The sequence below is a fragment of the Hyperolius riggenbachi genome, chromosome 2 (genome assembly GCF_040937935.1).
Source record: "Hyperolius riggenbachi isolate aHypRig1 chromosome 2, aHypRig1.pri, whole genome shotgun sequence".
NCBI lineage: Eukaryota > Metazoa > Chordata > Amphibia > Anura > Hyperoliidae > Hyperolius > Hyperolius riggenbachi.
In genome coordinates this window covers 127,075,799-127,364,156 of record NC_090647.1, presented here as the reverse complement: position 1 = coordinate 127,364,156, position 288,358 = coordinate 127,075,799, and the positions used below count along the sequence as shown (strand labels likewise).

The following is a 288,358-nucleotide window of genomic DNA, read 5'->3' as shown; positions in this document are numbered from 1 at the left end:
CTCCTCTCCAGCTGGGCGTAGTAGTCCTCCGGGACTCAGGTGCTCTATGGGCGGTGTAGGCATCGGCCATTTCCGCAGCCTCATCCACTGTCTTTGGTTCTCGATCCAGCACAAACAGCCGGACCTCAACAGGACAGGTGTGTAGGAACTGGTCTTTTATCATCAGCTCCTGCAGGGCATCCAAGGTTTTAACTGACAGTCCTTTTAGCCACTGCTGGAAGGCAGTGCGCAGGTTGCAAGCGTGATCCAGGTAACTGTCATTAGGACCTCGCTGCACTGTCCTGAAACGTTTTCGATACACCTCTGGCGTGAGGTGGTATCGTGCAATGATGGCTTTCTTAATTGCCTCAAAGTCTGTTTCTTCCTCCTGGGGGAGACTCACAAACGCCTCCAGGGCCTTGCCTCTCAGCCCTGGTGTGAGATATCTTGACCACTGCTCACGGGGCACCCCATACTGCCGACAAGTCCTTTCAAACCCCTGTAGGAAAGTGTCTATGTCAGAGTCCTTGTCCATAGCGGGGAACTTATCCAGGGGGATTCTGTGGACTCGCTCACCTTCGCGTTCTGCGGGTCCAGCAGACCGGTTCTGCTGCTGAAGTTTAGCCAGCTCCAGCTGGTGTCTCCGTTCAGCACTTTCCCTCTCGGCCTGGTGTCGCCGTTCAGCTCTTCCTTCCTCTGCCCGTCGGTGCAGTAGGATCAGCTTTAGGCGCAGTTCAGGATCAGCCGAGTTCAGTAGCTGTAGATCTGCTTCCAGAGATGGCGTCTCCCTGTTTGGTGGATCATCCAGGACATCGTCTCCACTTGCATTCCGTGGCGGGAGCGATTCCTCCTCTGGCGTGTCGTGAGCTGCATCCGCTGACGTTGAAGCACGGGCTTGCTCTGCCTCATCATGCTCCTCGAGGGCACGAACCAACTGCTCCTTAGTCTGGCCGCTCACCGTCTCGATGCCTTTGTGCTCACACAGGTGGAGTAGCATCTCTTTATTTTGCCTTGTAAAGCTGGATGCTTTCTGAGCCATCGTGTTGCAAAAAAGAAAAAGAAAAAAGGGGGGAAGGGAAAGCAAATACCCAGTGTGTATCTTTGAACAAAAAAATGTATATAGATTCTGCACTGAGTAGACTTCTGTAGGCTAGTTGCTTCTAGCAAGCTTCCAGCCTTTAGTACTCAGAATAGCGAGCTAAACTGCGTACTAATGTACCAAACGATCCCACCACTGCCAGCCAATTATGTCAGGAACCGGCCCGCGGCACGCCTGCGTATACGGTTCCCGACTGCGGGTTTGACCAGGTTAAGCGGGGAACAGCCTTATTTAAGCTACAAACAAGGCTGGAACCCCTCAAACACTTCCCACTGCCACCACTAGCGTTGCTAGACACGTTCACTCAGCTATCGAGTGCTCAATACGCAATCTGCGTTTTCGTATTTGGGTCAGTTTTGCGCTTAGGCCAAACACGGGAACGCCACGCACCCACACACACACACAGTTGCAATCTTACACTGTCGTGAAGCAAAGACCCACTAACAGTCGTTCCGAACGATACTGTTAGCCACTCTGCTGTCGCTACTCGCACTGGCGTTGTTCGTACGTTGGGTCAGCTGCGCGCTTAGGCCAACGTATGACAAACGCCCCAACACACAATGCAATTACAATTTCATACGGTAGTGTTGCTCAAGCGTACAATTAGGCATGAACTTATACACGGTTACACTTCAGTCTCTTCTAGGCTATGAGTGCTAGTTTGGTACGGCAGAAGTCAAACTTATTAAATAATAATTTAATATTCTAGAAAAACATAGAACAATGCAGAACTTAATATATACAAAAAGATTACAAAAAACAAAGTAAAAATAGTTACAAGATAAAAGTTACAAAGATAACACACAAAGCGATTTTGCTTACCAAAATAAACGGGAAATAAACGTACCAGCGTATCGATCTGGTGTTGTTGCGGGGGGTTCGCACTTCTGGTCAGGAACCAGGTTAGTTCTAGCCGTGTGAGCTACCTCCAAGAACTACAAGTTGTGGCTATCCTAGCTGCGGTTTTATACTATGAAATACGCCTGGAGGCTGTAAGCCTGTGTGGACGGGGGGGGGGGAAGCTAGATTTAATTACATCCTCAGTCATAATTGGATCTCCAGAGATCTAACATCCACCTGCGAAAAATGTACAATAGCCCACATACATGAAAAGATTTCCCTAGTCCATGTTACAGGTGACAACCCCATTGTTGACAGTACTTCCTAGCTGATCAAAGATAAGGAGGTTGCACCTCCACCAATAATTCAATTTCCACAGGTAGCAAATGGTATCACAAGGACTTCAACACACTTCACTTCTGCCATTGTCTTATTACCCCAAGCATTATTCACTGAAGTCCTCTTTAGATGCAAATGTAGGTCTTTGAAGTTCCCTGACTATGTCCTGATTGGTATAATGGGACAATAGGGCTTCTAATTAGCTCCCTGCTCTCCCAGGAACTGAGGGTAATTGTATTCCACACTGTCACACAGACAAGTACAGCTTCCCCCAAAGCCAGATGATGACCCATACATACGCATCTGAAGTACAGTACATAGCAGTCAGACAGGCAAATGAAAATATTATCCTTACATCATAAGCACCTCAGTATATTCCTGACACCCTCCATCTCCCCTCACTTTCTGTACAGGTAAACTGAGAACCAATGCTATTCAATTGACTAGTGCACACTTACATGTGTTGTCCTCATGCAGATAAAAACAGACAAAAGTGAAGCACTGCAGGCATTTTCTCTATCAATTACATTAGCATCTGTTATAAAACGTGCATGTTTTCATACATACAGACACACATGGTGTGCAGGACATGCATACAGAAAACCGACAGACGAGTGTGCTCGCAGCCTCAGCTTGTTACACTCACTCTGTCCATTTCTGATGGAGTAGAACTGGCTCTGCAGACTTCTCCAGCATCACTACACTACAGTACAGAGGACTTGGAAAGGTGTAGAGAGGTTGGGGGCTGGACGCTGTACACAAGAGCCTGCTGAACACTGAATAGGGACTGTCTTCAAATCTTTGTATGATTCCTAGTCAGTAGCTAAACAGATGCAGACATTAGAACAATTGTGCAGAAAGTTTTTTTTTTCTCTCCGTGCCCTTAGTTGCCAGTCTCACAGGACAGGGAAAATAAACTTCTCCCCCAACGGGGCCCTTATGGCTTCTGAATCAAGACAACCCCCCATCTCCGTCACCGCCATGGCTGCATCCCTTGCAGGGTCTATAGGCTTGCTATACACTAGCGATTCTGGTTGTATGTCACGATTTCGCAAACGCCATTGCGGCAAGCGCATGTAAATGCGCCCAAACTATGATCTGGAGAGCCCCTTTAATTCATATGCCTGGCTTTTAGAAACTCAGTGCTCTTCCATCTCACCACCCCTGCCCTGGGGGATGTGAGGGAGTGTTTGTTTGTACTTACTGAAAGAAGCCATTCACCCTAAAACCAGACCACGCACACAGGAAAAAGGTTATCTAAAAGGGGGGCAATAAAGATTCTCCAGGAAATTTCTCCCATCCTAGTTTTAAAGATAAGGAGAGGAACAGATCCCCTCATAAATTCATTAGGACCCATTCACATTCCTGCCTGTCCTGAGAATACCCAGAGACATGTCCCTGGCTTAATGAGCTTTTGATATCTCACTGCATAGTAGTCCATAATTCGATGGATATTGCGGAACCGTTTGGGCCCAGTGGTCCACAACTCACAGTGCACCATGCAACCAGCACAGCACACCTTCTGAGACGTTAATCGATCTCCTAGTCATCTCAGAGCCTGGGATATTGATTACATAGGCAGAGAAGGTGGCACTCCAAGCGAGTTTGATATCGATTGGTTCAGTGCATGCTGACGGAATGTAAAATGTTGGGTTTTATATGATATGTCAGATATCCGCTGAGTTATGGCATACTTGGAGAAACTTCCAATTCTGTCCCTCAGACAATAGGGGCGGACTTCAGCAGCGTGAGGTCAGATTGTTAAGGGTGGAAACCTCTCTTGTTACCATCCACACCCTCTGGCAGGGAAAGGGTTAAAACCGACTGACACTCAGCCTGGAGGGAGAGACCCCAGCCATCCTGTACCATCACGGATTTGGGCTGGATGATAAAAGGATTAATACCCATTCCACAGAACTTTCCAGAATTGGACTACATAACTCTGTGGGACTTATCGCAAAGGACACGGTAACTTGACAAACTGCTCAGACTGTAATCAGCTATTACTTTAATATCGAACCCTTATTATTACTGTATCCATTTGTTTCTATTGCTATATTTTGTTCTGCATTATTTCTGTAAATAAAGAGACATGTTACCATAACTGTTTTGATATTAAATATTGTTAGTTTTGCTATCTCTAGAAAGGTTGTCAAATTAACCCTTTTTCCTACAGGATTTAGTTAGAGTTAGAATTAGCGCATTCACACGCTTTCATTGCGGATTGGTGGCAGCGACCTTGCCTCTATATGAGAGCACAGATTGTATCGATTGTATATACAATCGAAATTGGACTGTGTGTGGACTCACCAACCAATCCAAAAGGTTACTTTGCCTGCAGTTCTGACTGTCTTCAGGATTCCCTCAGGGTCTGAGGCTTTATGGTAAACTGCAGCAAAGGGAACAGGAATTGGTGGGTGACTGCGCATACGTCACATTGCCGGCAGCCGTGTGACCAATCTTTGGCGTCACTCTGTTCACCATATTACAAACCATCGGATGTGCCTATTCCCCGAATGGTAACAGTGTCAGATTAGACAAGATTGGCGCGCGTTGTCGCATTATTACCTGACGACCCAGCAACCGGTATTTTAACGTCAACTTGCTCACAGTCGTACAAGCCATCAGAGGCGATTAATCACTGATGGTACTGGAGTAAGTTAGATGAGATTGCGGGGCTGTTCGTCACATTGGTATGCAGCAGTGGGGTGGAGTCTAAATTGCTGTTAGTTTTGCAGTTGTTTGGAAATCATTTTCAGAACAATAGAACATTGTTATTTAAGTAACTGTTCTACAGAGCTTAAGCTCTGAGCACATAGACGGTGCAGTTTGATATAGCATAGAACCAGATTGTTACGGTTTTTATTTGGCTATGTCTGAGCAAGTCAATTACCAAAACATGTCCTTGCCCGACCTACAAAACCTTTGTCAGGCTCATGGCATCGATATTTGGGGAAAAACTCAAGCTGCGCTGAGGAGAATCCTCCTGGAAGCAGATGGCCAGGCGATGGAAGCCTCGCCTGAACCCGGTCCAGAGAGACCTGGTACCCCTGATCCTGAAAGTGCTGATGTTGCTGACCCAGCTCAGGAGACGGAAAGTACCCACAGGGACTTTGTTGCGTCCAAAGATGCTGCGGATGACACTCACAGAGGAACCGACAGCCCTGGACAATCCTTCCCCGTTGCTGATCGGGTGGAACAGCAGCTGCTGCAGCACCTGAGGGACACTGGCGACCCTGCATACCTGCAGCTACTTCTTGAAGAGAGGCGACGCTGGTCTGATGAACGGCTGTTGCAACTTCGTCTCCAGAATGAGGCAGAGACACGCCAGCATGAGGCATGGATGCTCCAGCGTGAGAAAGCGCATCAAGAGTGGCTTTGTCAGTTCAAGCTCCAGCATGAAGCGGAGTTGGCCCAGCTAGCTCAAGCGAATCTGCACTCCTCACCATGTGCTTCAGTGGAGAGAAGTATACCTCTACCTGCGACCCCCTCAGTGAAACTTCCTGTCATGGAAAAGGGCACAGAACGAGACTTTTCTGTACACACCTCTGAGAGGGCGTACCATCAGGTTCCTATACCTGACAACCAGAGAACCCTGGTGTTGGACAGTCACAAAACTCTGTCCCGGAACTGGGAAGGAGGTAAGCCTACTTCATCTAATCCTCCTGGTCCAGTGAGCTGTAAGCCACTGAGACCTGCAGATACTGCTAATGCTGCTCCCCAGTCAGACACCCCAGCAGTTCGGCTGCATAAGTTGTGTGGTGAGAAGGGCCACATACAGTTCTTCTGCCCAGAGAGGAAGAGAACTACAGTACCTAGCCCAGAGATGGCTAGCAACCCTGATCTGTCACCGGCATCACCCTCTGCACTGCCTGTCAGCCTGTCAGAGATGCCCTACAGTTCCAGAGATCTTCAGAGTGCTTCAGGGAACAACCAGATTGTCTTTTGCTCCAGAGATTTGGAAGCGGACTTTTCCTCGGTCCGTTCCAACCTTGCCATTGAGAAAGATATTCTCCCACGGAAGCTCCTCGCCCTGACTGAAGTCGGGCGCAACCACGACCCTGTTGTCTCAGGTCCTGAGAAGGCCGGATGGGGGTTGGGTTTTCAAGAGGGGGCTTTCAATGAGATTCCTTCTTCTACTGTGCTTGGCGCTGATCTAGGCACGCTTGTGTGCCCTTCGGAATTCCCTGCTGACATGCAGGAGATCCAAGTAGGACTCCCTGAACAAAACCAGGTACTGTACTCACCTGTGGGGAAACAGGAAGATGGGGACACCTTACCTGCTATCTTTACTGTACCTAACGCAGCTGTGCGGGAGGTATCAGATTCAAATGTACCGCCAACTGATTGTCATTTACATGTTTTTGCACCTGTCATTGTTGAGAAAAATGCATGTGTCAGTATTAACAATTGTTATGTAAATGCTGCTGTACCTGTTCTGGCCAGTAGATTAGCCATGGCCAGCCGCAGAGCCGACAGGAGGGACTCCCTCGGACGATTCTGACCTTCAGGCGGGTGACACTCCTGCTAAATACGACATGTCATGTTATGCAAATGTTTGTGATAATGTTGTGCATGATTTTGAGAGTAAGCTGGATGATGCTTTCAGTGTCATCAGTAGTCTGGTCTCAGGACTATCTGGAGAAGTCTCGACTTCCCCTGATATCTCTGTCCCCCAAGCCAATGTCAATATTGATGTGATTTACACAAAATGTGATGTAGATTGTGTTGTGCCCACTTTAGCCAGTGCATGTCATATGGCTAAGAGCCTGAGCTCACAGCCACCAGAAGGGGTTCCAGCCCACTCTGATCGCTGTGATCACCAGTCCTGTGACAAGTCTGTAAGTGACATATTGTGTGATGATGACAATCCCTGTGTAACTGTGCTGGAAGACACTCCCAGTGTTTCCAGTAACCTGAGCTCAGAGCATACAGGCATGCCTGTCAGCTCTGACCCCAGCAGGGAGTATGTCTCTCAGCAGCTGACCGCAGACCCTACTAAACAGCTGACTGAGACTTGTAGTCCCACATCCGTGAGGATACTACAGAGCAACTCCAACCTGGATGTGCTTGCGGTCCTGACCGCTAAGCTGCCAGCAGTTGAATCTCAATTAAAGGTATGCAGGGAGAATGGTAAATGCTTCAGTGACCCCATTCCCCAGGTAGCAGACACCCCAGGTGAAAGCATGATCCCTGTGAATGTGTTAGGAGCCCATGCAGACAGACCACGGGAAGTCCTAGGAGTGTACAGCCAGTTAGAACAGGAAGAGACAGATCCCCTGTTAGGCTTGATAGCTCCCACACTAGAAGTGGCGGATGATGTGAACGTCACCCCCCACCTCTCTTACTCCCAGAAGGCCTCGCTGGAGCACACTGCGCACCCACAGCGAAACCTTCGCCAGGACCCTGGGCATACCAATACCGCAGTTCACAGAAGGGACGCGGGGACCCATAAGCCCTTACGGCAGATCCCCTATCTCACCGCTCTTGCGGTGCAAGCAGAAGAGAAAAGGAAGTTTGAGGAGATGTTACAGATAGCGGTCTTCCAAAAATCCTCTAGCCCACAGGCCGCCAGGTTCTGTGAGGTCTATAGGAGGTCGGACGACATCACCATAACCGTTGTGTATTCCATGCCTCAAATCGGTGATCTGTTGGATTGGCTGGCGTCTGCAAACTATCTAACAATCATGGATCTGAGTCACGGATACTGGCAGATTCCAACCATGTCTGAAGTGCGCAAGGAATTTGCGTTCATCATGCCCTTTGGCCCACATGCATTAATGCAGATGCTTTTTGGGGTGATGAAGGCCCCAACCACCTTTCAACAAGCCTGGAGTGACCTGTTGGAAGGCCAGCGTGGTTGTGCAGACGCTTACCCGGATGACATCACTGTGTTCCGCCCAACATTGGAGCAACACCGCGATCCCTCATCCCTGGTACTAGGACAGCTGTCAGCTGAAAATCTGACTGTTGAAACAGACACAGATCAGATTGTCATGACTTAGGTGAAGGGAGATTAGGGAGATGCTGCAGTCAGGAGTCACTCCGTCTCCCGGAGTAAACTGCGGATCAGATGGTCTTTCTCGCTGTGGCGAACCCTACAACACCAAAGGAGTAAGTTGCTCAGTTCAAGGCATTGTGGGAATGCCTAGCCCCACCTCAATGAGTTCGGGGGGAGGTGTCATGATTTTCTGAACGCCATTGCTGCAAGCGTATGTAAATGCGCCCAAACTATGATCTGGAGAGCCCCTTAAATTCATATGCCTGGCTTTTAGAAACTCAGTGCTCTTCCATATCACCACCCCTGCCCTGGGGGATGTGAGGGAATGTTTGTTTGTACTTACTGAAAGAAGCCATTCACCCTAAAACCAGACCATCCACACAGGAAAAAGGTTATCTAAAAGGGGGGCAATAAACATTCTCCAGGAAATTTCTCTTATCCTAGTTTTAAAGATAAGGAGAGGAACAGATACCCTCATAAGCTCATTAACCACCTTAGCGGTATGGACGAGCTCAGCTTGTCCATTACCGCCAGAGGGTGCCGCTCAGGCCCTGCTGGGCCGATTTGAATCAAATAAAAAGCAGCACACGCAGCCGGCACTTTGCCAGCCGCGTGTGCTGCCCGATCGCCGCTGCTCTGCGGCGATCCGCCACGAGCAGCGGCGTAAGAGGGTCCCCCCAGCCGCCCGAGCCCTGCGCAGCCGGAACAAATAGTTCCAGCCAGCGCTAAGGGCTGGATCGGAGGCGGCTGACGTCAGGACGTCGGCTGACGTCCATGTCGTCACTCCGCTCGTCGCCATGGCGACGAGGAAAGCCAAACAAGGAAGGCTGCTCGTTGCAGCCTTCCTTGTTAATTCTGATCTCCGGAGGCGATCGGAATTATGCTCCAGGAGCGCCCTCTAGTGGGCTTTCATGCAGCCAACTTTCAGTTGGCTGCATGAAATAGTTTTCTTTTAATTTAAAAAAAACCCTCCCGCAGCCGCCCTGGCGATCTCAATAGAACGCCAGGGTGGTTAAGACCCATTCACATTCCTGCCTGTCCTGAGAACACCCAGAGACATGTCCCTGGCTTAATGAGCTTTTGATATCTCACTGCATAGTAGTCCATAATTCGATGTATATTGTGGAACCGTTTGGGCCCAGTGGTCCACAACTCATAGTGCACCATGCGACCAGCACAGCACACCTTCTGAGACGTTAATCGATCTCCTAGTCATCTCACAGCCTGGGATATTGATTACATAGGCAGGGAAGGTGGCACTCCAAGCAAGTTTGATATCGATTGGTTTAGTGCATGCTGACGGTATGTAAAATGTTGGGTTTAATATGATATGTCAGATATCCGCTGAGTTATGGCATACTTGGAGAAACTGCCAATTCTGTCCCTCAGACAATAGGGGCGGACTTCAGCAGCCTGAGGTCAGATTGTTAAGGGTGGAAACCTCTCTTGTTACCATCCACACCCTCTGGCAGGGAAAGGGTTAAAACCGACTGACACTCAGCCTGGAGGGAGAGACCCCAGCCATCCTGTACCATCACGGATTTGGGCTGGATGATAAAAGGATTAATACCCATTCCACAGAACTTTCCAGAATTGGACTACATATCTCTGTGGGACTTATCGCAAAGGACACGGTAACTTGACAAACTGCTCATACTGTAATCAGCTATTACTTTCATATTGAACCCTTATTAATTCTGTATCCATTTGTTTCTATTGCTATATTTTGTTCTGCATTATTTCTTTAAATAAACGATTAAAAAATCGTTCGTCTAAGTGCTGTTCTGAAACAAATCTCCGCCAAAAGAATCCACATCTTCAGAGAGACATGTTACCATAACTGTTTTGATATTAAATATTGTTAGTTTTGCTATCTCTAGAAAGGTTGTCAAATTAACCCTTTTTCCTACAGGATTTAGCTAGAGTTAGAATTAGCGCATTCGCACACTTTTATTGCGGATTGGTGGCAGCGACCTGGCCTCTATATGAGAGCACAGATTGTATCGATTGTATATACAATTGAAATTGGACTGTGTGTGGACTCACCAACCAATCCAAAAGGTTACTTTGCCTGCAGTTCTGACTGTCTTCAGGATTGCCTCAGTGTCTGAGGCTTTATGGTAAACTGCAGCAAAGGGAAATGGAATTGGTGGGTGACTGCGCATACGTCACATTGCCGGCAGCGGTGCGACCAATCTTTGTCGTCACTCTGTTCACCATATTACAAACCATCAGATGTGCCTATTCCCCGAATTGTAACGGTGTCAGATTAGACAAGATTGGCACGCGTTGTCGCATTATTACCTGACGACCCAGCAACCGGTATTTTAACGTCAACTTGCTCACAGTCTTACAAGCCATCAGAGGCGATTAATCCCTGATGGTACTGGAGTAAGTTAGATGAGATCGCGGGGCTGTTCGTCACATGTACTGTGAGGAACATAAGTAATTGAACACCCTGCGATTTTGCAAGTTCTTCCACTTAGAAATCATGGAGGGGTCTGAAATTCACATTGTAGGTGCATTCCCACTGTGAGAGACAGCATTTAAAAAAAAAAATTCAGGAAATCACATTGTATGATTTTCAAAGAATATATTTGTATTAAAAACAATTATATACACTGTGCTACGTTCACACAAAGGTAATTTATAACCGCCGGTGCGCTATTGTAATAGGTTATTTTGTCCCATAAGAAATGCAAAAGAAATCATAACAGCGCTGCCTGCATGCCATTCACAGTATAGCAGAACCCAATCACCTGCAATAAGTAATACAGTCTCTCATTGATACTGCAATAATATCCAGAGATCCCACAGAGGAAATTCACATGTACTAAAGTTTATGATCAGACTCACTAGATCCTTTGACTCTTAGATAGCACCAAATCTCGCTGTGAAGGGTTTAAGTCTCCTTCTCAGCTGTCTGGCCGTCTCCCTGCAGTCACACTGTGTCTTGCATCAAGACAGGAACTTCCTCTTCCTGCAGTCACACTTTGTCTTACACAAAACAGAAGCTTCCTCCTCCTGTGTAGCAATACTTTGTGTTCCCCCACTACAGAGGCACACTAATCCATTCCTTTCAGACCAATAGTACCTCAAATAAACATAATACTTTTCATAGTGCAACACCGTTTAATAAAATAAACATATAAAATTTAAAAGCACTCACAAACATCAGGTGATTTCAATAGCATAGAGTTTTGACCGGACTCTCCCCGTGCGCCGCTCCGGATCAGCGCTCAGCAAGATGTCGGCCCTCTCATGCAGGGACTACGTGCGAGGAGGCAGAGCTACGAACCACGGGGAAGTTTGAGTGCATGAGAGGGCCGACATCTTGCTGAGCGCTGATCCGTAATGCTAATTTTAAGACAACAGTTTTTTTCCTCAAAAAAGAAAAAATTGTTTTTTGAAATAAGATATTTTACAATAAATGGTCACGTGTTCCACTATTTATTCATAAGGCTGTGGCAACACACAGCGGTGTGTTGCATAACACATGCATTATAATGTGTGTGAACTAGAATGGAGACTGGACATGGACATTCATTCAGAGCCTGCATACAGTGAGTTATAATAACTCAATTAGTTACAATGCGAAGATGTGAACAGCCCCATAGAATAATATGGGCAGTGAGTTGACATGCAGAATTATTCTGCAATGCAACTGATGCACTGTGGACTAGACTAACCCTTAAACTCTTATTCATGTAATATTGCTGTAAGAGTGATCCTTCCCTGGGAGAATGCAAAAGTCTAGATGATATCAGGCCTAAGCATCCCACATTCTAATGGAAAGCAAGGTTGTTCCATTCTGTTAAAGTAAACCCAAATCTGGCTCTTGGAGCCATCAGATTTGGCCTGATTTCCCCAATGTACATTAGGTTTGGCCCACTTTAGACCACCAGAAAAGCTATATTGAATGGTAAACCCTAGATCACCAGGGAAGCCATATGGGGGGAAGGGAGGCAGCACTAGACACCAAGGAACTGTATAGGGGAAGGAGGGGGCCACTAAACACAAGAAAACTGTATTGGGGAGGGAGGACCACTAAACATCAGGGAATTGTAGGGGATGGAGGGGAGGCTATTAGACACCAGGGAACTTTATAAGGGAGAGAGGTGGCCACTAGACATTGAGGTCGGCCCGCGACTTGCTCCCAGAGCTCAATTTCGGCCCACTTTGTATTTGAGTTTGACACCGGTGCTCTAGAGGCTGTCCCCGTGTCTTTCTTCCATCAGGCTGCTCCAGCACTGGGACCCCTGAAACTCAAGGGCACATGGCCGCACTGCATCTGCACAGTAGCAACGACCCGCATGGGCTTCAGAGCCTGGGAAAATCAGAGCCAGACTGGGCCAATGCTGTGCATTTAATATAAATACAGTGCATACTGCTGTATTTACCTGGTGCTTCTTCCAGCCCTTAGAAGTCTTTGGGCTTGATTCACAAAAGAGTGCTAACTGTTAGCACGGCCGTTTTTCGCATGAATTTTCGTGTTCTTGTGCAATTAAATGGTTTCGCGCGAAATCGTTATCGTTTCCACACGCAAACGCGAATTTTCGCACTAAGACGGTAACGATTTCGCACGAAAATTTGCATTTGCACAGCTCCACTGTGCCTCATGGTTCCACTGTCTGCTCCGTAGCAGCCGGCGACCTTGGCGGTCGCACTCCTCTGGCAGGGAGCGTTCTGCACAGGTGCAGTAGTACTGTGCCTGCCCAGAATGCTCCTGGTCACGGAAGCGTGATGACGAGCGGCATGTGCCCACACTCACGCATGTGCAGAAGCTGTAGCCCCGGCTGGGTTGCTGGCTGCTACAGAGCAGACAGTTGATCAGGTAGACACAACAGAGCTTTGGCGAGAGACACAGGTCTATATGCAATTCACTTTTTCTCCTGAGTTTTCTCCTAGGAGATCATTTTTCAGCTTCTGTTTAAAATAACGTTTCAGCACTCTGCAATTTAGAAAGTACCAAAAAGTAGGCGAAAGAGTGCTATAAATGTCTGTAAATGGGTTAAAAGGCATTTTATTTACAAGTTTAAAAATATCACCTTGGAGAAAACTCAGGAGAAAAAGTGAGGCTACTTTCACACCAAATTGCGTTTTAGGGGACGTTATGGTCGCATAAGGTGCCCCTAACGCAACGCATGGTGGTGTTGAAGTTGGACGTTAGATTGAGCCGCGTTATGTGGCTCTCAAAGCAGCTGCTCCAGGTTAGTGATAGGAAGTCCGGATCTTTTTAAGGATTCGGATCACTTGAATCGGATCATTGAAAAGATCTGCATCTTTGAACCAAATCATTTGAATCATTTTACTAGGGAAGCAGACTGGGTCAAATGACTAGCAGGACAGGACTTTCCCTGCACTGTACGTTGGGTCATTGACCTTTCACTGGGCCACAATCAATTGCTTGGTGTGCTTGGTCAGTAGTCCAGCCCAGAAGAGGAGCACAGCTGTAAAAACATATCTAACAAGCTTTTGTCAGATATATTAAGATGATCACTGCGTGACAATGGTGTGGTCCAGGAGGAGATGGGAGACCTCAGCACTATACAGAGGCTTCCTTCTCCTTATCTTGCTTTTCTTTTGTAGTACAGGCTTGCTTTTATAACAACAGCAGAACTGCAGTTGGAAACTTGTAGCTGCTTCAAATCATTCATATGTCATATCTCCTTTGTTGTCATGTCATAATTCACAAAGACAGAGCACAGTAAGACTGTAAGTGATGATAAAAAATATAATTTATTATATATTTTGCTTTGCAAAGAGAGTTCCAGTCTTTATATTTGAAGGTGCGGTCTAGTATGTTTCTCCAACCAATTTAATGATGTTACACGTTCTAAAATAAAGAGAAGAAGGCATGATTAAAATACAACCAACCCAAAAGTGTCAGTCTTAAGACATTTATGAAACAACAATTCACTATAAGAAGGTGCATGTGTAGTGAATGCACATATGGAAAACATAAGATAATGATTTTGTGCCAAAATGTGACAGATTTAAGAGAGTAAAGAGATGCACATATAAGAACTAGCTTAGGGCAAGTTTTAATTTGGCACAGTACCAATTTTGAGCTGCTAAGGATTGAGGTGTCTGAAGCAAGCTAAGCTGCTGTAATGAAATATAAATAAAGCACAAGTTAAGAAAACCTGTATATTTGTTCAAAATAAGCAATAATAAATTGTGTATAATACAAATTATAAAAAAATAGCAGTTTTTGCAAAATAAAAAAAGTTGTAAGATATTTGCTGCACCAATTCATAGATCCCCATTTCCTTCAGCAGCTTGCTCCCCTCCCCCATAAATCTGAAGCCAAGCTATGCTATTAGTGTGTAGGAAGGCATGGCTTCAGCTGACTGCAAAAAAAAAAACCCAACAGCTGCAAAAAACAAGTCTCCCTCTAAAATCTGTACTAAATACCCCACCTCCCACTCCCCAGTCTCACTACTGGCCCATCACTGCCCTGTTTGGCCATACTGACTATCTTAACCCCCTTGGTGGTCTGATTCTTTCTGGATTTTAGGGTCTAAAAGTGGTGCAATTTTTTAGCATGCTTTTAGACCCTAAAGCCTGGGAAAAAATCACACTGCAGAGAGATCTGCAGCAGCCCAGCACCCACTCACCTCCCTGGGATGCAGCGCTGTAGTTCTTCCTCCCTCCGTAAGCTGTAACCCTATAGTGAGATTGCTGGCTGTCATCATGAGGACAGATGCCGACCTCACCAGGGGGAAGCAGAGCCTCGGAGGAGAGGAAGAAGAATGGCAGCTGATGTCAGGATCCCCTGGGAGGTGAGTAAAACTGCTCGCTGTGTGCATTGCTCTGCATAGACCTTCTGGCGGCTACCACAAGTTCAGCTCGGGGTAATCGCTCCTAGCATGTTTTTTCCACCCCGAGCTGAACTCGTGATAACCACTAAGGATGTTAAGAAAGGCCCAGTATAGATTTTCTGAATAAAAAAAGGAAGCGACTGAGGAGTTGTCCATCTTATACTGGTACATTGGCCCACAGTTTACCATCTGGCTCACCATACTGAAAAAGGAGGCTTGGTGTTGATTGCCATTGCACAGTACGGGGGTATTGGGCCTAGCGGTGGGGATACTGTAAATATAAGTAAGAGGCACGGGCGGGGGATCACTCACCTTCCTTGTTCCAACGTGCGCTCCACTGACGTCGCTTCCTGCAACGCCGGCCACGTACAATACAGTGGGCGGCGTTGCAGGAAGTGACGTCAGTGGAGCGCACGCTGGAACGAGGAAGAGGTGAGTGATCCCCCGCCCGTGCCTCTTACTGTCTGTCGGCTGCTTACGCTACATTTAAAGCTGGAGGGGAGCGCAGATCGGGGGACCCAGGTGAGGGAGGGGGGGTCTGACCACCCACCCCACTGCTAGGCCCAATACCCCACCCTGCCAGCTACCCCTCCAGCACCCCCGCACCCACGGACGGGCGGATGCCACCCCTAGAACTTTGCCGCCTGAGGCAAAAGTTTCACCCCGCCTCATGAGCGGGCCGGCCCTGAGTATGATCCATTCTCCTTAGTCTCTCCCCCACCCCCATTATTGTGTGAAAACTGGGGTACAGAGGCATGTCAAGCATGGTGCCCCTTCTGCGCTGGCCATGAGCAGATGTAATTCAGTAACGGCCTCCTTTTCCTTAGTTAGACAGAGTAACCAAGCAGCTCAGAATGACCCAAAACCACTAGGGGAGGTATTATATTGATATGGATGTCAGGGTTACAGGGATAAACACATGCATATTTACAGTATCCTACAAATATATATGATGAGAAATGTATGAGAAGGAGGTTTTCTGTCAATATGAATTTAAGTTATGGTTTAAATAAGGCTGAAAATAAGAAATTACATTGTATATGGATATTAATAAAACAAAACGTACGCTGTTGATCCAGGAGATGTAGGCGGACACTCTGGTGAACACAGTGGGCTTCTGGTAAGCGTTACATCCAAGGGAGGACACAAAGCTAGCAATGCCATGGACCTGGTATGCACCATTGACAAGACAGTTCAGAGGTCCACCGGAATCACCCTGTCATGTGAACACAGAGAGGATAATATCAGTGGTAACATTTAAAAGCTATACCATTATTTTACATAAAGCCTCATTTTTCATTCCATCACAATTAGCTTTAACGTCTTTGTATTTTGTTTAGTATAGTAAAAACTAGAATTAGAAAGCTATCGGACTTACATCGCAGCCAGCCTGGGTTCCATTGCCCCCAGCACACACCATGGTGGTCTTCACAGTGGTGCCCCAGAAGGATCTGGTAGAGCAGGTTGAGTGGGCAACAACGGGCAGAGGAGCCTGCTGGAGGATAGAGGGAGAAGACCCACCAGCTAAAAGAAAAAAGGATCAGCAATATTTTAGCAATGGAAACAGCAACATAGTTAGCTTTCTTTTTAGTATACTTAGTAGCAAAACCTTGGCACAATATTTTAAAATCTGGTATAAATATTTAGCTGCCAGAAACATAACTCTTAAGCCCCATCTACATGATACGATTCTTTGTGCGATTCGATTACGATTCTATTTACGATCCGATTAAATCCGACATGTCCGATTGGGATTCAATTCGATTCAATTTGATTTGCCACTGTTTTGTGATCCGGATTTAATCGGATCGTAAATAGAATCGTACTCGAATCGCACAAAGAATCGTATCGTGTAGATTGTGCTTTAGGCTTCTTTCCCACATTTGCATTTTCAGCTGTGTAATAGGTTATGTGATTCTACGCTATCTGCAGGGACATCGGAATAGCAGACTGTACTGACTGCACTGTTTGATTACCCCATCCATGTGTAGCAATCACCGCATAGTAGAGCATGGTTACCAACTAATTATAGTGACTGGAAAGTGCAACCCCATTGATGAAAACCATTTTGCAATGCAAATGCCATGTTGCAATGGCACTTGCATGTCCCACTGTGCAACTGTGGCAGTTGTATCATAGTAGTCCGCTGATCACGTATCCCATTCCCATCCCCCTACTCAGAGATTGGCAGCTAGTAGCGTGGCTGTAGGTATTTTTCATCCCTCCTGGTTGACAATCTGTGACAATCGGCTCTCTCCTCCTTTCACTCATACTGCCAGCCTCTTGTGTCTCCATGTACTGGGTCCTGGCTGATAAGGTCATCAGTATGAGTGAGAGGAGGAGAGAGATGATCACTGCAGGAACCAGGAGAGGTGAGTCATACTTAGCCATGCTTATAGCTGCCAAACTGTGCTGGGGTGTTCCAGGGGTTAGGAGGGATTGGAGATAGAACACCAGGGCATTACACCCAGGTTAGTGCACTACTTGTTGCCTGCTCTGATGAGCATAGACACATGCTAGCACGGGGCTGTGCTCATCAGAATCAGAATCAGATTTATTTCGCCAAATGCAGCAGTTGCCGCACCTGGAATTGTTTGTGGTACACATCGGCATTGAGCGTAGTACAAAACGGCATTGAAACATAGTAGTACAAATACACATGCGATGAAGAACAGACATAGAATAGAATAGATACATACTAGCTATACCAGCTATTTAGGCTAAGGTGCAATTCACTTGAAATGAGGGACATACACAGAGTAAGTACATATGACCTATTTAGGCCTGGGACACAGATGTGCTATTGAGTTTTGCTGTGTGTGTGACATCAACGCTACAGGCTAACATTCAAATCTTTTTGCTTCAACTGGTGGCCGAGAGGATGTGAATGGCAAGGCACAAGGGGTTAATTAGTATTCCACTTACTGCTGAGTCTTCCCCATCCACTAATGGTGCAGCTGTGGTTATGGGCCAAGATAGTTCCTTCAGCTGGAAGAGAGGCCAGTCTTACGTAGCTGTTAATAGTAGCACTGGAAGCCAGATGCAGGACAGCAATGTCATAACTGCAGAGAGAATGAAAGACATGTAGGTAATCTCACATGGGTAGCAGTTAGCATCAGTATAGCTGAGTAAAGTTTTCTCGAAACTATTGTTGGCCACCTCCAGGTTGCTGGGTTTTACCACTTAAGATTCCTGACAATTTTGACATGTAAGCTGTCTTACTATTGAAACCGCAATAACGTTTTTGATGTATTATATATTATATTATATCATACCCAGTGTTGCTTGGGTATGTATTTGGTTGTTTTTGGATCCAGCCACTTTTTCTATCCTTGACACACATTCAATCAGTGACCAAGTTTGTTAGCTTTGGGCTCCTTGGCATCAATACTGTGATAATGGAAGCAGTTCAAATTTTTCTATTGAAATCAATCAAAGAAATCTGATTGGCTGTTTGTGGCTGCCCCTTTTCTGAATTTGAACACCATTCATCTAGTGACCAACTGTGCCAAGTTTAAGAACCCTTTAAAAAATTGGTTGTTGTTGGCTCTGCCCACTGTTTGTAACCATGGCCCACTGTCACTCAATCACCACGTTTGTGTGCTTTGGGGTCCTTGGCATCAATAATGTGAGAATGGAAGCAGTTTATCAATTAAAGAAATCTGATTGGCTGTTTATGGCTGTTTATTATTGTGAATCCCAGTCACCAAGTGAACGACTGTAGCCAGCTTGAGGCCTCTGCCATTAACAATATAAGAATGGCAGACATTTAAATATTCCCCTTGAAAATCAATTTGTGAATTTTGAATGGCTGTTGTAGGCTCCCCTACTTTTCTGAATATAAATATCAGTCACCCAGTGACCAACTGTGCCAAGTTTGAGAACCCTGCAATTAACCATCTTAGCGGTATGGACGAGCTCAGCTCGTCCATCACCGCCGATGGCTGCCGCTCAGGCCCTGCTGGGCCGATTTTGTTCAAATAAAGAGCAGCACACGCAGCCGGCACTTTGCCAGCCGCGTGTGCTGCCCGATCGCCGCCGCTCTGCGGCGATTCGCCGCGAGCAGCGGCGAAAGAGGGTCCCCCCAGCCGCCTGAGCCCAGCGTAGCCGGAACAAAAAGTTCCGGCCAGCGCTAAGGGCTGGATCGGAGGCGGCTGACGTCAGGACGTCGGCTGACGTCCATGACGTCACTCCGCTCGTCGCTATGGCGACGATCTAAACAAAACAAGGAAGGCCGCTCATTGCGGCCTTCCTTGTTTATTCTGGGCGCCGGAGGCGATCGGAAGAACGCCTCCGGAGCGCCCTCTAGTGGGCTTTCATGCAGCCAACTTTCAGTTGGCTGCATGAAATAGTTTTTTTTAAATTTAAAAAAAACCCTCCCGCAGCCACCCTGGCGATCTTAATAGAACGCCAGGGTGGTTAACAGTGTCTGCAGGCTGCAGTTTGCATTTTCCCATTTAAAATGAATGGCTGAAATTTAATTAGCTGTTTTATTTTTTTTTCCTGTGACAACCTAGGCTATCTTTGGGCAAATGTTTTTTTCAAAAATAGTTGTATTTCATAGGCATTTTAATAGGAAAATACAGGTGTGAATGCAGAAAATACTAATTTCTTTAACCTTTCACCATTACTAATTTTTACATACTGTAAGTTCCACAGTTATTTAACGCTGTCCTCAAAATATATTTTTTGCTCTTCCTGGGGAAAATTATACTACATACGCCATATTTCATTACTAGTTGGGCATGTAGTGGACTATTATCACCAGCCTGTGTGTCTGTAGCGATTAGATATGCTGTAAAGAGGTATTGCTTGCTAGCCAACAGCACAGCAATGCATCTGAAGAGCATTTGGGACCAGAACTGTCACCTTAGTGATCGCATCCAATGGCTACAGGCGGCAGTCAATAAAGGTATCCGCTAGTCTTTCTTCCAGCAAAAATAATAAAAATTAAATAAATATATTTTTTAGTGTGACTGTAATAATTTTTTTAACTGTTCAATTTCCAACAGCAGCAATCACTAAGCTATGAATGGGTGCACGAGCATGGGCGTTGGTGGAGCGTGCATGCCTGGGCAGGAGCGCGCTTGTACATGCTTTTTTAAACTTTGTTGACCAATTGATGCCTTGTCACATATGCCCTATTAGGGTTATATTCCATATTTTGCAAAATGTTTTAAATGAAATATATTTAGGTTTTGTTAGTTGGCGTCATACCCGGCAGCCCCATTGTTGGTGTTCCAGGAAGCATGAATGCGGATTGTAGACACAGAGATCGCCTGTTCAGTTCCTTCATTGTTGCTCAGGTCGTGTTCCCCCAACACCACACGATAGGTGGCAACTCTAAACACAGATAAAGGTACAGTGAGCTTAAAGAAAGGTTCAACTCTATTGATTCTCTTTTTTTAATTTTATAGCATATAATAATATATAATATAAGCAAAATTTTATATTTTTAAAATGAATTCTCTGTTTCAACCAGTAGTTACCAATAGTTTTTTTTTTTTACTGCCCAAAATATCTTTTTCTTACTTGGAAACTGCTTAGTTCATATCTTTGGTACTCTTAAAAAGGGCTTGAGGTAAAACTATGTAATAAAATGTACTAGGAGTTCTTGTTATTATGGCTATAGCGGCTCAGGCGGAATTACTATAAAATAACCATAATTAAGGTGATCGATGGACCCCAAATTACATGAGCAAAGGGAAAAAATAGGCAATCAGGGGGGAAATATTTGTTTAATTCAACAAGATTACCTTGCTCAGGAAGAGCCGTCTTTTGGCTTCTACCTGCGGCCAAATTAGTACACAGAACATATGTACTCAGATGAAAGCCTTTGGATAATCTAGAAGCTTCCCTTCTCCTCCTTGCCTCACTGTTACCATCTATGGACCCTCTAAGCATATCTGGCAAGCTGTTGTCTGATGTGTTTTGTGGCCATGCTCCTGCTGTGTACAAGAGTGGTTGCACTGCACCTGCACGGTCACACCTGCACAGTAAGCCAAAGCAGGTCGCCCATGAGTGGCTCCGTGCTACTCTACAGGTGCGGCAATACTCATATGGGTGCAGTACAGCTGCACTTGTGCATGAAAAATACGTGCTGTAAACCTGAAAACAATACAGAGGATACTGCAAATGGTACTGTGCAGGGGCAAACCCAGGATTTTCAAGGGGGGGATTCCAGAAAGGTCTCTTTCAGCAAGCCGCACACTACCGTGCATGTGTTTGCCCACTAAATGTACAAAATGCGCTGTGTTTCCCTACAAAAATACACATGATGCAGTAGTGTTTCACCAAAATATATATAATGTGGCATTGATTAGGTATCTAGATAACCTCCTTTATTATGGATAACCAAATTACGCCCTCTTCAGTATAGGGGACCAGATAACCCCCCATTTATCGCACAGATAGCCAGAGGAGCCCCCCCCCCATTTACAGTATAGGTAGCTAGATGACCCCCCAGTAAAGACAGGTAACCACATAAACGCCATTTATAGTATATAGCCAGATTACTTCCCGTTCAGTAAATTCCCCCTTGTATTTCGCCAGATCCCCCTTCTATATATCCAGTGTATATAGTCAGATCTTCCTTGTATATAGCCAGATCAACCCTGTATCTAGTCAAATCCCCCCGTATATATAGCCAGTGTATAAAGTCAGATTCCCCTGTATATAGCCAGTGTATATAGTCAGATATTTCTTGTATATAGCCAGATCCCCCTTTTATATAGCCAGGGTATATAGCCAGATCCCCCTGTATCTAGTCTGATTCCCCTCTGTATATAGCCTGCGTATATAGTCAGATCCCATTTTGTATATAGCCAGTGTATATAGTCAGATCCCACTCTGTATATAGCCACAGTATATAGTCAGATCCCACTCTGTATATAGCCAAAGTATATAGTCAGATCCCACTCTGTATATAGCCACAGTATATAGTCAGATCCCACTCTGTATATAGCCACAGTATATAGTCAGATCCCACTCTGTATATAGCCACAGTATATAGTCAGATCCCACTCTGTATATAGCCACAGTATATAGTCAGATCCCACTCTGTATATAGCCACAGTATATAGTCAGATCCCACTCTGTATATAGCCACAGTATATAGTCAGATCCCACTCTGTATATAGCCACAGTATATAGTCAGATCCCACTCTGTATATAGCCACAGTATATAGTCAGATCCCACTCTGTATATAGCCACAGTATATAGTCAGATCCCACTCTGTATATAGCCACAGTATATAGTCAGATCCCACTCTGTATATAGCCACAGTATATAGTCAGATCCCACTCTGTATATAGCCAAAGTATATAGTCAGATCCCACTCTGTATATAGCCAAAGTATATAGTCAGATCCCACTCTGTATATAGCCACAGTATATAGTCAGATCCCACTCTGTATATAGCCACAGTATATAGTCAGATCCCACTCTGTATATAGCCACAGTATATAGTCAGATCCCACTCTGTATATAGCCACAGTATATAGTCAGATCCCACTCTGTATATAGCCACAGTATATAGTCAGATCCCACTCTGTATATAGCCACAGTATATAGTCAGATCCCACTCTGTATATAGCCACAGTATATAGTCAGACCCCACTCTGTATATAGCCTGCATATATAGTCTGATCCCACTCTGTATATAGCCTGCATATATAGTCTGATCCCCCTGTATATAGCCAGATCCCACTCTCTATATTGCCTGCATATATAGTCAGAACCCCCTGTATATAGCCAGAGTATATAGTTAGATCCAGTAGAGGTGACTGACATAGGGGAAAGATACTAGAGAGAGATAGGGAGACGTACCAGAATTGAGGGAGAGGGCAGGAGTACTCACTCAGCTGCTGGGCAGGACGAGTCACACAGCATGTCACTGCAGCCAGAGTTAGAGCTAAGAGCTTACTTTCAAATTGGTCTCTGCAGCCGGGAAAAGATAGGGGGCGGGGCGGAGCCTGCATCCTAAATGGAAACTGCAAATGCCTAGCAGTGCGGGGGAAACAAGAAAGAATTTTGTAGCGTCCTGCACACAAGCCTGGACTGTTTGTGTGCTAAACAGCTCTGGTGCCTGGAGCTGACTTCTCCACTCTCTCACCTCTGTGTGCTGCCTGTCATCGCCCCTGCTGAGTGCTGACATCCTCCCTCTGCTTCCGCTCTCTCTCCAGCCGGAACTAAAGATTTATTGTCGGCTGGGGAGGCCAGTGTCATTGCGCTGTGATAAAATAGTCCCTATTCACCTGCCTGCCTCTGCATTGCAGAACTGAGACGGGGTTAGGGTAAAAGCATGATGGGGTAGGGAAGGACTAAAGGGAAATTTTAAATAAATAAAAAAGACCATAGCAGCAAGTATCAGCCCCTCAGCAGGGGGGGGGGGGGGGGGTTCTGGGCATCGGTAACCCCCCCCCCCTCCCCCCTGGGTGCGCCACTGCTGTGTGCAGTCTTCTGGAAAAGAATTGAACCAATGACGTAAACAGATAAATAAGAATTCTGGTATGTCCCTTATGCCAACAGTGGAATACTGCCCTGGTGGTAAACAAGGAAATGTTTTGACAGGTTTTTTTTTTTTTATATCGTTGGTCACTGGCCAGATCATAATTCACATTGGTAGGCATAGTCAATTTAAAGTTATGCAGAAGACTACATTTTCATGGGAATCCAAGCCTTTAAGAGGTTTTTAACCAAACATTAAATGTCACCCCAATCAGTAGCAGATACGCCCTTTCCCATAAGAAACATTTACCTTTTCTTGATTAGATCATTAGGGGTGTGTGTGTCTGAAAGTGTGGTGAAACCCCTCCCACAGGGTGATGTCATGACCACAGTCATGTCAGTTTCCTTTGAACCTTGTTGCATTGTGGGAAATAATGTCTGTTTCCAACTGCCAAGCAAACAGTATTTCCCTCTGTGCATATGTAAATCTATAAAAAAACAACCTTTTAGCCTATCTCATTGGTGAGTGTGGTTATAGATAATGGAAGTTGGCTCTGTCTAGTTTTTTCTTGTCTGCCAGTAGCATAGATGATGACATGCTGGCTCATTGTGGATCAAACGACATGAACAAATAACATAGCTATTATACATAATTTCTTGATCTGTCTTTTATTTATTAACTTCTCGTTTTGTAATGTATTTATTTACCCATCCTCCCCACGCTTACACACACACACACACACACACACACACACACACACACACACACACACACACACACACACACACACACACACACACACACACACACACACACACACACACACACACACACACACACACACACACACACACACACACACACACACACACACCTTCCCCCAGTCCACTGACTAGGAGGATAGACATGGAGGAAATCCATGATTGCCACAACAAGACCTTTAGAAGTAAGGAGTGTTTTTTTAACCCTGAATTTAGTTTTAAATTAGGGTTGTATGGCTAAATGGTGTTTAGGGCTGCCATCTTATTTTGCTCCTTAGATTCACCTTTACTACTTACTGCCTGGTGCTAAGGGAAATTTTTTTTAACATACTTTTGCAGGACCTTATAATCTGTAGCAAGATGCTCAGGTCATCTGAGACTTTTGCAAAATAAGATTCTTCTGTGAAAGAATAAACTTCAGCCACCAAACTGTTTGTAGTTTTGGCATTTTTACCTATCTACGCAGTGTGCGGCAGTCAGGACGCGGTTGACACGGATGAGGGAGCCTCCGCAGGTGTGGTACCAGCTGCTGCCAGAGATGTACTGGAGAGATACCTGCGAGAGAAAACATTATAATGATTGCACTGTATTATGACAATTACAGAATACTCAGATAGCTCATGGTGACTCAGAGCCATTAGGACCCAGAGCGAGTGTGACAAAGACAGTGTTTAACGTGCCCCTTAGTGATACAATCTTGATTGTACTGTCTCACCACCTCCATAAATACCTAAAGCAGTGGTCCTCAAACTAAGGCCCGCGGGCCGAATGCGGCCCCCTAAGGCTTTTTAACTGGCCCCCCACACACAAAATGTATTACTTATAGATGCGGCCAGCTACATCTTTAACTATTGTTTGTCCACATATAGAATAGCAGTGCTGACACCAGCCTTCCATGTGGAAGCCAGAAAGCAGTCATTTTGCCGGTTTCCAATCAAATTTCACATCAGGTGACACTGCTGTCCAATTGGACTGCAGGTTGTCACCTGGGTATGCTTCACTGTCTGGCCCGCAAAGACATCATTGTATGTATACTCCGGCCCCCCAGCAGTCTGAAGTATGTTGACCCGGCGCCTGACCCAAAACGTTTGGGGACCCCTGACCTAAAGTATCCATGCAAAGTGTATTCTCTAAGTTTACCTTTCTACTACGTAAATTTGGTTTGATTGTACCATCAAGATTGTATTGATGATGGGCACCTTTAGGGCTGATTTACACTGAATGCTGAAATACTGACACATTTTAACTGACCAGTTTGTCTGCAGAACTGCATTGTGAAACAGCTCTCGTTAAAATGCCTAGATATGAACTGACCCATAGGGAAACATGGTCATTTCTTTCACCAGTGATGCACATCAGTTGTCCGATCAGTTACAGTATAACTGAAAGCAACTGATTCCAGGGCTGGATCTAGTAACAACGGGACCACCGGGCACAATTAACCTGGGGACTTGCCTGACAGACCCCCCCAACAAAGTGGCATTAGGGGCCTTCTCCTAAAGACCACTATCGTGAAAAAAGTAAGCAGTTAAAATCTGAACCGACAGGTTTTGGGCCAGTCCATCTCCTCGTGGGGAATTCTTAGGCCCCATTTACACTTAATCAGTTGGTACGCATTTTTTTTACTTCTCCATAGCAGTGCATTATGAAAAATCTTTTTAGTCAAAACGCATATAGTGTGAACTGAGGCATTGGTTAACATAGGACAGAGTGTCGGGCTCCCTCTTCCTGAAAGATGTTGTCATCACGCCGGCTGTCTTTCGTCATCACGGCGGCCGGCGTGACTGTACTGCGCATGCGCAGTTTAATTATGCATGCGCAGTACTGTCACGCCAGCCGATGTGATGACGCGAGGTGGCCGGCGTGATGACGACTAACGTCATCTTTTATGAAGAGGGAGCCCGGCACTCGGTCCCGTTGTTGCCGGGAGCCATTTCTGAGCAGGGACTGGGAGAGGAGCCAGAAGGACGCCGAGGGACCTCCCGACCTACGGTGGGCTGGAGAAAGCCCCAGGTAAGTTCAAATTTTGTTTTTATTCACTGCTCGGAGTCCCTTTAAGTGGGGCCCTCAAGGTTTTCTTTGTTTTCAACAGCATTTCCTGAACAGCAGTTTAACTGCCAAAATAGTATGATACCAGCCAGCCTCCCTACTCACTTACACACTGCAACTGCTGTTTAGGAAATGCTGTTAAAAACAAAGAAAACCCTGAGAATCCCCCATGAGGAGATGGACTGGCCCAAAACCTGTCGGTTATGTCAGACTTTTTTTTGCGATAGTGGTCCTTTAATTCCCCCAAGCCAGCTTCCCCCAAACTTAATTGTGTCCCCCAGGGCCCCTGAAGAGTGTGGCAGCAACTCCTCCCTTAATTCATGGCACCGTACGTTCCCATCTTCATCCTCACAGCTATGCCTCTCCTCCATGACCCAGTGCATGCCTCTCCTCCATGACCCAGTGCATGCCTCTCCTCCATGACCCAGTGCATGCCTCTCCTCCATGACCCAGTGCATGCCTCTCCTTCATGACCCAGTGCATGTCTCTCCTCCATGACCCAGTGCATGTCTCTCCTCCATGACCCAGTGCATGCCTCTCCTCCATGACCCAGTGCATGCCTCTCCTCCATGACCCAGTGCATGCCATCAGGTCACTGACAAGGTGTGGTCAGCGGGGAGAAAGAAGGGAAGGCACGGAGCCACAGACGCATGGAGCACCGCGTCAGCCAGGACAGGTGAGTCACTATGACCCTCCTAACTGATCCAGTGTAAACCAGTCCTGTTTTCTGCAGTTTCCAACATTTAAAAAAGGGAAAAAAAATTATATGTTAGGGGTATACTTTAATGTGTGGTAGATGCATTGCTATAGTATGGGGATTATACATGGTTTTCTTCTTATTAATATTATTCAGTATTTATATAGCGCCAACATATTACGCAACCCTGTACAGTATATATATATATATATATATTGTCACTAACTGTCCCTCAAAGGAGCTCACAATCTAATCCTTACCATTGTCATATGTCTATGTATGTATTGTAGTCTAGGGCCAATTTTGGGCAATTAACTTATCTGTATGTTTTGGGATGTGGGAGGAAACTGGAGTGCCTGGAGGTAACACATGCAGACAACAGCTGAACATACAAACCCCTCACAGATAGTGCCCCAGCTGGGATTAGAACCAGGGACCCAGTGCTGCAAGGCAAGAGTGCTAACCACTGTGCTAATGTGCTGCCTCTTATAGCTGTCCATTTTATATCCAAGCTTCCTCTACATAATAACTGCAATGTGCCCCTGTGAGCTTCTATGTATATGAATCGCAGCTTCTGCTGTAGCCTTATGTCTCACCTGCCATGGCCAGGCATTCTTAGCGGAATTGGCTCCTCCCACTACACGTGCATTGTCCTGAGAATCTTCAATGTACTGAACATCAAGGCAGTGTCCTTTAGGAAGAGGAATAAGATACATTTAATGACATGCATTTTTATTGGTTAATTACTCATATATGAATTATAAATACCGTATATACCGGCGTATAAGACGACTTTTTAACCCTTAAAAATTTTCTGCAAAGTGGGGGGTCGTCTTATACGCCGAGTATCAGTCTGGAGGTAGCGTCAGTAGTTGGAGTGCCGGGTACCGGGTGTCATGCTGTGGTGAAATTACCTAATCGCGCAGTCTTCCTGTGAATAGAAAAGTAGATTGCGCTCTGTGTTTAAAGGGGCACTATGGCGAAAAATTATGTTTTATAGCCACTGTACTATGCCTAGCTGTTTGTAGAGCATAGTGGCTTACATGTAGTGAGGCACAGGGGCTTTTTTTTTAAACACTGACATCACCTTGTATACATTATCAGTCACGTCGGCAGAAGTACCTTTCCGACGCCACTTAGCCTGTTCCATGTAGTTGTAGGGAGGCAACTTTCCCTGTTGCTGTAACTGACGTTACAGTTTTCCCCTCTCTGCAGCGCTGGAAGGTTTGTTCTAAATTTCAACTGCACGATCGTGCAGTTATAGTGATCCCCCATGAGCCGTAAAGAGTAGCAGCTTATGTGCTGTGAGGGGAGTGGAGCGCACCCTCCCTCTTACGTGAGACGCAACTGCATGTGAGGAGGACTGTGGAGGAATGCATCATCATTACTGATGACGCTGCCTGGCAAGGACCCATGTAGCTGAAGCTGGCATGTGCTGCGCAGACAGAGCGGCAGCTTGCAGAGCAGACACAAGCGCTGTAGCTGTAATTGTACAGTAGTTGTGATTGTTGTTTTTTTTGTGGTGAATTTTTTTTTTACCCAATCGTTTTTTCAGTATTTTTTTTCTAAAGCAAATTGCAGGTAGTTATTCATTTTTTTTTTATTACTCTGGCTGAATAACTACCTGCAATTTGCTTTAGAAAAAAAATACTGAAAAAACGATTGGGTAAAAAAAAAAATTCACCACAAAAAAAACAATCACAACTACTGTACAATTAGCAGGACACAGCTACAGCGCTTGTGTCTGCTCTGCAAGCTGCCGCTCTGTCTGCGCAGCACATGCCAGCTTCAGCTACATGGGTCCTTGCCAGGCAGCGTCATCAGTAATGATGATGCATTCCTCCACAGTCCTCCTCACATGCAGTTGCGTCTCACGTAAGAGGGAGGGTGCGTTCCACTCCCCTCACAGCACATCAGCTACTACTCTTTACGGCTCATGGGGGATCACTATAACTGCACGATCGTGCAGTTGAAATTTAGAACAAACCTTCCAGCGCTGCAGAGAGGGGAAAACTGTAACGTCAGTTACAGCAACAGGGAAAGTTGCCTCCCTACAACTACATGGAACAGGCTAAGTGGCGTCGGAAAGGTACTTCTGCCGACGTGACTGATAATGTATACAAGGTGATGTCAGTGTTTAAAAAAAAAGCCCCTGTGCCTCACTACATGTAAGCCACTATGCTCTACAAACAGCTAGGCATAGTACAGTGGCTATAAAACATAATTTTTCGCCATAGTGCCCCTTTAAAGAAAAGACTTGCTGTAATAGTTTCTTGCGAGCAGCCGCTCGCGCGGGTATCAGTGCGGCTTCCAGGATCATCTGACTGGTGACGTGTGCGCTCCACAATATAGCCCGGAAATCTCATCAGTAGAGCGCACACGTCACCAGTCAGGTGACCCCGGAAGCCGCACTGATACCCGCGCGAGCGGCTGCTCGCAAAAAAACTATTACAGCAAGTCTTTTCTTTAAACACAGAGCGCAATCTACTTTTCTAATCACAGGAAGACTGCACAATTAGGTAATTTCACCACAGCCCGACACCCGGCTGACACTGGGGTAGTCTTGTACGGCGAGTATACCCCAACCTCTATATTTTAACTGGAAAGTTGGGGGGTCGTCTTATACGCCCAGTCGCCTTATAGGCCGGTATATACGGTATATAATATTATACATTAAAAAAAAAAGTTCACACACAGGTGTCAGGTCATCTCCTTAAAGGCCAATCTGCCCAAAAATATTGTTTCCATTTTAGTTTGATTTTGGTCAGCTGAACTCAGTGCCAGCTTGTTACCTCTGAGGCTCTCTGGTAGCAGGAGGTCCCCTTTGTTTTGTTTGTTGCCGCAGAGCCATGAGGGTGCAGCAGAGAAAACTGATTGTTGGATTCACAATAGCTTTGGAGAATGTTATTATTCATCTCTCTAACATTGCTGCACATTACCACATGCCTATATCTCTACAATGACAGAATGTTTTGACCTGAGAATGGCAGTGAAAGAAAATCATGTTGTTTCATAACATTAAGTACACATTATTATCTATAATAAAATGAAAGAGTCACCTGAAATACTCTATACAGCACAGTCCCCAGTATCCTGCACCAGCGGGGATTGCCTGATTCTGGATACCGGTGCTTGTCGGTTGCTTGAGCAACCGGCCGAAAAGGGGCCAAATGTCCCTGTTAGATACTTACCGAGCCTCCAGCAAAGTCAGTCTCCCGGTACTTCCCCGCGAGATACGATTGGCTTTCCGGCTTCCCCACTGCACAGAAGCCGGAGTGTCAGCTGACTTGCATCAGGTCATGTGACCCGCCGGCTTCTGTACACAGACGCTGAAAGCCACTAGGAGCCCGCAAGGAGGTACAGGGTCTCTGTCAGCCATTGCTGGAGGCTTGGTAAGAATTTTACTGCTTGCCAGCATCCACAGAAAGCCCCCCAAAAGAGGCCCCGTTATATCTCAGGCATGCCGGTTACTTGAGACTTCCAGTTGCCCGAATTCCGGATAACGGGGACTTTGCTGTATATTAAATAAGCACCATATTGCAGTCTTAATTATCTCTATATTATTCTTTGAATCCATATATCTTACCAGAGAGGACGAATGCAGTGAGTAAGAGGAGCTTGAACATTGTGGGTAAGTTGATGTGTTGTCAGTTATTACTGCAGGCACTTTTATATATACAGTGTAAGCTATTGGAAACATACATGGGAATATTCACAGATGTCCCATATGCTAAATTTGCCAGATTTGTGTTGCCCGTTATCTCTTAATGAGGAAACGTAAACTGTTGACGCCATCTACACGTAGCTGGAAAGTACAACATGTGAAACTATGCAATTTTAAGTCTCTATCTGACAAAAAGTGGAAATGAACCCACAAAAAATAACAGCGTTAAAGCAAATATGAGTAACTCTGTACCCCCGGTCTACAGTGCTCTTTACTCTGACCTCCCTTGTGGGTTGTTCGGGTAGTACTTTTTAAAACCCGCCCGGATCCGGGTACCCAGATACCCGGATCCGATTCGGATATCAGGATCCGACCTTGCGGATATCCGAGTGAATTCGGATATCCAACCAAATTACCCGTTGGTACCCGACCTATTTGGGTATCCAGATAAAAAAACCGGAAGTGCCCTTTAAATAGCTTGAAAAAGGGGTTTTAGGGTAAATTATGCATGTAGCATCATGGTTTTTTAAAGGGAAACACTAATTTATTATTTGGTGGACATAAAATGAAAAAAAAAAGCTGTCAATTAACATCAGGACTAGGTTGCAGACAGCGGTCGTGCAGCCCACATTGTGTCCAAAGTCCAATCACACAACTGGGACATGACAGTTTTCAGCCCAGACACCTCCAAAAAATGACACCGCAATTGTGTTTTGGGTTGAATATAGGTGGTGGTATCAGCAGCAGTGGCCTGTGGCACCGTGGCGGTGGGAGCCAGCGCCAGCTTGCTTCAGCCTCTTGAACTCCTCATGCTCAACAACATGTCTTTTGGCCAAATGGGTGATGAAGATGAAGGTGCCATACCTGTAGGGGTCACAACCTCTGCTCATCTGTAGTTTGCACACATTGCATATTGGCAAACTTGCTGTCCAATGAGGGCAGAGTGAAAAACCGCCAGATTGGGGAGGTGAAGATTCTCCTGCGGCCTGAATGGGATGCTGCGGCTTTTCTCCCTGTGGCGGTTGGGGGTTGAGTGGTGCGGCTGGTGGTAGCGGCAGAAGGATGTGGTGGGTCCCGTATTCCACGGCCACTGTCTGCAATGCTGATCCTCCGTGCCAAACCCATCGACGCATCCTCCTCCTCAAAGTCAGAGCTGACATCCCCATCCTGTGGATGGTAGTCACGGTCCTTCATCCCATCATCAACATCATACCCCCCCTACTCAAAACCCAGAACATCCTCCTCAAACTCCTTGCGGCTAACAGCCCTGAGTTCATGCGTGGCGCCTAGAGCGAAAAGCTCGCTGACTGAGGGTAGGCTGCCCGCTGGGGTCGACACTGACTCGGCAGACCTTCTGAGGGTGGCCGTAATGTTGCTCCCTGTCCTCTTGCCCTTTGCTGCCCCTCCCCCGGCTGCCGGTGCCAGCAGACATGGTACAACTTATACGTGATGATGTCACCAGATGATGTGGGGTACTTTTACTTTAATGAAATCGAGGTTGGACTTTAAATCAAATCCGCACGGAGTGACAGACCGCAGAGTAGAGGACAGACACTATCTGTCTAACTGTCACACTGACAATGCTCAGCACAGCAGCACTGCAGTAATCTGTAGTAAGCTAACACAGTGCTACTCTTTCTAACAACTAACTGCTAGTGTTGGGCGAACAGTGTTCGCCACTGTTCGGGTTCTGCAGAACATCACCCTGTTCGGGTGATGTTCGAGTTCGGCCGAACACCTGACGGTGCTCGGCCAAACCGTTCGGCCATATGGCCGAACTAAGAGCGCATGGCCGAACGTTCCCCGAACGTTCGGCTAGCGCTGTGATTGGCCGAACGGGTCACGTGGTTCGGACCCGAACGCGCTCTGATTGGCCGAACTGTCACGTGGTTCGGGTAAATAAATACCCGAACCACGTCATATCTCCGCCATTTGTCTGTGGGTTTAGCTTTGGGTAGGCAGGCAGGGTAGTTCGCGCTCCAGCCACGCTAGCCAGGGTCCCCCCCAGTCATTGTGTGTCGCTGCTGGGAATAGTAGTACACCGCTCGCTCAGCATTCTGTTTACTGCCACTCTGTGTACCTCGCTCAGCCACACTATATAGCATTCTGTTTACTGCCACTCTGTGTCTGCTGGGAATAGTAGTACACCGCTTGCACAGCCACACTATATAGCATTCTGTTTACTGCCACTCTGTGTACCTCGCTCAGCCACACTATATAGCATTCTGTTTACTGCCACTCTGTGTCTGCTGGGAATAGTGGTACACCGCTCGCTCAGCCACACTATATAGCATTCTGTTCACTGTTCTGTGTCTGCTTGGAATAGTGGTACACCGCTCGTTCAGCCACACTATATAGCATTCTGTGTACTGTTCTGTGTCTGCTGGGAACAGTAGTACACCGCTCGTTCAGCCACACTATATAGCATTCTGTGTACTGTTCTGTGTCTGCTGGGAACAGTAGTACACCGCTCGCTCAGCCACACTATATAGCATTCTGTTCACTGTTCTGTGTCTGCTGGGAATAGTGGTACACCGCTCGCTCAGCCACACTATATAGCATTCTGTTCACTGTTCTGTGTCTGCTGGGAATAGTGGTACACCGCTCGCTCAGCCACACTATATAGCATTCTGTTTACTGTTCTGTGTCTGCTGGGAATAGTGGTACACCGCTCGCTCATCCACACTATATAGCATTCTGTTCACTGTTCTGTGTCTGCTGGGAATAGTGGTACACCGCTCGCTCAGCCACACTATATAGCATTCTGTTCACTGTTCTGTGTCTGCTGGGAATAGTGGTACACCGCTCGCTCAGCCACACTATATAGCATTCTGTTTACTGCCACTCTGTGTACCTCGCTCAGCCACACTATATAGCATTGCGTACTCTGCCAGTCAGTGTGTATATTGCTGGGATCAGTAATACTCCACTCACCGTCAACCACTATATGAGCTCAACATGAGTTCCCCAGAGACCTCCGCTGTGAGCAGCACTCCCAACAACAGCAACAGCCAACGCCCCACGCAAGCTATAACATCCACCCCAGCAGCCAGTGGTCAGCAGCAGCCCTCCCCGGAGGAGAACGTTGTGTCCATCAGTCCGTCGCCAGAGCGATTAATGAGGGCTGCCATTGAGGAGATGATGGGGCCTGATGTGGAGGAGGAGGTCTGGCTCAGGCCAGCATCCCAAGTTAATGTTGAGGACGATGAGGGGTCTGTGTCTGGGGATGTTGGGGTGGCAGAGGTGGTGGGTGGGTCAGACTCAGGAGAAGAGTTGTATGATGAGGATGATGATCGGGACCATCTGTATGTGCCTCAGAGTCCGACCCCGGAAAACATGTTGTATCGTGTGTTTAGGTACTAAAATCTGCGTTCCCTCCCAGTAGTGTTGGGCGAACAGTGTTTGCCACTGTTCGGGTTCTGCAGAACATCACCCTGTTCGGGGTGACTATATAGCAGACTATATAGCATTGTGTTTAATGCCACTCTGTGTACACGGCTCAGCCACACTATATAGCATTGTGTTTACTTCCACTCTGTGTCTGCTGGGAACAGTAGTACACCGCTCACCCGCCACTGTATAGCATTGTGCTCTGTGTCACTGCTGACAATAGTGGTACACCGCTCACCCACCACTGTATAGCATTTCTGTACTGCCACTGTACTGCTGCCAGTCAGCGTGTACTTTAAGGATAAGTGAAATGAGGAAGAAATCCGGTGAAAGAGGGAGGGGCAAGGGAAGAGGTGTTTCCCCTGACGGTTCACGTACAGGCCACAGGGGAGCACCCAAGAAAACCCACTCAATACTGCCCATGTTGTCCAGGACAACAACCCTCACAGATCCAAAAGAACAGGACCAGATAATTACTTGGATGACCTCTCAAGCGTCCAGCAGTGGGTTAAGCAGCACCAGCACATCACGCACGAGGTCCGAGTCCTCAGCCAGTTAAAGTCTGGGCTTTCTTTGAAGACTGCACTGAGGATGTTACCATGGCGATTTGCAAGGTGTGCAAGACCCGCCTGAGCAGGGGGAAAAGTATTAACAACCTCTCCACCACCAGCATGAGCCGCCACATTCTATCCAAACATCCCACTCTGTGGGCAAACGCGGCAGGACAGGGTACCACCAGCAACACTGCCTCCCTTGGGTTCACCAGACTCACCACCAGACCCGCCTCAGCAGCAGCAGTAGCCCAGCCATTGCGTGGTTCACAACATTCACAAACATCAGACGATGCTGACACTGTCACTTTCCGGACTAGTGCTCTTGAGGTCTCCCAGTGTTCATCAAACACAACAACCAACAGCCCTTCGGTGTGCAGCGCTACGGTTGAGTTGTCTGTTTCTGAGATGTTTGAGCACAAGAGGAAATTGCCAGCAAATGACCCCCGGGCCGTGGCAGTAACAGCCAGCCAGCATAGCCAAGCTTCTGGCCTGCGAAATGCTGCCATATCGAGTGGTGGAGACAAACAGCTTCAAGGGCATGATGTCAGTGGCCATCCCACGTTACGTGGTTCCCAGCCGCTACCACTTTGCGCGCTCTGCAGTGCCTGAGTTGCATGAGCACGTGGTCAGCTAAATAACCCGAAGCTTGAAGAATGCCGTTGCCTGCAAGGTTCACCTCACCACTGACACCTGGACGAGTGCGTTCGGCCAGGGTCGATACATCTCCCTTACCGCGCACTGGGTGAACCTTGTGGAGCCTGGCAGCGATTCCTCACCTGCTACGGCGCGGGTGTTGCCCACGCCGCAAACAGCTGGATAACAACAGCAGCACCTACCTCTCTGACTCCTTCTCCTCCAACGCATCTCAAAGCTGTACCTCATCCGGAAATGCTAACCCAGCACCAGCAGCAGTAGGATCGTGGAAGCAGTGCAGCACAGCTGTTGGCATGCGTCAGCAAGCGTTGCTGAAGCTGATCTGCCTTGGGGATAAGCAGCACACAGGGGAGGAAATTTGGAGGGGAATAAAGGAACAGACGGATTTGTGGCTGGCACCGCTGGACCTGAAACCGGGCATGAAGCTAGACACCTGGCACGAACTGGCAATGTACGCAATAGAGGTGCTGGCTTGCCCGGCAGCCAGCGTTATGTCGGAACGCTGTTTCAGTGCTGCCGGAGGCATCATCACAGATCGGCGTATCCGCCTCTCCACAGAAAATGCAGACCGTCTGACTCAAATTAAAATGAATCAATCCTGGATTGGAAACGACTACGCAACACTCCTGGACCCCAACCAAGTAACATGACCGATGAACATCTGGGATGGTTTAGCGTTTCCGGTCCCTGTTTATTGAACCTCTCATCTGTATTACATTTATGACTGCATGGCGGCAAAAAGCATTGCTGCTATATCCGCACGCTTTTTGTCCTCATGCAAGGCCTGGGTTGTTGTGTCTCACAAAGCGTGGCCTTCTCCTCCTGCGCCTCCTCCTGTTCCATCACGTGTGCTGCTGCTGCTGCTGGGTTACCGTTGCCGCGTGGTCCCTGTTTATTGAACCTCTTATCTTTATTACATTTATGACTACATGGCGGTACAAAGCATGCTATCCGCACGCTTTTTGTCCTCATGCAAGGCCTGGGTTGTTGTGTCTCACAAAGCGTGGCCTTCTCCTCCTGCGCCTCCTCCTGTTCCATCACGTGTGCTGCTGCTGGGTTAGCGTTGCCGCGTGGTCCCTGTTTATTGAACCACTTATCTTTATTACATTTATGACTGCATGGTGGTACAAAGCATGCTATCCGCACGCTTCTTGTCCTCATGCAAGGCCTGGGTTGTTGTGTCTCAAAGCGTGGCCTTCTCCTCCTGCGCCACCCTCCTCCTGTTCCATCACGTGTGCTGCTGCTGGGTTAGCATTACCGGTCCCTTTTCCTGGAACCTCTTATATGTATTACATTTATGACTGCATGCCGACAAAAAGCATGTTACCTGTGCAAAGAAAACAGACATTTCCCGCATTTAAAAGACAGTTTTCCCTTTGAAACTTTAAAATCGATTTTCTCAAAAACTATAAGCTCTTTTTGCTAAATTTTTTTTCCTCTTGTACCCACTCCCAAGGTGCACATACCCTGTAAATTTGGGGTATGTAGCATATAAGGAGGCTTTACAAAGCACAAAAGTTCGGGTCCCCATTGACTTCCATTATGTTCGGAGTTCGGGTCGAACACCCGAACATCGCGGCCATGTTCGGCCTGTTCGGCCCGAACCCGAACATCTAGATGTTCGCCCAACACTACTAACTGCAGTACTAACTAACTATATAATACAATACAATAACACAGTAATCCTATTCCCTAACCTATATTGTCCTGCTGGCCTGCACAGCACACACAGACACAGACAGGCCCTAACTGAGTGAATGAAATCAAACAATTACACTAGCTAGCTAAAAAAAACAATAGAACAATAGTGTAGTGAAGGTGTTTAGCACTCAAAGCTTTAGGTTTATCACTGTATACAGGCAGCACTTGCTAAGCCAACAGCACTGGAGCAAGTCTGTCAGTGACCAGCCAGCCAGCCAGCCACACAGGCAAGGACGATCTGTCTCCTCATGCCAGCCCTCTTATTACACAGGGGGGCTGGCCAGGGTTCGCTTCTGTGATTGGGTGCCAGGGCTTAGGCTGGGAGGCCTCTGATTGGCTCAATGAGGTCAGGTGGGGCTGGCCAGAGTTCCCCTCTGTGACTGCAGATAGGTGCCAGGAGAGTAGAGCCATGAGCCTCTACTCTCCTGGCACCTATCTGCAGGTACCGGGCATAGGCATTGCCAGTCTATGTAAACTCAGGGCAGAAGTGCCCTCTCAGACATCTTTAGTGAGGGAATTTGTTTTCCTAACTTTTGTAAATGTACATACATTGAGCTACACTTTCTTTTATTCACAAAGGAGACTTAAAGTGGTTTAAAACCCTGACATAATATTCAATAAAAACATGATTACCTACTTTTTATATGCCATACGGTTATCATATTTGCATTTGTGCATAAGTATTATTATTCATTTTTTTATAGGTTTCCAAAAGTACAGTTTTTTGCTTTGTGAGCTGACTTTGCATTTTATTAATAACTGGTTTCATTAGTTGCTGTTTTGCAGGCAGACATGCTTTCAGTGTCTCTCTGTCTCCAGCAGCTCCTGCACAGTCAGAGAATGTATCACATTCCTCACTTGATACATTTAAGTAAACACAGGATAACATTATCTAAAGTTTGGATGTGTCTGCAATTCACTGCACTCAACTTTCAAGCTCTGTGTGTAACCCTTTGAATGCTGGTCTAGTAAAAAAAACTGGTTGCATATAATATGCTGTAAATAATGTTTTAGAGAAAAGATGAAATGCAGGGTTATATTCCACTTCAAATAAAGAAATTGAGCAACCTGCAATGCTTTCAAGCATTGTCAGCCAGAATCTGTATAAAAGCCTCAGGCATCAGGTTTTTAACAATGTTGACAGTAAAGTGGGTGCATTGGCAACTTTTACCTTTCCAGGTGAACTTTCTTAGCCAGTGGGACAAGTCCAACCTAAATCCACAACAAATCATTCTGTCTCCTGCAACCAAATGTCCCTGAGTTGGTGGATGAATGTGCAAAATATTAACATTTTTTCATTCTTGCAGCCAAACTGGAACGTCTTAATATCAGATACTAACACTGTGGGATCTGGGGTGTCATTTTCCAAGACCAGTCTGCTCAAACAGTTTGGAATTTCCCAGCACAAGCATTTGGTTCTAGTGTCCAATAACAATGAGCTCTCATCCAATCTTTAGTTATTTTTTCCTCACAAGTAGAAAGCTATTCATTGTTTGTTGGCCTGGATAACAAGTTCAGTTTTATATAAGAAGATGCAGAGTAGATCTTTACTGAAAGATATTTACCACACCTTGATGTTAGCAGAGAACAACTCATAAAATAGCTTATATACCTAGAAGCCAGAACATACACGAGAATTAAGTGGTCCCTACTAGTGTTGGGCGAACAGTGTTCGCCACTGTTCGGGTTCTGCAGAACATCACCCTGTTCGGGTGATGTTCGAGTTCGGCCGAACACCTGACGGTGCTCGGCCAAACCGTTCGGCCATATGGCCGAACTAAGAGCGCATGGCCGAACGTTCCCCGAACGTTCGGCTAGCGCTGTGATTGGCCGAACGGGTCACGTGGTTCGGACCCGAACGCGCTCTGATTGGCCGAACTGTCACGTGGTTCGGGTAAATAAATACCCGAACCACGTCATATCTCCGCCATTTGTCTGTGGGTTTAGCTTTGGGTAGGCAGGCAGGGTAGTTCGCGCTCCAGCCACGCTAGCCAGGGTCCCCCCCAGTCATTGTGTGTCACTGCTGGGAACAGTAGTACACCGCTCGTTCAGCCACACTATATAGCATTCTGTGTACTGTTCTGTGTCTGCTGGGAACAGTGGTACACCGCTCGTTCAGCCACACTATATAGCATTCTGTGTACTGTTCTGTGTCTGCTGGGAACAGTGGTACACCGCTCGTTCAGCCACACTATATAGCATTCTGTGTACTGTTCTGTGTCTGCTGGGAACAGTAGTACACCGCTCGTTCAGCCACACTATATAGCATTCTGTGTACTGTTCTGTGTCTGCTGGGAACAGTAGTACACCGCTCGTTCAGCCACACTATATAGCATTCTGTGTACTGTTCTGTGTCTGCTGGGAACAGTAGTACACCGCTCGTTCAGCCACACTATATAGCATTCTGTGTACTGTTCTGTGTCTGCTGGGAATAGTGGTACACCGCTCGTTCAGCCACACTATATAGCATTCTGTGTACTGTTCTGTGTCTGCTGGGAACAGTAGTACACCGCTCGTTCAGCCACACTATATAGCATTCTGTGTACTGTTCTGTGTCTGCTGGGAACAGTAGTACACCGCTCGTTCAGCCACACTATATAGCATTCTGTGTACTGTTCTGTGTCTGCTGGGAACAGTAGTACACCGCTCGTTCAGCCACACTATATAGCATTCTGTGTACTGTTCTGTGTCTGCTGGGAACAGTAGTACACCGCTCGTTCAGCCACACTATATAGCATTCTGTGTACTGTTCTGTGTCTGCTGGGAATAGTGGTACACCGCTCGTTCAGCCACACTATATAGCATTCTGTGTACTGTTCTGTGTCTGCTGGGAACAGTAGTACACCGCTCGTTCAGCCACACTATATAGCATTCTGTGTACTGTTCTGTGTCTGCTGGGAACAGTAGTACACCGCTCGTTCAGCCACACTATATAGCATTCTGTGTACTGTTCTGTGTCTGCTGGGAATAGTGGTACACCGCTCGTTCAGCCACACTATATAGCATTCTGTGTACTGTTCTGTGTCTGCTGGGAACAGTGGTACACCGCTCGTTCAGCCACACTATATAGCATTCTGTGTACTGTTCTGTGTCTGCTGGGAACAGTGGTACACCGCTCGTTCAGCCACACTATATAGCATTCTGTGTACTGTTCTGTGTCTGCTGGGAACAGTAGTACACCGCTCGTTCAGCCACACTATATAGCATTCTGTGTACTGTTCTGTGTCTGCTGGGAACAGTAGTACACCGCTCGTTCAGCCACACTATATAGCATTCTGTGTACTGTTCTGTGTCTGCTGGGAACAGTAGTACACCGCTCGTTCAGCCACACTATATAGCATTCTGTGTACTGTTCTGTGTCTGCTGGGAATAGTGGTACACCGCTCGTTCAGCCACACTATATAGCATTCTGTGTACTGTTCTGTGTCTGCTGGGAATAGTGGTACACCGCTCGTTCGCCACTGTATAGCATTGTGCTCTGTGTCGCTGCTGGGAATAGTGGTACACCGCTCACCCGTCACTGTATAGCATTGTGCTCTGTGTCGCTGCTGGGAATAGTGGTACACCGCTCACCCGTCACTGTATAGCATTGTGCTCTGTGTCGCTGCTGGGAATAGTGGTACTGTATAGCATTTCTGTACTGCCACTGTACTGCTGCCAGTCAGCGTGTACTGTAAGGATAAGTGAAATGAGGAAGAAATCCGGTGAAAGAGGGAGGGGCAAGGGAAGAGGTGTTTACCCTGACGGTTCACGTACAGGCCACAGGGGAGCACCCAAGAAAACCCACTCAATACCGCCCATGTTGTCCAGGACAACAACCCTCACAAATCCAAAAGAACAGGACCAGATAATTACTTGGATGACCTCTCAAGCGTCCAGCAGTGGGTTAAGCAGCACCAGCACATCACGCACGAGGTCCGAGTCCTCAGCCAGTTACAAGGAGCCAGTGGGCACAAAGCTGACACAACCGGCAGCGACACCACGCACACAACTGCCAGATAACCAGTCCGATGAATTACCTCAGGACACAATGGGGTATTCGCAGGAGCTATTCCCAGCCCAACAAACTTCCACCTTTCAAAGGTCAATGGAGGAACAGCCAGAAATGTTGTGCCTGGATTCACAACCGTTAACTGTGGGAAATGCACCGCGCACTGAAATACAAGGCGAGTCCGAAGAGGACTCGGAAACCCAAATCCCAGAGCAATTTGGGCAGGAGGGGTTGCAATTGCAGGAGGTCGGCCGACAAGATCTGGAAGACGACGTTGGAGTGTGCTGCGCAGAGGTTGTTGTGGGGAGCTCTACTCCACGGCGGTGGCCCACAATGACATATGACGAGTTTGAGGAGATGGAAGAGGAGGGTATGGACAATGTGGACAGAGACCCAGATTTTGTTTGTGAACGAGAACATCGCCGTCGTAGCAGCAGCACAGATGAGTCTGTTGAAGAACACACTGCTGCACGAGTTCGCCTTGTGCCACAAGGTAGGCGGCGCGCAATTTCAGGCACCACAAGCGTGGAAGTTCAAGTGAGAGGCAAAAGAGGAGCAAACAGAAATCGCCAGCAAGGAGGCAGGTGCTCCAAAGTCTGGGCTTTCTTTGAAGACTGCACTGAGGATGTTACCATGGCGATTTGCAAGGTGTGCAAGACCCGCCTGAGCAGGGGGAAAAATATTAACAACCTCTCCACCACCAGCATGAGCCGTCACATGCTATCCAAACATCCCACTCTTTGGGCAAACGCGTCAGGACAGGGTACCAGAAACAACACTGCCTCCCTTGGGTTCACCAGACTCACCACCAGACCCGCCTCAGCAGCAGCAGTAGCCCAGCCATTGCGTGGTTCACAACATTCACAAACATCAGACGACGCTGACACTGTCACTTTCCGGAGTAGTGCTCTTGAGGTCTCCCAGTGTTCATCAAACACAACAACCAACAGCCCTTCCGTGTGCAGCGCTACGGTTCAGTTGTCTGTGTCGGAGATGTTTGAGCGCAAGAGGAAATTGCCAGCAAATGACCCCCGGGCCGTGGCAGTAACAGCCAGCATAGCCAAGCTTCTGGCCTGCGAAATGCTGCCATATCGATTGGTGGAGACAAACAGCTTCAAGGGCATGATGTCAGTGGCCATCCCACGTTACGTGGTTCCCAGCCGCTACCACTTTGCACGCTCTGCAGTGCCTGAGTTGCATGAGCACGTGGTCAGCAAAATAACCCGAAGCTTGAAGAATGCCGTTGCCTGCAAGGTTCACCTCACCACTGACACCTGGACGAGTGCGTTCGGCCAGGGTCGATACATCTCCCTTACCGCGCACTGGGTGAACCTTGTGGAGCCTGGCAGCGATTCCTCACCTGCTACGGCACGGGTGTTGCCCACGCCACAAACAGCTGCACCGCCGTCCCTCCCACTGGATAACAGCAGCACCTACCTCTCTGACTCCTTCTCCTCCAACGCATCTCAAAGCTGTACCTCATCCGGAAACGCTAACCCAGCAGCAGTAGGATCGTGGAAGCAGTGCAGCACAGCTGTTGGCATGCGTCAGCAAGCGTTGCTGAAGCTAATCTGCCTTGGGGATAAGCAGCACACAGGGGAGGAAATTTGGAGGGGAATAAAGGAACAGACGGATTTGTGGCTGGCACCGCTGGACCTGAAACCGGGCATGGTTGTGTGTGATAATGGGAGTAATCTCATTCGCGCTTTAAGGTTGGCTAAGCTGACACACATCCCTTGCCTGGCGCACGTGATGAACCTAGTAGTTCAGCGGTTCCTGAGGACATACCCAGGCGTGCCCGATCTGCTGTTGAAGGTGCGTCGAGTGTCCAAACATTGTAGAAATTCCAGTACTGCTTCGGGGGCACTCGCCAAGATGCAGGAGCGCTTCAATCTCCCCCACCATCGCTTGCTGTGTGATGTCCCTACGCGCTGGAATTCTACGCTGCACATGCTAGCCCGCTTTTGCGAGCAGAAGAGTGCAGTGGTCCAGTACATGACGGCGCAGTACCGAGGCGCATCCGGCCAGCTGCCAAGCTTCTGTGGATCCGATTGGGCCAACATGTTGGACCTCTGCCAAGTCCTCCAAAATTTTGAGCAATCCACGTTGCTTGTGAGCAGTGACAACTCTTCAGTCAGCATTACCATACCACTGCTGTGTTTACTGAAGAGGTCGATGTTAAAAATCAAGGAAACAGCTGTCATGATGCAACTGGGGGAATCTGAAGGAGAAAACGATCAGCGTGATGGTACCAACATCAGGCCATCCGCCTCAGGGAACGCTGGCCCCAGCAGCTATGACGAAGAAGAGGAGGAGGAACAGCTGGAGTTGGAGCAGGAATTTCATGCCACCACTGACGAGGGCCAGAGCGGTGCACGTTGGACTTCCACAATTCAACGCGAATGGTCAGCAGAAGCAGACCAGGAGGAAGGTGACGACTATGATGCATCACAACAACTATCACAACGCTCACAAGAGGATGATGAGGATTCTGGTAGGACTCTGGCACACATGGCTCAATTCATGCTAGACTGCATTGAACGTGACCCACGCATTGTGCGCATTCTGGACAACACCAATTACTGGGTTTATACCCTTCTGGATCCACGGTACAAACACAATGTTCCAAAACTGCTTGAAGAAAGAGTCAGACAGGTCAAAATGGAAGAATACCAGCAGGCCCTTGTGGAGACTTTAGAGAGGAGATTGACATCCTCCCCCTCCTCTAGCCAGTTGTACGCAGACAGACTGACTTCCGCAAACCCAGGACGACCAGGAGGGCAGCAAACAACGCAAGCCGCAGCTAGTACCCAAAAGGGAATGGTATCGGCAGTGTCCTTGGAGTGGGAAAATTTTCTGACACCCATGCAGCCGCAGCCCACTGAACAGCAAGCGTGCAGATCCACCTCCAACACCGATCGCCTGGAGAAGATGGTCAAGGACTACATGTCAGATGGCGTAGCTGTGTCGAACCATCCATCTGCACCCTTCAACTATTGGGTATCGAAGCTAGACACCTGGCACGAACTGGCAATGTACGCAATAGAGGTGCTGGCTTGCCCGGCAGCCAGCGTTATGTCGGAACGCTGTTTCAGTGCTGCCGGAGGCATCGTCACAGATCGGCGTATCCGCCTCTCTACAGAAAATGCAGACCGTCTGACTCAAATTAAAATGAATCAATCCTGGATTGGAAATGACTACGCAACACTCCAGGACCCCAACCAAGTAACATGACCAATGAACATCTGGGATGGTGTTGCGTTTCCGGGCCCTGTTTATTGAACCTCTCATCTGTATTACATTTATGACTGCATGGCGGCAAAAAGCATTGCTGCTATATCCGCACGCTTTTTGTCCACATGCAAGGCCTGGGTTGTTGTGTCTCACAAAGCGTGGCCTTCTCCTCCTGCGCCTGCTCCTGTTCCATCACGTCTGCTGCTGCTGGGTTAGCGTTGCCGCGTGGTCCCTGTTTATTGAACCACTTATCTTTATTACATTTATGACTGCATGGCGGTACAAAGCATGCTATCCGCACGCTTCTTGCCCTCATGCAAGGCCTGGGTTGTTGTGTCTCACAAAGCGTGGCCTTCTCCTCCTGCGCCTGCTCCTGTTCCATCACGTCTGCTGCTGCTGGGTTAGCGTTGCCGCGTGGTCCCTGTTTATTGAACCACTTATCTTTATTACATTTATGACTGCATGGCGGTACAAAGCATGCTATCCGCACGCTTCTTGCCCTCATGCAAGGCCTGGGTTGTTGTGTCTCACAAAGCGTGGCCTTCTCCTCCTGCGCCTCCTCCTGTTCCATCACGTCTGCTGCTGCTGGGTTAGCGTTGCCGCGTGGTCCCTGTTTATTGAACCACTTATCTTTATTACATTTATGACTGCATGGCGGTACAAAGCATGCTATCCGCACGCTTCTTGCCCTCATGCAAGGCCTGGGTTGTTGTGTCTCACAAAGCGTGGCCTTCTCCTCCTGCGCCTGCTCCTGTTCCATCACGTCTGCTGCTGCTGGGTTAGCGTTGCCGCGTGGTCCCTGTTTATTGAACCACTTATCTTTATTACATTTATGACTGCATGGCGGTACAAAGCATGCTATCCGCACGCTTCTTGCCCTCATGCAAGGCCGGGGTTGTTGTGTCTCACAAAGCGTGGCCTTCTCCTCCTGCGCCTCCTCCTGTTCCATCACGTCTGCTGCTGCTGGGTTAGCGTTGCCGCGTGGTCCCTGTTTATTGAACCACTTATCTTTATTACATTTATGACTGCATGGCGGTACAAAGCATGCTATCCGCACGCTTCTTGCCCTCATGCAAGGCCTGGGTTGTTGTGTCTCACAAAGCGTGGCCTTCTCCTCCTGCGCCTGCTCCTGTTCCATCACGTCTGCTGCTGCTGGGTTAGCGTTGCCGCGTGGTCCCTGTTTATTGAACCACTTATCTTTATTACATTTATGACTGCATGGCGGTACAAAGCCTGCTATCCGCACGCTTCTTGCCCTCATGCAAGGCCGGGGTTGTTGTGTCTCACAAAGCGTGGCCTTCTTCTCCTCCTGCGCCACCCTCCTCCTGTTCCATCACGTGTGCTGCTGCTGGGTTAGCGTTACCGGTCCCTTTTCCTGGAACCTCTTATATGTATTACATTTATGACTGCATGCCGACAAAAAACATGTTACCTGTGCAAAGAAAACAGACATTTCCCGCATTTAAAAGACAGTTTTCCCTTTGAAACTTTAAAATCGATTTTCTCAAAAACTATAAGCTCTTTTTGCTAATTTTTTTTTCCTCTTGTACCCACTCCCAAGGTGCACATACCCTGTAAATTTGGGGTATGTAGCATGCAAGGAGGCTTTACAAACCACAAAAGTTCGGGTCCCCATTGACTTCCATTATGTTCGGAGTTCGGGTCGAACACCCGAACATCGCGGCCATGTTCGGCCTGTTCGGCCCGAACCCGAACATCTAGATGTTCGCCCAACACTAGTCCCTACATCCTTCTGTTTTCCAGCTAAAAGATCAGAAGTGGGAATCTATGATGGCAAACTTCTTTGCCATTTCAACAGATCACAGGTTTTTCAGCTATTCCTGGTTTCAAGACCTCCAGGCAGTGTTCATACTTGGAGCTTTCATAAAGCTTATGCTTTTTCTTAATGCCCATAATGTTCAGGTTTCTTCAAATGCTCAGAATCCACAGTCTATCCATCCTAGCAGTAATTATTTATCAGCTCAAAAGGCCTAATGCTGGGAATACACAATGATATTTTTCAGCAGATTTACTGTCAGATCAATTTTCCGATCGTTTTTCTGATCGATTTCCATTCACTTCTATGAGAAATCGATTAGAAAAATGATCAAAAAGCTGATCGGACATGTCGAAAATTATCTATTGATCCATATATCTGCCAAAAATGTTCATGGTGTATTCCCAGCATTAGTTCCCTTTGTTGCTCCAATTGAATATTAATGATCATCTACCAAATTCGTATCAATCAAGGATGGCCTGGAATTTGGTAATTTGAGAGAAAAGCCTATTAGCCATGGCATATCCTCCTGAAGTAGTTGATAAATGACTGAAAGCGAAGAGACCTGCTACCACTCATAAGACCTTTAGTGAGTTTGGTATTACAGTAAAACCCATGTTATCCAGAACTCAGTTAACCAGACGTCTCAAGCAACCAGAAAAAAAGTCCTTGCCTTGCAGGATGCATAAAGCTTTTTTTTTCACTTCTTTAGATGGTACAGTTACATTTAGTTAAGTCTGTTCTTTGTCTTAATTTGTTTTAATTTACTGTATTTTAACATTAATACAGAGTCCATTGTATGTATATAGAGTGAGGTATAGTACTGCTTTAGCTAGGCCTATTTTTACATTGAAACTCAAGCAACCAGAAACTACATTTATCCGGCATCAGCCAATCCCCGTTGGTATCTGTAACGATTGGTGTAGCAAACAGAAGTCTGGTTATTGTGTGACCTGCAGTATCACCAATAAATCAGACACTATACCTGATTATATGGTGATCTGCAGAATCACCAATAATTCAAGTATAGTAAGCAATGTAATAGCAAGTGTACAGTGCTTGGTGCAACAGTAATACTGATTAGTTTTAGCAGAACCTCACCAGAGGAGCTGGTTGGCACTATCAGTAAGGAACCTCACCAGAGGAGCTGGTGGGTACTATCAGTAAGGAACCTCACCAGAGGAGCTGGTGGGTACTATCAGTAAGGAACCTCACCAGAGGAGCTGGTGGGTACTATCAGTAAGGAACCTCACCAGTGACAAGGGCTCACTGGTGAGTAGAGTGGTCAGACAGATTGGTTCGGCAACAGACAGGAGGATACAGTACAGAATCGGCAGGCAGAAGGATAAAGGTATTTCAGGCAGAGTCAGCAACAGGATCAGATGGGCGAAAGTACAGAATCTTATAGCGTAAGAGTAGTCAGAAGAGAGCCAGAGTCATACACAGATAATCAAGCAATAATAACAGTAGTAATATAATTCCTAGTCTTGTGTGAAATCCCTGGTTTCCTCTCAGATCAAAGCACACCGGAACTAAGGTCTAAGTGCTCACACGAAGCATTCGCAACAGCAGACAAGTTGCGAGTGACTCTCGGAGGCTTAAGAAGCGGAGGAGACCCCTCGGCCACGCCCACACCCATCAGCCAATCAGAGCTGCCGAGAGTCTCCTCTGACGTCAGCCGACCAGCAGGTCAGCTGACGCGCCTCCTCCCCGCATAAAGGTCCCGTCTGTGCGTGCGCGCGACAAAGCGGCCCTATGAGCCACTGACAATCCCCTCGGCATGCTAGACGCCGAGGAGACAGGAGAAACGCCCGACAGGAAACCGAAGCAGCTGCGGGGGCATCCTGACCGCCCGCAGCTGCATCTCCACAGAATGTTACAGTATCAGATAATGAGGGGTTTACTATATATCAACTTTCTCTATTCAAACTTCAGTTTCTAATCATCTTTCCTTCCTACATAAAGGTCTGCAGCTTAGTTTAGTATAATTTACAATCAAAACTCAAGTCTAAGCATTTTTGTCAATTTGTGGTTAAAGGGAACTAAGCACCTTTTTTCCCTGGAATTTCTCCTGGTTTCTAATAGCTATAGAAGCTGCCATATCCCCCTCCTTCTAGCTGTCTTTATTTACAGAAGTCACAGATGCTATCTTCACACCTTCCCTCTGGATAAGCTCTTTGAAACTAGGCTAAGAAATCGGCTGAAGTAGGCTAATAAAACCTCTGCTAACTTTTAAATGTAAAAGGTAAATGGAAGTTTTTTTTATAACAAGACACATTGCACACATTTTTATTGTGCTATTGAGATGCCCTGATGTCCTTAACTCGTACTACAAAATTCATATTTTATTGATGATTATAGCTTTTGTTAAAGCTAGTCAAAAGAGATTGTGTAAGTGTATAGTATGTTTTCAGGGCCAGGTAGAACTATATACAGTATATAAGTTATCTTCTGAGTGGGTGTGTGAAGGCTCACAGCAGGAACACTATTTCTATGAAAGAACACCTTCCCTTGATAGTTGGACTAATGGCAACCAGATCACTTTTACTATATATCCCGGTATGACTCACATTGGAAGATAAACTTTATCTTTTTTAGTAACAGTGCCAGGTGTTATCTAAAAGGGTCACTATGACGAAAACTGTGACATTTAAAAAGACGTGTACACATACATACAGTACAAGACCTTTGTCCCAGAGTAAAATGCACTGTAAATTACTTTATTTCTAGGTAGCTGTTAGTTACAATAAGTGTTTTTAATCTGATGTTTCTGACTTTTTACTGACAGGTTTCAGACTAGTTCATCTCCTCTTGATGGAATCTCACAGGTTTCATTTTCAAAAGCACTTAGAATTTTTAACATTGCATCCAATACATATGTTTGTATTGCATCTAATACAAAAAAATGTAATTTGCTGTCTGATGTCATGCCGCTGCGTATGTCCGACACCAAGGGGGCTCACGAAACGTCATCACAGGGTCACGTCGGGGGACATGTGATCGCTGAGGGACAAGAATCAATGAAGGAGGAAGAGCGGAGATCTCCATTGGAGATCACTGAGAAGACATCAGGAATGTGCTTGCAGGGAAGCCACGAGGTGCCAGTGAGGGATCCCGCATGCCAGCGACGCCGCAGGTGCATTAATGTACTTGCTGGAAGAGCCTGACTCATCCATACCGTTCCTAGCTAGATTTTATGGATGAGTCAGGCTTATCCTTAACCTCCCTGGCAGTAAGCCCCAGCTAAGTTCGTGCTAGCCGCCGGGAGCTCTATGCAGAGTATAGCACGCAGCGGTCATTTTTCTCACCTCCCGGGGGATCCAGATGTCGGTAGCCATTTCCTTTCCTGTCCTCAGAGCCTCTGAATCACTCGCCCTCAGTGATCTCACTACAGAGTTACAGCGCCACCCGGAGAATGGAGGGAAAATTGCAGCGCTGGAGCCCAGGGAGGTGAGTGAGTGCAGGGGCTGCTGCTGGCTTTATGGCAGCATGATTTTTTCCGGATTTTAGGGTCTAAAACATGCAGTAAAGACCCTAAAATCCAGAAATAATCGTACCACTAGGGAGTTTAACACTAGGGAGGTTAAAATCCATTTTCTCAAAAAGACATGGTCAAATTTGGTAATGATGTCATGTACAGGACTTTGTTATCAACCACGGAGATTGGCGTCATTGACTCCAATGGAAGCTGCCTTCAGAACAGGAAAACCAAAATGCAAAATATGGTATTTACCAGCGGAACATGGAATTCTGACAAATTCATAATTCATCTGTTACGATCATTCCTGCATAGAAGATTTAGATAAGCATCAGGAAGGACTTTACATTGGGGAGAATGGTTTAAGTTTAGGTACTGGGAAGGAGTCTACTGGGGGGAGATGGTTAGACATAAGGAAGGAGGAGGAGAACCCAGATAAAACTACCACCAGTAAGCCAATAGTTGATATAGACAATTAGTAGCTGGATAGTGTAATAAATATTGTAATGCTTAAAGAGGAACTGTTGCAAAAATCTTAAAATGTAAAACACATACAAATAAGAAGTCCGTTTCTTCCTGAGTAAAATGAGCCATAAATTACTCTCTCTCCTATGTTGCTGGCATTTACAGTAAGTAGGAGAAATCTGACATTACCGACAGGTTTTGGGCTAGTCCATCTCTCCATAGGGTATTCTCAGCATGGCCTTTTTTCTTTATAAAGACACTCCCTGAAAAAGATTTATACAAAGATGCTGACCAGCCTCCCTGCTCATCGTACACTTTTTTGGCAGTTGGACAAAGCAACTGCCATTAACTAAGTGCATTTTGAAAAAAAAAGAAATCCCTGTAAACCTCCCATGAGGAGATGGGCCAGTCCAAAGCCTGTCAGTTCTGTCAGATTTCTACTACCTACTGTTTTAATCTAATGCATCCATACACAAACATTATGCCTGTTTTCTATCTCTTTGATAGCAAGATTGCTAGTGTGGTGCCATTCACATCATGAAGACCCTACACATGAGAAAGGGAGTGTAAGCTCCTGAGGACAGTTAGTGGCATGAAGAAGGGATTAGATTGTGAGCTCCTGAGGAAAGTTAGTGGCATCAGGCATGGGTTAGACTGTAAGCTCCTGATGGCAGTTAGTGGCAGCAGGCATGGAGGTATCCCCCATATCCTTGACAGTCTAGTGGCTTCCCTCCCCCTCTCTACTTGCAGCATTCTGCCCCTGTGGTTCTCCTCTCCCCAGATTGCAGCGTTATGTCCCCATGTTTCTCCCCTCCCTCCCTCTGATGCAGAGTTTCTGTCATTGTATCACTCACCTTCCCTGTAGTGGGGGAGGCTCTTCTGTAATTGGCAGCATACTTCTCTATTATAACTTCAAAGTACTCGTTTGATGACGTCCACGCTGTGGTCCAGGCTCTGACACAGGGCCCGTCTCATCCTTCTCCTCCTGCTGCTGATGCCTGTCAGGCCTGTGTGCACTTAACTTATGTTTCACAAACTCTAGGTCATGCTGACGATGCACAACACCCAGCTCTCAATGCCAGTTACCTATGCATTCTGTGCTTAGTCTCGCAGCTTGCCACCTTCCCCTCCTACTGCTGCTGCCTTTCAGGCCTCTATGCACCTAATTTATATTTGACAACTCTGGGCAGCATTGATGATGCACTACATCCAGATCTACAAGATCTCCATGCCGTTTATCAATGCAGTGTCCCTGCCAAAAGCTGAACAGAGGACATTCATTGCTACTGCTCTTGTTGACCCGTGCTACTGTCTCTGGTTCTCCATCCTTGGTTCTATTGTCACTTCTAGCCACCTTTATAAGTGGCCTTCACCCTAGATGTCATCCAGTTCATGATGCCAGCTAGCAACACGGTCTCCTGCTGTTTCAACGGCAGAGACTGCTGCAACTTGGTCAAGTTCCTACATTATGCCACCCTTTCTCAACCTTCTACCACCTCCACGTCCAACTGCTGCATCTTGCACAAAATCCTGTTGGCCTGCTGTCACATTAACTGCCATTCCTGGAAAACCACAAGGTCTTTTGCAACTTGTTTTTATTTTTTATCCATTGCCAATGCTCTCCAACACACTAATGGCATATTTGGTGGTTGTAACATACATAGGTTCTTTGCTATTTACATTAAAAGTCGACTCATTTACTTTAGTGCAACTTGCAACAATGTTTCTGGGAAAATTCGTGGAACAATTGTAATTTCAACAATCTTTTCATGATAACGTCAGGGCATTTTTGCTCATCCCTGGTGATGAAACATCTTCGGTTGGATAACACCTGACTTGGAAAAATTATAACCTTTACAGAAACAATACCGACAAGTTTCACTAGTTTAAAATAACACCTGACACTGTTACTAAAACAAATAAATGTTATCTTCCACTGTGAGTCACACTGGGTTATTGTAACGATTGTGGGATATCTTCGAGGTCAGCGCACAAGATGTGCGCTGACACTGCGGACGTCCTTCACAAGCTTGTCAAAATAATAGAACCCAGCTTTGGTGCAAAGCACCAGTAGAGGGAAATTCCCACCGGCAGGTGGAGCTGTGGAGTGCAGAGGAGCAAGCCTCTGTACCGCCACAGATGCCAGATGGGAATTGTCCGAATTGCAACCAAGCAGGGCAAGATAGCCCTTAAAGAGAGAGAGCACAGCGACAGGGTGAATGTGTGTTCACCAATCTAGTCGCCAACCCGTTGACGATGAACACACAACCGTGAAGATCAGGTGGGAAAGCAATCGCAAGAGATAGCGATTGCTAATAGCGACACAAGACTGAATAAGCACAGAAAAGGGATGTATGTATGTCCACCAATCTTGTCGCCAACCTGCGACGGTGAAAACACAACAGAGGAAATCAAGTGAGAACGCAATCGCAAGAGATGTGATTGCGAATGAGAATGAGCACAGGGACAGAATGTATGTGTGTGCACCAATCTAGTCGCCAACCCGTGACGGTGCACACACAACAGCAGAAACAGAGTAGGAACGCAATCGCGAGATAGGCGATTGCCAGAGGTGACACAAGACTAAGCAGAGGTAAACCCAAGAGCAGAGCAAAGGCACAGTAAATCATACAATGAGAATGATAAGGAAAATAACAAACACTAACTAAACGCGAACACCGCACTCATTCGCAACAGCAAACACGTTAACAGCGCGGTCTCCGCACGTTAAGCGCAACAGAGACAAGCACGCTACCCTAACTAACCACCGACACACAAACACGAAAAAGAGAACGCGAGCGCTTAATTAACGGTTACCTCACCAAGACAGCGTTCGTAGCAGACAAGACAGACGGACGGACATAAGGAATATGAGAGATACGATCCACCACTCTTCCGCCAGAGCGAGTGCGATCCGGGTTCAGGGATAGGACAGGAAAGATACACTGCTCTTCCGCCAGAGCATGTGTGAACCAAGTAGGGAAACAGAGTTAGCAGGATCCACTGCTCTTTCCGCCAGAGCGAGTGCGATCCAAGTAAAGCGACAGAGCTAGCAGGATCCACTGCTCTTTCCACCAGAGCGAGTGCGATCCAAGTAAAGCAACAGAGCTTAGCAGGATCCACTGCTCTTTCCGCCAGAGCGAGTGTGATCCAGGTACAGCAAGATGAGGTAGTCAGTAGCAACCGCTGCTCCAGCTTACCCTCCAAGAATACAGATCAGAAGGATCCACAGCCACCACCGCTAGAGGCAAGTGCGATCCAAGCAGATAAACAGAAGGAGCTACCAGTAGCAACCGCTGCTCTGGTTAGCACCCCCAGACAGACAGAACGGGCAATACAAATAATACAACCTGACTGAACTAGAGGGGTGTCTAACACAGCCCCCAGAATACTCTAAGATAACTTTAACAATCCAACAGGGAAGGCTGACACTCCAGGAGTGTGTTAACAAACCATTATGACCAGCCAAGGATTGTGGGAGAAGAAGGCTTTTATACTGCCAGCCCTCAAAGAAGACAGCTGGGCAATTTGCATGCATGCAAATCCCTCAGCAAAGCAACTCTGAAAGTTGCAAGATGAAGCCAGGTCTCTTTTTTTTTTTTATTTTACTTATAATTTTTATTGAGAAGTAATAGCTTGTAACAATACAAAAGGCACAGTGGGCTTATAGTATAAGTCATACAGGTTTACAAATATAAAGAATGATACATGAGGTAGTAGTCTCACTGGGCTTTAGTCCAGAGCAACATATATATAAATTACATCAATTACTATAAAATAGCGAGACTACAGGAACCTGAGGTCCCCACACATATAGTCTCTCTCAATAATGTGTACTCCGGAATAGAAAAACATGACCAGAGAACTTCCCAGAAGCCAGGTCTCTTTTCCAGTGACCTGCATCCCTCAGACATAAGGAATGGTCAAACAGCTGTCTGCCTGTGCAGCCAGCTGAGCGGATTATTACAGTTATATAGTAAATATAACCTAATTGCCACTAGTACAGCCATCAAGCCAAGGTGTTCATTCAAATAGTTTGCAATAAAATAAAAAGGTGCGCTGGACTTAATGGATACAAGATTATGTTTGTATTAAAAAACTGTATTTATTGCAGTAATTATCAATTAATACATATGGTGCAAATCAGTTTTCAATTATTTCATGCTATATCTCATACTTGTGTACACAATCATACATACATACATCCACACAAGGAGCGTGCTGGTTCATTCAAATAGTGTTCCTGCTGTGAGCATTCACCTAGGGATGCTCATTCGGATTCCGCGGAAATGCAATTTCCGAAATTCCGATCGGAAATTGCATTTCCGCATCGGAATGCGGAAATCGGTAATGCAAGGAAATCGCGGAAATTTCCGCCGGAAATCGCGGAAATTCCACCCGACTTTAACATCGATTTTCTCAAAAACTATAAGGTCTTTTTGAAAACTTTTTTTGCATCTTGTTCACAAGATTCGGTTTAATAAACCCTGAAAATTTGGTGTTTCTAGGCCTTAAGGGGGCTTTGCTATTAACCGCTAAAATCGGCGGATTTTTACTGTAATGTAAAATGCAGTAAATCCGCATCTGTTTATTTCCTGCATTTTACATTACAGTAAAAATCTGCCAATTTTAGCGGTTGATAGCAAAGCCCCTGTAAGTCCTAGAAACACCAAATTTTCAGGATTTATTAAATAGAATGTTCTGAACAAGATGCAAAAAAAAAGTTTTCAAAAAGACCTTATAGTTTTTGAGACAATCGATGTTAAAGTCGGGCGGAATTTCCGCGATTTCCGGCGGAAATTCCGCATTGGAATGCGGAAATTGGTAGCGGAAAGCGGAATCAGTAATCGGTACATAACGGAATGCGGATGTACCGTGGAATTGGAAATTGGCATTCCGACCATCCCTAATTCACACACCCACTTAGAAGACAACTTATTCACTGTACATAGATCTATGTGACCCTAAAAAAATACCAGTATACACCTACACTCTTTTGACCAGTTTTAATAGGAAGGGCTTGATTCACAAAGCGGTGCTAACCTACTTAGCACGTCTAAAGTCTTTAGACGTGCTAACCAGGGTGCTAAGTAGGTTAGCACCGGATTTCTCAATCAGATCGCGCGCTAAATTTGCGCGCGCAAAGTTTTACGCGCGCAAAGTTTTATGCACGCTAAGTCCCATAGGCTTTAATGGGCACTTCGCGCGGAGCGCCCTGCGCTCTGTGCAGTGTGCGCGTAAAGTTTTACGCGCGTAAACTTTTACGCGCATAAAGTTTTATGCGCGAAAAGCTCGTTTAGACGTGCTAAGGGGGTTTTCACAGGCGTGCTAACAGTTAGCACCGCTTTGTGAATCAAGCCCGAAATCTTTTCTATAAAAAAAAGCAATCAGAAAAGTGATCAAAATAAGATCGGACCTGTCTGAAATTATCTATAGAGCCATGTATCTGCCCCCCCAAAAAACCTCATTGAGTATTCCCAGCATTAGGAAACATCAGTTGTTATCTATGCAAAAGAGCTTCTCTGAGCTCTTTGACCGTAATTGGCTCGGAGACAGTCCTATTTTCTGAAGCATTTTGTCAGAATTCTAGTGGTTTATTTATGCAGGAAAATCTGTCATATGTGTATGTTTTAAGTTGTAATGTTCTATGCAAAATTTCATTGTAAACTGTAAAGTTAGAGTACTTCTTTAAAATATTGCTTTGAGACATCTCAGCATATTCCCGACAGTGAAACTCATAATTATATTGTTTTAGTTACAGAATCTAAAACATTCTCGTTTATGTTAGAATCATCTTTCAAATGTCAAGGTTATAGATAAGCGTACTGTGTGAAAACTGCAAAAAAACATGTTTAAAAGTCACATTACTGCAGCAATCATATATATACACATTTGCTCAGTTATTATATATAAATATTATTAATCTAAATATTAATAATCAAAACAGTCCTTCCAAAGAAATAAATAATTATTGTTAAAACCTATAATACAATGTATTATTTTGAAATATATTTAAATGCTGGGTTCTGCAGTGAAAGTTTCAAAACACATTAGATGTGTTCTACAAGGATGTTTTGACTATAAATGTCCTTTAGAATGTAAACAATTTTACAAGGTTTTTTCTATTGACCCATATTTAGGACAATTATGCCACCTGGCGGTTTCATAGTCTTATAATTAATATTATTAATACAGCTTGATATTTACATGATGAAATAATGACATCTGGCGGTGGAAATTATATTTATTTCTTCATCAGAAAGACAAATATATAGAACATGATTTTATATTAAGTTTAAATATGCAATTATATCTTATATGATTAATTGTTTTAAGAAGAATTATATAATAAGCTTTATATTTAAATAAGTACTGTATATTAGAAGCCCTGTATGCTTCAATAAGCCTTAAATTGCTGAAGACTCTTTACAGTGTTACTGTGTCAACCTGACCAATTTTATTTCTGGAAAAGGACAGACACATTCCAAACTAATTAGCAGAAGGACACATTATCAAAAATGTGTCATAAATGACATTGTTTAATGTTTGGAAGTCCCAATGTCTGTGTCAAATAAGTCAAATCAGCAGACAAGATGGTTGGTGACGTCCATTTTTATTTACTGCGTCAAATATGACCTTTTAATCAAATGTCAAACACTCCAAATGACGTTAATTCTCACAAGATAAGGTAATTAAGGAGTTTATAAACAAATCTGTTATGGTTATTTTAAATGTCAACTATTTACAGTATTCAAAACAAAGATAGCGAGCTACGCATGGAAGTTTCAGCCAATCAGAACCTGGGATTTAGGGAAAGTCCAGATTAGGCAGCCATATTGCATCCAATCACTATAAAAGTAGGAGCTGAAAGCTCATAATTTGCACTAGCCTTCCCATCTCCTGAGAAGACACATGAGGCAGAAGTTACCTTCCCACAAGTGGTTCTAGATGCTGAAGAGATGACAGAGAAGGGGTAATATGCTTAATGTTATGGTTATTTACTTTATTCATTTTTCAGCATTAAGTTCTGTTAAGATGTTAGCAAGAAGTTTTTTTAGAAGCTATTTTTATGCTATTTCTTTAAGAAGATTACTACAAGTTTTACACAGCTATTAGATACACAGCTATTGATACAGATGAGACTACTGTTGATCTTACTCTACATAACACAACTGTTATATTTCTTTTTGAATGTACTTAGAAGATTGATGATCGCTTGGCTCTAAAGCCTTGATGAGATGGAATACTGTTAGAAGGAAACGCTACTTGGAACTGTTCATATTCTGTAAATATACTGTATGATAAGCAAATACAATTTTTTATTTAAAATCATATACTGAGTGCTCTGATTCATTTTAAGGTATACCGTTAATCTATAATTACTGTTATAGAGGGTTCAGACCCCGCTATGCCGGATTTATATGATAGCAACGCTTTAAAGGCTGGTCCTTTACTGAGTTAGCAATCATGAAAAAGGCAAGAACCGCTCAGGTTTTTGACAACTTATACATCAAAGAAACAGTGAGAGGCAGCTTCAGATAAGGTTTTACTGCAGGCGAGTTCAAATGGTCATTAGCTCTGTTCTGTTTCATAATTTAAAATACAGAGTGTGGTTTGTAATTGCAAATATGACAGTATGATGCAATGTTATAAAAAGAAAAAAAGCTATATTACTGAAAATAAAAATATGAGACTCTTGTCTCTGCTTTTAATGTTTTATGAATCATCTGTACTACACATACAATTCATTATATCATTAGGTTTATTTTTGCTCCAGTGTCACTTTAAAGTTGCATAGTTTCACATGAAGTTGTAGTTTCTAGTTTAGTGTAGATTGCATAAACATTTTAGGTTTCCTCATTAAGAGATAAAGGCAAACACAAAGCTTGTACATTTAGCATATGGGACATCTGTGAATATTCCCATGTATGTTTCCAATAGCTTACACTGTATATATAAAGGTGCCAGCAGTAATAGCTGACAACACATCAACTCACCCAAAATGCTCAAGCTCCTCTTACTCACTGCATTCGTCCTCTCTGGTAAGATATATGGATTCAAAGATAAATATAGAGATAATTAAAACTGCAATATGGTGCATATTTGATATATAGGGCTTGATTCACAAAAGAGTGCTAACTGTTAGCACGGGCATTTTCGAGTGAATTTTCACAGTGCGCGCAATCAGGAATTTTCGCGTGAAACAATAACGTTTTCACGTGCAAACGCAAATTTTACCACAAAATCGATATCGTTTTCACGCGGAAATTCGTGTTTGCGCGCGAAAACGTTATCATTATCGTTTCACGCGAAAACGTCTGTGCTAACAGTTAGCACTCTTTTGTGAATCAAGCCCATAGTGTATTTAAAGTGACCACTTCACTTTGTATTACATATGGTGCTTTATTTAATATACAGAGTGGACCCCTTGTGGACCAGAGCAATTTTCACCTTTCAACGGTCCTCCCTTTCATTTGCCATTAACTTTATCACTACTTATTACAACAAAATGATCTATATCTTGTTTTTTTCACTACCAATTAGGCTTTCTTTGGGTGATACATTTTGCTAAGAATTATTTTATTCAAAATGCATTTTAATGGGAATAATAAGAAGACAATGTAAAAAATGTATTATTTCTCAGTTTATATTATCATTATAGTTTTAAAATAAAACATGCTGCTGTGGATAAAAGCCACACACATTTTAATTGCCCATTTGTCCCAGTTATTACAACATTTAAATTATATCTTTAGTACAATGAATGGTGACAATATTTTATTTGGAAGTAAAGGAGAATTTTTTTACGGTTTTGCATGCAGCACTAATTACAAGCCCCAAAATAACAGTAATATACCCTCATGACATACATATTAAAAAAGTGAATTCCCTAAGATAAGTATTTATGTATTTTTTTATGTCATTGATTTTTGGTATAATACAAATATTTTATTTTGGTAACTATGGGATAGTGGGGGAGGGAAGGGGCTAATTTTATTAGGAAAGAAAAGTATTTGCATATAATGTACTGTACTAGGGTGTAGTTTACTATTTGGTCACTAGATGCCCCCCCCCCCCCCCCCCGGTTTATCAGAAAGTAACACGTGTATGTTTTCACTTCCATTTTGTTAATAAGCACACAGCATCTCATTGATGCCAGTGATCATTGAAATCGGCACTTAGATCGGTGAATGGAAACTGTTTGTGCTAGCGGGCTGGCCGAAAACGTGATCGGGAGCGAGGTACGAATATCTACGGCCCTGGAACCATTATTAGTTACCACTGGGGCGTAGATATACTGCCTCCACTGCAATAAATGGTTAAGGGCCCTCCTTCAACTGCTGTATTCGCTATTTATTGGTTCTATGCTGGTAATGACCACCTCTATATAGGCTTTGAATAATGTTTATCATTAGCAAAGTGTTCTCTTTCTCCTGCTTACAACTCTCTGTCACTGCAGATGTTTTTTTAGTGCTCCATATCAATTGCTTAAAAGGGGCCCAATGAAAAACTTGCACCGGGGCCCCTAGCTACTTTTGCTACACCATTGTCCACAGCTATTGTTAATCCAACAATTCATTTTCTCTGCTGTACTCTGCGGCATCTCATGGGACATCCTGCTACCAGAGAGCCTTATGCTAGGAATACACCATGAGTTTTTTTGGCAGATAGATGGCTCGATAGATAATTTCCAACAGGTCCGATCTAATTTTGTTTGTTTTTCTGATTGATTTCTCATAGAAATGAATGGAAATCAATCAGAAAAATGATCAGAGAATGGATTAGAAAAACGTTCAGGGAAAATAGCTAGGCCAGTAAATCTGCCTAAAAACTCATTGCTTATTCCCAGCATTAGAGATAACAAGCTGGCACTGAGTTCAGCTGACCAAAATCAAACTAAAATGGAAACAATATTTTTGGCAGATTGGCCTTTAACCCCCCTGGCGGTATGAAAAATTCCGCCAGGGGGCAGCGCAGCAGTTTTTTTTATTATTTTTTTTTTAAAATCATGTAGAGAGCCCAGGGCTTGCTACATGATAGCCGCTGCTCAGCGGCATCCCCCCAGCCCCGCCGATCGCCTCCGGCGATAGGCGATCAGGAAATCCCGTTCAAAGAATGGGATTTCCTGGAGGGCTTCCCCCGTCGCCATGGCGACGGGGCGGGATGACGTCACCGTCGGGACGTCATTGGGAGTCCCGAACCACCCCTCGGCGCTGCCTGGCACTGATTGGCCAGGCAGCGCACAGGGTCGGGGGGGGGGGCGCGCGCCGCATCAGATAGCGGCGATCGGGCGGGGGCCGGCGGCGATCAGAGTGCTGGCGCAGCTAGCAAAGTGCTAGCTGCGTCCAGCAAAAAAAAATTTATGAAAATCGGCCCAGCAGGGCCTGAGCGGCACCCTCCGGCGGCTTACCCCGTGTCCAGCACGGGGTTACCGCTAAAGAGGTTAATGAGGACCTGACACCTGTATATCTTACACTAGACCTGACACTTCATAGATGAATGATTAACCATAACCATTAATGATAAAATGAAATGTCATTAAATGTATCTCTTCTTCCTACAGGACACTGCCTTGACGTTCAGTACATTGAAGATTCTCAGGACAATGCACGTGTAGTGGGAGGAACCAATTCCGCTAAGAATGCCTGGCCATGGCAGGTGAGACATAAGGCTACAGCAGAAGCTGCTATTCATATACTGTACATAGAAGCTCACAGGGGCACATTGCATTGTTATCATGTAAAGGAAGCTTGTATATAAAATGGATAGCTATAAGAAAAGCTTGTATAAAGCTCATAATACAGTATAACCCCGGACAATTTTTTTTAACTATATATTTTGGAAACTGTAGAAAATAGTATAGGGCTGGTTTACCAGTTGGCGGAAATTTCCATGTTTCCCTATGGATCAGTTCACACCTACTCATTTTAACTGAAAGTTTTTTCACAATGCGCTTCTGCAGACAAACTGATCAGTTAAAATATATCAGTTTTTCAGCGTTCAGTGTAAAACAGCCCTTAGAGCCTGTACACACTGGCGGCGTTGTGCTGCATTTTTAAAATCATATGTGTTTTTAAATAGTAAGGTCTCCTGAAAAATCATGAAAATCGTGATGACCTACACACAGGTCGGGTTCAAACCTTGGGTTCCTTTAAACAAACACCTTTACAATCCAAAACATTATGCCAAATTTACAACAGGAACAAAAGATACTGACTCTGGCACTCTCCAAGAAAGCTTTGTTTATTGAACACATGGCAAACAGGCACAATAACAGCCCCTGGTCTACAGCTGTTTCATGTCCTCAGGACACACAGGGCCAAATCTTGCCAAGTCTTCTGGGTCATCCCTAAAATGCCTGAAAAAAACAACAAAAACCAAACAAAAACCCCACTGTCTCTGATTGTCATACTGGCTCTGGGTCCTACAGGCTCCGGGTAACCATGAGCTATCTGGGTATTCTGTAATTGTCATAAACAGGTTAATTCCACATATTTGCAAGTAGGGTTGCAATGGTATGAAATCTTCACAGTATGATAGTCGTCTCAAAAAATACCACGGTATGAAGGTATAACGGTATACGGTATTACACAAGTATTTGGACCAGGGTCTCCCCTTATATTAAATAATATGCCCCCCCCCACCTCCAGTATGGTAGCCAGATGTGCCCCACTCCCTCAGCATACATATGATTAAGCCACCAGGAGATTTGGGCGCAAGGTAAAGCTGTAAAACAGCACACCCTGCTCATGCAAAAGTCCTGGTGGTGTTAAATACTATTCCTCCTCCAGGTCACTGTGGATAGTGGGGAATGATGTAAGCACTAGTAAAGTGAGATGAAACGCAGGAACAGGAAGAAGTAAGTTGTACATGCAGTGATTGGATACTGGAAATGTGAGTGTCTGATTACCCCGCTGTTGTTTCTGCGCCCGCTGCTGCATCCCAGCCCTGCTGCTGTTCGTGCCCCCCACTGCTGCATCTTCCCCTCCCTCAAAACCGGTAATAGAGGACTGTGCATGGTATGATTACCACGCAAAATCAAACCCCGGTATACCGCAGCAACCCTAATTTGCAATTATACGCGATGGTGGAGCAACACACATTCTGTTTATCCCATTCGCTTTCCGGCATTTTCACTTGAGCAATGTTCACCTCCCATTCATTAGCCTATAACTTTATCACTACTTATCACAATGAACTGATCTATATCTTGTTTTTTCCGCCACCAATTAGGCTTTCTTTGGGGGGGGGTACATTTTGCTAAGAGCCACTTTACTGTAAATGCATTTTAACAGGAAGAATACAAAAAAACGCAAAGAATTCATTATTTATCAGTTTTCAGCCATTATAGTTTTAAAATAATACATGCCTCCATAATTAAAACTCACGTATTGTATTTGCCCATATGTCCCGGTTATTACACCATTAAAATTATGTCCCTATCACAATGTATGGCGACAATATTTTATTTGGAAATAAAGGTGCATTTTTTCAGTTTTGCTTCAATCACTATTTACAAGTTTAAAATAAAAAAAATATAGAAATATTTCATCTTTACATTGATATTTAAAAAGTTTAGACCCTTAGGTAAATATTTACATGGTTTTTTTTATATTAAACATTTTATTTGGGTATTTTTGGGAGGGTGGGATGTAAACAATTGTTTTATAATGTAAATGTGTGTTTAGTTTTTTTTTTTTTACTTTTAGTTGTAGTTTTACTTTTTGGCCACAAGATGGCGGCCATGAGTTTGTTTACATGACGTCACTCTAAGCATAACATACGCTTAGAGAGACGCATGGGGGACGTTGCAGCCAGAAAAAGCGAAGCTTCCGAGAGAAGCTGTCGCTTTTTCAGCGGGGGAGAGGAATCAGTGATCAGGCACCATAGTCCGATTCACTGATTGCCTGGCTAACGAACCGCGGGCCGGGAGTGCGTGTACACGCGCGCGATCGGCCGCGGGAGCGCGCATGGTTCCTGGACATAGTTTCTATGTCCAGAAACTAAAATAGGTTAAGTTAGGGGTGTAAGTAGTTGTTGCTGGCTGCCCTTCCTCTCCCCCCCAGCAAAAACTGAATCCCCCAAGATGCAAGTTTTAGGTAGCCCCCTCCCCACCTAAGGTACAGCAGAGAAGTGTCAGCTGAGTTTCATACTTTACTTTGCGTCTCCCAATCCACATCACATGATGTGCAGAGATGGGAGCCACAAGGAGATGGACTGCATGGAGAAGAGCTGCCCTGAAGAGAGGAGTGAGGACCTGTCCCACTGCATGAACCAGGTAAGGTGTTACACTCTGCTGTCACTGTTCTGAAAGGTGGCCATGGAAGCGGGCCCCTGAAACCCCTCCCCCATGACAGCAGGAGTAAGGGGGGCTATTGCTACATCAGTGCATTGTACAGTACCTACTCAAGCACCCTAAAGCAGGATGGGAGCTGTGTTTTCAGGAGCCCTGTCAGGCTGGGCCCACCATTTGGAGAGATTGTGATTCACCTTTGTGCGCCCACTTAGCTCTGGGCTGGAAGCCTTGTCTCCCAGAGTATGACCCAAAACCAATTGCTGTAGAGTCTCATAATGTGCCCACCCACCCCCTGATCACCATGAGCAGGTAATTGCCATGGGCAAAGGGAAAGCTTGATCTGGCCCAATGGGACAGGCTTACACATTCGCTACTGATTATACAATGTCATCATTATAATGTTTTCTCTCCCAGGTATCTCTCCAGTTCATCTCTGGCAGCAGCTGGTATCACACCTGCGGAGGCTCCCTCATCCGTGCCAACCGCGTCCTGACTGCCGCTCACTGCGTGGAAAGGTAACAATATCATAGTTCAGTGGCCAGAGCGTATTCTTATCAATAACATTTTTGCAAAAGTCTCAGATGACCTTTGCAACAGATTATAAGATATTGTAAAAGCATATTTAAAAAAAAAAAAGTCCAGTAGCACCAGATACTAAGTACAATAAAAAAGATGGACGCTAAGGAGCAAAATAAGATATCAGCCCTAAACAGCACTCAACCATACAACCCTAATGTAGAAGTAAAATCGGGAAAAAAAATTCAATCCTTTTTAGGCCAGTTTTACATTTTTTTTTTTTGTGTTGCGGTGGTGATGTGATGCCCCTGCTGCTTCCCACCAAAGCTCAAAAAATTACAAACATATGACCCTGCTGCAGAGTGCGCTGACAGGGTCATATGCATAACACCGCCCCCACTCAGTGACATACTCCATGCTGGGCAGGAAATACATCACTGGGATTCCTGTCGGTCCACACATGTGCGCTGCAATGCGCTCAGTCGTTTACCCTACCATTACCCCAAGCACCATGCATTAGGAGTGGTGCATGGGGAAATGCGCTGTTGTCCTTGCGTCAGCTCGGATAATTCCAGCGCACCACAAGGGACTGCAGTAAGTGTGAAAGTCTCCATAGACTTTCATTGCTTTTGCGGCCCCTTGCAGCAAAATAGGGTAACGCAGCGCAGGTATACCCTGCATGTGTAAAAGGGACCTTAAATGCTTGAAGTGGCAGTCATGAAATTCCTCCACGTCAATCCTTCTAGTCAGGGCTCTTCCAAACATAGCATGATGCTGTGTACCTGTATGTCAGCTTCTTGTTCCTCAGAGAACAGAACAGAGTGCACTGCAATGATAATATAATGTGACTCAGGTCTCCGCTTCCTGGATGATAGGAAAGTGTAAATCCACTTTAGCTGAGAAAGTCCCTTAATTGTCAGCTATATACATTCATCCATCCATCTTGTGGACATACTGATCAAAAAACTATCCCAGTGAGCTACATTACCTAACAGGAAGTGCTAAGTAGGAAGTTATTCCTGCTATGACACCATAATTAGTTCCAGGGTTGTAACACAAAAAAATTCTACAATCCAATGAACGAGCTTTTCCTAATCCATCTCCCTACTCATGGGAGCTTGCAACGTCACGTGAGGGCAAATGACGGGCGTGAACAAGACTCCAAGCGATTGTGGCACTTTGCCCAGGAGTCATTGGGAATCTTAAAGATCTAATCCACCGTGATAGTCGTAATTGTAGCGTGCTGCAAAGCGTAATTCGCCTAAAGGCGTAACATAACACGTACCAAAGTTGCAAGATCACCCGAAAAAGCATTTTAAAAAAATCATGATGGGGGTACGTAGCGTTCATTCTTAGTATTCCTTTATTCCTTTAGATATGCAGCATCATTGCCCCAACAGCAGGATGATGGAGGTTTATGCAGACATACAGGAAAAGTAGTGAACTCTAACTAAAGCTACTAATTGTGAATCTATAAAGTGTTCACCCATACTAGTTTAATAAATACTAGGTAATGACCCGGCATTGCCCGGGTATGTATTTGGCCGGTGTTTGCTCCGCCACTTTTTCAAACCCTAACACACAATTACTCAATTACTCAATGACCTAATTTGTGAGCTTTCTGGTCTTTGGCATCAATAATTGAAATTAAACAAATCTGATTGGATGTGGTTCCACCACCTTTTCTGCATTTGAACCTCAGTCACCCAATGACAACTGTACCAGGTTTGAGGCTTGTGCCATAAACATTGCAAGAATGGCAGCAATTAAATATTCTCCTTGAAAATCAATAGGTGAATTTTGATTGGCGTTTGTAGGCTCCACCCACTTTTCTGAATATTTATCCCAATCACCCAGTGACCAATTGTGCAACGTTTGAGAACCCTACCATTAACAGATTGATTGAAGTTCATATTTTCCCAGTGAAATTTGTGGGGATAAAAAGTATCCTATATGTTATATAAGATATGTTATATATGCTATTCCAGGTAAGGTACTATGTGCGTGCCAAATTTCATTTAAATCCATTAAGCCATTGTTGCGTGATTGAGAAACAAACATCTAAACATCCAAACTTTTGCATTTATAATGTTAGTGAGATATATAAAAATATTTCGGCAGATTAAAAAAAAACTACTGGTAACTACTGGTTGAAACAGATTTTTTTTAATACAGTATATAGATTGTTACTTATGCTGTGTATATATATATATATATATATATTCGTATTTATTTATTTATTTATTTATTTATTTTCAATAGAGTTGAACTCGTTCTTTAACGTAACTATTCCCTTTCCGGTGTTTAGACCTCAAACCTATCGTGTAGTGTTGGGGGAACATGATCTGAACAGCAATGACGGAACTGAACAGGAGATCTCTGTGTCTGCAATCCGCATTCATACTTCCTGGAACACCAATGATATTGGTGCCGGGTACGATACCAACTTATATAAATATCATATTTAATTCAGAACATTTTGTAAAACATACAAAATAAGCACAACAGGGCTTATGTGACAAGGCATTTATGGGTCAACAAAGATTGTCGAAGCATGTATGGGCACTCTCGCATGTGCACACGTTATCAAAAACCAGAGCGAATCTTGTCTTTTGCATGATCGCTAACTCAATAAAGGATCAAGCCTTTAAAGCGCTGCTATCATATAAATCTGGCATAGCAAGGTCTGAACCCTCTATAAAGGAACACTATCGATTTACTTTTTTTTTAAAATGAGATAGGAATTGTTTGGGAAGTGCTGCTAAGTACTGGTGTATACATTTCACTGGCAACCTCTTTGTTTACTGTTATCAAAATACTTTCACATTTTACTGACGCCAAAACTGATGGCAGAATGAACCATGATGGGAGGGGAAATTCCCGTCACACTTCATCAGTTAACCCTGTGTGTAGCTCTGTGTGTGAGACAGAGAGAAAGCTCCCAACAGCTGCAGCTTCTGTGTCCTGTGTTTCTGACTGAAGTGTGTGAAAAGAGCAGAGGAAATGTAACTTGTTAACATTTGTAATTGTCACAGCTTTTGATACTGTTTTTGCTTTCAGAGAAAAATACTCTGTAGTCTGATATGCAACTCTGGCTGTGCATTGAAGCAGACACCCCTTCTGCAATTGACATGTCCCAATATAGCTAAATCCTACCCTCAATAAGTTACAGCTTTTGCCTCTGATATTTAACATGAAAAGTAGGAAAATGTTTACACAGCTACTTAGACATTATTTGTACATGCTATTTTAGAACACTTGGGTATTGATAGTATTCCTTTAAGTAATTATAGATTGATGGAAATGTTTCATTTTATATAAAAAAATGTATTTGCTTATCATACAGCATATATATGGTATACAAAATGTGAAAGTTCCAAGTAGCGTTTCCTTCTTCCATCTGATCAGCCCTATATAGCCAAGCAAACATGGATCTAAGTACATTCAAAAAATAATTATAACAGTTGCGTTATGTAGAATAGGATCAAAAATAGTCTCATCTGTACTAGCTGTATAAAAAAACGATAGTAATCTTCTTGAAAAAGTAGCATATAAAATCTCTTCTAAAAGAACTTCTTGCTAGCATTTTAACAGAACGTAATCCTGAAAAATGTATAAAGTGAATCACCAGAATATTAAGCATATTACCCCTTCTCTGTCATCTCTTCAGCATCTAGAACCACGTGTGGGAAGGCAGCTTCTGGCTTGTAGCTGAGTAGGTGTCTTTCAGATGAGATCTGGTCAGGATGTGAGAGCTATGAACTTAAGATCCTATTTTATAGTAATTCATGCAATATGGCTGAATAATTTGGAATTTTCCTCAATCCCTGGTTTTGATTGGCTGAAATCTCCATGCGACAAATAATTGTTTATTTTGATAACCTGAAATCTTATTTAATCTTATTTAGACAAGTTGATGGAATGCACAACCCCAAAGAAGTAAGCGGGTGGACGTGCCACGGCGGACTCGGTACCACCCGAGTGTAGTATATGGCAAGAAGTGAAGCCGGCACCGTCCAATGCTCTTTTACTTTTATTTGTAAGCTGTCATCATAGATGGAAAAGTACAAGCAGTACAAGCGACGTTTCGGAGCCTTAAGCTTGCTCCTTTATCAAGCCATGACAACTACAAGTAAATGCAGTGATATCACAGTTTATATACCACATCAAATTCAAATTGAACGAATCACAGGCTAAGTTACATAAATAGCCAATCCATGTCAGGCCACACAAGAGCCGGACTTGATGGGGAACTATAGTATCATGATAGTGACCAATAGATGTGGGTGCATCCAAGCCTTTAGCCAGCGTGTACAGCCCCTTAGTGTCTAGCAGGGCTTACACGGACACTACGCCGGCTTGGGGGCGGATGCCCCACATAGGTAAGAGGTTCATCTCTATTGGTCACTATCATGATACTATAGTTCCCCATCAAGTCCGGCTCTTGTGTGGCCTGACAGGGATTGGCTATTTATGTAACTTAGCCTGTGATTCGTTCAGTTTGAATTTGATGTGGTATATAAACTGTGATGTCACTGTATTTACTTGTAGTTGTCATGGCTTGATAAAGGAGCAAGCTTAAGGCTCCCAAACGTCGCTTGTACTTCTTGTACTTTTCCATCTATGATGACAGCTTACTAATAAAAGTAAAAGAGCATTGGACGGTGCCGGCTTCACTTCTTGCCATTTAATCTTATTTACAAATTTCGTATCCAACTTTTCAGTGGTAATTTACGTAGTTTGGAATATTTACACATACTGACTATTGCTTATCTGGTCTTTAGTTAAAAATGGATGTAACCAGCCCTGTTGTCTTGCATTCCTTTCTCTCTGACCTTCTGATTAGTTAAATTTCCCCAGACGTTAGAATTTTTAAATATTAAACAATCTTAATTTTATCTTTCATGACGCACTTCTGATAATATATCCCTCTACTAATTAGTTTGTAATGTGTCTCTCCTTTTCCAATCCTGAAAGTCGGCCATTTTGACCCTGTAAAGCATGTAGATCTGTAACTTACAGCCTATTCTAACTGAATACTTATTTAAACACCTTAACTACGTACAGAAAAAAAAATGAAAAATTATTTTCCAGGAGAATTTTTTTTTTAAATATGGTCCAGTGTTTCAATGTGGTTATAACAAGGAATCTGACAATGTGCACCTTCATCGCTGATGCTCTTTCACCCATTCAAAATTCAATGATTGCTGTTTTAGCCACCTGCCACCTGTAGCAATTTGATGCAATCACTAGGGCTGCAGTTTGGGCCCAAATGCTGTTCATATGCGTTGCTGTGCTGTTGCCTAGCGATACCTCTATACAGCACTGGGGTCTCCAAACTGTGCATCCTAGCTACAGACACACAGACTGGCAATAATGTTCCACTATATTTTCAAACTAGTAATGAAATATGGCTTATATGGTATATTTTTTAACCAGGAAGTCTCACAGAATATACTTTGAGGTGCTTCATAATAGAGGTACGCGTGATGTGAAAACTAGGAAGGGTGGAAAATTTTATACAAATATATATATATATATATATATACTGCTGTACCAATAGTATTAGTGACAGATGAGCATTAGAGCCCCCCTGCACCCCCGCCCCTTTGTTGTCGCCTGAAGTGGCTAACGATATTTATAAGAAAACTTTACTCAGCTATACTGGCTCTAACTGCTACCTATGTGAGATTACCTACATGTCTTTCATTCTCTCTGCAGTTATGACATTGCTGTCCTGCATCTGGCTTCCAGCGCTACTATTAACAGCTACGTAAGACTGGCTTCTCTTCCAGCTGAAGGAACTATCTTGGCTCATAACCACAGCTGCACCATTAGTGGATGGGGAAGACTCAGCAGTAAGTGGAATACTAATTAACCACTTGTGCCCTGACTAAAGTACATATACATCCTCCCTGCCACCAGTTGTACCAGAGGGAAATTAATTTTAGTCTGCAGCATTGATGAGCACAGCCCACAGACTAGCATGCTTTTGTGCTCATCAGAGCAGGCAACAAGTAGGGCACTAACCAGGGTGTAATACACTGGTGTCTGATCTCTGGAATCCCCTAGCACAGTTCAGCAGCAGCTAGAAACATGGGTGGCTTAGTACGTTCCTGTTGTGATTGGCTCCCACCTACTCTCATTCAGACCATAAGCCTCTTGTGTCCTCAGTAATGGATCCCAGCTTGATGACTTCATCAGCTGAGACCCAGTACATGCTGACACAAGAGTCTGGTGGTGTGAATGAGAGGAGGAGAGAGCCCATTGCCACAGGAAGCAGAAGGGGTGACAAAAACGTAGTCATGCTGATCTCTGCAAGGGGGGATTCGGGGAGTGACCACTAGACTACCAGGGTATAAGGGGGGAGGGAGAAATACCACTAGGCTGCTAATAGTTAAAAGGGCAGGGAGAAATTCTTTTCAAAAATTCACCTTGATGCTCTTCAAAGTAGCTCACCTAAATAAGGTAGCTGGCCGGTGCACTTTCCCTGCAGGTTCACCACTCCTGCTCCATAAGATCCACAATCAATAAGGAAAAGGCACTCCAAGTGTTACAAGTGTGAGGAAGGGTCAGGTGACCCGTAACATGTATGTGTCCTTGCTCGCAATAAAACAAACGGAAGTTTGAAGCCTGTGGAGTGCCTTTTCCTTATTGATCAGGGAGAAATTCTTAAAGGGGAAGAGACTGTTCCAGCAGACTGGGAATGCGTTAAAAGGGAAAGGATACCACTAGACCACCAGGAAAATCTATTGGAGTGGTGGGGGAAGCACTAGGCCAAGACTACCAGCTAGAGCTGTGGGAAATCACTAGGAATGCCTTAAAGGGGAATGGGGACTAGACTACAAGGCACTACCTCAAAGCAGAAGGGGTACCACTAGAATACACAGGAAAAATATATGGTAAGGGGACCACTAGACCTCAGCGAAACCTCCACAAGACCCCAGGAAAATATGTAAATAAGAGGGGGAACAACTAGTTCACCAGGACAAGTTATAACAAGAAGAGGGGGGTAAAAATACCAGTAAGCCACATATTATAGCTCCACCCACTTTTAAAACCACACCCCTTGCATGTAGAGCCACACTTTTTACAAACCTTTTATTCCCATGTTTACCTTTAGACATTTTATTATCATTGCGGTACTAGGAGAATTTTTTTTTTACAAAATGTAAATGTTATAATAAAATGGGATAAACAATGAAATGTAATTAGTATTTATTATCTACAGTAGCACTTTTTATCTTAAAATAATACCTGGTAGGTACTGTGTATTTTTTCTATTTTAATTTTTAATTTTCCTCTAAAAGGCATAGGAACAAAATAATTACTGGGGGGAAAAAGCCCCCATAGAAAGTCTAATTTCTCCAGAAAAAATTATGCATGCATCACTAAGGTTTCATAAGTAGAGATAAAGTTATTGCTGAATAATAACAATAACATATAAAGCTAAATATAGCTAAAACATCAAAACACTAATAAATTGTTGTCCATATTGGGCCTACCATCCTCTTAATGATACCAAGCTGATACACACACACACACACACACACACACACACACTCACACACACACACACACACACTCACACACACACTTTGACTGTTTATTGGTTGTGCTTTTTCCTCTGTCAGGTATTTGTGTAAAGAGTAAAAAAACAAGCAAACCAGAATGTGCTCTGCCTAACCTATGCTATACAGTGATACAAGGGTTCCATGGTGTGTGGCCACCTTTGGAACCCCCTTAACCCATCAGGAGTACCCCTGGGGTACACATAACACATGTTGAGACCCGAATGGATTGTGCACAGATGTAGCCATGGCTAGATGCCTAATCCATAGCCACATAGCCATAAGCCATCCTGATCCACATTCTACATTCCCATGATACAACTGCTGCAGTGTTAGACTCCTTCCCAACATTCAGTTGAAACAAAATTTGTGCTGACACAGTTGTGATTTCCATTCACTATAATGGATAGAAACCACAATGTGTTTCAATTATTCATAGGCAATCATGCATTGGGATTTTGTAATGATTGCTACAAATGGATGAGGACATCAGACAGTGCAGTCTATGCAATTCTGATGTCCCTGCGAATCCAGTAGAATCGCATAACTGAAAATGCGAATGAAAACACAAAAGTGAGAAAGAGGCCTAAGGGATCAGTTACTGGCAGTTAAATATTTATAACAACTGGATAGTGTACTGGGAAGGCTGTTGCCTTTGATGTGGAATTCGAGCATTTCATGAGGGTTTGAATCCTGTGCGTAAAACAGTAAGGAGTCTTAGAGCACAGCGGCCTAATGACACTGGTTGCCTGTGGAGCACGCCTTAATTGGCTGCAGCTCTAAATCACTTTGTGTCTGCCAGGAGAAAAGCACAGTATAAATGCTACTGGTATTGTCTTAAAATATTGTGCCCAGGTTTTGGCTACTAAGTATAATGGAAAAAAAACAATGCTAAATATGTTGCTCTTTCTTTGCTAAAATATTGTTGTCTTTCAGCTAATGGATCTTATCCCTCCATCCTCCAGCAGGCTCCTCTGTCTGTTGTTGACTACTCAACCTGCTCTAACAGATCCTTCTATGGCCCAACTTTGAAGACCACCTTGGTGTGTGCTGGTGGCAATGGAGCCCAGGCTGGCTGCAATGTAAGTCCAATAGCTTTCTAATTCTATACTATACTAAACACAAAGACGTTAAAGCTAATTGTTGTGGTATGAAAAATTAGGCTTTATGTAAGTAATAGCTTTTAAATGTTACCACTGATATTATGATATCCTCTGTTGTCACACTGCAGGGTGATTCTGGTGGACCTCTGAACTGTCTCGTTAATGGTACGTACCAGGTCCATGGTGTAACCAGCTTTGTGTATGCATTTGGATGCAACGCTTACCAGAAGCCCACCGTGTTCACCAGAGTGTCCGCTTACATCTCCTGGATCAACAGCGTAAGTTTTCACTTAATATCCATATATAATGTCTGCAGGGGCGTAGTAATAGCCGTAGCAGTAATAGCAGCTTCTATGGGGCTCTGTAGCATAGGGGGCCCAGGAGATAGTTAATGTATTTACCATTAACTTTCTTGTTTTTCTCCACCCTTTGACAATGTCTCATTGCCCATGAACTATATCCAGTGTTGATTGCATGAGAATGTAAATTGCCCAATTAACTCATAGGTGGCATTGTTTAAGAGTGACTACATCTGAGGGCCAAATGAGAGTTTTGCTATCTGGCCCCATGATCTCTAGCCATGCCACTGAATGTCTGCAAGATTTCACACCTATATTGAATATTTTCTTATTTTCAGCCTTATGTGAACCATAACTAAAACTCATATTGACAGAACACCTCCTCCTCACACATTTCTCCTCATATATTTGTAGGATACTGTAAATATGCATGTATATATGTGTATATCCCTGTAACCATGACATTCATATCTATATAATCCCTCCCACAAAGGAGTGGTAGGAGGTAATGCCATACATCTGTTAATGGCCAACACAGTAGGGGCACCCTCTTTACCCCAGTTGTCATACATTAATGGAGGGAAGGGGCTAAGGAGAATGGATCATACTGTGCAATGACAATTAACAACAAGCCCCATTTTTCAGTATGGCTAGCCAGATGGTAGACTGTGGGCAAACCTGCCAGTATAACCACTTACCGACCGCCCACTGCACAGGGGCGGCCGGAAAGTGGATCCCGCAAGGACCGCCGCATGCACAGAGGCGGTGGCACAGAGGCGGCGGTCCTTGTAGGGGCATGGGCGGAGCGATCGCGTCATCCGTGATGCGATCCTCCGCCGGGAACTGGCTCCGCCCCCCTCGCGCTGTAACCCACCGGCCGTTCGTAAGCGCCGGCGGGTTACTAGCACCCGGATCGCCGCATACAAAGTGTATAATACACTTTGTAATGTATACAAAGTGTTTTATACAGGCTGCCTCCTGCCCTGGTGGTCCCAGTGTCTGAGGGACCACCAGGGCAGGCTGCAGCCACCCTAGTCTGCACCCAAGCACACTGATTCCCCCCCCCCTGCCCCCTGATCGCCCACAGCACCCCTCAGACCCCCCCCCCTGCCCACCCCCCAGACCACTGTTTGCACCCAATCACCCCCCTAATCACCCATCAATCACTCCCTGTCACTATCTGTCAACGTTATTTTTTTTTATTCCCTAAACTTCCCCCTGCTCCCTCCTGATCACCCCCCCCCACCCCTCAGATTCTCCCCAGACACCCTCCCCCAGACCCCCCCCCCCCCCCGTGTACTGTACGCATCTATCCCCCTGATCACCTGTCAATCACCTGTCAATTACCCATCAATCACCCATCAATCACCCCCTGTCACTGCCACCCATCAATCAGCCCCTAACTTTCCCCTTGCGGGCAATCTGATCACCCACCCACACCAATAGATCGCCCGCAGATCCGACGTCAGATCACCTCCCAAGTGCAGTGTTTACATCTGTTCTCTACCCTAAACACCCACTAATTACCCATCAATCACCCATCAATCACCCCCTATCACCACCTGTCACTGTTACCCATCAGATCAGACCCTAATCTGCCCCTTGCGGGCACCCAATCACCCGCCTACACGCTCAGATTGTCCTCAGACCCCCCCCCCCCCCCCCCCTTATCAATTCGCCAGTGCAATATTTACATCTGTTCTTCCCTGTAATAACCCACTGATCACCCGTCAATCACCTGTCAATCACCCATCAATCACCCCCTGTCACTGCCACCCATCAATCACCCCCTGTCACTGCCACCCATCAATCAGACCCTAACCTGCCCCTTGCGGGCAATCTGATCACCCACCAACACCAATAGATCGCCCGCAGATCCGACGTCAGATCACCTCCCAAGTGCAGTGTTTACATCTGTTCTCTACCCTAAATACCCACTAATTACCCATCAATCACCCCCTGTCACTGCTACCTATCAGATTAGACCCATATCTGCCCCTAGGGCACTCAATCACCCGCCCACACCCTCAGAATGCCCTCAGACCCCAGCCCTGATCACCTCGCCAGTGCATTGCTTGCATCTATTCCCCCCTCTAATCACACCTTGAGACACCCATCAATCACCTCCTGTCACCCCCTAGCACACCTACCCATCAGATCAGGCCCTAATTTGCCCCGTGTGGGCTCCTGATCACTCGGCCAAACCCTCAGATTCCCCTCAGACCCCCTTCCGATCACCTCCCCAGTGCATTGATTGCATCTATTTTCCCCTCTAACCACCCCCTGAAACACCCATCAATCACCTCCTGTCACCCCCCTAGCACTCCTATCCATCAGATCAGGCCCAATACAACCTGTCATCTAAATGGCCACCCTGCTTATGACCGGTTTCACAAAATTCTCCCCCTCATAGACCACCTGTCATCAAAATTTGCAGATGCTTATACCCCTGAACAGTCACTTTGAGACATTTGGTTTCCAGACTACTCACGGTTTTGGGCCCGTAAAATGCCAGGGCGGTATAGGAACCCCACAAGTGACCCCATTTAAAAAAAAAAGACACCCCAAGGTATTCTGTTAGGTGTATGACAAGTGCATAGAAGATTTTATTTGTTGTCAAAAGTTAGCGGAAATTGATTTTTATTGTTTTTTTTTCACAAAGTGTCATTTTTCACTAACTTGTGACAAAAAATAAAATCTTCTATGAACTCGCCATACACCTAATGGAATACCTTGGGGTGTCTTCTTTCTAAAATGGGGTCACTTGTGGGGTTCCTATACTGCCCTGGCATTTTAGAGCCCCTAAACCGCCTCAAAATGACCTGTGAATAGGACGTTGGGCCCCTTAGCGCACCTAGGCTGCAAAAAAGTGTCACACATGTGGTACCGCCGTACTCAGGAAAAGTAGTATAATGTGTTTTGGGTTGTATTTTTACACATACCCATGCTGGGTGGGAGAAATCTCTCTGTAAATGGACAATTGTGTGTAAAAAAAAATCAAACAATTTTCATTTACAGAGATATATCTCCCACCCAGCATGGGTATGTGTAAAAATACACCCCCAAAACACATTATACTACTTCTCCTGAGTACGGCAATACCACATGTGTGGCACTTTTTTGCAGCCTAACTGCGCTAAGGGGCCCAAAGTCCAATGAGCACTTTTAGGCTTTACAGGGGTGCTTACAAATTAGCACCCCCCAAAATGCCAGGACAGTAAACACACCCCACAAATGACCCCATTTTGGAAAGTAGACACTTCAAGGTATTCAGAGAGGGGCATGGTAAGTCCGTGGCAGATTTCATTTTTTTTTTTTTTTTGTCACAAGTTAGCAGAAATGGAAACTTTTTTTTTTCTTGTCACAAACTGTCATTTTCCGCTAACTTGTGACAAAAAATAATATCTTCTATGAACTCACTATGCCTCTCAGTGAATACTTTGGGATGTCTTCTTTCCAAAATGGGGTCATTTGGGGGGTATTTATACTATCCTGGAATTCTAGCCCCTCATGAAACATGACAGGGGGTCAGAAAAGTCAGAGATGCTTGAAAATGGGAAAATTCACTTTTTGCACCATAGTTTGTAAACGCTATAACTTTTACCCAAACCAATAAATATAGGCTGAATGGGTTTTTTTTTAATCAAAAACATGTTTGTCCACATTTTTCGTGCTGCATGTATACAGAAATTTTACTTTATTTGAAAAATGTCAGCACAGAAAGTTAAAAAAAAATATTTTTTTGACAAAATTCATATCTTTTTTGATGAATATAATAAAAAGTAAAAATCACAGCAGCAATCAAATAGCACCAAAAGAAAGCTTTATTAGTGACAAGAAAAGGAGCCAAAATTCATTTAGGTGGTAGGTTGTATGAGCGAGCAATAAACAGTGAAAGCTGCAGTGGTCTGAATGGAAAAAAGTGCCTGGTCCTTAAGGGGGGTAAAGCCCACGGTCCTCAAGTGGATACGATGGACAATTCCTAGGTGGCTTCCTTCTTCATTCAGAAAAGCTATAGTTAGCCTCTAATAAGGTTTACAGTTAGTCAGTTTGGCCATACATGGCAGAGATGGGCCAGTAGTGATATTCGGGAGAAGGAGGTGAGGTACTTAGCACAGATTTCAGAAGGAGAGTTGTTTTTTTGCATTGTAGAACTTGCCAGGTTTCAGGTGTCCATCCATGCCAGACACAAAGTGCAGTACTTGCGGAGGCACCTCTGGGTGCCCATACTGCATCCCAAAAATCATCTGTCCAGTATCGGACTGGGAGGTGGAAAAACTGAGGAAATCCACCTGCTGGCCAAGCAGCATAAACCCTGTGTTATTACTCCCAATAGAAACCTTCAGCAAGTCTTCACTGTAAGCAGCAACACCTGATTACTGCTGCTTGGCCAGCAAGTGGATTTCCTCAGCTTTTCCAGCTCCCAGTCCGACACTACATCTGTCTGTCAGCTGAAGCTCTGCCTCCCTGCAGACTGAAAGCACAGCTTGGCTACGTCTTATGGCGGAGGGGAGCAGGCTGCTGAAGGAAATGTGGAGCTATGGGTTGGTTCCTCAAAATACCTTAAAACTTTGTTGATTTTGCAAAAAATTGTAATATTTTTGTAGAAAATGATTTATGCCCAATTTATATGTTTCTATTAAACATATATACAAAATGTGCCTTAACTTGGGCTTTTTATTACAACAGCAGGAATGTGTGACTAATTCATTACAACAGCTTATCTTGCTTTAGATAGCTCCATCCTAAGCAGGTCAGAAATAGGGATGATCAATAATATGCAAATGCTTCTGAGTTTATGCAAATGTATGATTTTTTTTTTTTTTTAAATGCAAATATATGCAGCTTGAAAATGGACCAATCCACGTCTCAACTTCAAGGAACATTGGGTAGATTGGAAATTACGAAGTAGGCCCTGAAAGATGATGACCTGGGCAGGAAAACCATTAATTAAACACTGAGCACACGGATGGGTAGATTGACAAGGAGTGACTACTGAGGGTGGGAAAGGGAGGAGAGGGGGGGACATCAAATAGGGGTAGTTTGATAGTATATAGCTGGTTGCTAGTTTTTTGTATCTTTGTATGCAGATCTTATTTTACCTCTGATGGCGGGTAATTTACATCCGTGATGTTGTATTATTTTGAAAACCAAATAAAATATTTTGAAAAAAAAAAAAAAAAGAAAATGGACCAATCAAGTCCCACCCAGGTTTAAAATGATTTTCCAGCTGCATATATTTGCATAAAACATTTGCATACATTTGCATAAACTAAGAAATATTTGCATATCATTGATCATCCTTACTCATTAATAGCACTGTGCCAAATTAAAACTTGCCCCAAACTAGCTCTTATGTGCATCCCTTTACTGTCTGAGATCTGTCACATTTTAAGGGCCTGATCCAATTCACTTTATCTCCTAAGTTTTCTCCTAGATGATATTTTCACATTATAAATAAAATGCCCATTTAAGCCACCAGAAAATAAGAAAATACTAATCATTTTGAGAGTACTTTTTCACCTAATTTTTGGTACTTTTTCAATGGCAGACCGCAAAAGATATTTTAAACAGAACATGAAAAATTACTGAATCTCCTAGGAGAAACAGGAGAAAATGTGAATTGAATTGGGCCCTTTGACATTTGCATAACAAAACCATTGTCTGGTGTTTTTCAGCTTAACACGCACTACATATGCACCTTATTATAGTGAATTCTTGTTTTATAAATGTCACATTGACACTTTTGGGTTGTTGTATGTTAATCACGCCATCTTCTCTTTATTTTAGAACGTGTAACATCATTCAATTGGGAGGAGGAACATACCAGAGCGCAGTTGCAAATGAAAAGACTGGAACCCCTTTTTTTAAAGCAAAATATATAATAAATTTATTTTTTTATCATCACTTACAGTCTTATTGTGCTCTGTCTTTGTGAATTATGACATGATAACATCTATAACATATGAATGATTTGAAGCAGCTACAAGTCTATTACTGCAGTTGTGCTGTTGTTTTTGAAGCAAGCCTGTACTATCAAACAAAGCAAGAAGGAAGCCTCCATATAGTCCTGAGTAATCCCATCTCCTCCTCAGCCATCAGGGCCGGTCCTAGACTTTTTGACACCTGAGGCAAACTTGTGGGGATGCTGCTCCCCTACCCATCCGTAGTATAATTGCCCCCAGTAAAGGTAGCCTGGAGGGGTAGATGACAGGAAGGGGGAGCAGCTGGCACAGCAGTGGGGAGGGGGTCAGACCCTCCTCCCTCACCTGGTACTCCCCCGTTCATGCTCCCCATCCAGCTATTTGTGTAATATTTAATTAGTCAGGCAGCGGGGGAAGCAATGACTAACTACTTCCTTGATCCAGCGCTGCATTCCACCGATCGCGTCACTTCCTGCAATGTCGCCCACAGTTCAGTCCACCAATGTGCTTCCCCTCCCTGGCTGCTACCCCATCAGCTCAGCGCCACCCACGGGCAGGCGGGCGCCACCCCCCACTTCCACCACCAGAGGAACCTGCCTCCCCCTCCTCTAGGGCGGCCTGAGGCTGGTTGCCATGCAGTGACCTTCTCAATAGATCTGACAAGAGCTTATTGAATATATTCTCGCGGCTGCGCTCCCCTTAGTGTACAAGCACAATGGTATTTGATGACCCCTTTAGTTGTATCTAGTGATCAATGTCTGTTTTTGTTAGATCTTTTGAAGATAGTATTACATTGTGCATGCATGTACAGTATGCATGGTACAGGGCTAGTGGTAGAACACATATGAATGCAGGGAAGCCTCCATGTTGGTGTATGTGACTAATCAGAACTTGTTTTATTAAAATATTTAAATGCATGAACATCCCATTCAGGAGATGGATGTTGTGTCTTGTTATTTTAAAAAGAAGCTCTTGCTGTGGGTTCTGTATGCAGCTGCAGTCTCAACACCACTAGTTTATCAATCCCTTAAAACAATCCTGAAGTCCCCCCCCCCCCCCAAAAAAAAAGTTTTATATTTCCAGAGAGGCCCACTTCCTGTGTCCTTCTCCAGCCTGCTGTTCCAGCACTGAGCTGCTCTAAAAAGATACAGCCCAGTGGGACTAATATACTTCCTTTGTTCACACTTGGCATGCGTGAGTACAGTCCATGCAGCCAAAGTAAAATAAAGTGCTCATGCATGGAGGAAAGAAGCCTTGCACACCCGACTTTATTCTAATAGCCATACACGGACCGTACTTGAACATGCCCAACATGAATGCGCTGGAACCCAGCTCTTAATTGGTGGACTGGAGGAGGATTTGGGAAGCCTCTGAACTATCCAGAGGCTCTCCACTACTGAGGCACTTATCTAATTATTTTATTTTGCGTGATTTCAGGATTGCTTTAAGAACACTGAGTTTGATGTAATATAACCCTGGTAAGAGTGGCAAATCCAATACAGGAAGCAGTTAGGATGCTTTCCTTGGATTGAAGGGCATCCACGGCTATAATTACTAGGTAATTCCCGGGAGAGTTGATCCAGGGATTTATCTGACTGCCGTCTGGAGTCGGGAAGCTATTTTTCCCTTTTAAGGCTAATTGGCACAGGCCTTGTAAGGTTTTTCACCTACTCCTGGCTCTGGATCAACTGTGATATGTGCAAGTTCAGGACAGGGTTATAATTCTATAATTTTTAACACGGAGCAAGCGTCTGCCTTTTTTTATTTTTTGCAAGTCTAGGATCAAGTGATTATTGTAGACAGGCACCCCCATATTACGTCTTGTTAGAAACCATTGCAGCAATCGAAATTTGTATATTTCTAAAATATAGCGCTAACTTTAAGACTTTTTTTTCCTCAAGAAAGAAAATTGTCCTTTGAAATAAGATATGTTTAAGTAACTAAAAAGTATGTAAGATGTGATCTACTAATTCTTCATACGGCTGGATGCACAGTGGTGTGTTGTGTGTGAAATGCAATGAGACTGGACAAGGACATTAATTCAAAGCCTGCATGCATTGAGTTATAATAACTGTATCAGTTACAATGAGAAGATGTGAACAACCACATAGGCTATCATTAGAGATGTCGCGAACCTCCGATTTCCGGTTCGCGAACCCCGGAAGGTTCGGTTCGCCGAAAAGTTCGCGAACCGCAATAGACTTCAATGGGGATGCGAACTTTGAAAAATAGAAAAAATTATGCTGGCCACAAAAGTGATGTAAAAGATGTTTCAAGGGGTCTAACACCTGGAGGTGGGCATGGCGGAGTGGGATACATGCCCAAAGTCCCGGGGAAAAATCTGGATTTGACGCAAAGCAGCATTTTAAGGGCATAAATCACATTGAATTCTAAATTGCAGGCCTAAAGTGCTTTCAAACATCTTGCATGTGTATACATCAATCAGGGAGTGTAATTAGAGTACTGCTTCACACTGACACACCAAACTTACTGTGTAACGCACCACAAACAGCTGTTTGCATTGTGACGGCCATGCTGGACTGGTGCGCACCGTGGCGAGAGTGTAGGCCGTGGCGGTTTTCAAGCCCATATGGTGGCCGGGCTGTGGTAGCTCAATGATAGAACAACAGTGACTGTCCAGCTGATCAAATTTGGTCTGTCCACAATGAAGCAACGACCTTATTATCTTCTTGTATGTAGGTAGGCATAGGTAGGTGTCCCAGTAGTTAGCTAGGCATAGGTAGGAGTCCCAGTATAGGTAGGCAGGTAGGCATAGGTAGGAGTCCCAGTATAGGTAGGTAGACATAGGTAGGTGTCCCAGTAGTTAGCTAGGCATAGGTAGGAGTCCCAGTATAGGTAGGCAGGTAGGCATAGGTAGGAGTCCCAGTATAGGTAGGTAGACATAGGTAGGTGTCCCAGTAGTTAGCTAGGCATAGGTAGGAGACCCAGTATAGGTAGGTAGGCATAGGTAGGTGCCCAAGTAGTTAGCTAGGCATAGGTAGGAGACCCAGTATAGGTAGGTAGGCATAGGTAGGTGTCCCAGTAGTTAGCTAGGCATAGGTAGGAGACCCAGTATAGGTAGGTAGGCATAGGTAGGTGTCCCAGTAGTTAGCTAGGCATAGGTAGGTGTCCCAGTAGTTAGCTAGGCATAGGTAGGAGTCCCAGTATAAGTAGGTAGGCATAGGTAGAAGTCCCAGTATAGGTAGGTAGGCATAGGTAGGAAACCCAGTAGTTAGCTAGGCATAGGTAGGAGACCCAGTATAGGTAGGTAGGCATAGGTAGGTCCCCTAGTATAGGTAGGTAGGTAGGTGTCCCCGTATAGGTAAGTAGGTGCCCCAGTACTTAGGTAGGCATAGGTAGGTGTCCCAGTATAGATAGTTAGGCAGGGCCTGGCTGGCACAGTAATAACAATTACCAAGCTCCAGCTGCAACAGATAGGGCTGTATAATTCAGTGAGCAACACACAAAAAAAAAACACATCAGGAAAACATTAGAGCTCTCAAAAGAGCTGTTGAGGGGTGCTATTTTAGCAATAACAATCAGCCAGGAGAAAGCCGAGAGCCTAACTAATCTTTCCCTAGGAGAACAAGTCTGCAACAGCTGTCCCTAGTCTGTCTCTAGCAGGCACACGAGTGGGTGTAATGGCCGGCAAACTTGCCTTTTATAAGGGGGGTGGGGCTCCAGGGTAGTGTTGGGCGAACACCTGGATGTTCGGGTTCACGAACGTTCGCCGAACATGGCCGCGATGTTCGGGTGTTCGCGCCGAACTCCGAACATAATGGAAGTTAATGGGGACCCGAACTTTCGTGCTTTGTAAAGCCTCCTTACATGCTACATACCCCAAATTTACAGGGTATGTGCACCTTGGGAGTGGGTACAAGAGGGAAAAAAATTAGCAAAAAGAGCTTATAGTTTTTGAGAAAATCGATTTTAAAGTTTCAAAGGGAAAACTGTCTTTTAAATGCGGGAAATGTCTGTTTTCTTTGCACAGGTAGCATGCTTTTTGCCGCCATGCAGTCATAAATGTAATAAAGATAAGAGGTTCCATAAACAGGGACCGGAAACGCTAACCCAGCAGCAGCACACGTGATGGAACAGGAGGAGGCGCAGGAGGAGAAGGCCACGCTTTGAGACACAACAACCCAGGCCTTGCATGAGGACAAGAAGCGTGCGGATAGCATGCATTTTGCCGCCATGCAGTCATAAATGTAATAAAGATAAGAGGTTCCATAAACAGGGACCGGCAACACTAACCCAGCAGCAGCACACATGATGGAACAGGAGGAGGCGCAGGAGGAGAAGGCCACGCTTTCAGACACAACAACCCAGGCCTTGCATGAGGACAAGAAGCGTGCGGATAGCATGCATTTTGCCGCCATGCAGTCATAAATGTAATAAAGATAAGAGGTTCCATAAACAGGGACCGGAAACGCTAACCCAGCAGCAGCACACGTGATGGAACAGGAGGAGGCGCAGGAGGAGAAGGCCATGCTTTCAGAAACAACAACCCAGGCCTTGCATGAGGACAAGAAGCGTGCGGATAGCATGCATTTTGCCGCCATGCAGTCATAAATGTAATAAAGATAAGAGGTTCCATAAACAGGGACCGGAAACGCTAACCCAGCAGCAGCACACGTGATGGAACAGGAGGAGGCGCAGGAGGAGAAGGCCACGCTTTGAGACACAACAACCCAGGCCTTGCATGAGGACAAGAAGCGTGCGGATAGCATGCATTTTGCCGCCATGCAGTCATAAATGTAATAAAGATAAGAGGTTCCATAAACAGGGACCGGCAACGCTAACCCAGCAGCAGCACACGTGATGGAACAGGAGGAGGCGCAGGAGGAGAAGGCCACGCTTTCAGACACAACAACCCAGGCCTTGCATGAGGACAAGAAGCGTGCGGATAGCATGCATTTTGCCGCCATGCAGTCATAAATGTAATAAAGATAAGAGGTTCCATAAACAGGGACCGGAAACGCTAACCCAGCAGCAGCACACGTGATGGAACAGGAGGAGGCGCAGGAGGAGAAGGCCATGCTTTCAGACACAACAACCCAGGCCTTGCATGAGGACAAGAAGCGTGTGGATAGCATGCATTTTGCCGCCATGCAGTCATAAATGTAATAAAGATAAGAGGTTCCATAAACAGGGACCGGAAACGCTAACCCAGCAGCAGCACACGTGATGGAACAGGAGGAGGCGCAGGAGGAGAAGGTCACTCTTTGAGACACAACAACCCAGGCCTTGCATGAGGACAAGAAGCGTGCGGATAGCATGCATTTTGCCGCCATGCAGTCATAAATGTAATAAAGATAAGAGGTTCCATAAACAGGGACTGGCAACGCTAACCCAGCAGCAGCACACGTGATGGAACAGGAGGAGGCGCAGGAGAAGAAGGCCATGCTTTCAGACACAACAACCCAGGCCTTGCATGAGGACAAGAAGCGTGCGGATAGCATGCATTTTGCCGCCATGCAGTCATAAATGTAATAAAGATAAGAGGTTCCATAAACAGGGACCGGCAACGCTAACCCAGCAGCAGCACACGTGATGGAACAGGAGGAGGCGCAGGAGGAGAAGGCCACGCTTTGAGACACAACAACCCAGGCCTTGCATGAGGACAAGAAGCGTGCGGATAGCATGCATTTTGCCGCCATGCAGTCATAAATGTAATAAAGATAAGAGGTTCCATAAACAGGGACCGGAAACGCTAACCCAGCAGCAGCACACGTGATGGAACAGGAGGAGGCACAGGAGGAGAAGGCCACGCTTTGAGACACAACAACCCAGGCCTTGCATGAGGACAAGAAGCGTGCGGATAGCATGCATTTTGCCGCCATGCAGTCATAAATGTAATAAAGATAAGAGGTTCCATAAACAGGGACCGGCAACGCTAACCCAGCAGCAGCACACATGATGGAACAGGAGGAGGCGCAGGAGGAGAAGGCCACGCTTTGAGACACAACAACTCAGGCCTTGCATGAGGACAAGAAGCGTGCGGATAGCATGCATTTTGCCGCCATGCAGTCATAAATGTAATAAAGATAAGAGGTTCCATAAACAGGGACCGGAAACGCTAACTCAGCAGCAGCACACGTGATGGAACAGGAGGAGGCGCAGGAGGAAAAGGCCACGCTTTGAGACACAACAACCCAGGCCTTGCATGAGGACAAGAAGCGTGCGGATAGCATGCATTTTGCCGCCATGCAGTCATAAATGTAATAAAGATAAGAGGTTCCATAAACAGGGACCGGCAACGCTAACCCAGCAGCAGCACACGTGATGGAACAGGAGGAGGCGCAGGAGGAGAAGGCCACGCTTTCAGACACAACAACCCAGGCCTTGCATGAGGACAAGAAGCGTGCGGATAGCATGCATTTTGCCGCCATGCAGTCATAAATGTAATAAAGATAAGAGGTTCCATAAACAGGGACCGGAAACGCTAACCCAGCAGCAGCACACGTGATGGAACAGGAGGAGGCAAAGGAGGAGAAGGCCACGCTTTGAGACACAACAACCCAGGCCTTGCATGAGGACAAGAAGCGTGCGGATAGCATGCATTTTGCCGCCATGCAGTCATAAATGTAATAAAGATAAGAGGTTCCATAAACAGGGACCGGAAACGCTAACCCAGCAGCAGCACACGTGATGGAACAGGAGGAGGCACAGGAGGAGAAGGCCACGCTTTGAGACACAACAACCCAGGCCTTGCATGAGGACAAGAAGCGTGCGGATAGCATGCATTTTGCCGCCATGCAGTCATAAATGTAATAAAGATAAGAGGTTCCATAAACAGGGACCGGCAACGCTAACCCAGCAGCAGCACACATGATGGAACAGGAGGAGGCGCAGGAGGAGAAGGCCACGCTTTGAGACACAACAACTCAGGCCTTGCATGAGGACAAGAAGCGTGCGGATAGCATGCATTTTGCCGCCATGCAGTCATAAATGTAATAAAGATAAGAGGTTCCATAAACAGGGACCGGAAACGCTAACTCAGCAGCAGCACACGTGATGGAACAGGAGGAGGCGCAGGAGGAAAAGGCCACGCTTTGAGACACAACAACCCAGGCCTTGCATGAGGACAAGAAGCGTGCGGATAGCATGCATTTTGCCGCCATGCAGTCATAAATGTAATAAAGATAAGAGGTTCCATAAACAGGGACCGGCAACGCTAACCCAGCAGCAGCACACGTGATGGAACAGGAGGAGGCGCAGGAGGAGAAGGCCACGCTTTCAGACACAACAACCTAGGCCTTGCATGAGGACAAGAAGCGTGCGGATAGCATGCATTTTGCCGCCATGCAGTCATAAATGTAATAAAGATAAGAGGTTCCATAAACAGGGACCGGAAACGCTAACCCAGCAGCAGCACACGTGATGGAACAGGAGGAGGCGCAGGAGGAGAAGGCCATGCTTTCAGACACAACAACCCAGGCCTTGCATGAGGACAAGAAGCGTGTGGATAGCATGCATTTTGCCGCCATGCAGTCATAAATGTAATAAAGATAAGAGGTTCCATAAACAGGGACCGGAAACGCTAACCCAGCAGCAGCACACGTGATGGAACAGGAGGAGGCGCAGGAGGAGAAGGTCACTCTTTGAGACACAACAACCCAGGCCTTGCATGAGGACAAGAAGCATGCGGATAGCATGCATTTTGCCGCCATGCAGTCATAAATGTAATAAAGATAAGAGGTTCCATAAACAGGGACCGGCAACGCTAACCCAGCAGCAGCACACGTGATGGAACAGGAGGAGGCAAAGGAGGAGAAGGCCACGCTTTGAGACACAACAACCTAGGCCTTGCATGAGGACAAGAAGCGTGCGGATAGCATGCATTTTGCCGCCATGCAGTCATAAATGTAATAAAGATAAGAGGTTCCATAAACAGGGACTGGCAACGCTAACCCAGCAGCAGCACACGTGATGGAACAGGAGGAGGCGCAGGAGAAGAAGGCCATGCTTTCAGACACAACAACCCAGGCCTTGCATGAGGACAAGAAGCGTGCGGATAGCATGCATTTTGCCGCCATGCAGTCATAAATGTAATAAAGATAAGAGGTTCCATAAACAGGGACCGGCAACGCTAACCCAGCAGCAGCACACGTGATGGAACAGGAGGAGGCGCAGGAGGAGAAGGCCACGCTTTGAGACACAACAACCCAGGCCTTGCATGAGGACAAGAAGCGTGCGGATAGCATGCATTTTGCCGCCATGCAGTCATAAATGTAATAAAGATAAGAGGTTCCATAAACAGGGACCGGCAACGCTAACCCAGCAGCAGCACACGTGATGGAACAGGAGGAGGCGCAGGAGGAGAAGGCCACGCTTTCAGACACAACAACCCAGGCCTTGCATGAGGACAAGAAGCGTGCGGATAGCATGCATTTTGCCGCCATGCAGTCATAAATGTAATAAAGATAAGAGGTTCCATAAACAGGGACCGGAAACGCTAACCCAGCAGCAGCACACGTGATGGAACAGGAGGAGGCACAGGAGGAGAAGGCCACGCTTTGAGACACAACAACCCAGGCCTTGCATGAGGACAAGAAGCGTGCGGATAGCATGCATTTTGCCGCCATGCAGTCATAAATGTAATAAAGATAAGAGGTTCCATAAACAGGGACCGGCAACGCTAACCCAGCAGCAGCACACATGATGGAACAGGAGGAGGCGCAGGAGGAGAAGGCCACGCTTTGAGACACAACAACTCAGGCCTTGCATGAGGACAAGAAGCGTGCGGATAGCATGCATTTTGCCGCCATGCAGTCATAAATGTAATAAAGATAAGAGGTTCCATAAACAGGGACCGGAAACGCTAACTCAGCAGCAGCACACGTGATGGAACAGGAGGAGGCGCAGGAGGAAAAGGCCACGCTTTGAGACACAACAACCCAGGCCTTGCATGAGGACAAGAAGCGTGCGGATAGCATGCATTTTGCCGCCATGCAGTCATAAATGTAATAAAGATAAGAGGTTCCATAAACAGGGACCGGCAACGCTAACCCAGCAGCAGCACACGTGATGGAACAGGAGGAGGCGCAGGAGGAGAAGGCCACGCTTTCAGACACAACAACCCAGGCCTTGCATGAGGACAAGAAGCGTGCGGATAGCATGCATTTTGCCGCCATGCAGTCATAAATGTAATAAAGATAAGAGGTTCCATAAACAGGGATCGGCAACGCTAACCCAGCAGCAGCACACGTGATGGAACAGGAGGAGGCGCAGGAGGAGAAGGCCACGCTTTCAGACACAACAACCCAGGCCTTGCATGAGGACAAGAAGCGTGCGGATAGCATGCATTTTGCCGCCATGCAGTCATAAATGTAATAAAGATAAGAGGTTCCATAAACAGGGACCGGAAACGATAACCCAGCAGCAGCACACGTGATGGAACAGGAGTAGGCGCAGGAGGAGAAGGCCACGCTTTCAGACACAACAACCCAGGCCTTGCATGAGGACAAGAAGCGTGCGGATAGCATGCATTTTGCCGCCATGCAGTCATAAATGTAATAAAGATAAGAGGTTCCATAAACAGGGACCGGAAACGCTAACCCAGCAGCAGCACACGTGATGGAACAGGAGGAGGCGCAGGAGGAGAAGGCCATGCTTTCAGACACAACAACCCAGGCCTTGCATGAGGACAAGAAGCATGCGGATAGCATGCATTTTGCTGCCATGCAGTCATAAATGTAATAAAGATAAGAGGTTCCATAAACAGGGACCGGCAACGCTAACCCAGCAGCAGCACACGTGATGGAACAGGAGGAGGCGCAGGAGGAGAAGGCCACGCTTTCAGACACAACAACCCAGGCCTTGCATGAGGACAAGAAGCGTGCGGATAGCATGCATTTTGCCGCCATGCAGTCATAAATGTAATAAAGATAAGAGGTTCCATAAACAGGGACCGGAAACGCTAACCCAGCAGCAGCACACGTGATGGAACAGGAGTAGGCGCAGGAGGAGAAGGCCACGCTTTCAGACACAACAACCTGTTATAAACTGTTCTTATATCACCTTGCTTCGACACCAGTAACTTCTTACAGTTACGTCTCACAGACTGTGAGATCACTTGACTCTCCACACACCTAGCAGGAGATAGACTTCCTCAGGCTTCTTCAATGTTTACGTTATTTATTCAAGTAACAGAAATACAGATAGATACAGTTTATCATCTCCTGGCAAAGCAGACTTCCATGTTGCGTTACAGCTGCGTGAGTACCTTCCTGCTGAAAGTACCCAGGTCTTCTTGTATCTACTCTATGTTACATCTAGACTACCTATGTACAGCATACATTATATCAGATTACAGAAAGGAAGCACATACTTAGAGGTCCCAGTCAGCCTTGCGAGCTATTGCGAAAGTTAAGAGCAGAATGAGCTCCCCATCGCTCACTCCGGGTTTAATACCAACTAGGAAAGAGTTAAATATGACATCATCTTCGCCATCCCCTATATCAGTCTATTGGTGGACCCACTTGTGGTGTCACCATACACACCTACTCGATTAATAATCAATGAGGCATTTGACCTACATGCAGGAATGTGGATATTTACATAACATGTCTGATGTTTATTGTTCTAGTGGCGGTACATGCGCAGGTCAGGGAGACCTGCGGCCTTGTACTAGAACAGCTTCTTGGTATGTTCTAGTTCTGCTGACAGAACTGCAGATTTTCTCTCTCTCAGAGAAAATCCCCTTAAAGGGCCGATCTGAACTCCAATCCTTTTTGACTAACTCAGTCCAAATAACTGAGGCCTACTTAAATTATAACAATCCCCCCTAAAAAGGCTTGATCCGCAGATCCCCACTTCTGAACCTAACCGTACCTGGTTTCTTTCCTTTATGTTTCACTTTTCGATGTTCGTGCTCACACAACTTCTCTGCTCTAGGCGGGTCCCCCTGGAAGAGAGAGGGCAAGACCTCTTGGTCTTCCTGTAACCAGGCTCTCTGGGGAGGCCCTACTTCTAAATCCCTCTATACCACATGCTCAGTATTTGCGTCACTTACGTATCACTCACAAACTTGCATGACCACAGAAAAGTGAAACTCGTTTGTTTGTTACTCAATGGAGCAGTGCCAGGTGCCTTCTAAAAGAACGCCTTTATACAATCAACTCCATCACCGGTACTACTAAACCTATACCCGTAACCCTGTATATCCCTTAATTTGAAAATATCGGTTCAGGAGATTGTTTATGAGGCACCAATCTCTGGACCAGGTTAATTTGTTTTACGTTATTTTAACACGCAACCTCACCTGGATAATGATGTCTAACGTTGTCATCCCCATCCAGACGACCAGTGGGTGTAGAAAGAACTTTGGAACTGCAGAGGCCCAGTCCGAGTGTCCCTGGAACATCACCGGAACCTTTGTCCACCAGGTCAGACTGGCACTCACCTGCTCATTTTTGTGTTCTACCTCGTTAAGATCACCTGTATCATGGTGAAATCTTACCTCTAACTTAGTGTACTGTTTGTTTAACCTTTGTAACAAAATGTGGTCGTCTTGGATCAAACCCTGTTCCCCTTTGTCCCATGTCGTGTTCTCTTTCAGGACGGGAACTACCCGTGAAACTTTGCACTTTAGAGTTCTCTTAACACTTTGAGAAATAACGTCATCCAAATTGGATGACTGGATCCATATGGGATCTCCGCTCACCCAATATGTTCCCCTTGGAAACTCCCCCTTATCGGAACAATTATGAGAATATACCTTGAATGTATCCTTAGACACTATGTTAAAAAAACAAACCTTTCCTTCAGCCACCGGAACTATCGGTTGGGCTTCAGGGTGGATCTTTTGAATAGTAGCCTCGCATTCTGCGTTATTGAGCCCGCAGGCTTCTTCACTAAATTTGATTTGCCCTGGCCAACGCAGGTACTTCTGCAAGAATTGCCCGCATGAGGACAACTCTACTTGCTTCACCTCCCCGTCTAGCACCAAAAAAGGTTGACCTCTCAGGTCCTGGTGTGAGACACGGGTTGAGGTGGGAACTAAGGAAGTGGCGGTGCCTAAAGGAATGTTGCACCGTTTCCCTTTGTTCACCCAAACATCTCGAAGCTGCCATGCAAAAGATCCTTCTCCAGAAAAATCGATATACCTCCCCTTGTCCAATCTCAGTTGGACAGGATCTTTAAGCATCTCCCTGACAAAATATGCCCCCAACTGTCCTGATTGGACCTCTTCCCCCCTTACGTCCTGAGGCACAATATGTACCTGAGGTCGGGAAGACAGTACTCCCTGCAATCTTTCAATTAAGAGTACCTCTTCACTTACCCACCTAGCATGAGGATAAGCGGCTGCATATGGACTGTGTAATATCGTCCCCTGTTGTGACCCGTGTAGTGTGGATGGGGTTCCCTGGGTTGGCTTTCCCTCCCCCGGGACTGCTCTCCCCACCCTCTTTGTCACCTGGAAATGTGGCTTGATCTCGATTTTTACTTCTTGTTTCGAGAACCACCCCCCCTCGGCCTTCCAGCCTTTACGTGTGTATAGTTGGTTCAGAGGCGCTCTCTGTTGGTACTTCCAGAGTGTGATGTTGTCCCCCGCGTGTCTCCGGCAGGAGAATTGACGCCTCCTACTCGTTCCTCTCCAATCTGGAACCATCTCACTCTGCATAACCAAGACAAGGTACCCCTGAATCACACACTCCACCTTTTGCACGTACCCATTGTACTGCAATGTACCTTTTAACAAACCTTTGGATCTGTGCATTGATTCTGGGAGTGTGACATTCAATAGCAGGTTTACACTGCCGTTCACGTCACCCTTCCAGCACACCTGACCTTTCAGCCCTTTCAACCACATTGTGCCCTTGCGGCCTTTTACTAGAACAGCTTCTTGGTATGTTCTAGTTCTGCTGACAGAACTGCAGATTTTCTCTCTCTCAGAGAAAATCCCCTTAAAGGGCCGATCTGCACTCCAAGCCTTTTTGACTAACTCAGTCCAAATAACTGAGGCCTACTTAAATTATAACAATCCCCCCTATCTGTCCATGCGCGGCCGTCGCATGCACAGATTACGGATGCCACACCTGTTGCTGCTTTGCAGGTGAGCCTGCAATGCTCTTACTCATTTTCGCATTACCTTATCTAGAACTTCATCGCGATACCAGCTCTGCTAGAAGTTCTGTGTGTTGTACCCTCTGATCAATGTTTGCCGTGCCACTATCTAAACTGCAAAAAAAATGGCTGCCTCCCTGTAGGAAGGAGCATTTAACACTTAAACTACCCAGGGTGCAGGGCTAAGCATACCAGCGTCACATGCCTGTATGCAGATCCCTGACTGCCCACATGGTAGGTAGTCACCTGGCAAACACCGTACTGATACACTGTCACTCTGTACATGGCAATTCTTTCATTTGTATAATTGCCCCATGAACTGCTGTCAGTTCTTGTTCTTTGTACTACAATTGATAGGAGCTGGAAAAAACATATTTGACCAATCAGTGGCCAAAAAAAACGCACAAAAAAAACCAGCCCCAGCCCAGCATAGACCTCTTAGTCCAGCTCTGGCCCTGTCCACGACAAAAACCGGAAAAAAACGTTACCGCTCTGCAGCAGCGGCGACGGAAACCCGGATTGGTTAACTCCTTTTTTTCCAACTCCGGCACCCCCCTGATGCACTGTCCCCCCCTATACTCTATTGGGAACTCATGCTGCACCACCCATTAAGGTGCCCCACTTACAGGAATAATCCCGTAAGCAACTCAGTACAGACACTTTCCTGACCTGCACTGCTACGTGTGTCCCTGCACCTAGCTGGGACACACTTCCTATCCGTGCTCCTGCTAATCTGACAGTAATAGCTTGGTGCACGTATCCTGGCATTCCTTTCCATGGACTCAGGGAAAAACTCTGGGGAAATACTTCGAGAACCGAGACACACAGTAGCATGTCTCTGTATTTCTACCCCCCTCCCTTTCAGCTGTTCTGCCCGGAGCCGCGAGCACAGCCTGACGTGACGTGGATCCCCCAGCCCCTCCTCCCCCCTGCCATGACGTGTGGGGGCCATGACTCTTGGGGGTGGGCCCTCTCCACTGCCGCCATTTTGAGTCCTGGACTGCCAGCTAAGATGGCTGCTCCCATAGCAGCCTCTCGATCCTATAACTTTAGGAGAGAAACCAAACTCACACAGAACATACATTTTTTATGCATAGTTACACACAGCATCGATACATTTTACCGAGAGTCAGCCTTCCGCTACCTATACTCTCTGGGATGCTTGCCAAACTTGAGACAAACCGCGTCACAGCTGCAATGCTAAATATTTTACCTCTTAGCATCACCCAGGGACGTAGAAACCTCTCTCCCCTCACAAATCATCTGCAGCTTATCTCCGCCATAACTCAGAACTACTCAAGCGCGCAGCGTAACTCTAAACCATATTAACAGCTAGTACTTCTGAGACGCACATTTACCAGTCTGACATGACTACAACATTAAACCTATATATACATTTAGAACTTTTAGCAGCACTGACTGGAACTAGATAAGCTTGCACCTCTCCCCACGCTCTCCACTACGGACAGGGAAACAAACATGCTGCCCGAAAAAAACACGCCCGAGTACAGTCGCACCTCACCCATTATCTCAGCTGTAACTATAAACTTACTTACACAGCTACCCAGAGACGAGGGTTGTGCCTTCCTGTCTAACCAGCTCACCGGGAAAAAAAAAGGGAAAGAAGAAGAAAAAAAAAACAGCTTACCCCTGTCTCTCACTCTCCTTCCTTTCTTCTCTCCCCTCTCCTCTCCCCCCCATCCATTACTAACAGACTGGAACACTGCTGTCCTTTCTCTGCCGCGGGGGACCCCCCCTATCTGTCTGGCACCCTTCCCAGTCTCTGGACGGGGAGAAAAAAAACAAAACCAACATAGAAGGAGGAACGAAAAAAAGAAAAAAAATGAAGCACGCAGCCTCCACGCTGCAATTAACACAGAATGTACATATGAACACATTATCCTCTCCTTGTTATAACACCAAATACAACACAGATAACGCCATATAACAACGTAAATCATACATGCCTGAGCCGCAGACTCTTCGTATGCCTGCCAATTCGACCAGCTTTTGGCAACTTCCCCACGAAACTGAGTGGATCCCTGGAACTCCTGAGCGTCATCTCTGTGTACCCACACTGGCTCAGCGGATCGATCTCCAGCGGCAGCTGCCAGCCAGCCTCGGAGCGTTCCAGTCACCGGCGGTCCGGTTTAGGCTATTGACTGCTGTGCACTTACAGTCAAAGTTTAACATCCAAGAGTTTCGCCGCTGGTTTCCTCGAATTGCAGCCCGTGTGCTTGCTTGGCTCACGCAACGCACACTCCCCACACCACTTATCAGTCTCAGCTTGATAAGCTTTACAGTCTGCGTCTATTCCGCTTGTTTTGCTGTGGAATATCTTGAAAACTTCTTCTTCGGCCCCCGGCCCCTGTCTGCCTGTTTTGCTAGGCAGGGAAAGGTTTCAGCGCCACTGTTATAAACTGTTCTTATATCACCTTGCTTCGACACCAGTAACTTCTTACAGTTACGTCTCACAGACTGTGAGATCACTTGACTCTCCACACAGCAAGTAGGAGATAGACTTCCTCAGGCTTCTTCAATGTTTACGTTATTTATTCAAGTAACAGAAATACAGATAGATACAGTTTATCATCTCCTGTCAAAGCAGACTTCCATGTTGCGTTACAGCTGCGTGAGTACCTTCCTGCTGAAAGTACCCAGGTCTTCTTGTATCTACTCTATGTTACATCTAGACTACCTATGTACAGCATACATTATATCAGATTACAGAAAGGAAGCACATACTTAGAGGTCCCAGTCAGCCTTGCGAGCTATTGCGAAAGTAAAGAGCAGAATGAGCTCCCCATCGCTCACTCCGGGTTTAATACCGACTAGGAAAGCATTAAATATGACATCATCTTCGCCATCCCCTATATCAGTCTATTGGTGGACCCACTTGTGGTGTCACCATACACACCTACTCGATTAATAATCAATGAGGCATTTGACCTACATGCAGGAATGTGGATATTTACATAAAATGTCTGATGTTTATTGTTCTAGTGGCGGTACATGCGCAGGTCAGGGAGACCTGCGGCCTTGTACTAGAACAGCTTCTTGGTATGTTCTAGTTCTGCTGACAGAACTGCAGATTTTCTCTCTCTCAGAGAAAATCCCCTTAAAGGGCCGATCTGCACTCCAAGCCTTTTTGACTAACTCAGTCCAAATAACTGAGGCCTACTTAAATTATAACACAACCCAGGCCTTGCATGAGGACAAGAAGCGTGCGGATAGCATGCATTTTGCCGCCATGCAGTCATAAATGTAATAAAGATAAGAGGTTCCATAAACAGGGACCGGCAACGCTAACCCATCACAGATGGTCATTGTTCATGTTACTTGGTTGGGGTCCAGGAGTGTTGCATAGTCGCTTGCAATCCAGGATTGATTCATTTTAATTTGAGTCAGACGGTCTGCATTTTCTGTGGAGAGGCGGATACGCCGATCTGTGACGATGCCTCCGGCAGCACTGAAACAGCGTTCCGACATAACGCTGGCTGCCGGGCAAGCCAGCACCTCTATTGCGTACATTGCCAGTTCGTGCCAGGTGTCTAGCTTCGATACCCAATAGTTGAAGGGTGCAGATGGATTGTTCAACACAGCTACGCCATCTGACATGTAGTCCTTGACCATCTTCTCCAGGCGATCGGTGTTGGAGGTGGATCTGCACGCTTGCTGTTCTGTGGGCTGCTGCATGGGTGTCAGAAAATGTTCCCACTCCAAGGACACTGCCGATACCATTCCCTTTTGGGCACTAGCTGCGGCTTGTGTTTGCTGCCCTCCTGGTCGTCCTGGGTTTGCGGAAGTCAGTCTGTCGGCGTACAACTGGCTAGAGGAGGGGGAGGATGTCAATCTCCTCTCTAAAGTCTCCACAAGGGCCTGCTGGTATTCTTCCATTTTGACCTGTATGACTCTTTCTTCAAGCAGTTTTGGAACATTGTGTTTGTACCGTGGATCCAGAAGGGTATAAACCCAGTAATTGGTGTTGTCCAGAATGCGCACAATGCGTGGGTCGCGTTCAATGCAGTCTAGCATGAATTGAGCCATGTGTGCCAGAGTCCTGCCAGAATCCTCATCATCCTCTTGTGAGCGTTGTGATAGTTGTTGTGATGCATCATAGTCGTCACCTTCTTCCTGGTCTGCTTCTGCTGACCATTCGCGCTGAATTGTGGAAGTCCAACGTGCACCGCTCTGGCCCTCGTCAGTGGTGGCATGAAATTCCTGCTCCAACTCCAGCTGTTCCTCCTCCTCTTCTTCGTCATAGCTGCTGGGGCCAGCGTTTCCTAAGGCGGATGGCCTGATGTTGGTACCATTACGCTGATCGTTTTCTCCTTCAGATTCCCCCAGTTGCATCATGACAGCTGTTTCCTTGATTTTCAACATTGACTTCTTCAGTAAACACAGCAGGGGTATGGTAATGCTGACTGAAGAGTTGTCACTGCTCACAAGCAACGTGGATTGCTCAAAATTTTGGAGGACTTGGCAGAGGTCCAACATGTCCTCCACCACTCGATATGGCAGCATTTCGCAGGCCAGAAGCCTGTTTATGCTGGCTGTTACTTCCACCATTGCTGGATTTGTGGGCAGGCCACATAGGCTCCGGACTAGGGCGGGGCTTCAGGTGGGGCGGTGTTACAGCTGTCCGCAAATCAGCTGTTTCATTTTTGCCTATCTGTGCAGCTCTGTCCTCTTCCTCCTCGAGTCTCTCATGCATTGAGTGTTGGTTCCGCCCCTTTCCTTCACTCTGACACTGAGGGGAAGGGCTGATAGCAGGGTGGGAAACCCAAGGGAGGATGACCTGAACAGCTGCTCTGTATATCGTGATATAAGTTCTGTGCTGTTTGCTGTTCTTGTTGCTGGAGTGAAGTGCTAGCTTTATTGCACAGTGTCAGTCCTCTAAGTTCTCCCACTAAACATTCTTTCTAAGTCCGGGGTCGTCTCCTCTCCTCTCCTCCCTTCTCGCAATGGCATCTAAGAGGAAGGCTGCTCTGTCTCTGCATCATAGCACACATTGCTGAGCATTCAGTACACGCTGCCACAGGGGAAGGGAAGTAGCTGGCTGTGTCTGTCTGACATGCAGTGTTCAGACCATCACTTGCTGCCAGTGTTATATTCCATGCTCCTGAGTCTGCAAAACTGGGGGGGGGGGGGGGGGGGTTCTACAACTACCGGTATATATAACAATGCTGTGTGTGTTATATTGCAAAACTAGTGTTTGCTATCTGTTTTTGAACTTCCAAAACAAATGGATTATTTGGGGTTTGTTCATTGCTGAGTATATTATTGCAGGCAACTGTTGTGGTTATAGGATCTGTTTAAAGCACCAGCAATGATTTGATTTTAAAATGAACTTCCCCATAAAGGTAAGTTCACAAGAGCGTTCCATTGGGATAAGGTGCTCCCCTGGCCTGTTGTTCCTATGAGATCTACATTTTTCTCCACAGACTGAACGCACAGTGATGCATTTTTATTTTCCCAGCAATGGTGTACATGCAATGCATGCTGGGAGATGTAGTCCGTGGTTGAGTCCAGAGATGTTCTTGAATCCAAGGACTACATCTCCCAGCATGCAATACAGCAGGCAAGCACAATTTCCTTTGCTGGGAAAAAGAAAATGCAGCACTGTGCAGTCAGTATGTGGAGAAGATGGCGGATTCCATAGGTATAAGAGTTGGTTGGTTGGTGTTTATTAAGTGTCTGGATAGTGTAATGGCTAAAGGACAACTGTAGCAAGAGGTATATAGAGGCTGCCATGTTTAATTCCTTATAAACAATACCAGTTGCCTGGCTGTCCTGTTCTTTGGCTGCATTAGTGTCTGAATCACCCAACTTAACCACCCTGGCGTTCTGATTAAATCGCCAGGGTGGCTGCGGGAGGGTTTTTTTTAAATAAAAAAAAAACTATTTCATGCAGCCAACTGAAAGTTGGCTGCATGAAAGCCCACTAGAGGGCGCTCCGGAGGCGATCTTCCGATCGCCTCCGGCGCCCAGAATAAACAAGGAAGGCCGCAATGAGCGGCCTTCCTTGTTTTGCTTATATCGTCGCCATAGCGACGAGCGGAGTGACGTCATCGACGTCAGCCGACGTCCTGACGTCAGCCGCCTCCGATCCAGCCCTTAGCGCTGGCCGGAACTTTTTGTTCCGGCTACGCTGGGCTCAGGCGGCTGGGGGGACCCTCTTTCGCCGCTGCTCGCGGCGGATCGCCGCAGAGCGGCGGCGATCAGGCAGCACACGCGGCTGGCAAAGTGCCGGCTGCGTGTGCTGCTTTTTATTTGATGAAAATCGGCCCAGCAGGGCCTGAGCGGCGACCTCCGGCGGTGTTGGACGAGCTGAGCTCGTCCAGACCGCTCAGGTGGTTAAACAAGCATGCAGCTAATGCAGTCAGACTTCAGTCAGAAACACCTTATCTGGTGCTTGTTCAAGGGCTATGGCTAAAAGTATTAGAGGCAGAGAATCAGCAGGATAGCCAGGCAACTGGTATTGCTTAAAAGGAAATAAATATGGCAGCCTCCATATACCTCTCGCAATAGTTGTCCTTTAGGATCTCTGACATAGGAGACCTGGGTTCAAAACTCGGCTTTTCCTATTTAGTAAGTCAGCACCTATGCAGTAAGGAATCCTTGGGTACAGCTCTCTAACACTGCTACTGCCTACTGAGTGCACTCTAGTGGCTGCCTCGCAAGCACTTTGAGTCAGACAGGAGAAAAGCGCTGTACAAATACTGCCATTATTATTACAGATATTTCAGGTGCTCAGTTCGCATTAAAAGTATTTTAAGGGAACACAAGTCCCAACTGTCCCTGTTTGGAACCAAATCCTCTGTCTTTCTGTCTCGTATGTGTCTCTTCCAGGACTTATGTGCAGATCTATGTACTGTAAATATGTCTCTAACTACTCAAACATTTTTTAGAGCCTCAACATTTAAAGCAAACCTGAAGTGAGAAAGTGCTTCAGGCTTTATCCTTACTGAAGTATAGGGAAGGCTCTGATAACATAGAGCCTTTCCATTCCTTCATTCAGCCCATCATTCCAACAACGTTCTCCGTTAGAGGTATTTCACCAAATAACTAGTTATGTCCCAGATTAGTTCAGAGGAAGAGGGCATCACCACTGCCCATGTGCGGGGCTGGACTTGCCCATGTGCCAGGCTGGACATGCACATGTGCAGAAGGGTGACTCTCATCCTTGGACCTAACCAGGGACCCGAGTAGTCTCTTAGAGCTGTTCCACCAAGTGTCACGAAGAGCTTTACCAGAGGACATTGAGTAATGTGAATAAGTTTCCTTATCTGGATTGTGGTTTTCTGAAAATATACTTACCACAGCCCACCGCATCACCATCTCATGTTCTGTGATGCATTTACTCATATGCTCTGCTATTGTATGTGCAAGTCCTATTTATACATGCAAGGGGCACTTGGTGAAAGTTGGGCCTAGGGTGGTAAAAAGTGTAAATCCGGCCCTGACTGCCACGGCCCGGGGGTCATTTGCTGGCAATTTCCTCTTGCGCTCAAGCATCTCCGAGACAGACAACTGAACCGTAGGGCTGCACACTGAACGGCTGTTGGTTGTTGTGTTTGATGACTGGGAGACCTCAAGAGCACTATTCCGGAAAGTGACAGTGTCAGCGTCGTCTGATGTTTGTGAATTTTGTTGTGAACCACGCAATGGCTGGGCTACTGCTGCTTCTGAGGAGGGTCTGGTGGTGAGTCTGGTGACCCCAAGGGAGGCAGTGTTGCTGCTGGTACCCTGTCCTGGCGGCCACAGAGTGGGATGTTTGGATACCATGTGGCGGGTCATGCTGGTGGTGGAGAGGTTGTTAATATGTTTCCCCCTGCTCAGGCGGGTCTTGCACACCTTGCAAATCACCATGGTACCATCCTCACTGCAGTCTTCAAAGAAAGGCCAGACTTTGGAGCACCTGCCTTGCTGGCGATTTTTGTTTGCGCCTCTTTTTTGTCTCACTTGAACTTCCACGCTTGTGGTGCCTGAAATTTCTCGCCGCCTACCTTGTGGCACAAGTCGAACTCGTGCAGCAGTGGGTTCTTCAACAGACTCATCTGTGCTGCTGCTATGACAGCGATGTTCTCCTTCACATACAAAATCTGGGTCTCTGTCAACATTTGAGGAGATGGAAGAGGAGGGCCTCCTCCTCTTCCATCTCCTCAAACTCGTCATATGTGATTGTGGGCCGCCGCCGTGGAGTAGAGCTCCCCACAACAACCTCTGCGCAGCACACTCCAACGTCGTCTTCAAGATCTTCTCGGCCGACCTCCTGCAATTGAAACCCCTCCTGCCCAACTTGCTCTGGGATTTGGGTTTCCGAGTCCTCCTCGGACTCGCCTTGCATTTCAGTGCGCGGTGCATTTCCCACAGTCAATGGTTGTGAATCCGGGCACAAAATTTCAGGCAGTTCCATTGACCTTTGAAAGGTGGAAGTTTGTTGGGCTGGGAATAGCTCCTGCGAATACCCCATTGTGTCCTGAGGAAATTCTTCGGACTGGTTATTTGGCAGTTGTGTGCGTGGTGTCGCTGCCGGTTGTGTCTGCTTTGTGCCCACTGGCTCCTTGTAACTGGCTGAGGACTCGGACCTCGTGCGTGATGTGCTGGTGCTGCTTAACCCACTGCTGGACGCTTGAGAGGTCATCCAATTAATTATCTGGTCCTGTTCTTTTGGATTTGTGAGGGTTGATTTCCTGGACAACATGGGCGGTATTGAGTGGGTTTTCTTCGGTGCTCCACTGTGGCCTGTACGTGAACCGTCAGGGGGAACACCTCTTCCCTTGCCCCTCCCTCGTTCACAGGATTTCTTCTTCATTTCACTTATCCGTAAAAGTACACGCTGACTGGCAGCAGTACAGTGGCAGTACAGAAATGCTATATAGTGGCGGGTGAGCGGTGTACTACTATTCCCAGCAGCGACACAGAGCACAATGCTATACAGTGGTGGGTGAGCGGTGTACTACTATTCCCAGCAGCGACACAGAGCACAATGCTATACAGTGGTGGGGTGAGCGGTGTACTACTGTTCCCAGCAGAGACACAGAGTGGCAGTAAACACAATGCTATATAGTGTGGCTGAGCGGTGTACTACTGTTCCCAGCAGCGACACAGAGCACAATGCTATACAGTGGTGGGTGAGCGGTGTACTACTGTTCCCAGCAGAGACACAGAGTGACAGTAAACACAATGCTATACAGTGGTGGGTGAGCGATGTACTACTGTTCCCAGCAGAGACACAGAGTGGCAGTAAACACAATGCTATACAGTGGTGGGTGAGCGATGTACTACTGTTCCCAGCAGCGACACAGAGTGGCAGTAAACACAATGCTATATAGTGTGGCTGAGCGGTGTACTACTATTCCCAGCAGCGACACAGAGCACAATGCTATACAGGGTGAGCGGTGTACTACTGTTCCCAGCAGAGACACAGGGTGGCAGTAAACACAATGCTATATAGTGTGGGTGAGTGGTGTACTACTATTCCCAGCAGCGACACAGAGCACAATGCTATACAGGGTGAGCGGTGTACTACTGTTCCCAGCAGAGACACAGAGTGGCAGTAAACACAATGCTATATAGTGTGGCTGAGCGGTGTACTACTATTCCCAGCAGCGACACAGAGCACAATGCTATACAGGGTGAGCGGTGTACTACTGTTCCCAGCAGAGACACAGAGTGGCAGTAAACACAATGCTATATAGTGTGGCTGAGCGGTGTACTACTATTCCCAGCAGCGACACAGAGCACAATGCTATACAGGGTGAGCGGTGTACTACTGTTCCCAGCAGACACACAGAGTGGCAGTAAACACAATGCTATATAGTGTGGCTGAGCGGTGTACTACTATTCCCAGCAGCGACACAGAGCACAATGCTATACAGGGTGAGCGGTGTACTACTGTTCCCAGCAGAGAGACACAGAGTGGCAGTAAACACAATGCTATATAGTGTGGCTGAGCGGTGTACTACTATTCCCAGCAGCGACACAATGACCGGGAGACCCTGGCTAGCCTGGCTGGAGAGAGAACTACCCTGCCTGCCTACCCAAAGCTAAACCCACAGACAAATGGCGGAGAAATGACGTGGATCGGGTATTTATTTACCCGAACCACGTGACCCGTTCGGCCAATCAGAGCGCGTTCGGGTCCGAACCACGTGACCCGTTCGGCCAATCACAGCGCTAGCCGAACGTTCGGGTAACGTTCGGCCATGCGCTCTTAGTTCGGCCATATGGCCGAACAGTTTGGCCGAACACCATCAGGTGTTCGGCCGAACTCGAACATCACCCGAACAGGGTGATGTTCTGCAGAACCTGAACAGTGGCGAACACTGTTCGCCCAACACTACTCCAGGGCTTAGTGTAGCCTGAATGGCTACAATGTGCCTGCTGACTGTGATGCAGAGGGTCAAAGTTGACCCTCATAGTGCATTATGGGGCGAATCGAACTTCCGCAAAAGTTTGCTTGGTCCAGGCGAACGCGAACCCCCAAATTTCGCCTAGAACCGTTTGCCGGCGAACTGTTCGCTACATCTCTAGCTATCATTCATAAAAGGCTGTGCAATAAAAAATCTGGTCAGGAAAATACCGCATTCGGTATTTTAAACTTTTGTATGCTAATTCATAAAAAATTTCACAGGTGCGGTAGAAATGCAGTAATTTACCCAAGCCGAACTGTCGGTAACAGCAGAAGAATAGTTGTCTGTGTTGTTACATGCTGTTCTCCGCGCAGAGACAGCATTACGATATAGGAGGCATCCCAACTTCCCTTTAGATGTGCATGTTTTGTCATACTACCTCTGCTTGCCCTGAATCTGCTCTGAATCTGTCTATTAGTCTTTATTAACATTCTATTTAATTTCCAAAGCTTGAAGAAACTTTACGCATGCAATGCTTAGGTGATGTTCACCTCCAGCTCCTACATATCATTCACACAGGAACTCAAGAGGTTAAACAGCCGGAGGAATTGTGGAGAAGGCTGTTTTGTTCCTATCCCTCTACTGCAACCTGGGGGAGATCTCACTGCTTCTGCTTGTGAGTCTTGGCTCCCAGCACAGTCCCGCACAGACTTTGCACTCTTATCACCACTGCAAAGCAGACGGTATTGTTTTGCGCCTTTACCAACTGTTCTAATCTTCCTGAATGGACATTTACTGACATTTGTTGAGGTATTTACTGCACAATTTTCTTCACTGCTCGGTAATTTCAGCTTTTCATGCGGTAACAGCCTTTCTGAATTGACATCGTGCTAAGTGCTCGGTAAAGTCAGCCATAGAACTGTAGTTGACATGGAGAATTATTCTACAATGCAGCTGATGCACTGTGAACTAACCTTAAACTCTTGTAATAGTGCGTTAAGAGTGAACAATCCCTGGGAGACTGCAATAGCCTAGATGTAGCATCAGGCCTAAGCCTCCCACATTCTAATGGAAAACAAGGTTGTTCCCTTCTGTTGAAGTAAGCCCGTGAGAGTAAAACACAAAAAATAGGATACTTACTTACCTCAGGTGAGGAAAGCCTCTAGATCCTCCAGAGGCTGCCCCGTCTTCTTCTGCCAGGCTGCTCCAATGCTGAGACCCCAAAGGTCACAGGCACACAGGTGCATTACACCTGCGCAGTATCATGGCTTCTGCGGAAAAATCAGAGGCAGATTGTGTCCATGCTACTGCTTAGGCGCAGAAGGCTCATGCACGCATAGGAGCATGGACCCAATGGGGTTTGATTTTACCCATCAAAATCTGATTGGGACCGTGCTACTGCGAAAGTGTGAGTCATCAATAAGCTCTTGATGATGGTCTTTCGGGGGATGCAGCACTAGAATGGCCTAACAGAATAGGACGGGGAAGCCTCTGGTGGACCTATTGGTTTCCCTCTATTGAGATAAGTACCCAAATTGGGTACTTTTTTCCCTACAGGTTTCCGCTAATATTCATAATTTACAATGCTGAAGTACAATCAGAACATTGGGAGATGACAGAAAATGATCATTTATTAAATGTTTTATTTTCAAAAGTGATTTCCATCTCAATCATTATAATCAATCACAGGTCATCCATCAGACGTCTTTTTTCACCAAACTGAATCTTCTTATAGATTCTAAACGAAAGACAACATAAAGTGATTAGAATCCAGTACCTTGTTATCCTTAAACAAATAGGTATTTTACCATAAAATTGAGATGAAAGAATTGCTGCATGAGTGCTCGCTCTCATCCTGCCTACCCTGAGTATTGGTCTTCTCTCTTCTCTTTGGGGAAAGTTTTAAAATCTCTATTGAAATGATGTCTTGGCTTAACAATTCCATCTGTTGCTTAGTTCCGGTTATTCTTCTAAATCCTCATAAATTATGTATGTGGGATCAGGAAAAAAAAAGGGTGCAGGAGCACTTATGGATATAAAGGCGATGCATTGGCGATTAGCAGAAGAAAAGGGAAATTTGGGTGCATGGCGTCGGCTGCTATCAGTTGCCTGCCGGCGTGGAAATTTACCCTTTTTGCTGCAAATTGCAGCCTTTAGTTTACCACTAAGAAGATAATTTTGGGCGCCAGCTATGCAATGCGCAATTATTATTATTATTTAGTACTTATATAGCGGCGACATCTTATGCAGCACTGTACAGAGTATATATATTGTCTTGTCACTTAACTGGCCATCAGAGGGGCTCACAATACAATCAGAGGGGCTCGCAATCTAATCACACAATCGAATACACAATTTTCATTTCCACAACCCCCCGAGATTATATCCGGTGCCTATGGATGCGGAGATGTTTAATGATTGCCGCTAATTGGGCCCCTCCCGGTGCCCAAAATTAACTTCGGAGCCACAGCTAAAGCTGAGGCTTTACCTCAGGGGGAGGTTAAGGGTTAGGAGAGGGGGTAGGGCTAGGTGGGGGGGGGGGGGGGAGGGGTCTTAGGTATAGGCACCACCAGGGGGGTCTTAGGGTTAGGCACCACTGGTGGGGAATGTAAAGGTTAAGCACTACCAGGGGAGGTTTCTGTGTAAGAGTAGGGTTCAGGTTAGCTATTAAAAAATATCATAGTAAAGTATTGGTAGTATTGGTAGTATTTACAAATATTCGGCTGTGCTGCACCTGACGGCACTAAGGATGTTACCACCTGTGATAAAATTTACAATGTAAATCAGAATCAGGAAGAGGAAACATTCTACAGGGGGCGAACACTGACCAAACAATTTATAAATGAATATTGTAAAAAATCATTTTATTCATTATGTTATTGTCACTACAGTTCCTCTTTAACAAAGCAGCGTGAAAGCCTTGTTATATTGCTTGCAATCTCTAATATACAAATACTCACGCTGTTGATCCAGGAGGTGTAAGCGGACACTCTGGTGAACACAGTGGGCTTCCTATAGGCATTGCAGCCTTGGGAAGATACGAAGCTGGTTACACCATGGACCTGGTACCCTCCATTGACGACACAGTTAAGGGGTCCACCAGAATCACCCTGCAAGATAGGAATGGAAATGGAATAAAACCATTGAGAGTAGTGGAAAACTATATCAATATTTTAGAACTAATTTTGTTTCTTGTCATCAGGCACTTTGATGACATCTTTACTGTTTGTTAGCCTCTATAATAAAACCCCAGTGTCCCTGCGTGTGCTGTCTCGGTGTAGCTGGGTCCGTGCTTTTTGCTACTGCGCATGTGCGCAACACGGACCCAGCCTCACAGAGACAGGAGGACAGGGCCAGGGAGCTGGGCGGGCATGTGAGTGGGGCGGCTGGGTGTGCGGCGGGTGCGCGCGCACATGGCATTTCCAGCAGGTGCGCAGTACATGCGGCAGGCGGCGGCAACAAACACAGACCCTAGAGCCCGTTTTTAAATGGGCTTGGGTCTGCTAGTAGTCAATAAAAAGATTGTCAGATTCATCATTATTTTTACTTACATTGCAGCCAGCCTGGGCTCCATTGCCTCCAGCACACACCATGGTACTCTTCACAGTGCTACCCCAGTAGGAGCTGGAAGAGCAGGTGGAGTGGGCAACAACAGGCAGAGGAGCCTGCTGGAGGATGGAGGGCAGAGATCCACCAGCTGAAAGAAAAAGAAAAGAACTGGTAACATTTTTAGCATCAACATTTTGGCTTTGTTTGCTCAAGTATAGGGGTCCCCAACCACCGGACCGCGGCCCACTGCCGTTGGAAGTTTCCAGCTGGGCCGCGGCTGGTCTGTCATCTCCCCCCTCTCCCCCCGCGGCCGCCGCTCCTGTTACCTTATGAGCGGGCGGCCGCTTGTTCTTAGATTCCCCCAGGCACTGCTCTCCTTCATGCAGCATCTCCTATTTCAGCAGCGTGTCTTGCGGCTGCTGTAAGGAGGGAAGGAAGCGAGGCAGCGGTTCCCATGGTAACGGCGATGCATATCGCCGCTACAAGAAGCTGCTGCCTCGCTTCTTTCCCTCCTTACAGCAGCTGCAAGATGCGCTGCTGTAATAGGAGATGCTGCATGAAGGAGAGCGGCGCCTAAGGGAATCTAAGAACAAGCGGCCGCTCGCTCATAAGGTAACAGGAGCGACGGCCGCGGGAGGGGGAGGAGGGCACTACCTATCCATACTAGGGCGCTATACTGGGCACTATACTAGCTATGCTGGGGCACTACCTACCTATACTGGGCATTATACTAGCTATACTGGGGCACTACCTACCTATACTGGACACTATACTAGCTATACTGGGCACTATACTAGCCATACTGGGCACTATACTAGCTACACTGGGCACTATACTAGCTACACTGGGCACTATACTAGCTATACTGGGCACTATATTAGCTATACTGGGGCACTACCTACCTATACTGGACACTGTACTAGCTATACTGAGCACTATACTGGGCACTATATTAGCTATACTGGGGCACTACCTACCCATACTGGGCACTATACTAGCTATACTGGGCACTATACTAGCTATACTGGGGCACTACCTACCCATACTGGGACTTTACTAGCTAAACTGGGACACTATACTAGCTATACTGGGGCACTATGCTAGCTATACTGGGACACTATACTAGCTATACTGGGGTAACTATACTAGCAATACTGGGGCAACTAAACTCCCTATATTGGATCAACTATGCTAGCTATGCCGCCGCACCCACAAGGTCGCGCCCCGCATCCCCCCCCCCCCCCCCCCCCCCCACGGTCCCCGGATAAAAATTTGGTCAGAAAGTGGTCCCCACTGCGTCTAAAATAAATACAGTACCAAGTTCAACTCTTTGCTCACCAATACTACAATTTTATTGTCATGACTTTGTTTATTCCTGGTGACTAGTGATGGTGCTCCAATTCAGGTTATTAAAGATCAGGAACCCAACTTTGGCCCTTACCACACTTCAGCAAAAATAAATGTGGACAGAGCCAGGGGGAGCTCACTTATTTGCTCTTCACGTGAGTCACATGAAGCAAAAATGCGACTGCAAATAAGGAGACTTGGTGACTGCGGACACAGATACTCCTAGGGGCTGGAAGAAGCACCAGGTAAGTAAAGTTGCACTTACAATTTTGGTCACACATATATCCTTTAAAGCGGGATTGTCACCATAAAAATTTCAACAGCAACTGGTCTGAGTGTATTAAGTGATAAAGTTGCTAATCCTGCATTCAAAACTTTCAAAACTTTTTCTGCAGTTATGGTTTGGAGTTATCACATACTTTAGGAGCACTGGCCCTTCAATAGTCAGTGCCAAACAGTTGCATGCTGTTCTTTTTATCTACAATATAATATATGCCTCCTCTTCCCATTATTTCCCTGCCTAGCTGCCTATCTGAAACATGATCCGCTTCTCACTTGTGTTTACAAGCAAGGCTGAGGTGACTCAGCGATTGGAGGAGAAAAGGAAAAAAAAGTTAAGGAAAGAATTGACATCAGTATTTGGCCTTAAAGAGTGGGAAAAATACATAGTTCCCACCAGGATCAGAATTCTCTTTATTTACTATATAAAATTCACTGAAATCAAAATGGGTGACAGTACAATACATGTGTTAAGTAAGTAGATCAAGAATTTATCTGCTCATATATGTGTTTTTTTCCTGGCTAATCCTCCTGCTTTATCCACTTGAGGACCCAGCCTTTACCCCCCCCCCCCCTTAAGGACCAGCGCTGTTTTTTATGATCTGTGCTGGGTGGGCTCTGCAGCCCCCAGCACAGATCAGGTTGCAGGCAGAGCGATCAGATCGCCCCCCCTTTTCCCCCCTATGGGGATGATGTGCAGGGGGGGGTCTGATCTCTCCTGCCTGCCTGGGTGTTGCGGGGGGGCACCTCAAAGCCCCCCTCCACGGCAAAATTCCCCCCCTCCCTCTCCTCCCTGCCCCCCCTGGTGATCGGGGCTGCACAGGACGCTATCCGTCCTGTGCAGCATGTGACAGGCTGTCCTCTGTCACATGGCGGCGATCCCCGGCCGCTGATTGGCCGGGGATCGCCGATCTGCCTTACGGCGCTGCTGCAGCAGCAGCGCCATTCAATGTAAACAAAGGAGACAAACGTCTCCTGCATTTACATTTAGTCTGCGAGCCGCGATCACTACTTTGCCGCCGCACGGTATGAGTGTGCGGTTGGCAAGTGGTTAAAGTAAACGTTATGTCAATAATAAACAAATACAAAAAAAATGTTGTCAAGTGAGTTTTGTCTTCAAGTTGAAACATTTGTTCCAGTAACAGCTATAAGTTGGGATTCCCTATTCTGGGGAATAATTTACTGTTATTTCCTGTCATGTCTCTGGGGCAGGAAGAGATGGCAATCTTCACAAAGCAAATACAGATGACAGATAAATGAATAGTGGTTGTAACTCTTCACATTTACATTAAAAAAAATGCAGCATATTGCTCTAAAATAAAGAGTTAGGGCCGGTTCACACGGACGGCAGGCGGCGTTGGGGCGGCCAGGAAGTCGCGTCGTCCTGTGACGTCCCGTTTGGTGGCGGCGGTACAGAGATCGTCGCGATCGGCGTTTCTCGTCCCCGCAGGGGGACATGAAGCCGCGCCGGCTAGCCGTCCCTGGACGTTGCATGCGGCTTCTAGGGACGGCCGAAACGATGCGTTAAATCGGGATCAGAACGCCGCATTTATGCAATCGATGGTAATCGACGGTAACCGCGCAATGCTAAACGCTCCTATTCACTTGAATGGGAGAGTTTAGCCGATGGGTCCCGAACGCTTGACGGTAGACGCCGCCAAGCGTCCGTGTGAACCGGCCCTAAAACAGTTTTTGTGAGGGGAGTATGGTGGTGTAGTGCGGTGGTGCAGTGGTTAGCACTCTTGCCTTACAGCACTGGGTCCTTGGTTCAAATCCCAGGCACTATCTGCTTGGAGTTTGTATGCTCTCCCGATGTCTGCATGGGTTTCCTCTGGGCACACCGGTTTTCCTCCCACATCCCAAAAACATAGAGATAAGTTAATTGGCTTCCTCTTAAATTGGCCCTAGACTACGATGGACACATAACTATGTTAGTAATTAGATTGTGATCGCCTCAGGGTTAAAGGACAACTGTAGTGAGTGAACATGGAGGCTGCCATATTTATTTCCTTTTAAGCAATACAAGTTGCCTGTCTATCCTGCTGATCCTCTGCCTCTAATACTTTTAGCCATAGCCCCTGAACAAGCATGCAGCAGATCAGGCGTTTCTGACATTATTGTCAGATCTGACAAGATTGGCTGCATGCTTTTTTCTAGTATAATTCAGACACTACTGCAGCCATATAGATGAGCAGGGCTGCAAGGCAACTGGTAATGTTTAAGGGGGCACTACAGCAAAAAACTGTAAAATTTCAAATATGTGCAAACATATATAAATAAGAAGTACATTTTTTCCAGAGTAAAATGAGCCATAAATTACTTTTCTCCTATGTTGCTGTCACTTACAGTAGGTAGTAGAAATCTGACAGAAGTGACAGGTTTTGGACTAGTCCATCTCTTTATAGGGGATTCTGAGGGATTTATTTATTTTCAAAAGCACTTAGTGAGTGGCAGTTGCTCTGTCCGACTGCCAAAAAACTGTGTAGGGAGCAGGGAAAGCTGGCCAGCATCCTAGTTTAAATCCTTTTTCGGAAATATCTTTCTAAAGAATAAAAGCCTTGCTGAGAATCCTCTATGAAGAGATGGACAAGTGTAACATGATGAATAAAATGTATAACAAAGTACAAGCTAAAGACTGAGTAACAAATTCCAAGACACGAAAGGGTGACAGAGCCCTGCCCTTGCGGGCTTACAATAAAAAGGAATGGGTGGGGGGGGGGGGGATCTAAAGGAATGCAGGAATTTTGATAACAAGAAATTGCACATCTGATTAAAATATTGCTGACATTGTAGAGAGCAAAGGGATTCCAGTAAACACAGCTTAGTTATTGTGGTGTGTTCAATAGATACCCTCCCCCCCTCACCCGTATCCAACTTAATCATGCACCCCATCGCCTGGTACTCTTCCTGTGGACTGCCTTGAACTTGATTTGTGTGGTCTCTTTGATTTAAGTTGCTTGATCTTGTAGCTTGTACCTTGTTGTCTATTTATCTTTTGTTTAGCACTGTGTAATATGTTGGTGCATTATAAATACAAATAATGATAATAATATTTAATGTCTGAAACTTGAAACTAAAATGAATTCTCTGTATTTTGCTGCTTGATTATTTTCTGTGAAAGTGGATGTAAGCTCGATATTTATTGAAGAGACAAGAGCTGACATTCTGGCAGATAACAGTAGACCTTACATCAACCAATTACTATTATTTCCAACCTTAAGGCTGGTTTCACAGTGGGACGTTACAGGCACACGTCAATGGGCTGTTCACAGTGCCCACGTTGCGTTACAGTGTAACGCTGCGCCATAATATAACGTACTGCATGCAGTACTTTGTAAGCGGCAGAGCCGCATTAGACTGTTTGCACATGCTCAGTAACGTTGGGGAGGAGCGGAGAGCGGCCAGGCACATGGCTAATTAATATTCACTGCACTCAGTGACGTGCAGCGTTTACTTCCTGGAGCGGCCGCTCTGTGCGGCGATTGGCCGGCGGGACCACGTGATGCCGCATGCGTCCAAGAGTGCGCATCACGGCATCACGGACGCCAGAGTGAGCTGCACAACGCGGCTCACTCTGACGTCCAAAGCAGAGAGCACCAGGCGTTGCGTTAGGGGCACGTTATGCGACCATAACGTCCCCTAAAACGCAACGTCCTGGTGTGAAACCAGCCTTATTCTTTAGAAATACTTAGCGGACAACTTACTGCTGGTTCTGCCCCATCCAGAAATGATGCAGTTGTGGTTATGAGACAGGATAGTTCCCTCTGCTGGAAGACTAGCCACTTTTACATAGCTGTTCAGAGTCGCGCTGCTGGCCAGGTGGAGAACAGCAATATCATACCTGCAGAAAAAAAACACGTGGTCAACAACTCCTATAGTAATGGCGCATATAACCTCAGTGATGCTATGCTTTTCCTTTGTGCCTTGTGTAAAGTGTGGGGGACATCTAGTGGCCAAAAAGTAAAATTACCCCTTAAAACTTCAATGCTATTTTAAATACAATAATCAGTTAACCACAATGATTAAACTGATTGTTTAACCTCCCTGATGGTATGATTATTACCGGATTTTAGGGTCTTTTCTGCATGTTTCAGACCCTAAATTCAGGAAAAAATAATGCAGCCAAAAAGCCAGCAGCAGACCCAGCACTCACTCACCTCCCTGGGCTCCAGCGCTGCAATTTTCCCTCCATCCTCCGGGTGGCGCTGTAACTCTGTAGTGAGATCACTGGCGGAGATCTCACCAAAGTGATTCAGAGTCTCGGAGGACAGGAACGAGAACGGCATCCGACGTCTGGATCCCCCGGGAAGAGAGTAAAAGCTCCCACTGCGCGCCGTATTCTGCATAGAGCTCTCGGCGGCTAGCCCTATCAAATTGTTAAAATAACACAGTGGGCCTGATTTCTGGGTGGCACAATGGCAAAGTACATGCATAAAAGCTAATCTCACATGGGCACTCAAATATGTACAGTGGCTTGCAAAAGTATTCGGCCCCCTTTAAAGAGAGACTGAAGCGAGTATAAAACTCGCTTCAGCTCTTATATTCAGCAGGGGCATGTGTGCCCCTGCTAAAACGCAGCTATTGCGCGGCTGAACGGGGGTGCCTTACCCCCCAAATCCCCTCGTCTACTCACGGGGATCTCTTCCTGTTTGAGGCAGGGCTAATGCACGCAGCCCTGCCTCACACGTGTCTATCAGCGCGTATCTCCGCCTCTCCCCCGCCCCTCTCAGTCTTTCTTCACTGAGAGGGGCGGGGGAGAGGCGGTGATGCGCCGCTGATAGACGGCGCTGAGAGGCAGGGCTGCAGCCATTAGCCCTGCCTCAAGAGCAGCAAAATCTACGACCAAGTTGGTCGTAGATTTTGCAGGGGGGGATTTGGGGGGTAAGGGATTTGGGGCGTTTTAGCAGGGGCACACATGCCCCTGCTGAATATAAGCTCTGAAGCGAGATTTATTCTCGCTTCAGAGTCTCTTTAAGTTTTCCAAATTTTGTCACAATACTGCCACAAACATGAATCAATTTTATTGGAATTCCACGTGAAAGACCAATACAAAGTGGTGTACACGTGAGAAGTGGAACGAAAATCATACATGATTCCAAACATTTTTTACAAATCAATAACTGCAAAGTGGGGTGTGCGTAATTATTCAGCCCCCTTTGGTCTGAGTGTAGTCAGTTGCCCATAGACATTGCTTGATGAGTGCTAATGACTAAATAGAGTGCACATGTGTGTAATCTAATATCAGTACAAATACACCTGCTCTGTGACGGCCTCAGAGGTTGTCTAAGAGAATATTGGGAGCAACAACACCATGAAGTCCAAAGTACACACAAGACAGGTCAGGGAGAAAGTTATTGAGAAATTTAAAGCAGGCTTAAAAAATATTTCCAAACTTGAACATCCCACGGAGCACTGTTCAAGCGATCATTCAGAAATGGAAGGAGTATGGCACAACTGTAAACCTACCAAGACAAGGCCGTCCACGTAAACTCACAGGCTGAACAAGGAGAGTGCTGATCAGAAATGCAGTCAAGAGGCCCATGGTGACTCTGGACGAGCTGCAGAGATCTACAGCTCAGGTGGAGGAATCTGTCCATAGGAAAACTATTAGTTGTGCACTGCACAAAGTTGGCCTTTATGGAAGAGTGGTAAGAAGAAAGCCATTGTTAACAGAAAAGCATAAGAAGTCCTGTTTGCAGTTTGCCACAAGCCATGTGGGGGACACAGCAAACATGTGGAAGAAGGTGCTCTGGTCAGATGAGACCAAAATGGAACTTTTTGGCCAAAACGCAAAACGCTATGTGTGCACATCACTCAGAACACACCATCCCCACTGTCAAATATGGTGGTGGCAGCATCATGCTCTGGTGGTGCTTCTTTTCAGCAGGGACAGGGAAGCTGGTCAGAGTTGATGGGAAGATGTATGGAGCCAAATACAGGGTAATCTTGGAAGAAAACCTCTTGGAGTCTGCAAAAGACTTGAGACTGGGGCGGAGGTTCACCTTCCAGCAAGACAACGACCCTAAACATAAAGCCAGGGCAACAATGGAATGGTTTAAAACAAAACATATCCATGTGTTAGAATGGCCCAGTCAAAGTCCAGATCTAAATCCAATCGAGAATCTGTGGCAAGATCTGAAAACTACTGTTCACAAATGCTGTCCATCTAATCTGACTGAGCTGGAGCTGTTTTGCAGAGAAGAATGGGCAAGTATTTAAGTCTCTAGATGTGCAAAGCTAGTAGAGACATACCCTAAAAGACTGGCAGCTGTAATTGCAGCAAAAGGTGGTTCTACAAAATATTGACTCAGGGGGCCGAATAATTACGCACACCCCACTTTGCAGTTATTGATTTGTAAAAAATGTTTGGAATCATGTATGATTTTCGTTCCACTTCTCACGTGTACACCACTTTGTATTGGTCTTTCACGTTGAATTCCAATAAAATTGATTCATGTTTGTGGCAGTAATGTGACAAAATGTGGAAAACTTCAAGGGGGCCGAATACTTTTGCAAGCCACTGTAGAACTGACATTTAACCACTTTACCCCCAGCGGTACGGATTTTTCCGTCCCTTTTTCCACCCTGTTACCACCAAGGGATGGAGAAATCCGTACCTGACGCCGCTCCCGCCGCTGTCCGAGCTCCCGCTCACTCGCCCACGCCCCCCTGCGCTCGTGCGCGCCACCGCCCGCTCGCCCGGAAATCAATGAACGGAAGAAACCTTTTCCCGTTCATTGATCTAAGCCCCCCGCAATGATCAGCTGCTTCTGCGAGAAGCAGCACGATCATTGTGAAAAAAGTTGCCCAGCCTCCCTGAACTTCCTGCAAGTGTACTTCCTGTACGCTTGCAGGTCGCATAAACAAAAACTCACTGTGGCCATCTTGTGGCCAAATAGTAAAACTACACACTAAAGCATTTTTCATATACAAATACATTAGTTATACATTAAAAATTAACTCATTACCTCCCACACTCCCCAATTTATTTATCTTTGTAATAAAAAAAAAATACAATAAAAAAAAATACATAAATAGTTACCTTAGGGACTGAACTTTTTAAATATTTATGTCAAGAGGGTATAACACTGTTATTTTAATTCCCATTAATTAGGGATGGACGCAAAACTGAAAAAAATGCACCTTTATTTCCAAATAAAATATTGGCGCCAAACATTGTGATGGGGACATAATTTAAACGGTTTTATAACCGGGACAAATGGGCAAATAAATTTCATGGGTTTTAATTACAGTAGCATGCATTATTTAAAAACTCTAAAGGCTGAAAACTGAAAAATAATAAATTTTTTCCTATGTTCCCATTAATACACATTTAGAATAAAATAATTCTTGGCATAATGTCCCACCTAAAGAAAGCCTAATTGGTGGTGAAAAAAACAAGATATACCGTACTTTTCGCCGTATAAGACGCACTTTTTCTCCCCCAAAAAATGGGGAGAAAAAGTCCCTGCGTCTTATACAGCAAATCCCCGACTTACGAACGCCCGCCGATACGAACCGCGACCCGCCGTCGGGGATTCCCTGCCTGTGCGTCCTGCTGTGGCCGTCTCCTTCCCCTCCTTGCTTGCCCCCCTCCTCGTGTTCCCCTTGTGTGTGCTCGGGCCCCCCTAATTGAGAAGCAGCAGCTGCTTACCTCCTCCATCTTGCCCGCGGCGATTGAAGACATCAGGCTTCTGTGGGCGGCTTCCTCTAGTGCCGGCTTGTAATGACACGTCATCGATGCCTGGATGAGTGAATCTGTGAATGCATTTGTTTGAACATTTGCATGTGAGAGTGCGAAGGGTTAATAGATTTTTGCTGTTTTCTAGCCACACCCCCTTCAGCACCTCCCTTTCCTTAACTTATTTAATGTCCTAACTAGATGTGATGTGCCTGTATATATGTATTTTGTTCTTGTTACTGACCCCTATGGCTAGGGTCTAATTCAGTGCACTCCCTCCTTCCCCTGTATGTGTTTGTCAGCATGCACACAGCTTATGCTGGTGTATGTGCATGGTGAACATGGATACATTACGTTAGCTCCCTTGTGTGATTGGTAAGATGCACTGTCTTTCCCAGGAGAGGACGTCAGGATGTGTGCTCCTAATCCATTGATAGGTCTGATGCAATGAATGTTTGCATGTCTGCACTATGCATGTTACAGGGCCAGAGTTAGGACACCTATGTTTACCTGGGTACTTCTGCGCAGTATAGGTGACTAAGCATAAGAATGCATTCTTCTGTGAACTAAAACCCCGGCTTCTAACTTAGCTGTAGGGATAACAGTTGTGCCTGGATGAGTGAATCTGTGAATGCATTTGTTTGAACATTTGCATGTGAGAGTGCGAAGGGTTAATGGATTTTTTGCTGTTTTCTAGCCACACCCCCTTCAGCACCTCCCTTTCCTTAACTTATTTAATGTCCTAACTAGATGCGATGTGCCTGCATATATGTATTTTGCTCCTGAAATATGGACGCACCAGGTTTAGTTTATATCTTTTTTTCCCTGGATTTTGCCCTCTAAACCTGGGTGCGTCTTATATTCCAGAGCGTCTTATACGGCGCGAAAAACGGTAGTTCATTTCATTGTGATAAATAATGATAAAGTTATAGACAAATGAATCGAAGGAGCGCTGAAAGGTGAAAATCGCTCTGGTGCTCAAGGGGTAAAACCCCTCAGTGGTGAAGTGGTTAAATATGAAGCAGCAGTAGGCCCGAGACCCACTAGCAGCACCTTTGCAGGGCTTCACGATTGGCAAAGTGCTGCTACAGAGGAACCATATGGGACTGTTCCACTTGCAAAGCAATCGCAAAGCCTGACACGCAGCATTTTGGAAGCATTCGTGGAGTGCAGTTAAAATCGCGGGACTTCCGTGATTCAGAAGTCACAAGCATTTCACAATTTGATGAAAAGCACCACCAGTGGGCCAAAGCCCCCAGGTCTTAAGGTCTTAGATTTTTTTTGCTTTGCTCTTACCCATTGGCGACACTATTGCCGTTCCAGTATGAGTGAACACGGATTGCAGACACAGAGATCACCTGTTCAGTTCCATCATTTGAGCTCAGGCTGTGTTCTCCCAACACCACACGATAGGTGTACGATCTAAGCAAAAACAATGGAATCATTATTTCAAAGAAAAGCTTCAGCTTAAAGAGAACCTGAGATGGTTCATTGTGCTTTGTTTATACTTACCTGGGGCTTCCTCAAGCCCCATGAGGATTGTGGAGTCCCTTGCTATCCTCTCCAGTCGCTCTGTTGTCCCAGGATCGTCTTCGATATCTTCTTTGGTTCTGGTGTTCTGCGCATGCACGTGGGAGCACTGCCGGACACGCATGACCAGGCCATGCATGCGCATAACACCTCAACTTGCCCCAACTGAAGGCGACCACGGGACAACGGAGTGGCCGGGGAGGATGACGAGGGAGCCCACGATCCTCATGGAGCTGGAGGAAGCCCTAGGTAAGTATAAATAAGGCACAGTGTACTGTCTCAGGTACACATTAAAATGTAAACATTTAAAAGCAACACAAACAACATTTTACCTAATTAAAAATCACATGTCTGCTTCAACCTGCAGTGAGCCATAGTTTTTTTGGTTCTTTTTCAACTGCCAAAAAGTATTTTTCTTATACGCATAGAAACTATTTATTATCATTATCGATTTATAAACCATCAGCATATTCCATATTTAGTTAATCTCAGGTTGGGAGTGCAAAAGATATCTTGCCTGGGAAACCAAAACGTCCAGAAATGGCGCTGATCATCATGGGACAGTGCCACTTATATAGGTAATGAAAGATTGAAATCCATAAGCAGGCAATGCCTTTAAGAGGAGTACATATTATTTTGGCGCCGCTCAGTTCAGCACGGGTAGAGCCGAATGACGGCTCTTCCTGCTGTCACCAAACTCTGAGGCGGAATACAATACCCCCTCTGAGTTGTTGCAACTCGGAGGGAGATGTAATTCGGGGTCCAGCAGCCGCCAGAGCCCCTAATTACCGATATGCGGGGTGTGCATCATAGCATTGCTGCTATGACGGCGCCCAGCTTCGGCGTTCAGCTCTCAGAGCCGTGCCAAGATGAACTGATTTGTTTAAGAGAATTCACAAGACACTGGAAAATATGCAATTTACTTTTTTTCCTCAGTTTGCTCTATTTCTGCTGGAGCCCATTGAAAAGCCACTACTGCATCTGTGCAGGAGCGCAGATGGTAAACATTGTCGCGCGCTGCAGCCACTACTGCGCATGCACACACTGCCAACAGGGTTGATGGGTGATTTTTCGGGGGCTGCCAGCTCTAGATCCCTAGGAAAATACTTAGGAGAAAAGGTGAAATTAATCAGGGGGGCCATTGTGTTGTGCATAGAAGATTAGGCTGAACAGCAGCATGCCTACTACTTCATGTGTGCCTGAAAGTACCTGAATGAAGATGTTCAGTTTGGGAGAGAGTTCGTTGGCACTTTTTATATTCTATCCTCTACCAGTTCCAGGGCAACATGTTGTGTTAAGTGTAAATAGTCATAACTGGTAGGTAATTTGTTACCTACCCCACACAGTGAGCGGCAGTCATTACACGGTTAGCACGAATCAGGGTTCCTCCACAGGTGTGATACCAGCTGTTGCCTGATCTATATTGGAGAGATACCTGGAGGAGAAGCATGGTCATGATGATAAAACACAACACGTCATCCAAATTAAACAAATACGACTCGTAAACTGCTTACAGACAGTTAATGTACAGATGAGCATTTTGGCTCTCTGTTGAGTAGCACATTTCCGGTCTAGAGAGGAGTGCAAGTAGAAGATGCTTCCTCCCCAGTTTTGTTAAAGGATTGAGGACTAGAGACCAGCTAGGCCTTTCCATGGTCCTAATGTTCTTCTTCTTTACTCACTCCCTTTGTTGCCTTTGTGGTAGGTTTTGAGTCATTGTCATGTTAGAAAATTCATCCATAACCCATTATCAGTGTTCTATTTGAGGGAGAAGGTTCTCATCCCAAGTTTGACAGTATATGGTCTTGTACATTGGCCTCTCAACGTGAGGATCTTACACTGAGCTCTGGCTTGAGGACGATTGATGGTCATTTTATATTTCTTTTGATTCTAAATAATAGTACTAACAGTTGTCACCTTCTTACCAAGCTTGTTGCTAATGGTCTTGAAGCCCATTACAGCATTGTGCGTAACAATCACACCTGCGACCCCTGCCATCGCAAGGGGGCCCAGAGGGTTTGGGGGCCCCTCCTCCTCCCTCTCATCAACAGCAAATGCAGCCAATTAGCAAAAAAACTCTTCTTGTTTGCTCACAAAAACCATGTGTAGGAGCTTGTGTAAATTTTTTCCTGCTTCCAGATACTGCTTCACAACAGAACACTCTCTGCTGACATTCGCCGGCTCCCGATCATGTGACCCGCATGAGGTTCGTGGACTAAGTGGGCCCCATGCTATCATTTTTGCAGGGGGGCCCTATTGTTTAGTTATGCCCCTGATTGTGTAGGTCTACAATCTTACCCAAGAAATCCTTTGACAGCTCCTTTGTCTTGTTCATTGTGATGGAGAATTTGTAATGAAAGAAATTGATGCTGTGGATAGGTGTGCTTTATAAACATAATGAATTGAGATCAGGACTATTTGTAATTGACTGTGATGTGTCTGCCACATGGGCACGTAACTAATCTGTGTAGTTGAAGTGGATCAAATACTTATTTCACCCATTGACGTGCAAATCAATTAATTACTTTTATGTGAATTTTTTGGTGTATTTTTAGTTGGTATGCTGTCTTTCTTCAACAAAGGACACCTGTAACTTAAAAATAAAATAAGTTATATGCTTACCTAAGTAGGGGGAAGCTGATGGATGGTCCAGAGACTTCCACAGTCTTCCTTTGCCCCTCTGTTCCTCTGCTGAGAACCTCTAAACAATTTTAAACTTTAATGCCGAAGATTGCCCTCAGCCGTGCTCCCTTCCGTGTACAAGCACAATCGCAAAGTACTGCGTACACAGTAGCATAATGTAGCTCTTGAACAGCTTTTTTTCTCCGTACAGTGTCTCCGTACTACTGCGCATGCACGAACCCACTGGCGCCTGCGCAGTCTGGCCACTCTCGTACACAGGGCCTCCCCCTACTAATGTAAGTATGTAAACATTTTTTTAAAGTAACAGGTGTACTTTAAAATATAACTACCATAGAAACTACCATTGTTTATTTGTACGTGGGCAAAGTACAAATTTCAGCAGGGGATCTATCAATTATTTCCCACACAGTAGCATTAAATCCTATGGGCCTGTTTCCACTACACGCAGATTGGATGCATAAAAACTCACTCCAATGAATGTCTATAGGAAAATCTGCATCAGAAAAATCACGTTAAGTGGAAACAGGCCCATAGGCATTCATTGGAGTCCGTTTTTCTGCATCCAATCTGCGTGTAGTGGAAACAGGCCCTAAATCTCACCTGCCATGGCCATGCATTTCTTGCAGCATTGGTTCCTCCCACTACACGCTCCTTTTCCTGGGCATCCTCCATGTACTGAACATCATGGCATTGTCCTTTGTAAAAAAAAACACATTAAGTCTCATCAAAATAATTTTTATCAATGCTTTTTTCAATTTTTATTTAATTTTTATCAATGCTGAACAATCATTCCTCTGTGGCTTAAAATAAAATGCATCTTCATGGATACACTATATGTCAAGTCCTCTCCTGACCATTAAAGTGAACCTAAACTGAACACAAGAAAAAGAGTTTCACTTACCTAGGCCTCGGCCAGCCCCCTGCAGCTGTCCTGTGCCTGCGGTGCACCAAACCTATCCTCTGGTCCCCGCCGAAGGCTTAGCTTCGTTTCTGCTGACTGATGATTAGTTGACGGACCATTGCGCCTGCGTCGCCCTGGCTGCGCGCATCCTCGTATGCATTCATGTCGGCTAGAGCATCTTGCGCAGGTGCAGTAAGAAAGAACCTCGTACCACGGCAGGGGACTGGAGGATCGATTTGGCACACCGCAGGCAGAGGATGGCTGCAGGGGGCTGGTCGAAGCCCCAGGTAAGTGAAACTCTTTTTCTTGTGTTCAGTTTAGGTTCATTTTAATGGTCAGTCTATCACAAAAAAAATTATTTCAGTTTGTTTTTCTGTGGGGATTAAATAAATGGCTGCTTCCTTGCAAATGTCCATAATACAGGGGGGCTCATGAAAAAGAGGCCAAACAGATGCCACCCCTGTGCATCTCTAAGGGCCTGAGCCCACTAATGCAGTTGTATGCAGTTGTGTACGCTTTTCAGCAACATATCAATGTTACATATGATCAAAAGCGGACACAACTGCGCACAACTGCGTTAGTGGGCTCAGACCCTTACTCTAGCCTTGCTGTGTTTGTCCTCCCCTGCTTCACTGAAGCCTAATAATAGCAATTCTATAATTATAATGCCGCATCTCACGCCACAGCCATCCCCCATCATTGACCAGAACAGGAAGGGTAGGTGGTGGTTGTGTGCATAAGTTCCTTTGTGAAAAGGCCACTTTACGCATGTCTTTACAATGCTGGTGACAGAGCACCATTGTGAAAGTCCATATTCAGAAAACTACTATAACCAAAAAGTATGGCGACTGACAAATGAAACAGAAGATGCAGTGGGTAATGAACTGTAGAGTTGCATGCAAAGCATGGTGAGGGGTGTGTGTGTGTGGTGTGTGTGGTGTGTGGTGTGTGTGGTGTGTGTGGTGTGTGTGGTGTGTGGTGTGTGTGGTGTGTGTGCTGTGTGTGGTGTGTGGTGTGTGTGGTGTGTGTCGGTGTGTTTATCTCTGAGTCAGTATAACTTACCACAGAGGACGAATGCAGCAAGTAAAAGAAGCTTCAGCATTCTGGGTGAAGATGATGATTGTGATGACAACAGTTTCTTTGAGTCCCCATTTATATTCTCAGTTGTCCCTTAACATGAATGCTGGGAATATTTACAGATGTGCAATAAGTTTTATTGGCCAGCTGTGTATTTGTCTTCATTTCTTAATCAAGGACACACAGAATGTTTATTTAAGTTGAGCTTTGAAGAGTTTTATCTAGAAACGTGCAGCTTTATTTGAACCCATGTGTTTGTTTGTTTGTTTTTAAACATATCTGGATTACTTTATATGGTACCAGTAACCACTACGAAGATCTTTAGAGGCTGATCTCCTCACTCTGTCCAGCTCTGTTGCAGCCCATCTCCACCCCCTCTCACTTCGCAATGCCAGCCCCTCCGTGCGTGCTTCTGTGTGTGGCACAGCTCTTGCTGAACGTACACGAATGCCACTATGACCCAGAAGTAGTTTTGGAGTTGTGGCAATCTTGAGTGCAAAGCACAGATTTTCTAAGGGAAAAAAAGACAAGCAAACAGCTTCGGGGTGCAGCAAAAATTACTAAAATGAGGTCAGGGAGCAATACTGTATCTGTGTATAGGAACATATGCCAGAATTGTATTCAACATCATAATACCATTGCTGTTACACAGCAATCTCTCCCAACTAATCAAACCTAAACCCATCTGCGTATCCAGGGCCGGATTTACCATAAGGCACTGTAGGCATGTGCCTATAGGCGCCTAATGATGGAAAGGTGGCTCACTCCCCTCCCCTAGTGCCTCCCTCCATCCTTCCCTATGCAGAGCCCTGAGCGTAGTGTAAATTAGAGGTTACTCACCGAGCTTTCAACATTCCACTGATGAGATCTTCCTTCAGTCATGGGCACCTCTAGCTACTTAATATTGAGGATACTTCTGGCTACCTAATACTAAGGGGCACCTGTAGCTATCTATGATGAGCAGGGGAAGTAAGGGAGAAGTGACAGCTAATACCGTTAGCACACTTGTGGTGCGGTTCGGTGTGGGGTTTGTAGGTTCCCAGCCTGTCGGGTCCTGACGGTGAAACCAGAAGTAGCCGCCGGCGGGGACAGGAGGATCGGAGAGACACGGCGAGGGCACCGATCAGCTGCAGGGGGCTGAGGGAAACCCCAGGTGAGTAAAACTCATTTTATTTTTTCGATTTAAAGTTCACTTTAAGGCTCACATAGAGAACTATCAAGAACCCCTATGGAACCTAGGGAAATTCCAGAGTCAGGGTTGCAAGGACAAACATCGAGATCAAGCCTTTCAGGGACCAGAACCATCTCTGGGCATGCAGGCAGACTGGCAATATCAGAACATGTCACCACCAATGAAGCATCTGAGTACGCTGACACACAAGACACACTTGGGCATACTGGCACACAGAGCACATCTGGGCACACTGGTATAAGAGAAACTTCTGGGCATGTCAAGGAACTGCGGACCTCAGGGTCAGTCACAATAGGACCGAAACCAGAACAGGGCAGAAAACCATCAGGATCAGACCTCACAGTTACTGGACTCTCACTAAAGAATGCAGAATCAGACTTAGAAGTAACTGATTCAACCAAGGTTATTAACAAGTCATGTTCAGGGGTATTAACAGGACAGGACAAATCTGATGTATGCACTGAACTAGACAGAGTCTCCACAACTTCCTCTGAACTGGACAGAGGTTCATCATTAACTATACTGGATTGGAGCTCCAAAAGAACTGCCAAACAAGTCAGTATTACAGCAACCCCCACTGAACTGGAAAAGACTGAGGAACTCACTGGACAGGAAGGGGACTCTAGAACCTCTGCCATACTGGACAGAGAACCAGAACTTTCAAAGATACAAGGCGGGACTTCAGAAACACTCACTAAACAGGACTGAAATTCTGAGACTTCTATTATTTCTACCAGAGAGTCAGAATTATCCATGCTACAGGGCAAGACTTCTAAAACATTCAGAGGACAGGGCTGGAGTTCCCTGGCTGCTACAACATCAGACAGGGATTCAACAACATTAGCTAAATCAGACTGTGTACAGGGTAAGGCATCTAAAACACTTGCTGGCGAGGACAATGCTTCAATGGCTTCTGCTTCACTGGACAGAGATTCATCAAGCTTAACTAGAGTGGACTGTAATTCTAAGACAGCTGCTAAACAGGTGAATATTACTGCAACACCAACTGAAGTAAGCAGAGCCTATGAGTCCTCTGCTAGGGATCTTTAAACATCCAAAGTACAGGGTGAAGCTAAAAACTCTGCGACTTCAGCTTCACTGGCAGGATCGCTGAGCAATCCATGTTGCAGGGCAGAACCATAGGAGCACCTGTTGGACTGTATAATGATTCTGTGACCTGAGCTTCATTGGACAGAATTGCTGAGTAATTCATGGTACAGGGCGAATTTACTGGAACATTTTCTGGATAAGGCAATGATTCTGTAATTTCAGGTTCGCATAACAAAGGCTCTGAATCATTCACTGAACAAGAGCAAGGTGTTGAAACAGGAGGCCCAGAGCACAGAATGTGTGATGTTGGAACATTCAGATGCTTGGGCTCAACATTTCCCACACAGGGTTTCTGGGACTCAGAATCTGTAGGACTGAAGCAGTCAGCAACATATGGAGTGCATCTATTGGTATCTGCTGGATCACTTTGCTTGCAGGATGCAGAAAACAAATCAGAAGGAATTTGGTTATTTTTTTTCACAAAACACTTTGCAATCAATTTAACAAATTCCAGGGGTTCATACAAGACCTCCTCGTTTTCATCTGCAACTTCCTCAGCCCAAGTTCTCATATTGCTATCAAGCAGGTATAAGATAATAAACCGGGACTGCTGAAATGCTGTAGTTGATCTGAAGAAAGGACATGCATTCAAAATTTTGACATTCTGCAAGAAAGTCGAAAAATACTTCTTGCCTCCATTATAACGAGTTAGAGAAGCAAGGTGTACATCTCATCTTGGTTGTAGGGAAACAAGGCTAGCAGGTGATGTCATTGCTAGGGGCAACGGAGAGACAGAATCAACATTGGTTACTGACTCCCAGAGCGATCATTCAAGATCTCATTCCCTGCATCAATTAAAGGAGTCACAAACTCATGCACACACAGATTCATTTCAATCAAAGAAGAAGCAGACTCAATGCATGCATGCAAAATCATGTCACTCTTAGCAGTGTAAAATTCATAGAAATATTCTCATTTATTCTCCAGATCATAAATCAAAGCTTCAATTTCCCATATTTTAAATGGAGGATCCCATTCATTCTTGTCAGGAACTAAACAATTATTTTGGGCATAATTTACAGCTTGAACAGTCTGCAGGAAGCTAGCAGGAGTGGACTTGGCTTGGTTTACTCCTGACAGAGAATCAACTTGACTAACTGGATCATTACTAGGGTATTTCCTATTCTTAAAGAAATCTGTACTCTAAAATTCTTACAATAAAAAGCATACCATTCTATTCAGTATGTTCTCCTGTGCCCCTCTGTGCTGTTTCTGCCACTCCCTGATGCAATCCTGGCTTGTAATTGCCAGTTTTAAGCAGTGTTTACAAAAAAAAAAGACATGGCTTCTAACCAGAGTGTGATAGGCTGAGAGAAGCTAAGTCTGTGACTCACACAAAGCCTGCAGGGGGCATGGAGAGGGTGTGTATAGCTTCTATCCTATCACAAGCAGACCAGCACATTCCTACCTGAGTGCCTGAGCCCGACAAAGCCGTCAGAGGAAAGCAGATTAGATTATATAACAGAGATAATACAGCCACTGTGCAACTAGAAAAGGCTTGAGTAATCCAGACCACATTAGAACAGGTATAGGAACTTATAGGATAGAAGAAATAAGGCTGAAATTGTGTTACAGAGTCTCTTTAAGAATTTGCAGGACCTGCAACAATTGTTTCACTGCAGGATATGAAAATTCTCCTTGCTGCACAAAAAATGTGATTTGTTCAATACTCTGTAAAATTTCCTCATAAGAATATTTAAACAAAAATCGTTATCCTCCCTGGCTAGCAAGGAAAGTTCATTGGTAGTTTCATAAGTCCATTTAACTCCCATGAATGACAATTGAATTTCATTATCTGCTAATGACAGAGTCTGACTATGGGTCTGATGCACAGTTGCTATGGGCAACGACACTGCTGGTTGTGAACATTTTCTGGAATGTTTACGTTTACCTCTATTCAAGACTTTAGACTTTGCTGCACTGGGTGCGTGTGACTTCAAAGATGGAACAATACTTTTAGTGGAATTGCTTGCATACAGAATGCTTTTAAAGAGAACCAGAGAGGAGGACAGAAAAGCTTTTATACATACCTGGGGCTTCCTCCAGCCCCATACGCACGGATCGCTCCCACGCCGCCGTCCTCAGCTGCCTGGATCCGCCGGTACCGGGTCCCATCATTACCGCCAGTAGGCCGGCGGACGCGGCCAATTCTCCGCATCACAGGGGCTCCCTCCATACACTTACGCTTGCTGCTGCCCACTACGCAGCCGTAATGCGTAAGGGTATGGAGGGAGCCCCTGTGATGCGGACAATTGGCCGCGTCCGCGGGAAGTGACGGGACCCGGTAGCGGCGATAGAGGAAGCGGAGGATGGCGGCGTGGGAGCAATCCAGGCTTATGGGGCTGGAAGAAGCCCCAGGTATGTATAAAAGCTTTTTCTATTTTCAGGCTCCATTCCTCTCTGGTTCCCTTTAAAACCTGCTTAAGACATATTTGATTGACTAGCAATCAGGAGTTCATTGAGAGGATATGATAATGGGGATATTCTTAACCAGTTATGGATCACAAAAGCTATAAATTCTAGAGGCTTTTCTCTCAGAGTAGTGTGATTCAAAACATCAACTGCCCAATCAAAAAGTTTGTCTTTGAATGGAGTGTAAACTATCTGATCAGCCCAGGTAGAAAAAGGTGTAGCCTGAAAATCTGGGTTTAACAAAAATTTAACCAATTCTGGCAACAATTTGCTTGCTGTTTCACCATCAAGCTTTTCAATTCTTTGAAAAAACAAGGAACCATAACTCAATGTGTCAGACTCAGAGCCCTCCTTCATGTGAGTTTGTGTATGGCCCGATATAATGTAATGCTTGGGGGGGTATACTTTCTGAGTCAGCCTGTGGGCTCAAGACTATGTAGCTGGGTAATGGAAGAGGCTACACATGTGGCCACAGGAGTAATGAACAAGGGAGCAAGATTGCCCAGAGCAACTGCAGCTCTGGGCCGTCTATCATGCTAGATGCTATGTGATACAATACACAACAGACGTAGTCGGTAACAGGCTTGGGTCATACACGATAGATCAGATGGCAGTGGTACAGTGGACTAGACAGGATCAAAGTCGGTAACAGGCTTAGGTCATAGGGCTGCGGTACAAAGGACTAGGCGAGAGAATGGTCAGTAAAGCTAAGGTCGTATCTAAGTCAGTCTGGCAGTCGCATTGCAATACATTCATTGAGTAATGAAAGTCGCATTAATAGACAATGGCTGCTTAGTGCGACGCCGCACTAATCCTCAGGCTGAGTAACAAGACAAACAACAGTCAGATAGACGGAATGCTTTGCCAATCTAGTCACTGCCCCAGCGACCGCAAACATCCACACTGACATAGACAAGACAAACAGGTAGGAGCATAACTAATGGCAACCGCTGCTTTAGCTACGTCCTCAGGAACAAGGAAAGAAGGATAACTACCAGTCACCAGCGTGGTGAAGGCAGTCTCCAAATAGCAGGATAGTGGACTTCACTGCCCCCCCCCCCCCCCCCCCCCCCCTGCGGGTTCAGCAAATATCCAGCAGGCATGGAAATACAAAACAAGGCAATGCACAATACTTTCACAGCATGGACCCAGCAACAACTCAGGAAGCTGTACGCTATGTCGGGCAGAGTCTGAAATGGGAGGCAGACTTTTATGTGGACATCAGCCAATGAATTCAGGCATGCAAATTCCTGCACAGCTGAATCCTGAGCTGCTCTGAACTGCAGAGTGATTGCAAATGACAATGAGACTTTAATGCAAATGCACACCCGAATGCAAGCAGATAAGTCAGAACTGCCCAGTTGCAGTTCCAGTGCAACCAACAGAAAATGCTACTGGAGAGATCCTGACAGGTGGAGTGTATATATGTGTACATATATATATATATATATATATATATATATATATATATATATATATATATATATATACTGTATATATATATATAATATACACACATACCCATACTTACATACACACATAAACAAAATGTAACACTTGGGAGGTCGGCATTGGTAACACTTGGGAGGTCGGCAGGGTATCTCCGCCGCTGCCACCGCCGCTGCCGCCATTCCCTGCACCCAGCCTGGCTTCCTACTCTCGGCGACTAACATGCCGAGAGCAGTCTTGTCATTTGCACATAGGTTAGCTGTCTCGCACGGGCGCACACGGAGACAGGACCTTTATCTTAGTAGAAGGAGCATCAGCTGACCTGCCGGTCGGCTGACGTCAGGGATGACGCTCGCCGCTCGGATTGGCGGAAATCCGAGGTGGGAGTGGCTGAGAGTCTCCCTCTTCCTCTTAAGTCTTCGCTTGTCATTCGGTCTTCGTCTGCTGTTGTGAATACTTACGTGTTAGCGCTCAGACCTTAGACTAGATCCCAGGTGTTGAAACCAAGGACTTCACACGTAGACTAGGAATTGTTATTTATTACCTCTGTATGATTCTGGCTAAATCTCTGACCTTGCTTCCTGTTTAACGTTTCTGTACTTCTGCCTATCTGACTAGTTGCTGAACCTCTGCCTGTTACCCGTTATCCCTTTGTCTCACAATTCTGTACTGATACTTACCTCTCTGCTGCTGAACCTTGCCTGTCTGACCACTCTGCCCTCACCAGTGGGCTTAGCCTCTGGTGAGGGATTCTTAGTATCACATCACCTGCTCCTCAGGTGATCATTACTTGCAGTATTGTTTGTAACTCCTGGTCCTCAGGTGTCCACTAGACTGCAGTATAGTCTGAATCACCCGCTCCTCGGGAGATTCCATCAGCATCACCAGTTGCTGGGGCTTGTTCTCTGTGTACTAATAGTACCTCACCAGCCCCTCTGGTGAGGTCTCGCCGAATTACAGTTACAGTCTGTGTATTATAGTACCTTACCAGTCAGTCCCTCTGGTAAGGTCTTGCAAAACTAATAGTTACGGTTGCACCAAGCACTACACTCTTAGCACCCTTTAGCTATACTAGTATTATTGGTGATTCTGCAGATCACCACATAATCAGGTATAGCATCTGCATTATTGGTGATTCTGCAGATCACCATATAATCAGACATCTGAGTTGCTACACCCAACCGTTACAGAATAGCAGTCCATACTTATCATGGATACACTGGTCAGTCACGTGGAAGGCTTAGTGACGACTGTTGACCGATTATCTCTCTTGGTCAGCACTCAACAGACCCAGATTTCCCAACTATCTAAGGCTTCTGCAGATCACCATATAATCAGACATCTGAGTTGCTACACCCAACCGTTACACAAAATCAGTGTATATATATATATATATATATATATATATATATATATATATATATATATATATATATATATATATATATATATATATATATATATATATATATATATATATATGTATGTATATATATATATATATATATATATATATATATATATATATATATATATATATATATACATATATTTATATACATATATTTAGTTATGTGAGGTGTATTTGTATTTTCCAGAGAATATTGATTTAGTTTTAAACTTTACGTAGATGTAAACTATAACTATGGTAAGTATGTTTGTAAATGTTATCATATGGTAAGTATGTTTGTAAATGTTATTATTCACTGGGCAGTGGGCACCCACATTTTCCATTGGGGACCCATGCTTGTCAAACAATATTTAACATGAGAGTCAATAACGGTGCCCTTTTTGTCCACTTGCCTCATGCACCCAAATTTCCGGCTTCCACACCTGAGTGCGGCCATGGCCATACTCAACACAGACACAACACAGCAGTGGCGTAGCTAAGGAGCTGTGGGCCCCGATGCAAGTTTTACATTGGGCCCCCCAAGCACTCTATACATAACAATTGATATGGCGCACCAAAGCCTGCCAATGACAACTACAGTGTCAGAGGTGCAAGAAGGGGATGGGGAACAGTTTGTTAATGATTACCACTATTCATAGCAGCTATAGAAGTGATTATTATAAGCACAGGACCAATAGAGAGCTAATACAGTAGTTGAGGGAGGGCCCTTTGGGGCCCCGATGAGCAGAGCAGGGACAAGGTCCTCCAGCACCCAAGGCTGAGACACCAAAGTGCGCCCCTCCATCCCTCCCACCCCGGCCGTCACACACTGATTGCTATTAGACTAAGAGGGCCACAGGGCCCACAACCTCCCAAACACCTTAATATCTAGTTATCTAGCTTGCAGTCACTGGCATGTATCCCCTTTTCTTATTTATTTCTGCTTCAAACACAATTAGGAATGACAGCTGAATGAATTGTGCGCCCCCTCCTACACTGCGCCATGAGGCTGGAGCCTCTCCAGCCTATGCCTCGGCCCGGCCATGCCGATGAGGTTGCAACCTCTGCAACCCCTATTGCTACGCCCCTGCAACACAGTGCGTTTTTAGTTTTCAGGTAAACACACGGGTGTCAAGCTTTGTAATAAGATTCATTGTAATAACATTTATATTTTTTATATGCCTAAACTCTGACCTTTTAAATATTTTAGTCAGTTTCATTCCTCTTGAGCTTTAATTAGCCAAAACACTTCCTTCTACTTGGATGGTCTAGCCTGCATCCCAATAGTTGTCCTTTTTTCTTCAATCATGGAGTGATCATTACTAGACATCTAAATTGGTTCTAAGGGGATGATTCCTACTAATAGAGGAGTGGACAATTACAGTGTCAATGGATTCTCTCATCTCAGATCATCAGGCATGGACCACAGGTTTAAAATGTATGTTTTGGACCTTGTGGACTGGTATTGTACATTGCATGGAACTCCAAGCTTTTAGACTTCATATTTCCTATGGAATACCAGCCTGCATAGGGAACAAGGGATTATAAATCTTAGCAGGCCAAGGTCATCACACTTTTTTGTATTTATTTGTTTTTGTGGATTTCAGGTATGATTATTTATATTCTTTTTTCTTATATCGTGCTTGCAGAGTCATTGACTAGAAGGATTTCTTCTGTTGAAGATTCCCATTGGTCAGTGCATAAACCAAAAGCAAACAATGGTAGCAAATTCTAAGATCCTTTTTTTAGCCATAATAGCAGAGTAAGGGCCCGTTCAGATCACAAATGCGGATGGCCATGCGTGCGGAACGCGTGCGGACCGCAACGCGTTCGAACGCATGGCCATCCGCGTTTGTGTGCGTTGCGTGGCTGATCCCATCACTGAAAAGTGAATGGGACAGCCACACGTTTTGTCAAAATCTGCGTGCAGCATGCGTTCCCGGACCGCACAGGACCGGGATGCATGCAGTGTGAACATCAGACAGTGCACTCTATGCACTGTCTGATGTCATGCGTGTCAGCCTCCTGCACGCGTTTCCAAAACGCGGCTGGAAACGCGTGCAGTGTGAACGGGCCCTAATAGAAAACCTCAGCTTAACCTTCCTGCCGTTATAAAAATTTGCTGCGCACGGCAGGGAGGGTGTTTTTTTGCATTATTCTTTTTTGTTTAGCATGTAGCTAGCCTAGCGCTAGCTACATGCTTCCCCCCTCCCTGCGGCGTCCCCCCGAATGCACCGATCGCCGCCGGCGCATATACCCATCCGGAAATCCCGTTCTGAATGGGATTTTCATGAGGGCTTCCCCCGTCGCCATGGCGATGGGCACGATGACGTCATCAACGTCGTCGACGTCGTGACGGCAGAGGGAGTCCCGAACCACCCCTCGACGCTGCCTGGCACTGATTGGCCAGGCAGCGCACGGGTCTGGGGGGGCACCCTCTGATGCGGCGGGTTGCGGCGAATCGGCGCGGAGCGGCGGCGATCGTAAGTTACACGCAGCTAGCAAAGTGCTAGCTGCGTGTAACAAAAAAAAATTATGCAAATCGGCCCAGCAGGGCCTGAGGAATCCTCCGCGGCAGGTTACCCCGAGCTGAGCTCGGGATAACCGGCAAGGAGGTTAAGCAACTTTGAATCTGCTGACAGGACTCACTGTTGGTCTTTTGATCTCACCAGTGGGAATCCTTCTCAGGGACGATTCACATTGGTTTAATCACTGTTCCGATGGGAAGCCGTAGGATGATGTCGTTTTAATCAGTGATATAATGATGCCTCAACCAATTACCAGAAATAGTGACATAGCAATAGGGGATGCAGAGGTTAAGACCAAAATATTGACCCTGGACCCGAGGGGCCCACTTGAGGCCCTCCTCCAGTCACTGAGTTAGCTTTTTGTTGGTACCGTATTGGTGATGGTCATGACCATGTCTTTATGTACTTTTAACAGTGGTAATCATTAACAAAACATCCCTTTTCCTTCACTTCCATCTCTTGAACAGTGGGTGACCTTGGAAAACCAGTTTTGGGGAACTATATCACGCAGTTATTATACATACAGTCCTGGTGGGGGACCGTGTCAAATTTGCTCTGGGGCCCATGGCTCTGTAGCTACACCACTGAAGCTACTAGTAATGTTGAATAACACTGTAAATACAGAGATGAGCAAGCAGTTGAACTTGCAGTTGGACCATCTCAGAAATGGGCGCAGGAAGGCCGTGTAAGATGTGTGACCATGGATGTGTTCCAAAACTGCAGAAGATAGTGTGTGAAATTACCACACAGAATATGAGCCCAAAGAGATTTAAGGGGAAATGTCACAACCACATATGACCCAGCTAAGCAGCAACTTAACATAGTCTGTCAGGGTTAGTGTGGAAGGATTTTTAGAGTTTTTATTTTCTTATGTTGTATTTTGTATTATAGTAAATTAGTTTGGTGAAATACATAAAAATACTAAAAATCAGGAACGAGGTAAAAAAATGTACACATCACTGTAGGTTTTCTGTGAGTTTATCATTTTAAGTTTGTATGGTAATTTAATGAGTATTACCTTATTTTATACTGACTTTTAATGACTCAATCGTCTATACAGAATACAGCAACGCTAAACAACTTCAGTGAGGAAAATATTTAATCATATTTTTACAGAAACAAATTCCAATGGTATGAATAAACTGATGGTCAAAAATGTCATGTGCAATATTTCCCGCTGTCTTGTTTTACGCCACTTAGAGGTTCTATAAGAAAAAGAAAAAATACATTTACCAAAATTGTAACTACTTATGTACCAAAAACTAACAAGATTATCATCACTTAGGCCCCGTTCACACTGCACGCGTTTCCAGCCGCGTTTTGGAAACGCGTGCAGGTGGCCGACACGCACGACATCAGACATTGCATAGAGTGCAATGTCTGATGTTCACACTGTATGCGTTCCGGACCTGTGCGGTCCGGGAATGCATGCTGCACGCATTTTTTGCCAAAACGCATGGCTGTCCCATTCACTTTTCAGTGATGGGATCAGCCACGCAACGCATACAAACGCGGATGGTGTGCGTTCGTACGGGTTGCGTTCCGCGTGCGTTCCCGTCCGCGTTTGTAATGTGAACGGGGCCTTAGAGTATTTCTAAAGATGTGTCCCACGGAAAAGGACTTTAATGTATTTATTGTACTTGTTCCATAGCTTGTCTTTGCATAATGCTGTATAGATGTCTGATAGCTAGAAAACAGTAGCCTTATACTTACGGTGTTGATCCACCCAAGGTAAGCGGACACTCTGGTGAACACGGTGGGCTTGCGGACGGCATTGCATCCAAGAGAGGACACAAAGCTAGCAATACCATGGACCTGGTACACACCATTGACTGGGCAGTTCAGAGGTCCACCAGAATCACCCTATTAAACCAATTTAAAATGATTACTAAGATTTATTCTTCTTTTGCAGCAGAAACTCTATAATAGGAGTGTTACCATTTAAAAGCTACATTAAAGAGGAGCTGTTAGGTATAAGGTCTCAGAGAAAATAAACACATATATCAGTAGCTAAAGATTGGCTGTACTTACATTACATATGCATTTCACTGTCCACGTTTGGATTTCACAGAATTTGTATATAGTATATGCAGAGATAGATGCTCCTGACAGCTCATGGCAGGCTCCATGTTTTTCTGTCAAATGTGTCGTCATGTCCTGCCTGCTTCCTGATCACAGATAAGCTTGTACTTGAACAACACATTGTGCAGTGAATATTAATGAGCCATGTGGCTAGGAACAATAGCTGACTCCTGCAGTGTACTCTGCCCGAGATTTATCAGTGCTACGCGATTACAAGCTGCTGTAACGTCTCATTAGCAGCCGAGGGGAGAGCCCCAGAATGCTTTGCAGTATGGTATGCGGCTTGCGTCTTCTTAAGAATAACAGACTTGCTGATAAGCACACATCAAAGGTAACTGAGATTTTTATCTTCACTAATTGCTTTTGGGCTTCCTTCTAAACTGTTTAACACAGGAGAATAGAGGTTTAAATTAGCTTCTGCAGCCTGACAGTTACTCTTTAAAAAAAAGTAAACTTTCAATATACGAAAATATACTGTAATATCTTCTTCAGGCTTCCCCCCATGGTTAACATAGTACCCGACTATAGTGTTATCTTTTTAAGAATGAATAACATATAGTAAAAAATGGCAACAGAATAAAGATGGTACTTACATTGCAGCCAGCCTGGACTCCATTGCCACCAGCGCACACCATAGTGGTCTTCACAGTGCTGCCCCAGTACAATAAACCAGAGCAAGTTGAATGGGCGACAACGGGCAGAGGAGCCTGTTGGAGGATTGCAGGCAGAGGTCCACCAGCTGTGTGGTTAAGTGGGAAAAATGAAAATTAAAGAATGCAACTACAACCAAAAATAGCAAACCTGACAAATTACAGGTTAGTTAAAATATAATGTATGTTAACTGAGATAATTTCAACATGTGTCTAACATCTAAACCATACCTGAAGTGGTATGTTTGGTGAAATTTGCCTTCTTAAAACAGAAGGAAACTTGCAATAATTTAGCTGTAAGTGAACATTCGATATTCACTTATAGCTGAATTATTGCAAATTTCCTTCTGTTTTAAGAAGGCAAATTTCACCAAGAATTGCTTATTAGTAGGAGGACTTTTTGGTCTCTTTTATCTCCCTATACATTCCTAGTGGTTTGGGTCACCCCGAGCTGCTTGTTTACTCTGAGGTGGTATGGAAACACATAAAAAGGAGACACCAATAGGCACTTGTGTTTTAGTATATTAGTGTTCACCAGGAACTAGAGCAATAGAATAATGCAGTCTGAAAGAAAACTAATTACGTTGTTTCCACACGCCAGTCTTGGGTCTCATCTTGGGTGTTGTCACTCTCCCAGAGGGAAGGTCAATAAACGCCCCAACTACCAGCAAGGTGAGTATCATTACTTCGATGTAGGGGGCACCAACAAGAACAAAAAACTAAAAGACAGTATTCTTTAGGTCATATAATAGTGTCAGAATTCAATGCAAAGGTCAAACATTTTTGGAGGCTCTCTGGTGACCATTGCATTGCATTCTGACACTATTATATGACCTGAAGAAGCAGGCTTGCCCCATGAAATGCATTGTCCTGTGTATTAACATAAACGGTTTTTAAATGATATGCTTGTTTCCTTGTAGGAGGTAAGCAACCACCCCTCCTCCACTTTTAATCTGTTTCTAATTCTTGATGGCGCCTCCTACCTCTAATTATGCAATGTATATCTATCTATCTATCTATCTATCTATCTATCTATCTATCTATCTATATATATATATATATATATATATATATATATATATATATAGTTATATATATATACACAGTATATATATATAGTCAGTGGGCGGCACAATGTCACTTGCTGCTGCCATTTACAGTCTGTAGCAGAGAACACTAAAAAGAAGACTTGAGTAGTTTTTGCCAAAATAAAAAAGTGATTTTAGATCAAATAAAAACAAGATAAAGAACTAAATAAAATTCATGAGAAGTATCCAGTCTCAGGGCTCTTATATGTGTATCACTTTTTTACATAAAACCTGTTTTCTTTTTAGACTACTGTTGATTAGTGTGTCGTCATGTGAATATGATGTTTGACTTAATGCTAATTGTTTATTGCACAAGAAGGTTTTAGTGTGTTTACTGATTTGTATAATAAAGGATACACTGTATTGCATACTTAAACGTTTTTTTGTAAATTAATCATCGATTTATTGGGTTGGTACCCCGCCACTTTTACACTATGTTCTCCTATGGCCGGGGACCTTTCCATTTATAGTATAATGTAAGAAATGTGCTCTAGAGCTATGTTTACTAATATATTGGCAATGGTGGAGGCCTGCCTGTTAAACCGCACCTAAAGTGAGAGCGATATGGAGGCTGCAATTTTTATTTCCTTTTAAACAATGCAAATTGCCTGGCTGTCCTGTTGATCCTCTGCCTCTAATACATTTAGCCATAGACCATAAACAAGCATGCAGCAGATCAGATGTTTACCTGAAATCTGAGTAGATTAGTTTCATGTTTGTTTTAGTTGTGTAATTCAGACACTACCAATGAACGATCAACAGGATGGCAGGCAACTGGCATTGTTTAAAAGGAAATAAATATGGCAGCCTCCATATCCCTCTAACTTCAAATGTCCTTTAGTTTTCATTTCATGTACATGTGAGGTCCTAATCTCCTGTTCCTGTTGGATGCTCTCCTGGTGCCCTTACAGATTCTGCCTTCCCTGCAGGTTCAGTCAGTTCATTGTCTAAATACTGTCATAGCAGTATTTGATTAAAGGACCCAAAGTCACCCAAAGACCATCAGGAAGTACATAAAACCAGAAGTGATCTTACTGTGTGCCTTGCATGTGCTGCACAGCAGGACCTGGATATTCCAACTCCGAGATCTCTGCTTAGGTCATTTATCATTTTTCATGTGAATCTGTTACAGAAAATGTTATAGGAAACACTCACTGACGGTTCTTCCCCATCCAGTAATGGTGCAGTCATAGTTGTGAGCCAGGACATGACCATCAGCAGGCAGAGCTGCCAGTTGCACAACATTGTTAAGAGTGGCACTGCTAGCCAGGTGGAGGACGGCAACGTCAAAGCTAGAAGAAAACACACACAAAAAAATCATCTGTGGCTAACATTGTTATAAAACAAAAGCACGTGAATGTACAAAGAACCATATATGTAAGCTTGTGTTCTTAACTGTGCTGAATGTTTATCTTATAAGTAATAATGGCTAATAAGTAATTTGGCTCTAATAAAAATGCTGCCCCTGTTATCTCTGCGCCTGATGCAAGTGTTTCACCTTGCCTGATGAGAGAACCGGCTATGTGTTAATGTACTACAGCAGCAGCACAGTTGATGTCAGTTGTGGGTATGATTAAAAGATAATGGACTAAACATTGGATTTTCCTCAAAGCTGGTTAAGTTATTTTACTAACCAATACACTAAAAGCCCTTATAGACTACCGTATATACTCGAATACAAGTCGACCTTGTGTATAAGTCAACTCCAATATTCAACCCTCTTAAGCTGGAATTTTAATTGACTCAAGTATAAGTCTACCCGGCAAAGTTAATGGCTTCACTTTAGGCTCGGGGGGGTTAATGACTGCACTGAATACAGTATTGCAGCCATTAACCACTCCTGTTCCTTAAGTGCAGTCAGTAACTCCCCCAGGCCCCCAAGTGCAGCAATTATTCACTCCCTTTTATGCAGCCTAGTATTACCCTCCTGCCCCTTTCCTTGTTAATTGTTGTAGCCAGGACTTTCAGACCTGTGTTTTCTTGGCATCTCCTTTCCTCAAAGTATCACTTACACTGGGTAAATTGCTGCAAATGGGAATGTTACTATTTGTACACACATTACTCAGTGTCCTTAGTGTTGCCCATGACTCGTGTATAAGTCAACCCCTATACTTTTATGAAGTGAATCAGACCTAAATTTCTAGACTTATACTCGAGTATATACAGTAATACATACATTTTTATAAACATTAAAAACATGGCATGGCACTAGGAGCACTCCAGTTATCTTACAAAACACCAGCCATGCATTGCCCCATTGTTAATATACACTGTAGTTTTCAGAACTAGCTCCTGGTATATTACTAGTAACAGGTTTAGGAGAGGTTGGGAGGAGAGGCTGCTGAGTACTTTTTTTCCTCACTGTAAGGTTTAGGAATCCAGGGCCTGTATGCAATTCACTTTTTCTCCAATGTTTTCACCTAGGAGATAATTTTTCATCTTCTTTAAAAAATAACTTTTCAGCCCTTTGCAATTGAAAAAGTACGAAAAAGTAGATGAAAAATTACTGTGAAAATTATTTCCAGCACTTTTTTCACTTTTAGGTGGTTTAAAGGGCATTTTATTGACAAGTTTTGCATTTGCTTGCCAGAGTACGCTAGGCCTAAACTAACTGTACTGCTATGCCCTGCAGGAGTTAGCCCACATAAAATAGTTTGAATCTCAACAGGAGCGCCACAATTAGGTTTTTTTATGCCCCCAAAAAATGGAGACGTACCAGCAGCACCCCAAGCACACTCGATGCCTAGAAACCCCACAACTGTAAACCATGAGGAGAGCAGAGAAACGTAGACAGCCCCCTATTTAAATGATAAGATAATATTTATTTCAAAATTATGTAATCAGTGTCTTTACCCAGCAGCTACATTGTTAGAGTTCCAGTTCTCATGAATCTTGATGGCTGACACTGCAATGGCCTGTTCAGTTCCTTCACTCACGGTAATGTCATGGTCACCAAGCACAACACGGAAGGAGAGATCTCTGTTAACACAATAGAGAGATATATTTTATGTATTTCTGTTAACAAGGTTAGCTTTTCAGCATGCATGAATTGAGCTTTATGTTTCATGGAAGAAAATACCCTGTTCTTATCAGAATCCTATTAAACTGTTGAACTTCACCCAAAAGAACACAGTGGGTTTTCAACTAATCCCATACAGCTGCCTGGCACTTGCTAGCGATCGGTGCAGGCAGTAAAGAGGTGCCACCCCCCATTGGAGTCACATCTAGATTTATACATGTTCATATGCAACATGTTGCTTAAAGCCACCCCCCGTGGCACCTCTTTACCGCCCACAACGATCGCTAGCAAGTGCCAGGCCGCTCCACGGGATTTTTTTGCTGTTCTGTAATGCGAAACACACACTGCCATTCGGCTGCAATTTAATTGTACCTGAATGGTGGTTGCAGCTAGTAGATGAGATGCTAAACTATGATGTTCAGCCTTCCATCTGAAAGAGGCCTTAAAGTGCCCATGAGATGTCTTGCCACTGTTTAAGTACGTAAATATCAGCTTTCTACTGAAAACCTGCTTTAGACCCAAAGCACCTTCTGAGCCTAATAACTGGTCAGGAAGACCAGCAAGAAATATCCGTAACTCCACCTAGGTTTAAAGGCAGCTTGCTTTTATTGAATTTGTCACAATGAACAAAGCACAAAGGACTTTGCGCCCATCAGGAATCTGGGTAATTCCGCTTCAGATTTCCTGGTAAATATATACTCTTTCAGGTTGCAGGTTGTGTGAATGGCAAGTGTGTTGCATTATTGGTCAGGGTCAGGGAAACCACACGTCACACTCATGGGCAATAGTAACCATGCAAGCGGACATAGAGTCAAACCCAAAAAAAGGTGGTACTGAGTATTAGAGTGTAATGGATTTCAGGGGCAAACCGAGGATTTTCAAGGGGAGGGATTACTGAAAAATCTCCCTCAGCCACTCACAATACAGTATAATAATATGGTAGGACATCATACTGGGTACACATAATGCAATTTCTCGTCCGACCGACAACGGAATCGATCAGGAGCCGTTTGGATACAGATAATAATGAGGATAGCCAACATTGCTAATGAAGGAGAAAGGGAAGCATTCACACAGCAGAAGCACAGGGTTGTGCTCATACCTGACTCTGATAAGTCCCCCAGAGCTGCAACATGCTCTGTACACACACTGCTGCTCCATGCTCTGTACACATGCTGCTGCTCCATTCAAAGTCAACTGTAGCAGGGAAAGAAAGGGGACAGTGCTGTGAGATGCAGGATACCTACAGATATTCTGGTGCCTCAACTTGTGCCTGTCCCCGGACACCAGCCCTGGTCTGAGGGGGGATTCTGTGCAGCTGTAATCCACCCTGCATTTGCCTATGGACTTTGGGAGTACCTTGGGCCAGACAAGTAATGAACATTGGACATAAGAGATATTGCCCTGCAGTACCCTGGGCCATTTTATTACACTAAGGACCGCAGGCATTTTTATGAGCTCTGCTGAGGTTGAAGGTGTTTTGGGCCTCAGAAAAAAAGCATTCAGATATATATTGTATTTTACAGATATGCTCTTTTTTACTTTATGAAAACATGAGAAGCTGAGATAAATGAGCTCTATCATATCCATGGTGCCCTGCATCACCTGCAAATTGATAACTGAATTTACACAAAGTAATATGAATCTTAAAATGGTGTTCACTGCATACTGCAGCACGCTATTTATGAACAGAGGATATTGAGGTTGGCTTTGCTCCATTTGATCTGTCAAACTTTATGTACAAATCATAAAAATCCATGTGACACTTTTAAACATGAAGGTAGTCATGCACTGTACAATTTCTTTGCCAAATTAGACATTCAATCAGACAAAACATCTAGTTGATCATAAATTGAAGTAATTTAAACATTTTGAATCTATATTATGATTCATAAATCACGTCTTCTGAGTGTCATTAAGGGCTAATATCAGTTGAAAGATTGATCTGTAATGTTGGTCTTTAATCAGTCATAAAATAATCGATTGTGACATAGATTATAATATTGATTGTGATATCGATCAAATGATGGTTGAAAATAAAACTGAGTGATAATTGAATAGTGTATGGCCAGCTTTACTTCTAAATTGCTGTTTTTAGTAGAAGCTGGTTACTAATATTTCCTAAACATCTGTTCATCATTCCCTTTCTGATCAGTGTAAAGGTGGCCACACACGATACAATAAAATGATCCGATTTTACAGCAATTCGATGAAAACGATCGTATCTATCGAAAAAATCGAAAGCTTTTTTTTCATTCGACTGAAAAATCCGATCGGAATTCCCGTTTTTTTCGATTTCAATCGATCCGGAATGCCAGATATTTCTGTTCAATTTCTCTAAAGATTGTATGGTGTGTGTTGGATTGTAAGTTTATTAATAAACACACCATAGCAATTTTCTCAGAGTTTCCAATCATTTTTATCATAATTGGAGAAAAATTGAACATAGGTGTGTGGTACATTGGTCATATTTTTTAATTTGTTACAATCAGTCAGAAAAATTGATTGCAATTCTTAAATTGAACAGATATTTAAAAAATTGTATGGCCACCTTTACCCTTTTTTTTTAAGGATTTTTTTTTAACTTTAATTAGAGAACAACTGTAGTGTAAATAACATAATGAATACAATTGCTTATTGTTTACAATATTCATTTATAGATTATTTAGTCAGTGTTTGCCCCTTGTAAAATCTTTCCTCTTTCTGATTTAGTTTCTGAAATGTATCACTGGTGGTGACATCTTTAGTTCTGTCAGGTGATCTGTACAGAATGTTTGTTACTGAGAGTTCTATGCACAGAGGGAGATATTTCTTGCTTGTCTATTTGAAAAAAGCTGTTATTTCCCACAATGCAATGAGGTATACAGGCAGCAAACTGTCTGGCCCTTGGTCATGACATCACACAATGGGAGTGGTTTCACAACAATATCAGCCCTACAGACCCCCTGATGATCTGTTTGAGAAAAGGTTTTCCCATAGGAAAGGGGGTACCGGCTACTGATTGGAATGAAGTTCAATCCTTGGTTAAAGTTTCTCTTTAAGATCTTATTAAATGACTACAATATCTGTCTGTGAATGCTGTCTATACATTATTACCTGTCTACACAGTGAGCGGCAGTCAGGACGCGGTTGGCACGGATCAAGGAACCCCCACAGGTGTGGTACCAGTTGCCACCAGACAAATACTGAAGAGAGATCTAAACGGAGAATGATTAATCATTACAAAATCGAATGCAATATTGTATGAAGATATTATTGTTATTAATTTTTACTTAGCATGTTGACTTGATTGATACAAGATGGAAAATACACTGAATAACACCAAGGAGTATACATAGACAGCCATCACATAATATAATAGTCCATCAGTATACAATAAAGACAAATCTTACAGCGTCCGGGAGTGGGATTAACCAAGAGAAAACTATGAGATCATCCCTTTAGAGTAGAATGTCTATAAATTGCAAAAACTGACATGCCTCAATTCACTAAGCAGTTTAGACTAGTCTACTGATGGTTTTCAGTCTACTGATGGTTTGGTCAGTTGCATCAGAGGGGAATTCACTATTACGAAATGTTTTAGACCTGATTTTAGACCTGGTCTAAACCATTTGGTACTTAGGTGGGTAAAGCAGGGAAGTGATCAAAATATACAATTCACAAACAAGTAGCTATGCCTAATATCCTTCTCCTTTGATGAGCTCTCTTAACAATTAAACTCCTGCATAATTAATTCAAAAGGTTCCATCCTCAAATCTAAAATACCTCACAGAATGACTTTACCTACAGGAATCAGCTGGTCTAATCTCTGTCAGAAAAAGTGGGAGTGGTTACTCCTTGTTTGCCTTTGTGAATTGTGTAATTACTGAATGTTAGACCAGGTCTATCAACAGGTCTAAAACATTGCACCAACCCATCAGTAAACTAAAAACCATCTGTAGACTAGTCTAAACTGCTTAGTGAATTGAGGCCATACTAGCTGAATTATGCAAGATGATTTAACGACAATAATTTAAAGAAAACAAGGAAATAATAAGCACGGGGCATAAACCCCCTTCCGCTTGCCAGGCAATGATGAAATTATGACTATGGTAGAGATTTGATTGTGAGCCTCTCTAAGGGGCAGTTAGTGACATGACAGTAAAGCATGCAAAAGATGTCAGCACTATATAAATACTGAATAATAATAATCATTTTAATTGCTAACAAGATGCTATATATGCTACTAGCAATTTAATGACCAGGGGACTGTTTCCGTGGAGAGAAGTTCAATCCAGCATATCTAGCAAACAGAGGTGTAGCTAAGAAGCTGTGGGCCCCGGTGCAAGTTTTACATGGGGCCCCCAAGCACTATATACATAACAATTGATACGGTATACCACAACCACAGTGTCAGAGGTGCAGGACGGAGATGGGGAACAGTGTGTTAATGATTACCACTATTAAAAGCATCTATAGCAGGGGTCTCAAACTCAATTTACCTGGGGGGCCGCAGTAGGCAAAGTCAGGATGAGGCTGGGCCGCATAAGGAATTTCACAATCGCGGCGCATCGTCGCCTCTGCCCGCCCCTCTCACTCTTCTTTCTCAGAGAGGGGCGGAGAGAGGCGGCGATTGACGTCAGGAGGGGCAGAGCTAAAGCTGAAAGCTCTGCCCCTTCCAGGAAATGCCGACGGATTGCCCCCCGGGCGATTTGGGGGCTCTGCAGCCCTCGTTTAGCAGCGGGATGAGGCGTATTACTTGGGAGCAGTGAAGCGAACTATAAAGAAGCTTTTGCTGGCGAGGGCCACAAAATATTGTACCGAGGGCCGCAAATGGCCCGCGGGCCGCGAGTTTGAGACCCCTGATCTATAGAGTGAATATTATCAGCACAGGACCAATAAAGAGTGAACACTGTGGTTGAGGCAGGGCCCCTCTGGCCCAAGGGCCCCGATGTGGTCGCTACCTCTGCACCCCCTATTGCTACGCCACTGCTAGCAAATCTCAGCTGGAAAGGTCAATTTCAATAACAATTACAAAAATGTTTGTGTCAAAATAATATTTTCAATTATTTTTAGAAAGTGCTGTCACCTTTTAACTACTTCAAGACTGCTCCACGCCAATTGGTGTGGACGCGGCAGAAGCCCCAGGACCGCCTTACGCCGATTGGCGTAAGGTCCTTGGGGCGGAGTTTGCAGGGGATTGCGTGCGCCGATGCACGAGCATCCCCACTGAGGCACGCACATCCCAGCTCTGATGGTGGAGCTCCGGGAGTAAAATGAATATAAAAAATAAATAATAATATTTATTTACAAAATAATATCATAAGTATTTGTAAAAAAAAAAAAACATCTGGGGGGCGATCAGACCCCACCAACATAGAGCTCTGTTGGTAGGAAGAAAAGGGAGGGAGAATCACTTGTCTGCTGAGTTGTGCGGCCCTGCAGCGAGGCCTTAAAGCCGCAGTGGTCTATTTGTTATAAAATGGCCTGGTCTTTAACCTGGTTTAACACTGCGGTCCTTAAGTAGTTAAAAGCACAGCGGTCTTCACTAGGAATGGAAATTTTTTGAATTTACATTTGTGGATAAATGTTACAAGGCACTTAGCATTGATTTGTGATTCAATTTATGCTTCATGCCATTTTAATGATTCTAAAAATTGCCCAAATACTTTAGACGTTATACTTCACAAGCCTCAGATATGTGGCACTAATGTAAAGGTTTAGACTCACCTGCCATGGCCAGGCATTTGGAACAGAATCGGAACCTCCTACTACTCTTGCATTGTCTTCAAGAAATCTGAGATTTTCATCAGCACCGTGTCCTACGGGAAGAAAAGTGGACTCTAAACAATTGAAAATGTATAGTGTGACTTGCTTTAGAAAGCTATGGAAGCTGCCATCATAAGCTCCTCAAAAAGGAAGACGTTTTTCTTTAGTGCAAAATCTCTACATCTAATGACTTTGATTCACTCCTGGAACAAGCATACATATAAAAAATGTCTTCTTATCTCAGCAAGTGTCAATCCCCTTCACAGGTAAGATATTGCAGCTACATTTTCTAAGATGGTTCCCAGTCTTACTCCTTTCGCTACTTGGTGATATTGTAAGGGGGCAGATTTGATTGACAGAGCAGCTAACCACATACCATTGCTGTGATAGGAAATTGCAATGCAGTGGACAATAGAAATGGAGACACTCACCAAACACTGCATTGCTGCTCTCGCTAAGGGGGAGAAGGATCTAGAATCTAAGAAGAGGAGGACTGGAGAGGAGACCAGAAACAGCCTTCCTGGGGATGTGCGCAGGGGCATGTCTACTTATACAGGGCTTTTTTAAATGTACATAAAAAAGGTTTGGGTGAGTTTCTATTGTGATAATATGATCATTTAGTTGAATGAAAGGATAGGAAATTATGGCCCATATGCAATAAACTTTTTCTCCTGAGTTTTCTCCTAGGAGATCATTTTTATCTTCCCTTTAACCTTCCTGGCGGTAAGCCCGAACTGAGTTCGGGCTATGCCGCCGGAAGGCACCGCTCAGGCCCCGCTGGGCCGATTTGCATAATTTTTTTTTTGCTGCACGCAGCTAGCACTTTGCTAGCTGCGTGCAGTGCCCGATCGCCGCCGCTACCCGCCGATCCGCCGCAATTCCTCTCGCCGCGGCCGCCCCCCCCCCCCCAGACCCCGTGCGCTGCCTGGCCAATCAGTGCCAGGCAGCGCTATGGGGCAGATCGGAGTCCCCTCTGACGTCACGACGTCGATGACGTCGGTGACGTCATCCCGCCCGTCGCCATGGCGACGGGGGAAGCCCTCCAGGAGATCCCGTTCTTTCAACGGGATCTCCGGATCTCCGATCGCCGGCGGCGATCGGAGGGGCTGGGGGGATGCCGCTGAGCAGCGGCTATCATGTAGCGAGACTTTGTCTCGCTACATGAAAAAAAAAAAAAAAATTAAAAAAAAAAGATTTGCTGCCCCCTGGCGATTTTTTTGCAAACCGCCAGGAGGGTTAAAATAACTTTTCATCATTCCACAATTGAAAAAAGTACCCAAAACTTGGTGAAAAGGTGCTATCAAAATTATTTTGCGTAATTTCTTGCTTGCTGGTGGCTGAAAAAGCATTTGATGACTAAGGAATGAAAATATCACCTAGGCAAAAACTCAAGAGAAAAAGTGAATTGCATATGGGCCAATATATCTAATGCAATGAACAATATGCTTCCTGAACTTTCCAGGTTCTTTATAAAACTGTAGCCCCCACCTAATGGCTTTAAATGCAGTGATAATGGCGCTTACCACAAAGGACCAAGGCGGCGAGCACTAGGAGCCTCAGCATTGTGATCTGGCAGGGACGTATGTAAGGAAAGGAGAAACTTGGCACCGTCCTTTTATAGACAGATCCCACAACCTGGGAATTATTCCACATGTGACAGGCGATAACAGACTTGTTTTTTTACAAGTGGAAAATAATATTTACTGCTAAAAGTACTCACTGGATAAATTTAGACGAGTAAAGAGCAAAGTTCATTAGTCGTTACCCTTTCACAATCAAATTATTAAAGTTAGTAGTAAGGCGAGTGCACAGTGTGATGTGAGTACACAAAGGGCCTGGTTCTATTCACTTTTTCTACTAGGTGATATTTCACATCCTATCAATAAAATGCCTTGAAGGGCCCGTTTCCACTAGTGCGGTGCGAATCGCTGGGATTCCACCGCTGACAAAATCGCATGCGGATGCGATTCCGCATGCGATTTTTGCCGCGATTTCGCATGCGATTTCGCATAGGCAGGCTATCAGCGATTTTAACCATGTCACTGCCTGCCTCAATGTACATTAGTTTTAGTGCGATTTCGCACGCGAAATCGCGGCAAAAAACGCATGTGCGTTTTCCCCTATTAAATACATTGCCTGCGAATCGCCTGCATACCACACACAGGCGAATTCTGCAGGCCCTACCGTGCAGAAAAATCCTGCACAGAAAAACGCACCAAAAAACTGACAAGTGGAAACAGTCTCATCCACTTGTATTAGTTATGCGAATCCGCATGCAGACAACGCATGCGGATTCGCTCTAGTGGAAACGGGCCCTTAAGCTCCCATCAAGCAAGAAAATACTCAGAATAATTTAACAGTACTTTTCACCTACTTTTTGGTACTATTTGTAATTGCAAAGTGCTGAAAGGTTATTTTAAAAAGAAGATGAAATTTATCTCCTAGGAGAAAACTTAGGAGAAAAAGTGAATAGAATCGGGCCCTAAATGTTCACTTTTTCTCCAAGTTTTCTCCTAGGTGATATTTTCATATCTTATCAATAAAATCCCTTTTAAGCCACAAGGAAGCAAGGAAATACTCAGAATATTTCTGACAGCATGTTTTCACCTACTTTTTGGTACTTTTCCAATTGTGGTGTTGAAAAGTTATTTTAAACAGAAGATGCACATGATCTCCTAGGTGACACTTAGGAGAAAAAGTGAATTGGACTGTGCCCAAAAGTACAGAAGGGTCTCAAAAAACATACATTTTGATTTGGAATAGTGTGGTGTTTTGAGTCTGCAAGTTTCATCTGCAGTTTCAGCATTTGATACTCCATCGCCTAACTTTAACCTCTCCCCTTTGCTCTGGCTTTGGACAGTGGAAATTGCTCTGCTATGCTAATGAGTAAATTGAATTTAGTGAATAAATGGGTCTCTGGAGGACGAGCACCGTGTCACATGTAGATAGTTGCTGTTTAGAAGGATTTGGACCGCTTCAGGCATGCTTTAGCAAAACATACCCTCTCATTGCCTAACCCTAATTTCCATTTTTAACAAATGCCCCTTCCCAATGCCTAACCCTACCCTCCCCACTATAGGGAGTCTACAGTAATGAGGTTAGAGGTGACTAAACTCAACATCTCCCCTTAACATAACTTATGCTTAAAGTTATTTCCTGCCACCTCACCATTTCCTTCTAACCACAACTGATAAAACTAATATTCCCCTATCCTTTCCCCATATTCCTCTCTTAATGGATGTCTGTCACCTGACCATGACTGAAACTCCCCTTCTTATATCTTCATCCATCCCCTCAGCTTCAGCACTGAGTGCACTTCTCCTGGAGCCGACTGACGGAAGTGCGGGGACCCGGTACAGGCGCTGCAGACATCGGAGGACGGCGGCGTGGGAGCAATCCGAGCGAATGGGGCTGGAGGAAGCCCCAAGTATGTATAATTTTTTTTACTATAACTGAGCTCTTAGTCCCTTTAAGGTGAAGTGCATTATAAAGAGCCCAAGGGAGGTTGAAGGGGTTAATATGAGTGGGTTACTTAGTAGAGGTCACATATTTGGAGATCACGTAGTTGAGAGGGGGTAAGGAATGAAAGAGTTGTGGACCATAAGGAAATAATATTTGTATTATGTAATGTAAAGGACAACTTATTGTAGACAATAGTGGTTGTCGAAAATATGGCCTACTGCTTTTCACTCAGAGTACATGTATAATGTAGAAGTCTAATAAGTACGTTTTCACTTTTTATAAAGTTTTGTATTGCTTTTATACTTAAATGAAAACAAAGAATATTTAAAACTGCTGCATGTTAATCCTCTCAAAAATGTGTTCTATATGAAGAAGCCTGTAAATGTGCATCATGCTCCATCACCACCTTCTGAGTTGCAGTGCGCACTGTCTATTAAGGTTACATTCTGGAATTACATGATTCAACAGTTATGTGAAGTCACCAAAATACTAAAAAAAAATAAAAATAAGAACCGGTGTGTAGTGTAGGCCCTATAATGAGCTTGTTAGGCTTTTACTGTGTGGGTTTGTGAATGCTTGCACCAGGTATGCTGCTGCATATGGACAATATCCAAAGCTTAAACACTACTAATCAGTTCTATAACTTATCTTCTGTATGTAATTATTTAGTGGAAGTTCTATCAGTTTAAGGGCTGGTTCAGGTGGCTGTCTGAACCAACAATGGCTGCATCTCATCTAGATGCTGTTAAATGCTTTTCTGCTAGCAAGCAGAAAAGCATTTGGAAACCGTCAGCGGCGCTTCCCATTGTTTGGTGGTTGCATTAGGGGACACAGAAATGGGAAATGTAGGGACAACGAGATTGAGTGCAGCATTTGCGAAAACAAGAACAAACGAGCGCTGTCCATTCATTTGAGTGGACAGCACTTGGGTTTTGTTTAACGCCTGTGTGGACCGGTCCTTCGAAACAGCCTGATGTGTTTCATCATCTAAACAGGTGGGTTTCAGAACAAATAAATAAACACACTATCAACAGATAGCATGTCTTGTACCCTTCATTATCATCATGCTAATTTATCAGTGTTTTAGTTTATACCTCTAGGCATGATACTGTGCACTGGAAGTTTTATATGAAACTTTTAGCATCCACCCTGTTTGGCCTAAAGGCACTTTGGCTATGCAAGGCAAAACATTTAGGTCCTAAATCTAAACATCATGCAATTACCAGGGAAAAAATCTGGAGAGCAACTACATGCCATGGACGGATTTTTCTGAAACCTGGGCAGGTCTCCGACTATAAACAATAGGACTTTGGAGGTTTCTTTCTCAAACTAGAAGCAGTAAGCCCTTGGAGGAATCTACTTCTCGAAAAAATAAGCCAGGTGTCAGAACCGAGATAGAAAGCCTTTTGAACAGTTTTTCTAAATAAACATTAGGCATGTCTCAGAGTAGACATTGAACGTTCCTGAAAGGGTCTTCCTACCAAAAAAACAAAAAATAACTGTAGAGTAGAGGCAAAAGGCCCTTTGGAGGATCTTCCTAAAAAAAACGAGTACATTTGTTTTGTTTTTTTTGCTTATTGTTTTGGGTTTAATTTTAATTTCTTTTTTTCATAGGGGTGGGAACATATAAGAAAGAATAGTGTTATTGGAAGGGGGAGAGGATGCCTATGCCAGTATTTGATTAGGCTGGCATTGAGAATACTGACAGCCCAGCAGCACCATTAATCTACTATAATAAAAGTTACTACAGAAAAAAGATAAGCATTTAGCTCTTTATCAGCAGAGCGTACATTTGCAAATGGCATGAGTAAAAATGGGCACGAAATAGAGGTGGTAGAATATTGGTAATTTTACCAATATTCTTCTATATGTTATAGTAGAATATCTGTAATATTACCGATATTTTATTATCTGTTATACTCAAATATCATTTTACCATTATTCTACTATCATCCTCTGTACCCTAACTCTCACACAAACCCTCCCTGTCTATGCCTAACACTAACCATCCCCACCTACTCTTAACACTAACCACCTCACACATACTCCTAACACTAACCACCCCCCACTTACTCCTAACACTAATCCTCTTGCTATCTATGCCTAATACTATCCCTCCCCTCAAACCCCATAGTTTGGCTACAATTTAGCTAAACTCTAGTGCACTACTGCTGCCAGCAAGCCAGCAGCTATATAGCAGCTGAAGTCTATCAGCAGCCCGCCACCATCCCTTTAAAGTTCCTCTACACAGTAGCGGTATTCCGCCATCGCTATTTTTCAGTCCAGAGATGCCCAATAAAAATAGCAGACACCCGCTAATTTTATCTGGCACCTCCAGCACCCAAATGTGCTGCTGTAGTCGCTATTATCGGCTTTTTACATAGTTACCTATTGCGGTGCCCAAATTTACTCTACTCCTTTGTCAGCAGCTGCTATTACTGACTGGGAAATAACTGACAGAATAATAATACAAGATCAAGTGAAGGAAAATTAAGTTTCTTCGACTTTAAGCTAAGATAAGTTATCAAATTGTCCTGAATAGAGATTATAGCGAACTTCTTTTTTAAGCAAAACAGCTTTACCAATCCAAAGGTCTTCATGTTTACGTGTATGTTTGGGCAGCAGCTGTGCAGGTTGGGGACTTTCTTGTCTTCTGGTTGAAAGTTCCTGACAATTGCTTAAAGGTTTCACTCCCATTCGGTGGTTGTGTTTAGAGCCAGCTAGTGTATGTGTAGCAGCATGGGCAAACATTATTAATTATTAGCAATATAAATTATTTTTATAGGGAAATTGTCTTCAGTAGTGTACAAAAATGTTGTCTGTTAATTATTGTTTTAAAGTTTTGATGTTTTTATTAACAAGTAGGAACTCAGAACTTAGCTGGCTGCCTGGCAAACAGCATTTGTTAATAGGGGATTAAGGGTGGCATATAACTATCTGTACAGGTTTCCAAGGAGAAAGCAAATATGGAGCTGTTCGTATGGGTGCTTGCACTTAAATGTTCAGGAATATTACTGTTACTTTATAAATTATGGGCTTGTAATTAGGGATGGACGCAAACCTGAAAAAATGCACCTTTATTGCCAAATAAAATATTGGCGCCATATATTGTACTATGGAAAAATTGTAAATGTTGCAATAACTGGGACAAATGGGCACATAAAATGTGTGTTTTTAATTACAGTAGCATGTATTATTTTAGAACTATAATGGCCGACAACTGAGAAATAATGAATTGTTTAAATTGTTTTCTTCTTTTTCCACTTAAAACAGATTAAGAATAAAATAGTTCTTAGCAAAAAGTACCCCCCAAAGATAGCCTAATTGGTGACTAAAAAAACAAGATATACGGTAGATTGTTTCATTGTGATAAGTAGTAATAAAGTTATAGGTGAAGTGGTTAATCTCCCTTTAATAACAATAAAATTAAAGACTTAAAGGTTTAATGAGAATATGTATAAACCCTTCTATAAAATGTGATATAATTCATCATTATAGATAGATGTGTAGATGAAAATGTTGTCAGGGTTTGATAGTGGTCAGAGTCTTCAAAAATATTCAAAAAGATTATGTTCCTGGATACAATCCTCATCTGCTCTATCTTGAGTAACAATTTCATTTCTCTCTTGTCTGCACCTTTAATAATGGTGTTTACATTCATTTGTAAAGACTTTTTTTATTTTATTAGTTTTTCACTACCTTGAGATTAGATGGACTGTTGAAATTAGCTGTAACTAGAAAAATAAAATGTTCTAATGAATGGACCTCTTGTGCAGGACGGGATCAAAGGTTTACGTTGTATTTGGATTGGGTAATGTGTAAAATATTTTTGTGGCAAAAACTTTCTAAGACAGAATTGTAAATCTGTACATAACATATAGGTATAATGGTATTGACTGTAGAAATTGGGCAAAAAGAAAGATTTGTTGGATGTTCTGTAAGTAAGATTTGATAATTTGAGTATAGGAGTAGGTCCTTATTACATCATTATTTTTATTTATTTATTTTCAGATCTTTTTTTCTTCTTGGCAATAACATAACAATAATGATTATAACTGCCATTTCAATGTCAGTGTTTTTGTTTGTTTGTTTGTGCCAAATATAGTACTTCAAATGATATGACAATAAAAATTTAACATCACAGTTACTCATTTAAATCTCCATAAAAAAATGAACATGTACTTAATATCTAATGCCTGGTACACATGATCTGATTTTCTGCCAGATTTACTGCCAGATTGATTATTTACAACATGTCCGATCTGATTTCCGATCGATTTTCCAATTGATTTTTCGTTCACTTCTATGGAATATTGATCATAAAATCAATCAGAAATCAGACATGTTGGAAATAATTGATCATGTGTGACTAGCCAATTTACTTGGCCTTATTTCGGGACGCAGCAGTTCGGGACGATGGCAAGGGAGCCAACGGTGTGCATGGGGCTGAGGGAAGCCCCAGGTAAGTATAAATGCTGCAGGTCTAAACATTTCAGGATTTTCCTTAAAGGAACAATTTGAAGGCATTTCTGTTTTCCTGCAGTGCTAATAAAAATAAACAAGTCTCAGAGGAAGAGACTATTGTTCTAGAAGGTGACTATTTGGAACTGTCAGACAAGATATATATATGTCTCTCTAATTACTTCTTGAACTAATTTGCAGGCATTAGTCTGAACTAAAGACAAGGCCTGTCACCCCTCTCGCAATAATGTTATATAGTAGGCACGGTCACTTTTAGAAGTGTTTGTGGAAGGAGCACGTGGTCTTACGTTTCAGTGCTGTGAGGTTGCTGCTCTCAGTGGGCGGGTGCTGTGTTTGTGGGTCAATGCTCAGTATCTGAGATGCATAGGTTGTGGTGTATGTGTGAGGGGGTGGAGTGTGGCCTTACATTTGAGTGCTGTGCGTGGTTGGTGCTCTCAGTGGGCGGGTGCTGTGTTTGCGGGTCAATGCTCAGTATCTGAGGTGCATAGTGTGTGGTGTATGTGTGAGGGGGTGGAGTGTGGCCTTACATTTGAGTGCTGTGCGTGGTTGGTGCTCTCGGTGGTGGGTGGGTGCTGTGTTTGCGGGTCAATGCTCAGTATCTGAGGTGCATAGTGTGTGGTGTATGTGTGAGGGGGTGGAGTGTGGCCTTACATTTGAGTGCTGTGCGTGGTTGGTGCTCTCAGTGGGCGGGTGCTGTGTTTGTGGGTCAATGCTCAGTATCTGAGGTGCATAGTGCGTGGTGTATGTGTGAGGGGGTGGAAGTGTGGCCTTACATTTGAGTGCTGTGCGTGGTTGGTGCTCTCAGTGGGCGGGTGCTGTGTTTGTGGGTCAATGCTCAGTATCTGAGGTGCATAGTGTGTGGTGTATGTGTGAGGGGGTGGAAGTGTGGCCTTACATTTGAGTGCTGTGCGTGGTTGGTGCTCTCAGTGGGCGGGTGCTGTGTTTGTGGGTCAATGCTCAGTATCTGAGGTGCATAGTGTGTGGTGTATGTGTGAGGGGGTGGAAGTGTGGCCTTACTTTTGAGTGCTGTGCGTGGTTGGTGCTCTCAGTGGGCGGGTGCTGTGTTTGTGGGTCTATGCTCAGTAGCTGAGGTGCATAGGGTGTGGTGTATGTGTGAGGGTGTGGTGTATGTGTGAGGGGGTGGAGTGTGGCCTTACATTTGAGTGCTGTGCGTGGTTGGTGCTCTCAGTGGGCGGGTGCTGTGTTTGTGGGTCAATGCTCAGTATCTGAGGTGCATAGGGTGTGGTGTATGTGTGAGGGTGTGGTGTATGTGTGAGGGGGTGGAGTGTGGCCTTACATTTGAGTGCTGTGCGTGGTTGGTGCTCTCAGTGGACGGGTGCTGTGTTTGTGGGTCAATGCTCAGTATCTGAGGTGCATAGGGTGTGGTGTATGTGTGAAGGGGTGGAGTGTGGCCTTACATTTGAGTGCTGTGAGAGGTTGGTGCTCTCACTGGGTGGGTGCTGTGTTTGTGGGTCAATGTTCAGTATCTGAGGTGCATAGTGTGTGGTGTATGTGTGAGGGGGAGGAGTGTGGCCGTACATCTGAGTGCTGTGATTGGTTGGTGCGCTCACTGGGTGAGTGCTGTGTTTGTGGATCAATGCTCAGAGTCTGAGGTGCATAGTGTGTGGTGTATGTGTGGAGTATGACATTTTTTGCTGACCCGTTTTTGGTGGCACTCCTTTATTCACTGTGCAATTACTTTTCTCCATCCATAGACAAGTGATGGACCCACTGATATCATATTTAAAATGATCGGTAAAGCCTAATTTTGAATACTTAGAATTTTTCATGTTGCAAAATGTTTTCCTTAGTGGTTATGACTATGACCTTGTGGTACTGGGATCCTCCCTTTAATAATCACTGGTTCTGTCTGCATGGTCTTTGCCCAATAATCCCTGCCCAATAAATCTGTCTTTATTCATGTATTACCAACTTCAATTACCGACATATACAAATTGCATAAGTTACTAAATTTCAAATTTTCAGTGCTGCGTAATATGTTGGCGCTTTATAAATACAATAAATAAATAAATACAACAATGCCTAAATCTAACAACAACTGCACCTGTCTATGTTGAAAACATTAGTATAGTAGCTTTGGCATTCCATATGGAGCCCCAGGAAGGTGGAGGGTGCATGACCTGTTTGGCCATCTTTCTAAGTAAATTAATTTTTCCCAAGGGGCACACTGACCACCAAGACAGGTAGATTCTTTGTTTTAGAAAGGAGGGACATGCACCAGCAGTGTAAATGGGAACATGCTTAAGGTGCGTACACAAGCCATACCGCCGCAAAGACGGGCCCGTCAGACCCTCCTGCTGGGCGGATGTTCACCCGACTGTAGCACATGTATACGCGCTGTGGGCATACTGATAAGGCTGTTTCTGCCTTATCAGTATGCCGACAGCGCATACACACGTGCTACTGTCAGCTGAACGTCCGCCCAGCGGGAGGGTCTGATGGACCCTTGGTTTGCGGCGGTATGGCTTGTGTACACGCCTTTAAAGGTGAGTTTATTATCCATCAATGGGATTTGAAAGGAGATCAAAGCTGATAGAGGGTCTTATTAGCTGTTATCATGAAGATACAGAAAAAACGAATGCCATTAAGCCTGCCATACACTGGCAGATTGGCGCCTGACGTGCCCAGCAGATATATCCCTCTCTGATATGGTTTTGATTTATTACTGCCACACACTGCAAATGGATTTTCAATAGATTTCGGCTTGAGGTCTATTAAAAATCCTTTGGGCCATCACTACCGCCACTCCCACAGAGCTGAGGAAAGGCACTTCAGGTCTCCTACAAGCTATACTGTCCCCCAGGGCCCCTGCAGCAGCAGCAGAGCGCACTCACCACTCACCTGTCCGGCTGGGGCGCTCCCATACTCCATGACCCGTGGCATGCATGTAATCACCGGACACAGGTTAGGTAAGGTGGGGGTGGCTGGAGAGACGTGGGAGGCCCGTCACACGCTCTTGGTACGGGGCATACATGTTGATGTACCCCTCCCCCTTCCAACCTATTCTGAGCCAAGTGGGAGCAGAATCAATCTCACTGTTTACTCACCCAGGCCACATGAAGGCATTTGTAAAACTCTATTTTTATTTTATTTTCGTGTGTTTGTACTACGTGGCTGTTTTCTTATTTAAAAATGATAAAAGTCTTCCAAGCATTGTATAAAAATGAACTAGAGAGTCATACATGAGAAAAATAATGTTTTTTATTCACATCTTTCCACAAACTGCTCTGCACTGAAATTAGCACAACGGGCTCTATGAATGCCGCATGCCGTGCTTTCTCTTGTCTTGGCTTCATCCGTTTAAATATTCTGAAACAAAGAAAAATACACTGTTTATTAGAATTATATAACTGTATGCGTTAAAAGAAAATTCTGGTATACATTATAGAGGAAATGTTGGTATTGCTTATCTTTATTTAAAACATTAAATTGAAACGCTAATCAGTTTTGATTTTTGTTTTGGATGAGGTAGAAAAGGGTTAGAATTGTAGTTTGGTTTGTGTTCCCCTGTGACTTGACAGGGAGCTAGAGAAAAATGCCACCTTTCATTGTTCAACAATTCATCATTGAGTGAGTGAATTACTACTAACCCTGGTCCTGATGACAGCCATACTATATTAGTGACATCACCTCACTTTCCTCATACTAAGCATCACATAGACACTAAGAAAGAAGACGTCTCCTCAAGGAGCATACGAAGAACAATACAAAGTTTACTGAGAGTCTAAGCTTCCATCATTTTATCTAAAAATGAAATAATAGTTTGTGCAGGGGTTGCACTTTAATGTAACTGTGGTTAACACTTGTGTGTTCATTATAGACGTTCCTATTAAAAAACTTACGCTGCTTATAGGGGCGACCAGAGGGCACCAGAGGAGAAAAAGTATTTCACCAGGATGAAGGTCAAGCCGGCAATGCCCGCTGGTAGGCAGCAGCAGGCAGCAGCAGAGGCTATAAGGAGGAGGAGCCACTGTTGCCAAAGGAGAGGTCAAATGAGGGGACACCGGCTAGGAGAGCAGCAGGCAGCACATCAGACAGCGTGCTCACAGACTGCAGCTGCAGGAGGTGTGGTACTGTACAGGAGTCTGAAAAATGTGGCGGAGGAATGATGAATAAGTATCAGCCCCCACCACCGGCTTCAGCACTAACAGGAGGACGAGACAGCAGAGAGGAGGAGGGGGTGAACTTGTCCTAGCCAGGCTCTGGTGATCAAACTCATAGCGTTTGCACATTCTAATTGCACTACTGTCTGTAGCAGCAGTAGAACACCTCTATGGAAGAAAGCTATGTTTGGGCCATTGTGGAAATCTTGCCCTGGCTATAGCATTTTTCCAGTTCACTGCTCTATGGCATGACTATTCTCTGTAAATTGCTTGTGCGCTTTTATATTACAGGCTGTGGCAATACTGTCAAAATAAATTTGGAAAACAGGAATGCATATGACAAAGGTTATTACGTTTGGAATTATGTCTTTAATTTTCATTTTTTAAATATTGCAGTGTCTAAATTGATAAACTGTGAAGATAGTAGTCTTGTGTGTTCATTATAGACTTTCCTATTAAAAAACTTACGCTGTTGATCCAGTCGATGTAAGCGGACACTCTGGTGAACACAGTGGGCTTTTGGAAAGCGTTGCATCCAAGAGAAGACACAAAGCTGGCAATACCATGGACCTGGTACACACCACTAACTGGGCAGTTCAGAGGTCCACCAGAATCACCCTATTAAATGTAAAAAGTATGTATTATTACTTCAAAAATATAAATATTAATTACAATAAATAAGTTAGCAAAAAAAGATAACACAAAGCACCACACTTACATTGCAACCAGCCTGGACTCCATTGCCTCCAGCACACACCATGGTGGTCTTCACAGTGCTACCCCAGAAGGAGCTGGTAGAGCAGGTTGCGTGGTCAACAACGGGCAGAGGAGCCTGCTGGAGGATGGAGGGCAGAGATCCACCAGCTGTAAGGTAAAGCAAAAATACAATATTACTTATTCAAATTTTAATGAGCACTTTACACCAGGCCTGGTTAACTAACAGAAGATAAGGATTACATGTTTCAGCAGGGATGCCAGGATTTTCCTGGGTTGGGAGGCATGGACCCGTGTCCTGCGTCACCCTGAAGATGTCCTGGCAGGGGAATGATCAGTATGGAGGGAAACAGCAGTGTGATCCCAGCCAGCTGTAATGATAGCCCAGGCGATGCGGCTCAAGTTCAGAAAATATCACTACACCTAAGCTGCCATTACAGCCAGCTGAGGGGTGTGGCTGATAACAACAACAACGAAACCGTGGAGAGAGGGGAGACACTTGCCCACCATTGCTCCCTGTGCCGATCTCTGCATGGGGGGAGGGAGATACCACTAGACACCAGAGAATTGTGAATGGGAGGAAGGACCACTAGACACCAGGGAACTGCATAGGAGATTAAGGAGATTAAGAACCTGTAGACACCAGGGAACTGTACTCATTATTATTATTTCTTGAATTGATAAAGTGCCAACATATTACGCAGCGCTGCACAATAGATAAAGGGGCTAACAGGGTAAGACTTACCAAGAGCACAGAGCAATTTAAAAGAAGCATGATCATGCGGTGGGGCTGAATGCCGTTGTAAGTAATAGTTCAATGTCTTTAATAAAAAACAGATCAAGTATGTGAGAGGTGTGTCCAACAGTGAGGATACATGATCAAGCTGGAGACACTGGGGGGGAGGGCCCTGTCTGAGGCTTACAATCTAAAGGGTGAGGGTGAAGACACCATATGTATACCCACTGAGAGGGTGCTCAGCAGAATACTGATGTGGGGAGGGAGGAAAATTCCCTAGACACCAGGGAGCTGTAAAGGGCAGAGAAGAGGACCACTAGACACCAAGTAACTGTATAAGGGAGGGAGGTATTTGTATCCTCCCGCCTAGACTACTGCAACGCCCTGTTCATCGGATCTACAGATAAGGTTCTGCGCCCCTTACAGCTAGTACAGAATGCTGCAGCAGCCAGACTCCTAGCAAATGCCCCCCACAGCTCACACATCACTCCAGTACTGCAAACTCTTCACTGGTTGCCAGTAAAATGGAGAATCAATTTTAAGATCTGCCTGCTGACATTCAAGGCTCTAAACCACATGGGACCCAAATACATAGCGGATCTATTGGAACTTTATGCCCCTTCACGTACCCTCCGCTCTGCTAACAAGATGAAGCTGATTATTCCCAGGATACACTTAAAGGGGAACTGAAGAGAGAGGTATATGGAGGCTGTCCTGTTTATTTCCTTTTAATCAATACCAGTTGCCTGGCAGCCCTGCTGGTCTATTTCTCTGCAGTAGTATCTGATTAAAACCAGAAACAGCATTACTAAATCCTCCTGATGAGGGCCAACGCTATTGGCTGAAACGCGTAGAGGTCGTCTTAATGCAAAAGTAATCTGCTAAGGAGCCCCAGGACTGAGCAGGCTGTGTAAGCGCGCAGCAGCCGCTCGCAAACGAAGGTCCAGAGGCTGAGAGGTGACGTCACCCAACCCGACACGCAAGCCGGATCAGCTGAGCGGAAGTGCGACGAGCGGGGCTCTGAGTCTTACAGACGGAACCCACGTATGCCGCAACAGGACGCTGAAGACACGCTGAGGAAGGCAGCGGGCAGAAGGAGCTTATATGAGTGAGGAAGGTCACAGCGAGAATATTTATGGACACGAACAAATCTCTGTGAGAAACCACTGCGGACTATCTACAATACTGGTCACGTGAGTCTATGTGGACACATTTTAAGATTAATTAAACGAGTTGAAATATATACTTGAACTTGGAAGCTTGCACTATAGCCTTCTTTACAAAAGGAACTTTAAGTTACAACTGTGTATGCCACAACGGAAGAACTATACAGGAGCATTAACCCTCTAGGAAGGGACACTTTTGCCAGAAATTTGATTTTAATAGGGGAAGCTGAATTTAGTAGATAGAAGGGCCCTTCTATGTATGTGTGAACGTATGAAAGAGTGATTTGCGCATTTGCACAACAATCGGCACTTGGTGCACTGTGATTTTAACCAATTTTGAATAAACCCTGACATGGTATTTTTCTCGATTAGCGCATGTTATTAATGTTTTTATGACTTAATCTTTTACTTGTTTGAGGGTGGAGGGATTCCCTCATATAACGTGCAGCTCAGGAGTTGGATTGCTTAGCGCCAATTGTGACAGCTATTTAACTAAAACCAGAAACAAGCATGCAGCTAGTCTTGTCAGATAAGACTTATAAGTCTGAACCACTGAAACACCTGATCTGCTGCATGCTTGTTCAGGGGCTATGGCTAATAGTATTAGAGGCAGAGGATCAGCAGGGCTGCCAGGCAACTGGTATTGTCTAAAAGGAAATAAACATGACTGCCTCCATATACCTCTCTCTTCAGTTCCCCTTTAACATTTGGTGCTCGGGCCTTTTCCTATGCAGCCCCTACTCTATGGAACTTGTTTCCACAATCAGTACGAGAGGCTCCTTCTCTGGACAGCTTTAAAAAAAAAAGGCTAAAAACTCACCTCTTTTCCCTAGCCTTTGAGACTGCATAATGCAGGGTCACAGCGCTTTGAGTCACCAGGGAGAAAAGTGCTAAATAAATATTATTGTTATTGTTATCATTGAGGCCACCCTTCATTCTTAAAGACTAATAGAGGGGCTTTGGAAGTGGAGGGGGCTTTGGCAGCCTGGAAAGTAGGATAAGTTTAAATTCCAATATTACTTGGGGCGGGCAGTGTACATCTCTGAAACTTTTGGCTGCTTTTACATAGCGTTAACGTCTGTTGATATAATAATATATATCTTGTAGTATCTGGTTAGATCATATTACCCAGGTTTGTAACAGGTGTTCCGTAACATCTAATGAAGTAAATACACTGAGTCGACTGACTATATCCTGTTATAGGAAATACTCACTGCTGGTTCTTCCCCATCCAGTAATGGTGCAGTCATGGTTGTTAGCCAGAACACTGCCACTAGGAGGCAGAGTTGCCAGCTTCACAACATTGTTCAGAGTGGCACTGGCAGCCAGGTGAAGTATGGCAACATCAAAGCTAGAAAAAAAAAGAGATATGTACTTTTATAAAACTTTATATGACATACACAAATACACAACAGAAATATCATTCACGCACTACAGGATACAGCATCTCTGTAGAGCAAGAGGCAGCTATTACAGCCCCTCAACTTCCACTATAGTTCATAACTATATTTAGCAACTAGGCTGCGCTGTCCGCAATAGATCATATATATGCTGTCCTCCAAGGTTGAAATCACAATCAAAAATTGTCCACAAAATATCCACACACTTCAATGGGATCGCTGTCACACTTTTCCAGGTAGTAGTTACAATGCGATTGCTGGACTGCGCTCTCCACTTCCTATAACAATACAAGATTGCACATAGCGTAACTCTGTATACATTAATTCACACACCACCCGTGTTTCAGTGATCAAAAGTGCGACACACGTGACCACACACTCCTTCTCTGATTCTGCTCACCGGATTTTCACCACCTCAGAAAGCAGGTGGATCCTGCGTGGGATAGTGGCCAGGGAGAGAGAGAGAGCTGCCCAATGGCAGCTCTGGAAAGCCTGCAAGAACCCCCCCTCCCCCGTGGGCATTTTGAATGGTAAATCCCTCTCCTTCCATTACCCTCCAGAATAGCGACAAATATTGTCACTAATTTCGGGGGGCTACAGCGCGGCAGTGGAGGGGGGCAGAGACCGGCGTCTAGCCCCCGCAACCCCCTCCGACCCCCCCCAACCACACCGCCTCGGTTCTCTTTAAGGGTTCGATCTCAATACCTTAAAGAAAGTCCACATACCATGTATCCAGTCCGCTACATGTGGAAGGACCTCCCCTCATCCAGTCTTTAGCTATTATAGCTCGGGTCACAAACAAACCTGTTTTTTAAAATTATGCTGTCTCGCTGAGACCCCGAGACAAAGATCACTGCCATTGGTGATAATGTAACACTGCTGTTCTGAATTCTTTTATTTCCCTTTCAAAATCTATTAGTTTATAGCAAGCCCACCACTGTAGTGTTTTGACTTGGGTTAAGCTGGCCACACACTATACAATGTTGTTTTCAATCATAATTATGACTGATGTTACGATTGACATTACAATCAACTGACCAAAAGTCAACATTTGTGGTTCATTTTTACGATCACAATATCATAATATCGATTGCAGTAATAATCATAAGTACTGAAATGCACTTCATTACATGATGGATGTCTGATTGAAGGTCTAATTGGGCAAAAAAATTATTAATGTATGGCTACCTTAAGGTTAGGCTTAATTACAGGTTGGTAGGGTAGCTTAGGGTTAGACTCGGGGTAATGGTCAGGTTTGGTGTTAGATTAATGTCACATAGAGGGTTAAGTATAAGTGCACCAATGAAATTATGGTTGATGGGGGTTGGGATTAGGGACTGTTAGGAATGAACTCAAATGGACCAAGTGTGAAGGAATGCGAAGTCACCCTCCAATTCCTGTTCCCGTTGCCGCAGTTTACCATTCAGCCTCAGACCCTAAGGGAACCATGAAGGCTTCAGCACTGCAGGCAGAGTAACAGTACAATTTTGATTGTATGTACAACCCATGCAATCTGCAACCTCATATAGAGACCAGGTCGCTGCCACCAATCCGCAATAAGCGTGAGGATATGCAAATCTAACTTTAGCTAAATCCTGTAGGAAAAAAGGGTTAATTCAACAACCTTTCTAGAGATATAATAATATCAAAGTCAATAACGTTATGGAAATGTTTTCTCAGGAAACGCTAACTCTTTGCAGAGATTTCAGAACAAGCACTTAGACAAACAATTTTTAATCATTTATTTTTATAATAAAATAATGCATAAACTAAAATACAGCAATTGAGACAGATCGATACATCAAAAAATAAAAGGAATAAAACGTGAAAATAACTGAGTATAATGTCTGAGTCGCGTGCCCTTTGTGATGGTAAGTTCAAACAGAAGATATAAAGTCCAAATATGGAGAGCTCAGATCCGTGATGGAATATGGATAATACTGGCTGGGTAGGACTCTCTCTCACAGCCTGTGTCCAGCCATTTAACCCTTTCTCTGTCGGAGGATGGGGATAGTAACAAGAGATAGTACCCCCACCCATAGCAATCTGATCTCAGGCTGCGGTCCGGCCCCTTTGTCTTAGGAGCCGAGTTTGGTGTTTTCTCCAATATATGCCTTAGCTCGGTGGATATCCAACATATGATATAAAACCCAACATTTTACTCAGTCATCATGCTCTAAACCCATAGATATCAAACTTGCTTGGGGTGAAACCTTCTCTGTCTAGGGAATCGATATCTCAGGCTGTGAACCCGCTATAAGCATCATTCGCCTCTGCAAAGATCTATCGCTTTTGGCGTATTACACACTGTGAATTAGGAATGACTGCGCAAAAGCGGATCCAGAATATTCATCAAATTATGACGCCATGTGGAATTATATAAATATATATCAAAGTCTAATTAAGGGTCATGGGCTCTGGGTTTCTGAAGGACAGGCATGGTGAATGTCTGTTTTGACATTTACTGTTTTATGACAGGAAAGAATGTGAAGTGGATCTGTTTTTAGGGTTTATTGCTTTCTCTTGGAAAGGATAAACAAACAATCACATCCTCCAGAGCAGAGGCTTTTGGGCTGAAAGAGAAGCACTGTTCCTTAAGCTGGCCATACACTGGCCCGATTTGCCGCCGTTTCGACAGCAGATTCGATCACTGGGATCGAATCTGCTGCCAATCGTTCACGCTACACGCCAAATTTCGATCCTTTTCGTCCGATCCCGTCGATCGCTCCGTGCGGAAAATTAGCGTCGATCGCCCGCAGGTAGGGAGCGCGTCGCTAGCGGCGTTCGAGTACCCGACGACCGATGCAATAGAGCCGCATACATTACCTGCTCTGCCGGCACGACTACCCCCGGTCACCGCTGCTCCGTGTCCGCGCTGGTCTCCGGCATGCTTCAGTTCCTCCTGCCCGGCAGGAAGTTTAAACAGTAGAGGGCGCTCTACTGTTTAAACTTCCTGCCGGGCAGGAAGAAGTAAAGCATGCCGGGGCCGGAGACCAGAGCGGAGACGGAGCAGCGGTGACCTGGGAACTGGAGTCGCGCCGGAGGAGCAGGTAATGTATGCGGGCATGCGGGCGGGGGAAGCGGCGGCAGCACCATCACCACCACAACAGATTGTGAACGGTTTCAGGCTGAAATCGGTTCACAATCTGTTTGCAGTAAAGGTAGCCATACGATCCCTCTCTGATCAGATTCGACCAGATATGGATCTGTCAGTTGGTCGAATCTGATGGCAAATCGACCAGTGTATGGCTACCTTTAACCTCTTGGCGACCGTGTCACACGATGGGCACAGACGAGGCACCAGCCCCAGGACCACCTAACGCAGATCAGCGTAAAGTCCTGGAGCAGGGATTTGCAGGAGATTGCGCGCACCGATGCACACGCATCTCCACTTGGATGACGGAGCTCCACTCTGCCATCAGTCTCCCTAGTGCGATCGCCGCTAGGAGACTGTTAGACGGCGTACATAGTATAGCACTGCGATCTACAGCAGTGCTGTACTGGGGATAGCCATGTGACACAGCTGGGAGGCAAGAAGACGATTGGCTGGCATAGGCTGATGCCAATGACAGCTGATCGTACTGATTGGCTCGTGGGGGAGGGAGGGTGTGCTATAAAAATAAAATAAAAATGGGAAAATTTATTTTAAAAAAGGAAACAATTATTTATAAATAAATAAACAAACATCCCAGGAGGGATCAGAGCCCACCAACAGAAAGCTCTGTTGGTGGGCAGAACGGGGGGGGGGGGGGGGGGGGAATCACTTGTGTGCTGAGTTGTACGGCCCTGCAGGGAGGCCTTAAAGCTGCAGTTGCCTATTTTGTGAAAAATGGTCTGGTCACTAGGGGGTTTAATCCTTAAGTGCTTAAAACAGGCTACAAATTAAAGGGGCACTCCAAATCATATTTTTGTGCACAATTTTTGTATGATTGCGCGGATGGCGTCAGCGAATCTGTGACACCAAGGCTCTGCATTTATGGAAGCTAGAGGATACTACTGTTCAGAGAGCCTGCTAGGCTGCCTATTAATACCTATTCATTAGTATGATGTTTGCTAGACTCAGGTATAAAGTTAAGGTACAGTATTGACATTTTTGTATGTTGAGTGTTGCTATGAGATAAAATGATGTTGAGATGGTAAGATGGATGATATGAGTGGTGTACATCACTTACCCAGAAGCCACACTGTTGGAGTTCCAGCTGGCATGCTTTCTGATGGTAGAAACAGCAATAACCTGCTCAGTTCCCTCACTCACGCTAAGGTTGTGGTCACCAAGCACCACACGGAAAGAGACAACCCTGTTCAATGAAAAATAGACACATGTTCCTCGTAATGTAATGCTACAATGCAAATCTGTATTTATCACATGCTTTAAGTAAAACTACGTTTTCCCATTATTGCTCTTCTTTGTCATCAATTTACGTAAACCTGACAAAAGACTTGACAGTCACTAATGTAAGAAAAAAGCTATGTATTGCTATATCTCTGAAGACAGTCACATGATCAGTTAAAAAGCCAGTTAAATCATACAAAATACAAGTGACAGGACATTAATCCCAGAAAGTGAAAGCTGATTTTTTTTTCTATCTCCCTCCCTCTGTAGAGGAGTCAAAACATTAATAACAGCAGAAGACCCACTAGCTCCAACATTCCAAAGACAATGTCATCTCACCTCTGCAGCACGCCCAGTGTCATCTCCTTGGTAACAGCGGTGTTATGTGACTATAGATGCCGCTGTTACCAAGGAGAGGACACTGGCCGCGCTGCAGAGGAGAGATGACATCGTCGTCAGAATTTTGAAACCGGTGAGTCTTTTGTTGTACACATCTGGCTATCTAAAGGGGTGCACATTTGGCTAGCAAAAGGGGGCACATATGGTTATTTGAATGGGAAAGGGGAAACATCTGGCTATCTATAGGGGGAAGGAGCACATCTGGCTATCTAAACAGCATTTGTACATTTGGCTCCACCCATGACCACACCCACATTATGATGTGGGCCATGCCTATTTTTTGCGCTGCACTGTCCAGAGGGGGACGCAAAAACTGTCTTTGTTCCCTGGCGCTGAAAACCCTAGCTATGCCTCTGCTACAGGGGGGTGCTTGAAATGAGTTCGGGGGGTACTTGAGCCGATACAGCTAAAAGCATTGCAGAGAAATTTGATCCCAATGCAAATTGCAGCTAATAATAGCAAGTGCAAAACATCCGTTATTAGTAGCCACAGTTCGCATAGCAGGCGATCCCAGCTCTCGCCATTTAATGGTCACCCAAATTTCTTTTGTGGGTTTAGGGTGTAGGGTATAATTGAAGTAGTACAATATTGATAAATGTACCGATATTCTACTACCGCTATTTCCAGCGAAGTTTCAACCGTATTTTTTTTCTGGTTTATACCGTGCTAAATTAGCATGAGGCGTTTTTAAATGTACGCACTTGAGCTGCTAACAGAAAGTCTATTACAGTGTGTTTGGGGGTTCAGAAAAGGCCAATCATTATGATATACACCTAAGTAAGTATTATAGGTAATGTAAACTATGAAGGAATGTTTAAAAATACAAATCTATATATCTTATATATATATATCAGTATATAAGTCAGGGCCGTACTTAGGATGTTGTTTATAATAGGGGTTACTCTTCAATCACTGTCTTTCATAAAGGGGTACATCCTGTGGTGATGTTGAGAAACCCTGCTGTATGTTACTAGTGTGTGTAGTTAGTTACCTATCTACGCAGTGAGCGGCAGTCAGGACGCGGTTGGCGCGGATGAGGGATCCTCCGCAGGTGTGGTACCAGCTGCTGCCAGACAAATACTGCAGAGAAATCTGAGTAAGGAAAACATAACAAATCAGATTAGTAATCAGAGAAGTAACTGATATTGCATGTCAATTTATCACAATATGCTTGCTATTTTTGTGAAGCTAAAGGACATTGCTAATGTGTGTGCTTTCCTATGGGCCTGTTCAAAAAATCCATCTGTAAGTTATCTGGGTTTATCAGGTATAAAACCACAACGGATATTCCTACTTTGCATGATTTTCATAGACAGCAAATGTATTTTCATATACCCGATATATGGAACATTTACGCACTGTAGACCAGTGTTTTTCAACCGCTGTTCCATGGCACACTAGTGTGCCGTGAGATGTTGCCTGGTGAGCCGTACGGCAGGGGTCCCCAACCACCGGGCCGCGGCAGGTCTGGCCTCTCGCTCCTCCCCTCCCCGCGGCCACCACTCCTTTTACCTTATCATGAGCGGGCGGCCGCTTGTCCAATTAGATTCCCCCGTAGCCGCTCTCCTCAGTGGCATCTCCTATTACAGCAGCATGCTCGGCGGCTGCTGTGATGAGCAGAAAGTGGTACAGCGGTTCCCATGGTAACGGCGATGCATATCGCCGCTACAGGAAGCCGCTGTACCGCTTCCTGCTCATCACAGCAGCCTCCGAGCGCGCTGCTGTAATAGGAGATGCCACTGAGGAGAGCGGCTACGGGGGAATCTAATCGGACAAGCGGCCGCCCGCTCATGATAAGGTAACAGGAGCGGCAGCCACAGAGGGGGGGGGGCACTACCTACCCATACTAGGAAGCTATACTGGGCACTATACTAGCTATCTGGGGACTATACTAGCTATACTGGGCACTACCTACCTATACTGGGCACTATACTAGCTATACTGGGCACTTTACTGGCTATACTGGGGCACTACCTACCCATACTGGGCACTATACTGGGGCACTACCTATCCATACTGGGACTATACTAGCTATACTGGTCATTATACTAGCTATACTGGGGCACTATAATAGCTATACTGGGGCACTATACTAGCTATACTGGGGTAACTATACTAGCCATACTGGGGCAACTAAACTTCCTATACTGGGGCAACTATGCTAGCTATGCAGCCGCACCCCAGCCCCCTTTCCCCCCATAACCCGCTGCGCACGACACTGTCCACTAGGTCGCGCAAACACCCGCGCCCCCTCCGCCGTTCCCCGGAGAAAAATTTGGTCAGAAAGTGGTCCCCGGGCCGGAAAAAGGTTGGGGACCACTGCTGTAGACAAACAAAACCACTCAACGGACCGCTGCTGTAAGTGCAGTGCATCAGATAACTCCCCTGCTCTGGTTTTATCCATCGTTGTATGAGGCAAGCCTAAGGTTTTCCCACCTGTCTCAGCTGTAAACAAAGTAATTTAGAATATAGTCTGATAGCATTAGTGCAACATTATTACTTGCACTGTTAGTGGTTTGTGCAGTGTAGTAATAGTAACTTCAACATGTCCGATAGTCTTGCACATATGATGTAATGTGTATTCCCTTATAATATGTGATATGGCACATAGTTTTAAATGCGCCCTCCATGTTACATGCAGATCGTCTTGAGTGGCTATGTATACTTCAGCACATTTAGGATTTATTGTACAGGAAAGACATACAGTCAGCATCTGACAAAAGTGAGTACACCTCTCACATTTTTATCAATATATTATTATATATACTTTAATGGGACAATGCTGAAGATATGGCACTTTGATGCAACGTAAAGTAGCCAGAGTACAGCTTGTATAAAAGTGTAAATTTGCTGCCTATCAGAAGAACTCAACACACAGACATTAAGGTCCAACTGCTGGCAACAAAAGTGAGTACACCCCTAAGTAAAGAATGTCAATATTCTGCCCAATTAGACATTTTCACTCCCCGGGGGTCATGTTACCCCTTAGTATTACAAGTTCTCAGGTGTGAGCGGGGAGCAGGAGTGTTAAATTTGGCATTATTGCTCTTACACTGTCTCATACCGGTCACTGGAAGTTCAACATGGCATCTCATGGCAGAGAAGTCTACACAAAGATGACCTTGTCTATTAGAAGATTGTTGTCACATGAAAATACATAAGTAAACACAAATATAGATCCACATACCTCGATATTTTCAAAGATATTTAAATAATTTTTGATGGGACTTTGTATAGCATGTATACTGTGCAGTGATATTTACTAGTATACAAATCTAACAACAATAAATAAAGTATTATCAGGTATATTTTGTAAGCCATGCCAAAACAGATATTTTAAGTGATAACTGAGGCTGAGCATCTCTGACAATAACTCTTCAGTATGACTTACACCAAGTTTAAAACTGGAAAATTGGCTGTTTTTTTGTTTTTTTTAGTAAGAGATCAAGTAAACAGCAAATTTTAGGGTTCAAAATAGCAGCTATCATCACCAGTCTATGTCAGGATTTCATGATTCTTGAATCATAAATAACTTTATATCAGTTTAGAGGTTATTATACTGATATGACCTTAGTTATGACTATACATTTGAGTTATATTTATTATTATTATAATATTGTTTTGTATAGTGGCATCACCTTTTAAAGCACCACAGGTGTTTGTAGCACTAAATGGATTTAGTTAGAACTCACCTGCCATGGCCATGCATTTGGTGCAGAGTTTGATCCTGCAACCACTCTTGAATTTTCTTCAATGAATCGGATATCTGCACCGTGGCCTGTGGTAAGAGTTAAAAATAGGAAGTTTAATATTCTTGTAAAGTGGGCTGAAGGTCTTCGTTATCATTAGAATGGGGCCCTGAATATGAGTAGCCCTAAAAGTCTGATGGTACCACCCAAAACATTATACCATAAGCATATTATTTCCTCATCAACAAAAATAATCAAAACATACAACTTTGAATCCTCGCTTAAACTTTTTAAAGTCCCTCAAAAAAATTCCAAATTTTAAGTTACTCCACCTTTATGTTGTTCAACAAAAAAATGAAAAAGTCACGCAGAAAATATGCTGACTGTCACAGCCAGAACAAGCTATAGAAAAGCTATTATAAATTAATGTATTTTATATAACAGTATAGCCATTGTGTCCTCCATATAAGCAGGGCTGTGGAGTTGGGTACTAGCAGTAAAAGTTGGCAAAAATGTAACTCCAACAGCTAATCATTAACCACTTGCCGACCGCACACTCATACCGTGCGGCGGCAAAGTGGTAGCTGGAGGACCAGCGACGCACATCTGTGTCGCCAGGTGCCTCCCTAATTAATCAGGAAAAGCCGCTCGCACGATCGGCCATTTCCTGTTAGATCACGGAGCGGGTCGGGAACGTTTATCTCCTTTGTTTACATTGAACGGCGCTGCTGCTACAGCAGCGCCGTAAGGCAGATCGGCGATCCCCGGCCAATCAGCGGCCGGGGATCGCCGCCATGTGACGGAGGACAGCCTGTCACTGGCTGCACAAGACGGATAGCGTCCTGTGCAGCCCAGATCACCAGGGGGGACAGGGAGGAGAGGGAGGGGGAATTTCGCCGCGGAGGGGGGCTTTGAGGTGCCCCCCCCCCGCAACACCCAGGCAGGCAGGAGAGATCAGACCCCCCCTGCCCATCATCCCCATAGGGGGGAAAAAAGGGGGGCGATCTGATCGCTCTGCCTGCAGCCTGATCTGTGCTGGGGGCTGCAGAGCCCACCCAGCACAGATCATAAAAAACAGCGCTAGTCCTTAAGGGGGGTAAAGGCTGGGTCCTCAAGTGGTTAAATTGTAATGAAAAAAAACACAATATTTGAAAATGTCCACTTTTACAGGCAATACTCATAATAAAGTATAAGATCAGTGTGCGGTTGCTTTACGACAGTAAAAACCAGCTCAGCTGACATGACATGCATACATACATTTTAATATGGATTACATTACAAAAAAGGGTTTTATTTTATTTGAGCATTAATATATAACCAGTTCCAAGCACAATCTACTGAAATCTACGCCCTGTTTGCAGACTCTAATCTCCGCCTTGGAGTAGAATAAATATTTTCACATGCTCCTGCCGTAATTGTGCTTCCACTGCCTTTACCCTCAGCTGCCTGATGACAGCTGAGCTCCAACTTTGTGATCAAGGTGAGCCAATCACAGTGATCACTGAGGAGGGATTCAAGAAAAGGCTTTGGCTAAGGCTTTGGCCTTAAAGGACACCTGAAGTGAGAGGGATATGAAGGATGCCATATTCATTTCTTTTTAAATGAAACCTGAAGGGAATGGAATATGGAGGCTAACATTCATTTCCTTTGAAATAATTCAAATTGCCTGGCTGTCTTGCTGATCCTGTGTCTCTATTACTTTTAACCATAGACCCTGAACAAGCATGCAGATCAGGTGCACTGATGTGTGATTCAGCCACCACTGCAGCCAAAGAGATCAGCAGGACAGCCAGGCAGAGCAAAATGGCATGGGGAAAGTTGGGCACACCATACACCACCATTGGCTTGAATGTGAATTACAGCATTTTGCATTTTTTTTATTAATGATGTAGTATCACATAACCAAACTGGGAGCTTTCAATTCAAATGACCACTTTTGTGAAAAAGTGTAACATTTAAAATAAATGTAAACACATACAAATAAGAAATAGATTTCTTGCAGAATAAAATGAACCATAAATGACTTTTCTCCTATGTTGCTGTAACTTACAGCAAGTAGTAGAAATCTGACATTACTGACAGGTTTTGGGCTAGTTCATCTCTCCATAGGGGATTCTCAGCATGGCCTGTATTCTTTATAAAGACACTCCCTGAAAAATATTTATACAAAGATGCTGGCCAGTCACCCTGCGCGCTGCACACTTTTTTGGCAGTTGGACGTAGGGTTGCTCGCTGGATTCTGCGGAATTGAGATTTCCGTGATTCCTGCTAGAAATTGGCGATTCCGTTCCGTTGCATAGGAACGGAATTGCTATAGCGCTAAACGGTAATTCTGGAATTGCTGTGCAGAATTCCGCCGGAATGCAATTTTTTTTAAGCCAATCAGAAGGAAGACCCTAGACTCAAGCTTATAAGTGAAAACAACAGGATTTCTGCATGAAAATCTGAATTTCTGCACCAATTAGAGTCTTAAGAATAACCAACCAATCCTACGTTAGCAACCAGCTCCCTAGCTACCTATCAGCAGCTATCCCACCCATTTTGTATATAAGAGAAGTGTGCAGTCACGAAGCTTGTGGATTTCAGTCTGGTTTTGGAGAGAGAGGAGAGACAGACCCATATTAGTTGTTTTAACATAAAACAAAAAAGTCTTTTTAAAGTCTGTATATAAACCAAAAGTCTTTTTAAAGACTTTTAGTACTAGCTAGGTGTATTTGTGAGAGAGTGACAGATAGATTGTTAGTTTGAGTGATAGATTGTAGTGTAGTGTGCTAGTAGTTGCTGTGTTGAGGGTTAGACAGAGCCATCCAGGCCGCAGGCTTAGTGTTTGACAGAGTGAGAGTGAGTTAGGTGATTGATTAGTTGAGTGAGTGTAGTGCAAGTTTTTTGTTTTTGTTTTTTCAAATTTTTTTTGTTTTGTTTTCTTTATCTTGTTTTTTTGATTTATTTTCTTTCTCTTACCCCCTTATTTTCTGATCTGTTCTGTTGCTCATACCCCTTCCCCAATAAAGTTTGTGGCCCCAAAATAATGGAGCGAGAGCAGCAGCAATTTCCTGCCACTCCTAAAAGGAAATGGAGTGATGGTGGTGTTGGTGGATCACGTCAAGTACGTAATCAGGTTGAGGGTGACACAGGGGCGTAGCTAGAAATGACTGGGCCCCATAGCAAAAAAAATGTATGCCCCCCCCCACAACCTTCCAACCCCACGGACCTCGGACCACCCACCCAAACATTCCTCCAGGACCCTCCACCCCACATTCCCACACCACTCTAAGTACAGTATAAGTAGCCAGGTCTATAGGTGTCCCCAGTTTAGGTAATAGTCAGGGGCGTAACTAGAAATCACTAGACCCCCTTGTGACAACAGCAATTTTTAACTAAATACTGTACAAACGTTTTAACTCATACATGAACATTATGGAAAATCCAAGTGGAAAATAAACTGTGAAGATAAACAATTTCATCCATCCTACTCCTGAAAAATGTATTCAATTTTTTAGAACCTCCCAGTTTTATTTTCTGTTTTAAAAAGCTAAAAAAGGAAGTTTAATGCTATTGTCTCATATGATGATGATTCAGCTTTTCCCATAGTCTCGCAGTTAGCAATCATGTGACCCCCAACAAGACAAATTCAGCAATCATGAGGCCCCTATCAAGACAAATTCAGCAATCGTGAGGCCCCCAACAAGACAAATTCAGCAATCATGAGGCCCCCAACAAGACAAATTCATCAGTCATGAGGCACATAAATAGACAGCATTTCACATAAATAGGCAGAATGCCCCCTTAATATGGTAGACACCTCTCACCTGGCTTCTGAATTCTCCTGTACTGGCTGCTGTGCCTGGCAATACGTTTTTTTGCTGGATTGGGGATTATGTGTGGGCTGAAAGGCCTGGCAATGATGCTGTGGCCTGGCTGGCGGTGATACTGTGGCCGATGCTGTGGCTGGGTTGGCTGGCGGTGATGTTGTGGCCGGGCTGGCTGGCGGTGATGCTGGGCTGTGCTTGGCTGGTTGAAGTAAATGCTGTGATGTGGTGGCCTTTTTGACAGTGGTCAAAAGTGGTGATGCTGTGGCCTTTTTGACAGTGATTCTGGGCTGGTTGGCTGGTGGTGATGCTGGGCTGGCTAGCCTGGATAGTTTAGATAGTGACAGGTGCCCCCTAGTTAAGGTAGCGCCACAAGTCTCCCAGTTTAGGTAGTGACAGAAGCCCCCCAGTTCAGGTAGTGACAGGAGCCCCCCAGTTCAGGCAGTTACAGGAGCCCCCAGTTCAGGCAGTGACAGGTGCACCCCAGTGTAAGTAGTGACAGGGACCCCCCAGTTCAGGTAGTGACAGGGACCCCCCAGTTCAGGTAGTGACAGGGACCCCCCAGTTCAGGTAGTGACAGGGACCCCCCAATGTATGTAGTGACAGGAGCCCCCAGTTTAGGTAATGAGTGACAGGGACCCCCAGTTAGGTAGTGACAGGGACCCCCAGGTTAGGTAGTGAGTGACAAGGACCCCCAGGTTAGGTAGCGAGTGACAGGCGCCCCCCAGGTTCGGGAGTGAGTGACAGGGACCCCCAGTTAGGTAGTGAGTGACAGGCGCCCCCCAGGTTCGGTAGTGAGTGACAGGTAGTGTTGGGCGAACAGTGTTCGCCACTGTTCGGGTTCTGCAGAACATCACCCTGTTCGGGTGATGTTCGAGTTCGGCCGAACACCTGATGGTGTTCGGCCTTTTAAGTTCGGGTTTGCCCCGAACTACTAATTGGCCGCCGAACAGGGCCCCTGTTTGGCCGAATACTGCCCCCCTATGGGGTCGCAGGCATAAGGGGGGAGCATGCCCCGATCGCGGGGGGGGGGGTCGGAAATTCCGCCCACCCCCTCCGCTAGCGCTCCCCCCTCTGCCCGCTTCCCCATACAAAAGTTTCAGGAAGTACCGGTCCGGTGGTAGTGGGTGGCTGGCAGTGGGCGGCACTGTGAAGTAAATGACTGAGGAGGAGAAGTCCGGAGAGTGACGCGTTGAGGGAGGCCGGGCAGCGGGCGGTTCAGCAGTAGTACCGTACTACTGCTGAACCGCCCGCTGCCCGGCCTCCCTCAACGCGTCACTCTCCGGACTCCTCCTCCTCAGTCACTCACTTCACAGTGCCGCCCACTGCCAGCCACCCACTACCACTGGACCGGTACTTCCTGAAACTTTTGTATGGGGAAGCGGGCAGAGGGGGGAGCGCTAGCGGAGGGGGTGGGGGGAATTTCCGACCCCCCCCCCTGCGATCGGGGCATGCTCCCCCCTTATGCCTGCGACCCCATAGGGCCCCCAAAAGCGGGATGTTCGGGGAGTTCGGCTTTCGGCCCGAACATGACGAACATTGCGGCCATGTTCGGCGAACTTTCCCGAACCCGAACATCCAGGTGTTCGCCCAACACTAGTGACAGGGACCCCCAGGTTAGGTAGTGAGTGACAGGGACCCCCAGTTAGGTAGTGAGTGACAGGGACCCCCCGGAAAAGGTGGCTGCACTCACTTACCTTGCTTGGCCCACATCTTCAACCTTGTAGTCCAGAAATTTCTACAAACTTTTGATGGGTTGAAGGACGCTGTAGCCTCAGCACGAAAAGTGTCATCCCACATCCGTCACTCCGCAACTGCCGCCGCGGCCATAGTCTGCTGCAGCACAGGCTTATTTCCGATTGTCCGACGCGGTGGAACTCCACCCTCCACATGCTGGAGAGGTTGTGGGAGCAGCGCATGGTGGCCAGGCTATACCTGTCTGAGACATCTTCCACCAGAACAGGGTCACTGGACTACATTACTGGGGACCAGTGGCAGCTGATTGGACAGGTGTACAAAGTGTTGGAGCCGTTTGAGCAGGCAACAAAAGTGGTCAGTGAGGAGCACTGCAGCATATCAAAGGTGCTCACCCTTTGGTCTTCATGCTGGACAAGGCTCTCGACAAACTGCTCGAACAGGGGGAAGAAGCCCTACTGAACAGTGGTCAGTCAAGTGGGGGAGTGAGTGAGCATGCTCCAGTCGTGGATGAGGAGGCAGAGCTTGTGGAAGCGGAAGAGCCCATTGTCCGGGGGTGGGAAGAAGATTCTGATGATGTGCAGCTGGAGCATGAAGATAGTTCTGACAGCCAGGAAGAGGTGATAAATGGCAGACATCTCTTTCCTATAGTTGCACATATGCTCCAGTGCCTCCGTAAGGACCCCCGGATTAAAACTCTAAAATCAAGGCTCGACATGTGGGTGGCCACCATCTTAGATCCCCGGTGCAAGGGGAAAATGCACCAGTTCATACCCCCTCCCAAGCAGACGCCAGGATGAGCCAGATCCTGGATGCCCTTCTTCGTTGGGTAGAAGATGCGTTTCCTGCACCTGTATCCCGGGCCCAAGCTACCAAGCCTCATCACACTCAGCAAAGGTCTGGTGGTCCCACTTCCAGCAGCAGCAGCAATAGCCAATCTGTGAACCTGCTGAGTATGCTGAAGGAATTTTACCAGCCAATGCCAGATAATCATTTTGGCAGTAGCAGAACCAGCGGACAAAGTGGTCACCGCCAGCGGCTGGCCCGTAGGGTGAATGATTACATGGGGTCGGCCAGTGCTCCAGACAATATGGAGAGTAATGATGAACCCCATGGAGTATTGGACAAAACAACTGGATACCTGGCCTGAACTTGCTCAGTATGCACTGGAGGTTCTTGCATGCCCCGCCGCCAGTGTTCTTTCTGAGCGAGTATTTAGCGCTGCAGGTGGGGTGGTCACCGACCAATGGACCTGTCTGTCCACAGACAACGTGGACATACTGTACTAACGTTCATAAAAATGAACGAGTCATGGATCAGTGACAATTACAAGGCCCCTCTCACTGATTGATAAGATAGTGACTGCTACAATACAATAATAAGATACTGACTACAATAATTGGCCTACGACAACTCCTGCTGCTCCAAACAACAATTTTTTATGACTGCCATGGAACCACCTCTAGGTCCCATGGCCTACAACTTCTCCTGTTGCTCCAAAAAAATGTAATGACTGCTGTGAAACTACCTCTAGGTCCCATGGCCTACGACAACTCCTGGTGCTCAAAACAAAAATTGTAATGACTGCCGTAGAACCACCTTTAGGTCCCATGGCCTATGACAACTTCTGCTGCTCAAAAAAAAAATTGTAATGACTGCTGTGGAACAACCTCTAGGTCCCATGGCCTACGACAACTCCTGCTGCTTAAAATAATAAAAAGAAAAAAAAATTACTGGTGGAACAGCCACTAGGTCCCATGGTCCCATGTTTAAAAAACGAGGTTTCAAATGAGATTACTGAAATTGTACCACTGGAACGCAGAATTCCGCACAATACCGCCGGAATGTAACGGTCACGGAATTTCGTTCTGACGTAATTCCGGATTTCCGCGGAACCAGAAATTGCACCTTCCGATCATCCCTAGTTGGATGGAGCAACTGCCATTCACTAAGTACCTTTGAAAATAAAGAAGACTCTGAGAATTCCCCATGAGGTGATGTGCTGGTCTAAAACCTGTCGTTTCTGTGAGATTTCTATTACCTACTGTAAGTGACAGCAACGTAGGAGAAAAGGAATTGTCTCATTTTACTCTGGGAAAAAATGTACTTATTTGTATATGTTTACATGTACTTTAAATTTTACGATTTTCACGATAGTGGTCCTTTAAAGAGAAACTCCGACCAAGAATTGAACTTAATCCCAATCAGTAGCTAATACCCCCTTTTACATGAGAAATATATTCCTTTTCACAAACAGACCATCAGGGGGTGCTGTATGACTAATATTGTGGTGAAACCCTTCCCACAAGAAGCTCTGAGTACCGAGGTACTTCTGGCAGTTTCCTGTCTGTGAACCCTGTTGCATTGTGGGAAATAGCTGTTTACAGCTGTTTCCAACTGCCAAAACCGCAAGCAGCAGCTACGTGACTTGCCAGCAGTAAAAATATCACCATGTGATAGATGTCAGAATGTAATTCAGGGATTTAAAAGATTTTACAATGGGCAAACACTGACTAAATCATTTATACATAATTATTGTAAAAATGAAGTACTTTTTCTATTACATTATTTTCGCTGGAGTTCCTCTTTAAGTGATGTTCTGCAGCTAGAACATGTTCCATGTCTATGCAGGTGGTTTTGTGCAGCGGTGCATCTCTAAGCCTCAGTGAAAGAAGGAAACTGGCAGAAAATGCATCTTATCAGCTCCTCATTTTTTATGCTGAAATGGCGGCAGCACTTGTAGTTGTTAATGATACAATGACAGTAGAACAGAGCTTACCACAAAGGACCAGAGCGGCGAGTACTAGGAGCCTCAGCATGATGGCCTGGCGCTGGAACTGTTAGTAAATGTCTGATATGTTGCCTCACTTTTATAGCCACGTCTCACCTGCTGGGAAACATTTCACATGCAACATATGCGCAGGATACACAAAATTAGACTTATCAACAGTAAACGTTCATTACCTTTTTCCTATGAACTAAATAAAGCTAAGCTGTGTGAACCAAAGTCTGGCCTGCCCAGTTTTTATGGCATTGGATTCATTATGGCATATGGTTATTGGGGCAGAGCTGAACTGAAGTCTCTCCAGTTGCCTGGTTTTACCCTTACCCTCCATGGCTCTAAAAAAAAAAATAACACCTCCCTCAGCCCGGCCAAGTGTCACGGTTTCTCTGTGGCACTAACGATTTGCAGCCTCTATCACAGCATCACGGGGCATGGTCAAATGTCCCGACCTCTTCACAGAGCAGGAGAGTTTGCAGTTAACTGTTTCATTGCCCAGAGTTTTTGCAGAGAACACTAAAAATACATGCATCAAATCACCAGGGCAGGTTGTAGGCTAAAATGCACCCAGGGCAAGGGTGTTAAAATTGCGCCCCCCCACACACACGGAGCCAGGTATACATGCCTGCAGTATAGGTTAGCCAGGTCTAGTGGCACTCAGTATAGGTAGCCAGCTATAGGTCCCCCCCCCCCAGTATAGGTAGCCAGGCATAGTATAGGTAGCCAGGCATGGGTGCCCCAGTATAGTTGCCCCCAGTATAGGTTAGCCAGGTAGGTGCCTCCAGTATAGGTAGCCGGTATAGTTGCCCCCAGTATAGGTTAGATAGGCAGGTTACCCCATCATAGGTTAGATAGGTAGGTGCATCCAGTATAGGTTAGTTAGGTAGGTGGCGGTGCCTCCAATATAGGTAGCCAGTATAGTTGCCACCAGTATAGGCTAGGTAGGTAGGTGCCCCCAATACAGGTTAGATAGGTAGGGGCCCTCCAGTATAGGTTAGATTAGGTAGGTGCCCCCCAGTGTGTTTAGATTAGGTAGGTGCCCCCCAGTGTGGTTAGATTAGGTAGGTGCCCCCCAGTGTGGTTAGATTAGGTAGGTGCCCCCCAGTGTGGTTAGATAGGTAGCTGCCCCCCAGTGTGGAGGGGGGAGTCAGCCACGGGGATGGCAGCCCGACTTCTCCCTCCTTCCTCTCCACGGGCCGCCCTCCGTGCTCCCCCCTCCGAGTGTGACTGCAGGGAAGCGCTGTGTACAGAGCGCAACTCACCTCCCTGGTTCCAATCGCCACCGGTCTCCTCTTCTGTCTTCTCCTCACAGCCGCTGATACACACGCTGCTTCCGGCTAAACAGGAAGCATCGAGTGTATCAGCGGCTATGAAGAGGAGACCGGCGGTGATTGGAACCAGGGATGTAAGTTGCGCTCTGTACACAACGCTACCCTGCAGTAACACTTGGAGGGGGGAGCACAGAGGGCGGCCCTCAGAGAGGAAGGGAGGGAGAGGTCGGGCTGCCCTCCCCGCGGCTGACTCCCCCCTCCATTACAGCGCCCACACTCCTTTACTGCCCAGGGTGCCCGCACGGGCCACACAGCCCTAGAAACGGGCTGCAAATCACACTCTGCAGCTTTGCCTCATGCTGAACTTCATCAGCAGCACAGAGAGAGTGAGTGACACAGGGATCGCTACCCTGGCTATCTGGTTACAGAGCATCTGAATAGTGAGGTGGATCTCTTATCTTTCAATATGCTTGTGAAGTGCTAGAAATCCTGTATGCATCAATCATACTGGTTGCATTCCTCTGTGCTATTGCTCTTATTAATAACCCATATTGAGGCACAAGATCCTTGATTAGGAATAGCTGTGTGATTTTATGCATTTACAGTCCTGTGACTAGAGTTATGCACATGTAGGCACTGTATTAACATTTCTGATGTTAATTTTTTTGTCAGAAATAAAGAATTTGGCGCTAGTCTACTTTAGGGGACCCACCGCAAATCCCCATAGACACTTTCAGCTGTGCTGCAAAATGGAACAAACGTCCGCTTTCACCTTGTTTAAACCCCCGCAAGCCTTATATCCATGGATAGGTAAGCATGTCCTGTAACGAATTTTGAGGTTTTCGGTAAAAAAAAAGTTTAAATTGGCCATGTTGGAGCTTCTGAATGGCCTAAATCTCGGGTCCGTCCGCCATCTTAATTCTGCTGTGCAGGTCGTTTCTTCCTTCTCATTGGAGGGTTTGTTAGCTGCCAACAAAAGGTGGCACGCCCCCACCTAACAATCCCTCCAATGAGGAGGAAGAAACGACCTGCAGAGCAGAACGAAGATGGCCGACGGACCTGAAATTGCGGCCGTTCGGCGGCTCCTATACAGTCAGTTACAAGTGTTTTTTTTACCAAAAACCACAACATTCGTTAGAGGGCATGCTTAGCTACCTGAGGATATAAGGCTTGTGGGGGTTTAAACAAGCAAACGGAAGAAATTTGTTCCGTTTTGCAGCACAGCTGAAAGTGTCTATGGGGATTTGCGGTGGGTCCCCTAAAGTAGACTAGCGCCAAGAATTTAATATTGTGCACATTTCAATCTATATTTTCTTATTTAATATTTTCATAACTCTTCATGTAGAGCTGTTTAATTTATAGCCTTCAATACATATATGTGTGCTGTGATTATTCTTTAAATAACTTCCCCATCACCGCTCCATGTACCAATCTCTGCATAGGATGGAGGGAGAAACTGTATAGAGGAGGGGAGGGGCTTTGAAAAAATGGGGCATGGTTAACCACTTAAGCCTATCTGGACGAGTATTTTTGTCCAGATAGGCACAGCTAAAGGCAAACTGGACAAGAATCCTCGTCCAGTTTTCAAACAGCGGTACCGCCGGGTTGCATGGGCCGCGATCCGTGTACCCCGGCGGTTTTCCGTGCCGGCGATTGGGGAGGAGAAAGAAAGCTTCTCTGAACCAATCGCAATGCCTGTGATGAAAGGACATGACCTCAATCAGAGGTCATGTCCATTCAGAAGAATGTAACTTTTTTTTTTTTACTTTGTTAACATTATAACACTGCCTTGTAAACCAAGGAGTTTTTATCGCCATCTAGTGGAACAAAGTGAAATTACCCTGCACAGAAAACAAACAAACCAGTAAATACCTACCACATAGATATAAAAAAAAGATAAGTCTCTAAGGCAACTATTAATGGATTTTTCTTTTTGTAATATTTTAAATTTGCTTGGTAACTGGGGGAGGTAGGAGGGGGTTTGGAAGTGATTTAATTATATTAGTTTTAGTAGATAAGGGCTTACAATTGATGGAGCACAAAAATAAACCACAGGAAAAAAAATACTCCTTTATTTCCAAATAATATATTGTTGCCATACATTGTACTAGGAACATAATTTAAATGTTGTGATAGCCGGGACTAATGGGTTTTATTTATAGTAGCATTGCTTATTTTAAAACTATAGGGGGTGGAATTGGAGAAATAGTGTATTTTTCTTTTTTTGTGTGTGTATTTGCCTTCAAAATGCATAGAAAATAAAGTAATTACTGAAAACAATTAAAGCTCACAAAAACTTTAATTTTTGGCGAAAAAACAAGATATAGATCATTTACATGTGATGAGTAGTGATAACGTTATTGGCAAATGAATGGGAGGAGTGCTGACAGGGGAAAATTGCTTTTGTCCTGAAGGTGAAAACACCTGTGGGCTGAAGTGGTTAAATGCGTGGCAGAGGCATGTTTTAGTGTACCTTTTTCCTGTCTCCAAAAGTTGGGAGGTATGCTCCCCCATTCCTGTTTCTAAATGGAACAGAGCTAAAAACTCCAATGTCTAACTCCATTAGAACTGCAGCTGCCGTTAAAGTGGAGCTGTCGGCCATACTATCTCAGTAAAAAAAAAACACATATATGAGTAGATAATTACTTGCTCTACTTACATAACATATGTATTGCACTGTCCACATTTTGATTTTAGTGATTCTTCATATGACAGACAGCATCAGGAGGGAGAGGGGCCTGAGGCGATGGCAGAGCTTCAGGACCAGCAAGAGAGGCAGGTATGTGCGTCGATTCTTCTGGTACAAGCGGTCTCTGGTCCTTAAAGGGAACCTGAAGCGAGTAAAATTATTGAAAATAAACACATGGCATAGCTGCAAATTAATATTACATACTAACCTCACCGTCAGTTGCTCTCAGAAGCTCATTTTCTTCTTACAGTGATCCCATCCAGTTCTGACAATATTTTATCAGAAATGAAATATACCAGTTGCTGTCAGTTATATATCAGCAGCTGTCAGTTCTAACTGAATGTGCAAGGTATGTAATGTCCATGTTTCCCTATGGCTCAAGTGGGTGATATTACAGTTTAACAGTGTGCTGACCAGGATGCGGGTATGGAGTATTGGCCATTTTTAAAATAGAGGACGGAGAATTCCATTGATCACAGTGCACAAATGGGACGGCGGAGAGGAGAAAGAGATTGAGGAGTAGACTACACAGGAGGTAAATATGACCTGTGTATGGTTATTTTGACTTTTTATTTTCAGTTCAGGTTCTCTTTAAAGAGTAACTGTCAGGCTGCAGAAGCTAATTTAAACCTCTATTCTCCTGTGTTAAACAGTTTAGAAGGAAGCCAAAAAGGCAATACTGTAATTAAAAATCTCTCTTACATTTGATGTGTGCTTATCAGCAAAGCTGTTAGACCCAAGCTCTTAAGAGGACGCAAGCTGCATACCATACTGCAAAGCATTCTGGGGCCCTCCCCTCGGCTGCTAATGAGAAGTTACAGGATCAAGTTTCAGCAGCTTGTAACTCAGTCCAGCGCACAGCGCTGATAAATATCTGGGCAGAGTACACTGCAGGAGTCCGCTATTGTTCCTAGCCACATGGCTAATTAATATTCACTGCACACTAGTGTTATTCAGTACGAGCTTTTCTGTGATCAGGAAGCAGGCAGGACATGACGACACATTTGGCTTCATAGGAGACAGACAAATATGGAACCTGCCATGAGCTGTCAGGAGCATCAATCTCTGCATATACTATATACAAATTCTGTGAAATCCAAATGTGGACAGTGAAATGCATATGTAATGTAAGTACAGCCAGTATTTAGCTACTGATATATGTGTTTATTTTCTCTGAGACCTTATACCTAACAGCTCCTCTTTAAGGGGCCAGAGACTGCTGGTACACAAAGGGTTAAATAATCTTGTTGTTTTCATATGAGCTTCCCTGTTATTCACGAAGACCTGTTTTCCACAGACAGTTGAACTGTGTGGTCAGCAAGCAGTTGCCAGGCAGAAGCAAGCAGTTGTGCCTATCAACTGTCCGTGGAAAAGAGGCCTTGCTGAACATGCTACATGGACTCCAGCGCAGTGGTTTTCTGGATTCATAGAAATTCTTTATACAATATATTGATATGGACATATGAAGATGGTAAGATTGTGAGATTTACAGTTAGTGACAAGACTACATACTAAATAATGATAGTATTTATAGCATGTTATTTATTGAATGTACTGCAACTTCCAGAACAGCCACTAGATGTTGCTATTTCAATACAGTTCTCACTCTGTGCCTAAACGTGCAGTGCTAAGCCAAGTTGTGGGTCTGAGGAAATTCAACGCATCCTAATGGTCATTTTGCACAAGCGCCGTCCATAACGGTTATGTGGTTCCTTTTTAACAGATGCAGAAAGAGATTCTGAATGAGAGTGTTGCTACATAATAGTGTTGGGGGTTGAATTCATGTCATCGAATACTGAACACCCAAATTCTTCTGAAAAGCAAACTACAGCACCCATATCAGTACCAAACAAGCGGACGGGGTAAGGGGGAGTTCACTTACTTAAAGAATACCCGAAGTGACATGTGACATGATGAGATAGACATGTGTATGTACAGTGCCTAGCACACTAACTATACTGTGTTCCTTTTTTTCTTTCTCTGTCTGAAAGAGTTAAATATCAGGTATGTAAGTGGCTGACTCGGTCCGGACTCAGACAGGAAGTGACTACAGTGAGACCTTCACTGATAAGAAATTCCAACTATAAAACACTTTCCTAGCAGAAAATGGCTTCTGAGAGCAAGAAAGAGATAAAAAGGGGAATTTCTTATCATTGAGGGTCACACTGTAGTCACTTCCTGTCTGAGTCAGGACAGAGTCAGCCACTTACATACCTGATATTTAACTCTTTCAGGCAGAGAAAAAAAAAAAAAAAAGGAACACAGCATAGTTATTTGTGTGCTAGGCACTGTGCATACACATGTCTATCTCATCATGTCACATGCCATTTCGGGTATCCTTTAAGCTTCAGGTGATTTTATAAGTAACCTTTGTGCTCCTCCCCCACACACTAATTTTAGGCAGCCATAAGAGCCCCCAGTATTAACCACTTAAGTACCAGTGGTCTATGTCCCTTTAAGGCGTACGAGAGATAACGGCGCTGGAGACTTGGGCACAGGATTCAGCCGGTATATGGCTGATCCTGCTGCTGCACAAGTCCCGGCCATATTAAATACTATTCCCCCTCCAGAATAGTGGGGAATGAAATAATTTGGCTTCCAGCACTTATGTTTTAAAAGTAACTTCAGCTCCATCTTCTGAAGGCGCTGAAGTTGCTCCCTGTGCCTGCTATAGCCGTAATTCCTATTACGGCCTATGGTGGTCGCCAGCTGTGCCCAAATCTCCTGCGCTGCACCCAAGTTTCAGCGTGTTTGCCTTTAAAGGCCAGAGACCACTGGTACAGAAACAGTGGCATCCCGACAAATCGCCGCACATACCCGCCACACATTAGGAAACTGGGCCACCTACTCTGCCGTTTCTATGACGGCAGAGTTCCTGTGAGTCTTCCAGGAGCCGCTTTCATTGGCTCCTAGCCCTGTCTTTCAATGTAAGCCAATGGGAGTTGCTTACTTTGAAAGACAGGGCCAGGAGCCAATGAAAACGGCTCCTGACCCGCTCGCTGGGCTCTGTCATCATAGAGACAGGAAGAGCAAGTGAGCTACAGTGGGAGAAGGCGGGGATTCTGTGGCGAGATCGGCAGGAGCGACGAAAACGGCGGATACGCGCAGTGGTGAGGGAATTGAAATCTATGCCCTGACAGCCAGATAGCCATCAAGACGTAGATTTCAATTACCTAGGACCGGAAGTAGTTAAGCAACCCTCTAGCGATGGTAGTCCAAGGTACTCCCCAGTATTAGATAGCCCCAGGTAGACCCCAGCATAGGTAGCCATGAGCCCCCCCCCCAGTATAAGTATCCAATATAGGTATAAGGATCCCCCATAGTTAGGTCCCCCCCCCAAGCAAAGTATCCGCAACGGGAACATAGGAGAATAACTCACCTGACCAAGCTTCAGCAACAATCTATCTTCTCTAGGTGCCCCCAATCTGTAGAATTAGAGAGCCCTCTCTTGTCACATCACATGATAGGAGAGAGTGCCATAGTCATGGAGACTAGGTTTAGTCAGAATCACTGTGGAATGCCCACAACTTATATGGAGATGAAAACAAAACATATATTCACATTGCGTTGCCACTGACACTGTTTTGCGCACTGTTATGTATTGCTATAAACACTTCACACCTCAGTAGTTGCACTGCGATGCAAATGATTCCATTGTTACAACACAATATTCAGTGCTTTGCTTGAAGTGTGCAAGTTGTTACACACAATGTTAGCCAAAAAACGTACGCACAATGTTAGCCAAAGAAGGTGCACATTGGTCACATGCTTCCTGTGTGTTACATCGCATGCCACCAAAAAGGTTCTTAGTGTGCACATAACGCAACATCCAAGTGAGAAAATTGCCTAAAGGTGGCCACTAATGATACTATTTCTTGAACGATTGTTTACGAACTATTCTTCGTAGGAATGATCGAAAAATTATAGTTTGGGACCACTATCCAACTTCTAACCAATCCGATCAGATTAAAGAAATCAATCTGAAATTCGGATTCATTTCATTAATCTGCTCTGATTGGTTAGGTGATTTTTGATCATTAGTGGTCCTAAACAACCATTTCCGATCATTCATACGAAGAATCATTAGTTAAAGGGGCACTATGGCGAAAAATTGTAAAATTTAAAATATGTGCAAACATAGACAAATAAGAAGTACCTTTTTTTCCCCCAGAGTAAAATGAGCCATAAATTACTTTTCTCCTATGTTGCTGTCAATTATAGTGACTAGTAGAAATCTGACAGAAGCGGCAAGTTTTGGACTAGTCCATCACTTCATAGAGAATTCTCAGCAAGGCTTTTATTTTTTATAAAGGTATTCCCTAAGAAGGATTTAAACAATGATGCTGGCCAGCTTCCCTGCTCGCTACAGTTTTTTGGCAGTTGGACAGAGCAACTGCCAGTGCTTTTGAAAATAAATAAATCCCTGAGAATCACCCCAAGAAGAGATGGACTAGACCTAAACCTGTCGCTTCTGTCAGATTTCTACTACCTACTGTAAGTGACCGCAATATAGGAGAAAAGTAACGTATGGCTCATTTTACTCTGGAAAAAACATTCTTATTTGCTTATGTTTGCACATATTTTAAATTTTACAATTTTTCACCATAGTGCCCCTTTAAGTATTTTTCAGGAAATTGTATCGTTAGTGGCCAACCTCAAGGTGGTCTTGAAACAGCCTGCTTTTACTGGTGAGTACATTGGTTACATGACTTCAGAAGTATCAAAGTCCCTATTCCTGGTCTAGCGTGTATTACAGTAACCTTTGAGACAGAGCATTGGAAATGATAGAAAGTAACAAGCACGGATACACCTGTTACTGTATATTTTAAGCACAAGGACATTTGGCACAGCAGGTAAGATATCAGGAGAGGAGATAAAACAGGTTCCGCAGAATACCTGCACAAAAATAGACATACATATACGCCACCATTTCTTGAACATATATTGATGTCCCTTAATGTATCATTCTTCTATCAGTATATCAGTTCTATCAGATCAGTATAATCAGTAGTTGGTTAGGTTTGACATACACTTGAGTACAAACAATTATTTGTAAAAGTGTATTTATTTATGCTTTTATCCTTAGGAGCCCGTGAGAAAAGAAAAAGCACATTTTGGGGGTTTTGGATTCCATCAACACATTCATGTTTGAAATGTAATATAACATTTTTGCCGGGGGTCTTGTAATTTGTCCTCCAATTTTAATAGACTAGTAATGACAAAGGGGACCACACAGGAGAGAGGAGTGTGGTTTGTAAAACCATAAAGATCAGCACACACAATTTAAAATGCAAAACTTTTTGCTTAGATTGTGTATTTAAATCATGCCATGATTTAAAATAAACCTGAGACGGGGAGATATAAAAATAAAATGTATACATACCTGGGGCTTCTTCCTCCAGCCCCCTCCGGCCTGATTGCTCCCTCGCCGCTGTCCTCCGCTGCCTGAAGCCTCTGCAAATAGCCCCGGTAAGTCCACCGGTCCGGGGCGTACTGCGCAGGTACAGTGCAGCTGTGCGCGCTTTTCAGGCACTCTACTGTAGTTGGAAGCATTCTGCGCCTGCACAGTAGTACTGCCCAGGAGCAGAACGGTCAGGGCCACGGTGAGCATGCACAGCCTGACTGCGCCTGCACCAACTGGCCCACTTACCGGGGCCAGTTGCAGAGGCTGCAAGCAGCAGAGGATGTCAGCAAGGGAGTGATCAGGCCATAGGGGGCTGGAGGAAGCCCCAGGTATGCGTATATTTTTTTTATATTCCTAGTTTCAGGTACACTATATTAACATATAAAACCTTGGACTATGGACTCTAGCCCCCTTATGGCTATCTAGACAATGTTCCTAGTGGGCATTTGATGGACTGTATGAGCCTCTAATGCTAGGTACACACCATACAATTTTCTGTTAGATTGTCTCTTAGATTTACCTGCCAGGTAGCTTTTTTCCATGTTGTAGGCAAATCTAACAGAAGAATCTAACAGAAAATTGTATGGTGTGTACCTAGCATAACTCCTATCTATTGCCAGTTGCTGGTACTGGTCTATCACGTTACACTTTATGGAAATCTGTTGAAATAAAAGCAAGATTTTCATTTTAAAATTGAGTGTGCTGATCTTTATGGTTTTACATAGGATTGTCCTGCCTGGTGCTCTGGTGGACTGATCGTTATCATTTATTGCACCTCACAGGAAAGGAGGAGAGTGCAGCCAGGAACCTTCACTTTGTTGTAAAAGTTCAGTTTGTGACATGACATCTCTGCCATTTGTAATATGTTTTATGTAGTATTTAACGCAAGTCTGATTAAGGTCTCTTTTCCAGGGATGTCTGGACTGCTCATTTGTCAAGCAGTTCAGTGTTCTGTCTGCGGCACACTACTGTCAATTGGGTGCAATTAAAATGCTGCAGCAGTTGTAACAACGCATGTGCCAAGTGCTGACATGCAGCAGCTAAAAACATCTCATGTCGCATCTGAGCACAACCTACGCCATGCCCAGTTGCAACTCCATGGGTGAGCCGCCGGTCTACTTGCCCATGTGGAGCGCTACCAAGCACCTGGCTGGTGGGTGAGAGTTTACTTTTTGGTACTTTTCCATTGCAAAGTACTAAAATGTTATTCTAAATCGAAGATTAAATATCTCCTAGGAGAAAAAGTGAATTGCCCATGGGCCTGTGTCTCTTGTGTGTGCCACAATGTTCATTATCCTTGCAATGCAATGATATACTGTACCTATGGGGCTTACACACTGCGTGTGGTGGGCTGTGATGGAGTAACACAACAGGGTTGACTCAATAACCGGTATAACGACTGCAGCTTCAGCAGTGCTTGTTAAACAACAATTAGTGGCTGTTATAGTGGCTACGCTCGCATTCTGCAGCGTAGTGTGCCTGAGGGCTCGTTTCCACCATAGCGAATCCGCATGCGGCGCCGACATGCGGATTCGCTTGGTACATTGAAGTGGCCGGGGCTGTTTCTATACGTGCGGCGTGCGAGAGCGATTTGGCGGCGGGCCAAATCTGCACGACGGGTCCCACAGAATTCGCCTGCGTCGGGAATCCGTGCGAATCGCCGCTAATGTATTTAATAGTAAAAACGCATGTGTTTTTTACATGCGTTTTTACCCGCGATTCGCGTGCGATTTTGCACCTTTTTCAATGTTATTTTGCCCTGGCAGTGTCATGGTTAATTTCGCATGGCACCCTGCCATGCGAAATCGCGGGTAAAAACGCAGGCAGAAACGCATCCGCATGCGTTTTTACAAGCGTCGGAATGCCGGCGAAATCGCGTCGCAACAGTGGAAACGAGCCCTTATACTTGGTAACGCTTGTTGCTTCCTTAGCGTGTTGCTTCACTAGCGTGGCCACTACTATGTTAATTAACATAGTAATTAACTATGTAATTAATTAACATAGTAGCGGCTACGCTAGTCAAGTATCACGTTCACAATACTTCAGAGGCGGCTGCTATTAGAATGAGCAACAAGCGTTATCAACTATAAGGCACGCCACGCTGCAGGGAGCGAGCGTAGCCTCTATAGCGGCCACTAATTGTTTAACGAGCACTGCAGAATAGTTTAAAAGGAATTGAATATGGAAGCCTCTATATACGGTACCTCTCGCGACAGTTGTCCTCTAAGTACTACCTAAAGCTAAAGTGTAAATGGCAAAGATGTTATGCCACAAACTCTAAACTACTATTGTTTAGCCCCATCAGCCTCCTTCCTCAACTACTTCATGCAGGGCCTGACCCCGCTATAATGCATTTGTGTCAGCTTCTGTCTGGGTTTTCAGCAACCCATCAATACTATGGGTGCTGAAAAGCAGACTTAGGCTGCTTTCACAGTGGGACGGTACAGGCTGACGTTACAGCAGCCTGTAACACAGCCCAACTCACAGCAATAACAAATCAATGGGCTGTTCACAGTGCCCATGTTGCGTTACAGTGTAATGCTGGACGTTATACGAAAGTGCAGCATGCTGTGCGTTCGTTAGCCTGTGTGCACATGCTCAGTAGTGGGTTTTTTTTGTGCCGGAGAGGAGGAGCGGAGAGTCCGCTTTTGTACTTAGCCACATGGCTAATTAATATTCACTGCACTGCAGTGTTTTGTTCCTGGAGCGGCCGCTGATTGGCTGGCGGGACCACGTGATGCGGAGTGTTCCACATAGGACAAAAAAGGCGCACCAAGAGATGCTTGACGCAGCTCTATGTAGCGTCCTCCTCCAACACCACCAGGCGTTGCGTTAGGGGCACATTATGCGACCTATAACGTCTCCTAAAACGCAACGTCTTGGTGGGAAAGCGGCCTTAGGGCTCTTTTACACTACATGCAATTCCGATTTTGATGCAATTTTGCATGCAATTCCAATTGTTCATGTCATTAAAGTTTTTCTTCTTGTGTTGCTAGCATCTAGTGAAAATCGCAAATCAGAATTGTGATTTATATCGTAAAAGAAGCCAGAAGCAGACACAAATGTGTTAGTGGGTTCAGGCCCTCACTCTTGCATTTTCTGTACTCCATATATCTAAGGCACATTCTTTTCAGACACCCCCTTCCAACTTTACCTGGGCACTTTTGCTGGTTGAAATAAATATAAACACAGTGAGAAACAGAAAATTCATCGTTCGCACAATGGAAACGAGACATTTATTTAGACAGACAGAGCAGAGCTGTAACCAACTGCCAACAAAGCTTACACCATTTTGTACACAATGATTGAAATCATAAATACACAAATTACTAAATTAGGACATTCTTTCATATAAAGACGGAGGCCTAATTTAGGCACAGTCTATAAGTTCAAATTAATTAATCACAGTGATTTAGTCTCTTATATTCCCAAATTCCTCCTAAAAGAGGAAAAAAAAACAAAAAAAAAAACAAAAAGCCTTCATCTTAATATACAGTTACAAATAAAACGAGTAAAAACAGAAACTAAAATAGTTGTCCAAAGAAGCAGGGGTTTTTTTGGGTGTGGTTACACCCCAAGATGACTGGTCAAAACGGTTTGTTTTTTTCAAGTGGTTGCCTTCTGTTGACTGTAGATTTTTTTTTTCATGGAAGCTTGAACTCTGGAAATATGGACTTGCATTATGTATGAATGCAGAATGTACTGTAACCCATCTATGCTGGAATAAAAGTCCCACACAGCCACAGGATGACACGCAATGCATGCAGTCAGAGGTCTCTGTTCCTCCAATTATTAAAACATCACTAGGGATGGTCAATGAGGTAATAATTATGAGTAAATACAGGATTATGCAAATTCTGAATGTAGATGAATGCAATTTGAAAATGGACTAATCTGACCCCACCTTGAAAGGATTGGATTGGTCCATTTTCAAGTTGCATACATTTACAGACATAATTTGCATAATCCTGCATCAACTCAGAATGATTTGCTTCTTATTGATCATCCAAATGGATAATTTCTGTTCCATTGTGTGCTGGGGGCAGTGTGGGGTCAGTGATGCTAATAATGTAATGCATGCAAAATTTATACTAACTGTAGGCAGCTTGGAAATGGGCCAATCAAATGCAATTCCTGCTAATTTTGAGCAGCTCATTTCCATGCAGCATACATTTTGCATGCAAGTTAGCATCTCAATGACCACCTCTACTCCGCATTTTTAGGACAAAAATCTGCTATTGCTTTCACCTCTAGCCACTAGATGTCACCATTGGGAGACAGTCTCTTATTTAGAAAGAACAGTCTTATTGCAGCCCCCCAGCAGTGACCCCCAGTGGCATCTTGGAATATATTTTAAAAACCTAACTCGTTTCTTAAAATAAACGTGTAATATGCGTTTGGTCAACTTTTAACAGGCAGGATATGCTCTGTACATCCAATATGAACCTACATCACACCTCAGATCACCAGCTAAACCAATACCAGCTATTGTGTGCACATGGGGAACATAACATTTTTATCTAAAAAAAATATACCACTAACTGCATTAAAATATTACAGGATAGTGACTAAATACTACTGACTATACAAATACTAGGAAGTTGCTACTGCCCCCTCCAAAATGAGGCCTTCATGTAAATTAGTGACAAATATTCATTCATCACTTGTAGCTGTGCTGTTTTAGAACACAGACTACCATTTATATCACCTTGTTTGGAATTTGTGTAACCTGTTAATAATTGTGTGCAAAAGAGCCGCACAGTGTAAGCAGGGAATATAGATGTGGTTAAAGACTGACATCAACTTGATAATCATTTACTATCTTGTCACATTGCCCCACCCTATGCAGGATCAGATCTCATTACAGATCAGATCTCAAGCCACGTACACATGCCTGACTTAAGTCAGCTGAGGTGACTGATAATGACTGAGGAAATCCATAAGGTCTGCACGCTCCAAAGTAATTCAATCCACCTTTATTCAAAAGTCGTGACACATATCCATTCTATAACCAACAATTCGTTTCGGGGTCACAGAGGGACACCTGCTCACTAGGTACTAAGTATTACTGTGCAAGTGATGTAATGAGCAAGGTGTCCATATTGTTGGCTTACTTGCGTGTATATGTATTGCTGTCATATGCTAATGAGGTTTGATTAGTCGGCAAATTTGAAAATTAAGGGGATGGTTATACTTGCTCACACTGCTTATAAGTCTGTATATGTCTAGCAATCACTGTTACCATTCTGTATGGTTACCTTGACAAAGGGGACCCTCTGTGGCCCCGAAACGAATCATTGGTTATAGAATAGATATGTGTCACAACTTTTGAATAAACGGTGGATTGAATTGCGTTGGAGTGTGCGGACCTTATGGATTTCTATTGACTTTGTTTGTGGTCCTGCACCTCACCTCAGTGGTGTGCGACTCTTCCCTTGCATATGATAATAATTGTGTGTACAGCATCCAATGAACCTCAACCCGGGAGCAGTCCACCAGTGGATGTACTCAACCCCAGTGATGCTGATTAAATGACCCCCCACACACTATCCCATTGTTCGCGCCGCTCCCCTGTCCACTACGTGATGTCCACATACGCTGCTCATCTTCCCTCCGCCGTTTCTTGCCTCATAGCAACACAGCGTGTCGTCAACTACACAGCTGAAATGTGTGTAAGCAGCAGGGTTCAGCTCTTAATCCCGACTGGCAACATGTATTGGGCATGTGTAAAAGCAATTATATCCTTGTCCCCACCAGAGCCGCTAGCTTTGTACTGGTTGCTGTAGTACAAAGCTACAAACCCTGATTTGTGTGCTCCTGTCTGTAGCCCATTCTCCTCCCCTGCAATAACAATAAATGAGCGCATATGTGTCTTCCTGGAGGTCTCAGTATGGAGGGGGTGGCTGCTAGACATGAGCTTCACAGTTTGGATTCCCCATTCCGAACTAAAATGTGGCCGTGGCACGGTTGTTAACTCTTTGTTAACATTGCAGTTCCTCATTACTCCAATACTCCCTTTCGGGTATGAAGGAGGAAATCTTGGAGAGAAGGAATGTGATGTGGAACACATCAACTATAGGTGGCGACAAGGGAGCGCTAAACCCACCGCCGCAAGTTTATAGGCTTCATTTGGTTCGGAATGCAGAATCCAAAACGGAGGAGCGCATGCCAAGTGGCTGCTATTTACTATACTTCTATTATAACAGTAATTGTTGTTTAGGAGTTTTAGCACTAGGTATCAAATATTTACACAGGTAATAATACAATCTGTATATTTTTATAAGTATCAATGGCATGTGGTCTCCATATGGGCACACAACAGCCAACCAGTATTGGTGCTGTCAGTGTAAACTATTACCCCGTGCCTATACTGAGAGTAATGAAAGCAGCTGTACATGCTGATCTCTGTATGATCTTTATCTATTGCATTCCTCATCACTGGCCCCTACCCCCACACTCCGGTGTACTGAAGTGTCCATATAATTGCAAGAGAAGATAAGAAGTTCAGATAGACCATTTACAATAGAGGAACACAGACAGATCATTCAGTCTGAGCTGCCCAGGTTTTCTCTGCAAGGTATATCAGCGTTCCAAGTATGGGTCCATGAGGAGTCATTTGTTTGCACTATGAAGTGACTCATTAGCCCATACTCCTGTAGTGTGTGTTGAGGGGCTTGCATAGGGATAACATACAATGCAAGTTGCAACAAGAGAGAAGGAAAGGAACAAGTTAGAGGCAGATACAGCGGCTTTCATTACTACCAGTATAAGAAAGAGGTTTTGAATCAGGATGATACCATTTATTGGCTAACTTAGAAGAAAAAGGAGTAAGCTTTCGGCTATGAAGCCTTCCTCAGACTTGATTCCTGTATACCAACACCATTTAGAGAAACTCATACTCCAAGGACTGAGGATACATAATCCTACATTCGTAAATAAGCTGCGTGCTCTAAATCAGTGTTTCTCAACATTTTATTGGCATGTACCCCTTGTACAACCCTGTACTCACCAAGTACCCCCAAGCATAGTAAACATTACCTCAAGCACCCCTTGATAAATGTATATTGAATCATAGTACATTATAATTGGTTCTACACAATTTCCAAACACTTAAATTGCTTTTCATTAGCTAAAATACTAATTTGGTGTTTAAATAAGACTTATAATTTTTAAAACTCTAAATTTGTTATTCTTGGAACCATCAGAAGTACCCCCTGGTGTACGCGTACCACACGTTAAGAACCTAGGTTCTAAATGATGTCAGTATACAGGAATCAAGTATAAGGAAAGCTTCATAGCCGAAAGCGTACTCCTTTCTCTTTGCAGTAATCAATCTGCAACAAAACAGAAAATGATCCCCATGTAAGAAGCCATAAACTATTAAATGTGATTTGTCAGCATGACATCGGTTCTTGTCAATTCACATCCTACTCCAACGCAAACCTAGGAGTGTGTCCAGCATACTTTTTTGCATGGTTAATGGCTTTAAGGTGCTATAATACAGGCAAGTAGGGATGGTCCATAAGATGCTAATAGTTCTGAGTTGATGCCAATTTGATGCTACTTTATGTAGCTTGTAGATGGACTAGGGATGGTTTCAATCAGCTGCTGCATTTGATTGGTCCATTTCCAAGCTGCATAAAAATTTGCATACAGTTGGCATCAACTCAGAATTATTAGAAATCTCACTGACCGGGCAAGGCTCCAATAACAACCACAAATCAGAAATAAAACATCGTTGGGATTGATTTATGGATACCAGCGCAAAGAAATGAGAAAGTTTGTGACTGGCTGCTCTGGACAATAGCTCATTATTTTGTTGCCCTTTTCTTTGCTCTGGTTTAAGTAAATCATCCCCATGGAGTGACGACATGCATTATGTGTAAAAACATTTAAACTGGGTAAACGTTAAAGCAAATTGGTGAGATCTGCAATGCACAAATTTAATTACCTACCTCAGGAGGGGGAAGCCTGTGGATACTCCAGAGGTTTACCCCATCCTCCTCCACCAGGCCATTTCAGTGCTGAGACCCCCGAAGCAAAGCCACATCGAGTCTTTGCAGTAGAACGGACCTTCTCTTGCTTCAGCTGAAAAATCCGAACCCAATCAGGTCCACACTACTGCGCAAATGGCTCGCACATGCACAGAACAGCGCATAGACAAGATCAGGCTCGGCTTTTTTCGCTGAGATCCAATCAAGTCCGTGCTATTGCGCATATGCGAGCCATCGGCAACTTCTTGTCAATGTGTGGAGACAGCACAGTCATTGGCCAGTGAAGGAGGAGACAGGAGGAAGGATCCAGAGGCTTTCTTCTACTGAAGAAAATTACCCAAATTGGGCACTTTCTTCCCTACAGTTTTCCTTTAAAACGTTGTGCTTCTAGATTTACAGACAAGTTACAGGTGACATGGACCACCACGTCCCCATAGATCTCAGTCTTATGGAATTATTTGAACATTTATAAATAACATTGCTTTGTATGAGATGCATCAATATTGTACTTTTGGTGGCATCTTGCTGTACTTGTAATTTTGTAAGGCACCACAAAAAGAATTGATCATGTCAAAGTGTGAAAACAGATTACAACCAGGTTATTTCAGAGAGATCTTTTGAGGGATTGCTGCAGGTTATTGAATGAACTTTACATATTGCTCTTTGACTTTCAAACAATGATCTTGTTGTGCAAAATCTGGACGTACAAAGTAAAAAAAGTCAGTACAAAACTACATCCTCACAGTTGAACTTGTGAGAGTCAAGAATGTAAATTTGAAACTTCATCAATTTTGATAGTGAAAGAAGGACATGTTGGGTCAGTGAAAGTCAGTCTGAGTTCATCTCCTGGCAGAAGAGTCGCTTAATGGCAAAACCAATGCCACTTCTTTGGTACAGGATTATCTTTAAAATGTATTAGCCAAGAATGACCAATCCAGTGTAGAATACCGGTCGTGCATTCAGATTCAGTCTTCCTATAGACAATCAGAGGTCAAAACTGTTGTGAAGCTACAAGTCCCAGCGTACTTTTGGGAGGAAGTACTTGGGATCCATGAGAACTAATTGGTTCTCTAGTTACCTAAGGCAGTTCTAGGATTAGACTAGCTGCCCTTTTAATATCACCATCCATAAACAGGTAAAGCACTTCACAGATGGAACATTGTCCATACTCCAGCTGTACAAGGACAAGGCCAATAGCTATAGGTCATACACTTGTAGTGTGGCATCGGAGAGCAGCTAGTGCAAATAAAAAGGCGTCCAAATCTCTATAATCCATATATAGACTTTAGGGGCATCTCAACAGTCAGCTCCATTACTAAAGCTGACTTAAGTGTTCATTTAGTTGTTTGGTCTTCAAGGCACTGATCTAAATTGTAAACATTTCAGTGGACAACAAAAGTTCAGAGGTTTCCTATCCACTGATAACTTAGACATGGGCACTTGCAGGTTCCTCATTAGGATCCAGTGGATAAAAAAAAGGCACTGCTGATGAAAGCCTTAGTTGCAGTCACTACCAGGGAGTATTAGCTGAAGCCCCAGCGCTGGTGTATGTCTCCAGTGTTACACTGTGCAACGCTCGGATGATCACCACGAGATGATAGACACAACCTGGACCCAGTGTTCCTCAGAAGCCGTTCCTGGAACAGAAATGCAGGATGATTGGCTAGTTCACAGTTTGCAATAGCCTAAGCTGCCACAGACTAATTCCATGTAGTTTATTGTGCATTGGTGAAAAAAAACATCCAGGTTTCCCAGGAGGTTCCTCTCAGGGTTGCCAACCGTCCGTCTTTGGACGGGCAGTCCGTCCAAATGCCCTCAAATTAACCCTGTCCGTATTGCCCGTATTTTTAAGCATGCTGCCCGTCTAAAATCAGTAAATTACTCCATCTGCGGCGCATTGTTTTGTGCGCATGCTCAGCTCTCACTGTGACCGTGGTGTAGGAAGCCGGGAACAGCACAGAATCAGGCTGCACCTCCTTCTCATCCCTCCCTCCAATCAGAAGCTGCCTTTTCTGGCTGTCAGCTCCTCCAGCCAATAGAAGCAAGAGGTAGCAGAAAGTATCCCACCCCCACAGCACTGAGTCCTGGTCCCGGCCAGTACGGAGATTGGAGAAGAGGTAGCTAACTCTGTTCAGCCATGTGCTGCTTCTAGCCCTGCCGAACGATGCGCTTCTTTACCTCTGCTGCTCACAGCCTGTCAGCATAACTCTTCCAGCCTCTGCCATGACCCTGATCAGCACTCCTGCCAGCCACGAGGGAGCTGATAAGTGTGACATAGCGGCACTTCAGCTGTATATATCCTCCATGTGCTGCGATGTAATTAGCTGGGCAGCATTCCTGGGGAACTTGAATGGGGTCACAGGAGGGATGGGATCAGGGAAGCCTTTCTCCAGGCAGGACATGGGGGTTATTTACATTGACAAGGAGACTCCTGGTGATCAAACAGCTGAAACCCGAGCCTTGTAAAGATAAAATCACTGTCCCATAGAATTCTGCTCTGAAAGGGCAAGTGCATTGCTTCACTTTTACAATAAGTTGTGAGCTGCTCTGATCAGGCAGGCAGCTCAGTTTCTCCCTTTTATTTACATAGAAGCTGGGGTCTGTGGCTAAGCTGCCTGCAACCTATCTTCCAGTTTAGGGTTGGTTCACACTGGCCAATTTTGCAGCACTCTGCTGATTGCCAGTGATCAGCAAAGCGCTGCTGCTAATGTATCTCTATGGATACAATCACACAGCAGCGATTGCGATCATTCGCCGACACCCTGCATGTAGTGCTTTGGAATCAATTGCGCTGTGATTCTCGTTCTATTGAACGGGAATCACAGATGCAAATATCGGTAAAATGCAAGATTTTGCCTGCTGAATCGCAAGCACAATCGGGATTTAGGCGCCAGTGTGAACTAGACCTTACAGTGTAATTACCCCTCCTGCAAACATAGGCACGCTACTGGGATTTAAAGTGACCTGAGCACCATAATTTGAAACAAACATCTCCCTAGTATACGGTGTGTGTTTTTGGGGACAGCTGTGATTTTTTACTAATGTACAGGGGATGATCTCTAGCTTCCCATCCCCCTAGTTTGCACAGGTGCCTCTATCTTACTTTTATGTGTACCACAGAGCTGCACTAAGTAAGCAGCTGTGGTGATATTATGCACCCCTGATCAGCTGCCACAATAATGCATGCTGGGAGATGTAGTCCATAAATGTGAGATGGAATCACGTTTATAGATTACATCTCAAATGAATTGCGGAGGCCGATCAGGGGTGCATAATATCACCACAGCTGCTCTGAACTGCATTTCTGTGGCACAGGAAGAAGCAGGTCTATACATTGTGAGCTAGTGTGAGAACAGTAAAGTGCTGCAGAAGATGTCAGTGCTATATAAATACATACTAATAATATGGTAGGACATTAGACTAGGACTATGGTAGGATTAGAGTGTGAGCTCCTCTGAGGACAGTCAGTGACATGACTATGTACTCTGTAATGTGCTGCAGGAGATGTCAGTGCTATATAAATACATAATAATAATAATATGGTAGGACATTAGACTATGACTATGGTAGGATTAGATTGTGAGCTCCTCTGAGGACAGTCAGTGACATGACTATGTACTCTGTAATGTGCTGCAGAAGATGTCAGTGCTATATAAATACATACTAATAATATGGTGGGACATTAGACTATGGCTATGGTAGGATTAGATTGTGAGCCCCTCTGAGGCGGAGCAGTGCTTTTCAGCGCTGCTAGATTTGGGCGCAGCCGGCGCCTCCATAGACTTCAATAGGAATCATTCCTATTGAAGTGCTCAGTGAGTAACGTCGGCTCCGTCAGAAGACAGAGCCGAAATTGCTTAAAAACATAATAATTCGGCCTCCAGCAATCGCTGGAAGCCGAATTATTTCATTCCCCTACTATCCATGTCGGCCTGGAGGGGGAATAGTAATTAAATCGGCCCGGACTTGTGCAGAAGCAGGATCAGCTATATAACGCTGTATCCTGCGCCCAAGTCTACCGGCGCCGATTTCAAATGTACGCCTCTGAGGACAGTCAGTGACATGACTATGTATTCTGTAATGTGCTGCAGGAGATGTCAGTGCTATATAAATATAAAATAATATGGTAGGACATTACAATATGACTATGGCAGGGATTAGATTGTGAGCTCCTCTGAGGGCAGTCAGTGACATGACTGTACTCTGTAAAGTGCTGCGGAAGATGTCAGTGCTTTATAAATACTGAAAAAAAAATGATGCCCGGAACTTAGCGCCGCCCACAACTCTACTTAAAAGTGCGCTTATGGCTCCGCCCCCTGTCCGTCCAAAATTTTGGGTGTCCTGCTTTTTTGGGCCTTTTGTCCGTCAAAAATTAGAAATTAGGTTGGCAACCCTGGTTCCTCTGCATCAAATGACCTGTTTGTCTTTGCAGCAGAATTCACAGACTGCCCCTACTGAACTGCTGGGGCTGATCTTGAACTTCCAGTCGAATGTGACTATCCTAATTCCAAGCTGTATACAATTTGCATAAAATGTGCATGTAAACTAAAATTGTGTGCACCTCCTTGACCAGCTCTACCCACCATCCACAGTTTAACTATTGGCACTATGGGAACTCTGTAAAGCAATCACTCACCTTCCTACTCTCTAGGGGGTAGGCGCTCCATGTCTTTTGACTATATACAATTGGCACTTTTAGTGATCTGAGGAAGTGGTCTTGCACCCACGAAATGCGTTGCCTGTGCTAATACAAATCTACTGTCGTTTGAGAGGTAAACTATCTCTATTTTTTCTACTTTTAGTTTGCTTTTAAAAAAGTTATCTATATCCTGGGAGCCTCTTCAACTGTTGTACTAGTATAGGGAGCACTTAATAGGCACACAGACCAGTAGCGAGATCCATGTGCATGGGCTGAAACTGAAGCTTACCGCAGTGAATTCCCACTCCTCGTTTCCTGGAACAGTTGTCCCTTTCCCCTTATACTGGCACTCTCCCAGCTCCACCGGGCCTGGGCTATACTTGGAGCGCAAACACAGCTGTTTTCCAATGTTATGGCGCAGTTCTTTCTGTGTTGTGTATTCAAAGTACTGCAAAACAGAAGCATCAGGCCAATTATTAATTACCTTAGAAAAAAGTAAACAAAACATAGTCAACACCATCTGAAATTTACATTTTGACATAGGAAAACATTACCAGATTTTTTATTTCTCGCAGCTGTATTACTATAGCCAATTGTGCAAGAGACACTTATTATAAATATATGGGACTATTGCTCTTTGCATACCTGGTTACCTCCCATTCCGTGGCAGGGGTACATGATGAGAGGTTTGCCTCCATGGTTATTCTCTCCAACATCCAAGCAGCTCTGAGACCCCTCATTTTTAATCTATGGAATGAAACAAAAGGCATTGAATTAAGTCTGTATCCATGAGTAACTGGTGAGGAAGGACATACATTTGACCAAGACACAACGAGGTAGCACCAGGCAGAGTCATCAGAGGTGTTTATAGCCCACTACAGTAAGCTGAATCCCCTTGTTAAAAAAATGCAGCACTGTGTTCAGATACTAGCGGCATCAAACGGGAATTTAAATTGAATTTAAGCACCTGTACCGAAGGCAAACAAGACCATTTCCACCCTTCTGCAAGCTGGCACCATCAGACAGCACCCTCTCAGGGCGACATAAGGGGAGATTGTATCTAGTGGCCTAAACTGACTCACTGGGTACACAATGCTTATGTATAAAGAAGGCCAATCTAAAAGAAGAAGAGTTTATTAAACTGTACTGCAAAATAAACAGACAGTAATCAGTAAACCAAGTCAAGCACAGTCTTGGTCAGCTCAAAGTATGGCTTTACAAAACGTTTTTGATTTTTTAAAATTAAATTTAGTGTGATTAGGGACATTGCAAATTGCAAATATGCAGCAGGGGCTGTGTAGGGTTAGTATTTGCTTTTTTGTTTAAATAGGGTTAGTTAAACCTATTAGCTTTGTTTAGGGTTAATAAAAGATTAGGTAATAGTTTAGTGGTAGGGGTGAATTAAAGGATTTAAAGACACTGAAGTCTCCTAAAATCCCACTTTTTATGCAACATTTAACTTCAACACCATAAGCCAAGCTAAAACGCCGCTTCCTTGCGGCAGAGAGCTGTTTAGAAACCTCCCGAACCCCTGGGCTAAATGCGGGATCTCTTCCTAGTAGAGGCAGAGCTTAGGGCTGTAACTCTGCCTCTACACGCATCAATCCCCGCTGATTGCCGCCTCTGCCCTCCCCTCTCAGTCTTCCTTCACTGAGAGGTGCGGGGGAGAGGTGGAGATCCACAGGAGATTGATGCGAATGGAGGCAGAGCTGCAGCTCAAAGCTCTGCCTCCCTGGGCAGTAAAATCCACAAGTTTGAAAGTTGTGGATTTTTGCCCCGTTATTCAGGCGGTTTATAAATTTCAAGTTTGGGTTTGGCACAAATTATAAATCAGGAAAGCATTTTGTTAATGTAAGTTTGGGCACAATGTTTAGACAGAGTTGCAGGCGCAGAAGGGGTATATCCTAGGACTACACTGGTTATTTTAGTTTCTTGGGAACTTGACAGAGGTCTCTTATAAAAGAAACCTTGCACCTAAAATGCTTAGCATTAAATCTGTAGCTTCTGTGCTAATAGAATTACCTATAAGCCAGGACTTATCTGCTAGTATTACTGGCTGCAACTGGTCCCTCAACATATAATGTTGCGACTCCCCCGTGGGTCAAGTATGCAGATGAGGAAAGTCAGAAGACTGGATATACAGGTCCTTCTCAAAAAATTTGCATATTGTGGTAAAGTTCATTATTTTCTGTAATGTACTGATAAACAGACTTTCATATATTTTAGATTCATTACACACAACTGAAGTAGTTCAAGCCTTTTATTGTTTTAATATTGATAATTTTGGCATACAGCTCATGAAAACCCAAAATTCGTATCTCAAAAAATTAGCATATTTCATCCGACCAATAAAAGAAAAGTGTTTTTAAAGAAAAAAAAAGTCAACCTTCAAATAATTATGTTCAGTTATGCACTCAAAACTTGGTCGGGAATCCTTTTGCAGAAATGACTGCTTCAATGCGGCGTGGCATGGAGGCAATCAGCCTGTGGCACTGCTCAGGTGTTATGGAGGCCCAGGCAGGGCCGGTTTAAGCAACAATGGGGCCCCAGGGCAAAATAAACCTGGGGGCCCCCCCCAACAGATACCCCGGAACAAAAATCGGCATTAACCTTTTCCCGACCGCGTCACGCCGATGGGTGTGGCGGCAGCCCCAGGACCGCCTAACGCCGATTCGCATAAAGTCCTGGGGCTGTGTTTTGCAGGAGATCGCGCGCAGGGTGCGCATGCATCTCCTGCTTGGTGGGCGGAGCATTCAGTCTCCCAGCAGCTATTGCTGCTCGGGAGACTGTTAGACGGCTTATCTCCATCTATGTAGATGTACAGCGCTGCGATCCGCCCGGCGGATCGCTCAGAAACAGCCGTATCAGTCCGCCGACAGACTGTACACACGCCAGACTGTCTGCTGAAAACCCGCCCAGCGGGAGGTGACGACAGACCCGCCGTTGCCTGCAGTCCAGCGTGTGTACGGACCTGTATGCCAAAATCATCAATATTAAAACAATAAAAGGCTTGAACTACTTCAGTTGTGTGTAATGAATCTAAAATATATGAAAGTCTAATGTTTATCAGTACATTACAGAAAATGATGAACTTTATCACAATATGCTAATTTTTTGAGAAGGACCTGTATATTCCTGCTCAAAGTGAGCAATTCAGAAAGTATTAAGACCAGGGAACAAGAATTTATTTGAAAGAGGTCAAGACAGACCAGATAGTTCACCAATCTCAGGTTAACTTAATGCATAGGAAAGTTTAATCAAGTAACCAGTGATTTAGGTTTACTGAGGTTATAAATCACAAATTACTTACCGCACCAAAATAAGTTGGTGAGAGGTCTGGAATGAACATCTCCGGGTAGATAGTCTGGAGGTACCATGAGAAGTTCTTACACTGCAGGTCATGTCTGAGCTTCAGCCTCGGGGTAATGTCTCCAAAGTTCCTCTGTAACCAGAATGATTTACGTAATGATTCAAAGAGCCACAATGCATACATAACTGATGCACAAACAGTGAAATCATAGCGCAGTACAGTATTGCTACATCTGCTTCACAGAGGCTTGACATATTTTCTGCCACTAGAGGGTGTAAAATTCAGTCTGTCGAACATTATATCAACACGTAAACAGAAACTTTGCTGGGACTTAGGCCTCGTTCACATTGCGCTCCGATCGTGTTGGCCACATTTCTGTGCGCTGGGCGTTATTGCTAAGCGTTTTTTTTAAGCGCTTTAGCAAAACGATTATTTAAATCACTACCGGACGTCAGTCAGGAAGTGATTAATTTGTCCCCGAAAATGAATAAATACAATGTATTTATTCATGAAAGCGCTGGGGAAATCGCTATACAAAGCGCTTTTTCAAGCGCTTTGCGATTTCCCTATACCTTCAGGGCATATTGCCCTGAAAAATGGTCCATGCACCGTTTTTGTAAGCGGCATGCAAACAGAACACCCCAATGAGAACTATCTCATTGGAAAGAATAGTGTAATCGCTTTTAGGGTGATTTGTACAAATTCCCTGCGCTTAAAAAAATCCCCAAAATGCCTCTAATGTGAACGAGCTTTTAGGGAAGGTCATAAGCCAGTCAAGTATACTAAATAATTTGCAGTGAAAGTTCTTCTTTAAAAAAAAACAGACTGTTTTTTTCATGTGTTTATGGATTAGCAACCCTGCCCTCTTTGTCACCGCACTCTTAATGCTGGAAATTAACAGGAAATGTCAGCGCTACGTAATATGTTGGCGCTTTATAAATACAATAGACAAATGTTAATTAGGCAGGCATCTGTCTCAGTAGTATCCATATCATCCATTATAGCAAAGAACGTAGACATCTTTACTCATTGACACAGCTACATTAGAGCAAGTCCACACATTCATTTACATCACTTCTTGCTACCCTATCTTAATCTGGATCATTTTTGGAGAGAGATGTATAGGTCAAAAATTGGAGAGTGGAAGGGGGGGGGGGGGGGGAGGGGGGGGGAGGGTTCTTGCTAATCTCTTAGGAAGCAATTTTCCTTGCTTTACACTTCAGGAAGCAATGCTGTGTCTGCATCTATCCTCAGTAACGATATATGGTGCAAAACCGCTTTATTAGTCTTACCATGGGGTAGAACTAGCAGCAGAGCTGATCCTGCAGCCTCTCCCCCACACCCTTCCCGTTAATACAAACCAAACCACTGTCTGCCCGCTAAATTTAGAGCACTTCAGTGGAGCAAAGGAATCACTCATCTACTCCAACGCCAGGTCTGTTTTTCCCTAGACTGCCATTTGCAGCCAACTGTTAACACCCAACAATGGCTGTATGGCCCCAGATGTTATACAGGGTTGCGAGTCAGCAAGCAGCAGCGAAAAGCAGAAAGGACCGAGCACTGGAACAGTAACTACCTTTATGCTTCACTCTGTATATGAGGAAGATTTATATTGGATGTGGCAACGATTGCTTTTTTGTGTGTTCAGCAGGAGGCCACATTTATTATTTGGTGGGTGTGGAAAGATGAAGGGATGGGAGAGTTTTGTTGACATTGTGGCTGTGTTATTATTAGGGGGATGCAGTTATACTGGCCTCACTCGTTACACTTGTTATCGTAGCTAGAGGATTAGAACTACATGAGAAAATATTGGAAGGTGATCAGCACTGGAGGCTTCAACACTTCTCAAACGGGAGGCGTTTTTAAAAAGCCTTTTCTGTTGCACTAGTGTTTTATGGACATATGAAATACACAAGGCTTGGAAGTTAATATACAAGCAATTGACAATACAACAGTTAAACTTAAATTCCAGTAAAAGAGCAATATTGTCCCAACTCCAGCACTTACTTCTTTAACCATTTTTGCAGCTTGTTGGTTTCTCCGATAGAAAATCTCTTTATAGTCATCCATCCAGGCCTCGGCTAGGCGCACCTGGTTCCGAGTGATCACTTGAGTGCCTTTGGGAAAGGTGTGGGGGCTCTTGGTTCGGAACACGTGGCCCACTACAGAGCATGGAATGATCTCCAGCTGACCTCCACACTGCCAGACCTATTTGGAAAAATAAAGTATTTGTTTACATCAAACTTTCTCAGTGGGCCAGTGAAACTGGTTAGTATTACAGAGAATCGGACAGACACCAGTTCATCTGTGTGAACAGCCTCAGGTGCTGTGTCTAAAATAGAACTAAAACAAAGAGATCCTATGTGCAGTGAGGTTGAAGGCAAGGAGGGATTTAAAAAGCTATCTGGGTAGAACAAGTGCAAACTCCTACGAAAGAACCCTTGTATTTGCACAACAATATTTCCTAATACATTGCACAACTAATCAGAAGAAGGTTTATGAATGCCAACCGTTCTTGTAACAAAAACCTTTGTCCTCTGTCCAACAGCTCCATCCTCTCTACTACAGCACGTCACCTTTTCACATCCAGCAGTTTATCACTCTTATCCAGCATCCATCTTAGTGTAGTGACTGGATAGTGTACTGGTTAAAGAGGAACTCCAGTGAAAATAATGCAATACAAAAAAAGTGCTTCTTTTTTACAATAATGATGTATAAATGATTTAGTCAGTGTTCTCCCATTGTAAAATCTTTTAAATCCCTGATTTACATTCTGACATTATTTGGTGACATTTTTACTGTTGGCAGGTCATGTAGCTGCTGCATTTTCTTTTGGCAGTTGGAAACAGCCATTTCCCACAACGCAACAAGGTTCACAGACAGGAAACTGCCAAGAGTATGTACTTTTCTTGTTTCTTGTGGGAGGGGTTTCACCACAATATCAGCCATACAGCGCCCCCTGATGCTCTGTTTGTGAAAAGGAATAGATTTCTCATGTAAAAGGGAGTATCCGCTACTGATTGGGATAAAGTTCAATTCTTGGTCGGAGCGATACAATGAAATGTATTGTGTTTTAAAAGTAACTTCAGCTCAGTCTTCTGACTGTGCCGAAGTTACTCACTGTGCGCCCAAGTCTCCTGCGCCGGATTCACTGTGTTCCACTGCATCTATCCTCAGTCTGCTAAAAAAAAGACCTTTAATATATCCCACAGTTTTATTTTAGATTTAAATCTAGTTTTTACGTTTTTACTGTTTCATTGTCTCTGTTCAACGACACCTTCAATGAAGTATGTCAGAGTTGAAATCTATGAATTATTGACCCTCTTTAAAGGGGAACTGAAGAGAGGTATATGGAGGCTGTCATGTTTATTTCCTTTTAATCAATACCAGTTGCCTGGCAGCCCTGCTGGTCTATTTCTCTGCAGTAGTATCTGATTAAAACCAGAAACAAGCATGCAGCTAGTCTTGTCAGATCAGACTTATAAGTCTGAACCACTGAAACACCTGATCTGCTGCATGCTTGTTCAGGGGCTATGGCTAATAGTATTAGAGGCAGAGGATCAGCAGGGCTGCCAGGCAACTGGTATTGTCTAAAAGGAAATAAACATGACAGCCTCCATATACCTCTCTCTTCAGTTCCCCTTTAACCCTTTCCTGCTCTCAGAAGCCATTTACTGACAGGGAAGTGTTTTATGGCTGTAATTACTTATCAGTGAGAGTAGTCAGGTTCCGAACTGGGCAGAAACTGTCACTTGCATACCTGATGTTTAACTTTTCTTTCTTGTGTGCTAGGCACTGTACATACACATGTCTATCTCATCATGTCACATGTCATCTTGGATGTAGTTTAAGCAATGCCACTTGCCCCTACCATATGGATATCAGTTAATTGGGCAATTTACATCATGCATTTAAAACTACAAATAGTTCATGGGCACTGAGACAAAGTCTGGGAGTGGAGAAACACAAAAAAGTTAATGGTGAGTACATTTAGTACTCACTGGGCCACCTATGGTCCAGGGCCCCATAGCAGCTGCTATGGCTATTGTTACACCCCTGCCAGGCACAGGGGATTCTTGGGAAAAAGGCTCTTTGGTGCTGGGCAATGAAAGGAAGTAACAGTTTGCTTCCCTGCAAAACTCTGTAAGGACCACACACACAGGGGCCTCAGGGGGTTATTTAGTCAAAGCTAAAACACTCTTCTACAACTGAGCAGAAAAGCATTTGGCAATGGTTCCTACTGTTGCATTTTGAGCTGCATGGGGGACACAGAACCGCTGAACGCAACCGCTGTGGGTCACGGCATGCAGCATCCAAGAAACTTCTAGTGACCACAACTTCTCAGCAATCGCCCGAAAACTATGGTAAATACAGAGATGAACGCAGCTGATGATGCCTCATGGGAAGGACAAGACTGCTAACTAATGGAGTGCCCTATAAAATACGAGAGCCTTGGCACCAAAAAGCAAGGCTCTGGGCCAACTTAGAGTAACTCCAGTGAAAATAACGTAATTCATTTTTACAATAATTATTTATAAATGATTTAGTCAGTGTTTGCCCATTGTAAAAATCTTTCCTCTCCCTTATCTACATTCTGACATTTATCACATGGCAATATCTTTACTGCTGGCAAGTGATGTCACTGGAAAGAGATGATGCATTTTGTAAACCGTTATTTCCCACAATGCAACAAGGCTTTCACAGTGTGATGTCAGCACCCGGGTGCTGACAACCTGTAGGAAGGGTTTCACCACAATATCAGCCATACAGAGCACCCTGATTATCCGTTCGAGAAAAGGAAGATTTAGAAGATTTCTCATGGGAAAGGGGGTACTGGCTACGGATTGGGATGAAGTTCAATCCTTGGTTACAGTTTCTCTTTAAGGATCTTTTTGCTCAGTTTGCCTCTCCCTTCTCTGGTAGTCAGATCATATCTGGATGCCCTACCACCTAATGCCATCTGTGGGAGAAAGCAATGCTTTGTAATGCTGAAGTGGTGATCATCTGCATATTGGCGAACAATACTGTGTTCTCTAGAGTAGCCTTTGGCATTCTCTCCTTTTCAAGTGGTGAATGCCATTTAGCAATCTATATAGTGGTGATCAGATTGATTTTGATAGTGGATTCCTGTTGAATTTAGCAGTCCTATAAAAGTAGACGTCAGGTTGGACATTTTTGGCAGACAAACTTCTAAATCTGGCAATCTGAAAAGTGAGGTTCTTTCTGCAAAGGCATTCTTCCAGCAAAAAGGGTTTCTGCCCCTATAAGTAAACCCTAAATAGTGTCCTCCTCTAATGGGCTTTGCTGTGAAGTGGGTGTCCTCATGGGGATATGGGATTCATACTAGCCAAGCTTAAACCAATAGGGTGCAACATTAAACCCCAATCATTACCACCGTACAACTCAAAACCCCTCCGCAAAGAATGGAAGAGCAGAGGGGCTGCCGAGGTATAAGGAAAAAAAACTCACAGTACTTTCAGTAGCACATACTTACTCTAAAAGACATTTCAACATTTTCTCCTCCCCAGATCTCCATTTGGTCATCATAGGTTCCAATATGTTCAAAGTAAGCCTTGGAGATAGAGAAGAGACCACCAGCGAATGTCGGAGACCTAAAAAGGTAAAAATCACATATAAAAAGGTTACGCACTCCTAAAAGGAAACCATACAACTCACTCTGAATACATACTGTATATTTAAAATCTCCTAGTGCTAAATCAGTATGGAATACAAAACAGTTCATTTGTCTATAGGATGTAATTCCCAGTTTAAACACACAACAATCAAAAAATACAAGTTGCCCTTCAGGACCCAGTCACGTTATAAAATGGAAAGGTGAAAGCACATTGTACCACAACGAAGGCCACTATTGACTCTATATGCAGTACCCAATTTTGTACACATAATGGTAAGCAAGAAAAAAAAACTGGGCACAAATGAAACGTTTAACTTTTTCAATCTTTCTTCACACAAAACATTAAAAAAGTAACCCTTGATCAGCAGCATAGGTGTACTGCAGTGCCAATTGGCTTTTTTGGAAGAAAAAAAATAATTTCTAAGCTAGAGCACAAAACCTGTTCTATACTCCTCCACTGTCTGTAGTCTTGGTCCCCTAGCAATGATAATAACCAGAACTACACTAGAAAATAAATTGTATGTATGGAACAGTCTAGTTTGGCTTACAGATTGTTAGTTATGATGGATTTATATAGTGTCATCTTCTGTGGCACTGTAGCTTACAACATAAATAGACCATAACAACACATACAGAAGTTACAAAAAGCAATATGTGAGAGAACCCTGCCCTTGAAAGGATCCACCTTTACGAGGGATTCCAGTCTGTAAATCAAGTCAATGGGCGACCTATAAAGACTACTGGCTTGTGTGGAGCCTAATCAGTGCAGTTACTGCGTTAGGTTTCCTGCCTTGCTGTTTTTAGGAATGAGACACTTTATAGAATAAGGTTAAATCTGTTTCTTTATGACCATTGATTACATGCTGTCGTTTGATAAAAATGTCATACGTTTTAATTCCCCAGCTGTTATTCATCATTGTAAAGGTGGCAAAAGGCATGCATTGTCCGAGGAATAGATGAGGGGGAAGCATCCTTTGGTGGCCACATGTGAAAATGCATTTGTGTATTCATTAAAGTGTAGGGAAAGCCAGACTGCATCGCTAATACATTGCTCTGCACTGCGAACATGCTAAATTCAATTTCAAAATTAAATACGCAATCTTACGTGCTATGAAATATTTTTACATTCTAATTACATTCTAACAGCTAATCTACAAAAACTGCATCAGAATAAGTTGCTCTTCCAGTACACAGTCTAATTATTGTAATTTACCTACTGTATATTCTGGCGTATAAGACTACTTTTTAACCCTTGAAAGTCAGAGGTCGTCTTATACGCCGGGTGTCATTGATGCCGGGTGATACGCCCTATCCTGTTACAGACTCTCAGATCTCGCTGGTGAGGACTGTAGTGAAGCGGCGCAGGCGCACATGTGCGAGATCTGAGAGGCAGAGAAGGAGGTAAATAGGATGCAGGGGTGTGCCAGAAGGGTGAAAGAGGCGTGTTTTATGGGCACAGCGCGATCTATTCTTCCATACTGCTCTGATAAACAGATAGACAAGGAGAGCGGACCAATCCACGCAGTCAATCGCCTATATACTGGGTACCACATACAGTACAGCAACAGTATCTGTTCATACATAGCACCAGTATAGGATTTATTTATTTATTTTATTTGGTGTGCGTTGGAAGAGGGGTATTCTTATACGGCGAGTATATGCCAAACCCTATACTTTAACTGGAAAAGTTGTGAGGTTGTCTTATTTGCCCAGTCATCTTATACGCCGGAATATACGGTAATTTATACAACTCGTAACCTTAGACAGAGTTAGGCCGGGTTCACATTGGTACGCATCCGCTCCTGCGCTGCGTTCCGCTCCGTTAGGCTTGGTTCACATTAGGCTAAAATAGCTTACGTTCCACTCTGATGAGCGGAACACAGCAGCGGAAGCAATGCTTTCCGATGGGAAAGTGCACATTGCAATGTTCCGCTCCCTGCGTTCCGCTTCTTGGAGCGGACGTTCCCGACCTGCACCATCCTTCTGCTCTGCTTCACAGAGCGGAACACAGCGCAGGAGCGAATGTGTGCCAATGTGAACCCGACCTGAAAGAGTGGACTATGCAAGCATTCAAATTAGGTAGCATTGAATTGATTGTTTTAAACTGTTGAGGATCAATGAACCACTAGAGGGCACTTCACACTATCTTTCATTCAGCGCAGTTCAACAATTAGATGATGAATCAGCAGAATTCTGATTTTACTTTTTATGAATAGGTGCTTAATGTGAACCGAGCACCTTTTTAGCACTCAGGACATTTCTATAGCAGATGAAAAATGCATGCCAACAATCTGTTTCATTATTAAAATAAACTTTCATTTTACCTTGTATTTTACAATCAAAGTAGTTTTATTAGCCTGTTTCAGCAACCTGACCGTCCGCAGAGATCTCAGGAAGCTAATTGTTTTATTGAGCCAATTATCCAGAAGAAAACAATACCTTTTCATCAACAAAAGGGGTGGGTAATTAGGACTGTTTCTTCAAAGACATTGTGTGTGTCCTAATTACCCACCCCTTTTTGTTGATGAAAAGGTATTGTTTACTCTGGGTAACTAGTTCAATAAAACAATTAGCTTCCTGGGATTTCTGGGGACAGTCAGGCTGCTGAAACAGGCTAATAAAACTACTTTGGTTGTAAAATACAAGGTAAAATGAAATATTTATGTCAAGAGGGTACAACACTGTTACTTTATAAACTATGGGCTTGTAATTAGGGATGGGCGCAAAACTGAAAAAAATGCACCTTTATTTCCAAATAAAATATTGGCGCCAAACATTGTGATAGGGACATAATTGAAACGGTGTAATAACCGGGACAAATGGGCAAATACATTTCATGGATTTTAATTACAGTAGCATGCATTATTTAAAAACTATAATGGCCGAAAACTGAAAATAATGTTTTTTCCCCCCTACATTTTTTTTCCTATTTTCCCATTAAAACACATTTAGAATAAAATAAATTCTTGGCATAATGTCCCACCTAAAGAAAGCCTAATTGGTGGCGAAAAAAACAAGATATAGTTCATTTCATTGTGATAAGTAATGATTAAGTTATAGACGAATGAATGGAAGGAGCGCTGAAAGGTGAAAATTGCTCTGGTGCTCCAGGGGTAAAACCCCTCAGCTGTGAAGTGGTTAAAGACACACTTATAGTTTTGGCCTCATGCATACTTTAAGCAGCAGAAGAGTTGCCTGAATGAATTATCTATATAACTGGTAATTGAATTCTGATACATTATAATACTTCGGGGAATCAAGTGGCTCTGAAATGCGACCGACTAAAGGATAGCACTGAATAATGGAAAATCTGACTTCATCCAACCAGCTACTTTTCATCCAGCTTACAAGTAAATTCACCAAACGGCTTGACAGGAAGCATCTCAAACAAATGACCCGGAAAACCCCCCAAAAAATATGATTTAAATGGAGACTGTTGCGTTGTCCTCCTCCCATTTTCATTAACGTGCATAATATATAAGGAAAAGCACTTCACAAACAGGTGCATAGTGGGTACTGTGCACTTTAGAACCATGCTAGTTTATTTTTTTCTTTTTAAAAGTTGATTTTTCAGTATGACACTGCGCTTCCTGTTCTAGCAATGTCAGATTTGACTGCTGTATTTGCATTCCCGTTTCAGTTCAGAGACTCACTAAGGTCCAAGGTGGCGAGGAATTACAGTGACATTGGACACCAAAGAGACAGGGTTGTGTAGGCAATAAATAAACTGCAGCGCTAATTAGCTAAGATAACAGCATGTTGGCAGTGCTAGTGTGTACGTCATCTCAGCCATGCAGGCCAGGCACACCCTCTGTTCCTCCAGTCACATCACCATCCTCCTCCTCCCCGACTGTGCTAGCCTGCGGATCAGCATCCCTTCTACTCACTTATAGGCTTTTCTCCCCTGTTTTTCACAATATTGAAGCTTTGGCATCTGTGTGTGAGCCCAGCCGCTGTAAGGAGCTCAAGCCGGCTCTTTCATTACAGAAAACACATCTCTGACCACAGTGTTACACATTTGCTAGCAACTGATATGGTTTCTATTTAAGCAAGGCTCGTGCTGAAACTATATATGCTCATATAACCTTAAATCTATTGAATAGGATAAGTGGCTAAGTAGAGACACCAGAATAAGACATGTGCCTGACTTGAGCAGATCAGCAGTGAGCTCTAATAAATGCCACTATTAGTCACACTAAAGAGAGCAGTTAAGGAGTGCCTGCAGGCTGCCAGCTGGATTATACCGATAAGACTTAAATGAAACCTGCAATTAATCTCCTAAATGACTATTTATAGCCAATGTGGGACCAACAAGTGCAGCACCAGGGCTGGAATACAGAGACACAGCATCTCACTCAGGGTTGTATAAAAATATAAACAACATTTAGTATCATCTGAACTAATTACATTTCAGTCTTCCTACGTTACTAGGCAGCCTATATTGAATTGTATGCTATAGGGGTGCCTCCCATCTCCGAGGCAATCCCTTTGGTGAGAGATGCATCACTCTTTATTAGTATTAAACACAGCAGTATTTATTGCGCAGGTTCTAACAACGCATGACATTCATTTACGCATTTGATCAAAACTTAAAGAGAAACCGTGACCAAGAATTGAACTTCATCCCAATCAGTAGCAGATACCCCATTTTACATGAGAAATCTATTAATTTTCACAAATGCATTATCAGGGGGCTCTGTATGGCTGATATTGTGGTGAAGCCCCTCCCACAGGAGACTGAGTCCATTTTCCTGGCAGTTTCCTGTCTGTGAACCCCGTTGCATTGTGGGAAATAGCCATTTACAGCTGTTTCCAACTGCCGAAAAAGCAAGCAGCAGGTATTTCCACTTACATCACCTGCCAGCAGTAAAAATGTCACCATGTGATAAATGTCAGAATGTAAATAAATGAGAGGGAAGCTTTTACAATGGGAAAACACTGACTAAATCATTTATACATAATTATTGTAAAAATTAAGCACTTTTTTTATTACATACTTTTCACTGGAGTTTCTCTTTAAAGTGGACCTGAACTGTTGCACAGGAAAAAAGGAAAACTGAGATAAATGCCCCCTGTATGTATTTAGAGAGTTTCGCCTGGCTTATTTCCCCCTCATCTGTGACTAATCACCACCGTAATTTGATCTCTCAGCTGTGTCAGCTCAGAAATCTCCTCTTCCACAGAGCTGCTAATTTGTAAACACAGGATGTTAACCCTATGTATGCTTCTATGAAAGGAGAAGTGGACACACTGCTGATCTATTGCAGGATTTCTATCAGCTGAAACAAAGAAATGTTTTTCTTTAACGGTTATTATCGGTTATTATGCTGTGGCTTATCAGTTAGAGCAGAGAGGAAGGTCTGAGTTGGGGTTGGAAATTCTACAGCCAAATGTATTTATATAGCATCAACAACTTCGGTAATACTGTACAGAGCATATAGTCTTGTCACTAACAGCCCCACCATAGTCCTATGTCTAGGGCCAATTTAGGTCACCGCGCAGAGGCACACCGTGAGTAGGAAGACAGAGGCTCACAGAGTGAAGGAGGAGTGCGCTGGCCAGGTAAGTGTTGCACATACTTTGCAGGGGAGAGTGCTTTGGGGTGAACACAGTGAATCCAGCGCAGGAGACTTGGGCGCAGCCGGCGCCCCCATAGGCCGTAATAGGAATTACGGCTATAGTAGTGCACAGGGAGTAACTTCGGTGCCGTCAGAAGACAGAGCTGAGCAGAGCAGGGACAAGGTCCTCCAGCACCCAAGGCTGAGACACCAAAGTGCGCCCCTCCATCCCTGCCACCCCAGCCGTCACTCACTGATTGCTATTAAACTAAGAGGGCCACAGGGCCCACAACCTCCCCAACACCTTAATCTCTAGTTATCTGGCTTGCAGTCACTGCCATGTATCCCCTTTTCTTATTTCTCTCTGCTTCATACACAATTAGGAATGACAGCTGAATAAATTGTGCGCCCCCTCCTACACTGCGCCCTGAGGCTGGAGCCTCTCCAGCCTATGCCTCGGCCCGGCCCTGGAGCTGAGGTTACTTTTAAAACACAATAATTCCGCTTCCAGCAATTATTTCATTCCCCACCATCCATGGCAGCCTGGAGGAGGAATAGTATTTAACACGGCCGGGAACTTGTACAGCAGCAGGATCAGCTATATGCCGGCTGTATCCTGTGCCCGAACTGATTCCTCTCGTACGCGCTTTGGTGGTACCGGCAGCAGGCTCTTGCGTCCTGTGCAATTGCACTGTTTGCCCCGGCCCAAACTCTACCTGCATCTCCTTCAGACACTACTCTAAAGGTGGTCACACATGATACAATAAAACTTTAGAATTTACCATTTTTTCTATAATCATGATTTTTTTTTTTTTCCATAAACAGGGTCTTAAAAAAAATCCTATAGAATAATATCCAAGTGTCTCTGTGTCCGTATGTATCCCTGCTCATAAACTGTGCATGTGCGCAGAGAAACTGAGGGGGAGAGACGTGCGGCTTCAAGGGGCGGACCTGGCCAACGGGCAGGCTCTAATACCTGGAGGCAGACATGATTGAGTGAAATACACATCAAATGTCCCAGGCTAACATCTAGGTTCCACACAGACCCCTATTTTAGTCTTCCACCCTTTCCCTCCTCCCTCCTCCCTCCTACCGGAGGGAGGAGGGTCTCATCTGCCAGGGAATTCCAGTATTTCAGAAACCAGCTTATATACCATGATAGGGATTTGAACCCAGGCCTCAGTGTATGGTAGGCAACTAACATATCCATTGTACCACCAACACTACTAGCTGAAAGTAGCTGAAAGTAGCTGAAAGTAGCCTAGCATGTACCATTTATGCAAGAGAAAAATTAGACAAGACAAATAACATTTATATCACACTTTTCTCCTGGCAGACTCAAAGCACCAGAGCTGCAGCCACTAGGGCACACTCTATATAGGCAGTAGCACAGATATGTAGCCAGACATGGCCTTGTATTTTGTGTTCAACAGTTCTCAAGAGAAAAATTAGACAAGATAGCAGTGTTAGGAAGACTTGCCTAAGGTCTCCTACTGAATAGGCGCTGGCTTACTGAACAGACAGAGACAAGATTCGAACTCTGGTCTCCTGTGTCAGAGGCAGAGCCCTTCACCATTACACCATGCATCCACTGCTTACAGATCTGTAGCCAGGCATGGCCTTGTCTTTTGTGTTCAACAGTTGTCCAAAGAGAACCCCAGATAGCCAGGTAGATTCATATCTCTCTCTCTCTCTCTCTCTAGTAGGGATGGTCACCGCTTTCCGCGGAATTGTATTTTTGAGCATAAATGGATTGAGCATAAATGGTACATGCTAGGCTGGCTTCAGCATGTAGTGTTGGTGAGAGAGAGAGAGAGAGAGAGAGAGAGAGAGAGAGAGAGAGAGAGAGAGAGAGAGAGAGAGAGAGAGAGAAGCTTTCATCCCAATATGTGGAATTTAAAGAGACTCTGTAACATTAAAAATCTCCCCTGGGGGGTACTCACCTCGGGTGGGGGAAGCCTCCGGATCCTAATGAGGCTTCCCACGCCGTCCTCTGTCCCACGGGGGTCTCGCCGCAGCCCTCCGAACAGCCGGCGACTGTGCCGACTGTCAGTTCAATATTTACCTTTGCTGGCTCCAGCGGGGGCGCTGTGGCGACTTTCTGCACGGAAATAGACGGAAATACCCGATCTCCGTCGGGTCCGCTCTACTGCGCAGGCGCCGGAAACTTGCGCCTGCGCAGTAGAGCAGACCCAACGGTGATCGGGTATTTCCGCCTACTTCGGCGCCGAGAGGCATCAGAGCGCCTGCGCAGGAGCCAGGAAGGTAAATATTGCGTCACAGCTGTACGGAGGGCTACAGCGAGACCCCCGAGGGATGCAGGACGGCGTGGGAAGCCTCATTAGGATCCTGAGGCTTCCCCCACCCGAGGTGAGTACCCCCCAGGGGCCGTTTTGTCGTTACAGTTCCTCTTTAAGAGATTTTCACAAGGAAGAGCAAAACATAAATAAATCAAACACAGCCCCTGGACTGATTAGGATGGCAGGATGATTTAGCCAGAACTGGAAGGATGATTCAGAGGAGGCTGGAAGGAGCGGCATACTGTGTCTGTGTATCTGGGCCTGGAGGCTGGATCCACGCCTGGACTCAGTCAGCGTTCAGCTCCCCCCCGACCAGCTACCACCGCTCAGCAATCCATCACCAGGTGCATAAACCTGGCCGAACTACAGCCGATACTTTTGTTGGCACCGCTAAGGCAGAGGATCCGCAGGACTGCCAGGCACCTGGTATTACTTAAAAGGAAATATGGCAGCCTCCATATCCATCTTGCTTCAGTTGTCCATTAAAGGACAACTAAAGCAAGAGGAATATGGAGGCTGCCATATTTATTTCCTTTTAAGCAATACCAGTTGCCTGGTAGTCCTGCAGATCCTCTGCCTCTAATGCTATAAGCCATAGACCCTGAACAAGCATGCATCATATCCGGTGATTTACATTATCGTCAGATCTGACAATATCAGCTGCATGCTTGTTTCTGGTGTCATTCAGTTACTACAGCAGCCAAATAGAACAGCAGGGCTGCCAGGCAACTGGTATTATTTAAAAGGAAATAAATATGACAGCCTCCATTATCCCTCTCACTTTAGCGTCCTTTAAGACATAGATACTGGGAGAAACATAAGCTCCAGATGCACAGCAGTCATTTTGATGGCACTGCAATCCTACATATGCCCGCTGTTGAACATTGCTACATTTGTGGCCTGTTAACGAAGGAACGGCAACTTTTAAATGAAAGTCTTCCATCAGGGCACCACAGCGGCATGGTGAATGGCACTCCTACTTTGCAGTGCTGATCCAGGTTAAAACCTGACCCAGGAACCTACCTGAGTTTATATGTTCTCTCCATGTTTGCCTGGATTTCCTCAGGCACTGCTTTCCTCCCCATTCCAAAGCGATACTGATAAGTTAATTGCACCCCCCCCCCCCCCCCCCCCGTTATATAAGGAGTCTGTCTTTGTAAACCAACAACCAATCTAAACCTACATCCTGTCCGTTACTTAAAAACCTGAAGCCATCTGTACCTGCAACCACAACAGGTTTGAGCTCATTTACGCAATACTCTATTATACAAGAAATATTCGTGTACAGAGCCACTGAGTAAATACAGTAATTGCCAAGTCCCAGATCCCCCTCTAAATAATCCAAATTTCACTTCTTTGGCCATGGTTAAGTGTCCGCAGAGACTCTGTCACTGCTCAGTACAGTTACGTATAAAAAGAATAAAATCTTCTTTCTCTAGCTTAGCACAACAGCAATTACTTCTGTTAACAGGTCAATAAACGGCACTGCACTTTGTACCGGGTAATAAAATGAAGGGCATCTGTGTTTGTCCTCTGATGCACTTCATAGATTGAGTACATAAAAATGGATGGCTAATTTCCGTTTGTGATTTCTGCATTACTGGATAACAAACCCCAAATTAATTTTGTTATGAGGAAAAACAGCAGCTTTGAGTGAGTGACGGCATATTTTTATTTGGTTCTGTAATCCAAGAGGAAATCCTACCTGAAATACCTTCCAGCGTTTGGCTTTTCATTCATTTCTCAAATGAAGAGATTTGAGCCTAGAGACAGTTAGGGCCTATTTTCACTACACACGGATTCTGAATGCGAATTTCCGCATCCAAAATGAAACACCTTTGCAACTGAAACCTTTTCCATTCAATGCGAATTTTTGGACGTGCTGCGGTGCAGAAAAATCTGGATGGTATGCTGCATTTTTTCACATGCGGGTGCGATCTGGAAGTGAATCGTGGCTAATGTAAGTCAATGGGGCCGCATATAATCCACATTACAAATGCAGAAATCTGCGTTCAGAATGTAGATTACCCAACAAGCACAGCGTAATTTCCAAGGCAATTATGCTAATGAGTTGCTGGGCAATACACATAACATGTAATGTTGCTAGGCACTTTTCAAATCGCAACGCAAATTTTCGCATGAAAATGTGTATGGGTATTTAACCACTTGAGGACCTAGGGCTTTCTACCCCTTAAGGACCAGGCACTTTTTTTCCATTCAGACCACTGCAGCTTTCACGGTTTATTGCTCGCAACATCCCAAAGTATTCACTGAGAGGCATAGTGAGTTCATAGAAGATATTATTTTTTGTCACAAGTAAGCGGAAAATGACACTTAGTGAGAAAAAAAAAAAAAAGTTTCCATTTCTTCTAACTTGCGACAAAAAAAAATGAAATCTGCCACGGACTCACCATGCCCCTCTCTGAATACCTTGAAGGGTCTACTTTCCAAAATGGGGTCATTTGTGGGGTGTGTTTACTGTCCTGACATTTTGGGGGGTGCTAAATTGTAAGCACCCCTGTAAAGCCTAAAGGTGCTCATTGGACTTTGGACCCCTTAGCGCAGTTAGGCTGCAAAAAAGTGCCACACATGTGGTATTGCCGTACTCAGGAGAAGTAGTATAATGTGTTTTGGGGTGTATTTTTACACATACCCATGCTGGGTGGGAGAAATATCTCTGTAAATGACAATTTGTTAATTTTTTTTTACACACAATTGTCCATTTACAGAGATCTTTCTCCCACTCAGCATGGGTATGTGTAAAAATACACCACAAAACGCATTATACTACTTCTCCTGAGTACGGCGATACCACGTGTGGCACTTTTTTGCACCCTAACTGCGCTAAAGGGCCCAAAGTCCAATGAGTACCTTTAGGATTTCACAGGTCATTTTGAGAAATTTCGTTTCAAGACTACTCCTCACGGTTTAGGGCCCCTAAAATGCCAGGGCAGTATAGGAACCCCACAAATGACCCCATTTTAGAAAGAAGACACCCCAAGGTATTCCGTTAGGAGTATGGTGAGTTCATAGAAGATTTTATTTTTTGTCACAAGTTAGCGGAAAATGACACTTTGTGAAAAAACACAATTAAAATCAATTTCCGCTAACTTGTGACAAAAAATAAAATCTTCTATGAACTCGCCATACTACTAACGGAATACCTTGGGGTGTCTTCTTTCTAAAATGGGGTCATTTGTGGGGTTCCTATACTGCCCTGGCATTTTAGGGGCCCTAAACCGTGAGTAGTCTTGAAACCAAATGTCGCAAAATGACCTGTGAAATCCTAAAGGTACTCATTGGACTTTGGGCCCTTTAGCGCAGTTAGGGTGCAAAAAAGTGCCACACATGTGGTACCGCCGTACTCAGGAGGAGTAGTATAATGTGTTTTGGGGTGTATTTTTACACATACCCATGCTGGGGGGGAGAAATACCTCTGTAAATGGACAATTGTGTGTAAAAAAATCAAAAGATTGTCATTTACAGAAGTATTTCTCCCACCCAGCATGGGTATGTGTAAAAATACACCCCAAAACACATTATACTACTTCTCCTGAGTACGGCAATACCACATGTGTGGCACTTTTTTTCACCCTAACTGCACTATGGGGCCCAAAGTCCAATGAGTACCTTTAGGATTTCACAGGTCATTTTTGTTTCAAGACTACTCCTCACGGTTTAGGGCCCCTAAAATGCCAGGGCAGTATAGGAACCCCACTAATGACCCCATTTTAGAAAGAAGACACCCCAAGGTATTCCGTTAGGAGTATGGTGAGTTCATAGAAGTTTTTATTTTTTTGTCACAAGTTAGCGGAAATTGATTTTAATTGTTTTTTTTCACAAAGTGTCATTTTCCGCTAACTTGTGACAAAAAATAAAATCTTCTATGAACTCACCATACTCCGTACGGAATACCTTTGGGTGTCTTCTTTCTAGAATGGGGTCATTTGTGGGGTTCCTATACTGCCCTGGCATTTTAGGGGCCCTAAACCGTGAGGAGTAGTCTTGAAACCAAATGTCGCAAAATGACCTGCGAAATCCTAAAGGTACTCATTGGACTTTGGGCCCCTTAGCGTACTTAGGGTGTAAAAAAAAGTGCCACACATGTGGTACCGCCGTACTCAGGAGAAGTAGTATAATGCGTTTTGGGGTGTATTTTTACACATACCCATGCTAAGTGGGAGAAATATCTCTGTAAATGACAATTGTTTGATTTTTTTTTACACACAATTGTCCATTTACATAGAAATTTCTCCCACCCAGCATGGGTATGTGTAAAAATACACCCCAAAACACATTATACTACTTTTCCTGAGTACGGCGGTACCACATGTGTGACACTTTTTTGCAGCCTAGGTGCGCTAAGGGGCCCAACGTCCTATTCACAGGTCATTTTGAGGCATTTGTTTTCTAGACTACTCCTCGCGGTTTAGGGCCCCTAAAATGCAAGGGCAGTATAGGAACCCCACAAGTGACCCCATTTTAGAAAGAAGACACCCCAAGGTATTCCGTTAGGTGTATGGCGAGTTCATAGAAGATTTTATTTTTTGTCACAAGTTAGTGAAAAATGACACTTTGTGAAAAAAAACCAATAAAAATCAATTTCCGCTAACTTTTGACAAAAAATAAAATCTTCTATGAACTCGTCATACACCTAACAGAATACCTTGGGGTGTCTTTTTTTCTAAAATGGGGTCACTTGTGGGGTTCCTATACCGCCCTGGCATTTTACAGGCCCAAAACCGTGAGTAGTCTGGAAACCAAATGTCTCAAAATGACTGTTCAGGGGTATAAGCATCTGCAAATTTTGATGACAGGTGGTCTATGAGGGGGCGAATTTTGTGGAACCATTCATAAGCAGGGTGGCCTTTTAGATGACAGGTTGTATTGGGCCTGATCTGATGGATAGGAGTGCTAGGGGGGTGACAGGAGGTGATTGATGGGTGTCTCAGGGGGTGGTTAGAGGGGGGAATAGATGCAAGCAATGCACTTGGGAGGTGATCGGAAGGGGGTCTGAGGGTTTGGCCGAGTGATCAGGAGCCCACACGGGGCAAATTGGGGCCTGATCTGATGGGTAGGTGTGCTAGGGGGTGACAGGAGGTGATTGATGGGTGTCTTAAGGTGTGATTAGAGGGGGGAATAGATGCAAGCAATGCACTGGCGAGGTGATCAGGGCTGGGGTCTGAGGGCATTCTGAGGGTGTGGGCGGATTGAGTGCCCTAGGGGCAGATAGGGGTCTAATCTGATAGGTAGCAGTGACAGGGGGTGATTGATGGGTAATTAGTGGGTGTTTAGGGTAGAGAACAGATGGAAACACTGCGCTTGGGAGGTGATCGGACGTCGGATCTGCGGGCGATCTATTGGTGTGGGTGGGTGATCAGATTGCCCGCAAGGGGCAGGTTAGGGGCTGATTGATGGGTGGCAGTGACAGCGGGTGATTGATGGGCGGCAGTGACAGGGGGTGATTGATGGGTGGCAGTGACAGGGGGTGATTGATGGGTGATTGATAGGTGATTGACAGGTAATCAGTGGGTTATTACAGGGGAGAACAGATGTAAATATTTCACTGGCGAATTGATAAGGGGGGGTCTGAGGGCAATCTGAGCGTGTAGGCGGGCGATTGGGTGCCCGCAAGGGGCAGATTAGGGTCTGATCTGATGGGTAACAGTGACAGGTGGTGATAGGTGGTGATTGATGGGTGATTGATGGGTAATTAGTGGGTGTTTAGAGGAGAGAATAGATGGAAACACTGCGCTTGGGTGGTGATCTGATGTCGGATCTGCGGGCGATCTAGTCGTGTGGGTGGGTGATCAGATTGCCCGCAAGGGGCAGGTTAGGGGCTGATTGTTGGGTGGCAGTGACAGGGGGTGATTGATGGGTGATTGGCAGGTGATTGACAGGTGATCAGTGGGTTATTACAGGGAAGGACAGATGTAATTAATGCACTGGCGAATTTATAAGGGGGGGTCTGAGGGCAATCTGAGCGTGTGGGCGGGTGATTGGGTGCCCGCAAGGGGCAGATTAGGGTCTGATCTGATAGGTAAAAGTGACAGGTGGTGATAGGGGGTGATTGATGGGTGATTGCTGGGTAATTAGTGGGTGTTTAGAGAAGATAACAGATGTAAACAATACATTTGGGAGGTAATCTGACGGCGGGTTTGCGGGCGATCTAGTCGTGTGGGTGGGTGATCAGATTGCCCGCAAGGGGCAGGTTAGGGGCTGATTGATGGGTGGCAGTGACAGGGGGTGACAGGGGGTGATTGATGGGTGATAGGTGATTGGCAGGTGATCAGTGGGTTATTACAGGGAAGAACAGATGTAATTAATGCACTGGTGAATTGATAAGGGGGGGTCAGAGGGCAATCTGAGCGTGTGGGCGGGTGATTGGGTGCCCGCAAGGGGCAGATTAGGGTCTGATCTGATAGGTAAAAGTGACAGGTGGTGATAGGGGGTGATTGATGGGTGATTGATGGGTAATTAGTGGGTGTTTAGAGGAGAGAATAGATGTAAACAATGGATTTGGGAGGTGATCTGATGTCGGATCTGCGGGCGATCTATTGGTGTGGGGGGGTGATCAGATTGCCCGCAAGGGGCAGGTTAGGGGCTGATTGATGGGTGGCAGTGACAGGGGGTGATTGATGGGTGATTGACGGGTGATTGACAGGTGATGGACAGGTGATTGACAGGTGATCAGGGGGGATAGATGCATACAGTACATGGGGGGGGGGGGGGTCTGGGGGGAATCTGAGGGGTGGGGGGGTGATCAGGAGGGAGCGGGGGGCAGGGGGGGGGAATAAAAAAAAAATAGCGTTGACAGATAGTGACAGGGAGTGATTGATGGGTGATTAGGGGGGTGATTGGGTGCAAACAGTGGTCTGGGGGGTGGGCAGGGGGGGTCTGATGGGTGCTGTGGGCGATCTGGGGCAGGGGGGGGGGGGGGGGGGAAATCAGTGTGCTTGGTGCAGACTAGGGTGGCTGCAGCCTGCCCTGGTGGTCCCTCGGACATTGGGACCACCAGGGCAGGAGGCAGCCTGTATAATACACTTTGTAAACATTACAAAGTGTATTATACACTTTGTATGCGGCGATAGTCGGGTTAACATCCCGCCGGCGCTTCCGTATAGCCGGCGGGATGTTGCGGCGGGTGAGCGGCGCCAGGCGGAGGATCGCGTCACGGATGACGCGATCGCTCCGCCCATGCCCATACAAGGACCGCCGCCAATTGTCAATACGGCGGTCCTTGCGGCGTCCACTTCCCGGCCGCCAATTGTATATACGGCGGTCGGGAAGTGGTTAAAACGGATGCATTAAAAAACGGATGTGGATTTCCGGACGCGATTCGAACAAGTGCTAGTCGAAATAGGCCCTTACATGAAGTGTCCAGAAGTGTATTAACCCCCCCCCCCCCCCCTCAAAGTATACCTACCTACCATATACCTACCTGTCATATAAAAAAAATTCCAAACACTGGTAAGTTACAGTGTGGTGTATACACAAAATTTGGGTAAAAAGTATGTGGTCTGCCTGTTGCATGCAAATGTTGCAGGTATTTTGTGAGTACATCCCACTGTGGGCCATCAGCATTCAGATACACTTCAGAGAGATGGCATTCCAGTATTTACTCTGCAGAGCTCTGCCAGGGCCGACCCTACCATGAAGCTACCTAAATCCTTTGATTGTGTTGAACACAAACAAAGGCTGCACTCCTTACTAAAGAGAGCAGAGATACTGTCTGCTTTTCGCAGGGGAGGGGGTAGGGTGGATATTATTCGAACACATGCAGATCTATCAGAAATTAGGTCTTCATATGGTGCCCAGTTAACCTCTATAAAACAACTTACTTGATGGGATAGGTTTCATCTTTCCTCCGTTCCTTCTCATGGGCTGGGATAGACTCCCAACCAAATGTCAGACTCCAGTCAAAGTTGCCGCGGCTGTGGTGCTTGCCGTACTGCACTGGCTTAGAAAACTCAAATGTGTTTAAGTCAATTGTGGTGATATCGGGACTCACAACAGCTGTATGATCTTCTGCGATTCTAGACAAGAGGGGCTCCAGCCAGCCATGGAAACATTCACCTGCATAATAATGAAATGGTAACTATAATGGTAACTGACACACAAACATACGCCATGCTATAAACTTTCAGGGTAGGAACACACTAGGCAGAATCGCATATGCGTTTTCCACTATGTGCTATGGAAAATGCATATGCAATTCTGACTAGTGTGTTCCTACCCTCAAGGAATTGATACAGGTTTATATCTGACAACTTAAACATCTAGTTGCTTTCAAACCTTAAAGAGAACCCGAGGTGGGATTTAATTATGCTAGTGGGGCACAGAGGGTGGTTGTGCACACTAACACCAGCCTCTGTTGCCCTATGGTGTGCCTCCAAGACCCCCCTGTGCGCTGCTATACCCCCCGCAGTGCTGGCGACACGCAGCATGTCGCCAGCACAAGGTTTACCTCTGCCTGTCTGTTAGCGCCGCTCCCCCGCCTCCTCCGTATCGGCGCTACCCGCCCGCGTCCCTTCCCTCCCGCTGATTGGAGGGAAGTGACGCAGGCGGGTAGCGCCGATACGGAGGAGGCGGGGGAGTGGCGCTAACAGACAGGCAGAGGTAAACATTGTGCTGGCGACACGCTGCGTGTCGTCAGCACTGCGGGGGGTATAGCGGCGCGCAGGGGGGTCTTGGAGGCACACCATGGGGCAAACAGAGGCTGGTGTTAGTGTGCACAACCAGCCTCTGTGCCCCACTAGCATAATTAAATCCCACCTCGGGTTCTCTTCAATATAAAATTAGTGAAAAGGTTTTTGAAATAACAGGCTTAAAGAGACGCTGAAGTCTCTTTTTTTAGCTGTTTTTGTCATATAATCCTGTTCTGCGTGATTGTCCCAGTAGATTTTCTGCATCCCCATGGCAGATGAATTATTTATTACTGTGAAACAGCCCTGCAAAGCTACCAGGCTTGCAGGGTTTTTCTTCCTGGAAGAGGCAGAGCTTTAGGCTGTAGCTCTGCCTCCTCCGCAGTCAATCTCCACCGATCAGCGCCTCTCCCCGCCCCTCTCAGTCTTCTTTCACTGAGAGCGGCGGGGAGGAGGCAGAGATCTGTGGAGATTGATTGTGGAGACACAGAGCTACAGCTCAAAGGTCTGCCTCTCCAGGGCAGCAGAATCAGCGACCTGAAAAGTCGTGGAACTTTGCAGGTCGATTTCACAGTAATAAATCATTCATCTGCTGCGGGAATGCGGCAAATCTACTGGGACAATCATACAGAACAGGATTATATGAAAAAAGCAGGTAAAAAACAAGACTTCAGAGTCTCTTTAAATTGAGGGTTTCCACTATAGCCAAAAAAAAAACAAAAAAAAACACAACAGCCATTTCAAAGGGAACAAATGGCTGCCTGCATATTCCTCACATGGCATATTTTGGTCATTTCTCTAAGCAGCTGCCTTTAAAGGATACCCGAGGTGACATGTAACATGATGAGATAGACATGGGTATGTACAGTGCCTAGCACACAAATAACTATGCTGTGTTCCTTTTTTTCTTTCTCTGCCAGAAAGAGTTAAATATCAGGTATGTGAGTGGCTGACTCATTCCTGACTCAGGACAGGAAGTGACTACAGTGTGACCCTCACTGTTTAAGAAATTCTAACTATAAAACACTTTCCTAGCAGAAATTGCTTCTGAGAGCAGGAAAGAGATAAAAACGGGAATTTCTTATCAGTGAGGGACACAGCATAGTTAGTATGCTAGGCACTGTACATACACAAGTCTATCTCATGTCCCTTCGTGTATCCTTTAAACCACTTAAGCCCACAGGGTTGTTTATTTTTTTGCATCTGAGCAACTTTCACCTCCCATTCATTTCCACCACCAATTAGGCTTTCTGTGGGTTAATTTATTCTAAATCCATTTTAACAGGAATATTAAGAAAAAAATGGAAAAAAAAATCATTATGTCTTAGGCCGTTATAGTTTGAAGTGAATATATGCTATGGTAATTAAAACCCATGTATTTTATTTGCCCATTTGTCCCGCTTATTACACCATTTAAATTACCATATGTCCCTATCACAATGTTGGCGCCGATATTTTTGGTGGAAATAAAGGTGCATTTTTTTCAATTTGCGTTTATCACTATTTACAAGCCCAGAATTTAAATGAAATTATATTAATATACTCCTTTGACATGCATATTTAAAAAGTTCAGACCCTTAGTTAACTTTTTTTTTTAATTGTAATTTATTAAAAAATTTATTTGAGCAATTTTTGGTGTGGGAGGTAAACAGCTAATTTTTAATGTAAAAAAATTTATTTAATGAAAAATGGATGTGGGTGTAGTTTTACCATTTGGCCACAAGATAGCCACAGTCAAAAAGTCTTGGAAGCGTACGATCACGCTTTCAGGAAGCATTAGGACGACAGGTATTTTTTTTTAACTCAGAAAAACCGCAGCCTCTAATAAGAGGCTGTCTGTTTTTCTGCGGGGTGCTTCGATCAATGAATGGGATCTATAATCCCATTCATTGATCGCTGAGCTAATGGAGGGCAGCGGGAGCGCGTGCGGCCGACGGGAGTGCGCGCAGCCTATCTGGACGAGAATGTTCGTCTAGATAGGCTTAAAGGATACCCCAGGTGACATGTCATGATGAGACAGACATGTGTATGTACAGTACCATCAATGTTCAAAGCGCACTGGTTAGTGGTTACTGGTTATATATGTGTATGTACAGTGCCTAGCACACAAATAACTATGCTGTGTTCCATTTTTTTCTTTCTCTGCCTGAAAGAGTTAAATATCAGGTATGTAAGTGGCTGACTCAGTCCTGACTAGACAGGAAGTGATGGAAATTCCAACTATAAAACACTTTACTAGCAGAAAATGGCTTCCGAGAGCAGGAAAGAGATAAAAAGGGTCAATAGTTCATAGATTTTTAGCTCTGGCATCCGTCAATGAATGTGTCATTGAGCAAATACAATAAAACAGTTAAACTTAAAAAGTAGATTTAAAGATAAAATAAAAAACTGTGGAATATCTGAAAAAAAGTCATTTTTAGGAGAAGGAAGACAAATACAAGCGTTTATTTCATTAGTTTATTTTTGCCTCGGGTGTCCTTTAAGTGGTTAAACAAATCAAGATAAAAATGCCCAGTGGCATAAATAAAGGAGCTTGGGGCCCCAGTGGGAGTTTTACATGGAGCCCCAAACACGCTTAACATGAAGCTGCAAAAACTACCAAGGGCAGTTTCAGTGTCAGAGAGGTAATAAGAGTAAGGTAAAGGTAACTTAGTTATGGATTACTACTTTTCAATGCACATATTGGAGGTGTTCATTACCAGCATAGCTCCAATGAAAAGCTAATTAGATGGAGTAAGGAGGGTCCCTATTGGGCCCCTCTGGTTTAGAGGCCCCGGTGCAGTCGCAACCTCTACATCCATTTTTTTTTCAAATACAGGTGGCTCATTTAATAACTTTGGAGGTGTCAAAATCAATAACAAAGGGTCAAAATCTATTAGGCAGTCCAAAGCAAGCCATACACGCATTAATTTTCCCATTCGATTCCTTGCAGGTTTGATCACATGACCACTCATTCTAAAGCAGAACTGTGTTTAGGACCCTCACCCACGTACATGAAATAGATAGAGGCGCAGGGAAATTAGGGCACCTGGGAATAGCCGATAGTAGAATATTGGTTTTTTACCAATATTCTACTTTTTACATTTCACATCAGTAAAATTTCTACACATTGTGCGCCTCAGGTGCCTAAATTTCACACCATTGCCGCTATTTATACAGGCACCAATGAGATTTCTGCCGATCGGGGGTGCCGAAATTTCCTGCTTTCCCCCCACCCACCATACATGCATACAGAGACATACACACAGAGGGCGGAGCTGCTTTAGCCATAAAAAACGAAGTTTAAATAATGTTACAGTTTACAACACCTACATAATCTCCAGAGATTAGAGATCAGGGTTTCTGTGTTATTATTTGGGGTTTAACTCTAGCTGAAATAATGCAGAGTAACATGCCTAATAATTAACACAGATGAAGTGATTACAGTCAGTGCTGATGCTCACGGTGAGGGAGTTATGAGGAAACAGAAAACAGGTGAGGCTGACATTCCTGAAATATGACGCATTTACACTTAACTCTTACCCAGAGAGTGAGGGCTGTCCTGACTAACGCACTGTCACTGTCTCATTACATGACAACCGCTGACGTGTCCCTATCAAGCACACAATGCTATCAGCAAACTGAACAGTAAATTAACCTAGTAGGTCCTCTCATAAGTCACAGGCTGGCATCAAACTAATAAATGGAAAGGATAAAGGAGATTTTTTTTTTTTTTTTTTTTTTTTAACAATCCAAATCGGCTGCAAGTGAAACTGAATTCGCTTGCTAAAACTTCAATCTGTGTACTAAATGCACCCAAATAAATCAGAACAGACTTATTCGCAGTATTCAAGTACGAAAGTGGTTGTGGTACATATGGCATAGGCATGTGGTACATATGGCATATGGTTACATAGACAAGACAGTACTTGACAACATAGATGTACATTGAAATGAGCATAGCACAACATTATTACAAATGTAGACAGTGCTTGCTAAGCATAGATGTGCATTTGGATGGGCATAGCAGCATGCATTGGGGATCGTCCATTGAGAGAGCTACCAACTGGGGTGTGGGGCAGTACTGACAAGAGTGGCGAGAGTTCAAGGCCCTGGCGAGGGGTTAGAGGCCAGAGCTGGTCAGCAGCTCGTGTGACATACCAAATGTCTTCAGTTGACGCAGGAAGAATAGCCTCTGCTGGGCTTTCTGTATTTTGGAGGTGTTCTGCTTCCACCAGGTTCCTAGTTATGGTCGTGCCGAGGAACTCAACATCGGGTACCCTACATACTTTGGTCTCTTCAATGAGGACTAGGGGGGGGGGGGGGAGCTTGGAGGAGTGCTTCCTGAAATCTACAATGAGCTCCACAGTTTTTGTGGCATTGAGAACCTGATCTACTGATTCTCCCAATCTCGCTACGGTAGGCGTGCGCGCAGTTTGTCGTTAAGGCCGATGATCGTCTGCGAATTAAATGACCTTAACCGAGTCCCCCGGATGAGGTACAGTTGTTAATGTGCAGGGAGAATAGGAGCAGGGACAGTATTGGTGATTTTCTTGTGGGAGGAGCAGTTGCAAAGCTCAACTTGCTGCATTCTATTCGAGAGGTAAGTCCTTGACCCATGTGCAAAAAGTGGGGTCAACTCCTAGCTGCCTATAGTTATCGAGTAGGATGACCAGGTGTTGAAGGCGGAGCTACAATTCAGGAACAGGATCCTGATGTAGGAGCCAGATTTGACAAGGTCAGGGCTGTGAAATCTCTAAAAAAAAAAATCCTCCGACTCCAACTCAGACTCCTCAGTTTATGTAACCACCAACTCCAACTCAGATTCCAGGTACCCAAAATAGCTCCGACTCCTCAGCCCTGGACAAGGTACTGATGTTTATGGCATCCTCCACGGACCTGTTGGCCCTGTATGCGAATTGGCGAGGACCTAGGAGGGAGTTTATGGATTGCTTCAGGAGGGCAAGAGCAAGTAACTCCAGGAACTTTGAGATGACAGGAATGAGGGCGACAAGTCTGAAATTGTGAATGTTTACATGGTGTGTTCAATAAAAAAAAAAAAAAAAAAACGGAAACATTTATTTGTGTGGTATTAGTTTATTAGATGCGGCCGCGATGTTCCTTATCAATCGAGCCGCTGATGCGGCTCGATTGATAAGATCCGACAGGACGGATCTTGCTTCCGCCGATTCCCTGCTCGCTCCCCGCGAGGGGACAATGTCAGGGAATCGAGCGGAAGATAAACGGCGCCGGCGGGGAATCTAATGCGGCGAGCGGGGACGCCGGGCACGCGAAAGAGGCTATCCGGCGGCTAATCTACACGGGTAGATGAGGCTGCAATCCGGCGGCTCGATTAGCCGCTGGATCGCCTCTTCCGCGTCCCCGCTCCGCATTCGATTCCCCGCTCGTCCCCGCTGGTGCCGCTTATCTTGCGCTCGATTCCCTGACATTGTCCCCTCGCGGTGAGCGAGCAAGGAATCGGCGGAAGCAAGATCCATCCTGTCGGATCTTATCAATCGAGCCGCATCAGCGGCTCGATTGATAAGGAACATCGTGGCCGCATCTACGCGTGTAGATGCGGCTTTAGATGAAGATCAGATCACATTTTATGACCAATTTGTGCAGAAATCCATATAGTTCCAAAGGGTTTGCATATTTTCTTGCAACTGTATGTAGAAAGATACCAGGCTGCAGCAAAGCGTCCTTCACTTGAAGGATAAGTGCAATGACATAGTAAAGCAAGTGAAGTATGGATTTGGTGTTGGCTGTGGAGAAGATATGCTGACATCAAACGTTGATTCGGGTAAAACCTTTATGTACCGTTCGTTTGATGTCCGCATATCTGCATTTACATAGACAAGTACACCTTTCATTTTTGCACACCAAAGCTCAAAAATAAAAAAAAGTCTTCAAAACTCCCAAATTCCAAGGTGTGGTTTGAGGAACAATTTTATCTGGCAAGTTCACAGTAGTTCTGTTTTATTACTCAGTGCTTTAAAGAAAACCTGAACTGAACATTAAAAGTCAAAATAAACATACACAGGTCATACGTACCTTCCATGTTGTCTACTCCTCAGTGTCTTTCTCCTGTCCCGCGTCCTGTTTGTTCACTGTGATCAAGGGAATTTTCTGTCCTCCATTTTGAAAATGGCCATTACCCATAACAGCTTTCTGTTCAGCACACAGTTAAACTGTAACATCGCCCACTTGAGCCATAGAGAAACATGGACATTACCTGGTACATCAGTTTTCCTCTCAGCTATAACTGACAGCAACTGATATTTTACTGACAGCAACTGATATATTTCAGATCTGACAAAATCTTGTCAGAACTGGAAGGGATCAGTGTCAGAAGAAAATGGTGAGCTTCTGAGAGGAACTGATGGCAAGGTAACTATGTAATGTTCATTTGAAGTTACCTCATGTGTTTATTTTAAATATTTTTTACTCAGTACAGGTTCTCTTTAAGCTTGTATGGAGAGGCTTTCCTGCTGTAAAAGTCATAGTAAGCCATTTCTGAACTCAAAGGTTGTATGTGCATCTGAATTATATTCTGTTTGTGATATGTAATTTGTTTTTACTGTGATTGCATTTGCCTATGCTAGAGGTAGGGATATTTTCAACTGTCCACTCGTAAAAGAACAAATGGGACCGAACAAGCCTTGACAATTTCAAGTACAATGGCACTTTCAAATGTGTAAAATACAAAAGTTATGGAAATTCCCAAGCCTGAACTGCATTGCATTCATGTAATAGGATAATGCTGAGCGCTCTGTTCATAATCTGAGCAAAACAGAGTGTGAAAGATGCAAGTAAACTTACAATGGGCGTCCAGGAAGGTCAGCACCTCTCCCGTGGCAACGCTGGCACCCAGCAACCTGGCAGTGATTAAGCCCTTCCGCTCCGGCTGTCGCACCACTTTTACTATCTGCAGGGACTTCACGTAGGTATCCAACTCTTCCTTAAGGTAGTCTGCAGATTGAAACAGACACAATCATTTAGCAATCGTCTTATTAACCCCCCAGCATTTAATTTTCTGCTGTATAAAACTGGTAATTTTCATGTTTGCTCGTAATTTACCAAAAGGTGTCAAGCAGGGGTCTAGTATAAATTCTGGAGTATAATAAAAGCCTCAAATCCTGTCAATCATCAGGTTTTTCACATTGAAGTTTGCATTCATTCAATTTTCACATGCAAGTTTCTAGATCATGCGAAAATGTTATAAAATTGAATGTGAAAAACCAGAACTCTGTATGGACGACTGACTCGACAAAAAAGACAAATACAATTTATATTGCATTCTCCTGGTGGACTCAAAGCGCTAGAGCTGCAGCCACTAGGGTGCGCTCAGACATGAGCAGTGTTAGGGAGTCTTGCCCAAGGTCTCCTACTAAATAGGTGCTGGCTTCCTGAACAGGAAGATACAAGATTAGAACCCAGGTCTCCTGTGTCAGAGGCAGAGCCCTTAAAGAGTACCTGATATGGGGCCAAATACATAGAAAAACATACATACCTTGGGCTTCCAACAGCCTGATTGCTCCCACGCCATGCTCTTCTGGCTTCTCAATCGCCCACAATTGGCCCTATAAAATCCGCCAGGAGGCGCAGTCTGGCCAGGGGCGCTCCCCTGACTCGCTCCTGTCGGCGGGAGCATTCTGTGCCTGCGCAGTACTACTGCTCAGGCGCAGAACACCCCTGGCAAAGTGAAGAGGACGGTACGGGAGCGATCAGACAGGAGGAGGCTGGAGGAATCCCCAGATATGTAGGTTTTTATGCTGTGGCCCCATCTCAGGTTCCCTTTAACAATAAATTATCCAGCCACCTCGTCCATACTGTTTTCAGCTATTTGTCCATGGGAGTCTCAGGCTCATCCATACTGCCAGGGAGGTTAGTAAAGTGCAAGCTCAACTCAGAGGAAGATTACCAATCCACATCCTGATCTTTTTCCCTCAAAGATAGATTTATCGAGCATCAAATGCATTCAAAAGAAACCGAATATCATATGGAAATTGCACATCCAACCAGCATCTTAAATAATCCAATCTTGACATATGTATCAAAAATACGCTCATTGTTTTACATATACATTACTATCGCATATATATCTCCACCTGGTATATACTTATCCAAAATATATTATAACAAGACTATGATGCCGATTTTCATTCTATGAGGAATCTGGACTTTTTTGCTGCCATCTATACAAACAGAGGTTCATCACTTCAATCAACAGAACAGCCCTAGATAATTAAACTAGTCCTTCCTAAATTCTCATTTCTGAGTCTGACCTAGTGACGCAATTCATATTATTTCAAATTATTGGTTTACATTGTTGGGGAAGATGCTGAAATACAATTAAGTCTACGATACACGACTAGAGGTTTTTAATAAAGTATATCCTGACTGTCAGATAATAAAGTCGCAGTTTCAGACATATCACAGTAACATACAACAGGTCGCACATTTTCAAAACAAGTTTTCCTAGTTTCTGAGCTTTACTATACACATGTGAATGCAGCCTCGCTTATCTGGAACTCAACTCACCAGCAGTCTCAACCAACTAGCACAAATCGCTGGCAGTACTCACAGTGGTGAAGGCCAACACGTTAGGCTGTTTGTGGGCTCTGCTGTACTTAAATACTGGCTCCACCGAGGCTAAGCCTCTATAATAAAACCCCTGTGTGCCTGCGTGTGCTGTCCCTGTGTAGCTGGGACCGTGCTTTTTGTTACTGCGCATGTGCGCAGCACAGACCCAGCCTCACAGAGGCAGGACGACAGGGACGGGGCCAGGGAGCCAGGCGGGCGTGTGAGCGGGCGCCCGGGTGTGCGTCGGGTGCGCGCGTGCGCAGTACATGAGGCGGGTGGCGGTGAGAAACAGACCCTAGAGCCCGTTTTTAAACGGGCTTGGGTCGGCTAGTAATAATAATAATAATAATAATAATAATAATACGAACATTTGTATAGTGCTTTTCTCCTGTCAGAGTCAAAAGCACTCAAGAGCTGCAGCCACTGAGACATGCTCAAGAGCCAGAGTACATTTGAATTCGGCGCCGGTAGACTTGGGCGCAGGATACAGCCGGTATATAGCTGATCCTGCTTCTGCACAAGTCCGGGCCGATTTAATTACTATTCCCCCTCCAGGCCGCCATGGATAGTGGGGGAATGAAATAATTCGGCTTCCAGCGATTGCTGGAGGCTGAATTATTATGTTTTTAAGCAACCTCGGCTCCATCTTCTGACAGAGCCGATGTTACTCACTGAGCGCTGCAATAGGAGTGATTCCTATTGTAGTCTATGGAGGCGCCGGCTGCGCCCAAAACCTAGCAGCGCTGAAAAGCACTGCTCCGCAAGAGCCAACCTGCAGGGGAGTCTTGCCTAAGGACTACAATCTACAGAGCACAAACAGGAAACCAGATAGCATCTATACACGCATGCATCTAATTCAGCACAGACATGTCACATAGCCCCGCCCCTTTGAAGACGACCGCCATGGCACTCTCCATCCGGGATAGCGAGTGCCATGGAAGCGTCACAGCAAGGGCTCAGGGAATCAGTTGTTGGAAAAAAAACTGAACATGTAATTATAACTTTATATGAGAAGAGGATCCGTAGCATGTTTTTCTACACCACTTTAATTTAAATTGCACTTAAGTTACATCCAGAAAAGAAAAAAATAATACACATAGAATATTTCCAGAAATTAAACAAATGGCACTGGCTGCTTTTAATAAACATATATTGCTTTTACAGGTCATATTAGCCATGCAAATAATTACTCTACATGGTTTTGTTCAATACGGAAATCCCTGCAAACATTTGCATAGATTACCTCTCAGTCATTACCCGGTCCTGTGTGCCTGTTTGCAGAGTTTAAACAGCTTTCGGTAGAGCAGGAGGTACCATTTAAGGGACAACAGACAAAATGTCAATTACAGGAAGTAAATTGCTGTCCTACTTCGATTATTTAACTGCAGATATGGTTCACCAGTATGTTACTCCATACCAGAAAGCCACCAGTTTCTTGACACAGCAGAAAGTAACTGTTATAAAGTCAAAAGAAACAGACATGCAGAAATATGTACCTACTCTACCAAAAAAAAAGCATCCTGCAGGACGGGGCGTAACTAGAAATCACTGGGCCCCCCAGCGCTGCCACACTAAGGCCCGGTTCACATTAGCGGTTGTTTGCCAAACGGACCGGATGACCTGACCGGATCCGGACCGGATCCGGATCGGAACCGTACGGTTCTGATCCGGATCCGATCCGGATCCGGTCAGGTTGCATCAGGTGGTAATCAGGATGCGATCCGGATCCGTTTGGCAAAGTAACGTAAAAAAAAATTAAAAATGTTGGGGTCTGGGAGGTCAGCAGAAGGGGGACCTGTGGAATCAGGCCCTCTGCTGTTTAGCACTCACCTCCACCTCCGACATGCTGCCAACATCCTGCCAACACCTCCAGCTCGTGCTGCTCCACTCCGAAATGCTTGCCCATGTGTCCCCAGCCAATATCGCCGCAACAATCCGCATAGGAAGTGGGGTAGAACATCCGGATTTCTCAGCCAGTGTGTTGTGCGGCCTCCGGTTCCCATTTGTTTGTATTGGCCGGATGGTGCAGTCCGGCTCCGCCCCGGATACGGCTGCCGGAGGGGCCGGATGAAAAAATAGCGCATGTTGGAACGGAGGCCGGAGTCCGGATCCGGCCCGGCTCCGGTTCTGCAGAACGGACCCATGTGAACGGACGCATAGGCTTTAATTGCTATGCCGTGCGTCCGTTCCGTCCGTTCTGCAGGCGGTGCGGCTCCGGCACGGCGATTCCGGAGGGCCACCGCAAGTGTGAACCGGGCCTAAGCTGAGCTGCTTGAGCAGTGTGGCTTTTTGAATCAACCCCTACAGATTTGTCTGTGAGCCAGATGTAGTCATCAAAAGAGCCACATCTGGCTCCCGAGCCATAGATTCCCTAACCCTGTCTTAGGATATAATTTTTTATCTTCTGGTACTTACCGTGTCATCACTCTGCAATTTAAAAGGTACTAAAACATAGGTTTATTCTGAGTATTTTCTTGCTTGCTACTGGCAAGATCAGGCTGCTGTATATTTTAAGCTTTCTCCTAGGTGATATTTTATCACACTTAATAAAAAATTCCATTTGAGCCACCAACAAGCAAGAAAATGCTTTTTCACCTACTTGTTGGTACCTTTTCATTTGCAGAGTGCTGAAAAGATATTTTAAACCGTAGATGAAAAATTTGTCCTTGGAAAAACAGTGACTGAGCAGGCTACAGAATGGATGTGGTCAGGACAAGAGATGGGCTCGCAATTTCACCAAGTCATTTTTGGATTAAAATTTACCTTTTCACCACATATACAATTTTCAAGAAAATATATGTAATGGATTTTGACAAGATACGAATTTAGCAAATATGAAAAAACATGCTCGAAAATGTGGGTTCCCTTGCCCATTGACTTCCATGCATTTGGTGAAAACCTTTTCTTAGGACTATATAAATTCATGAATATTTCACCATTGCAAAAATGTGAAGCTTTTGAGAAAATTACAGTGAGGCAAAAACTTCCATATGTGTTCATTTCTGCATAGGACAAGTGACCAGCTTCAAATTTCAAGTAGGGCCTCTTTTCCACTGGCAGCTGAACAAACAAACACAGAACATTTATATCGCGCTTTTCTCCTGGCGGACTCAAAGCGCCAGAGCTGGGTCCCTGGATCGAATACGAGCCAGGTTAACATCTGCAAGGAGTTGGTTTGCTCTACCTGTGTTTGCGTGGGTTTCCGCCGGGCACTCCAGTTTCCTCCCACATCCCAAAAAAAGTTAATAGTCTTCCTCCTAAATTGGCCCTAAACTGTGATATTTGCACTACATGATACATACTTAGACATAGGACTATGGTAGGGACTAGATTGTGAGCCCCTCTGAGGGACAGTTAGTGACAAGACAATATATACTCTGTACAGCTCTGCATAATGTCGGCGCTATAGAATTACCTAAATAAATAAAAATAAATAAAGCTTCATCTCAAATAGGCCAATTCATTGTTCAAAAATTTCTGTCTGATGGAACGAACACTAATTCCAATAATTTTATTAAATGCATTGAAGTCTATGGATGGCTATTTCTATCATCCAATTTTTGTTAATTGGAACCATGCCACAAATGAAAACTTCAGGCAGATTTTAGCTCAGTAACATGTCTGCAGTACAATGCACAATTACATGTGCACAGACACTTGTAAGCCAGGTACATATGCTAGATGACACTCAGCCGAGGCAGCCGTAAAGGACCATCTCAGCCAAGAATTTAGCCCTTGATATTGATTAGGAGCCCTTGATATTGCCTAAAGATCCAACACTTCAGGTCTTTAGCAGCAAGGACATTTGATCGAACACTGATGGCATCGTTTCCCCCCTCACCCCTATTACCAGAAGCTGCTCAGTCATGTGACACGTCCTTCCTTCTTCCTCCATAGCAAGACTAGTCACCCTACTCAAGTTAGCAATGTCTTTTCAGCAATTGACCCTATATTGTTGATTAAGGCATTGAGTCTCAATCCCTGTGGGCAACATTAAAAGTGTAAAGATAGCTTAAGGTTGTGTGTGTGTGTGTGTGTGTGTGTGTGTGTGTGTGTGTGTGTGTGTGTGTGTGTGTGTGTGTGTGTGTGTGTGTGTGTGTGTGTGTGTGTGTGTGTGTGTGTGTGTGTGTGTGTGTGTGTGTGTGTGTGTGTGTGTGTGTGTGTGTGTGTGTGTGTGTGTGTGTGTGTGTGTGTGTGTGTGTGACCCTTTTGCCCACAAGACTTCAAATTGCACTCCCACTGAAGCCACCAAGCTCGACTATGCATAAAGGATTTACATATAGCAAAAATTGTGTGTTGAAAACGATGCCCATAAAGTTGAACACAAATAGGTTAGTAGAGTAGATGTCGCCATCAAGGATGACACGACTTACTGTCTACGCTAGCATCGTCTACCAGGATGATCTCCTTCAGCAGGATTGCAGGTGAGGTGTGTAGAACACTGTACACTGTGCGGAGAAGTGTCGTCCAGGCTTCATTATGGAACACAATGATGACACTGGTGGTTGGAAGTGGAGGACATCTCTTAAATTTCTGCTCAATACACCTGGGGGGAAAAGCAAAATCATATTAATGACAAGGTCATTATGTGCCCCAGGGGCGTAACTTTGGGGGGGGGGCAGCACCTGTTACTTCAGGTGGCCCAGAGGTGTGGGAAGGCCCCAACTACTGAATTTTCCTTTCTCTGAAACTCCAGACAAGGTGTTTTTGTGGCTACACATGTTGTGGGGGTGAAGATCCTGATAGCATCACTTGTTTTATGACCCTTGAACATCAAGGGCCCTTTTCCACTAAGCAATCGCTAGCGTTCGCGCTAAACGCCAGCGATTGAGATTCAGCAAAGTACAAAATTTCCGGGCGATTTCCCAGCAATTTCGATTTTGCTATGCAATGCACAGCAAAGGGGAAAAAAAAAAAAAAAAAAAAACGATTGGCGCAATCACGCGAGAGTAAAAAACGAATCACGGTAGTGGAAATTACCTACTGCGATTCCTATGTTAAAAAGAAAACTGTAGCGATTTTAAAATCACTAGCGTTTTGCGATTTAGCATCGCAATCGCCACTAGTGGAAAAGGGCCCTAAGAGTGCCCCAAAGTTTTGCTGGGGAGCCCCAAGATTTGTAATCATGCCCCTGATGTGCCCACAGCATTAAGAGGCAAGATCGCAAACAATGGCATGTTACACCTTGTGGATGGCACTTGGGACATATTTTTCACCTCCTTGTATGTAGGAATGGACTAGGAATGAAGGCATCCAAATGTAAATTTTTAAAACTATAAACTAAAAATCATCATACTATAAATACAGCACCCTAGATGCTAGCAAACAAAGTGTATAGGTTTGTGTGAGTAGGGCCTGGTTCAGACGGACGGCTGGCAGCGGCTCATTTAGCTGATGCCAAATTGTTTCCTCTACTGCCCATAAAAGCATTTGGCATTGTTCTGTTGCAGCCCTGCATTTTGAGCCCCTAACCGTGGCGCTCCAGCTGTGAAAACTACAAATCCCATCATGCTTCTGCCTCCCTGAGTTATGCTTAGAGCTGTCAGAGTATTACAATGCCTCACGGGACTTGTAGTTCCGCCACAGCTGGAGTGCAAAGGTTAGCCATCACTGCCCTAGGGGGACACTAGCATCCAAGATTAAATGGGATCAACTGTGACCTTTATACTAAGGCCAACTGTTGTCATTGTCATTTAAAAACATCTACATTTATTTGTATGGAACGGCAGTAGATCCCCTTTAAATGACGCAAAACCATCACAAAACGCATCAACCAGCCTTGTGAACCAGCCCTAATGGAGGTGAGATCTAGCAGCAGTTGGGTGCATGGCAAACATGGAGGAAAGAGGGCAGCAGGGTGACCACACATTCTAATTTCTCTGCGCAGGAAACTTGTAGTAAGAATTCTACTCATAATATTCCAACGACCTGGCTGCCATCCTGATCTTTTGGTTTCATTTGTATCAGAGTCCCTTGCCTGGAACGAGTAAACAGATAGCCTGATCTGATTAGCCTTTCACAAATTATTAGAAGCAGAGAATTAGCACTGGCAAAACAGCCAGGCAAGAAATCTGTTGTGAATCTGGAAAACAGACACAGGTCTACTATTGCTGGGCAGTGTCACTCCTACTGTACATCTCTCTTGCACGTCTTTAAAAATGTTCTAACGCCAAAGCAAAAACAGCACCAGAATAATAAGTGCCACAGTTCTGTACAGTTTCTCGCATTCCCTGCCTTAAAGGGGTACTATTGCTAATTTAATCTTCATTAGACCCTTTAACATACATATGTCTTGTTGGAGTAATGTTATTGCACAGTATATAGTCTAATATAAATGTAATTGTTCACTGCCAATAATGATTTATAGCCAGACAGTCACGTCAGTAGCTTTAGCTTTCCGACGCCAATGCAGACTATTCCGTTGTACAGTAGGGAGGCATCTGTTATTGGTGGTAGAGCTGCCGTTATTTGCCTCCCCTCTGGCCAGCTCATTTACCTTGTTCCACCTTGTAACTGCACTAACGTGCAGTTACTCTGCTCACAGCAGCCGCCGTAAAGAGTAGGATGCAGTCTCCTCCATACAGCGCTGGCTGTTTGCGCTGTGTTGATACGCTGTCCGGCCGCCAAGGACTGCGCAGTTCAAAAGCTGGTCGGGTTGCCATAGAAACGGACAACAATAGGTGTCAGTTTCATTTCCAGCTTAGCGAAAGGGGTCCTTGGTGGCCGGACAGCGTATCAACACGCAGCGCACACAGCCAGCGCTGTACGGAGTAGGCTGCGTCCTACACTTTCCGGCGGCTGCTGTGTGCAGAGTAACTGCACGTTAGTGCAGTTACAAGGTGGAACAAGTTAAATGAGTTGGCCAGAGGGGAGGCAAATTACGGCAGCTCTACCACCAATAACAAATGTCTCCCTACTGTACAACGGAATAGTCTGCATTGGCGTCGGAAAGCTAAAGCTACTGACGTGACTGCCTGGCTATAAATCATTATTGGCAGTGAACAATTACATTTATATTAGACTATATACTGTGCAATAACATTACTCCAACAAGACATATGTATGTTAAAGGGTCTAAAAAAACATGAAATTAGCAATAGTGCCCCTTTAAGCTGTTGCAAATTTTATTTGCATCTTAATGTCTGTGAGGCACAAAATCAGTCCCTGGTAATTTAGAGGGCCAAAGCACAAGTGTTAGGCAATGTTCACACTACAAATCGCTAAACACAAAAGCAAACGCTGAAGCGTTTTCTGGCGTTTTTCTCAATATTTTGAGCGTTTTTTCACTGTATGGGATAGCGTTTTTCAGCGTTTTACAGGAGATGGCCGCTAGCCAGGAGTTGGCTGCTAGCCAGGAAACAGATGTGTTTTATGGGTAATCTGCTCTGTCTTGTGACTAATCTGCTATATTTACTGAGTAAAAGCGCTGGAAAAACGCTGATTATTGTGAACAGCCCATCGCTTTTGGGCGATTTTCAAGCGCTCCTATCTTTAACATTGAAGCGCTAATCGCTCAGAAATGGTGCAGGTTACGAGTTTGCGTTTCAGCACACTTGCCTGTTTTCATGCTCATTTCCTGCACAGAAAAACTGACTGTGATCAATGGGCTAGTTCAAACCCGATGCATTTTTCGAGCAGAGAAAAAAAAAATTGATATTCTGCATCATAATTCTGCAGCTTTGTACCACACACGCATATTACAAAAGGGTGCCCATCTTTGGATGCACTCGGGGACACTAGTGCTTCAGAGGGCTCCCGGAGGTGGAAAATTCAAACTGGGGACAGTGCTGGAATGGGGACACTGTGAGCGGGCAGTGGAGGCTTTAGAATAGAAATATATATAAGCATTAAAAGTAACCCAAGGAGAGAGACATATGGATACAGCTATATGTATTTCCTTTTAAACAATACCAGTTGCCAGGCAGTCCTGCTAGTCTTTCTGGTCCGTAGCATATGAATCCCACACCTGAAACAAGCCTGCCACTAATCTAGTTGGACTTGAGTCAGAACATCTGATCTGCATGCTTGATAAAGGCCTATGGCTAAAAGTATTATGCCAGATACACACCACGCAATTTCCAGCCAGACAGGTCAAAGTGATTAATCCCGACAGGTCCAATCTGATTTCTGATAGTTTTTTCGGATATTAGAAGCAGAGAATTAGCACTGGCAAAACAGCCAGGCAAGAAATCTGTTGTGAATCTGGAAAACAGACACAGGTCTACTATTGCTGGGCAGTGTCACTCCTACTGTACATCTCTCTTGCACGTCTTTAAAAATGTTCTAACGCCAAAGCAAAAACAGCACCAGAATAATAAGTGCCACAGTTCTGTACAGATTTCGTATAAAAGTGATAGGAAAAAAAAAAGTGTTCAGAAAAAAAAAAAAAAAAAAAAAAAACGGAAATCAGATCGGACCTGTAGAAATAATCGATTCGCCCCTGGAAATTGCATGCTGTGTGCCGGGCAGAGGCAGTGGATCAGCAGGTCAGCTAAACACCATGCATTGTTTAAACGGAAATAAAAATATATATTAGTTTCCATTGCCTCTCACCTCAGGTTTCCTATCTGGTTGTTCGTAGTTTCAGTACACTGTTCTACATTGCTTTGATTCTGTAAATGCAATTATCTTTAATTGCCACGTTATCTTGTCATGAGTTAGGAAATGACGGGCATAACCTCCAGCATTCATTCAGAAAGCAATATGCAGGGGCCGCAGCGCTGCACAGTCTTAGTGTCCAGCTTTTCAACACTAGGGTGAATGGTTCTTTTACAGGCCACATACCTCAGCCCTACATCAAACAAGGGAAATGTTCCACACCAGAGCTCAGGTTCTCCTGCTGCCTTCAAGGGGAACAATGATGCTCCTTTTATTCTGCCTGCTGACTGGCTATGGAGACAGCTGTTACAGTTTGGAAATTTTTCCCTCTAGTTTTTTTTTAAAAAAAGGGAAGTTGCTAAAAGAAGGGGGGGGGGATGAGGGTTCCTCACGTCAAATTAAATTGGTTTAGGCTCTTTATTCTTTCATTTGCTTTATTGAAAAGCATTCTTGCAACGGTGGGGAACTTACTTTCTCCTCCATTGTGGCAGACACACCTGCCAAGGCGAGCACAGACACCCGCTGTGGAATATGAGCTTTCCCAAATCTTTAAGCTACGGCAGAAAGGCTCCCACAGATACGACAATTGTTAGCTGCGCTCTGACGACCCAGTGTAGCATGGAACTGTGCTGATCCAAATGAAGGCCAGAGCGCTCCGTTTTATAGCAGGCTGTGATGTAAAGCTATGCTCCACGGACTTCTGTTTAATATGCCAAGAACAGGAAGAGCAAGGGAAAAAAAGGGAAGATAGAAAGGCTGAGGGTCTGAGGAGTCACTGTACTTCATCCATGCTGCAGTACAGCAGAGGCAGCGACATGCTGGTTCCAGGGCTGCTAGTAGCCCCGATTACCTTTATTTCAGGCTGATGCGCTCTCCTGCCTCCTCTTACGAATTTCTGCTATGCTGCAAACTGACGTCTTAGCAAACATATTCCACCCAGTTACCATATCGCTGAGTAAACCCTCTGCTGTGATTAGGATTGCTTTCCATAACGGAAAAAAACGTTCATTTAAGAGATTGGGATTACACTCAGCCTTGAAAGGGAAGAATACAGTAGGTGCCATTGCTGCCTCCTATTAAAAATAAAGTATGATACCCTGCCTGTTTTTTGTGCAGAACACCTGCTTCACCAACCAATTCACAGACCAAAGAAGAAGTGAGCTGATCAGCCATCCTGATGCCAGTGACTCCACTAGCTGCACACTCCTCACTTATGTATGACTAACAAGGACTGCTCAACAACCAGGCAAAAAGGGATAGGTTTTTAACCACTACTCACAAGGACTGCTCAACAACCAGGCAAAAAGGGATAGGTTTTTAAACACTACAGCCCCAGGGTTGTTGACACCTTATGGACGCAAGTAATTTTCACATTCAGCGCTGGGGGGGGGGGGGGAATAATACCTATTTTAACGGTGGGGCTTTTTTCCCATGTAAAAATAGCGCAGGAGATTTGGGTGCAGCCGGCGCCACCGTAGAAGGTAATAGGAATTACAGCTGCAGCAGCACTCAGCGCCGTCAGAAGACAGAGCACAAATCACTACAAGAACACTAATTCGGCCACCAGCAATAGCTAAAAACCGAATCACATCTTTCCCCTTTCTCCCACTATCCATTGTGGGGGGGTGGGGGGGGGGGGTGAGGAGGTGATTGGAATTAACGCTGCCAGGACTTGTGCGGGAGTGAGGTAAGCCGTTTATCAGCTTTCCCCTGCGCTGAAATCTCCCGGCTGGCTATATTATAGGTACGCAACCAAAGTAGCAACTGAAGGCTTGTCTCACATTGGCAAATGTTGATGTTCACAAGTCCACCATAAGGAGAAACCACAGAACAGCCATGGAGTGCATGGCAGGGTAACAAGGGGAAAGTCACTGCAGCATTAAGTGTTAAAATTGTGGGAGTATTGGCATCACCTCTATACACCTTTACAAGGAAAAAATCCATACCGATGAACTGGGGTTGAGTTTTAAGCAACTGGCAATTAGTGTCCTGTGCTGGAATCTGAACCTGAGTATCTAGTGCTGCAATTTGAGAGGGCCAGTCATTTATGCTATGAACATCCTTCAAGAATTTCTTGTTTTAAGCCTCTAGAAATCTACTGAATATGCCTGAAGATGTCTAACATCTCTAGGCACCGAAAGGAGAACCAAATCCAGAAATAACAGTGTGGAGAGAGACAAGAGCAGATGTGCTAAAACCATTTCTGGACCCATGTAGTTAGAATGTCAGTGTTTTGGACAGTGTAGTTTCTAGCCTAAAATGCACCCGGGGCGAGGGTGTAAAAATTGAGCAGAGCAAGGTATGGGTGTCCGCAGTATAGGTTAGCCAGGTCTAGTTGCACTCAGTATAGGTCCCCCCAGTATAGGTAGCCAAGAATAGGTACCCCAGTATAGGTAAGCCAGCTATGGGTCCCCCCAGAATAGGTAGCCAGGCATAGGTGAGCCAGTATAGTTGCCCCAGTATAGGTTAGCCAGGTAGGTGCCTCCAGCATAGGTAGCCAGTATAGTTGCCCCAGTATGGGTTAGATAGGCAGGCATCCCCGGTATAAAGTTAGATAGGTAGGTGCCCCAGTACAGGTTAGCTAGGTAGGTGCCTCTAATATAGGTAGCCAGAATAGTTGCCCCCAGCATAGGTTAGATAGGTAGGTGTCTCCAATATAGGTAGCCAGTATAGTTGCCACCAGTATAGGTTAGTTAGGTAGGTGCCTCCAATACAGATAGCCAGTATAGGTGCCACCTGTATAGGCTAGCTAGGTAGGTAGGTGCCCCCAATACAGGTTAAATAAGTAAGTGCCCCCAGTATAGGTTAGATAGATAGCTGCCCCCCAGTATAGGTTAGATAGGTAGGTGCCCCTCCAGTATAGATTAGATTAGGTAGCTACCCTCTCCAGTAAAGGTTAGATTAGGTAGCTGCCCCGCAGTATAGGTTAGATTAGGTAGGTGCTCCCCAGTATAGGTTAGGTAGCTGCCCCCCAGTATAGGTTAGATTAGGTAGGTGCCCCCCAGTATAGGTTAGATTAGGTAGGTGCCCCCCAGTATAGGTTAGATTAGGTAGGTGCCCCCCAGTATAGGTTAGATTAGGTAGGTGCCCCCCAGTATAGGTTAGGTAGGTGCCCCCCCATAATAGAGGGGGGAGCCGCAGCTGGAGGGAGGGCAGCCCGGCCTCCCCTTCCTCTCCCCGGGCCGCCCTCCATGCTTCCCCCTCAGACTGCAGAGTGAACATGCAGGGAAGCACAAAGCAGAACTCACCTCCCAGGTTCCAATCGCTGCCCGTCTCCTCCTGCTCTGCATAGATGCTGATACACACGCTGCTTCCTGTTTAGCAGGAAGCAGCGTGTGTATCAGCATCTATGCAGAGAGGGGAAGATCAGCGGCGAGTGAGTGGCGATTGGAACCAGGGAGGTGAGTAGTTGTGTACAGCGCTTCCCTGCGCGCTAACTCTGCACTCCGAGGGGGGAGCATGGAGGGGGGGGGGGGGGGGGGGGAGCATGGAGGGCGGCCCGGGGAGAGGAAGGGAGGGGGTCGGGCTGCCTTCCCCGCGGCTGCGGCTCCCCCCTCCATTACGGCACGAGCCGCACGGCCCTAGAAACTGGCATGGTTTTGGACTCAAGAAGCTTTAAAAAATGCTCCTGTATCACTTTGTAGCTTTCTGCATATCCAGTAAGTCCATCGACTGAAATCTCCCACAGGGATCTGCAGAAGAGGGTCAAGAAGGATTAGCAAGAAGATACAGACTGAAAAAGTGTAATGTATTTAAAGGCCCTAATTTTAAGTGTTAGGCTTCTTTTATGCAAGGTACACACCATACAATTTTGTGTCAGATAGATAATTACGGACATGTCCAATCTTATTTTCGATCATTTTTCTAATCGCGTTCTCATAGAAGTGAATAGAAATGGATAAGGAAGATACCAGAAACAAATCGGATATCAATCGGACGGAAAATTGACGGAAAAAAACGCACCGTGTGTACCCAGCATTATACTGTAAATCGCAAATCAATTTTCCCTGGATGCTAGTAACAGAGAGAAAAATACAGCATGCAGGAATTTAATCCCATCAAAATTGGAATGGCGTGTAAAATCACATCAAAACTGGAAGCAGAATTGCATGTAGTGTAAAAGAGGCCCACACTATGGCCTTTCACATGCCATGGTCATTGGGAAGGGAACCATTTAAAACTGACTGGGAGTAAACAGGAAACTGTAGGTCTCACAGGAGGAGATTAGGAGCAGATAGCAAGCTCATAAAGACACATTAACCACTTTGCATCCAGACCTTGTTTCCCACTTATGGACCACAGCAGTATTGACAGTTTAGCTATATCCTTATTAGCAATAACTTTATCCCTACTTATGTGACAGAAATGAAATATATATTGTTTGTTTTTCAAGACAAACTAGGCTTTCATTGTATGCCATTTTTTTCCCCTTAAACAATTTTGTTCTCTATGAATTTTAATAGGAAAATAAGGGAAAAAAATAGAATTCTAGTTTAAAAATTAAAAAGTGCGACTAGATAAACAAATTTTGTTTGGCTATTTTTACTGTTTATCACAAAACTCAGATTACGTTCCTGTCGCAATTTATAGTGAAGATATTTGATTCTGAAATAATGCTACAGAGTGTATTTTTCACTATGAACTGAGAAAACAAAAGTATTTTTAATGGTAAAACTCAATCTCATTAGCTCAGGAACTTATATTCCCGTTCACCAATTCGTGCTGCATCAGATAGTGCCGGAAGTGTGCAAAGAAGCAAGCCCAATCCTGCACAGCACTGCTTCTGCAACAAGACGTATATATATCTACGCCCTTGTGGCTTAGATGAAGTCACAGAGGACGCAGATATACTGTAGTGGTGGATAAAGTGGTTAAAAATTTGCTGGAACTGGAGATTTAACGCGCTTGTAAATTATGATACTTACTCTGGTGGTCGTGTATCTGGTCCTAGAGACCTGTGGAGGGAGATTCTGTCACTGGCAAATGCATTGAAGCAATGTTTGGTGAAGCCATTTTCCTTCTCTTTGGTCTCCTCTGTCGACCATTGTTCCTTTTTAAAAGCTTTACCATCAGCACCTGGGCTGTTTGGATCTTGTGGCGGTCTTTCCATGGACATTTTCAGCTCTGCTGGGGTATAATATCCAGGCAAGCAAGACTTCTCTTTTAGCCCAGTTTCTGACTGCTGCACTGGGGCATTGATCTGAAGCTTTGGCATGGAGTCCCTTAAATTGTTCACGGCCCCCATCATCATATCCAGCATTTGATCTTTCCGCTCCACAATGTTCTTTAACCATGGATCATCTTTACTACCATCTCCTACATCCTTCTGCATCATGAAGACAAATATTATAAAGACGATGCCCACCGCAGCCAATTTAAGAGGACCATAATGTCTCCGTAAGAGCCTCATCCTGAAGGCTTTCTTCTATCCCTGCAGAGTAGTAGGATGAGGCAGTCACACTGTGTCCTTACTCCATCTGTAGAAGATTATCCCACTTTGGAACTAGAAATACAGATAATAAAAAAAAAACAACAATGTAAAAACATGCAAATGGAACATATAATGTTAAATATAGTCAATGGAACAAGGTTTTGAACATTTACATATGCCAGTTTTGTACATTTAAAAACTTTGACTTTCCAAAGTTGTGGTATATTATAATAGCTACCCATTATGAAGATTAAACTGTGTACATAATACAGTAGATCAAATTTGCCAGAAAACTACACCCGTCCTCCATCACCCTCCCCCCCCCCCCCCCCCCCAAAATGCATGATCACTTTCAAGCAATTCATAAATTGAAAGAGTAATGTTGGAAAAAACTCAGCTGAATTAGCAGTGGATCAATGGCCCATAACATACAGCATCGAGTGGGCACAATGCTAGTGTATTGTCATTTAAAATACAATGTAGTAGAGGGTTTGGAAGAGGCGCACCTTACCGTAAATAGTTGGGTGCATAGCCAGGATGCAAAGCCACATACAATATAATACAAAAAGTCCAAGGTCCACTAGCACACCAAAAGTAATTTACAAGAGTATTCATTCCTTAATGCATGTGTCAACACGAGATTTGTTAATTGTTTCTGGGCCACGGATGGGCCCCTTCATCAGAAAGGGCAGAGATATGTCAGCGCTTTCTGATGAAGGGGACCCTCTGTGGCCCCGAAACAATTGTCAAATCTCGTGTTGACCCATGCATTAAGGAATAAATATGCCTGCAAACTACTTTTGGTGTGCTAGCCAGCCTTGGACTTTTTGATAATTTAATTTAGATATCAGTAGACATTTACCCGAGAATCATCATTAACTGGCTGCACAAAGGACTCCTTAAATTTGTCTAAGGTTTCTTGCATATTCTTGTTAACTGTATCCATAACCTCTTTCAGAATATTGGAAGTCTGGGAGGCCACAATAGCATCTATACAAGCCTGACACAAATTTCTCGGGGCTTCTAAGGCTATTTTACTATTACATAAGCTACATCTCTTATATTTAGGCTGGTTGGATGTAGTAGTAGTAGTAGTAGATTTAGGCTCAGATTTTGTCTGAATAAAAACAAAAAAGGACAAGATACTGAGATGCCATCCCATACAATCAATGTAATTGCGGTAGTAGGAAAACATATCCTCCAACTGGAGGCTTACCCCCACTGGACCCTGATGGCAGGACCTGCGAAGAGGATCTGGGAGCAGAGCCCGCCGCCTCCGATTCACGCTGCTGCTGAGGCTGCTCTCCCCTCTAAGATTGCGACATCCTCACCGCTGTGCCGCTTGCAGGTCTGATCGGAGACGCCAGGAGCACGCTGTTTCACTTCCTGGCTCTCCAAAGTTCCTCCTCCACGCCCCCCTGACGTCAGCCGGTCACGCGACCTCTGACTCACTTCCGGCGTTAATCAGCTGCTCGGATGCGCCTTGCAGAGCCGGCGTCTGATGGAGGAGGCGCGGTGTAACGGCTATACACCACACAGAAGCCGAACACTGCTCAAGGAAAAGGAGGTCTGCAGTCCGCGTTGCTCCTGTTATCCGCACCAACTGCCTGTGCCTCCTGTCTACCTCAAACTCACCCTCTGGTGAGTACCACAAAAAAAATAAATAAAAAAAAAAAAAACGGGAGCTTTGCTTCTTAGGTGTTTCCGTGGTGGAAACACAGATGAACTGAGGATGGAGGGTGGGCGGGTGCTTTTAACCTTCTTGGATTTGTGTTTCCACATATCCTGGGCGGGACCGGATCTCAGGTTGTCCCGGATGACAATTAGAGAACATTTAATTTAGATATCAGTAGACATTTACCTGAGAATCATCACGTTCTAGGCCTATATTCTAGAGAATCAATCATCGCCTTCCACTAAATTTCTGATTGGGCAAGAAATGTTTTCCAGTCCAATCATGCAGTGTCAATCTATGGGTAGTCTAAAGCCTTGCACACATGCCAGTCAGGGCAGCCTCTGTCAAGAACCTAGCACATGAGCAGCAGTTACTGACCCCCCCCCTCCCCCTCTCAATGTGTAGGTAAGAAATCAAACTGGTAGACTGTCTCTGCTGAACCCAGGGCCTTCTTGTCCAACTCTCCCACCTGCTCATGCTGCTCTGTTAACCACTGAGCTGTCGACCTTCCTTCCCACTCCATAGAACAGACAGAACATGTTGCTAGCAGGAAGGCCAACAAAGCATCTGTACAGTACCCTGCGCCAAACTGTTATCGGCGGAATTGAGTGCCGATACCTTGCAGGCAACTGCCCTCGGACGGGTGTACAAAGCCCTAGAAAGTAAACAAAAAAAAAACAAAAAAAAACAAAAAAAAACAAAACAAAAAAAAAAACAAAAAAAAAAAAAAAACTTTGCAAGATGCCCAGGATGGCTATACAAAAAAAAAAAAAAAAAAAAAAAAAAAAAAAAAAAAAATAGTCAGCTACCTTCGAAAACTGCATTACAGGCATGTATTTTTTCTCTGTGTATGCACATTAAGAGGACGTTAAATGCCATGAATGTTTTTCATTAATTATTTAAAGCATTTCCACAACTACACGAATGATACTAGCTGCACATCTACACATAGTTTTTATTCCATTTAAGATTACATTTGCTCCAGTAGAGGCAACAGTTAAGATTTTATGAAGAACATTTCAGTTTAACCTTCTGCCGCCCGCGTCACGCCAGTGGGCGTGGCCGCGGCGGCAGCCCCAGGACCGCCTAACGCCAATTGGAGTAAAGTCCTGGGGCTCTGTTTTGCATGAGATCGCGCGCATGGTGCGCGCGCATCTCATGCTCGGAGGGCGGAGCTCCGCCCCGCCTTCAGTCTCCGAGCGGCTATTGCCGCTCTGGAGACTGTTAAACGGCGATCACGCCGTCTATTTACTAGGTGCAGCGCTGCGTGACACGGCTGTCCCCCATGGGGGACAAGAGAGCAATCGGCTCTCATAGGCAGAAGCCTATGACAGCCGATCGCCATAATTGGCTGGCTGTGGGGAGGGAGGGAGGGAAGAAACTTAAAGAAACAGGGGTTTTATAGAAAAAAAAAAAAAAAAACCAATATTTATTTAAAAAAAAAATAAACATGGGGGGAGCGATCAGACCCCACCAACAGAGAGCTCTGTTGGTGGAGAGAAAGGGGGGGGGGGGGAATCACTTCTGTGCTGAGTTGTGCGGCCCTGCAGCTTGGCCTTAAAGCTGCAGTGGCCAATTTTGCTAAAAATGGCCTGGTCACTAGGGGGGTTTAGCCCTGCAGTCCTCAAGTGGTTAAGATCAGCGTTCAAAACCAATGGCTCTGTGTTTTCCGTGGGGGAGAAAAAAAAAATTCCACCAGGAGAAAAGCGCAATATAAAAAGGTCATAGGCCTTGCCCTGATCAGTTACAGAACAGTATGGTATAACTGAAAAATTCAATCTAAAACAGCATCTGAACGCCCAGTGAGCTGAGTACACGAGGCACCAACATGCTTTCAGAATAAGATTGCAACAGGTGGAAATAGCCAAACAAAGGCAGATTCAATAGCTGCAGTGTACTCAATGCTTCCACTTCGGAGACTGAAAACTTCCACTAAAACACATTGAACTGTTTGGTCTCTGTGGTGGGTGGTGGTGTGGGGGGTGCAATGTTAACAGATGCAGTGCATACACTTACTTTGATCAGTGCACAGATAACAAGAGGTGTGGCTGACTGTACATAGGAAAACGTTAAAAAGGAAGTGTCATTTCTAAAGTAAGACACTCCACTGACCACAGGTTTATGACAGTTTACAGTTTAAATAGCAAAGCAGAAAAAACAAATTACACATATAGCATATATGTATTTGAGTTTTTACTTGGAAACTGTTTTATTTTTATTTTTCAGTGACAGCCCCTCTTTTGGAAGCAAATCTCCCTGCCCCCCCCCCCCCCCCCCTCCTCCTCTTCTTGGCCTCATGTACAACTCCGTATAAATCGTTTTTACATTCTAAAAAGTGGTAACCTTGTGCTAATTTTACACCCAGGGCTGGCTCATTCTTCAAAAGATCACAAATTAAAGAAAGGAACGTTGTCATTGGAAGAGTGAAGATTTGTCTTTTTCTCGTGAATCCTGCAAGTTGCTCTTCCTGATCTCAGAATGTTGGGATCTACAGTATATCTAACCTCAGAGCTGTCAATCATGTCAGATATTTATAATCAAAACATGCCATCAATAAAAACTGCATGTCAAACAGGATCTGTAGTTCCAGAGATGTAGGCCGGTAAATGGGGAAAGGCAAAACAAAAGAAAAACAGAAATTTACATCTATTTTTGTAAAAAGAAAACATACTGCAATTACTGTGTTCGTACTTGCATTTGCATTTTGCAGTGAAGAAGGCCCTTAGGGTGCATACACACATCAGACCATAGTCTTTGGAAAATGAAAGATCACAGACCAATCTTACCACCCTTCATGTAGTATGAGAGCCATACCTGCACAGTCTATTCTATTGAGCCGAACTCCATATCAGATAGAAATCTTTGCAAGATGCTGCACACAAAGATGCTGTACACATTCAACAGATCAGTATCTGCAAAAGATCAATCCCTGCAAAATGCATTCATAGTCTATGATATCTGCAGATCTCATACACACCTTGTTTAACAGACATTCATCTGCAGATCAAATCCACCAGGATGGATCTTCAGATCTGCAGATTGTCAGATCTGCAGATGAATGTCTGTTAAACAAGGTGTGTATGATGATCTGCAGATCTCATAGACTATGAATGCATTTTGCAGGAACGGATCTTTTGCACAACAGATCTTTTGCAGATACTGATCTTTTGTGTCTGTACAGCATCTGTGTGTGCAGCATCTTGCAAAGATTTCTGTCTGATGTGGAGTGCAGCTCCATAGAATAGACTGTGTAGAGTATGGCTCTTATACTACATGGAAGGGGGTAAAATTGGTTTGTGATCTTTCATTTTCAAAAGACTATAGTCTGATGTGTGTATGTGGCCTTAGTGAGGCGAGTCATCTCACCACATTACCCCACCCATTCTTTTTTGGCCTGCATGGAGGATAACATATACTTCACTTTAATCAATAATTCATGGAGTTACAGCTGAAGGCTTTGCCATAATTATAGAAACATTCACTTTACTTATATACCTCTTATTCATCTACAAAAAAAAGCTGTCCAGAGAGATGGGGGGGGGGGGGGGGGGGGAGAGAAAAGCTTAGGAATGGACTTGTCTTCAGTAGTAAAACATGCAGAGCACTACAATGAAATTCCATCATTAACCTCTCCTCACCTTATCATTCCTTCATGCCTGCCTTGCCTGTTCCACAGCCAGCAGGCACTGCAATACTTTCTGATACATTTAGAGAGGACAAGAACACTTGTGTAGAGTGAATAAGACCCCATGTATGTTGTTGCAGTGGTACATCATTGTATGATAAAACAGATGATCCGTCCAATGAGTTCTGAAGCATTTGGCTGAACAGGAGCAGGTAATATTGCCCGAAACCCTATTGCCCTCCGCATAGTAAAAGAACGCATCAATAGCCTGCAGGGTAGCAACAGGTCTGTACAACCTCAGGCCTGCGTGCTCCAAGGGAATTAGTCACAATCCCTGCTGGGTGAAAATGCCTCGTACTTGTGTGCGAGGCTTTAACATCTAGATTTTTCACCCTTAAAACCAAAATAAGAATATAGGATTCCAGGAAAGTACCATTAAGGACGAATTCTTCAGATTCAATGGTTTAGCTTGTCCCTGGTTGTTCCACATACTGTATGATGCAGTGCGATTTGCAAGTGGCAAAAGAGCCTACTGCGTCGCACAATTGCAGGTATAGACTGCGCCAACAGGGAAACTGAGTGCCCCCCCCCCCCCAAACATGTTAGCCAATGACGTCAGAAACATCTGACCCCTTAATCACGTGCACACTCCCAGACAGGAAGTGCATCACAGGATTTCCCAGATATGTACATACGCACTGCTACCATAACAATCTATAAAGATTGTTTTCAGTGCCATTGACACCCACAGAGTTGTGCGCTGCTCACTACCGTGCTGCAGCTTCTGTGTTAGCCAGACTACTTTTGTCGCATGGTGTCGCACCACGGGGGAGAGTACCAGGATGTGCTGCGTGTGCAGAGGGCCTAAAAGGTTTTGTTTTTTTAACACATTCCAGTAATCACAAGTGAAACCAAAAACAGATCTACTGAAGAGGTTTGCCAGTTCTGTTACTAAATAAATCATGAGTCCACCTCACAAATATACAGATTTTGACCCTAAAACATTACAGGGTTACTTACGGGAAAAGCGAACCAATCCAGGTGAAGAGGCTTCTTTAAATATTGCAGAGCTAATGTCGATGTGCCTTCAGCCCTACAGGTGTTGTGTTAGGTTGAAACAGCCAGCCCACTGATGAGGGAGGGGGATTAATCTGCGCTATTAAACATTTGTTCATACTTGAGCTGGGAATTCTTGAACAAGACTGGAATGAGATTAGAAATGGATATAAGTTCTGGCCTATCCAAGTGTATAAACTCTCCTGTTCTCTCCCAGCCTCCGCAATTGGTCCTGGGCTTTCACAGAGCTCTGGAGCGGAATCGGACCACCGCAGGTGAATTCAAGCCTCCCTGGCATGCTCCATATAAAAGAGGAAGCACTTGGCCCCATCTACAAGAGCTAGAGAATCTCGCCTTTGTTTCAGGAAACCCGCAGGTCACTCCTTTTAGAAGTACAAGGATGCAGCACTGGATGGGGAGCAGCCGAACAAACCACTTGCTGTAAGCAAGTTAACCTTTTTATCTTTCAAGGGACAACATTGTTTCAGATAAGATTGTCTTGGGACTAGTACCTTGCAGGCAGTTAGTGCTCTGGGAACAGTGGGATGAATAGCAGCGCCTTCTGTCAGGTTGAGCACCATGGTGAGGCCTGCCAAGACCCATGCCAAGACCCAAATGCAGTTTTTTTTCTCCCTCACTATGCATTCTTTGCCTTATCAGCCTGGAACCTGAATTCATTAGCATAGTAAATGAAAAGCTTGGAAAAGGGCCTTTGTATAAAGAGGTGACTGCAAAATAGGGGAGAAAATCCATTGGAAATATTTTGACTACATTATGGACCAATTTACAATGCTTCAGCCAGTTACCAGTACATACGTATCCTGAAGACCTGGGCTGGATTAGTCTGCTGTCATAGGTTTCTATCCCTCATGTGTATTGTATCAGGCAAAGTGATGGGTACTGAAGCTTAAAGTGGACCTGAACTCTTGCACAGGACAGAAGGGAAACAGAGAAATGCACCCTGTGTGTATTTAGAGAGTTTAGCCTGTCTAATTCCCCCTCATCTGTGACTAATCAGCACTATAATTTGATCTCTCTCAAGATGTTTACAATAGGTATGCTTCCATGAAAGCAGGAAATAGACACACTGCAGATTTACATCAGCTGTAATAAAGAAATGTTTTTCTTTAAATGGTTATGCTGTTGCTTACCATTTAGAGAAGAGAGGAAGTTCGCTTGAAGTAAATAAGCAGTTAGGATTACACCTATATCAGAATAATTTATTTCACCAAGTACAAAGGGGGGCGGAATTTGTTTTGCCTCATACAGGTTCTGGAAGGAGGGGAAGGCTAATGTCTGAAAGCCAAGAGCCGAAGCTGCCATTCTACGCACTTGGCAATCATCTGCCATCCCTAAGGAGACATGGGGGGGTGGTCAGAGTGAGGATTCCGATTGATGACATTTGGCAGGGCTGGGCAAGGTGTTCCTGTTCAAAAGGTGCAGTAGTGTTCATTTCTGTGGTGGGTCCCAACTCCTGGGCAGCATTCAGCAGGGCTGGTCAAGATCATCTGGCGGTCACAGAAGCGTCTGGCTGTGGCGGCCCTTACTTCCGGTTTAGTTGCTGGAGTCATGGAGGGGCTGAACCAGAGGTGTCTATATATCTATATACAAAAACCCCTGAGAAAAAAAAAAAAAAATAACTAGGCTGACCTGAATTCATTCAAACAAGTTCTCACTAAAAAGGCCGAACACCCGAATGTAGTGCTGGGCTAACTTGTAGCAGTTTGCTGGGTGAATGCACGCACCACGAACGCAATACCTATAGGCCGGCTGATCCTAAAAGTGATGTGGGACATTATGGAAATGTTTGCTGTTAGAAAAACACACACATTAGTCCCCAAACGCAGTTTTGAAAGTTGAAGGCTTGGAACCCACTAGCAACGCTTTTCTAAGGGCACCCATAGCATTACATTAGCAAAAGCTTTTAAAATCACATGCACTTCGAAAAGCGCCACTAGCAGGTTCTAGGCCTTAGACTGAAATGCAATGACTTCCACTGTATATGCAGCGATCACATTTTTTATAAGTATCACCTAAGTTGATGTGGACAGATGTAAAGCTGCATTAGTTCAAAAGGCAAAAATGTACAATTTACATTAGACAACATTATAGCTTTCCCTCGATGAGTTTGGGCTTAGCTGAGCTTTCATCTTTTCACTGTGGACCAACAAGCCACAGTTGAGGGTTGGGTCTGCGAACATCTGCTTCCTAACAAGACAATTTCCAATTAGTCCAGGCGAGCATCACTTATGTTCTCCATCGTGGGAGAACCTTATTGAATCTGGACAAGAGTATTGGATTTAGGTAGCACAGGGACCAGAAAGTAACAGTGATCTCAGTTCCTAAGCTCCTTTATGTAAAGAGGTGTCTTTCATCAAGAAAACTGAAGCAATTTCCTTTCTTTTCTGTCAATCTCTGATACTCCAATACGAGGGGAAGTAAGAAAGGGCCGGGAACCGGAGCGTAGCGTAGTGTGGAGGGCCCCCACATGATAGTGTCACCTCCCCAGGAAAGCAGGGGTTAAGGATAGTGGGTGGGGAAAAGGAGTGTAGGCTCAGGCAGGAAAGGGCTGGCCTGGGTGAGGAGCGGTATAAGAGGGGTGGGCGGACCTTCCTGGCTCAGCAAGCTGTGGAAGAAGCTCCCTCTCGCCCTTTTTTTTGTATTATGTTTGAGGTTTTATTGCTCTTATCTATATTGTTTTGTCATTGCAGCCGGAGGGGTGTGGGGGGGGGGGTCCGGAGTTTGGTGGATATTTGGTATGGGGATTTGCCGCGGGGCAAATCCAGTGCTTTTACGGTCCCGGCGACAAGTTATGATGGTGTGAGCATGCAGTTGTCCCTGAGCCAGTGAACGTGGCTGGGGGCCGGTTACAAGGCTGCACGCCAGTTTTTACGGTCATCGGTATTAACTCGGTACCTCCAGATCCCTCTACTCCAGCTCTCTCGGATTGATTTCTGGGTTGTTATGGTTAATGCATTATTATCAATGTGTTTGGATTATTGTTAAACGTTTGGTTAAAATAAAAAAAGGGGCTGCTCTGGCCTTAAATTCATCCAACGCCAAGTAGTCTCTGTTTTATTTTAGAGTTAAAATGGTGTTTGAAATGGTGGGACGGGGTCTAGGCTCTACCATTATCATGCATGTTGGATGTACACAGCTCTAGCCAAGATGATAAACTGAAGACCTGATGAGGCATAGGGAAAGAACCAGCGAGAAGTGTTTGGTATTGCCAGTTGTCATGGAGACAAGGTTTGCAGTATATTCCACATGTGTACTGTGATCATTCCTTTTATTAAAAACACATTTTAAATTCCGCCATCAAATTCATGCTACCCTCAGCAACAGACTACTATCCTTTATTATCCTTGAATTCCATTCAAAAATTTATCATGGGCGGTATCACCTTTAGTGCTCTCAGGTGCAGCTTGCAGAATGTTTGTGTACCCAGTGGTGCGAAGTCAGTAGGAGGGGTGGGGGGGGGGGGGGGGGGGGGGACATTGATCTCCCAGAATGGTCTGGGAGAATTCCTTAGGGCTCTTTCACATTAGACAACATGTGCAGGAGCCGTTCTCCTGCACGCTTTGAATGGCCTGCGGCGTGTTGCTGGGATGCTGCGGTGCGACGCAATCAGCGGCGGTAGCCATTATTCACCTGATGGGAAAACGCCGGCTCCCAGTGGTTCAACGCTTCCGGGTGCGTTAAACCGCAACGCACTGAAACACAGCGTTGGGTATGAAAGGTAAAATGAAAGTCTACGGACTTTCATTTTACCTTGGTTAATGCAATGTTTGGACTTGGCGTTAAAAACACAGGAAAAGCGCTCTAGTGTGAAAGAGCCAACATAGCTACACAGCCTAGGCTGTGACCTAACGGGAGGGGGTTACATACCAACATACAGCAATATATAGATCTAACAAGTTTCTGATGCTAAAACCAGGAAAATTACCATACAAGAGGGCATCCTGAATAAAATTAGTACATTCAACTATGTTACTACGTCGTCTCTAACAACTGTATATCAATGACACACCATTATAACCCTATCGCAATGGGCAGTTCATGAATGTCAGCCTACACAGACTCATGGGGTCTGCAAGATCTGACCAAACAAACATTTTGTAGAAAACCTGAAAAGGTTTCTCACAGAGCAACAGCACTTGCACCATTCTTATCTGCGGAACGGATGAGTTTTATTGTACATATACAGTATGACACCACATTACAAAAAAAGATATTGCAGTTTTAGAGCAGGTGCAGAGACGAGCAACAAAATTGATACGTGGGATGGAAGGTCTCGCTTACCAAGAAAGGTTAGATAAACTGGGTTTATTTAGTCTAGAGAAAAGACGCCTTAGAGATCTAATTAACATGTATAAATACATCAGAGGGCAATATAATAGCTTGGCGGATGGGCTTTTTGTCCCTAGGCCTTCTCAAAGGACTAGAGGACATGATCTGCACATGGAGGAAAAACGTTTTAGCCATTTACTTAGGAAAGGGTTCTTTACAGTAAGAGTGATTAAGATGTGGAATGCATTGCCACAGGAAGTCGTTATGGCAAACTCTATACCTGCATTTAAAGGGGGCTTAGATGCTTTCCTTGCGTTGAAAGACATCCATGGCTACAATTACTAGGTTATGCCTAATGATGTTGATCCAGGGATTTTATCTGATTGCCATCTGGAGTCGGGAAGGAATTTTTCCCTTTTGGGGCTAATTGGACCATGCCCTGTGGGTGTTTTTTTGCCTTCCTCTGGATCAACAGGGATATGTGAGGGAGCAGGCTGGAATTGTACTTTGTACTGGTTGAACTCGATGGACGTATGTCTTTTTTTAACCAAAATAACTATGTAACTATGACAATGAGATTTATAGTACACATTATGTATGAGGTCAATGCTTTTTTTCCTTCACAGGATTAAACCAAATACCTGCCCACAAGTTGTCTGAACTGGCTGCATACAAATTGTAGACTTAGTGGTTTCTACAATGCAACTGTAACTGTCTAACTCTACAGGTCTATGGGAAGTTTATTAGAAGGATCAATGTAACATTTCCTAATCCACGCTGTTACACATAGCTCAAAGGTTATAAAAATGCCAGCAGGTTGTAAGCATTGTACCACTCCCTTTCTGCAAACAGACTAGGATCAAGATGTTCAAAAGAAAGTCATTGTCATGAATACTAGAAGTAGCGTGTGTGGTCCACATGGTCTGGGTTCAGAATGTTGCAGAATGTAAGATCCTGGAGCTGCACAGAATAGGAACGGCCTGTAGGGAGACTCATCTGACCTACTACAGCATTGATGGGTTGAGGTGAAGGTGGCTTGATGTAGTGAAAAGGAAACTGCCAAAAACAACAACAATTTTGCAATCGATAAGGCATTAGCCTCAAACATCGCATCTAACTTTGAACCCCACACCCCACATCCAAAGTGTGATTGTTATGCCAAGAAACATTGGTCTGGAGAGATTATTCTTTAGGAAGTCAGTTGGGTAGGAGCTGCAGCAGGTAGAGGGTTATTAGTTCTGATCTCTGCTAAGACTTGATATATCTAATGGTGCACTTTGACAAGATGGTAAATTATATCATGTAGATATTGATGGTTTACCAAATTTACAAGTGAATGCACAGCATTACTAAAAGAATATTGTCTAAACTATAGACAGCTGAACATTTCTTCAGTCACCTCAATGAAAAACAAACAATGCATTACATTTACATTAATGATTAGGGGCAGTGTGTGTGTGTGTGTGTGTGTGTGTGTGTGTGTGTGTGTGTGTGTGTGTGTGTGTGTGTGTGTGTGTGTGTGTGTGTGTGTGTGTGTGTGTGTGTGTGTGTGTGTGTGTGTGTGTGTGTGTGTGTGTGTGTGTGTGTGTGTGTGTGTGTGTGTGTGTGTGTGTGTGTGTGTGTGTGTGTGTGTGCTAAATGTATGCATAAATGTGCACTTATTTAGGCTCATACACACCTACCAACTATCTGTCCAACTATCTGCCAAACTTGTCTGTTAAGCCCCATTCACACGCTCAACAGCGGTCTTTTATCCCCAAAATTAAGAATTTAATTGAATCACTAACGGAAAAAAAAAATTTGCATGATTTTCAATTATCACCAAATTTAGCATTACTCCTGGTTGGACTTGAAAAAATACCAACTCGTTTACAACCTCAAATATAGGTCACGTCATACTAGCAGCCTTATCACTAATCTTGTCCAATTGGAAGTCCGCAGACCAACTCTCTATTCCAACGCTTCTATCACTAGTCAACAGAAATTTGGCTCTGGAAGCAAAGATTAGGAGTAGATCCGCAGGTTCTCAACTCAATCTCTCCCTCCCAGAAACCTGGTTACAGTTCACCCCATTAAAAAAAAAAAAAAAAAAAAAAAAGAGTGCATATGTATGAAAGAGTACTGCTGACAATTATCTGACTTAGTGGACAATTCTTGTCTCTAGTTTGTGTTCTGTAGAGTTGTGAGTTATACTCGCTCGTAGTCTAGGATATTTTATACTCTGCTTATGATATACTACGGTCTCCTGTTTTCTAAATCTAGGCTATCGATGGAGCTTAGGCTCACTGGCTTCATTAGCCCTCACTGTATAACCTAGAACCCATGGTATCAGCCTCGTCGGCTTAGCAAATGACACTATGTTAGGTCTTATGTACTATAACTTTCAGGAGCAATGTGTAAACTTTATATGACTCCTGTGCTGTTTTGCTAGGATTGGTTATTTTCAATGTAAGCAAGTAATGATGATGTATACTCAACATTTTGTATGCTTTAAACTCAATAAAAAAATCATTATAATGAAAAAAACAGCGGTCTTTTAAGAATGCTATTAGGACACAGAGGCTGGTTCTGCATGCTAAATCACCAGCCTCTGTGTCTGTACTGTGCCCCCCAGCCCCCCCCCCCCCCCCTGCGCTCTGCTGTCCCTCATAGATAAAACCGCTGTGCTAGCGACATGCACTTTGTCGCTAGCAGGCTGTTTACCTTATGTCTGCCTGCCACCGACGCTCCCCTGCCTCTATATCGCCGCTCCCCGCCTGTGTCCCTTCCCTCCAATCAGCTTACAGAGGCGGGGAGGGAAGGGATGCAGGCGGTGAGCCGCGATATAGAGGAGGAAGTGACAGGCAAACATAAGGTAAACAGCCTGCTAGTAACAAGGTGCATGTCGCGAGCACGGCTGTTTTAATTATGGGAGACAGCAGAGCCCGGGGGGCCTGGGGGGGCACAGCACAGACACAGAGGCTGGTGATAGTATGCAGAACCAGCTTTTGTGTCCTAATAGCATTCTTAAAACCCACCTCGGGTTCTCTTTAAAGAGACTAACAAAATTTTAAGCCTTATTTCTTCTATCCTATAAGTTCCTATACCTGTTCTAATGTGGTCTGTCTTACTGCAGCCTTTCCTACTTGCACTGTCTCTGTAATAAATCGTATCTCCTTTCCTCTGTCGTGTCTGTCGGACTGAAGCTGAAATGTGTGGAATGTGCAGCACTGCTTGTCATTGGCAGAAGCTTTACACACCCCCTCCAAGCTCTGCATGAGTCACACAGTAAGCTGTTCTCAGCCTATGATACTCTGGTTAGAAGCCAGTCTTTGGTTTGTAAACACTGCCTAAAACTGTTCATCACAAACCAGGATTGCAGCAGGTAGTGGCAGAAACAGCACAGAGGGGCCCAGGAGAAAATAAGGAATAGAATGGTATGCTTTTTATTGTAAGAATATTAGAGTACAGATTCTCTTTAACAGACAAGTTTGGTAGATAGTAGGACAGACAGTTGGTAGGTGTGTATGAACCTTTTGCCTTTAAAAGTAGCAGTAGACCAATATCGCTGATAGTCTTGAGCCAATGTTGACTGCATTGTTCATGTTCAATCCAGAGATTGCTCACAGCAACATTACATTGCATGAGTTAATACTAGTAGAAATTACTTTATTGCATAGTCAGTTCCCAAGCTTCCACTCCCTACCCAAACACCAGGAACTCAGAATGGACTGCTTTGTCACTAGTGAAAAACAAACACATTAAGCTTTGCTAGAAGCCTGGCAAGACTTCCTGGAAAAGTCACATAAAGGGGCACCTTGACGCTGGGAGCATAGATAACATCGTGAAAGGCTGCACTTTAGGTCTGGTTTTTTTTTTTTATGCGTTTTCAGTTCATATATACAAAACGCATATGCATTTTCCATGTGTTTTCATATTTCCATTTATGCAAATCACTAGGACGACAACAGGAGGCGGAAATAATGCATATAAAACGCATGGAACCGCATGAAAAATGCATACTATTGCGTTCATTAGCTTTCATTATGTGCATTTTTTGATGCATCTATCAATATTATGCAACAAAACCAGCGTTTTAAAAACGCAGGTTTGAAAACCAATATAACGCATATTTGTTTTTTCCTGCGGTCTTTAGACTTCTATTAGCGGCAAAAATACTCGTTAGACTTACCGGTAGACGGCATTTCTACGAGGCCTCCAGGATGGCCCCTAGTTAAGTATGAGGGCCATCCTGAAGGACGTAGGGATAAAACGCAGCTTTTTATGCAAAGCTAGCGTTTCTGCTATGTGTGCACCCAGCTTCAAGGGCAACTAACTTGACATTCTGTATAACATACAGAATGCCATCACTTAAAAAAGGTTATTTTTGTAACTGAATGCCAAAGATTATAAAATGTCAAACTTCAGTCTGCATCTGCTATAAAACTTTTTCTAGGAAACTTGCCAGAGCAATGTTAACAGTGTACATTTTGGTGTTAAATGAGTAAATAGGAAATTTGGGTGCCGGAGGCTACACAGAAATGTGGCCACCTCCATAGGTGCTCATACAAATATTGTTTATTGGCCCACCATTTGTAGCTGCAGTTTGCATAGCGGGTGGCCCCAATTAAAGAGTCTCTAACAAACTTTTCAGCCTCATTTCTTCTACCCTATAAGTTCCTATACCTGTACTAATGTGAACTGGCTTGCTGCAGTCTTTTCTAGTTGCACTGTCTCTGTAATATATCTAATCTTCATTTCTTTGTCAACCCAGAGAGGAATGCATTACCTCTGCTGTGATAGAGAGAAGTTATGCACTCCCCCTCCACGCCCCCTGCAGGCTGTGTGTGTGCGCTTTTTTTATCCCTCACAGTCAGGTCTCTGCTCTCAATTTCAGCTTGTCTGAGGGGGGGAGGGAGCTGCCCATGCTGAGAAACTTTGTAATAAAAACTTGTAGTTTACTGTAAATGTTACCAGTGTTCTACTATCAGCTATTTTACTGCGACCCACAATTTCCTGGCACCTTTATTTTGCGTATGCGTCAAATACATCCACAATTCTCATTTCTCTGTTTGCCACAGTGGGCCATAAGTGTGAAAATGAATGGCTCCCTTTGCACCTCTAGAGCTTTGCTGTTTTACTGTAGTAACACATTTATTCCATGCGAAGAAAGCAAACGCACATCTGTAGGGTGCTGGCTATGCGCAAAGCACTTGTGAGAAATCACTGCCATTTAAAGGACAACTGAAAAAGAGAAGAAATATATTATCCATATTTATTTCCTTTAAAACAATACCAGTTGCCTGGCAGCACTGCTGATCTATTTGGCTTCAGTAGTGTCTGAATAACCCCAGAAACAAGCATGAAGCTAATCTTGTCAGATCTGACAATGTCAGAAACACCTGATCTCCCCTGCATGCTTGCTCATGGTCTATGGCTAAAAGTATTAGAGGCAGAGGATCGGCAGGACAGCCAGGCAACTGGTATTGTTTAAAAGGAAATAAATAATGCAGCCTCCATATCCCTCTCAAAAAAGCAAGGCAACTTTACTAATAAAATCCTAAATAGTACACCTTGTTAAAATACTTCTAAATGTACAGAGATGCCATATGACTTTTGTTTTTTTGTTCCTTTGAGATACATGGACAGGTATTCTTCTGTCCCTTAAGATTAGCAAATATGGATAGTCTAATGCTTGAATTACTGTCATTTGTGCAGCTTGTGTGCTGAGGAATTACTGTAATGCTTTTGTACAACAGTTCAAGCAGCTCTTTCCAGGATATGGCCACTCATACACACAAACCAAAAAACGAACATCCTTCTGTGTGGTTTAGTCACTATGTATTTTGGCTAGCCGTTTTGGAGTTGTCATCTTTACTATGGTCAAACTGAAATAACTCATTTATATTCAGATGTTTGTATCTGTTTCACAGCAACATATCAAGATGCTGATCAAGATAGAACATAACCAGGAAACACGCTTTTTATAACAAGTCTTTTGTCATATGCTGAAAGGGAACCCGAGATACCAGTTAATACATTTCCCTCCCCCACATAGGAAGTCTCCTCTTTTGTATAACATTCAGAGATAGGGCAGTCAGAGTTTCATACAAAATACAGCAGTTTTAAAATGAAAATATTTTGAAAAGAAGCTATCGCTAACATTTGACAACACAACCCCTAGGTGGTGTGTTAGGTACCCGGTAGAGCAGGTAAGCAAGCTACAACAGCCTGATCTTGATGGTTTACCACCTTGCATCAGTAAATATTGAATTAGGAATTTAGCATTTGCCATGCTGCTGCCACCAGCTTTGCACTGCCCAATGCAAAGCAATAAGAATTGTGCTCACATACCACTGCAATCTGTGGTACCACTACAATCCAGCAGACAAAGTGGAATAAACACGCATTGATTTTTCTGAGTTCTAATCAATGCAATCACTTTGATAAAACCTTCCAGTCATCTCCTCTATTGCTTCAACTTATCCATTTTCTTTTTGATCAGTTTTGCAGTTTATCAATAATCAGATCAGACATCAGGAATTCTCGAGAGGGGCAGAGCAGGAGCAGCATGGAATCAATGGCCCATAGCATTGCACTGCATTGATAAATAGATAAATACAGTGGAGGAAATAATTATTTGACCCCTCACTGATTTTGTAAGTTTGTCCAATGACAAAGAAATGAAAAGTCTCAGAACAGTATCATTTCAATGGTAGGTTTATTTTAACAGTGGCAGATAGCACATCAAAAGGAAAATTGAAAAAATAACCTTAAATAAAAGATAGCAACTGATTTGCATTTCATTGCGTGAAATAAGTTTTTGAACCCCTACCAAACATTAAGAGTTCTGGCTCCCACAGAGTGGTTAGACACTTCTACTCAATTAGTCACCCTTATTAAGGACACCTGTCTTAACTAGTCACCTGTATAAAAGACACCTGTCCACAGAATCAATCAATCAAGCAGACTCCAAACTCTCCAACATGGGAAAGACCAAAGAGCTGTCCAAGGATGTCAGAGACAAAATTGTAGACCTGCACAAGGCTGGAATGGGCTACAAAACCATTAGCAAGAAGCTGGGAGAGAAGGTGACAACTGTTGGTGCGATTGTTCGAAAATGGAAGGAGCACAAAATGACCATCAATCAACCTCGCTCTGGGGCTCCACGCAAGATCTCACCTCGTGGAGTGTCAATGGTTCTGAGAAAGGTGAAAAAGCATCCTAGAACTACACGGGAGGAGTTAGTGAATGACCTCAAATTAGCAGGGACCACAGTCACCAAGAAAACCATTGGAAACACATTACACCGCAATGGATTAAAATCCTGCAGGGCTCGCAAGGTCCCCCTGCTCAAGAAGGCACATGTGCAGGCCCGTCTGAAGTTTGCCAATGAACACCTGAATGATTCTGTGAGTGACTGGGAGAAGGTGCTGTGGTCTGATGAGACCAAAATAGAGCTCTTTGGCATTAACTCAACTCGCTGTGTTTGGAGGAAGAAAAATGCTGCCTATGACACCCAAAACACCGTCCCCACCGTCAAGCATGGGGGTGGAAACATTTTGCTTTGGGGATGTTTTTCTGCTAAGGGCACAGGACAACTTAATCGCATTAACGGGAAAATGGATTGAGCCATGTATCGTGAAAACCTGAACGACAACCTCCTTCCCTCTGCCAGGAAACTGAAAATGGGTCGTGGATGGGTGTTCCAGCACGACAATGACCCAAAACATACAGCAAAGGCAACAAAGGAGTGGCTCAAGAAGAAGCACATTAAGGTCATGGAGTGGCCTAGTCAGTCTCCGGACCTTAATCCAATAGAAAACCTATGGAGGGAGCTCAAGCTCAGAGTTGCACAGAGACAGCCTCGAAACCTTAGGGATTTAGAGATGATCTGCAAAGAGGAGTGGACCAACATTCCTCCTAAAATGTGTGCAAACTTGGTCATCAATTACAAGAAACGTTTGACCTCTGTGCTTGCAAACAAGGGTTTTTCCACTAAGTATTAAGTCTTTTATTGTTAGAGGGTTCAAAAACTTATTTCACTCAATGAAATGCAAATCAGTTGCTATTATTTAAGGTTATTTTTTCGATTTTCCCTTTGATGTGCTATCTGCCACTGTTAAAATAAACCTACCATTGAAATGATACTGTTCTGAGACTTTTCATTTCTTTGTCATTGGACAAACTTACAAAATCAGTGAGGGGTCAAATAATTATTTCCTCCACTGTAGTATTAAACTGTTGTGCCATGGAGAGTAGTAATTAATCCCTATTCAATCATATTCCAACTGGACAGGAATTGGTTGGCCTTGCAAGTTGGGCAAGACCTGTGTTTATAGGGTTGTAACTGCAAATGATGAGGCCCATCAGCATTATGTGTATTCCCCCCACTCCCAGCATTCACAGTGCCCTGTCCCTCTCCTTTTGCAAGGGTTCATACAAGAAGTATGACCATTGTGAATGCTTCTCATGACACCTGATCTGGCTGATGGAGACTGCTCCTCTATAGTTATACCTCTCCAGGAATGGCTAGCTAAGGGCCAGTTTAGACGGACAGCTGCCAGGGTCTGTCCTCGTTTATCACCATGGATACGCCACATCCCGCATCGAGATGAACAGAAGCGACCATCTCAATGTGTTTACCATTGCTTGTACAAGTGGCAATTGCATTTTTCAACACATGGGTAGCCTCTAACACCGGCTGCGTTCAAAGTTCTGCATCTCCCTAGGGGCTCAAAACGTGAAGGGAAACCATGCCAAATGCTTTGCTGCTTGGTGACCCCAAAATGAGCCACCAGCAGCCAGCCGTGTGAACCAGCCCTTAACTCGAACAAAGAACAGGCATTCCCAATCAATATTTGATCACATATCAATGTTTATACTGCCACCCAAAACAAACCAGGAAAGACTGTTTCAAGTAAAAAAAAAAAAGAAATACATTTCTGTAACATTAGGACATAGCCATTTCATGTATATGGTCTGAGGCATAATATAACTGGCTATTGAGCGCACAAGCTGATAGGAATGATACACAGAGCTAATTTTCCATTGTTCAGAGGACATTGGTGTGAGGACACCAGAAAATGTTGCTGGACTGATGAACGGCAATGCTGAAAAAAAAAACAGCCCTTGTGACATTTTTGGCAGCATGATCATTGTGATAAGAACATAAAGGAGTAGTCATACAGGTGCAGTCACTCAGCTTCAGTCTGGAATGTGAATGATGAGGAGTTCATTTGCTAAGGGACCAACTTCAAAAAAGGTTGAAAAATAGGTCCCACTGAGGGAGGTTCCCAAAACAAGGTGCTGCAAACTGGGATGTACAGGGAACAACCACATCACAGAAGCATGCCAGTAATGATGGTCTTCTTCGATCTCGCAGTCTTTGGCCCCACTTCACGTCCAGTAAGACTGCCGTGCGTAGGGAGTACAAAGAAATGTTACCGGCACTAACACCAAGGGAGTAGCGGGTAACCTGCACACGTTACCGTAGTAATGTTCAGCTTAACATGCTGCGCTGCTATAGCCAAGTAGCATATTTCTGAAGCACTTCTAACCAGCTAAAGATCATTTAGGGTTACTGAAATAGAAAGTCCATAAATAGCTTTAGATAATGCCATTATTAGGTTATTTTTCTTTAATAAAAGATATCAGTAATATTTAAAGCTCCTGCAAGGCAAACTGAATGACACAGATTCGCTCACTGCAACGACTCACATCAAAGAATGGGATTTATTAGGAAGCATATGAACAGTCACTTCTTAAAGGGTAAGTGTGTTAGAAGCCTCTTCCTCCAGTGATCACATCCCTTCTTCCATGAAGACCGCCATGATCACAATGCTCATTGGCCAGTAATCATGTAGCAAGCTTGGCCAACAGCCTGCTCCCCCCCCCCCTTTTCACCTATATAAAAAGTGTAGCTACAACACCTGCACCTGGGAGGGGTCCTGTAATGGAAGGAAAGAGGATAAGAATTCCCTCCCCCCGGGCCACCCCACCTGTAGGTATGCCTTTGACCATAAGACAGCATAGGAAAGCAGCAGCAACAACTATTGCACTTCTGATCTGATCATGTGATATTTGAACATTTATTGTAAGCCATCCACCAAATTATGCATATCATAAGTAAAAGATTTGAGCATTTATAGATGATCCACCTTAAAACACAGAGTAACCTAGTAATCCCTTTGCATCCAATAATTGTACAATGTAGACACTACAATAGGAATGTGAAACCTGCTCGTTACATGCTGTATTATGACACTATAGGTACGCTACAAAATGTCTGCTTAAAGGAAACTCCCTGTTCTGTCCGATACATGACGTGGCAATCTAACAACATCGACAAACAAAGGTGAGTAGTTACAGATCAGATTACCAGCCAACATTGTTTGTTCAGAAAGCTCTACATGCACAAAGCCGCCAGCTTTTTGGCATAGGAGGTTATACCAGGAAAACGTTACAAATTAACCATCACCGTGAAATGATTCATTGCCAATGTACACACCTCAAGACTTGTGCATATTGTACAAGGTGTGTCCTGTCTATAGACATGAAATCTTTGCATTTCAAGTGCAAAACCAAAAAGATTTCCTAAGAAGAGATCGTTAACGTGCATCAGGTTATGGAGAACCAGGGACACTAGATTTATTTTAAAGGGTCAACACAACAATGCTCCCAATGTCAAAGCCGTACCAAGTACTAGAAAAGCAATAGGAAGATAAACAGCACATGAACAAGATGTACCATTACTTCATGCTCCAGTGAAGCTGATTACTTGACAATACCTTTTCTTGTCATAAGCCATAGAAAAGATTTCCACAGGTGATGAGGCTGACATGTGAGCAGGAAAACAACAGACAGGGAAGCACACTAGGCAGTGTAGAAAACAGTGCATTTTCAACATTGGGCATTTCTGCTTTTTTTGGTGCACTTTGTGTATTGTTTTTTTTTTTTGGGGGGGGGGGGGGAGGGGGGGGGGGAGGAATTCAATATTTTTTCTCTCGCAAGGAATTAAAACACGGCATCATATTTAAAGGATACCTTAGCCCTTAATTCTGTAATTGACGCTGTGTGTATGTGGAGGGAGTTGCGCATTGGCTTAATTGGCAAAGCCAGATGTGCTTAATATATACGCATTGTTTATGCTAGTTACCATGGGAATGGTCCGAGCAGGAAGGAAGGAGATACGAAGGGACTCCACGCCCTGCAGGTCCAATGGGAATAAAGCTGGCAGCTCAGCAAAATACCAGCCACGCACGTCCTGACGAAACTTGCAAAGGGGCGGGCGCAACGCGTCGATGGGCGGTTGCAATTTCTGTAGCCTGTGAGCGCATGCACGCAGCTGCAACACTGACTGTATGAATGGAAGTTGGCGTCCGCTCCCTGCCACAGCGTATGCGGAACAGGTTGAGCTGACTTGCCGACCACCAAGCGCGAAGGCCTCATGCTTATTGGCTGCTGCTGACCCTGAATTTCTGTGGGGGACCTGTTCAGAGGAGCCCGGTTTACTGGACGACTGGACGGAAGCATGCTGATGTGGTGAGACATTTCAATACCCGCTGAGAATTACTGTCATGTGCTTGCAAGCTGAAGACTAACCACTCACGCCTATTGCTGCTGCAATCCTCTCCCCCTCTCTGAAGAAAGGGACATTGGTACCGGTACCAGAGGGGGTGTAAGAGTGGCTATGCATGCATGGTGAGTGGTTGTTGTGGAGCGCTCTGTATCGCAACTTTTAATTGTTTTTAAAGCTGTTTTGCCACACATTTGCCAAACTCTAATAAAGTTCATTTTCTACTGTTGATACCCAAGAGGGACCTAGTTATCATTTATCCATTTATAGTTGCGCATTGGCTTACCACACCTCCTGTGACTTTCTCCGTTTATCTAAAAAAGGTCCCAGTCTGAGCCACCATCACCACACGGAGACAGAAGCTTTAATAGAAGCCTGGAATTATACTTTACAAGTTCACCAGTCACATGTAGTTAGCAGTAAACCTGGCACTAAGATGTACAAGAGGTACCTGGCTGTGAAATAATTTATCTGCCGGAGCACCTGTAAATATGAAATCTCAGCTCAGATGCCCTGCAGCTTCTAATATTTGCATCGCCACAAAATACATACATAGTTCATGTGTGCTACAAAAACATCCAGCAATATAGCCGAAATGTGTTCTGCACAGACAGGTTTGGCTACACTGTAGCTGTACTCAAACAGCAGCAGTGATGGAAGTTTAGTTAGAGACAGGAATGGGGTTCAGCCAACCAAGAGAGGTAGTATTGGCAATAAGGTAGGAAATAAGGTAGCAGGGAGTGAGGTTAGTGTTAGGTGTTAGGTGTAGAGTGTAGAGAAGCAGGTTAGTGTTAGGCCCATTTCACATAGGCAACTGACAGGCAGTGAATTTACCACCTGTCAATTGCTCTTCTGTACCGACTGAACGATCGTTAGCACACGGTATCTGCGCTATAAAGACGGCCCCCTGGAGTCAGCTCTGAGCTATGGATCAGACCTGACAAGCTGCCCTGTAACACCACTGCATACAATCGCAGCAATTTGGTTTCATTTAAAGCAAACCTGAAATGAAAATTAAAAAAGTCAAAATAAACATACAAACTTCATACCTACCTCCTGCGTAGTCTATTCATCAATCTCTTTCTCCTCTCCTGCATCCTGTTTGTCCACTGTGATCAATGGAATTCTCAGTCCTCCATTTTGAAAAATGGCAATGACCCTGTAACAGCTTCCTGGTCAGCACACTGTTAAATTGTAATATCGCCCATTTGAGCCATAGGGAAAAATGGACATTACCTTACTGACAGCAACTGATATACTGTATAACTGACAGCAACCAATATATTTCAGTTCTGACAAAATCTTGTCAGAAATTAAAGGAATCGTAAGAAGAAAATAATGAGCTTATGAGAGGAACTGATGGCGAGGTAAGAATGTAATATTCACTTGCAGGTACATAATGTGTTTATTTTAAATAATTTTACTCGGTTCAGGTTCACTATAAATTGCACCTGAACTGCACTGACGGGCAGCAGACAACAGACTGAACTGAAAGTGAATAAGATCGCCCCAATTTGTTCATAGTCTGTTGACCTTCATACTATGGAGGTGGTAAAATTGGCCAATCAAAATTGGATGCATGTATGCACTTTTAGGCATGAAGAGGGAGGTTAGATGTGAGAGTGTTAGATGTGAGAGGGATATCAGTGTTGGGAAGAAAGAGTGTGGAGATATTACCGATATTTGAAATATCAATTATCTTGCCTCAAATTTAATTTGCAGCTCCTGCTAATCTAAGACAGATTTTCAACCTGCCCAATCTGACAAGTTTACCTTATAGGAAACCTAAAGTGAGAAGAATAAGACAAAACCTCCTTCCTTCTAGTAAATATCTGTTCGCTACAGTCATGTTGGTCTTTGGCTTCAGAAGTTTCTGAATTATTCACAACAAACAGGCAGCAAGTTGAACTACGGTAGGTTAGCCATAAGTGTATCAGTTTTTCCAGCCAGTCATATCTGCCAAGAACCTGTTGCCCCAACATGCTTCATTGATCAGCCTTCAATACATTCTGAAAAGTTTACCAACTGAATGATTGCACATGCTTGAACATTGGCACCGAGTTGTCAGAAGGAGTAGCAGCAGGGGGATCATATGCAGCATAGCATTGCATTGAGTGGTGCAACACTTGATTCAGTTACACGTAACAGACAAACATTGATTGAGCAAGGTGATCATATCCATCACTGACACCTAATTACATGCTGGCACTGTCAACCCCAGTATTACAAACCATTACATACCTATTAATATTACCACTGCTGTCACAGTTTCACAGCCCGAACTTGTTACACCACTTCCCAGATTCTTGCTGCTATGCAACCACCCCATTGACGCTTCATTGATCACTAAGGTAGAAGACAGTATAGTCATATGGTGACTGGGGTATATAGATGCCAATTCTGAATGGATATGAGTTTCGGAATTAGCATGTGAGGACTGGAAACTGTCAAAAAGTTATGAGAGCATGCTTAAAGGGGCACTACAGCGAAAAACTGTAACATTTAAAATATATGTGCAAACATATACAAATTAGAAAATTTTTCCAGGGTAAAATGAGCCATAAAACTACTTTTCTCCTATAATGCTGTCACTTACAGTAGGCAGTAGAAATCAGACAGAAGTGACAGGTTTTGGACTAGCCCGTCTCTCTTTATAGGGGATACTCAGCAAGGTTTTTATTCTTTATAAAGATATTCCCTAAAAAGGATTTAAACAATGCAGCTTCCCTGCTTCCTACACAGTTTTTTGGCAGTTGGACAGAGCAACTGCCATTCACTAAGTGCTTTTGAAAACAAATATATCCCTGAGAATCCCCTGTAAAGAGATGGACTAGTCCAAAACCTGTCACTTCTGTCATTTCTACTACCTACTGTAAGTGACAGCAACATAGGAGAAAAGTAATCTATGACTCATTTTACTCTGGAAAAAAAAAAAAAAAAAATGTACTTCTTATTTGTATATGTTTGCACATATTTTAGCTCTTACAGTTTTTCGCTGTAGTGCCCCTTTACTTGGTTTAGCTGTGTCCTAGGTAAGCGAATATGGGAAATGTTTTAAGATGTAAATAGGAGATGGTGCGGCAATATAAGCTTTTTCGATCAGAGGGAAGAATATAATGTTACACCTAGGCAAGGGGCCTGATGGGTGGGAGTTATTTGTATGTTATCTGCAATAATAGTAGTTATGTGCGACAGGGGAGTTGGAGCTCATGGTACAAAAAATTAATACAGAGTTTTAGGAAACAAGGAGGACATAAGGGAGGAGCAGGGCTGTGGAGTCCATCATTCGGCAACAACTCCTTAGTTTAAGAAACCTCCAAATCCAAGTACCGGTACCCAAAAATTGCTCCAACTCCGACTCCACAGAACTGGGCAGGAGACTGCATTAAGAACCCGAGAGGTTAGTGCTAACACATCTGGAACAGAGGTCAATTTGGGTGAAAAAAAAAAAAAGTTATATATTGATTGCTGGCCACTAACGGGAGGGGTTAGATAGCAACATGTCCACTTACAGAGTGCATGAGTCACCACTTGAATTTTTTTCAAATGGTGAACAAGAAAGGTGTATTATTGTTTCAGAGCCACCACAGGTCCCCTTATCAAGGCATAAACATTCAGGGGTAATTTTCCCCATGCCAGCCTTTAAGAAGTGCCAGGATATTGTAAAAGTTAAGGGCTCCGCCTCTGCCACAGGAGGTCAGTGTTCGAATCTCGGCTCTGCCTGTTCAGTAAGTCAGCACCTATTCAGTAGACTTTGGCCAAGACACCTTAACACTACTACTGTCTATAGAGCACATCCTAGTGGCTGCAGCTCTGGTGCTTTGAGTTCGCCAGGAGAAAAAAGTGTGATACAAACATTGTGTCTGTGTCTAGATTTGCATGTAAAGTGCACTTGCAGCACTGATGTGCTTGGTTCGATAAGAGAGACTTTGTGAGGACCTTGAAATATTAGTACAGCTTCCTTGTTTGCCATGTGCATAAAATGTGTCATCGGAGTGCTGAATCATACAAATTCCTTTAGTTGCCACAACTAGTGATGACGACATCACCCTGAAAAGTACCCAAACTGCTTTTTATGAATGTAACCATAAGGAGTGTGAAGTAATTTAAAATACATATAGCTTTTTGAAAGGAGCTTCTAGATTCCACTGCAATTCCTCTCCGTACCATTAACCCCAATGCCTTCTGGATGCCGGAGCCAGACAAGAACACGTTGCAGAACAGAGCTCCCCCTCCTCCCTTTCAACTGTGATAACTGCGATTGGCTCACAGTTATCACAGGGTCAGGAGCCAATGAAATTGGCCCCTGACCAAAGCAAGGTGCTCAACCACTGTGCTGTCTGGAGATGGTCAGCAAGGTTGATCTCTCCTAGTAGGTTCTTCTGGTGATCCAGCCGGAGTGCTACTTTAATCAAATCCAAAAAGAAATCAGAGCCGTTATGTGGCTGATGATTACTCTGGGGGCTAACAGCATTATGCCGATTTGTTTAGGATCACTTGAAGGCTAGGATGTTCCATGGAAAAACAAACAGCAGCAGCATTGTCATGAAAGCTACTCAGCAGCAGAATGGAAACTCGGAAATCCATTCATCCCAGTGACCACATGCCGAAAACCTGCACTGTCATTCCTTGCTAGACCGAGCCTTCATTCAGCATTCTCAGGCTTAGAACATCAGTTCCCTTTCCTGTCAATCTGGCTTGCTACCGGTATGTGGGCTAACATGACTGAATGCTATCTAGGCAAAGTTACATTGAAAAATACTTCAGTCTTCACATTTTTGTTAGGTGTGAAAAAAACACTCCCCAAACTGGGCAACATAGGGCCATCCAGCTGCTGCAAATGCCATAACCGTTACCTTCCGCCCTTGCACCGCTATAGCTAAAATGCCCAAACCAGGGATACAATTGTGTACTTTGTACACTGGATTGTGTTGGTGATTTACACACATCTGACACTGTTCTGTAACTGGGTCAATTGGACTAGAGCAGTGATGGCTAACCTTGGCACTCCAGCTGCGGTGGAACTACAAGTCCCATAAGGCATTGCAATACTCAGAGCTCTAAGCATAACTCGGGGAGAAAGAGGCATGATGGGATTTGTAGTTTTGTCACAGCTGGAGTGCCAAGGTTAGCCATCACGGGACTAGAGTGTCACCTTGCCTTTTAGAAGATTGTTAAATGACAACAGTCAGCAATGTTTCTCATTTAAAGGACACCTGACCTAAGAGGGATATGGAGGCTGCCATATTTCTTTTTAAACAATACCAGTTGCCTGACATCCTGCTGATTTTTCATGCGTCAGTAGTGTCTGAATTACACACATGGAACAAGCATGCAGCAAATTCAGTCAAATATCTGACTTGGATGCTTGTTTGGGGTCTAGGACTAACTAAAGGTATTAGGAGGTAGAGGATCAGCAGAGCAGCTAGGCAATGTTCATCGTTTAAAGTGAACCTGAGGTGAGAGGTATATAGAGGCTGCCCTATTTATTTCCTTATAAATAATACCAGTTGCTTGGCTGTCCTGTTGATCGAATACTCTTATACTTTTAGCCATAGACCCTGAACAAGCATGCAGCAGACCAGAGGTTTCTGACAATATTGTCAGAACTGACAAGATTAGCTGCATGATTGTTTCTGGTGTTAGATCAGCAGGATTGCCAGGCAGCTAGTATTGTTTAAAAGGAAATACCTATGACAGCCTCCCTATCCCTCACAGGTCAGCTGTCCTTTAAATGGAGATAAAAATCAAATCAGCCTTTTGAATGATAGATGGAAATAGTCACATTTTATTGCACATACAGTGAAGTCTCAGGAGCACTCGTGGAGCAAATAGGAAGTTGCCTAGTTGAGATCATGTGATCAATAGTGACGAACAAAAACAAACAAAAAAATTATCCTACCATGTTGATAGCGTCACATTGGTGTTAACTGCTAAATAACTGACACTGCTGCCAGTTAACTGGATTAAATGCTAGAAGCTTCAATTTGCTAATTCCAACATCTGCCTCCTGGGTGGGGATTAGAGGGTTAGGAGATACTGTTTCTTACCACTATACTTTGTTATTACGGATTACTAAGCAAATTCACTACCTGACTGTACCGTCTGCAGTAATCAAGTGACCACCTAAAAAGGTTTAAAATAAAAATGGGTATAAGGGCTTGTTCACATTGGAGGCGTTCTGAGGGTTTTTTTTAAACACCTGCGATTTTTCAAAATCACCCTGAAAGCGCTTACACCATGCCATCCTATGCGCTAGTTCAGTCTACTTTCAAATCAGAGAAGCGCTGCATGGACCATTTTCGGGGAAATTTTGCTACAATGGAAGGTAAAGGAAAAATGCAAATGCTCACAAATTTGCTTTGTGCAGCGATTGCGTTCGCGTTCTTTTAGAATAAATACATTGTATTTATTATTTTCTGGGTCAAAGAGTTCACTTCCTGACTAACGTCAGGAAGTGAAAGAGCGGAATCGATCTGCAAAAATGCCTACAAAAACGTCCAAGGAACAGAAATCACTGGGAAGGGTGAAAAAAAAATTGCTTCAAAAATCATCCAACGTGAACGCTAACGCAATTGGAACGCAATGTGAACAAGGCCTTAGAAAGCAGAAGCCTTAAAGGATACAGAAGATGGGCACAAGCTGGATTCCAGGCATGGCATCAGACACTGGCACTGATGTAGGCTCACAGAAATAAATGTAATCGATGATATGATAAGTTACTGCACTGCTTCTTAGTTAAATGATCAGTGCAGATGAAAACTGGATATTCTTTGGTAGCTTGCAGTAGTTCATGATGGGTACAGACTGCATATTTCGTAGACAGGAAGGATACACAGATTCAGCTCTATTACCACACTGATAGTCTGTCACAGTTGTGTGTACCTCTAATTCCAACAGGTGAAGGCAATCCCCAGTACAGAGACCAGCATCAGCAGGGCAAGCAGAGGGCTTGACAACACCGTGCTTCAGTGGACAGGAGTGGCATTTGATGGGGAATCCGTTCATGACTTTAAGTGAGAAGAATATGGAAGCTGCCATCTTCATTCCCTTAGAAACAATGGCAGCTGCCTGGCTGCAATTCTGAGCTTTAGGCCTTCACACTTCTGTGCAGTAAGTTATAATGCACTGCACACTTTATGCAACATGCATGCTAAGTGAAAAAGTCTATTGACTTTCATGTTAGGGTAGGTGCACACTTGTGGGTTGCAGATCGGATCTCCATTTTTGTAAATCATTTTTTTTTTTTTTGCTCAGCTTTTCTGCAAAAGTCCTTTTTGCAGCCTTCGTTTCCAATCTGTGGAAATGTATCCCCAGTCCTGGGGGGGCCGCCACGCTGGATGGGGTAGCAGGCAGGAAGGGGGGCAGCGGGCACAGCGGCGGAGAGGGGGCCACCATGCTGGAGGGGATAGCAGGCAGGAAGGGGGCAGCAGGCACAGCAGCAGGGGGGGGGGGGGTCAACATATACCGACAGGGCTGTATATGCAGTGTCAGTGGCACACACACACAAAAAAAAAAACACATCAGAAGAACATTAGCTCTCAAAAGAGCTATTTTGGGGTGCTTTTCATAAATAACAGCAAGGAGCAAGCTAACAGACCTCCTAACTATCGCTTTCCCTATCTCTCCAATGTCTCTCCCTTCTCTCACTAATACAGCAGCACACAGAGTGAGAACATGGCCCGACGCTGCAGCCTTTTATAAGGGGGGGCTCCAGGAGGGAGTGCAGCCTGATTGGCTGCCATGTGTCTGCTGACTGTGATGTAGAGGGCCGAAGTTTAGCCAAATGATGTAGTATAGGGGGCGGGTCGAACTCGAACCAGCTAAGTTCGCGCGAACAAGTTCTCCAGCGAACCGTTCGGGCTATCTCTAACATTAGTAGTGGTGGCTTCGGCTTTGGTCTAGCGCTGTACTTGGGACAGCCGTGTGACACGGCTGTCCTCCTGGGGCATAAGAGAGCGATCAGAGCTCGGTTGTTGGGGAGAAAGGGGGGGGGGGGGGGGAAATCACTAGTGTGCTTTGTGCAAATCTATTAACCCTTCGCACTCTCGCACGCAAATTTCAAACAAATGCATTCACAGATTCACTCATCCAGGCACAACTGTTATCCCTACAGCTAAGTTAAAAGCCGGGGTTTTAGTTCACAGAAGAATGCATTCTTATGCTTAGTCACCTATACTGCGCAGAAGTACCCAGGTAAACATAGGTGTGCTAACTCTGGCCCTGTAACATGCTTAGTGCAGACATGCAAACACATTCATTGCATCAAACCTATCAATGGATTAGGAGCACACATCCTGGACGTCCTCTCCTGGGACTGACAGTGCATCTTACCAATCGCACAAGGGAGCTAGCATAAATGTATCCACGTGCACCATGCACATACACCAGCATAAGCTGTGTGCATGCTGACAAACACATACAGGGGAAGGAGGGAGTACACTGAATTAGACCTTAGCCACAGGGGTCTAGTGTGCTATATGGTGCGGCCCTGCAGCTTGACCTTAAAGCTGCAGAGGCCAATTTAACAAAAAAAAAAAAAATAAATAAAAAAAAAATAGCCTGGTCTTTAGGGGGAGGTTTAGCACTGTGCCCCCCCCCCCCCCCACGATTTCCTCACACATCCCAAAAACATACAGATACGTTAATTGGCTTCCCCTGAAAATTGTTCCTAGACTACGATAGTAGAGATTAGAATGTGCGGTCCTCCGAGGGAGTTAGTGACAAGGCTATAGCACGGTGGCGCAGTGGTTAGAACTCAAGCCTTTCAGCGCTGGGTCCCTGGTTCAAATCCCAGCAAGGGCATTATCTGCACAGTTTGTATGTTCTCCCATATCTGCAAGGGTTTCCTCTGGGCACTCAGGTTTCTTTCCACATCCCAAAAAAATACTAGTAAGTTAATTGGCTTGCCCTTAAATTTGCCCTAGACTATGATACATACACTACATGATACATACATAGATTATAGTAGGGATTAGATTGTGAGCTCCTCTGAGGGACAGTTAGTGACAAGACTATATACAGTCTGTACAGCGCTGTGAAAGATGTCGGCACTATATACAGTAAATACTAATAATACTGTGTAAAGCGCTAAGGATGATGTCAGTGCTATATCAATCATAAACAATAAAATGTTCCCGATTTAAACGCTTCATGCAGTAAATAAGGACTCCATGAACATAATTTTTTTTTTTTAAAGTAAGGTTCTAAATCCGATCCTCACACTGGATTATGAACTAAAAAGGCCATAAATTCCTTCACAGGAACTGCACCTTCCAGGCTAACAACAAAAGTTGATGTTCCACGTCAGGAAGAGGAGGAGAGGGACAAAAGCCACACTACAGCTGGGTGTGAAGAGAACCAACCAGCAGCAACCCCTTCCCACACTTCTAACCAACACCTCTGTGGTAAGGGGAGGTTCCTGACAATGCCAGCCTGTGCAGCAACTTCCAAAACCAGTTCCACCCAAACAGCTTGCATGCTTATCTGATATTATTGATTTAAAAATAGACAAGCCCTAATGTGTGTGGTCAGTATGTTCAGACATCAGCATGCACAAACACTAGAAAAGATACAACAAGCTGGCTAGCTCATGAAGCAACTTAAAAGATCATTCACCGTGAGCAATTCGCAATAACCAAAAAGGAAATAACCCAACCAATCAGATCACTGATTGAGAGGCTGCTGTATCAAGACAGGTGCAGAGATAACTGGAGTAGTGTAATCAGAGCAGACCTGTGACTGATATTTCTTGTTTTATTCAGCAGGTAAAACCTGATTGGTTGCCCTGTCCAACTGCTCCAGGATTTCACTGCACCTCAGTACATACCAGCCCCAGAATTGATTACTGATTGCCATGAGAAAATAATGTCAAATTACAGGGCATACCTGTGATCACGGTATATTCTGCTTTCCATTATCTGTATTGAGGAAAACTATGGAAACTTAAAGAGACTCTGTAACAAAAAACATTCCCCTGGGGGGGTACTCACCTCAGGAGGGGGAAGCCTCGGGGTCCCAATGAGGCTTCCCCCTCCCCTGTAGCTGCAGGCAATCCAGCACTGGCTCCCCCGAAGTGTCCCGCAATCCTCCCCCGACAAGCCTAACAAGGCTTGATATATTTTCCTTCCCTGGCTCCAGCGGGTCCGCTTGGCTCTCAGCACGGAGATAGGCGGAAAGAGCCGATCTCCGTCGGGTCCGCTCTACTACACAGGCGCAGGAAACTTGCTCCTGCGCAGTACAGGTGACCGACAGCAATCGGCTATTTCCGCCTATCTCCGAGGAGAGAGCCGATACTGCACCTGCACTGGAGCCGGGAAGGTAAATATTTACATCCCCCGCTGTTCGGAGGGGCACAGCAAGACCGCCGTGGGACCGAGGAGGATAGGCTTCCCCCACCCGAGGCGAGGGGAACTTTTTTATTACAGGTTTTCCTTCTTTGTAACAGAAGGGTAAAGGTGGCCATACATCACATGATGTATGGGCAGAGTGACCAAGAGACAGATCTCTCCCTGATCGGAAAGAGATCTGTGTCCTGTGACTGTCCATACACCACAGGCTGATTCCTGATTGATTTCAGCATGATAGGGCATCTGCTTCCTCGCTGCTCCCAGCACTGTCCCCATAGTGTAAAATGTGCCATGTGCATGCATTCTTTACCTGTCGGTGCCCGCCAATGGCTCTGCAGCCACATACATGCGCCCCATGTGGTTGCATGTGGCACCACACACACACGTTTACGTGAGAAACCACGTGGGGTGCGTGTATGTAGACGGAGCACAGAGCCACCGACAGGTAAAGTATGCAGCATGCACCGGGTAAACGGGGGCACATTTTACACTAGGGGGGACAGCACCACGGGTGCTGCCGCATCTGTCCCGATATCGCACACCCTTACCGCCATGCTCCCAAATCGAGCATATCAGCCCTACATCATGCAGCATGTGCAAACTGTACATGTGACCAATTTCAGACCAAAATTGGTCGCAGCGTTGATCAGGCATGCTCTTTGTAGTGCAGATTTTCCTCTGATATACAATTACAATAATTGTATCAAATGGGTCAATCAGCCACCTCTGCTGAGTAATTATAGTTTGAATGAATATTTTAAGTAACAAAGTACATTCACTCGGCTACCCTTCTATTACATAGATCTGGTGAGATGGGACAATCAAGATTGTATCATTAGTGGTCACTTCCAGGAAGTGTTAATCTAGATAGATAGATAGCAATGAGCATGCACACACTGCTGAGGTCAGAGCAGCACAAGCTTGCTGCTCTGCTTGCTGCTATTACCAGTAGTACTACACACTTTGCCCTGTTTCTGTACATATAAATCTAATCAACAGCTCAGGCAAGTGCAGTGTTTTACGACAAACAGATCTCAATAGAAAAACAGAGAGCTGCCAAAGTCACAGAAATGACTCGTGTGTCACAGCACGAAAACATTATACATAGTAGCATCACTACCACGCCTGCAGTGGCGTAGCTAAGGAGCTGTGGGCCCCGATGCAAGTTTTACAATGGGGCCCCCCCAAGTACTCCATACATAACAATTGATACGGCGCACCAAAACCTGCCAATGGCAACTACAGTGTCAGAGGTGCAAGAAGGGGATGGGGAACAGCTTGTTAATGATTACCACTATTCAAAGTATCTATAGAAGTGATTATTATGAGCACAGGACCAATAGAGAGCTAAAACTGTAGTTGAGGGAGGGCCCTTGGGGGCCCCTCTGACCCAAGGGCCCCGATGCGGTCGCAACCTCTGCAACCCCTATTGCTACACCCCTGCACGCCTGGGTTGCTAAGAAAACATTTCACCCACCAAGCACCTCTCAAAAGCATCGGCCACACCAGACAGAGAATGATTATCCCATGTAAAAAAAAAAAAATGGGATGTATGAAAATACTCAGGAAAAGATCTCAAGATATAATATGGCAAACAACACTCAGCCCATGGAATCGATTCCACTTCAAGCAGTTCTGAAATGAATGGAATGTTCAGATCCACTTGTTGCGCTTCGATAGGGACTGTCTGGGGGAGACAGATCCCTTTCAATAGGTTTCACATCACTCTCATTCAGGCAACATCGGGTTAATTCTGCTTGAGAAGTTCAAAGCCACGTTCAGAGGAAGGCAGCAGCGGGGTGCCGCATGGGGCAAGGCACTGGGCGCACTTACCTCTCTGTCCCGAGCCTTGCAGATCAGTGCGAGCGGGGAGAGATCGCAGGAGTCTGCGGATGGCACAGGAGCTGTCAGTTACCTCTCACTGCCTCCTATCTACAGACACACTAGCGAGAGCTCTCAGGAAATGATCTGATGCTGCTGAGAGTGAGGAGGAGGGTGCAGCTTACACAGGAGGAGCCAGTCACTGTACGGAGGGGAGACACAAAGCAGCCTTACCTGCAGCACAGGGGAAGGAGGAGCCCGGAGACACTGATCAGGCTGCCAGCATACAGGTGTATCCTAGAGGGAGCCAGGACACCGCGCCTCCGGGTCCTAGAGCGTCCTCTGCCCTCCTCATCCTCACTCCTGGTGCCAGCGCCTGGACCAGCAGCTGCATGACGCTACTTTGGAAGCATGTCCCCGGCCTGTCCCTCTCTCCTCTTCTATCCTCTGCTCCTCTCTAAAAAGTCTCAAATGTTTACATTGTGCTCAATTCCAAGCCAAGTTTCTCTAATGCTGGGTACACACGTTGAGATTTCCCGTTTGAATGCTCGATCAGGTTTCGAAACGAATACTTAACATGCAAAATCGACGGCTGTATCGATCGAAACCCGATCGAACATGTCGGAAATAATTGAATCGATCCCGCGGATCGAGCGGGAAATCGCAACATGTTTACCCAGCATAACGATTGCTTTGTTTATCTCAACGTGCAGATATATAAAGGAAGATTAGATTAGTGGTGAAAAAAAAACTACCAGTGTGATGTTAGGGCTCGTTCCCACTAGTGCGTTGCGAAATCGCCGCGGAGGAAATCGCATGCGAGTGCGATTCCGCATGCGTTTTTTGCCACGATTCCGCATAGGTAAGGGTTTATGCGATTTTAACCATGTCACTGCCTGTGTAAATTAACATTGATTTTTATGCGGAATTGCTTGCGAAATCGCGGGGGAAAACGCATGCCAAAACCGCATGCAATTTCCCTATTAAATACATTGAATGCGATTCGCATAGCGGTGTGCGGGGAGCGAATTCTGACGACTCTGCCGTGCAGATTTTCCCCACACACAAAAACGCTCCGCACAACGCACAAGTGGAAACAGGCCCATCCACTTGTATTGGCTGTGCGAATCCGCATGCGGACAACGCATGCAGATTCGCTATAGTGGAAACGAGCCCTAAAATGTATTTCTTGATTCTTTATGGTTTGCCTGGCTGGAGGAATGATAGGGGCTGTGACTGGAGGAGTGGCAGGGATGTGACTGATTCAAAGATGTGTGCACTAAAAAGTGTCCCTCTGTCTCAGTTTGGGAGGTATAGGCCCCTAATCTCAGCAGTGGTTTACTGATCCTCCTGTAGCACATAAATAGTTATGCTTGAGATCTTCTTTGTGCAGACTACATGTGGTCATTGATGGTTTAAAGAGTACCGAGCCGAAGCTCGAGTACACAACATCAGATACTTACCTAAAGAGAGGGAAGCCTCAGAATTCTATTCAGGCTTCCCTCCCTGCTGTGTTGTCGCCCCATCTCCGAGTGCACTCCCCAGAAGATTAGCGACAATGCATTGTCGCTAATCCTAACAAGGTCACGCAGCTCTTCCTGCTTCAGCGTGACCGCGCAATATCCGACCCAGCCTGCCCGCGCATGCACAGTAAGCCGGAGCTGCAGGCTCTGTGGTACTGTGCATGCGTGGGCGGGCTCGCACGGCTACTGCAAGGCCCCACTGCAGCCCCGATGTAGGGTAGGGCCGTGCACAACAACGGGGCTTTTCTCCTGAGGCTTTCCCTCTCTTAAAGAGGATCTGCATTAATAAAAAATGCTCCTTAGGGTACTCACCTCGGCAGGGGAAAGCCTCTGGATCCTTTTGGAAGCTTCCCCCATCCTCCTCCGTCCCACGGTGACAGAGATACAGCTCCCAGTAGCGTCTCTCGGCTCGGAAATAGCTGATCCCAGTCGGGTCCACTCTACTGCGCAGGCGCAAGTTTCCTGCGCAGTAAAGCGGACCCGTCTGAGATCGGCTATTTCCGAGCGGAGAGCCGCAACAGCGCCCCCGCTGGAACAGGGTAAGGTAAATATTGCACAGCCTGACAACTTGTCCACTGTGCATTCCACGGGCCAGAGCGAGATCACCGTGGGGCGGAGGAGGAAGGGGGAAGCCTTGATAGGATCCAGAGGCTTCCCCCTCCCGAGGTGAGTATCCTCCAGGGGCATTATATTTTTTTAAGGTATGTATGCCATTTTGATCCCGAGCTTCGACTTGGGATCACTTTAAGAGGAAATGAGGCCCTAGGCAAGGTAGTAGCTTTGGCTCATCCTGATGATCCTTTTGGCAATCTGAGGTGTAGAACAGGACAGAAAAATTGGCAATTGGGCCCGTCTGACATGCACTAGGCTACAGGAACTTGCGTAGATTGCCTTGTGGATGATCCTGCTCTGCATGTGAAGCCCCAGTGGGGTAATCTGGTGCATGCCAGGGCTGTCTATAATGACAGTCTTGGTTGATGCAGTGGGACATGGGCTGCAGTCACATCACCGGGGACTTTATCATAGTACAGTCGGATAGCTGGAAACCTGAGAAATTCCCGGCTACACTACAGAAGATGGTCACGAGAAGCCAGGCTGCAGGTGAGTATCCTGATTTTATTTTTTATTAAGGGCTGGTTCACACTCGGATGCTTTTTGGGACCAAAGCTTTGCTGATCATCATCTATCAGCGAAGTGCTGTGACAAATGTATGCCTATGGTATCATCATCACTGCATAGTAGCGATTTGCAAAACCGCAAACTTACTCCATGCAGCAGTTTGGTAGCGCTCACCATGCGATTCTCGTTCAAGTGCAATTGACAAAATTTTGCTTTGACAAATTGCAATCACTGTTTTTGAGTGTGAACCAGGGCTTACATGTGCTCAACACTGACTCATGGATTTTGGGGGACACTCAGGCCCGGATTTACATCACAGGAGCCTATAGGCACAGACGTATTGGCACCCTAGACTCTTTGCCATCCATGAGCTTTCAAACCCCCGCTGAACCGCACCGCAAGTGTGCTGGCCTAGCTGTCACCTCTCCCTTACTTCCACGGCCTGTCACAGGTAGGTACAGGTGTCCCTTAGTATTAGGCAGCCAGAGCTATCCTCACTATTTAGCAGCTAGAGGTGCCCCCAAGTATTAGGTAGCTAGAGATGCCTCCAGCTAAAGGGAGATTTGGTCAGTGGAGAGCAGAGACCTCTAATTTACACTCCGCTCAGGACTCTGCATAGGGAAGGAGGGAGGAAGGCACTAGGGCACGTGCCTACAGTGCCTTATGGTAAATCCGGCCCTAGGGACACTGCCTAACTATGGTGATTTGGGGAGGTGAACTCTATATATTCTTGGGGATCTGAGGGTGGACTATTGCGTTTAATACTACGTGATGGAGGTAAAGAACGCTTTGAAGTCTGTGGATTTTTTTTCGGGGGGGGGGGGAGGGGAGGACTCAATTATGCCTAATTATGTTTGGGCATTTAAGAGGGAGACACAGCCTAATTATTTTGAAGAAGTGGGGTTTTTTTGCTTGTTTTTTTTTTGTTTTTTTTTTGGGGGGGGGGGTACTCTGCCCAATTAAGTATAGGGACATTTTATGTAAAATGTTTCTTAGTTACGTTTGATGGAATAGGCTGCTTTTGTTTAATTTTTATATATATTTTTTGCGGGAAAGGGGGGGTGGGGGGGCGACACACTGCCTCACTAACGCTCTTTTGTGGAGAACAATCACAAACAACGCTCTAATGCTTTTGGGGAACACACTGCTAATTGTGATGTTTGGTGCACAGACTGCTGAATTATGTGTTTTGGGGAAACATGCTGCCTAATTGTTATGTGGGGGATCTGCCTACTTAATTATAAACTAAGTAGTAGGTGTTGTGGATAATGCCTCTTCTGCTATGTCCCTAATGGCTGTTTGTATGGTATTTTTTTTTATTAAAGAAGGGGTTTCATCCAGATGTTTGCTTTGCAGAAACACTATCTTTGAATTTCACAGCTACTAGGCTCATATACATTTGGCTCTGTCCACGACCAATCATGACCACACCCACTTTTTGGTGCTCTCATCTTTTAAGTACCCAGGGATGCCCCGGATCTTCCAGAATCCTAGAAATTCCAATGTTAACAAGTGATCCATGATAAATTGATATTTACCCCCAAGTCAGATCACCTTACAGCCAATAAAACAATTGTTATTGGTTGTTTTGGGACAGAATCTTTCAGTCTTGATGCTTAGTCCATCTGATCATTTTATCAAATTGTTAACTAGAGTGGAAGTTAACATATATCATGTATACTAGGCCTTATCTACAAATTACATTATTCCTGGTGCGAAGGCTTATTCAGTGAATCTTCATGGACATGTTGCTATAGTTGAGTGACTATCCTGCACGCTTTCGTGTGAGTGACTATCTCTAGGTCTGAGCTGCAGCTGTAAAGCCGGGTACACACTTCTAATTTTGATTGGCTAATCATTGTCTAATCTTACCACTTCTATTTAGTATGAGAGCTTACCTTACTTCATAGTATTCTAATCTAAACCTGTCGACCATCGTATGGCATGGAGGGGGTAAAATTGGTCATTGATTGGATGTGTGTACCAGGCTTGAGCGTCAATAATTGGGGGGGGGGGGGGGGGTTAATCAGAGACCAATCAAGAACATTTTTCTGATCATGTGACCACCACGATTGGCCAATTGCAGGGATCAACGGGGAAGGTTTTTGTCTTCCAAATCAAAGCTTCTCTGGTAATTTATATTTAAAGAGGAACTTCAGCCTAAACAAACATACTGTCATTAAGTTACATTAGTTATGTTAATTAAAATAGATAGGCAATATAATCTCTGACCCACCCTGTTTTAAAAGAACAGGCAAATGTTTGATTTCATGAGGGCATCCATCTTTTTGGTTGAAAGGAGGTGACAGGGAGCATGAGACACAGTTCCAACTGTCCTGTGTGCTGGTCACCCCACCCAGTTGCTAGGCAACGTGAATAACAACATAGGAAATCCCATCATGCTTTGCACAGCATCAGGGAAAAAAACAGCCCAGGCAGTTTTCTTTGATGGGTGGAGCTTAGCTAAAAAGGCAGCTAAAAATGATGCTTTGGTAAGAAAAACAAAGTTCTGATGCTGTGAAACTGTTAAAGAAACACCAAGCCTTTTCAGTTCTGCTGAGTAGATTTTAAGTCCGGAGGTTCACTTTAAGAAAGGGAAGTATTTATTGGAAAAACAAATCTTTGGTGCAAACAATTAAAAAAGTACAAAGCATTTAATAACACTAGATAAGTTTCTGTAATGTCCTATTATACATGCTATTACCGGATTTTGTTGTCTTTAGTCATTGTAATTAGAATTTTTCTTGTATCCTGGCGTCACTGAATTGAACCTTTAGTTTTTCTCATGGGCTAAAAATTCTTACTTCCTCCTCTTTCTGCTCTTTTCTTCCTTTTCCAGCAGATATGTTTCCCCAAGCAGAATAATGTTACATAGTTATTTGGGCTGAAGAAAGACATACGTCCATCGAGTTCAACCAGAAAACAAAGTACAACACCAGCCTGCTCCCTCTCATATCCCTGATGAACCAGAGGAAGGAGAAAAACCCTTACAAGGCATGGTCCAATTAGCCCCAAATTATATATGTTAATTAGATCCCCTCTAAGGCGTATTTTCTCTAAACTAAATAAACCCAGTTTATTTAACCTTTCTTGGTAAGTGAGACCTTCCATCCCTCATATCAATTTTGTTGGTCGTCTCTGCACCTGCTCTAAAACTGAGATATCCTTCCTGTAATGTGGTGCCCAGAACTGAACTCCGTATTCCAGATGTGGCCTTACTAGAGAGTTAAACAGAGGCATTATTATGTTAGCATCTCAAGTTTTCAATTTCCCTTTTAATGCATCCCAAAATTTTATTAGCTTTAGCTGCAGCGGCTTGGCATTGAATACGATTATTTAACTTGTTGTCGATGAGTACTCCTAAGTCCTTCTCCAAGTTCAATATCCCCATCTGTATCCCGTTTATTTTGTATGGTGTTAGACCATTGGTACGACCAAAATGCATGACTTTACATTTTTCAACATTGAATTTCATCTGCCATTTTTGTGCCCATATAGCCATCCTATCCAGATTCTATTGCAATATGTCACTATCTTCCTGAGAGTTGATGATTCTGCACAATTTTGTATCATCTGCAAAAATAGCAACATTACTTTCTACTCCATCTACTAGAATCTAGTAACTAGATCATTAATAAATAAATTGAAGAGCACTGGACCCCAGTACTGACCCCTGTGGGACACCACTGCTAACAGTTTCCCATTTTGAATAAGAACCATTGACCACTCTTTGTTTCAGTCCATTAGCCAGTTCCCTATCCATGCACACAGACTCTTCCCCAGTCTTTGCACCCTTACTTTCGCACCAGACTTTTGTGGGGAACAGTGTCGAAGGTCTTTGCCAAATCCAAGAATATCACATCTACAGCATTCCCAATGTGCACATTAGCGTTCACTACCTCATAAAAGCTAAGCATATTAGTCAAACAGGACCTGTCTTTAGTAAACCCATCCTAATGCTGAGAAATAAGACTATTTTCTACTATGAAGTCTTGTATAGTATCTCTTAGTAACCCCACAAATAGTCTATAATTTCCCAGATCTGATTTTTTTGCCCTTCTTAAATAATGGGAAAACGTGGGCTGTACTCCAATCTACCAGAACTCTGCCAGTTGAAAGGGAGTCACAAAAGATAAAATAAAAGGGTTAATCTATAACTGAACTTCGGACCCGAGGACAGGTCCGGTTCTAGACTTTTTGCCGCCTCAGGCAAATTTGTGAGCAAACTAAGAACCCCTCCCCCAAAAGGTGTGGGGGCCGTCGAGGTGGAGGGGTGTTTTGCCTCACGGGAGATTCGCTGTACCTTGTTTTTAAACCCTCTAACTTTGCTCACCACCACAGTGGGTAAAATAAATTGCAGCAAAACATGAGAAAAGATTCAATAATAATATTTATTGAGCTACAATCCTGTTATAATAATTATCTAGGCTTGCAAAATCATAGTTTAAGGGTTAATAATTAGTAAGCATGCATAAACATTTCTTTACCAAGTGTTGTAGCAATATCACCCAAGGAAGAGGGGACTCCGTCAGTCCTCCATACGGGAAAACACCTGGCGACACAATCCATCACGTCTGTTGGTCTCAGCAAAGTCCCGAAGCCCGGGCGTTTTCCCAACCCAATTATACTCCCTAAACCATAACACACGCAAGCGCATATTCGGTCGCTGTTGTAGGCGCGTGATCACAGTACAAATCTATGCTATCCGCTTTTGCGCAATACAACACAACCAAGCTTGAATACCTTGTTTCCA

At 44.6% G+C, this 288,358-nt stretch overlaps 6 protein-coding genes and 3 long non-coding RNA genes across 9 annotated transcripts; 3 read left to right on the top strand and 6 right to left on the bottom strand.

The window, feature by feature from the left end:
- Window positions 1-13,978: 13,978 nt before the first annotated feature.
- Window positions 13,979-28,359, bottom strand: LOC137544065 (chymotrypsin-like elastase family member 1). Its single transcript, XM_068265127.1, has 8 exons — window positions 28,161-28,359; window positions 27,635-27,729; window positions 24,747-24,847; window positions 20,300-20,425; window positions 18,008-18,144; window positions 16,461-16,606; window positions 16,149-16,298; window positions 13,979-14,094 (listed from the first exon to the last, which is right to left on the bottom strand). Exons 1-8 carry the CDS (start codon window positions 28,186-28,188, stop codon window positions 14,086-14,088), a joined length of 792 nt encoding a protein of 263 aa, XP_068121228.1. The 5' UTR covers window positions 28,189-28,359; the 3' UTR covers window positions 13,979-14,085.
- Window positions 28,360-29,036: 677 nt separating this feature from the next.
- LOC137544066 (chymotrypsin-like elastase family member 1) lies at window positions 29,037-78,610 on the top strand. Its single transcript, XM_068265128.1, has 8 exons — window positions 29,037-29,127; window positions 60,511-60,605; window positions 63,658-63,758; window positions 66,068-66,193; window positions 69,481-69,617; window positions 72,267-72,412; window positions 72,562-72,711; window positions 78,523-78,610. Exons 1-8 carry the CDS (start codon window positions 29,100-29,102, stop codon window positions 78,529-78,531), a joined length of 792 nt encoding a protein of 263 aa, XP_068121229.1. The 5' UTR covers window positions 29,037-29,099; the 3' UTR covers window positions 78,532-78,610.
- A 25,098-nt stretch (window positions 78,611-103,708) lies between these two features.
- LOC137544064 (elastase-1-like) lies at window positions 103,709-121,119 on the bottom strand. The gene is made up of 8 exons (XM_068265126.1): window positions 121,078-121,119; window positions 119,715-119,809; window positions 117,809-117,906; window positions 116,238-116,363; window positions 110,965-111,101; window positions 105,637-105,782; window positions 105,046-105,195; window positions 103,709-103,823 (listed from the first exon to the last, which is right to left on the bottom strand). The coding sequence occupies exons 1-8, from the start codon at window positions 121,115-121,117 to the stop codon at window positions 103,815-103,817; spliced, it is 801 nt and encodes a 266-aa protein (XP_068121227.1). The 5' UTR covers window positions 121,118-121,119; the 3' UTR covers window positions 103,709-103,814.
- An 11,135-nt stretch (window positions 121,120-132,254) lies between these two features.
- Window positions 132,255-145,362, bottom strand: LOC137545774 (chymotrypsin-like elastase family member 1). The gene is made up of 8 exons (XM_068267371.1): window positions 145,284-145,362; window positions 143,722-143,813; window positions 141,109-141,209; window positions 137,847-137,972; window positions 136,149-136,285; window positions 133,849-133,994; window positions 132,887-133,036; window positions 132,255-132,378 (listed from the first exon to the last, which is right to left on the bottom strand). Exons 1-8 carry the CDS (start codon window positions 145,321-145,323, stop codon window positions 132,370-132,372), a joined length of 801 nt encoding a protein of 266 aa, XP_068123472.1. The 5' UTR covers window positions 145,324-145,362; the 3' UTR covers window positions 132,255-132,369.
- A 9,584-nt stretch (window positions 145,363-154,946) lies between these two features.
- Window positions 154,947-164,853, bottom strand: LOC137545775 (chymotrypsin-like elastase family member 1). The gene is made up of 6 exons (XM_068267372.1): window positions 164,831-164,853; window positions 164,017-164,142; window positions 159,659-159,795; window positions 156,547-156,692; window positions 156,297-156,446; window positions 154,947-155,034 (listed from the first exon to the last, which is right to left on the bottom strand). The coding sequence occupies exons 1-6, from the start codon at window positions 164,845-164,847 to the stop codon at window positions 155,026-155,028; spliced, it is 585 nt and encodes a 194-aa protein (XP_068123473.1). The 5' UTR covers window positions 164,848-164,853; the 3' UTR covers window positions 154,947-155,025.
- On the top strand, window positions 164,587-228,996 carry LOC137545776 (uncharacterized). The gene is made up of 5 exons (XR_011026101.1): window positions 164,587-164,649; window positions 180,520-180,601; window positions 181,809-181,982; window positions 207,387-207,478; window positions 228,800-228,996. It is a non-coding gene; the product is annotated as an uncharacterized lncRNA (long non-coding RNA).
- Window positions 189,133-281,090, bottom strand: GALNT6 (polypeptide N-acetylgalactosaminyltransferase 6). The gene is made up of 11 exons (XM_068267370.1): window positions 280,976-281,090; window positions 246,085-246,662; window positions 236,935-237,107; window positions 230,798-230,947; window positions 223,193-223,427; window positions 207,353-207,470; window positions 203,866-204,066; window positions 201,859-201,990; window positions 199,194-199,295; window positions 198,838-198,996; window positions 189,133-195,546 (listed from the first exon to the last, which is right to left on the bottom strand). Exons 2-11 carry the CDS (start codon window positions 246,567-246,569, stop codon window positions 195,433-195,435), a joined length of 1,869 nt encoding a protein of 622 aa, XP_068123471.1. The 5' UTR covers window positions 246,570-246,662; window positions 280,976-281,090; the 3' UTR covers window positions 189,133-195,432.
- On the bottom strand, window positions 254,153-271,521 carry LOC137544063 (uncharacterized). Its single transcript, XR_011025718.1, has 2 exons — window positions 271,390-271,521; window positions 254,153-254,563 (listed from the first exon to the last, which is right to left on the bottom strand). It is a non-coding gene; the product is annotated as an uncharacterized lncRNA (long non-coding RNA).
- LOC137544062 (uncharacterized) lies at window positions 271,599-278,254 on the top strand. The gene is made up of 3 exons (XR_011025717.1): window positions 271,599-271,665; window positions 275,694-275,906; window positions 278,057-278,254. It is a non-coding gene; the product is annotated as an uncharacterized lncRNA (long non-coding RNA).
- Window positions 281,091-288,358: the final 7,268 nt, after the last annotated feature.

Coding starts and splice junctions, on each gene's coding strand:
- LOC137544065 (XM_068265127.1), bottom strand. CDS start 28,188: ATGGAACAGGCTAAGTGGCGTCGGAAAG. Junction 27,730..28,160: donor GGCTAAGTGGCGTCGGAAAG/GTACTTCTGCCG, acceptor CTCTTCCTAAAG/GACACTGCCTTGATGTTCAG. Junction 16,299..16,460: donor GAACCCAGGCTGGCTGCGAT/GTAAGTCCGATA, acceptor TTCACATGACAG/GGTGATTCCGGTGGACCTCT.
- LOC137545775 (XM_068267372.1), bottom strand. Junction 159,796..164,016: donor TCCAACAGTGTGGCTTCTGG/GTAAGTGATGTA, acceptor TTTTTTTTCTAG/CTTTGATGTTGCCATACTTC. Junction 156,447..156,546: donor GAGTCCAGGCTGGTTGCAAT/GTAAGTGTGGTG, acceptor TACATTTAATAG/GGTGATTCTGGTGGACCTCT.
- LOC137544064 (XM_068265126.1), bottom strand. CDS start 121,117: ATGCTGAAGCTTCTTTTACTTGCTGCATTCGTCCTCTGTG. Junction 116,364..117,808: donor ACTGCCGCTCACTGTGTGGG/GTAGGTAACAAA, acceptor GTTTTTGCTTAG/ATCGTACACCTATCGTGTGG. Junction 105,196..105,636: donor GAGCCCAGGCTGGCTGCAAT/GTAAGTAAAAAT, acceptor CCTATCTTGCAG/GGTGATTCTGGTGGACCCCT.
- LOC137544066 (XM_068265128.1), top strand. CDS start 29,100: ATGGAACAGGCTAAGTGGCGTCGGAAAG. Junction 29,128..60,510: donor GGCTAAGTGGCGTCGGAAAG/GTACTTCTGCCG, acceptor TTCTTCCTACAG/GACACTGCCTTGACGTTCAG. Junction 63,759..66,067: donor GCCGCTCACTGCGTGGAAAG/GTAACAATATCA, acceptor TCCGGTGTTTAG/ACCTCAAACCTATCGTGTAG.
- LOC137545774 (XM_068267371.1), bottom strand. CDS start 145,323: ATGCTGAGGCTCCTAGTGCTCGCCGCCTTGGTCCTTTGTG. Junction 137,973..141,108: donor GCCGCTCACTGTGTAGACAG/GTAATAATGTAT, acceptor TTGTGTTAACAG/AGATCTCTCCTTCCGTGTTG. Junction 133,995..136,148: donor TGGATGGGGAAGAACCGTCA/GTGAGTGTTTCC, acceptor TTAACCACACAG/CTGGTGGACCTCTGCCTGCA.
- GALNT6 (XM_068267370.1), bottom strand. CDS start 246,569: ATGAGGCTCTTACGGAGACATTATGGTCCTCTTAAATTGGCTGCGGTG. Junction 201,991..203,865: donor CTGCAAAAATGGTTAAAGAA/GTAAGTGCTGGA, acceptor TTCTGGTTACAG/AGGAACTTTGGAGACATTAC. Junction 199,296..201,858: donor CACCAACTTATTTTGGTGCG/GTAAGTAATTTG, acceptor TTCATTCCATAG/ATTAAAAATGAGGGGTCTCA.